The sequence below is a fragment of the Bos taurus genome, chromosome 21 (assembly GCF_002263795.3).
Source record: "Bos taurus isolate L1 Dominette 01449 registration number 42190680 breed Hereford chromosome 21, ARS-UCD2.0, whole genome shotgun sequence".
Lineage (NCBI taxonomy): Eukaryota > Metazoa > Chordata > Mammalia > Artiodactyla > Bovidae > Bos > Bos taurus.
In genome coordinates, this window is record NC_037348.1 from 5438827 (window position 1) to 5727184 (window position 288358).

General features: G+C 46.2%; 2 protein-coding genes, 1 long non-coding RNA gene, 1 other non-coding gene and 1 pseudogene across 9 annotated transcripts; 2 read left to right on the forward strand and 3 right to left on the reverse strand.

The window, feature by feature from the left end:
* Positions 1-53004: 53004 nt before the first annotated feature.
* LRRK1 (leucine rich repeat kinase 1) lies at positions 53005-187836 on the reverse strand. Of its 6 annotated transcripts, none has more exons than XM_005221726.5 (34): positions 187646-187836; positions 181289-181540; positions 145340-145503; positions 137429-137600; positions 131942-132121; positions 131378-131526; positions 101456-101682; positions 100221-100348; positions 99963-100126; positions 98848-98985; positions 97602-97714; positions 96518-96594; positions 91176-91305; positions 89980-90092; positions 89397-89611; positions 86646-86810; positions 85969-86141; positions 85208-85328; positions 84668-84827; positions 83995-84271; positions 80701-80872; positions 78018-78181; positions 76879-77018; positions 75393-75642; positions 72828-72994; positions 70334-70531; positions 69128-69405; positions 67405-67599; positions 66502-66653; positions 61689-61806; positions 60501-60617; positions 56976-57826; positions 56495-56596; positions 53005-54385 (listed from the first exon to the last, which is right to left on the reverse strand). In XM_005221726.5, the coding sequence occupies exons 2-34, from the start codon at positions 181386-181388 to the stop codon at positions 54208-54210; spliced, it is 6048 nt and encodes a 2015-aa protein (XP_005221783.1). In that variant the 5' UTR covers positions 181389-181540; positions 187646-187836; the 3' UTR covers positions 53005-54207. The 6 variants fall into 6 exon arrangements, with proteins under 6 accessions (XP_005221783.1, XP_024837511.1, XP_005221781.1 ...); XM_024981743.2 differs by lacking the exon at positions 187646-187836 and adding an exon at positions 186833-187346; XM_005221724.5 differs by lacking the exon at positions 187646-187836 and adding an exon at positions 186125-186268.
* MIR2362 (microRNA mir-2362) lies at positions 65705-65771 on the reverse strand. Its single transcript, NR_030950.1, has one exon. It is a non-coding gene; the product is annotated as a microRNA mir-2362 (primary transcript).
* Positions 77760-78515, forward strand: LOC112443221 (uncharacterized). The gene is made up of 2 exons (XR_003031540.2): positions 77760-77996; positions 78182-78515. It is a non-coding gene; the product is annotated as an uncharacterized lncRNA (long non-coding RNA).
* Positions 119949-126500, forward strand: LOC101903874 (phosphatidylinositide phosphatase SAC2-like; annotated as a pseudogene).
* A 1985-nt stretch (positions 187837-189821) lies between the features above and the next one.
* On the reverse strand, positions 189822-232089 carry ALDH1A3 (aldehyde dehydrogenase 1 family member A3). The gene is made up of 13 exons (XM_024982260.2): positions 231901-232089; positions 226549-226653; positions 224118-224258; positions 219404-219533; positions 219036-219097; positions 216602-216730; positions 214964-215077; positions 212993-213095; positions 210546-210730; positions 201284-201448; positions 199794-199951; positions 198905-198979; positions 189822-191698 (listed from the first exon to the last, which is right to left on the reverse strand). Exons 1-13 carry the CDS (start codon positions 231997-231999, stop codon positions 191626-191628), a joined length of 1539 nt encoding a protein of 512 aa, XP_024838028.1. The 5' UTR covers positions 232000-232089; the 3' UTR covers positions 189822-191625.
* Positions 232090-288358: the final 56269 nt, after the last annotated feature.

A 288358-nucleotide genomic window follows, 5' to 3' on the forward strand; every position in this document is an offset into this window, starting at 1 on the left:
TTCCCAGTTTTTTTCTAGGTTGACAGTGACCCTGGGCTGAGGACAGTTTCCTGGGAGCATGGCTGGGGTAAACCTGTCCGTAGAAAGGTGGTTTGGGGTCGACCCATGGAACTTTTGAGAACGACCCGTCTGGATGGGGTCCCGTGGGTGGGAAGCTGGGCCCAAAACCAAAGTGGCTGAGAACTGGGGTCTAGCAGACTTGGCTTTTAGGCTCTGTCTCCCCTAATTAGCCCTTGGACAAGTCACTCACCTCTCTGTGCCTCTCTTTCCTCATTTGTGAAATAAGGATTATAATCTCTAACCTCATAATTCTCCTGAGGACTGACTAAAACAAAAACTACAAAGCATAAAGGGAACAGGAAGTATAGGCAGTGAACCAAGGGCAGGCTGTTGGCAGCCGTCTTCCTGGGTTTGGGCAGTAAAGAGGAGACTTCTGTAGAGAAAGGAAGGATAGTGAAGTCCGCCCAGTCAGACTGCAGATTGTTTTTAAATCACTGGGTGTGATAAAATACTTTGGCCACCTGATGGGAACAGCCGACTCCTTGGAAAAGACCTTGATGCTGTGAAAGGTTGAAGGCAAAAGAAGAGAATGGCAGAAGATGAGATGATTGGATGGCATCACTGACTCAACGGACATGAACTTGGGCAAACTCCAGGAGATAGTGAGGGACAGCAAGGCCTGGCATGCTGCAGTCCATGGGGCTGCAAAGAGTCAGACATGACTTAGCAACTGGACAACAACAACATGATAAGATACTTTGTTGGTCTAAATTTTAAACAGTTGCTAGGGTTATTATGAGTATATATTATGTGCTACAGATTAGCATGATTTTATTTCATATCCTTTAATAAAGTTTGCAGTCTACATGAAAGTTAATTTGGAGGATTCCCAAGTATTCCCAGCATGATTTTATTTCATATCCTTTAATAAAGTTTGCAGTCTACATGAAAGTTAATTTGGAGGATTCCCAAGTATTCACCAAGTATTGGTGCTACTGGTAAAGAATCTGCCTGCCAATGCAAGAGATTCAAGAGAGGTGGGTTTGATCCCTGGGTTGGCAAGAACCTCCGGAGTAGAAATGGCACCCCACTCCAGTATTCTTGCCAGGAAAATTCATGGGCAGAGGAACCTGGTGGGCTACAGTCCATGGGGCCACAGAGTTGGGCATGACTGAGCAACTAAGAACAAATCACAGGTATACGGTCAGCCCAGAAACGTGCTGTCCAAAGTAAGTTGTCAGAGATTGGAAGCCATTTGGGACATAACTCTTGTCTCTAACCCTGGGGTACTGTAAATTCCTTCATTTAAACTGCAGATTTGACAAATGACAATGGTACAGTGACTGGAAAGATTAAGATCCAGAATTCGAGCTACTTCAATTTTGCCATTCTATGTGACTGCTGAAGATTTTGTTTTTAAAATTTAAAACAGTATAACAGCACCAGTATAACAGCACCAACTGCAAGGTGAGTACAAATTTCAGTTCATATACAAAATATTTTACTACATATAAATAATAGCTTTAAAATTAAATGATATGCTTCTTAAAATTACTAAATGGAAGCTATTAATTATAGGGACCCACATGTCAGAAATTTGGAAGTTGCCACTCTGTCCTAACAACTAAAAAGCTAAACAAAATGAAAAGTCAGCAACTCTTCTTGGATTTGTAAAAGAGGGAGATTTGTAAAAGACATAAGGCCAGTCACTGCCCCCAAGATTGGAGAGACAGAGGTGAAGACACGGAGCCACAGCTTCCCAGGGCAGAGACTCACGGCTGGAAACTATCGTGTCCAGTGCTAGGGTAGGAAATCTGAGCTATAACTAATGAACTGTTGAAAGCCCAGTGTAGACAAGTCTGAGAATTAAAAACTCCAGCAGACCAGTCTCCACTGTACTAAGACTAACCTCCAGGAGTTGACCAGGTCCTCATAGTATCAGAGGAAATTTAAAAAATCCCCTTGTACTTTTGGCAGTGGAGAGGAAAGGGAACCATTATGAAATATGCCCACTCTGTTCTTCTTAACAAAATCTGCCCTCAGGGTAGACTAGTGAGCCAGAGCTTAGGCTGCTGGGGGTATTCGCAGAGCCCAACTGACCCCGGGGAAGGGAAATACCCAGCTCCAGACCACTCTAGCCATCCTGTCCCACCAAAGGTGGGGAGGAAACAAAACTGAGAAACACTTGTGAAATTCACAGCCCCAGCCTGCAGACTCACTAAAAGGTTGAGACCAATCACAGAACTCAGAACACTTCCCCTCCTCCCACGCCTCACCACTACATTACTAAGGCCTGCTTCCAGCAGTTCCTTTTACCCAGTACATCATGTCCAACTATCAAGAAAAATTACAAGGCATACTAAAAGGCAAAATATACAATTTGAAGAGCCAGAGAAAACATCATAACCAGACATGACAGGTGTGTTGGAATAATCAGACAGGGAGTTTAAACAACTATGATTAATATGCTAAGAGCTCTGATGGATAAAGTAGACAGCTGTTTTGTTGTTGTTTAGTTGCTAAGTTGTGTCTGACTCTTTGCGGCTCCATGGACTGTAGCCCACCAGGCTCCTCTGACCATGGGGTTTCCCAGGCAGGAATATTAGAGTGGCTTCCCATTTCCTTCTCCAAAATAGACGGTACCCAACACAAACGGGCAATGTACGCAGAGGGATGCAAATACTAGAGAAAGACCAAAGGGAAATGCTAGAGATCCCAAACACTGTAACAGACTGCATGCTTGAGGAAGATATCTCTGATGTTGAAAATATCAATAGAAAACCTTGAAAACTGAAGAGCAAAGAGAACAAAGACTTTAAAAAATGAAAACAGAGGATCCAAGCACTGTGGGACGGCTGCAACAAGGGACAGCAACAACATGTAACATACATGTAACGAGAACAGCAGAAGTAATAAATGTTTGAAATGATAATGATATGATATGGTAATAGATGAAATGATGTGAAATGCTAATGACTGAGAATTTCCCCAAATGAGTGTCAGATATTAAACCACAGATCCAGGAAGTTCAGAGAACACCAAGCAGGATAAATGCAAAAAAACCTCAACCAACTAACCAACTAAACAAACAAAAAAAACTACACCTAGTGTATATAATTTTCAAACTAAAGAAAATCAAAGATAAAGATAAAATTTTAGAAGAAATCAGAGGGGGAAAAAGCCCCCACCATATTTCAAAGAAGAATAAAGATAAGAATTACATCCAACATCTCAGAAACCATGTAAGAAGTAAGGAAACCACAAAAGGCAGACAAAAATACAAACAAAGAATAACAAACAGAAAATGGCAACAAATATGGTAGACATTAATACAACTATATCAATAATCACCTTGATTCAAAAGGAGGGAGGGGGGTTCGGGATAGGGAACACGTGTATACCTGTGGCAGATTCATATTGATGTATGGCAAAACCAATACAATATTGTAAAGTAATTAAGCTCCAATTAAAATAAATAAATTTATATTTAAAAAAAAATAAAACAATCACCTTGAGTATCAGTGGTCTAAATTAGAAGGCATAGATTGTCAGAGTGTGTCAGAAAACAAGATCCAGCTTCATGTTGTCTAAAGAAGCCCACTTCAAATGGAAAAACTCATACAGATGAAAAGTACATGAATGGAAAAAATATACCATGCTAGAAGGCAATGGCACCCCACTCCAGTACTCTTGCCTGGAAAATCCCATGGATGGAGGAGCCTGGTAGGCTGCAGTCCATGGGGTCGCTGAGGGTCGGACACGACTGAACGACTTCACTTTCACTTTTCACCTTCATGCACTGGAGAAGGAAATGGCAACCCACTCCAGTGTTCTTGCCTGGAGAATCCCAGGGATGGGGGAGTCTGGTGGGCTGCCATCTATGGGGTCGCACAGAGTCAGACACGACTGAAGCAACTTAGCAGCAGCAGCAGCAGCAGCATTAATCAAAAGATAGCAAGAGTAACTATATTAATTAGAGGCAGAGAAAACTTCAAATCAAGGAAAATTATTAGGAATAAAGAAGTGCATTACATAATAATAAAGGGGTCAATTCTCCAGGAAAACTTAACAATCCTTAATGTGTATGCTCCTAACAACAGAGCATCAAACTATGTGAGACAAAAACTAATAGAACTGCAAGGGGAAACAGATGATTCCACTGGCATAGTTGCAGACTTCAACATCCCTCGTTCAGACATGGACAAGCCTAGCAGGCAGAAAATCAGGAAGAGCACGACTGAATTCAGCAACACCATCAAGCAACAGAGTATTATCACTGTAGGCTCTGTTTATCTGACAACAACAGAATACACCTTCTACTCAAGTTCACGTGGAACATTTACCAAGACGGACCACATTCTGGACAATAAAATGGACCACATTCTTAAAATATTTAAATGAATAGAAATCATACAATGTCTGCTCTTAGGTTATAGTAAAACTAAACTAGAAATCAATAACAGAAAAATTACTGGAAACTCCTAAAATACACAGAGATTAAATGAAATACTCTTAGATATCACATGGGTCAGAGAAGAAATTGCAAGAGAAATTTAAAAAATTATTTTAAGCTAATGAAAAAGAAAACAACTTATCAAAATTTGTGGGGTAGAGCAAAGCAGTGCTGAGAGGGAAATTTGTAGCACTGAATGTTTTTTTTTCTTTTTTTAAAAATTTATTATTATTATTTTTTACTTTACGGTATTGTATTGGTTTTGCCATACATCAACATGCATCTGCCACGGGTGTACACATGTTTATATAAGAAAAGAAGAAATATCTAAAATCAATAGTCTAAGTTTCCATCTTAAGAAACTCAGAAGAGTAAGGTAAATCTAAATAATCAGAAGAAGAGAAATAATAAAAACTAGAGCATAAATCAATGAAATTGAGCCCCCCCCCCCCCCCCCAGTTTCCCATGCCTCTTTGGCAGCTGGCCACATGGTGAGGGGGAGGTGAGGAGGACCGCTCTAGTCTGTGTCTGGTGTCGTGCCTGGGCCTGGAGTGTACAGCTGCCCCTCAGCTCGAGTGTATGGCTCTAGGAACTGGTTCTGGGGCCCCAGTGACAGGCCGTCTCCACAGCTCCCTACATGGGGTGAGAGTCACCTCTGGCCTGAGAATGGCTACCCCTACTCTGCTCCAGAAGTTTCTTTGAAGTCTACGTATGCAACACCTGTGGACATGTGGAAGGTTGGTTGTACTTTTACAGACATGTTTCATCAAAAACTTATCTTCTGTAAAAACTCTGAAGCTGACCAGTTAAGCAAAATATTTGACCTGATCAAATTGTACCCAGAGGATGACTGGCTCCAAGATGTGTCTCTATTCCAAGGAGGCTTTTTCCCCTAGAGGGCCCTGCTAGTGCAGTTGATGGTACCTGAGATGCAGAAGTTGGAGTACTGCCCTGCAGCTGGAGTTGTTGACTTTTAATCCATACAAGTGAATCTCTGCCTTCTGAGCCCTGCTTCCTGCTGCTTTAGTCGCTAAGTCATGTCTGACTCTTGCGACCCCATGGACTGTAGTCTACCAGACTCCTCTGTCCATGGGATTCTCCAGGCAAGAAATCTGGAGTGGGTTGCCATTTCCTTCTTGATTCTGAGCCCTACAGTACTCTTATTTACACAGGGCTGAAGGTAACCCAGAGTGGGCAACAGAATAGACGCTTTCCAAGTGAAAGTTGCTCATTTGTGTCCAACCCTTTGTGACACCATGGACTATACAGTCCATGGAATTCTCCAGGCCAGAATACTGGAATGGGTAGCCTTTCCCTTCTCCAGGGGATCTTCTCAACCCAGGGATTGAACCCAGGTATCCCACATTGCAGGCAGATTCTTTACCAACTGAGCTATGAGGGAAGCCCTAATTCTGTATGAGCTCCACCCAAAGAGTGGCGGCCTTACTGCTGCATCAGGGTTGTGTCTGTGGGGTCAGCCACGAGAAGAGAGAATATACCGTGTCTACTGCAACAGCTGCTGTGTCAGCCGGGAGAGGATAAACGTGTCTGCAGTTCCCACAGCTCCTTGAGTCTTCTTCCAGCCTCTTAGCTCACACCTTGGCTACCCTGGGTCAAGCAAACAGTGAGAACAGTGAGATACAGTGAGACAGTTGGCGTCAGAAACAGAATCAGCAACACAAGAACCAAGAGAAGAGGTGCAGACATTTCCCTTCCTTTGAACACTTGAGTGGAGAGCCCTCACTGAGAAGGTGACCTTCACCTCCATCTCTGAGGCTGTGGAGACTCCTCCAACCTTTTACAGAGAACATTTTGCTGCTGTAATGATGTTCCCTCCCACCCCTCCTTTTGAGGCTTATCCTTCTTCTGCCCCATGTGTCCTTACACCAAGGGGTATGTCCCTTGTCCTCCCCTTACTTATACCTTGATATTGGGATTGTCTTTTATACAGAAAAAACAAAACAAACAAACAAAAAGGAAATCAGTGAAATTGAAAACAGGAAATTAATAGAGGAAAAGATGGACTCAAAAGCTGCTTTTTTGAAAAGATCAACAAAAGTGATGTGTCTAGGCTTCCCTGGTGGCTCAGACGGTAAAGAATCTGCCTGCAATGCAGGAGACCCTGTGTTGGGAAGATCCCCTGGAGAAGGAAATGGCAGCCCACTCCAATATGCTTGGAAAACCCCATGGACAAAGGAGCCTGGTGGTCTACAGTCCATGGGGTTGCAAAGAGTCAGACGTGACTTTCACTTCACTTCACAGTCAGGTTAATTAAGGAAAAAAGAGAGAGGATTATTAATAAATGAAAGAATGGACATCACTACAGATCCTATGGACATAAGAAGGATAATAAGGGAATAATTTGAACAACCTTATGCCCACAAATTTGACAACTTAGATGAAAGGGACCAGTTTCTTGAAAGACATAGTTTGCCAAAACTCATACAAAAAGAAATAGATAATCTGAATAGGCCTTCATCTGTTAGAGAAAATGAATCAACAACCAATAATCTAAAACAGAAAGCAATAGTCCCGAGTTCAGTAGTGAATTCAACCAAATATTCAAGGGAGAAATTACATCAATTCTCTACAATCTCTTTCAGAGGATGGAAGCAGAGAGGATACTTTTTAGTTATTCTGTGAGGTCACCATTACTCTAAAACCAAGGCCATCACAGACAAGGAAAGAAATATGTCTCACGAACAGAGATGCCAACATTTTCAACAAAATATTAGCAAATTAAACCTGACAATGTAGAAAAAGAATTATATACAGCATAATCAAGTGGGACTTATCCCAAATATGCAAAGCTGATTCAGCTTTAAAAAATCAATTATGTAATCATGCCAACATGCTAAAGGCTAAAAAAGGAAAATTACTTGAACTTATTAGTAAATGCAGAAAAGCATTTGATGATTCATGATAAAAATTCTTAGTAAACTTATGAATAGAAGGGAACTTCCTCAACTTAATTTTTAAAAAATCTATAAAAACCCCACCGTAACATCATACTTAAGGGTGAGAAGCTAGGAGCTTTCCCACTAAGACCAGGAAAGAGGCAAAGAAGTCACGTCTTACCACACTTTTCCTTTGTCATTTTAAAAGTTTTATTGAAATATAGTTGATTTATAATGTGTTAATTTCTGCTGTACAGCAAAGTGATTCAGATACGTGTGTACATATATTTATCATTATTTTTATATTCTTTTCCATTATGGTTTATCACAGAATAGTGAACATGCTATACAGTTGCGGTTGTGTAGTCGCTAAGTCATGTCTAACTTTTTGTGACACCATGGACTGTAGCCCACCTGGCTCTTCTGTCCGTGGGGTTCTTCTGGCAAGAATCCTGGAGTGGGTTGCCATTTCCTTCTCCAGGGGATCTTCCAGGACCAAGGATAGAACTCGTGTCTCCTGCATTGGCAGGCGGATTCTGACCTTGTTGGTTATCCATTCTGTATACAATAGTTTCCATCTGCTAACCCCAGATTCCACTCCATCCCTCTCCCACTCCCTGTCTCACTTGGCAACCACAGTGCTCTATGTCTGTGAGTCTGCTTCTGTTTCATAAAAGCTCATTTGTGTCATATTTGAGATTCTACATATAAGGTATACCTTATGGTGTTCTTCTTTCTCTTAGTATGGCAATCTCTAGGTTCATCCAAGTTTTTGCAAATGGTGTTCTTTTGTTCTTTTTTTTATAACTGAATAGTATCCCATTGTACATATGTACCACATCTTCTGTATCCACTCATCTGCTGATGGACATTTAGGTTGCTTCCATGTCTTAGTTATTGTGAATAATGCTGCTATAAGCTATGGGGTGCATTTATCTTTTTATATCATATTTTTTCCCCAGATATATGTCCAGGAATGGGATTGCTAGATCATATGACAATTCTATTTTTAATTTTTTGAGGAATCTCTATACTTTTTTCCACAGTGGCTGTACCAACTTACATTCCTACCAATAGTGTAGGAGGGTTTCCTTTTCTTCACATCCTCTCCAGCATTTGTTATTTGTAGACTTCTTAATGATGGCCATTCTGACTGGTGTGAGGTGGTACCTCTTTGTAGTTTCGATTTGCGTTTCTCTAATAATTAGCAATGTTAAGCATCTTTTCATGTGCTTGATGACCAGATGTATGTCTTCTTTGGAGAAATGTCTATTTAGTTCTTCTGCTCATTTTTCAATTATGATGCTTGTCTTTTTGTTGTTGAGTTGCAAGAGCTGTTTGTATATTTTGGAAATTATGCCCTTGTCAGTCACATCACTTGCAAATATTTTCTCCCAGTCTGTCAGTTGTCTTTGAGTTTTATTTGTGATTTCCTTTGCTGTTGCAAAAGCTCATAACTTGATTATGTTTCATTTGTTTACTTTGCTTTCATTTCCTTTGGCTTGGGAAACTGACCTAAGAAAACATTAGTACAGTTTATGTCAGAGAATGTTTTGATTATGTTCTCTTCTAGTTTTATGGTGCCATGTCTCATATTTAAGTCTTTAAGTCATTTTAAGTTTATTTTTGTGTATACTGTAAGGGTGTGTTATAAATTCATTGATTTACATGTGGCTGTCCAACTTTCCCAACACCACTTGCTGAAGAAACCATCTTTTTCTCATTGTATATTCTTGCCTCCTTTTTTTCACAATAAGATAAGAAAAGGGAATAAAATGTATATAGATTGGGAAGGAACAATAAAACAAAAAATAAATCAAGTAAGTTAAATATTATAGAAGTTTTAGTAGTTGCCTAGTTTTTTAAATCTTTTTCAGATGTTTGGGGTTTTAAATGAAAATATAATTCACATACCATAAAATTCATCATTTTAAAGCATACAATTCACTGGTAGTTAGTATACTGCAAATGTATGACCATCATCATTTGTCTAATTCTAGAACTTTTTTATTACTGGAAAAATAAACTGTATATCATTATCAGTCACTCTTCATTTCCTCCATCTTTCAAGTCCCTGAAAACCATTAATGTATATGTCTATGGATTTGCCTATTTGGGGCATTTTGTATAAATAGAATCACATAATGTATGACTTTTCATGTCTGACTTCTTTCAACTTATCAAAATATTTCCAAGTTTGATCCATGTTGTAGCATTTAACAGTACTTTCCTCCTTTTTATGGCTGAATAATTTTCCACCTCTGGATATATCACAATTTGTTTATTCATCCATTAATTGATGGACATTCTGGTTGTTTCTACTTTTTGGCTATTATGAATAATGCCACTATAAAGATACATGTACAAGATTTTGTATGAACATATGTTTTCATTTCTTGGGTAGATACCTAAGACTGGGATTTCTGGATCATATGATATCTTTATGTTTAACTTACTAAGAAACAACCAAACTCTCTTCCAAAGTGGTTGCATGTTTTTACATTCCCACCAGCAGTGTATTACAGTTTTTTCACATCCTTGTGAATACCTATTGTCTGCCTTTAAAAAATTATTACAATAATTCTATTGTGAATGACATAGACTGTCACTGTGATTTTGATTTGCATTCCCCTAATGACTAATCATGTTTAGCATCTTTTTGTGCATCTTTTCAAGGATCTTTACATGCAAATGCTCATTGGTCATTCATATATCTTTTTTGGAGACATATCTGTTAAATTCTTTGCCCATTCAAAACTCAAGTTATTTGCCTTATTATTAAATTTTAAAGAACTTACTTTATATTCTAGAAGTGAATCTATCAGACATATGATTTGCAAATATTTCCCCCATTCTTTGTATTGTCTTTTTGCTCTTGATGGTGTCCTTTGAAACACAAAGTGTTTAATTTTGATGATAGCCAATTGATTTATTTTTTCTTTTGTTGTTTGTGGTATCACATCTAAGAAATCACTGTTTAGTACAAGATCAGGAATAATTATGCATATGTTTTCTCCTAAGAATATTTCAGTTATAGCTTTCACATTTGGGTCTTTGATCCATTTTGAGTTAATTTTTTATATGGTGGGAATCAGGAGTCCAATTTCATTCTTTTGCTGATGCCTATCCAGTTGTTCCAACATCATTTTCTTGAAAAGACTCTTCTTTCCCTTATCAATTTATCTTGGCACGCTTAGTGAAAATCAGTTGACCAGAGATATAACTCTCTGATCTTTTATTTGAGTTTGTCTTTTCTTTCTTATTGAAAGCTCATCTTTCTTTTCTTATAAAAACTTTTTAGAATAACTTATTTCAAAAAATTTAAGTTTCAAACTTTGACTCTTTACTCGTGTTTTGGTTAGACAGTCCTGACAAGCCCCCAGTGGTCTCATTCACCACCTCTGGTGGGGCTGTTGGTCTGGCACATTGGTTCTCCCCTATATACCTCTTCAGCAGACTAGCTCAGGTTTCCTCACAGGCACCTGGGTTCCAAAGGAATGACAGTGGAAGCTGCAAGATCTCTTGAATTCTAGCTTGGAGTCAGACAACAGGACTGCACCACACTGGTCAAAGCAAGTCACACACTGGCCCAGAGTAGAAGAGTGAGGAAATAACTATAACTTTCGATGGAAGGAGCTGCAAAGAATCTTTAAAAATCTGCTGCCATTTTTAATTCACAACAGTATCTAAACACATCAGTGTGTTTCTCTTAAGAACAAGAAAACTCTCCTGGATTACACACGGATTACATAATACTGTGAAGTAAGTCTTTTTAGAAGTCTTTTGATAGAGACTTGAGTGAAGTGAGGAAATGCAGCATGGGGAAGAGTATTTAAAGCAGGGAGAAAAGCATGTGCAAAGGTCCTGGGGCAGAAAAGTGGTGTGTTTGAAGAGCAGCACAAAGAGAAGTGTGAGCGGAAAGAAGGTAGGGCTGTTGTGAATGTCAGATGGGATAAAAATATGCCAAAATGTCATATTATGGAATGATAACAAGGTGAAGTATTACTTTCCATCACCATGATTCTTTCAAGATGTTTCTAGATAGTGGAAGAAGACAGAAAAAGAAGCACCTTCAGTAGTAATACCCAGCTAAGTCAGAGACGGGGACAAGATTCAAGGATACCACATCCCAGCTAAGTCTCAGTGCTAGCAACAACACCTGCCCAAAGTTGGTGCTGCCTTGGAAAACTGGGCCAGTCCTCCTACATGGGCTGAGCACCTGGCTTGGAGCCCCTTTCTTCCTTTATGCTCAGCCCCAGGTAGGTGGTTCTCCCAATAACCTCAGCCAGCTGGCACTCCCAGGGCACCCTGGTTTTCAGGGTCCTGGTTTCAGAGACTCCTAAGGGGGAAGGAGGTTTGAGGGTCTGAGCATCAAGGCATGAAGTAGGACTTGCCCCTGAGGCTGCTTCTGGTCCTGGGGCCTGTGCGAGGGTCCATAGGAACCCTGTCATGCCCTGAGCCTGAGCACTTACAGAGCCACACTAGCTTACCAGGTGACCTCAGGTAGGCAAGTCTTGGCCACTTTTATCTTTTATATTTAAATATGTGAGAAAAAAAGGAAAGAAATAAAAAGTAAAAGAAAGCAAGAGACAGATGAAAACACAATTGCAAGTATTGAGGTGTATTTTCAATGTATTCACAAAGTGATAGTGGTTAGTGGATAGATAGTCCACAAGAACACAGTGGAAACCATTTGTTCTATTTACAACACAGACCTACTGAAAACCTTATTTCATGGTGCAGCCCAAGGCTATAGGTACCTGGCAAACAACAGCTTATTTGCAACGACTTCTTTCTATCCTGCCATCTAGATGCAACTACATTTGGAGAGAAGGTCGCCTAGCAAGTCCTCCTGAGCATAACTGGCCAAAAGGAGTGGGCCTTTGGTAGCTCTGTTCCCATATGGAGCCTGTCCTGCAGGAGGGGAGCTCCGAGGCTGAGGAGGTCACCTTTCTCTGCTTCCTGGCTACCTTCATCCTGTCTGAGAGAGGTCAAAGAGTTCTCTTATCTCTTTCTCTCTTGTCTCTTTCTCTCTCTGTCTCTCATTCTCCTCTCTGTGTCTTTCTTCATCTTTTTTCTGTTTCTCTGTTCCTCTCCTGGTTATGTCTCTCATTCCAGATGCTGAAGTGGGGCCTTCCCACCCCACTGCCTGGCCTCCTAGCAGGAAAGCTGCATTTGAACATCTTAGGGTTGGGAGACAGCAGATGGTCTCTGACAGGGTGGGCATTTTCTTCTCTCCCAGCTGGAAGGTCCAGCAGTCCCTGCCCGGGAACCCCTGCTATGAGTGGTTTCTGGTCTTGGCTGTGGCCAGGCTGGTGGCATCTGGTGTCTTGGCAGGTTTTGCATGGCTGGAGCTAACCCAGAACATGGTGGAAGGTCAGGGCATTTCTTGGGGGTATCCACACCCCAGTGTGGGGAGAATGCTCTGGAGACGCGTTCCCTCTCTTGGTCTTCTAACCTTCTCTAACCAGTTACTGGTCTCCCAGACACTGGGGAAAATGGGTGTGGATGGACATCACAGAGTTTGTCCTCCTACTGGGCCAGGCTTACTGGGTTATACTGGAGGCACGAGGGTATCACTCGGCCTGGGTAGCTGAGGAGGATGGCATACCTCTGAGGCGTAATCTGGCACCACTGTACAAATGTAGTGTTTAAATATTTATTTCTAGTGGCCACTGGTTAGACAGAGGGCTTCATTTTGGTGGCGGCAACCCTGGAAAGTAAAACAATTTAGATCCCGGCTTGTGAGTCCAGCCTACCAGCTCCTGCTGGGTGGACCCTGGACACAGGGCCCAAAATGACCAGGGTGAACAGCGAGTCCAGTGAACTGGGGGGCCCTGAAGGGAGCCAAGCTGGTGGGCTACCGCACACCCTCACTGAGAAGACCCCAGCCCAAATACCCCAGCTTCTGGGGCCCAGCCCAGCTCATCTGCCTCACACTGGGCACTTGAGGGGCTGGTAGGCTGTTGGCTGAGTCTAGGGGCCTGGATCTCATGTGGGCACTGCTGACGTCCTTGCCCTCAGCCCAGGTCAGCAGGTCCTTTTACTTTAGGAGGCACACCTGCTGAGTCTTCCTGCTTGTTCCAAGCTGGCCCCAGCAGTGACAGGTGGCAGCTCCTCTTTCTGCCATTGTTGGAGAGAGTGAATAAGGCTGAGTTCACCCTTTGGTTTGGACTTGAGAAAGCTGGGTGGTAGGGTCCTGGCTCTGCAGTGGAAAGGGCAGCTGGCCCTGCACGGTCTGGGCAGCACTGCCCCTCAGGCCTCAGCCAAGCGCTTTCCTATCTTGCATGTCAGGGGCCTGGAGCTCCCACTGGAGAAAGGCTTTTCTTGGCTGAGAGTGCTTCTCCATGGGAGTCTGGATACAGCCGGCCCATCTTGGGAAAGATGATGCCTGGAGGAGAGAGATCGCCTAACCATTACTGGTTTTCTGCTTTTCAGAGGTGGAAACTGGCTCATAGACACTGAGACACTTTCCCCAGGTCTGAGATCAGAAAGGAGTATGGGTTCAAATCCAGATTGTCCCTGAGTTTTCGACCGTCTTCTGTAAGTCATTTATTGGCTATTAATACTTCAGAGAGGATTGATTATTTTATCATAGTGTTTCTTAAACCTCCATTTTAGAGGAAAAGATTGGTCTGATTCCCTACTATTGACTTAAATTGTTTTGCTTACAATGTTACTTAAATATGTAAAAACCTGAAAACAAACTTAACCCCCTTATGTTTATAACTGTTACAGAACCGTACTACTGAGACCATTCACAAACAAAACAGCAAGAGAGTCTAGTGAAAGACATTAACCCTGTAAGGAGGGTGACACAGTTTTGCTGACACGAGTCACCGATTGCCCAAGACAGCTGCTGCTTCAGATCCACTGGGCCTGCAGGTCTCCCCTCTGTCTTTACTTGATCTATGAAGCCTGTTTGCTTTACATCACATGGAGTTGTCACGTTGCTGCTGTTCAGTCACTCAGTCGTGTCCAGCTGTTTGCGACCCCATGGACTGCAGCACTCCAGGCCTCCCTGTCCATCACCATCTCCTGGAGCTTGCTCAGACTCATGTCCACTGAGTTAGTGATGCCATCCAACCATCTCATCCTCTGTCGTCCCCTTCTTCTCCCACCTTCAATCTTTCCCAGCATCAGGGTCTTTTCAAATGAATAAGCTCTTCGCATCAGGTGGCCAAAGTATTGGAGTTTCAGCTTCAACATCGGTCCTTCCAATGAACACCCAGGACTGATTTCCTTTAGGATGGACTGGCTGGATCTCCTTGCAGTCTAAGGGACTCTCAAGAGTCTTCTCCAACACCACAGTTCAAAGGCATCAATTCTTTGGCGCTTAGCTTTCTTCACAGTCCTACTCTCACACCCATCCATGACTACTGGAAAAACCATAGCTTTGACTAGACAGACCTTTGTTGGCAAAGTAATGTCTCTGCTTTTTAATATGCTGTCTTGGTTGGTCATAGTTTTTCTTCCAAGGAGCAAGCGTTTTTTAATTTCATACCTTTGGAATTAGATGATGTGTAAATTATTAATAAAAGAGATGCAAAATTCCCTATTAGACTTTGCATGCCCAGCATCATCCCAGGTAGCACACTGAACTGCAAGGTACATTCTCTCATGTTTCCTGAACCTAAAACTTTAAATCTCTGCTTTACAGTAGTTGCCAGAGATTTTATTTTCTGAGGAAAAATCCTGTGTTCAGATATCCTGGGCTTGATGTGAACATAGCATTTATTTTGCCAAGCCCTGAGGACAGAGGGTCTGTTCTAGGAGGTTGCTAAGTTGGTGGGATGTTTATTTCTAACTCCCCTCATAACAGGGAGGCCTGCTTGTGAGAAGACAGAGACAGAGCGATGATGATAAAGACGCTGGATCAAGCTGCACACGGAGCCATCCACCCAGACATCACATGAAACTCCCTTCCCACTAGAACCAGCTCCTCATTTTTCCAAAGAAGTCGTTTCCAACTGAAAGCATCTTAGCCACTCTAAGTACCATTATGGATTAAGAAGGATTAGGACTTTCTCCTCCAACCATTCACAGGCTACGACATGTGGACCTTGGGACTGGCACTGCTGGCCCCAGGATAAATTACATCCTCAATTAGGGCCTCAGTCAGATGAGGGGGCAGACTTGAGACAAACCCACAAAGCCCTGTGCTGAGTTTTCCGGCAAGTTTGATTAGGGAAGAACTGACTCAGAGAGGGCTTCCCAGAGGAGGTGACATGTGCCTTGAACTTGAGGGGAGGATAGCATTTCGTCCGAGAGAAGACAGCATGTGGGCACAGGCCAAGCAGCTGACAGAATATGGAGTGTGTGAAGAAACCGCAAGCGAGGAGCTGGCAGCCCAGCCTTCCCTGTGCTGGAAGCGGGCGGGAGTGGCGGGGAGACAGCTGCAGCCCCGCCCTGGTCCCTGCAGGCGCCCCAGAGCCGGCCCTTCTCACTCCACCCCTGCCTGGAGTGTTGGCAGGAAGAGACTGCAGGGAAACTCGGGAAGACACGCATGGTTGAGAGCAGTGGGGAAAGGAAAGGATAAAGTCATTTTCCTTCCAGCTTCAAATGGTAAAGAAATGAGTTTCTCTTGCACGAGTTGGACTTCCTGCAGCTGGAAAAAAATATATTGCTGCCATGTTGTATGATGCCTGCCTGGGCTGATCAGGGCCCAGTTGGCCTGGCTGCCCTGATTGGACAGCGACTGTCCCGCTGGCTGGCCCTGGGCCCCAGGTCTCCATGTCCAGACTGGAGAAAATCGGCTCCACTATAGCTTTCCAAATAAAGTGGTTTTTATTTCCTATTCACCAGAGAGGTTGAAAAATATAATTGGGATTGCTGCTTCTCATATTATTAATGTAATTCTTCCCCCCCCATCTCCCTTTCCAAAAGCAACTCACAAAGGGTCTTTGTTCTCTGCACATTCAAAGTCAGCTCCTCCAATAGGAAACAAATTGGCAATTACAAGAAGGAGGCTCAGTTTTACTGGCTGTCAGACCAGAAATATGGGATGCATCAAGGTTCCGGCAGGAGCCGGGGAGTGTGCGGTCTGCAGTCTGCAGAAGCAGGTGTGCGCTGTGGAGAGGAGGGGCAGGGGATGGGGCAGCCCACGTCTGCCTCTGTCTGAGCAGCCTCCCCAAGCGCTCTGCCCCACAGCCTCGGTTTCCTCACTAATGGAGCTGGGCACTGGTAGTCTGGGCTGAAATGCAATCAGAGGTTTCCTTCCCTTCCTTGGAGCTCCGGGACTCTGCCGAGGGTGAGAGTCTCAGAACAGAATGGCCAGGGCTCAGGGCATCATGCCCACTCTTGCTCTTCCTAATGTATGACTGATCGAATTGATGTCCAGGTCGGATTTTATTTAAGAAAAGGTTCTGTCGATGAAAGTTTGCAAAAGGCTGACCTGGATGGTCTTGAAGGCCTGCAACTCAGGAGACACTGGAGGCTCAGAGCCCGGGATCCTGTGCAGCTCTGAGCCGGGTGGCTTGGTTTTGTGGGCTTCTTGTGTCTCTCTGGAAAATGTAGAAAGCTGCCCTAGAGGCTCCAAGTATGTGCCCAGAGGCACAGAGTTTCTAACTGCCCTGCTGGGAAGCCTACTCTTGGGTTGGCTAGCTTTGGAAACACAATCTGTCTCTCTCCCATGGGCCCTCCAAAAAGATGAGGTTCTTCCTGTGAGATGCCCTGGAGTAGAGAGAGCATTTGGAGACTAGAGAGCCCCTGCGTGAGCTTTGTGCAAACCGGAAGGAGAGGCTGAGTCTCTTGGAGGTCCTCCCTACGTGGCTCCAGGCTTCCAGGCCTCTCTAGGACAGTGATCACACGGGGTTGCAGAAAAGCCAAAAGCCAGACTCCAAAGGAGGCTGACGTGGAGGCCCTCCCGGCTGAGGGCTTTTCAGAACTGGTACTTCCTTCCGCGGCCAGACCGCTTGCCTCGATCGCCTCACCATCACCACTGCTGCTGGCTGTTGAGTTCACTGGTAAACATTGACTCTGGGAGCTGAGACATCAGGACCCAGGAGAAACTCAGGCTAGAGGCACTTTGCTAAAACCAGGTCTTGGGGGTGGCCTCTGCGTTCACATTGTTGTGCAGGAAATTGCTGTTTCTGCAATAACAGCGTCCCTGTCAACCGAAAGACCACCAGTGGGGTTGTCGGTGTTCTCCGCAATTGTGGATCCCTGTCCACCCCTAGACTCAATGCACCATGAGAGGCAGGCCTGCTCTGGGGGCACTCAGATCCACCACAGAGGTTGGGTCACGAATCTCCCCATTTTACAGATAGGGGTGAGGAGCTGGGCTGCAGGGTCTACTGGCTGCCATCCTGGGCCATCTTCACTGGGTGATACACATTTCACACTGCATCTCAGGGAGCAGGCAGGCACTGTGCTGGGCACTGAGCCTAATGTTATCCCGTTCAGTCCTCAAGCCAAGTCTGGACCAAGTCTCTACCCATTCATTTTACAGATAAGAAACTGGGGGTCAGAGAGGTTGAGTTAGCTTGTGCTGAGTGGGCTAGGATTACGGCTCAGGCCTGTTTGACCCCAGAGGCCCACTGTCTTCCTGCAGGGCTCTGCTGCCTTCATCGCTGTCTCCCCTAGAGCTCTCCTTAGCTGTTTCTGTGTCTCCTGGGCCTTTCTGAGCAGCCCTGTCCCAGGAGAGCAGGCCAACTCCTGGACATCCTGAAAGAAGGGAGCCTGGCCAGGCTAAGTCAGCCTCCTTGGATTTGAGACATCTGCTCAAATGAAATTCCAAATTTCCAGTAAACACGCTGGGTTTATTCTACTTCCTCCACCCTCCTGACTACCCAGTTGACAGAGGCCTCCAGACATTCCTGTGTCCTGCAGGCCCGTGCTCCTCTACCGAGTGTCTGACCCACGTGGTCTTGCTCATTTATTTCTGTGCTTCTTCATGTCAGTGTCCTCTGGAAGAGGGAAGAACCTTGATCGTCTTGTCCATTACAGTGTCCCTGGGCCTGGCATAGAGCCTGGCACATGGTGGGTGCTTGACCTAAGTGTGAGCAGCAAATGATGAATGAGGGGAGAGGGCCCCACCTATCAGGCTGTGAGTGTCCCTTCTGGCTGGAGGCTGAAAAGTCAGGACCCCAGGGACGGAGCCAGTCCTAGGAAACTCTCAGCCCGTAGGCTGAACAGGAAAATACTGGAAAACAAGCTCTCCTGCAGGAGAAGGGTGCAAGCTGCCTCCACTCCAGAGCTCTCTCCCTGGTCTTTGGTGACTCTCAAACTAACCCAGGCCCTGTGAGAGACTGTGGCCCTGCCCCAGAGTAGGGGCAGTGCCCAGGTTGGTTTCCTTGAGGGACTGGGTAAGGGATCTGATGAGAACAACCCTTGGTGGAGCCCAACCTGAACATCAAATGTCTTGTGCTTTAAAATATGTCCCTGCATCTGCACAGGAGGGCACCCAAGACTTCCTAGTTCCCAGAACGGCCTTGGCTGGGCCACATACACCTCCTTCAGGGGTGGGCAGCCAAGCCCCCACACAGGGAACTTTGTGCCAGCATTTGGCAACCACAGCTCTCGTGACCATGGCCTTGGTCAGATGGGCTCACTGGGGCCTAAACTGCCCCTTGTTCCCTTCTCATTTCCTCCAGCAGGTGCAGGCCTGACTGGGAAGAGCCTCTGTCTCTGGCCCTCAGGCACTGACGCTCCCTGAACCCACGCATTAGAGCTGGTGTGAGCTTCTCAGGACCCAGGACCCTTGTCTCCACCAGCTCAGTTAGGTCTGGCAGGTGAGACTCAGCCTGGATGGCTGCACAGGGCATCTCTGAGAACCCGAGATGCTCTCATCTGCCTGTTGACACCATGGTGGAACTTTAGAAATCAGGGTTGTTTGCAGAGAGTGGGAATATCTAGTTACCCTATGATAAACCTAAACACCATGTGTGAGAAGGAGGTAGGCATGACCCCAAAGACATCTGAGATGGGCTTGGGGAGGTCATCATAGGGGGATGGGGTTGAGCCAAAATGGACGGTATATTTTGGAATTGAAGATGCTTACTCCTTGGAAGGAAAGTTATGACTAACCTAGATAGCATATTCAAAAGCAGAGACATTACTTTGCCAACAAAGGTCCGTGTAGTCAAGGCTATGGTTTTTCCAGTGGTCATGTATGGATGTGAGAGTTGGACTGTGAAGAAGGCTGAGCACCGAAGAATTGATGCTTTTGAACTGTGGTGTTGGATAAGACTCTTGAGAGTCCCTTGGACTGCAAGGAGATCCAACCAGTCCATTCTGAAGGAGATAAGCCCTGGGATTTCTTTGGAAGGAATGATGCTAAAGCTGAAACTCCAGTACTTTGGCCACCTCATGCGAAGAGTTGACTCATTGGAAAAGACTCTGATGCTGGGAGGGATTGGGGGCAAGAGGAGAAGGGGACGACAGAGGAAGAGATGGCTGGATGGCATCACCGACTCGATGGACGTGAGTCTGAGTGAACTCTGGGAGTTGGTGATGGACAGGGAGGCCTGGCGTGCTGTGGTTCATGGGGTCACAAAGAGTTGGACACGACTGAGTGACTGAACTGAACTGAACTGAACTGAGGCTGCATTCCAGGCAGACTCAAAAGGATCTTGAAAGTACAGGTGTCAGAGGCAAATGGCATGACCCAGAAGAATCCCCAGAAAGGCAGGATATGTTGAGAGAGGCCTCAGGTGCCACATTAGAGAGTTGGGCTTTTAGGCTACAGGTGAATGATGGCAGGAGAGATTGGATCTCTCTGTCGTTCAGACCCAGGAAATGACCAACGTGCAACCCAAAGGGTTATGGGAGGCCTACAGATGCCTGGTTTTCATCAATGGGTCATCTCCTTCAGCATCCTGTGGGGCGATCCAGGCCCAGGGCTGGATGCACTCCGCAGCACCCAGGGTTTCTACTGGGGCCTTGGAGCAGTCGTTGCTGAGCCTGGAGCCTGCCCTCACAGCTCTGGATGGTCCCAAGCTATTCCTGCCGGCACTGGGTTTGTTCAGAGATCTCAGCCAGGACTGAAGACAAGCAGTTACCAAATATGTGTTCCTGGGGCCATAGCACCTGATTAGCTTGGGCCGCATGACAATGGATCTTTGGCTTTTGTTCCAGGGACCTGACAACTGGTTGAGGAGGAGACAGCTCCTCAAAGTCTGTGCTGAAAGCTGCTTTAGGAATCACACACAGAGCAGTTTAGAGGGGAGAATTCTCTAGGTACCACTTGGTATAGATGAGGCCTTTGAACATTAGGCTTAACTTTTAAAGACATTTAGTGATGCAGCAATGACTATTTTTGTTACAGAGTCCTGGTTAGAAAGAAAGAAGAAATGAAAGGAGGAAGGGAGGGAAAGAGGGAAAGGAGAAAAAAAGAGAAGAAAGAAAGGGAGAGAGACACACAAAGAGAGAGACAGAGGAGGCGGGGAGGCCGGGAGGCAGGGAGGGGAGGGAAGGGAGGAAGGAAGGAAGAGCAAGTTCAAAACTCTCTCCAAGGCTCCTTGGGTGCTGGTATGTTATCACTGTGATCTCCAACTTGCTTCTTTTCTGCACATAGCTGAACTCTTCTTGCTGTTTATGAAGCAATGGGTCCTGTGCTGTTACCACCAATACCGTTTTCTGGAACTAAGGCAGCTAGTGCCTTGACTCCTGACTTCCTCAGGATGAAAGCACTGCAACAGTTTCTGCAAATTGCATAAGCAGTGTCACAATGTGTCATGAAAACAATGAGTGACTCAAATATTTTTGTCATTGTCATAATGACAGCTGTTCAGTAAACATCACAAGAAGGAGGAAAAAAAATCAGAATAGCAGCATTCCCACACCACTGCTTCCATTTTTCTGGGTTTCCATATTGTGCTTTTCTTCTTTGTGATCTCAAATTGATCAAGTTCAGTATGTCCTGTTGCTAGACATTTGCATGGTTTCTAGTTGTGCCTGGCATAGATAACACTCCAGTGAACATCTCCATGTATGTGACTTTTAAAAACATTTTGGACTATTTCCTTATGATGAGCTTCTTAAGTTGGAATCACTGGGTAAATCTGAAGAGGCATTTTCAGGGATTCTTAAGCACAATTCCAAGTGGCCTCTACCCAGCATACAGCCCTGATGACTGTCTTCTTCCTACAATGTTTTTAAATTGAAGAATCACATCCCAAACTTGATTCACACAACGCTGGTGCAGATGCTCTGGGGAGGTACTCTGGAGTCCAGCAGGCTCTGGGGTGACCCAACCATAAAGTAGTCTGTGCCACCACCTTGGCGTATGGGGATGATGGGCTAGCTTCACTCTGATGATCCCCAGGCATTTCAAACACAATTTGCCCCAGAGTGAACATCTCCCCACCAGAGTCTGCTCGGACTCCAATAGTTGTAGCATCCAACCTGGAAGTTAAAGCTTCTCCATCACCCCATCAACTCCCCAACACACATGCACCTAAATCCCTCACCAAGACTTTGTAAACATCTTCTACTTCCTTAGATGCATTGTATTGTATGTGTGTTTTACCTCAATAATTTTAAAAGGCAATTAAAAAGAATCCACTCTGAATCCACTCCTCTTTTCAGCTCCAGCCAGCAGTTTGGTTCAGACCTTGGTCTAGAAGGCTCCAGCACCTGGCCTCCTGCCTCGAGCCAGACCACCACTTCAGAGTCATCTGGGAGCTTTTCAACAGGCACACTCCCGCATCACTCTGGGTCTGGGAGCCGGGCCTGGGGACATTATTTCTGACATTTCACTCTCCAGTAACAACAGAGCTTGAAATCCCCACCCACCCTGACACACACACACACACACACACCCCACGTGCGTGTGCAGCATGCTGTCAATCAGCCGGACCTCTGGGCCTTCCTCTGCCCAGACTGCGCCCCTGCCAGGCCCTTCTCTCTGCCCCCTCATTCATTCCCCCGGGGAGGACACTATCTTTTCTCAGCTCATGTGGGTTCTTGATGGAGCGGCTCCATTCCCAGTACTCACTCACCAAGCTCTTTGGTGGAGCAGGTGGGAAAGAAGCATTGTGCGTAACAGGGAAACCCCAAGACAGGATGTAAAATGTAGGCAGGATAGCTTACCACACTCATTGTGTGTGTGTGTGTGTGTGTGTGTGTGTGTGTGTGTGCATGGGGAGAGAGAGAGAGAAAGGAGAAAAGGGATCAAGTTTTCAGAACAAATAAACAGCATCCTTATCTGAAAAAGTATTTTTTTCTGATTTATAAAGAAAGCTGAGTGACAAAGAATTGATGCTTTTGAACTGTGGTGTTGGAGAAGACTCTTGAGAATCCCTTGCACTGCAAGGAGATCCAACCAGTCCATTCTAAAGGAGATCAGTCCCAAATATTCATTGGAAGGACTGATGCTGAAGGTGAAACTCCAATACTTTGGCCACCTGATGCAAAGAGCTGACTCATTTGAAAAGACCACAAGACCACGATGCTGGGAAAGACTGAAGGTGGGAGGAGAAGGGGACGACAGAGGATGAGGTGGTTGGATGGCATCACCAACTCAATGGACAAACTCCGGGAGTTGGTGATGGACAGGGAGTCCTGGTGTGCTGCAGTCCATGGGGTCGCAGAGAGTCGGACACGACTGAACTGAACTGTTGAAAAGTCTCATAAGGGCACAAAATTAAGTGTGGTTGGTTATTCAGTCAACAAAACCACACACAGAATAACATGACATGAAAAATATTGGAAATATTGCAAGGACTACATGGGATATTTGAAAGTTTGAAGTGGGAAACTTACTCCTAGCCCTTATTGCTAGACAGGTTAAAATTCTCTTTTCTTCAGAATTAGAGCAGGGGTCATGGGGACACTGCTGGATTCCATGACAGCTCATGAGAAGATGGGCTTGGGAAGGGGCAGGCTCCTATAGTAGTGTGCCTACTCCCTCTCTCCCTCCAGCATTCTGAGACAGCACTGGGCTGTCCTGGCAGGATTTATTGCTTAACAGGAAAAATGCCTCAGGGAGTTCACCTAAGTTAGGCATTGCTCCAACTGTGGTACCCAAATCTGTTCCTATTCAGGGATCCTAAGTGCCAGAAGCACCTGCTTGTAAAATAAATTAGATTATGCAGTCCATAGGCTTTCCAGGGATCTTGTTTAGAATTCTGCAGCGGGGGGGAGGGGGGGCGGGGGGGTACTTGTTTGGGCCCTAAGCAGGCAATGGCCCAGACTGCCATCTGCCTCTGTTCAGAAGGCTCAGGGGGCTCCACTTCTGCTACATTTGCCTTGGCAGAGACTCTTGAAGACAACAAAGTCTGTCACAGAATGAGCTTTTCAGGGCTGGAGAGGTAGAGATGGAAGGAAGGATGGAAAGGTAGGTCTGGGGCCCTGCTCCCAGATCAGCACCTCCTGAATGGATAAAGGCAGGAAGGATGCCTCCTCAGTGGATAAAGGTGGGAAGGATGCCTCCTGGATGGATAAAGGCAGGAAGGTGAGGGTCTTGGACTACAGTCAGGGATGAGGAGGACATCTTGCTGGAGAGTAGAGGAGAGGAGTGGAGGGCAGCTTGCTGTAAAGCCTTATTGAACCCCTCATGATACTCCCTTGCTCCCCAGCAGAAGCCCCTGGAGCCGCTGAGATCCTCCTGTGCCAGGGCAGGCCCCAGGCCCTATCCTGCTCACATTTTCCCCTCCAGGCCCCCTGTCTGCCCAGACCCCTGTGGCCCAGCCTCCTTTTCCTTTGGTCCTCCTTACTACCCATTTGACTTTCAAGCAGATCACTGCCTTCTATTTTCCGACTACTTCTCCGGCCTCCACAAACCCACTCTCTGGATTCAGCTGACACCCTCGCCCTTTCTCGGTGGCCCCCTCCCTCTCCCTGGAACGATGATGGGCCTGTCTCTCAGGCCCTCAGCCCTCTCTCTCTCTCTCCCATCTCACTCCATGGCTTCGGTGGCCACTCTGAATAAATGACCCTCAAATTTGTTTTATCCCACTGAGTTCTCCCAACAGCCTTGAAGATCTCCAGATGGTAAACCTGAGCCACCGAGAGTGCTGGTGACAAGCCTCAGGTCACTACAGCAGAGGCGGCGCTGGCTCCGTGGTGAGAGGCTCCTCCACACTGGGTCCCCCCTCTGCTGGCCTGGCTCTCCTGGGGCCCCTGATATCCTCGGGCCCCCAGGGATAAATGATACCCACAAACTACGTGTGAAAATATTTACTAATTATAACATGTTATTCCTAAAATTTTCTTCCCTCTTATCTTAGAAGTATATTTTTACAATGACATGAAAGGCCTGAGTTCAGATTAGGAATGTTAGCACCTTACAAATTCTGCAGGAGAATGTGGTCGTCAGGCAGCCCTGCTGACCGGCCGTGGCCGGTCCTGCTCTCCCCGTAGCCCAGGTTCCACCCATCCCTGTGAGCGGTCCGTCTGTCCATGGACACTTGGATTGTTTCTGCTTTTCAGTTACTGTGAATGAAGTTTCTGTGAGCACGAGTGTGCTTCTTCAACAAATATGAATATTTTCCTTACTAGTGTCGGAGGAGGTGAGGCCTTTGAGGGGCTGGGGAGGGGGTTTGGTGCTCAGTCTTCAAGCTGTTTCCCCCAGTCATGCTGCGTCGGCAAGGACCCAGCATTTCCAAACTGGGCGGAGTCAGAAAAGACACCGTGATAGGCTCACGGCCCCAGAGTTTGGTCCTGGCACAAGTGTGATGTGTATCAAGGGGAAAGGAATTCTGATGTTTAGATGTCAGACTGAGTGTCTGTAAATGAACAACGACAATGTCAGTTGGCTACTATTGGTATTTAGCAAATTAGTCAGCTGGCAATGGACATTAAGTGATGAGACTGGTCTTGAAAAATAGCCACTTGCTAAAGTATAGTCAGTCAACCAGAAGACAATCAACTTTCTGAATCCATTTTGGTCCATGTTGAAGGTATGAAGGAGTGAGAGTGAAGCAACACGGGAAAAGGGCTGGGAAGGCTGGAGGTGGGGAGAAGGCAGAGAGAAAGGGTCATGAGTGTACAGTGGTATCAGCCACTTTTGACTGAGCACTTGTTGAGTGCCAGGAAATACGTGAATTGCTTCTCACACATGTGGTGATGAAGGGGAGACATGTTGTTCCTTGTAATGAGTTGAATGGTGGCTCTCCAAATATAGGTCCAAATCCCTCGAAATCTGAGAACGTTGCCTTATTTGGAAAAAAGGTCTTTGTAGATGTAATTAAGGATTTTGAGATGAAATCATCTGAATTCCCTGGATGGGCCCTAAATCAATGACAAGTGTCATATAAGGGATGGAAAAGGAGACCCAGAGACACAGAGGAAAGGTCCCATGATCACGGAGGCAGAGATTGGGGCCACAGAGCCACCAAAACTGGACGAGGCAAGGAGCCAGACTTCCCCTGGAGCCTCCAGAGGCAAGCTGTGCCCTGCAACCCCCAAGTTGGGATTTCGGGCTCCAGAACTGACAATAAATTCTTGCTGCGTTAAGCTACTCAGTATGTAGCAATTATTGTGGCAGCCTCAGGAAATTAATACATCCCTTGAAAATTACATTATTAAAATCTGTGAAGCAGGTGTGGGTGAACTGCAGCTTTGTCTATCAGCTTGAAATCAGCCATTTCAGTTGGCTGAGGCGGGATGGGAGAGGATGGAGCACCAGAAGGGGTTTGGGGGATGGAGCAGCAGCCTGTAAACTGGGGCTGCAGGTGCAAAACTCTGGGAGAGCTTCTCCATGCACGTCTGATTAGGATCTCATTTATCAGAAGTTTCTATTTGCCAGTTGTCCTGAAAAGCTCCCACCTCTCTCTCCTCATCACACACTCACACACTTATTCAATGTGACCCAACTGTCTACATATCAGTGCCTGCCAACACTCTGACTATGCTCTAGGCTGACTTGCTTTACTGTAAACCTTAGAGAACAGCTTTCCCCATCTCTATGACAAACTTATTAACTTTGATCACCATTTGCAACTAATTGTCTTCGTGAATCAGAAAAAAAAAGAACTAGAAAACCATCAAGCATAACCTTCAATTTTTAATTGCATCCAGGCCCAAAGCTCTGTCATACTTAGAGAAACACAGTGCATTCGGTAATTTCCAACTTTACTTATATCTTTCCAAAACATTTGGTCCATAGTGATTTTGACTCAGATTCCCACAAGCATCATCAGTTGCTAACATTCTGAGATTCCTGGAAAATTCCTGCTTTCCCAGCTCCTCATGCCAATGCCCCACCCAGTCCCTTCCCCATCTCTCCCCTCACCATGAGCTTTGGCCACATCAATGTCCCCAGACAAGTGGGATCCTCTGTGGAACACACCATTCCATTCTCATAGCTTTCTTTTTCTTCTATTTTGAAAATCCTCCTTCTTGATTTTGTCCCTTGTGTAAGAGTTGGGGAGCATGAAGTTCGTGTAACCCATTGGGGTTAAATAATTTTCATCCTGTCTCATCAGAGTTATACATCTAACTACATAAAATATATTTATACCTATAAAACCACTGCTTTTGTCTGTTGTATATAAAATCATGCTTTATTTAAGGGGGAGGGTCACTATAAAATATAGACTTGGAAGGAGGAAGTGGAAAAAGTGGGTGCTTATCTGCATTTATCCACCAGGTCCACAGAGAGGATGCTTGATTGGGTCCCAACCTTCTCAAGGCCTCACCTCGATCTGCAGGTGGGATCCCTCACAACTACCCCCCACCAACCCGCCCCATGCTCACAGTGCACTTTGCATTAGGTCCCTCGTGCCTTCTGGTCTCATCTCAAACTGGCCCTGGTAGGGAGCTGTGTGCCCCTCTACCAGGGGAGTGCTATTTGATTCCGGGTGTCAAAGGAGAGAGGACTGAACTGTCCACAAGGTTTCTTCAGGCCAGAATACTGGAGTGGGTTGCCATGACCTCCTCCAGGGGATCTTCTAACCCAGGGATCGAACCCAGGTCTCCTGCACTGCAGGTGGATTCTTTACCATCTGAGCCACCAGGCAAGCCCAAGAATACTGGAGTGGGTAGCCTATCCCTTCTCCAGAGGATCTTCCTGACCCAGGAATCGAACTGGGGTCTCCTGCATTGCAGGTGGATGCTTTATCAGCTAAACTACCAGGGAAACCCCTCTGCAGACACAGATTCTGGAAATAAGCTCAGAGTTCGGATGGATGGCCCAGGCTTTCTGGATTATAACAGGAAAAAACTGCGTGTTTTTAAAATGTTGAGATGTCTGCACACCCTCTTCTACTTTTATGCTAACTATAATACTCGTTGCCTAAAACCTTGAACAAGAGCCGTCCTCACGAGGACACGTGCAGCATGGAGGGTTGCCATGCTGCCACTTGCTCACGGTGTTCTGATATTTGCCGGCAACTCCAAAAGGGATTGAAAGTCAAGTTGCCTTTAATTTGGAATTGATTGAGCATGCCTCCTCAGTTCCCATTAGCATGTGGGGCTTTGAACAGAGATTAAGCAATTCCCTAGTGCTGGCCTAGAAATCAGTATCCTAATTAGTGTTCAAAGCAGACAGCCATTTCCAAGCAAAACCTCCTGTTCTGGCATAATCGGCTTGGATTTTCAATTTCAAGCCTCTTTTGGAAAGTAATGGCAGTGCATGATTTAAATTTATCAGAGGATCTTTCAAATGTTCAAGTGTAATTTGGGAGGATTGGGATTATCACTTTGGAGTCCTACGTGTCCTACTGGGGAGAATGCTCTGGGCTTTTTGGTTCAAAGATAATGGCTCAGGAGTTATTAAGTGCCAGGCATTGACATAGGTGCTGCAAATACAGTGGTGAAGCCAAAACAGAGAAAGTTCCAGCTCTGGTGGAGTTTATCGCCTAAGAGGGGGCAGATACGGTGAGAGGCCCTCAGGAATAAACGCAGTCACACCAGTGGTAGGACAGAGACATGGTCTATGAGAGCTCATCCCGGGGACTCGGAGGAGTGACAACTGAGTTCTGGAAGGGGGGTAGGTGAGCAGGGGGAGGCCTGTCCACAGCACAGGACTGCTGGTGTGGCTGCAGCGGAGAGGAGTTATCAGTGCAGGAGCACTGAGAAGTGATGCCCTTGGCCAAGAAAGAAGCGCGATGTCTGAAGCGCAGGAGCTGGTCCGGCCCCTGGGTTGGGGCGTCGGTGTTGGAGGGAGCTGGCCTGTTGCTCCCAGCCTGGTCCAGTTGTCCCGCAGATGCAAATAACCTCATGGGACACAACACCAGACAAGGTGTCCCCAAGGCCGTCATGAAGGGTAACAGACTGAGGTCACTTGACAGTCGTGTCCAAGCACAGACAAGTCGAGGCGCAAACCTCAGAAGAGCGCACATCCTTCTCTCTGGGTTCAAACCAGCGACTGCTGCTCCTTCACCTCCATCGAGGCTGCCCCCTTGCACACGGCGTTTATCTTTTATCAGACGCCCGATCGCAGAGCTGTCCCCACTTCCTGACAACCTCTGTCTAGAGCAGAGTCCCACTTCCGTGGGCACCCCAAGTCCTCAGCCCTGTCCGCATTCTCTGTCCGGATGCCCCAGGTCGCCCTGGGCGGCCGTTCCCTCTCTGCATTCGGTGATGCATCACCTCTTCCTGGTGGTGGTCACCGGGAATCTGGAGCAGGGGAAGGGGTGTCATTGGTGTTTTCTCTCCTCTCCTCCCCAAACTTGCTCAGGTTCTGATGTCTTCCCTGTCCAAGAACAGTGAGGGAAAAGGGCAGGGTAGCCACAAAGCTACTACTTGGACTTCTCACCCTTGTGATCTCACATGGACAGCATTTTTAAAGAACTCTCTTTTCTGGGCACTGAGTTCTCCAGGGGCCCCACTGCATCCTCTGCTGGGAAGGCTCTGCTGAATGCATTGACCCGGGTGAGCGTGGTACCAGAGGGCTGGCACCTCCAGCTTTTCTCTGGCATCTGGGCCCACAGCACTTAACCTTTGGGACTGGGTGCAGGCTGTCCTTGCCCTCACTCTGCTGTGAGGGCTGTGTGCCAGCCCATTCTGTGGGCACGGACCTACTATGTGCTCTACACCGCAGGGAGACCATCAGGAGATTCCAGTGTATCCTCTCAGGGCTCAGCTGGTGAGATGCGAGGTGAAGGAGGTGGCACCCTCTGCACCCTTGGGGAGTGGAGTGGGGACTCAAAGGACAGCACTGGCTCTTTCCCAAACTCTGCTTTGCATCCCAGCTACCCCTGATACTTTAGACCCTCTGTAGGTGAGTTCAGATGCCTTCAGAGCTTCAGCTGAAATGCAGAAACTATTGTCTTGGTATTTCAGAGGAAATGTGTGCAACACATAGACAGACAGGGCTCTTGACACTTCACCCACTATTCTGCCCACAGCAGGTGAGTTATGGGCAGTCTAGGGGCAGGAGGGGCCCCAGAACCCTTCCCATCCCCGCTTCCTTCCCTCGTGCCCCAGTGGTACCTGGCCCTGGCATGAATGAGCTCCCATCCCGTAAACACTCATCTCAGGGCAGCTGCCAATTCTGGCCCCACTACTGAGGACTTGCCGATTTGTTTTCTATGTCTGTGAGTATATTTCTGCATCTGCTCCGCTTCCCTGGGCACCGACGCCCGTGGCCATCAGGGTGGAACAGAGCCCCAGAGCCAGCCTTGGTGGTGGGCCCCAGGAGCCAGGAGGCTCGGTCCACGCCAGACAGCTTCCCCCGGGGGAAGAGGCTATGACAGCCTCAGTGCGAGTCCAGGGGACTCCAGCTGTCCTCTGGAGAAGTGTGACCACTGAGTCTGAGGAAACAGTGATGTCCAGACCCAAAGTGGCTAACTTTCCCAGCTGCCCTCCTTAACCAGTAAGGGGAACTGTGCCAAGTCCCAGCTGCAGGAGAGTCTGGAGTTTCTGATGTCATGCTCTTAGAAATGGTCTTTGCACAGCCAGGGATCCGCATGACTGGAAGAAAAAGCCCAGTTTTCTTCTTGGAAGTTCCAGCCAAATCAGGCTTGTTGAAGCACTTCACTAAATTCCAGGAGAAAGACCCTTTGCCTTCAGCCCTGAGTGTAGATTCCTGTTCTCAGGTGGATTCTCTTCCAGTGGGATTTGGAGAGAGGCCTGGATTTGGAGTCTTCCACTCCTTGTGTGATCACAGGCAAGCCACACAACTTCTCTGGGCTTTGGCTTTCTTTTTTTTTTTAACTTTATTTTTTAATTGAAGTATAATTAATTTACAATGTTATGTTAGTTTTAAGTATACAGCAAAGTGAATCAGTTATATATATATCAGTTATATATATATGTTTTATATATATATATATATATATATATAATCAATTTTATACACACACACACATACTCTTTTTCAGATTCTTTTATGTTACAGGTTATTACTAGATAGTATTATATCTCCTGGGATACAGTAGGCCCTTGTCTACCTGCTTCACACAGTAGTCTGTGTATAATCCAAACTCCTAATTTATCTCTTCCCCACTCCTACCCCACTGTCCTCTTTAGTAATCACAAATTTGTTTTCTAAGTCTGTGAGTACATTCCTATTTTGTATATAGGTTCATTTGTATACTTTTTTTTTAGATTGCACATATAAGAAATATCATGATATTTGTCTTTTTCTGTTTAACTTACTTCACTTAATACGTTAATCTGTATATCCATCCATGTTGTTGCAGTTGGCATTCATTCTTTTTTATGGCTGAGTAATACTCATATATATATATATATATGTATATATGTATGTGTGTATGTATATACCACGGCTTCTTTATCCATTCAACTGTATGTAGACATTTATGACTGTTTCCACACCTTGGCTATTGCAAATAGTGCTGCTATGAACACTGGGGTGCATATATCTTTTCAAATTAGAGTTTTCTCTGGATACACACCCAGGAGTGGGATTGCAGCATCACATGTAGCTCTATTTTTAGTTTTTAAGGACCCTCCATACTGTTCTCCACAGTGGCTGCACCAATTTACATTCTCAGCAACACTGTAGGTGGGTTTTCTTTCTTCCACACCCTTTCCAACACTTATTATTTGTAGAAATTTTAGTAATGGGCATTCTGACTGGTATGAGGTGATACATCACTGTAGTTTTGATTTGCATTTATCTAATAATTAGCTAAGGAGAAGGCAATGGCACCCCACTCCAGTACTCTTGCCTGGAGACTCCCATGGACGGAGGAGCCTTGTAGGCTGCAGTCCATGGGGTCGCTAAGAGTCGCACACGACTGAACGACTTCACTTTCACTTTTCATTTTCATGCATTGGAGAAGGAAATGGCAACCCACTCCAGTGTTCTTGCCTGGAGGATCCCAGGGACGGGGGAGCCTGATGGGCTGCCGTCTATGGGGTCGCACAGAGTCAGACACAACTAAAGCGACTTAGCAGCAGCAGCAATAATTAGCTATATTGAACATCTTTTCAATAATTAGCTATATTGAACATCTTTTCATGTGTCTGTTGGCCATCAGTATGCGTTCTTTGGAGAAATGTATACTTAGTTTTTCTGCCCATTTTTTACTGGGTGTTTTATTTTTTGATATTAAGCTGTATGAGCTGCTTGTATATTTTTGAAATTAATTCCTTGTTGGTAACATCATTTGCAAATATTTACTCCAAGTCCATAGACTGTATTTTCATTTTTGTTTATGGCCTTCTTTGCTGGGCAAAAGCTCTTAAGTTTAATTAGGTCTCATTTGTTTATTTTTGTTTTTATTTCCATTACTCTAGGAGATGGATCCAGAAAGATGTTGCTGCGATTTTTGTCATATAAAGTTCTGTGGGCTTCAGTTTTCTTGTTTGCACAACAGGGGGAGAAGTGGTTTCTGAGGAAGGCAGTGTAGCTCCACGAGGATGGGCACAGTCCTGGGGAGATAGCTGCTTGTGCCAGGTGCCACCATGGGCACTTGGGAGTTAGAAGACGGTGGTAATCCCTCGTTGGTTTGCCCTGTCTAGATGCTCAGGACTAAGGAGTGGAAGGAACTTCTGGCCAGGCCTCTGCTGACTTGATTCTTTTGAAACAACAGAGGTTGGAATTCTGCCATAATGATCTCCACTCCTCACAAAGCAGCCTGGAGTCATGTCCCACGTAGCTGGATTAGTGTTGCTTTTTGGTCTGATGTGACAATTAATTGAATGTGTGAGACAACATGAAAGCATGACAAATGACCCCTTCCATGTTAAGATTTCTAACTTTTCAGAGACCTATGTCATACGATGGGCAAAAAACCCCCATCTTTTAGCTTCATTCCTCTACAAGAGTTGCTGATTAAACAAAGCAGACAAATAGCCACAGGACACCTGGGTCTCAGGCAGGGTGTCTGGGCAGCTGCAAGGGTTTCTGCCAGAATGCATGCACTCTGCCTGGATCTGTCCCTTCTGGCCGTCTCCAAGTAGCGTTGAGTCCTGGAGCAGCATTTTAAAAAGCTGATTTGGTTCAAGCTTTTAAAAAGATCAAAACAAAACAAACCCCCACCCCCGCCGTGATGAACAACAACTTTTTCTCAGGCGTGGGAGCTCCGTGGCCAGGTTGCCCCTGGTGACAACACATTTTGGGTTGACTGCTCCTCTGGGCCATTGTTTCCCAGGTACCCAGTGGGGTCACAGAAGGTCAAGCTTGTTTCCGGCTGCACTTTCTGGGAAGCCAAACCCGATACCTCATAGCCTCTCTCCTGCCCTTAGCACCCTGGCAAGCATTGTGGCAGGAAGAATAGAGCCATCTGGTTGCAGGATTCCCAGGGCCTCTTGCCTGGGAACAGATCATCCGACAGCAAATGACGGCGGCTGCTGACCACGCCGGGCCCTGTCTACCGCCCACCACCCAGTCCCTGGACCCAGGGGCACTCGCCCAGGCTGCCCAGCCCCCGGCCCAGTCCCACCTCTGGAACCACAGGGACCTTCTGTCCTCCAGTTTCCTGGAAACCTCTGCCCACCAGTCCCCTCCCAAGCAGTCTGGAAAAGAGAACCAAGCCTGGGCCAGGAGAGACGGGCAAAAAGGAGGCTTGCTCCCCCAGCCCACTTCACCTTTCCACAAAGGCAGCGCTTTGCTCCCACCTCTCCTGAGGCCTCGGTTGCTGCAGTAACCCACGACTTGAGCTCCATTCATGCATCATGCTCAGAATTGCTGAGCACAGGCCAGCAAATCCAGCCCTGGAACTCAGCCAGCGCGCACGGCCAGCTCTCAGCTGCCAGTGCCTTCCTTGAGCCTGGGAAGATGCAGGCCATTTCTGCCTGGCAGGGTCTGCTGACTTTGGTTCCCTGGGCTGTGAGGGCTCTCAGTAAAGCTACCCTGTAGGAGGCAGCTCCCATGGCCCCGAGCCTGGGTCATTATCTGTTAAAGAGAGACTAACTCTCCAAAGGACTAATGGCATCTCACTTCCTGGCAGCATTCATGAAAGGGGAAGAGGGGTGGTTAACCCAGCTTTCAGGACACTTTCCTTGGCCACTCGTGTAGTTTCTGTTGTTGTATAACAAGTCACCCCAACTTAGTAGCATACATCCAACTTCCTATATTCATAGTTCTCTGGTCCAGAATGTGGATAGAGCACAGGAGACTGGCTTGCCTCAACCCTGTTAACATCTGAGGCCTCAGAGCCTCAGGTGACAACCGAAGGTAACCAGATGGCTGGAGTCCTCTGAAGGTGACCGCCATTTGGTTCCTTCACATGGTGCTGGTTGCTGACCACGACCTCACCTGGGGCTGCTGGTCAGAGAGCATACACACGGCATCTCTGTGGGGCTTGAACTTTCTCCCAAAATGGTGGCTTCACCATAGCCAGACTCTTACCTGGGGCTCAGGTTCCCAGAGGTGAATGCCCAGCTTCATTCCTTTTCTGACTGAATTTTGGACGGCTACCCACTTCAGTATTTTTGGGCTTCCCTCGTGGCTCAGCTGGTAAAGAATCCACCTACAATGAGAGAGACCTGGGTTCGATTCCTGGGTTGGGAAGATCCCCTGGAGAAGGGAGAGGCTACCCACTCCAGTATCGTGGCCTGGAGAATTCCATGGACTGTATAGTCCATGGTATCACAAAGAGTCAGACATGACTGAGCCACTTTCACTTGGAGGTCACACAACCTCATTCCATTGATTACAAGCAAGTCACCAGTCCTCTAGATTCAACAGAGGGGGCATAGGTCCCCACCAGCACCCTGATGAGAGAAAAGTCAAAGCCAGTTGCAGTAAAGCTCAGAGAGAGAGATACTGTTGAGCTTTGGGAAACCCAGCGGTGCACAGCACTCACTGTCTTTTTTCCCCACTCTGCCCCAGTCACAGTTCAGCTGCACAGACGGCCTTGGCCAGGCCTCTCCAGTGCCACCTTCTGTGCTTCATGTCTGTGGGGCAGGTCCTCACAGGCCCACCAGGGAGGCCCCTGCACCTCTGCCTGTCTCACCGTGGCTGGACTAAAGAGGTGCGTTCAGGGTTAAGTGGAGCTCAGGGGGCCGCGTGGTGGTTCAGTGGAGGATCGCTGGCTGCCCGCCCCCCTCCTACCTCCCTCATAATCCACAGCCGTTCATGCGGCTCTGGGTCTTGAGTTTCTTGGCTCTGAACCTACAGCTCCGGAGTGAGGGGAGCCAGGGCAGAGCCCAGGGGCCCTGAGACTCCTCCATGGCTGTCATGTAAGGGGTAGGCTGTTCTTTGTGGGGATGAACTGCAGTTGTGCTCCCTGCTGCCCTCGTTGGCTGAGAAAATTTGAGGCGTTCATCTGAGAACAGTCCAAGGATGAGAAGGTCCCAGTTGTGAGGACTGTGGAAACTCTGTAGTTCCAGAAGCTGCCTGCATTGAGAGACTCTCACAGGAAAAGCGTTTGGGTTCCCAGACTTTCCCTCCAACCTTTTGTCTGCTCCTGATACGTTGCTGACCCTCACCCTGTGAAAACCCCCAGAGTGGGCATGTGGCCCTACTTGGGCTTGAACCTGGTCCACATGCTAGAGAGAAAAGCAAAGCATGTGCACACACACACACACACACACATACACACCCAAGCAACAAATACCACACATCACACTGATACGTACCCACACCGCACACACACACGCACACCACTCTGCCCAATGCATACACGGGTGCACAGACATGTAGCCATACCATGCACCACACCCCCCACCCCCCACACTTACAGACACACACCCACATCACACACACATGCCTACACACGTACACACACCCACAGAAAATACTCTTCACCAGCCTGTGACATATGCAGAAACCAGGTTACATTTTAAACGATTTCTAGTCCACGAGGAATGCAAGGTATCCATGAGAAAGTTCCAGGAAGTGCAGTGAAGAGAGCCTGCCGGCTTCCTTCAGCCGCTCCCCAGGGCACAGCAGGGCTCCTGTGGGCGGCTCCAGGGTCTGTGTTTACATGTGTCCACACACAGCCACAGGGCTCCTTCTTCCCCACATGGGTCATACTCGGGAATACTTGGTAAAGTAAACTCATCAAGCCCACAAACTCTTCTCAGAGGGCCGCGAGCCCGGGCATCCATTGCTTTGCAGGCCCTGGCGGCGGCGCCAGGCAGAAAGGCGGGGCTGGGCCGCCGGAGCGGGGCGCCCTCTGGCCGCAGGTCGGGGAACCGCTCCTGCCCGCCTGGGGAAACCGCAGGACCCCGCAGAGGCCCTGGAAACTCGCCGCTTTTCCTGGGCTCAGGGACGGAGAGGAGTTCTTATGTCTCCGGGAAGTGCATGTCTTTGTGGGCAAGCCCCAAGCTGCTGGTTACCATGGTTGACCAGGTTCTTTCTCCGCTGTGGGAGAGGCAGGGGTCCCAGCCCTGGGCCTTACAAAAGGGAGCCATCCTCTCTGTCTGGGGCCTAAATGTGGCTGGGGAGGAGTGGCTTTCCAGGAGGAGCCTCTGACTCCCACCTCCACTTTCCCCTGGCTCAGCGTCCCCCTACCTGTCTCCCCATAACATATGTCCTCTGGGTCCAGCTGCTAACCTTGGTGTAACTTGTTCCCGAGGACTAGGAAGGGTTGAAGAGCGGACGTCTTGCCGTGATTTTGTTTACAGCCTGCTCTGCTTCAAGCAAATGGAATTCCTCTTCACAGCCTTGTTGCCTGGGGAACTGGGCCCTCAGCTCTGGCCCCTGTGTGCAGGAGCTGAAGAAGGGCGTGCCCACAGCCATGTCTCCTCCTTGGCAAGAGCCGAAGTGGGCAGGAGGACAGACGTGGTCTTTCACCAGGGATTGACACCACCCTCAGCCTAGATGGTGCCAATGTAGGAAAGCTGTGCAACCTCAATGTGCGAGCGTATAGGTGTGTGTGTGAGAGAGACACAGGGGTCTTCAGCTCTGTTCTGTGGATGTCACCCAAGAAGCATCAACAGGAAAGGTTCTGGCACCTGGCCTGAGCACTGGGATCAGGGTGGGGCCTGTGGCACCTCCCCAACCCCGTCCTCGAGGGGTATTGTCTCCTGAGGGTTTTCATGCCCATGCAGAAGGTCAGCCCATCCTTACAACCTGCTGCTGTTCCAGGCCTGTGTGGGCACTGCCTGTGTGCGCGCACACACACACACACACACACTCTGTGGGGACGCAGAGACCATCTCTTTGACTTAACCCTCTTGTGAGCCTGGAACAAAGTCAGCGACCTTGGTGAAGGAGGACACAGGACCTAAGAGCCTGAGAAGACAACCCTGGGCCTTCAGAGCAATTGATGGGATTTGAACCTGGGTCTCTGAATCTCCAGACCTGTCCTTGCCACTGCACTGGGGACCAGTCACTCCCTTAGTCCTCAGCAACTCCGAAAGGGAGGTTTGGGATGAAAGCCCTGGGCAGTGGCTTTTGGAGTTCAGAGAGGCTGACCCTAGGGCCATGTAGAGACCCTGGTCCTGGCCAGCCCCGCCTGTGCTCAGGGTGTGGTCTTTGTGTCTTGAGGCCCCCTCTGGCCTCCACGTGTGGGGCTCAGTGGTTTATTGAGCACAAGCCATGGGTTCTTCGTCAGTCCCTGAGACACGAGCAGTACAGAGGGGCTGGAGGTCCCAGGAGGGCCTGCGGGCCACCCTGCCATGGTGGTAAATAGAAGGAAGGCCCAGTTGGTTTTCTGACTCTCACCTCAGCTGTTGCTCACCACAGCGCACAGGGCTCTTTCAGTTCCAATCCCTAAGTGAAAGTGATTGGAAAGGACACCACTAGTTCAGAGCTTAAAAGACAGGAGGCTGGGGAATGGACGGACTGGCTGCTGGAAGGGGTCCAGCCCTTTGTCCTCGAGACCACAAAGGCCCTGGGTCCCCACTCCCCCACCAGTAGCCTCCTGGGGAAGGCCGTCACCCTCATGGAGCAGGAGGCTGAGTTTGAGCCCATTCTCTGCACCCTGGCTCCACTGAAGGTGGCAAACAACTAGTGTGTGCTGAGTCAAATCTAAGCCATTGTTATTAGTACAATCCAGACTGAAGTTTATTTTCACTTCTCCAGCTGCATGTGGTTTGAGGCTTCAGTGACCTGACCTAGCTATTTCAGCGCTGAAGGTATTTTCTACCTCCTTCTGCCACATCTACATCTGTGGCTGAAGCTCCCACTGCCCTGGGCTTGAAGAGAATCTGTGCTAAGCTGGTGGGAAAGGGGTCACCTTGTTCCCTCAGCGCAGAGGAAGTGAGAAGCTGGCTTCCCATCCCCATGTCCCTGTGCAGGATTCTCATAAGGGACCCATGTGTGCTTGAAGGCCAGAGCCAAGAAAAGGCACTCCAGGGCACTTGGAGAATTAATTTCTGGAGATTCAAAACATGCCCTGCCCCTCCATACCCACATTATTTTTCTTCCCAGCTTTATTGAAGTGTGATTGACAAATAAAAATTGTACACATTTAGGTATACAACTCGATGTTTGCATACATGTGTACATTATGAAATGATTAACATAATCAATTAACATAGCCATCGTCTCGTATAGTTGCCACTTCTCTCGGTGTGGTGAAATCTACTCTCTTAGCAAATTTCTACTACACAATACATTCTTACTAACTATAGCCACCGTGCTGTTCATTAGGTCTCCAGAACTTATTCACCTCATAACTGGAAATTTTGTCCTTTGACCAATAAATCCCCATTTTCCCCACCTTACCCTCAGCATCTGTTAACTACCATTCTATTTTCTGTTGCTATGAGTTTGACTTTTTAAGTTTCCATAAGTCAGTGAGATCATGCAGCATTTGTCTTTCTGCATCAGGCTTATTTTGTTTAACATAATGTTCTCCAGTGTAGCAGCCTCTAATGTTGCAAACGCAGGATTTTATTCTTTTTTTAGAACCTGAATAATATTCCACTGTATATACACACCATATTTTCTTTATCCATTCATCTGTTGATAGACACATAGATTATTTTCATATGTAGGCTACTAAGAATAATGCTGCAATGAACACAGGGGTGCAGATATCAATTTTATTTTCTTTGGATATATCTACCCAGAAGTGGGACTGCTGGATCATATAGTAGTACTCTTTAAAAATTTTTTGAGGAAACTCCATATTGTTTTCCACAACAGTTGTACCAATTTACATCCCCACAACAGTATATAAGTTTCATTTCTTCACATTCACACAAACAGTTGTTAACTTTTGACTGTTTTATAATAGCCATTCTAAGAGGCATGAAGCAGTACCTCATTGTGGTTTGGATTTGCATTTCCTAATGACTAGTAATGTTGAGCATCTTTTCAAATATCTGATGGCCATTTGTATGTCTGTAGTAGCTGTTGTTTATGTTGGTCATTTTTGTTTTTGCTGCCTGTACTTTTGGTGTCAAATTTAAAATTCATTGCTGAGACCAATGTCAAAGAGCTTTCCCCTATGTTTTGTTCTGGGAGTTTTATATTTTCAGGGCCAACATTTAAATCTTAAATCCATTGTGAGTTGATTTTTGTTTTCAGTGTAAAACAAGGGCCAATTTTATTCATTTGCATGTGGATATTCAATTTTCCAAACATCATTTATTGAAGAGACAGTTCTTTCCCCATTGTGTATTCTTGATGACTATTTCAAATCTTAGTTTTGATGAGTGGATTTACTTCTGGGCTCTCAATTCTGTCCCGTTGTTCTGTTTGTTTTTTTGCTGGAATCATACTGTTTTGATTTCTATATATTTTTAATATAGTTCAATATCAGAACCATTGGATCATCAAAAAAGCAAGAGAGTTCCAGAAAAGCATCTATTTCTGCTTTATTGACTATGCCAAAGCCTTTGACTATGTGGATCACAACAAACTGGAAAATTCTTCAAGAGATGGGAATACCAGACCACCTCACCTGCCTTCTGAGAAATCTGTATGCAGGTCAAGAAGCAACAGCTAGAACTGGATATGGAACAACAGACTGGTTCCAAACTGGGAAAGGAGTATATCAAGGCTGTATATTGTCACTCTGCTTATTTAACTTCTGTGCAGAGTACATCATGTGAAATGCTGGGCTGGATGAAGCACAAGCTGAAATCAAGATTGCAGGGAGAGATATCAATAACCTGAGATACACAGAGGACACCACCCTTATGGCAAAAAGGGAAGAAGAACTAAAAAGCCTCTTAATGAAAGTGAAAGAGGTAAGTGAAAATGCTGCTTAAAACTCAGCATTCCGAAAACTAAGATCATGGCATCCAGTCCCATCACTTCATGGCAAATAGATGGGGAAACAATGGGAACAATGACAGACTTTATTTTGGGGGGCTCCAAAATCACTGCAGCCATGAAATTAAAAGATACTTGCTCCTTGGAAGAAAAGCTATGACCAAGAGAGACAGCATATTAAAAAGCAGAGACATTATTTTGCCAACAAAGGTCCATCTAGTAAAAGCTATGGTTTTTCCAGTAGTCATGTATGGATGTGAGAGTTGGACCATAAAGAAAGCTGAGAGCCAAAGAACTGATGCTTCTGAACTGTGGTGCTGGAGAAGACTCTTGAGAGGCCCTTGGACTGCAAGAAGATCAAACCGGTCAATCCTAAAAGAAATAAATCTTTAATATTCATGCAAGGACTGATGCTAAAGCTGAAGCTTCAATACTTTTGCCACCCAACACTAAGAATTGACTCATTGGAAAAGACCCTGATGCTGGGAAAGATTGAAGGCAGGAGGAGAAGGGGATGACAGAGGATGAGATGGTTGGATGGCATGACTGACTCGATGGACATGAGTTTGAGCAAGCTCCAGGAGTTGGTGATGGACAGGCAAGCCTGGGTGCTGCAGTCCATGGGGTGGAAAGAGTCAGACACTACTGAGCAACTGAACTGATCCGAAGTGTGAGGCCTCTATCTTTGTTCTTACTTGAGATTGCTTTAGCTATTTGGGATCTTGTGCTTCTGTACAAAATTAGGACTCTTTTTTCTCTTTATGTGGAAAATGCCATTGGAATTTTGATAGGGGTTGCATTAAATCTACAGATTGCTTTAGGTTCTATGAACATTTTAATAATATTAATTATTCCAGAAGCAGGTTGTCTACGAATGGTTTAGCACCAGGTTCCCCAGGAACGTGCCATGTGTGACGGGCGAGGGGGCTGCCACCTTTCTGGCTGTGCCACATGTCCCAGGAGGAAGGGCTTTCCACACCAGACCCCGGTCCTGGCACGTGGTGGGCTGCACCCCGAGGGACAGTCTGCTGGCAGGGACTACAGGGGACCAGCTATCCGAGGCCAACCGAGGGTAAGCATTACCCTGTTACCAGAGGCAAACAAGGACACTACAAGAAAAGCAAGTTATAGGCCAATATCTCTGATGAACACAAATGTAATCCTCAACAAATTACCAGCAAACATAATTCAATCGCATGGTTGAGGTAGGTACCTTCAACCAAGGTAGGTTGTATGTCTCTAGGAATTTATCCTTTCTTTTGGTGGCTCAGCTGGTAAAGACTCTGCCTGCAATGCAGGAGACTCAGGTTTGAACCCTGGGTCAGGAGGATCCCCTGGAGAAGGGAATGGCTACCCACTCCAGCATTCTTGCCTGGAAAATTCCATGGACAGAAGAGCCTGGTGGTCTACAATCCATGGGGTCACAAAAATTTGGACATGACTGAACGACTAACATTTCACTTCAGGTTGTATGTCTCTAGGAACTTATCAATTTTTTCTAAGTTATCCAACTAATTGGGGATATAATTGTTCATTCTAGTCTCTCATGATATTTTGTATTTCTGTGGAATCAATTGTAGTGTCTCTTTTTTCGTTTTTGTTTTTATTTTTTGAGTCTTCCCTTTTTTCCCTTAGTCTAGTTAAACGTTTGTCAATATTATTTATTTTTTCAAAAGGCAAATTCACTTTTGTTTATTTCTCTATTGTTTTTTTACTACTCTTTTTCTACTGATCTTTGTTATTTCTTTTTTTATGCTAACTTTGGTCTTCATTTATTCTTTTTATTCTAGTTCCATGAGGTGTAAAGTTAGATTATTTGAGATATCTTTTTCTTAATGTAGGTGTTTATCACTATAAATGGGCTTTCCAGGTGGCTCAGTGGATAAAGAATCTGCCTGCAATGCCCGAGATGCCAGAGATGTGGGTTCGATTCCTGGGTTGGGAAGATCCCCTGGAGGAGGGTGTGGCAACCCACTCCAGTATTCTTGCCTGGAGAATCCCATGGACAGAGGAGCCTGTAGGCTATAGTCCAGAGGGTCGCAAAGAGTCGGACACGACTGAAGCTATGGAGCACGCAGGCACACAGCACTATAAACTTCCCTCTTACAATTGTTTTTATTGCATGCTGTAAAGTTTGAAATGCTGTGTTTCCATTTTTCACTTTTTCCAAGATATTTTGATGTCTCTTTTGATTTCTTCCTTGATCACTAGTTGCTCAGGCCTGGGTTAATTTACACATATCTGTGAATTTTCCAGGTTTCCTTCTATTGTTGATGTCCAGTTTCTTACTATTATTGTTAGAAAAAATACTTTCTATGATTTCTATCTTTTAAATTTGGTTTGACTTATTTTGTGACCTAACATATGATCTATCCTGGATGATGCTCAAAAAGTGCTTTAGAATGTGTACTCTGCTGCCCTTGGAAAGAACGTTCTGTATGTGTCTGTTAGGTAGATTTGAAGTGTGTGTGTGGCTGAACTAGTTTGCATTCCCACCAACAGTGTAAGAGGGTTCCCTTTTCTCCACACCCTCTCCAACATTTATTGCTTCTAGACTTTTGGATAGCAGCCATTCTGACAGTGTGGAGATTCCTTAAAAAACTGGAAATAGAACTGCCTTATGACCCAGCAATCCCACTGCTGGGCGTGCACACTGCAGAAACCAGAATTGAAAGAGACACGTGTACCCCAATGTTCATCGCAGCGCTGTTTACAATAGCCAGGACATGGAAGCAACCTAGATGTCCATCAGCAGATGAATGGATAAGAAAGCTGTGGTACATATACACAATGGAGTATTACTCAGCCATTAAAAAGAATACATCTGAATCAGTTCTAATGAGGTGGATGAAACTGGAGCCTATTATACAGAGTGAAGTTAGCCAGAAAGAAAAACACCAATACAGTATACTAACGCATATATATGGAATTTAGAAAGATGGTAATGATAACCCTGTATGCAAGACAGCAAAAGAGACACAGATGTATAGAACAGTCTTTTGGACTCTGTGGGAGAGGGAGAGGGTGGGATGATTTGGGAGAATGGCATTGAAACATGTATAATATCATATATGAAACGAATCGCCAGTCCAGGTTTGATGCAGGATACAGGATGCTTGGGGCTGGTGCACTGGGATGACCCAGAGGGATGGTATGGGGAGGGAGGTGGGAGGGGGGTTCAGGATGGGGAGCATGTGTACACCTTTGGTGGATTCATGTTGATGTATGGCAAAACCAATACAATATTGTAAAGTAATTAGCCTCCAATTAAAATAAATAAATTTATATTAAAAAAATAATAAATTGTGTGTGTGTTGGTTGCTCAGTCGTGTCTGACTCTTTGTGACCCCGTGGATTAGGATTCACAAGGCTCCTCTGTCCATGGGATTTTCCAGGCAAGGATACTGGAGTGGGTCACCATTTCCTTCTCCAGGGGATCTTCCCCACCCAGGAATCGAACCCCCGTCTCCTGCATTGCAGGCAGACTCTTTACCATCTGAGTCACTAGGGAAGACTGAAGTATAGTTCAGGTTCAATGTTTCTTTAATGAATTTCTATCTAAGTTTCTACCCACTGTTACAAATGAGTTATTGGTGTCCCCCACTATTATTGTATTGCTGTCTACTTCTCCCATCAGATCTGTTAAAATTTACTTCATATATTTCAGTGCTCCAATGCTAGGTTCATTTGGTTTTTATATATAAAAACCATTTTTATATTTTATATATAAAACTTCATATATATCCTCAATGAATGGTTTTATCCTCTTAAATTACAATGGTTATATGCTTTTAATGAGTTCACCCTTTTGTCATTATATAATAACCTTCTTTGTCTCGTTACAATTTTTGTGTTAAAGTCTGTTTTGTCTGCTATAAATGGGTATAGATACCCTTGCCCTTTTTTGGTTTCTATTGCCTAGAATACTTTTTTCTGTACCTTCACTTTCAGCATATGTGTGTCTTTGAAGCTGAAGTGAGTCTCTTGTAAGAGCATACAGTTGTATCTTATTTTTTATTTATTCAGTCACTTACTGTGTTTTGATTGGTGATATATATACATATATAAATTATAATTGTACAAAATTATATTTACAAGTGTAACATATAATATAGTGACTCACAATTTTAAAGTTTAGACTCCATTTATAGTTATTATAAATATCCTATTTATATTTAAAGTAATCATTGGTAGGTAAGGACCATTGCCATCTTTTTCATTATTTTATGGCTTTTTTGGTAGTTCTTTCATTCCTTTATTCTTCTCCTGCTGTCTTCCTCTGTGATTTGATCGTTTTCTTGTGGTGCTATGCTTGGATTTCTTTTTCTTCATCCTTTGTGTATCTATTAAAGGTTTATTCTTTTTAGTTATCACGAGGCTTACAAAAAACATCTATAAGATCTTAAGCTGATAAGACTTATCTTAAACTGCTAAGAACTTTGGTCACATCTAAAAACTCTATCTACAGGGGGCCATGGTTCAGACTAGATTACTGCTCATCTGGGTCTCTTTTTTGCAGTCTCCAGGGTGGGGAAGGGAAGTCCTAGAGCTGCATGACCATGGGATGGTGTTGGCCATCCCTGGCCTCCCAGATTGCTGCTATGTGCCGCCTTGTGAAGATTTGCCTCTGCAGAACCCCACAGGTGCGCCCAGCAGGGCACCTGTGCTGATCTTTCCTCCCACAGCTCACTCCTTCTGGGTCCTTTGTGGGTGCGGCAGAGGTGGGGGGATCTGCCCTGGAGTGCAGTGGCTTGGAAAAGATGGAAATCGGATGCTGTCACCCTCTGGATCTTTCTGGCCCCTAGGTCAGAGAAATGGGGGACCTGGCATTTTAAGATGGCAAACCCAAAGCATCTCCATATCTGTCTCCCTCTGCCTTCAGTTAACTCTGGGATCATGCACATTTCCTGGGCGCAAGGCTGGGAACCAGGCTGTGGGCATGCTGTTGGGCTTACATGTTACTGTCTTTATATTGCTGATGCCCAATTTATCTGGCTTGTGAATCTATTAAACATGAAACAATAACCCATCTCTAAATATTAATACACTTCTTATATATCTAACACATAACAGCTGAGTATTGACAATTTTATCTAATTATACATTTAAAATTTTATTCAATCCCACTTATAAACACTTAAAATCAAAGTCTAAAATACTAGATTACCTTCAGCGCTAAGAAACAGGCAAAACACATATGAAATGCTACAAAGGCTACACAATCAAGTGCTGTACTAACTATAAAACTGTGCCCCAAATGCTACCTACTGCCTTGGACTCACATTTTCCTTCCTTGTTCCACACTAACCTTCTTCTTAGTCATCTTCATATTCAACTTAGTCATAGTTCTTCCTGTGGTTTCTGAGCCTTCCTAACTTTGCAGTGTATGGGTCTCACACTCAACCCAAATATGGGAGAAGGGAATTTCCATACACCACCAAGTAATTCTCTGAAATCAGCTGGAGGTCTTACAATTCAACTCAAACCTGACACTATCTACCCAGAGATAGTGTCAGAGTCCTACAAGACTGCCCCGCCCTTGACACACATTTCACATGCCAATCCAAGTCCAGATCATCACCCATGCTTCTAACTGACTGGCTATAGACTGGAGATTCCAGTGAGCCCCACTAAAGTGGCTCACAAACCTCAGAGAAACGTATTGCTTACTAGATTACGAGTTTATTATAAAGGGATATAACTCAAGAACAGCCAGGTGGAAGAAATACTTAGGGCAAGGAATCGGGAAGGACTGTGAGTGCCCTCTCTGGGTGCATCACCATCCACAAATCTCCATATGTTCACCATAGGGAGAAGCTCTTCAACTCTGTCTTTTTGGGTGTTTATGGAGATTTTATTATATAGGCACGATGATTAAATCATTGGTCATTCCTGATCAATTCAAACTCTACCTCATCTCCTCTCCCTGAAGGTCAGGAAGTGGGACTGAAAATTCTAACCCTCTAACTACATGGATTATGTGATTGGTTCTCCTGGAAAACAGTCTTCATCCTTTGTTGTTATTCTTATTCAGTCACTAAGTCATGTCCGACTCTGAGACCTCATGGACCGTGGCACACCAGGCTCCCTGTCCTTCACTATCTCCTGGAGTTTGCTTAGATTTGTGTCCATTGAGTGGGTGATGCTATCTAACCATCTCATCCTCTTCTGCCCCCTTATCCTTTTGTCTTCAATCTTTCCCAGCATCAGGGTCTTTTCCAATGAGCTGGCTCTTCGAATCAGGTGGCCAAAGTATTGGAGCTTCGGCATCAGTCCTTCCAACAAATATCCAGAGTTGATTTCCTTTAGGATTGAGTGGTTTGATCTCCTTGCAGTCCAAGGGACTCTCAAGAGTCTTCTTTAGCACCACAGTTCAAAAGCATCAATTCTTTGATGCTCAGCCTTCTTTATTGTCCAACTCTCATATCTGTACATGTCTACTGAAAAAAAACATAGCTTTGACTATTTGGACCTTTGTCGGCAAAGTGATGTGGAAACAGAGGCTCTTTTTACACACAGAGGTTTTTTAAACACTGTCTAGGTTTAGCATAGTTTTCCTTCCAAGGGGCAAGTGTCTTTTAATTTCATGGCTGCAATCACCATCTGCAGTGATTTTGAAGCCCCGCAAAATAGTCTGTCACTGTTTCCATCATTTCTTCATCCATTTACCATGAAGTGATGGGACTGGATGCCATGATTTTAGTTTTGTAAATGTTGAGTTTTAAGCCAAATTTTTCACTCTTCTCTTTCACTTTCATCAAGAGGCTCTTCAGTTCCTCTTCTCATTTGGCCATAAGGATGGTGTCATTTGCATATCTGAGGTTATTGATATTTCCTCCTGAAATCTTGATTCCAGCTTGTGCTTCATCTGGTCTGGCATTTTGCATGATATACTCTGCAAATAGGTTAAATAAGCGAGTTGTCAATATACAGCCTTGATGTACTCCTTTCCCAATTTAGAACAGGTCCATTGTTCCATGTCCAGTTCTAACTGTGGCTTCCTGACCTGCATGCAGATTTCTCAGGAGGCAGGTAAAGTGGTCTGGTATTCTCATCTCTTGAAGAATTTTCTAGTTTGTTGTAATCCACACAAAGGCTTTAACCTAGTTAATGAAGCAGAAGTAGGTGTTTCTCTGGAATTCTCTTGCTTTTTCTATGATCCAGTGGGTGTTGGCAACTTGATCTCTGGTTCCTCTGCCTTTTCTAAATCCAGCTTGAACATCTGGAAGTTGGTTCACATACTGTTGAAGCCTCACTTGGAGAATTTTGAGCATTACTTTGCTAGTGTGTGAGATGGGTGCAGTTGTGCAGCAATTTGAACATTCTTTGTCACTGAGTTTCTTTGGGATTGGAATGAAAACTGACCTTTTCCAGTCTTGTGGCCACTGCTGAGTTTTCCATATTTGGTGGCATATTGAGTGTAACACTTTAACAGCATCATTGTTTAGGATTTGAAATATCTCAGTTAGAATTCCATCACCTCCATTATCTTTGTTTGTAATGATACTTCCTAAGGCCCACTTGACTTCACACTCCAGGATGTCTGGCTCTAGGTGAATGATCACACCATCATGGTTATCTGGGTCTTGAAGATCTTTTTTGTACAGTTCTTCTGTGTATTGTTGCCACCTCTTCTTAATATCTTCTGCTTCTGTTAGGCCCATACAGTATCTATTCTTTATTGAGCCCATCTTTGCATGAAATGTTCCCTTGGTATCTCTAATTTTCTTGAAGAGATCTCTAGTCTTTCCCATTCCATTGTTTTCCTCTATTTCTTTGCAGTTTTTTCACTTTAGGCAGGCTTTTTTTTATCTCTCCTTGCTATTCTTTGGAACTCTCTGTTCAGATGGGTATATCCTTCCTTCTTGTCTCAGCTATTTGTAAGTCCTCATCAGACAACCATTTTGGTTTTTTTGCATTTCTTTTTCTTGGGGATGGTTTTGATCACCGTCTCCTGTACAATGTTATGAACCTCTGTCCATAGTTCTTTGGGCATTCTGTCTGATCAGATCTAATCCTTGAATCTATTAGAAATTATACATATCTTTTAAATTACAACTACAATTGACATGCTCTAAATAACTTCTCTTTTTTGGTATCATTCCAACTTTTTACAACTTGTGTTGCAGGAAGGACGACCCCTTCCAGGGCCTGAAGGTGGACTCCTGTCTGACCCTGGGAGATGAACTGTCCAAGGAGACATACGTGCTGACAAAGCAAAAGGCTTTATTGGGAAGGAGCATCCGAGCAGAGAGCAGCAAGGTGAGGGAACCCAAAGAACTGCTCTGCCCCATGGTTTGTGGTCTCTCTCGGGTTTTACTCTTTGGTAAAAGGGTTAATTTCCAGGGTGTCTCTGGTCAATCACTTTTCTTGGCCCCTACTCTGACTCGAGGTCCTTCCTGGTGGTGCACACATCTCAACCAAGATAGATTCCAGGAAGAAGGATTCTGGCATGTTGGCAGAACATGCCAACCCCCCTCCTTTTTCAGTTCAGTTCAGTCACTCAGTCCTGTCCGACTCTTTGCGACCCCATGAATCACAGCATGCCAGGCCTCCCTGTCCATCACCAACTCCTGGAGTTCACTCAAACTCATGTCCATCAAGTCGGTGATGCCATCCAGCCATCTCATCCTCTGTCATCCCCTTCTCCTCCTGTCCCCAATCCCTCCCAGCATCAGGGTCTTTTCCAATGAGTCAACTCTTCGCATCAGGTGGCCAAAGTATTGGAGTTTCAGCTTCAGCATCAGTCTTTCCAATGAACACCCAGGACTGATCACCTTCAGAATGGACTGGTTGGATCTCCTTGCAGTCCAAGGGACTCTCAAGAGTCTTCTCCAACACCACAGTTCAAAAGCATCAATTCTTTGGCACTCAGCTTTCTTCACAGTCCAACTCTCACATCCATACATGACCACTGGAAAAACCATGGCCTTGACTAGACAGACCATTGTTGGTAAAGCAATATCTCTGCTTTTGAATATGCTATCTAGGTTGGTCATAACTTTCCTTCCAAGGAGTAAGCGTCTTTTAATTTCATGGCTGCAATCACCATCTGCAGTGATTTTGGAGCCCAGAAAAATAAAGTCTGACACTGTTTCTACTGTTTCCCCATCTATTTCCCATGAAGTGATGGGACCAGATGCCATGATCTTCGTTTTCTGAATGTTGAGCTTTAAGCCAACTTTTTCACTCTCGTCTTTCACTTTCATCAAGAGGCTTTTTAGTTCCTCTTCACTTTCTGCCATAAGGGTGGTGTCATCTGCATATCTGAGGTTATTGATATTTCTCCCAGCAATCTTGATTCCAGCTTGTGCTTCTTCCAGCCCAGTGTTTCTCATGATGTACTCTGCATATAAGTTAAAGAAGCAGGGTGACAATATACAGCCTTGACGTACTCCTTTTCCTATTTGGAACCAGTCTGTTGTTCTATGTCCAGTTCTAACTGTTGCTTCCTGACCTGCATACAGATTTCTCAAGAGGCAGGTCAGGTGGTCTGGTATTCCCATCTCTTTCAGAATTTTCCACAGTTCATTGTGATCCACACAGTCAAAGGCTTTGGCATAGTCAATAAAGCAGAAGTAGATGTTTTTCTGGAACTTTCTTCCTTTTTCCATGATCCAGCGGATGTTGGCAATTTGATCTCTGGTTCCTCTGCCTTTTCTAAAACCAGCTTGAACATCTAGAAGTTCACAGTTCACGTATTGCTGAAGCCTGGCTTGGAGAATTTTGAGCATTACTTTACTAGCGTGTGAGATGAGTGCAACTGTGTGGTAGTTTGAGCATTCTTTGGCACTGCCTTTCTTTGGGATTGGAATGAAAACTGACCTTTTCCAGTCCTGTAGCCTTTTGGCCCCTTCCAAAGTCTGTTTTCTTGTGGCAGCACCTTGTTCCTTACTGGGACCTCTGATTGCAAGACAAGGCTTACAAGTGATTATCATTGTGCCTGGCTACGTAGGCGGTTTCGGTCAGTGGTTACTAAGACTTGCACTATTTCAATTACCTAGTTAATGAACCATCAGAACTCAGCCAGAGCAAGCCCCTTTTTGGTGGGCTCCTTTATCCTTTAAACACTGTCCCTGAAATCCTTGGATACCCAACTTGCCTCAGGCCCATTCTAAGTAGTATGTGTATGCTTATGTGTGTTTGTATGTACATATTTTTGAATGTGCGTGTGTGGACGTGTGTGAGTGTGTGTGGAGATGGAATCAGCAGCCTTCCAAACAAAAGCCCTGCTACCCTTCAGTGGAGAAATGCAGTAGGTCCAGATCTAAGATCCAGGGGCATACATGAGAATGGTGAAGTATACATGAGAATGGTGACATATAGATGAGAATGGCAATGCATACATGTGGATGGCGATGCATACGTGAGAATGGCGAAGTATGAAATGGCCGCTTTTAATAACAGAGCTCCAAAATGCTTTTGATGATTTTATATACTAGTTTTGATTTTTTAAAATAAGTAACACTCATGATATAAAAAGGCCATCCTAGCCATCTGATTCACTTCTCAAGGCAACTACAGGTCTGAACTCTTGGTCTTCTACACTGAAGGTTATGAAACCACGTGGATGGTTCCTGTGTCACGAATTATAGTACTCCACCTCCATGTCTCCCTTTTCTTTCAGGATGAGGCTTTTTGCCCATTTGGATCTCAATTTCCTGTCCCCTTCCTCGAGAAGTTGTGAGTCTGGGAGAGCAGGGCAGAGAGGACAGCACTATAGAGGCTGGTCTGTGGGCAGGAGAACCCTGTGTGAGTATGCTGGGGGTGGGCATAGAGGGGGTGAGGCATCAGCAGCTAGTATCCAGCAGCATGGCCAGGTGAACTTGGGTGACAACCACAAAGCTCACTTCTTGCTCTTGCTGTGTGTCCGTGGTGGAGTTTGGGACACTCTGGGTCACCTCTCGGAGACTCAGGCTGATTGAACAAGCACCAGCTCTAGCTGCAGATCCTGGGGACAGAGTGGAGAGCTCCCTGGAGAGTCTCACAGGGACAACCCAGTGCTCTCGCCCCACGTGATGGGCAACCCTTCCACTCACCCCACACCCTGTTTTCCAGAACTAGTCCCATGGCCTCTTTATGCAGCCAGACCCCAGGCCCAGAAGAGCAGGGAGCACAGTGACAGCCCACAGGATGGCACAGCCCATGGAGGGCAAAGGGGAAATTTTACAATTTTGTGTGCCTATCATTACTTCTATTTCATTTTTAAAGCATGTGTTCCCAGTGGGAGTCCTATTGCCTTCTTACACCCATACATCAGCTTTCATCTACTGTGATGTGTGTTACACCTTAATTCTCAAGCAAAGGTGTTAGTAAAAGTCTTCTTGATACTTCAGAAAAAAAGAGATTTATTTTTAAAAATTTAAAACATTTACTTGGCTGTGCCGAGTCTTAGTTGCAACATAGGGGATCTTTAGTTGTAGCATGCAGGATCTTCAGCTGTGGGGTGGAATGCTCAGTTGTGGCATATGGGATCTGATTCCCTGATTAGGGATTGAACTCGGGCGCCCTGCATTGGAAGCACACAGTCTTAGCCACTGGACCACCAGGGAAGTCCCAGGAGATTTATGTTTAAAGTTGGGCTGTTTCACAGAGACAGAGCCGTGTTTCCCTGGAGCAGTTCTCAGAGAGGACTTGTGTGTGTGCTGGGTGAGGGTCCTGGGTACCCACCCAATCAGGTGGGATGGTGGTCCTGACCGGGGCCAGGAGACAGTCCAGGCCCTGGGTCAGGGCTGAGGCTGGATTGTCACGTATCTGTCTCTCTTGGTCCCCAACCAACCCTGGTGGGTTAAGACGTGTCATGGCCATCTCACAGAGGAGAAACCAGAGCCACAGGACTAGGGTAGCTTGTCTGGGGTGGAGGGTTTAAACTTATAGATGTCACACCCTTAGTTTGGGCCTTTGGGAAGGAGGTTAAAGCCCCAGACCTCCCTCTGTACCTGTGGTCGCTCTAGGGACAAGATCTACAGGCCAAGTCGTGCCCAGTGCTCACAATGCAGAAGTAAGCTTCGGCATGGCCAGCCACAGAATGTTCCAGTCCGCCGTTACTCAGGTCTCTGCCCAAACTTGAACAGATGCTTGTTAGGGTCAGCTCCAGAGCATCACCTGTTAGGTCTCGGGGCTTTGCTTTGGCCAGTAGCAAATACATCTGAATTGCACTTGGCTCCGGGTTAACAGAGAGCAGGAAAATGCTTATACAACAAAGCACTTTCCTTGTCTATGACATGACAAAGAGCCCAAAGGGAGGTAGCTGGGGCTGATGTGGCAGGCGGTTCCCCCTTCACTGCCCAGGGCCTCCCTGCACCCCTCCCCCAGTGGGGGGGGGGACCTGCCCTGGTGCTCCAGTGAGGACCAAGGAGGCGGGGGAGGGCCACAAAGGCTCCTGCCAATTGGGCCCTCACGGATTCTCCTCAAGCCCTACTCAGGCGTCTCCACAGTGTCCCTGGGCAAGCCCATAAACAGCATTTCATCGTTGTCTCCACAACTCTTGCCTTACTGTTGGGTCAGGCTGAGTCTTGTTTATGTCCTCTACCCATTTTCCTGTTGAGTTTTCTCTTTTTCAGCAGCAGCTAGAAACTTTTTGCTTAAAGGATAAACCAACTATTTGTGTCTCCTATTTATTACTAATATTTCCCCTCAATTGACTGCTTATTTTTTTAGTTTGTAGAAATTTTTCCATTTAAGTTTTTAAGTTTAAAGTATTCAGGTTAATGAACCACTTTCGTATGATTTCTAACTTTGGTGGAGACGACCCCCCCCCCAGCTGGCTCTCGAGAACACAGGCCGAGCTCACTGCAGCTTGTCACCATCCTGGGGCTGGGCGAGGGCGGCGGGGAAGGCTGGGACCCGAGCCGGGGCTCCTGAGGGCCACAGAGCAGTCCGGCCGCAAGTGAGGTGGAGCACGGGTTTGGGACAGAGGAGGCACAGGGCCTGGTTTGCATTTGAGAAGTTAACTAGGCAGCCAGGCGGTGTGGAGACAGCAGGACAGGGGAGCAGTAATCTCCGAGTCCCTGCCGGGGGTGAACGGCAGGGATGAGGGCTGGAGGCTCAGACTCCAGTCCCCCTGAGGCCACAGAAAGCAAGAGGGGAGACTGACGGAGCCCATCTCTGCCCACAGAAACTGCTGGGGGCACATGAGCCCGGAGGGCACGTCCCTCCTACCAGGACAGCAAGTGGGCCGGGTGGGTGGGACACGCTAGGACTGTTAATGTGTGCGCTCCACAGACAGAAGCCGTAACTTCATTCTTGAGAGTCTGTTTATTATAAGATAAAAGGAATCACATTTGCCTACATACCCCACAAAACCTAAAGTTTGAATTTTATAATTTAATTTCAGAAAAAAGTCAACAGTTTGCACTGGAGGATGATCTCAGGTTCCCACTCCTGTTCTGGGTTAAGCAGCCTCAAACAGTTACTCTTGGCGATGATGTGAACGTGAATGCATGCGTGTGTACACACAAGTGTGTGCATCCTTTATGAAAGTTCTTGCTGTCATACCCATACATCCCCCTTTGACAATTTCACTTTTTTAAATTCTGCTGTACTATTTAGCAAATAGATAATTTGATACAATGTGATACGATGTGATTTCACAATAAGAGGTCTAATCATGGAGATATGACTTAATATGTTAAAGTAATAGAAAAGCTTATTATGTGCAAACAAACAGGGCTTATGCTGCAGCTGCATCCGAGTTTATTTCACAAAGCTGTAAACACAGGCCCTTTCTCAAGTCCTGCTGATGGATGGAGTCTCTCCTGCCTTCTGTCGGCAGGAGAAGAATGCAGCGGCTGAGGCGTGCTCCGCCCTGTGCGGCTCTTGGCTTCCCAGCCCGTCACTTAAAGGAACCCATTCATCCCCACGCCGGGCAGTGCTCCTCTTGGGGTCCTTCTGAGGCTTTTCACACACAGGCTTTCCCGAGCGGGAGACATCTGATCTCCGCCTGCCCAAGCGGGGCCCCAGGCCCCAGGGACCCGGGAGCTTGAGAAACGTGCTGAGAGCCGGGGAGCTGCCAGGGGAAGGGGCAGGGGTCACAGCCCTCATCCCTCCCTGCCCTGAGCTGCTCCCCGACTGAGGGCCCTAGTGTAATTCCACCCCAGGCCTGGAGGTGAAAGTGGGGAGGCCCACGAGGCCAGCCAGGCCCAGCCCTGAGAGTGGACGGAGGGGGCAGGGGCCCAATCAGTTCTGCCCACTGCCTTCCCTTGGGCTGTAAAACCAGCACTGGGGGGCAGGGGGTGGGTACCCAGGGGACTGTGCCCTGGAACAGGAGAACCCTTAAACCCCCGGTGTGGTGGGGTCATCTCAGCACTTCTTAGCAGCAAGTGGTTCGGAGGACAACCCAGCCTGCCTGCCGGGTCCTCAGAGGGCTGCGGGCTGCAGGCAGAGGGCTCAGGCTGCAGGCCCACGCTGGACGCGTTCAGTGAACGCTCGCCCCGCAGGAATCACCTCCTCTTCCGCACGCAGGCCTCCAACCGGCCCAGCTCCTCGTAGGACTGGTAGAAAATGTCAAACTCCTGCGTGCCCCAGCCCCTCCAGACAGCCAGGCACCACTCCAGATTTTCATTCTCAAAGCCGCACACAACCGTGTCCTTTGCCACCACTGCAGCCTCCGTGAGAACCCTGTGGAGAGAAGGGGTCTGAGAAAACCCACGGGAGTTCCTGCTTGGTCAGGGCAGCAACCCTCACCCTGCACCTTCTCAGAGGACAGAGCCTGGCTAAGGGGGCATCTGTGCACCCCAGTCTGGCACCAGAGACGTGCCTCTCTGTCTGGTGGCCTAGCATGTGGGCAGTCTTTCTAAAGCCTAAAAAGGGGCATCATTTCAGCTTCACCTCAGAGCAGGTATCCTCCCTAACATACCTCAGACCCCAACATGTCCAGAAAAAATGGTCAGCCTTCCGTGTCTACGAGTTTGGCATCCTTGGATATGGAGGGTTGACTGTGCGTCCTTGTGTGTGCTTAATTGCTCATTCGTGTCCGACTCTTTGTGACCACATGGACTGTAGCCCACCAGGCTCCTCTGTCCATGGGATTCTCCAGGCAAGAATATTGGAGTGGGTTGCTATTTCCTCCTCCAGGGGATCTTCCTGACCTAGGGATTGAACCTGTGCCTTCTGCATTAGCAGGCAGATTCTTTTCCCACTGAGCCACCTGGGAATCCCAGGGCTGACTATCATTTTATATACAAGGACTTGAGCATCCTTGGACTTTTGTATCTGTAGGTGTCCTGCAATCAGAGCCCCCGCAGATGCTGAGAGAGGCTGGAATGATCAATTCTATCTAACAGTTCTTGCTTATCAATGGTCTGTGACAGGTTTTAAGCTTTAACTCAATTCCCTTGCCACTCAGTCCAGGCATGATTCTTCTCTATTATTATGTTTACACACGCTTAGGAAATATAGGGGAATATACTAGACAGAAAACCTGTACCAAGTCCAAACTATGTACATTTTTAAAAGCAAGTTCTGCATGACCCGGGCACACCCTACACATTTCCTTCCGGGCCTCTGCAAGCCATGTGCCCTGCTCTGAGCAGACACTGCCAGCCTCTCCTCCCTCTGCCCATGCGGCCTGACGGCACCAAGGCCACCATGTAAACTGGGATGTGTACGGAAATCTGCTCTCATGGGCCTTGCATGTCTCGGGCACTCAGTAGCTCTTTGCCAAGGGACTAAATGTCTCAGCACGACTGAGTGACTGAGCAGCAGTAAATGTCTCAGACGCATCTCAGAATGCTGGTGGGCTCAGGCTACGGCCTTCATTTTGCTGGCTGCCTGGGTTGCTTTCTTCCTGCAGTGAGGGTGCCTGCTCTTGGTAAACCTGTCTTTGAGGGAAAAACAACGGCAGGGGAAAAGTCAAGGGCACTGATGGTGGACACTCTGAGGTCAACAGGCCCGGGCTCTATGGACACACCTGCTCCCCTGGGAGCCTGACCTGGGACCTGGGGACCACTGCCCCCACACTCAGCCAGCGCTCAGGAGCAAACCTAGCTCCGGTCTCCAGAACCACGGGTAGGGCAAGGGCCACTGGCCCAGGGGCCATGTACATCTCCATCATCAGTCTGCTCCGGGGAAAGCGGGCCGAATGCAATTTCTCCATAAGGGAGAGAAGCGCATGGGACTCAGCCCAGTGAGGGGTGTGGATGCCGCGGGCTGCCTGACAGCCCCGGGAACACTGGCTGGACCAGCCTTGCGTCAGTGCAGCCAGGTGGGCTGGGTCCAACAGGCATCCTATGGTGGCGTCTGGCCTGCCTCCTGACAGTGGGCAAGTACAGCTGAGCCCAGGAACAGGCATGGCGGGCATGGACATGATGAAGGCTGGTGTGGCCTGGCAGCGTGGCTCCACCTGGTGCCCGGTGGGAGGAGAGGCTCCTCAGGAGGGCTCCCCTGCTTGGCAGGAAGAGTGGGGGACCACCTGGATCCCCATTGCCACTGCAGCTGAGCTGGGGCTCTGCAGGCTCCCTCGGGTGGGGCAGGTAGTCCATAGGTGCCCCCCAGAAAAGAAAGCCGTGACTGTGACTGATGCCCAGCTCAGCTGGCATTTGCTGATCCCCTGGGAGCTGCCTCCTGCAGACTCTGTGTTGCTCCCCCTCTGCCTCTGCTGACAGGGGTGGATGCTATGGGTTTTGGGTAGAGGACGGAAGGGCCATGGCCATCACGTGGGGAGGTGGCAGCGGGGCCTCGATTCCCTAAGCTACAGCCTGGCTCCCACATAGCTGCCCTCTGTCTTACCCATGCGGAGTCAGCTCTCGGGCTTTCAAGACAGCAATCACGCGGCCCCGCTGAGTTCCTGCCTCCTTCTCCAGGCTAATGACGATGATATCTCCACCGCGCCTAAGAAACCAAAACCCCGCAGGGGAACCGTTTGTCCAGGGCTGTCCTCTCCAAGGGGAAACGGAGCGGGTGTGCAGAAAGGCAGGGAAACAGACTCAGCTTCAGCAAATGGATCGGGTTACTGAGAGGGCCCCAGAGCTGGGTGAGAAGCCCTTTGCTGGTCGGAAACCCGACCACGGCTCTCCTCTTTGGTGCCCTGAGCTCTGGTGGGCCGACAGGCTTCTGTGCAACCCTTCTTAGGTTTGCTAAAGGGAGCCCTCCAGTTCCAGGAGAGAAAGGCAGCCCCTGATGCACCTGACTGTACTTGAAGGTTCCCTGCACTCTGGCCCCAAAGCAAGAGCAGAGAGGGCGCAGGGTGACGCCCCTCCAGGACACCTACCTGGGGACCCAGATGACGTCTTTCACGGCGAGGATCTTCACAGCCTGCAGGTGCTGGCTGAACGCCTCGCCGTCCACTGGGCTCAGGTCATGCACCGACCTGTCGGAGCCCACAGCGGGCTTGGGCAGCTGGCTGGTGTCCTCACAGTCAGAGGAGAAGGGCAAGCTGGCAGAGCTGGCCGGGGAGCAGGGCAGGCTGGACAGGGCCATCGGCGCCGGGTGCGGCGAGGCCGCGGAGCAGGAGGATAGGGAACAGTAGTCGGTCAGCGAGTCCTGGTGGGTGAGGATCTGTGTGCCCAGCTCCTCGCTGAACATGAAGCTCACGTCGGCGATGGATCCCCTCGCGGGCTCCCTCGTGCTGGCTGTGGGGCTGTCCAGGGGCGGTGGGCCCATCGGGCACACGGGAAACACGTCCCCTAGGGGGCTGGGGTCCCCGCAGAAGTAGCGGGCGCACAGCTGGTAGGTCGCCGAGTGGTACAGCACCAGGCAGTTGGCCCTATCGTCCAGGCACCACACCACCTCCTCGCCACGGCACTCCGAGCCGCACACCACCGACGTGACCACCGAGGGCGCCGCGTAGGGCTCCAGCCGCCGGCGGATCTCCAGGGCCGCACAGTCAATGACCAGCAGGCCTGGCCCGTTGCTGTACCAGACCTCGGACCCGCAGTTGACCACCTCCATGGCCGTCACGGGGTAAGGGTTCTGCCGGGCGTCCTCGTCGGGGATGCTGAACTTGGCCCTGTTGGCTGTGTGCGAGCACAGGTAGGAGCAGCCGTAGTCCGGGGCGCCCCACGCCGCCGGGAACACCGCCACCAGGCCGTCCGCCAGGCCTGCTAGCACCAGGTGGGAGTTCTGAGGAGGGAAGACAGGGTGTTTGATGCCCTTGCAGCTCAGGCATCCCAGGAGAGAGACAGCATGTGCCGAACCCATCCCTGCAGGCACCCTGTGAGCACGCGCTTTCTGCTAGCACCTCCCGGCTTCTAACGAAGGCCGGGCTGCCAGCAGGATCTTCCGGGTGTGCTCCCAAAGGAGGCGTGGCTCAGGCCCAGAAGAGCCGCCTCCGCCCTCCTTCCTGGGAGCAGGAGTCCCTGGGAGCGAGGGCCATGTGCTGCTAGGACCCTCGATGAGCCTGGACCTCTTGCCGGGCCAGGAGGAGGGAGTGGCCTTCCCCTCGGTCCCCAGGCCTCTTCTGAGGCGGCAGTGGTGCCTTCCTTCCCCTGAACTCTGCTGCATAAACTCACGCTGGCTGTGGGTGCCCCACGGGGCCGGGACTCCTGCTCGCAGCTCCACAAGAGCAGGCCTGGGTCTGTGCATCCAGCCCTGCCCCCAGGGCGGCCCGCACAGGGAAGGGCTGACTCCTAGCCACCTCGGGGACTCGCCCCAGTTTTCTGCTCAGGTACCAATGGGTGCCTGCTGAGCTAAGTCTTGAAGAAATCACTTCCAGCTCAGTCCTCTAACGGAGGCACCTCTTGGCCACCACGCCGCAGGCCCTGCTTCCCACATCTACTCTGAAACACCTGTGGTCCAGCTGACACCGAGAGGGGCCTTGGGGTGCGCCTGCCCTGCCATGAAGCACATGTTCTACGACCACTAGAGGTCACCAGGCAGAGGCGCTGCTGAACGCTGGGCCTGGCCCCGGGCGCCTTGGAGCGTCTGTGCAAAGCTGGGAGCAGAGAGCAGCTGAGCAGGCTCGATGCCCAGGTGGGCCGGGAGAGGGGTGGGAAGGGTTCAGGAGCACAAAGCCAGAGCCGGGAAAGGGCAGCGGCCCCGGCCTTGAGCCAGCGAGGGCGAGCAGCAGAAAGCCTCCTTGTCGGGAGCTGGGAAGGCAGGCTGTCCAAGGCGATGAGTGAACCAGCCCCGAGATCAACAGCCCTCAGAACGCTTATCAAAATCCATCTTCAGGATTCCAGGACAGAAAAGAGCCAAAGCAAATAGGAGCAAGGTCTCTCTCTGAGTCCCAGCTCCAGGCCCCCGCCAGGCGGCGAGTCCCACGTCCCGGCTGGGTGTGGACATGCACGTGCAAGAATTCAGGGTCTGCCCTCTGCGGCCAAGGGGCAGCACGTCCTCGGAGGGTGCAGACACGCCGATGGGGAGGCTCTGCACAGAGCCGGCTTTGTTCCTGCCAGCCGCGCGGGCAGCGGGGCCCCGGCTCGGGGCTCTGGCCAGCCATGGCCTTAAGCAACACTTTGTGTCGTGCTCCGTGGTTCAGTGCAACTGGGTCCTGAGCTGCCCAGCCGCGCCTGTGGGGCCACAGTCATAACTGACTCCAAGATTGATTTCAGGTTTTTTTTTTCTTAAGAAATGAAACCATAGAGGGGTGGAGAGGAGAGTGTATGTAGTTCACGACTGTCAGGAAGTAGCAACAATGCTCTCTTTACCCAGTGTGCTAGCCCAGGGCTTTAGGTACGCTGTGTCCAGAGATCCTCCTTACCATCTCTTTTATGTCCACTTTGCAGAAGGGAAAACTGGAATCAGACGATGATAGTCAACTCGTTTTAACAAAGCCGCACCAATAACGGCCCTTCGAGTGGGGAGCTCACAAACAAGTGCCTCAGGGCCCACAAAGGCGTTCCAGAGGCTGGAGAAGCCTTGGGCACGTCACCGAGGAGCTGGGGAAAGGGCGGCTCAGCCTCTCAGAGTGGGGGATCATGGCCCTGATCTTCATAAATGAAGAGGAAGAGGTGTGAGCAGCCAGATCGCTTCTGGAGGGAAGGGCCTGCTGGGCACGTGGTGCTGGGTGGGGAGGGGTGCGGCAGGGCCGCCTGTGGGCTGGGTCTCATCTCAGCTGCAGCAGCGCTCGGGGTCCTGGCTGGGGTGGGCACCACTCGCAATTCACTTGAGAAAGGCAGGAGCTAGAAGCTGAGGTGGTGAGTCTTTGGGGCCAGACTGGACACACAGGGACTGAGGTCTGGGCTGGATGACGTGTCTCCCAAAGCAGGAAGAGCTGGAGGGGGCAGGGATACGGCTGCCCAACAGGGGTGGGGGCCTGCCAGGGCCTGGGGACTGAGTGGCCATGGAGGTGCCAGGCCAGGTTCTCAGAGGGCACACGTGCAACTGCTCCTGGACGCCAGCTGTACCAGAAAAGCAGCTCACTCCAACTGGAGCTGTGGCACTTGCCTGCGCTTAGCCCTTAGTTTTACTGGTCACTAGCTTCCCTGGTGGCTCAGATGGTTAAGAGTCTGCTTGCAATGCAGGAGGCCCAGGTTCAGTCCCTGGGTCAGGACAATCCCCTGGAGGAGGAAATGGCAACCCACTCCAGTATTCTTGCCTGGAGAATCCCAAGGACAGAGGAGCCTGGTGGGCTACAGTCCACAGGGTCACAAAGAGCTGGACATGACTGAGCAGCCAACACTTAGCTTCTCGGAAACCCAGAGGCATTGAGGATGGCCCGGGCCTCCTGTCTCTACGGCCGACTGTGACCTAGGCCTGGTGGTCCAGAAGAGCATGGCTCTGCTCCCTTCCCTACCAGCCCAGCGGAACAGGTGACGGAGAAACAGAAACCTGTGCACCCACCTCCTTATCTCACCTTTTTTATAATAGGTACTGCCAAGAAGCAGGTGACGATGGCCGGGGTGTCCAAAGCCCGCTGGGGTGTGTTCAGTGGACACATGCCCTTGAGGCTGTAGATGTAGATCTTCTGGTCCTGCAGAGGAGACGGCTAGCATGAGAGCTGGCTGCAACGGGCCTGCCAGCTCCTGGGGTGCACGCGGCCTCAGGAGGCCCTTCACCCCTAAAGAAGTAACATTTATTGAGGCCTTCTGGTGGCTGGTTACATACTTCTGCTCTTTCTAGAAACTCTGAAAACTACAGAATAGTCTAAAGAAAAACATAAAGTCGTCCACACCACAATCCAATTTTCAGGGAAAGCCACCTTTGAAATTTGCGGCCCAGACTTCCAGTTTTCTCTGTGTACTGGTGTGTGTCTGCATCCCCAACAACTCTGGGACCACACTGCTGTGCTGCTTCTCTGCTTTTCTCCTCCCAGGACGACGAACGTGGGCAGAGGCCCTTTCCTCCCTGGTCTGTTAGGGAATGGGGCATGTCCATCACTTGAGTGCACCAGAATTTGGCTTATATGCGCTCAGATGTTTATTTTGTTCATTTTCACTACTGTGACTTACACTGGAATAAGTATTCCTACCCTCCTGTCTTGTCTGAGTGTTTCTGTGTTTGTATGTCTTGGTGTTTTCCTTAGAGCAAATTCTTAAAACTGAAATTACTAAGGCTTGCAAAGGCATGAATATTGTTGAGATTTGTGATGCATATTTGAACTACACTTGCCATCTGGCAAGGTGGCACCAATTCATATCCTCCCGCCCAGTAGCTTCAGGTCATTTGTTTTTGTGGCATTCCTCTCTGGAGGTCTCAAAAGACAGTTCCTTGTGCCTTCTGCTGACCTCTTTACACGAAAGCAAGAGGCCTCAGAGCTGAGTGGATTTGCTGTTAGGCAGGCGTTGTTATAAGAAACCCAGTCACTTCACCAGCCTACCGGGGTGAATCCCTCTTGCTGGGACTGTGCACTTGACACATCAAAGCCACATCCCAGCCACCAGCCAGGAACTAGGCGGGTGAGCCGGCCTTGTGAAAAGTGTGGGGTGGGGTTATATCTGAAGTTCGAAACGTGCCTGGGTGTCCTGCCTGTTTTGTTGCTAAACCTGACCCCCAGGGGCGGGAGTTACCCTCGTCGATTAGAGCCCTACAGGGGCGCGGTTACCTCGGTGGCCGTCCACAGCGAGTTCTGGATCTTGAGTTGGCAGCTCAGCTTCATTCCCGCACAGCTCATGTGCTGCACTTCCAGAAGGCCCTTCTCCGTGTTCACCACCGTGTAGTTCCTACAAGCGGCAAAACGGTGCAGTCAGCACGGGCCCCCCTCCGGAGGGCAGGCCTGGAGCAGCAGCCTTGGAGGAGGGCATCAGCTGTGGGCCTTGCTTACCCTTCCAGCCCAGGGCCCAATTCTGCAAGTTCTGAGGGGCTCAAGGCTGCGGCAGAGCCTGGTTTACCTGCCTGGTGATGCTTGAACATTTAGGCTGAGAAAGGCCATTCCCAGTGATCCTCTCTCTGTGATCTTTGATGGCTCATAAAGTTGCATGAAGGGACACCAGGAGGCTGTACGTGCACCACAGTCACTCCCTGCCCCCTCCCTGGGCATGTCCTCTCCCCGCCCCCAGCAGAGTATATCAGGTCCTCTAGAGACACGGTGAATGAGCTGCAGAGTAGGCGGAGGGGCGGGGGGCAACGAGGGGGATGGGCCTCGAAAAAGCATAAGTGCCCTGAGAACTCACAAGCTGCTGTTTCAAGGGTGGCCTTTCTCTCACCCACCCACCCCTATGTCCCCCCACACTGCCGTCTGTCTCCCCGCCACCCTTGACAAACACCCAATGTGCTCACTGCTGCAGGGGAGGCTGCAGATGGGGCAGGGGTGGGTTCTTCACCCAATCCCTGCAGATCTGTCCTGCAGTCCAAGGGAATAAGTCAAATGAGTGGCTAGCAGTTCTCAATGTAAAACTTTTCTGCCATCAAATTTTGGAAACCGTTGCCACAGTTGTCTGATAACGTGTATTTGTAGATGATAGAGTTGAATGAAAAATCAGCAAATGAACACTTTCTTCAAAGTTATATTCCACCTCCCCTTTTCTCCAGTCTTTTTTCTATGCACTGAGAATATAAAAAATAAATAACTACATTTAACTTGGAAGAAATTAAAACACAGAGAAACTTACAGGATAACACTCCCCTATTCCCTCCAACAAGATTTCACGCGTGTCCTGTGTTCTGCATGTACCACTTCCTTCTTTCCCCTTTGTTGTTGCCCAATTGCTAACTGAGTCTTTGCCACTCCGTGGACTGCAGCACACCCGGCCTCCCTGTCCTTCACCATCTCCCAGCGTTTGCTCAAGCTCACGTCCATTGAGTTGGTGCCCTTGTCCTCCCTAATTCAGGATGGTCTCATTTTCCCCTCCACTCTCACTTTCCAGGACCACTGCCCTTTGTGCTCTGGCTTCAGTGAGCGTGTCCCTTCTTCAGGCTGCTGGTGAGCTTTTAAAACCTCCCCACATCACAGGGGCCTTTCCCTTCCCACTGGAGATGAGCTTTTACCGCTTTGGGCAGTGTTGTCTCCAATATTGTGGGTGAGTCTGTAACACTGAGACGGTAAAGAAAGCACCATCGTGGGGCGGCGGGGAGCGGGGAGGTGGGGCAAAGCCGATGCCAGAAGCAGTGCCAAGCACAGCACCCCTGGTAAAGGCTCTGCTGCTGCTGCTGCTAAGTCGCTTCAGCTGTGTCCAACTGTGTGTGACCCCATAGACGGCAGCCCACCAGGCTCCGCCGCTCCCAGGTGAGCAAATGCTGGGTCAAAGGGCATGAGTATCTCAAGGCCATTTAAAACATATCGACAAATTGTTTTTCAGACAGATGTGCAAATTTACATACTCACTAGTAAGGTATGACCAACCTTCAGCAGTTTCCATTATTATGTTTGAAAACAAAGTTTGCCAGTAGGATAAGAAAAAGGAATCTTGCAGATTGAATTTACATTTCTTTGATTATTAGAAAGTTCTAATGTTAAAAATATTCCTTGCCTATTTTATGACTGAGATTTTAGTATTTTTTCCCACTGATGTGTAAAAGTCTCTGAAACAACAGATAATAATTTCTAATTTTCTCTATTTGTTTAAAAGATTTTTGAGAGTCTGCTGAGAAAATAAATATTGATGGGAAAATGGGATTTGTTTTTATATTTATATATCTGATGAGCACTTCAGTTTGTTTTATGTATACATTTATATCCTTTAACAGTAAGAGGGCTTTATTTTCACGACAGGCAGTATGCCTGTATTTCCTGGTCTTCTGAGAGTGTGACACTCCCCAAAAGCATTTGTGGCATCAGGACGCTGTCTGTGCCCATGAAAGGAGTTTGAAAACTGTGTGTGCTAAGTCACTTTAGTTGTGTCTGACTCTTTGTGACCCCATGGACTGTAGCCTGCCAGGCTCCTCTGTCCATGGGATTTCCCAGGCAAGAACACTGGAGCGAGTTGGCATTCCCTTCTCCATGGGATCTTCCACACCCAGGGATCGAACCTGTGTCTTTTATGTCTCTTGCCTTGTGCTGTCCTGCAAACCAGAGCGCCCAGCTCCCCCCTCTCAACTCCTCCCTCCTTTCTTCTTTTGCAGTGTGCGTATCACAGCCCACGCGCGCATCATCCAGCTTCAGGAACGATCACTCTCCGGCCGTGTCAGTTTATCTCTGCCCCCCATCCATTTTTTTCTCTCCCCAGATTCTTATGAAGCAAGTCCCCCAAATCATCTTTTTATCTAACATTTATCTGTATTTATCTCTAAAAAATTATTAGAAAAAAAATTAAAAACCTAACCACAGGGCATGACCACACCTAAGAAGAGATGCTAACTCCTTACTGTCATGAATGCCCAGAGCTCCAACTTCCCCAATTCTGTCATCATTGCTTTCACAGTTTACTTGAATCAGTAGTGAAAGAAAGCCTGCATTTCTGCTGATTTTTATGTCTCCAAGTCTTTTGATAGGCTTCCCTTCCCTTTCTTGTTCTCTCCGAGCAGGTCACCTGCTGAAGACACGGGCGGTGCCCTGTGGAATTCCTGCAGCCCAGGGCATCATTCACCTTATTCCCCTGCTCCCCATCTTGAGTCTCGATTAGATTTCATCTGATTTCTTGGGCTAGAAGGCGAGGCCCACAGTGTTGGGATCTGGCTCCCTCTGTGATCGTTAATGGTCACTGCCGAAGTCCGTTACTGCAACAGGGATTACAAAATACTGCCATTCTAATTCTAGTATCTTGCTCCATTTACTAGCTTCATTTACCCTAAAAAGAGAAACTTCCTCCTAACATCTCTTTTGCTGGCTACCCTGGGGAATAGCTCACATTCCAGACAGACTAGTTTTCGGAATATTAAGTTTGCTCTCTAGGAGCCTCAAATGATGATAAATGAGGAGATTTTTTAATTAAAAAATCTTTTTAATTACTACTTTTTATTAAGTAGCATTAGAAACTTGTGAACTTAAACAATTTGATGTGTCTCAGTTTATTGCAGATGCTTATTCTTGCTGAGGCTGGTTGCCCTATCTTGGGCCCATGGGAACCTCTTCAGGTTGGGTCCTGAGTCCGTTTGACCTAGCCTCACCATCTCTGATGGCATCCTTGTTGTCAGTGTCCAGTGTTTCAGGCCCACTTCCTCCCCTAGATCTGGAGTCAGGCACTTCTCCAGTAAGCTTTGGTTCCCTCGGACCCTCTGCATCCTGCGGGGTCTCACTGGAGTCAGGCACTTCTCCAGTAAGCTTTGGTTCCCTCGGACCCTCTGCATCCTGCGGGGTCTCACTGGCATTTGGCCAGTCATTGTTTCTAGGCCTTTTCAATGGGCAGAGCTAGGAAATATGAGTTCATTTTTCTTAAAGGTAAAATACTCACAAATCCACCCAATTTAAATTCAGAACTACAGAAGTTTTATTTAACCTATTTTTTATATTTTACATGATAAATATCACAATTTGCAAAGCATGGCGTCAATATAATTATTCACTAACTTTACCCTATAGTTATAAGCAATGCCTTAAAACAGCAACACTACCACCACCATTATAATTACTGTGTGTATACACACACACACACATGCATTTTACATAGATATAGGTATTTATGTATACACTGTTTACATATATACTTTTCTTTTTTCCTTAGGGCATGGTTTCTCAGAGCATGTCTTAGGTCAGAACGCTCCATCACAGTGGCATAAACCCTGATGAAAACCATACCAACACTGACCTAAGTAAAATGGCAAAGTCCTTCTCATTTATTTCATTGCATCTAAAGCTTTGCTTCATCTAAGCCTTACCAGATTTGCACACCTGCACATATTTGCACTAGGCTTCCTAGATCATGCCATGAAAGTCTTTCCTGCTTCTGCAGGTGTCACACTAGGTAGGTGGGAGAGGCCAGGACTGAAGCATCTCACACAGGATGTGCTTTTCTGCAAAGTCTCTGATGCTATCTTTCCAAATCCCTGGCCTCGGTGTCCTTCTCCTTGAATGAATATGAAATCCTCTCCCCCAGGCCCTTGTCCTTCGCACCCCATCACGAAGAAGAGACGTGCCGGGGAGTTGGGTGGGATTTGGGCACCCTTTCTGCTTGCCCGGGGGCTCCTTCCCTCCTCTCTACTCAGCACCTCCACTAGCACCGTTCTCTCTTCCTGGCCCCCAGCATCATTTACTGTCTCTGCCATCGAGCTGCAAGTAACTCCCACCTTAAAACATAACCCTCCCTTGACCCCTGCCCCTCATGTCCCAGGCAGACACCACATTTTCTCTGCTTCTCTTATTCACAAACCCACATGTGCTTGTCTGTATGCATGTGGACTGCTTTCTCTCTTGAGCAGACGCCATCAGGATTTCAACTCACCATTCATTAAACACCTCTCACCATGGTCATCCACGACTGCTCCCCATCCACCGCTGCCCCCCACTCTGACAGCAGCAGGTTATGGCAAGCCTCGGATGTTACCTGGACTCCTCCTTGCCTTCCCAGAACACCACCATGTACTCCTGGCCCTGGGATGAGAAGAAGGACGTCTGCTTCCCACAGGGCAGTTGGTACATGAAGGTCGCAAAGGTCGGGTCCTTCATCTGGCTCACCACCGCCAGGGCCAGTGGTCGCTGAGGGAGACAGGCCCACAGAGACATGAGTGAGGGTCACTTACAACCAAATGAGTGCCCACCCTGTCCTCAAAACTAAGGGTCTTAAACCAGGAAGAAGTAGAATCTGCTTATTCAGGACCCAACCGAAATAAGAAGCCAAAACAACTTCAGATACCAGAAATAAACCCTCCCAGGCGTCTAGGTCACCATCATCCATGGCAATTCAAAACCAGGTGGTCAGGTGAGCATAAGCTCTGATATTCCAACCCTTTTGTCCAGGGACACACAGTTGTAGAAAGAATTTTTCTCAAACCTCATTTACTCTCAATAACCAAATCTAACTTGATAAATGAGTTTTAATCCTGAAACCACTGATCTCTTCCAAAAACAAAATGATAGCTTCAAAATGATAATATGACTCCTGTTTCTCATGAGCAAACTTTCTTCCCATTCCTTTAAAAAGAGATATGAACATTTGCACTGCTCTTGCCTGGGGGCTATACTGCTATAAAGGGGTTGGTTTGTTTTATGTGCATAATGATGTAACATAAAAGTTGGGGAGGAAAAGAAACTTTGCTTTTCCTGAGAGTGATACCACACAAATAAAATGAACCGGGTGTGTCAGAGTAATACATATATCTTTGTAAAAGAGCAGAGAAGAGCCCATTTGTTTTAGACCCTCAGTGAAGAGTGGGCAGGCAAGCACACAGGTGCGCTCTGGTCACCCACAGCCTCCACCAGCTGCTGGAGCTGCGAGGACCCCAGGTACCTTCTCGGGCTTCGTATCCCAGCACTCCATCATAAGCGCCTGCAGTCGGTGGAACTGCACTTCCTCCGGCTGACCCAGAACTGGGCGGATGCCCTTGGACAGCTTCTTGGAGATCTGGAGCTGGTGCTGGCCCAGTGCGGGCCGCTGTCCTGACAGCAACTCGTACAGCACCATCCCATAGGAGAACATGTCTACCTGGGCAGAGAGGCAAGCCAAATCAGACACCCTGCCTGGGCCCAGCAGATCTTGCAAGCTGGTCCTGACAGAGAGGGAGCAGGGAGACACATTAGAGAAGGAAAGCGTGGGTTCTGCCCAAACGAAGGCAATCATCAATTCACCCATCCATCCACCTCTCTCCACCTGTCCAAACATTCCACCAACATCTGACCTTCCATGACTCTGTCCCCTAATCCATCTATCTTCCAGTCCTGTTTTCCCTTCCTTCCTCCCTCCCACCTTTCCATCCAACCATACATCTACCCACACACATGATCACCTTCCCTTCTGCACATTTATCTGTCCATCCTTCAATGTATCCATAAATGCAGCCCTTTGACTGTCCTGTCCATTTACCCATCTTCCAAAACTTCCTTCCTTCCATCCACCCACTGAACACATGATGAAAACCTGGTGTCAAGCACTGCATAAGGGTTTGAAGGATGCCATGGTACTTTCCCTTTATCAAAACAAGGCAGGAAAATGCAAACCCTTGGTTTAACACGCTTGATAGTAGGAGTACATGCAAATCACAAAAAAGGGGAAAGTCTCCCAGATCACAACATCTTGATTCATCTAAATGTCATGAAAAGTCCCCTAAAGGAGAGCGTGACACAGGTCTCCATAAGGGTCAAGAAATAACCTTTTAGCAGGAAAATGGCTAAGACAGACCTGAGCGTTTTCAATGTGAAGGTTCTGTTATAAATTTAGTTATGAGGTGCTTTGCCGCCTGCTACTCAGAAGCTTATTTTTGTCACCCTGATTTGCCTTTTCTATCTTGGTTAATAGCCACGGTGCTGGGTTAACATGTTTGGGTCATTTGTGGAGCCATCAGTCAATGACTCATCTGCAAGTCACCAAATAATGAGAAATTATAGATAAGAGGAGTTTCACTGCTGGATCACTAATTAGCCAGGGCCAGCCCTAGATGCAAGGTGAGCACTGCAAGAGAATTTGGAGTTGTCTGTGTACCTGCACCTACCCAACAGTCCTCAGGGAAGAAGGCCCTGTCCCAGTCAAGGTTGGCCACACGGCTGTCTAGGAGGCTCTGCTGGACCTGCCGGAATCACTCTCTCCTCCTGGCTTCAGTGACACTGCCTTTTGATCTGACCAGGGGCCTTTAGCAGCTTTATCTGTCTGTTGCTCATAAGCCACTGCGAGGCTGGTCCTCTGTCCCCCTTTTGCATATCTGCCTGGCAGAAGTGGGACCCAAGTCTGGACGCGTCTCTGTCTTGGACTTTTTGTCCACTGTGCACAGCCTCTACTGTGTTTCTGAACTGAGGTTTGAGAATTCTGAGGTTCGGTAACTGTTCTGCAGCTAAGGAGATGTCACCCTTGACGTTTCCAGGTGGACACAGGCCTCTGTGCCCTTCTGGTTCATTCCAGGGCCTCCCGGTCTAGCACGGGAGAGGAGAGATGTGTGCTTGAGGGTGTGTAGAGCCCAGAGCTGCAGGTGCCCCAGGACCAGGCCATCCTGGGCCAGGGGACTGCTGTGGGTGGGCCGTACCTTCTCGTCATACACGATGCGAGGCCGGATCTCCGGGGCCTGGTAGCCGGGAGTGCCCTCCACGCCAAGGGCACCCTCGTGGAACGACTGCCGGGAGATGCCGTAGTCGGACAGCTTGATGTTGATGTGCTCCTTAATGTCCAGAGACCAGACCAGGATGTTGTCGGACTTCAGGTCACAGAAGATGATGTTCTTCTTGTGCAGGTAGGCCAGGCCAGAGGCTATCTGGTAGGCTATTTTTTGGGTGAGCATGTGTCCCAAGGGCATAAAGGAGGAATCTTGGCAAAGAAAAAATATCAAACTATTATCATAACAATTCTTATTTTCTTACCTCTGTCTTCCCCAGTATTTTATAGTCTACACATGCATTCTCATTGTTCTCTAGGCTGGGTGCCAGAAGAGACAGAGGACAACCTTCTTAGGATTATTTATGTTAGAGATGCTTGTTGTGAGTGCTTCATTCACAGTATCTCATGCCTGCAGTGGTTGGTGGTTTTACTTAAAAAAAAAAAAGCCAGGATTCAAAATTCCTAGAGCTCATCTCAGGCCAAGATTGCTACTATAATGTCAAGGAGTGAGTTGCAGGTATAAGAACTCCATTAAAAAAAATCTCTTCTGTTGAAAGAGAAATAATTAATTTTAATTGATTAATTTTAATTGCATTTCTTCTTCCTGAGTTAAAAGACAGCTCTTTCCCTCTATCAGTTCTTTGGAATTTAGTTACTCACTTCTTAGGGAAAGTGTTCTGAAGTTTTGTTGAAAAATAATGTAGGCTAAAACTGACCGCAGGGCCTCGGATGTTTAACCATGGTGGATGGACACGGAGCCCTGTGGGCAGAGAGAGACTTGAGCGGCCGCAGGCTTCCCAGACTCTGCTGCTTGGGGCTGCCGGGGTTGCCTCCTTTGACGGTCTCACTGCCCTCCAAGGGGGGCTATTACCTCCTTTGATGGGTGAGTAAATGAAGCAACTTCCCAGATCATGGCAGAGAACCTGGACTCAGAACATGGTTCTGTCTGACTCCAAGCGGCAAGCTCCTCCAGCGGTGCCAACGCCACTGCCTGGCACTGAGGCCTGCAGATGCTCTCCTGTTTCCACCGGGCATGGCGCACGAGACTCCGGCAGCCATGCCCGGCCCTGGCTGGCTCCCTGGGCCCTGTGCTGCCTGCTGTGGGCCCCTGGGGGAAGATTCCAGGTGCAGCGCTTACCTCTGGCGTTCTCGGACAGCACGGTGTTGAGGCTGCCCAGTGGGGCAAGCTCCAGGGCGAAGCAGAGCGGGTGGATGCTGATGCCGATGAGGGACACGATGCAGGGGTGCTGCAGGGCGTGCAGCATGCTGGCCTCCTGCCGGAACTCCGAGAAATTCCTCATGGCGTCAGTGGCCCGCAGGTGCCTCAGCATGGTATCTGCGGGGAGAGCTCGGCTGTCAGCGCCACCCAGGGTGGGGGCCTCGCCAGGCTCAGAGCCACCTCTCGGGGACTCCCGGGGCTGGCTGGGGCCAGGACTTGTACCTCTGGGGGCTGCAGTATCGTCACCCAGAATCAGGCACCAAATGGGGGCACTCCTGAGGCATCTGGGCTGGTATCAAGCCCCTTCCTCGGGCACCATACTTGTCAGCTGCTACACTCGGTGTTCCACACTCTTTCGTGGAGGGCTGCACACCCCCACCCTCATCACCCACCCTGCTGCCTTCCCCCCAGCCTGCTGTTCACCACCTAAGGCTCTCAGGTGCATCTTATTCCAAAACTGCAGCCCTGAGGGCCACCCAGAGCCTAGCAAGTAACCAAGCCCCCACTGCTCAGCTGCAAGGATTCTGGGGGCTTGGTCACTGCTGCTCACCTTACCCCTAGAGGCCGGGGCCATGAAGGCAGACCGGACTACCGCCCTCGTGTCGGCCAGAAGAAAAACCACAGGGCGGTCACGGGCCTGTGACAGGCCATCTCAGGCCAAAGAAGGAGCATCTAGGGGCAACGGTGGGCTGTGCTGTAACATTCTCCCACTGCCTCACAATCACCCCACATGGAAGGCGTTTGCCTGAGTCCCCCTGAGGGGCCTTTTCCACCCATCGGTCACCCACCAGGCTGTGGCCAGCCCTGGGTCACTGAGCAGTATCCACCTGGTACTGCTTGTCCTCTTGGGTCCTGATCTGTCCCTCCCCTGTTCAGATTCTAAAATCAGGAATCACTGGACATGGAAGTTTAAACAGCAGAAAGAAAATCTTGGCAGTTAAAATGGATCGATTGTGCCAGATGGATGTGTGAGCCAGACAAATTTGTTTTTAAGTGTAAAAGTTGTTTTTCACATTGGGCCTTTAAACCATTAATCAAGTATTTTTGACTATGGCTGAAGTCTCTGCCCCAGTTTAATGAACAGCCAGCCTTTCTCTTGACTCCCGATGTGTGCCAGCCTCTCGCACATATGCAGGCTCTCTCTGTTCCCGACAGGCCCAGCCGTGCCCAGGAGTACCCCACCCTAATGCTTGGAGCCTGGTAAGTCAGGACGTTTGCTGGGCAAGCCTCTCCTCTTTGTCTTCCATTGTGGAGTTTTCCTGGCTGTTCTTGGGTGTTTGTCATTTCATATGCATTTTCTTTTTCTTTCAATTTTAATTTATTTATTTGGCCCTGCTGCACGGCACACAGGATCTTAGTTCCCTGGCTGGGGATCGAACCCCTGTCCCCTACAGTGGAAACACAAAGTCTTAACCACTGGACCACCAGCAAAGTTCCCATATGAATTTTAGAATTAGTCAGATTTCTCTCTCTTTCTCTCTCTGCCTCTATCTCTCACACACACTGCTGGAATTTAGATGAGAACTAAATTGAATGATATCTATTAATTATTTCTCAATATCTTGTGGCTTAATGGCTGCCACGGAAGGCATTGTCTAATGGGTCATTGTTGCCAAATTTGATGTTGAGCTCACATCTAGCAACTGTATCAAACTCTTGCTGGCTCTGACACTTGTTAATAGTCTCTTAGATTTCCATTCTCTTCCCACGTCTACAGTTTTGCCTCTTCCTTTCTAATCTGGTTCTTCACATTGTTCCACGATTCTAATTTTCTACCAAGAGTGTAAATTCCTTCTGTGATCATGACGATAACCATGCTAAGCCAGGGGCCAAGAGAAATGCAACCCCAGTGGCTGGAAGGTAGAAGGCCCCCACGTGCTCGCCTTTGATGGGCATTAGGTGGTGGCAGGTGGCTCTGGAGCACCTCTGAGCTGCACAAAGTCAGTGGACAAGGGCGGGAGGGGAGGGGGTGAGGGAAAAGCTACCCATGATGGCTCCCCAATCCATTCATCTGGACTGGGACTGAGACTTAGCCACTATCCTTCCCTTGGTAACTGCATGGGGGGCGGGGTGAGTCCCCAGGGTGAGGGGTCCACTTGAGGTCTGCCTGTGTGCCCATCATGTGGGCACTGTGCTCGACATGCAACGGATAGAAATTGTAAGGCTGGCCCATGCTCTTGGGGGCTCATGTCAGACAAGAAAGTCACCTCCGAAAGCAATTTCTAGGCCGTGCTCCTCCTGATCCTCAGTCTTGGCCCACGTCTCACCAGGCAGAAAGCAGGACCACCCCTGGGGCCCACACTGGCATCATCCCCATCTTCCGCTGCCTGTGTGGCCTCGGGCATCTGAGGTGGTACAGGTTTGGACCGAGGGAAGACAGGTCTGAAAAGAAACAACCCAGGGCCCTGTTTACCTGCAGGGGCATTTGCATAGTTCTTGAATTTCTTGATCTGGAATCGCTTCACAGCCACAGGCTGGCCTTGGTACCTGGCCCGGTAGATGACGGTGCCACTCCCACCTTGGCCCAGGACAGCGCTCTCATCCTCGCTGTGCTCCAGCTTGCTGTTGTCCAAGAAGAGTCTGCCAGAAACACCGTGTGTGTGTACTGGGGGTCAGAACAGACCTCCCTCCTGCCCCATGTTCCCCCAGAGATGCCCACCAAAGTTAGAGGCGGGTCCTGGGCTGGGTGGGTGGAAGAATGTGCTTGGCTATCAGTTCCCACTGAGCAAAGTCAGGGTTCAAAGCCACCTGGTGGGGGGTCAGACAGATCTGGGATAAATGCCAGCTCTGGGTAGGTCACTTAGCCTCAACAAGCCTTGGTCTCCTCTGGAAAGTGGATTCATAACAGGAATGGTCTCAGAGGTGTGAATGTTGACTGGTATAGGATGGAGCTTCCAAAGGTGGTGGACACAGAAAAAGAATTCCTGTGGACCATTTCCTCCAGAAGGAAAATGCTTTGAGAGCTAGTATCTATTGGAAATTGCATATATTTATTGCTAGGTTAGCTGTCTCATTTCTTACTAGTAAGCCAGTGATTGGCCATGTAGAGCTTCTGGTCAGTGTGTCTAGTGTCCTGACAACTGATGGCTGGGATTTCACCCAAAGGCAGGGATTTAGACCTTCCCACCTGTTTGTATGTTATAATCCTAGGTCAAAGGGAGACTTCTGTTGGAAGTACTGCAAGTCACTCCTGGGACGGACGGAAGGTAGATGGGGGAGGGAGGAGGGGAGGGTGGCAGGCGAGCACCCGAATGTCCTCCCATCTCAGGGTCCCCCCGGCCCTGCAGAGGTCCCCAGGTCTTTCTCCTCAGCTACCTCCACCAGGTGCCTCCACCGGAGCTCTCCTGACCGAACAGACTGACCCCTTCTGCCCCTCATCATCATGCAGTCTTGCACACGCCTTCCAGGAAGAGACTGTGCAGCAGCTGAATCTCTGCAGAGCCTGACCACATCGCACTCCAGGCAGATGCAACTGTACTCGCGGCGGACCCGCAGCTGAGGAGGAACCGGGCTATTCTCCAAATGCCCACCCCAAAACACCTGCTCAGGAAGTGTGGCCCTTGGGAGCCTCCTGAGACAGGGAACAGTGGGAATGCTGGAGATCCCTCAGGGCCTTCTGTCAGGACTCCTGAATAGGGACACAGGACGAGGCTCTGTGGAGCCAGACTCTCCCTGCCTGCACCTGCCCAAACTCCCAGCTGGGGAGCGTGATGCTTTGAGGTCCTGGTGGGACATCAGCCAAAGTTTCCAGAAAGTCTCTGCTGGATTGTGAACCCTGTTCAGATTCTTGGGTTTTTCAACTCCCAGCCAAGTACTTTGGTTTAAGAACCATGCTACAGCTTGTAATTAGATCCAAACCAACAGGAACAACCAACCTGGCTTTCCAGATTCCACACAGTAGATTCCAGAGTCCAGATTCAGTGGGGGCATAAAACATAAAAAGGTTCAGCAAATAAATAAAAACACTAAAATTTGGGGCTGTTTAATTGGGCACCCCATCATGAAATTTGATTCATACATATATAAAACTCTGTATGTGGTCTCTGAGAAGTGATGACCCCCATGTTAAAGATCTAGGAATAAAAGGAAGTTATTTCGCAGAAGAGTAGTATTTAATTTTCATTTCCACCAATGAGGTAACTGGGGAATATGAAAAAGAACCATGGGGGAATTTCTCCAATGTAGGAAGTGATTTCTTAGTTTAATAGACTCATCCAGAAGCATGTTTTGGAGCCACAGTTCTGCAGTATCAGAGTATTCTACATCCATTTTCTGGGGTCAGGGAAACAATTTGGAAAAAATGATGATACAAATATTCTTACACCCCCAAGTTTAATTTTCTTTAAAGAAATCAGATAAAGCAATTCTTTGAATAAGAAAACAATTCCAAAACACTCCAAAAACACTGCTAACCAACAAGGTCAAATTCTTTCCAGGGAGACCAAATCATGGCTTCTGGTTTCCATGACTACTTGGATTCTGTGATGGTTTCCTACAGGACGGGACCACAAAGTGTTCTCTCTTTTCTCCAGCATTATCTCCCCAGTTATTATCTTAGATTAGTATAGATAGACTCATCTTTAGGGATAGATTCAGGGGATCTAAATGCTCAGCACCAGAGCAGCAGTAAGGAGTCATCATTTGCCAAGAAAGGAAAAGGAGGTGGTAGGTCTGGGAGTGCTTCCTTCTTGGACACCAATGAATCTTTGTCTTCTATTCCTTGATCTGGCGGCAAAGTAGGAGTCAGAGAAGAGGGTCAGCTCAACAGGAAAGAGTGCCAGCTAACGTAAGGGTGAGATGGGGTGGGGCCCCCAAGGTGACTTTGCCCTCCAAGTGGTCTGCCTGCTGGCTGGGCCTGTGTGCCTCACAGACAGAGAGTGACAGCCTGGCTCCCTTTAGGCAGCCTAGGCCAGGAACCTAGATGCCACCCGGGGCTGGATGGGAAGCAGTAGGTCTATGTGTCAGCATGGAGGCCTACCTGGCTGGGAAGTCGGTCATGAACAGCTCGGGGACCAGTTCCTGGAGAGGCACCAGGAGGTCAGGGTGCCTGGGGCAGGAGATGAAGTCCCGCTCAATGGCTGTCAGCACGCAGTCCTCCATGTCGAAGTACTGCACGTCCTCTGACCTCTCGCTGGGGTTGCTGTGCTGAGCCCAGGAGGCCTCGCAGACAGGGCAGGGCACATACTGCTCCATCAGTGGGGTCCCGTCACTTTCCGTGGCCGTCAGGGCTAAACAGGGACAGAGTGGGCATCAGCTCACCCGAAGGCAGCTGCAAGCGGGCCCCTGACAAGCACCTGCACCCCCGGCTGGGTGGGCCTTTCACAAGAGAGGGGTCTGCCTTCCCTGGCCTGAACCCCCAGGAGAGGCTGAAATGTGACTGTCACACTCTGGTTCCTTTTTGGAGGGCACTATCCTCAATCCTAAAAGACACTTGCAGGGAGGGGCCAGGGATGCCCTGGACAGTCGCCAAGGGTGCAGACCCTGAGCCAGCTGGCCGAGGAGGTGCTGAGAGTCTGGGGATCCCTGTGCAGGACACTGCAGGCCGGGTCTGAGCTACGCCACACTCAAATGACTAAAATTACCTTCTCGTAGGCCCCTATCAATGCCTTTTCTCCTTGTAGGTCACCTTTCCCGTCAACACGCAAAGGACACCAGACCCTGGTGTCCAGAGCATGCCCAGCCGTGTCTCTTGTTTGCTCTGATGCTCTCCTGGGCAGCCAGCTCAGGAGGCCAGAGGACTGGACTGGCAGGCCAGAGGGGGTGCTCAGATCTTAGACCCACTCTCCGCTCTCTCAGTCTCTAGCCTTCCAGCGCTCACAGGGAAGAAGTGGCCTGGTTTTGCTCAAACGGCCTCCTCCGTGCGGGATACCCCGCAGTGGATTTGTCTCCAGTTCAGTAACAAAACAAACAGAGGACCTCAATGGCTCTACTTCAAAAAGTATTTTCTTTGGGTGGACTGTCAGTGAAGAAACTGATCAAAGGGGCTGGAAAGGGCTGCGTGGGTGGCTGATCACTGCTGGGACTTGGGGGTTTGGGGTAGGCATGGAAGGAGAATGGGGGCTCTTGGCAGGTGTTTGTGGAAGCTTCCCTCCCACCCCTGCGCAAGGGCGGTTTCGGGCTCCCCTCTGGATTTCAGCAGCTTTGTCCTTACCACGTAAACAAGACCATGTGAGGCGCCTATCGAAGGTCCTCCTAGACCACATGTGGTACCTGGGGCATTCTTCCTACACGCTGGGCGCCAGGGCCCAAGTACTGCCTCCAGGGCCCCATCTCAGCCATGGCGCCCCCGGCTATGCCTGCAGCTGGACCCCCAGGGCTCAGAGCTCCACCAGAGGGCTGCTAGGACCCCTCTGGTTTCCTAGGGCTGAATCCCAGCGGGATTTCTGTTCTCCAAATGGGCTCCACCCCAATTTATAAAGAAATACTACCATGAGCCAAGGCCTGGTTCAAGAACGCTTTCTTACCGGGAAACCACTGATCGATCAAGGAATTGACATGGTCTGTGATAAAAGCCATTGCCGAGAAGTCCCTTATTTCTGATTGGCACATGATTTTTATTCCTCCGCTTTTTTTCTTTTTCCAGTTCACATCCGAGGATTCTACACTGCAACCCAGAAACCAAAAGAGGTTCATTGCAATTGGCTGTGAAGGGCCCTGGGATAAGCTCTCTGCCTCCAGGGTGAGGGTACAACTCCCAGGAGACTGCTCCCCTGGGGGTGGGGAGGTCCTGAGTCCGTGTACTTGTGTGTATGGCCCTGCCTTGTCCCCGTGCTGCCCCCAAATGGTGAGGTGGACACGAGGATCTTGCCGTAAGGGGTGCTCAGGCTGAGCTCTGAGCCTTCGATGTGACCCTGGGAAAGGGTTTCCCATCTGAGCCACAGGGCTTTCGTCCATCGAGTGATGACTGTGCGCTTTAAGTGCGACTGTTACCTGAAAGCCCCAGGCACCAAGCATGGCCCAGACCAAGCCCTCACAATAGTCACTTTCCCCTCTCCCCCTCTCTTCTCACAGAGCTGACAAATATTTTGAAAAACTCAAAGTATGAAATAATCCTGTGTATATCAAATTAAACCTGATTAAAAATCAGTTATTAACCTGTTGAGCCAACTTTTTCTCTCCCTCTTTCTCTTCCCCACCACCAAAAAAAAGAAAAAAAAGAGCACAGGAAAAATGTACTGTTAGGTATCACGAGATGTGGTCTGGGGAACAGTGTCTTCCCCTGGGGCGCGCTCTCTTAGGACGAGGCGGAGGTGCACAGGACAGCTGCGAGGCCCTAAGGAGCCCCCTCAGTGACCGGGGTGCTGGGTGCTCTGACCCTGAGCTCGGGGGCCGCCCACTGCCCTCCCACCGGGCTCGGTCCCCACACCCTCCCTGGCCTTTCCTGTCCTGTCAGGAGAGCGGAGGAGGTATGAGGAAACGGGGACCCTCTCAGACATTTGCTAGCGGGGGGCCTTTCTACTTCCAGCAAGCTTCTTGAGAACGGGGCTGCCCTTGAGAACGGGGCTCTGCACGCCAAGCGGACAGGCGTCCAGTGGCGGCTCCTCTGGGGGCCATTCCCAGCACGCCATGGAGGCCTAGTCAGGTGAGCCCCTCATGCACCTACCTGAGGTAGCCCCCATCAAACGTGACCAGGAGCCCCTCCTGCCAATAGATGGTCTGGTTCCTTTTCACTCTGAATGTGCTGCAACGATTTCTCTGGTTTCCTGTAAAACTATAAATGGTGACTTTCCTGTGCCTGCTCTTAGTATTCTTCCTGTTTTCAAACAGCTGAAAGAGAAAAGACCCTGCTTGAGTATTCTGGGCTCTGTGCTGGCCCTGGGCAGAGCTGTGAGGAGGCCCGTCTGGCCCCGTCTGGACAAAGGACACCGCCCGTCTTCCCGTCCCCCGCCCTCCACATCCTCATCTTGCTGCCAAACGAAATGCTGCATCATCTAAAGGAGTCTCTAGGATACTCTGGGAACACATTTTCCCTAAAACACAGAAAACAGGCCTTCTTTTCCCTCCCTGATTTTATAAGCAAAAAATTACCTTAGAAAATGTGGAAAATACAGAGAAATATGAGAGAAAATAAAATACCAGTTTAACACACAGGTCATGAAAATTTTGGTATATCTTATTCTAGGTTTTTTCCTATCTATCTGTAATGTTTATAAAACAGCTGAGGCCATATTTTGTAACTTTGCATTTATAAATTTCTAATTGTGTGTACTTTTAAAAACTTTGCTTTTCCTGTCTGATTAGAAACTCATAAAATTCATTTTTCTAAATCTCAATATTTTATTAAGTAATTTGTTGAGTCATTCTCTTCTTTGGACTTTTAGATTGGTTCCAGTCTTTTGCTATTACGGATAAGCCAAATGAACATGAAAAAACCACAGAGCTTTCTCTGATTTCAAATGACTGCTATAGTTCAGATTTATAGCTGTAGGATTACTGGGTCAAAGGGCTTGAACGTCTTCAGGCTCTGGATTCCTAGTGACGAATCGCTTCCAGGGTGACTAAACTGTACATCCACTCACCATGACGTGCAAACTTCCCTGACTGCTGGGCTGGCTGTCAGCTCTCTGCTAGTTTGATAGGTGAAAAGTAGTATATTTTCCATGCTTGAATCTGCATACCTTTGATTACTTCTGAGACTGAATTCCAGCAAAGCTTCTTTTCCTAATTCTGAGTGAGGGATGCTGCTTTGAAGGGCCCTCACCCGGCCAGCCACTGAGCACCCTTAGGAGCTCAGGCCTCACACGACGCCGAGCTTGGCGGGGGGTGGCGGGGTGTGTGACCTCCCACTTAGAACACGGCAGGAAGCAGAGTTCAAAGGGAGGGAGGGTGACAGCGGGAACACTGGGAGAGCCGGCCCTGCGCCCACTCCTTCCCCTGTCAGCACACCCAACTGGGTTGCTAACAAGCCTCTTTCTTGCTAACACAATCTGTGAGAGGTTTTGGTACTTTCAGGCTCTTGCATTTACTTTTGAACATTTCAGTAAAATGGGAAGATCAAAGACTATCTCTATTTAATAGGCAGGAAGTTTAATTCCATAAGGGCCTTATAACTCGAACATGTCAAAGGCAAACTCACACTGAGTTTACTGACCATTTTTCAACAATTCTGGCTTATGTCAGGGGTTCTCACAAGGTGAAGTAGGTTGGAATTCTCTGGAAGGCTGAGAAACAGAGCCCTGAGTTCTATACTGGTGCTTCTAATGCAGGGGGTTTGGAGCAGGCTTGAGGGCTACCCTAAGAGCTCAGTTGCTAAAGAATCCACCTGGTTCAATTCCTGGGTCGGGAAGATCTGCTGGAGAAGGTAAAGGCTACCCAGTCCAGTATTCCTGGGCTTTCCTTGTGGCTCAGCTGGTAAAGAATCCACCTGCCATGTGGGAAACCTGGGTTCAATCCCTGGATTGAGAAGATCCCCTGGAGAAGGGAAAGGCTACCCACTCCAGTATTCTTGCCTGGAGAATTCCATGGACAGAGTAGCCTCATGACTGAGTGACTTTCAGTATAGATTCACTTTGAGAATCTGTACTTCTAACAAATTCCCAAGTGAGGCTGATTCTGCTGGCCCAGGAACCCCACTTTGAGAACTACTGCTCTAGCCAACTGCCACTTCTATATTATTGCCCTGCATGAAATGAATATTGACTGATAGCCAAGCCCTCCTCCAACAACCCTGGTGAACCCACAGAAAAGAACTCCTTCCATTAGGTCTTTACTCCTCCCAGACCAAGTTAAAGCTCTATGCCAGTGGTTCTCAAGCTTGACTGGACAGCGAAATCAACCACCTGGAGAGCTTTAAAAAATATGATCCCTGTGTGCCACACTCACAGATTCTGACTTGTTGGTCTGTGCCTATTAAGAGGTCCCCAGGGGAGTTCAGTCACAGCCTGAATGGCAAAACCATGATTCTCCCGGCCTCACCCCTGAGCAGCAGCATACTCAAGGTCAGTGTCTGGATAAGCAGATTGTGAGTCCCGGTCCACAGCCACGGAGCCAGGGAATGTGGACGTCGGTAAGACTGAAACCACTGCTCCTCATGGGATAGTCTGCCCAAGCCAACTGGGTGCTGATTTGGCATTCACAGAATGACTCAAGTGGGTCTGTGGCCCACAGGATAGGAGGCAGCCGTGCTGTACCAGGGTCCGGACCCTAAGCCAGCAGTTCTGCTGCAGGAAAGGTCTTCAGTCAGGCTCCTCCAGCAAAGGGTATCTCCCTCCCCCGACTCCCACCAGAGCATGGCCGCAGGTGCTTGGCCTGCAAGCAAATAGTGCTCTATGCAGAAAACACAATACCTGGAGGTCCATCTCAGCCAAGCTGATCAGCATCCGGGCTATAAACCGCTGCCAGAAGCCAACCGGGACGAAGCTCATCTTAAACACTCTCTGAATGGTGTTGGCTGTGGGGTGCCGCATGCCGTGGGTGTCCAGGCCCGGTTTGGATGGAAGGAGATGTGGCAGGAGATAGCTGAAACACCAAAGGGGGCTGGTGAACTGGGGCCTGAGCTCTGCTGTGGGGCTCTGACCCCTGCAGACAGCCTGGCCTGGGGCGGGATCTGCTGAAACAGCTCAGGTTGCTGGGTGCCTTCCTCCCAGGGCCTTTGGAACCATTTTTAGAAAGAGGGGGTAGTTTATATGGTAAGCATAAATACTCCAAGAGAAAACGAAGATAGGCATAGCGAATCAGTTTGTTGAAGTCTCTAAGATAGAGACTAGAACATGGCGAGGGAAGACGTGAAAACATCTGTGGTCATAAACACAGACACAACAAATCACAGTTGGTTCTCTGTAAACCGGGTTGCGATTGGGGAGTCACTTAAAATTAACTTCGATGGTGAAGGAAAAACAAATACAGCTGCACAGTTCCAAGCACAAGATATCGGGGTCAGAGAAACGTCTTTGGCTTTAGAAGCTACTTATTGTTCTTGGCCAGTTGAGACAACACAATTACCTTGACATTTCTAATGAGGCTCTTTGTGCAAAAGAATGATGTTTTATAAGAGCACTCTTACTCATCACAGTGTCAGTGAGCTGTTCACGACTGTGATCATTTGCAATGAGCTGAAACGAGGGAGGTCCCTCCAATAATTCCCTGAAAACCAGCATCTTCTGTGTGTGCTGGAGGAGCTAAGGTAGCCTTGGGCAGAGCCTTGGGTGTGTCCTTAAAGCCTTGCCTTCAGTTCTCCTAATCCTCTAAAATTCCATCAGTTTAGGTCCTATAAAATGTCTTTAGGACTTTCTGAAAGGAATCCCTGAAAATACTGTAGGAGGAAAATTCAAAGACAGCCTGGGGGTGGAGTACCCAGGGTGTCTTCAGCACACGGCCCTATCCCATTGCCATTTTGCTTCCTTGATGGCGGAAGAATGGGGATGCCAGCCTTGCAGGGTTAGAGGACAGACAGTGGCTGTGTAGGTGAGGTCCAAGGGGACAGATGGTGAGGTCCAAGGGGGACAGATGGTGAGGTTTCGGTCCTTTGCAGCCATTATAGGTCTTGGCCCAAAGGACCTTGTCAACGACCCCAGCTGGAATGCCTCTGTCCACAGCCAGGAATTCTCTGGCACATGCCTTTCAGTTCTGAGAAGTCCTTCTTTATCTCTCTGACCTCAAACAGGAGGCCGTTGTCAGCGCCCAGTGAGATCTAGCCTGCTTCTTCTGCCTACGTCATGTTCAGCTTGGGTGCATGGGACCCCCTCCTTGGCTGTGCCCTGGGACTTCCCGATTCTTTCTATGTGGCCGGCGTGCCCTGAGGGAGGGGGCACGCTCTGTACCCAGGTGCCCCAGCATGCGGCACACACAGCAGGTGTTCAATATTTTTGAAGGTACAGATGACTTAAAAGTCAGCATGGCAAGTTAAGAGGTTTAAACTGATGGGCAAAGGAAGCCCCTCTCAACGTGAGCAGAGCCCTGGGCGAAACCACTGGCACTGGCTTGAGAGCAACCGCTAACAGGGCAGGGCTGCCAAAGGTGTGGGCTTGGGGAACTAAGAGGGGAGTTCTTCATGTGCCTGCCGACTAGAAAGCCACAAAGACCTGGGCACTGCATGGGGTTTGCACTACGGCGGAGCCAGTCCATGATACATCCCTGAGGCTGTCTCAGCAGTTGGGCCGGAGCCTTCCCCAAGTGCTGAGAGCCAGTGCATCCCTGCCTGGAAGAAGCACAAAAACTCTGAAGTGTAGAGAGAGGTTTAGAAACCTTGGAAGGTTTTCCCAGGGACTGCAGGTTGAAAGCCATGCTCTAAAAGGAGCAGCAAATGCCTTTGTTTTTGTTGATCATATAAAAGCTTATGGTGCAAACAGCTGAAACTCCTTGTCTCTGGGGTACAAGGGACCCATTATATCTACACTTAGAGGTAGATATAATGCTCAGACACTCCTGACTTTAGATGGAACTAGACACCACTGACTATGAGTACTTAACGCAAAGATAGTAACAATAACAGCACTGATAATCCTTGATGTCCTGGAAGCTCAAAGGTGCAAGAGATAACGTTTCATAGTTTATATGTACTCTCTGATTTAATCCTCACATTGACTATAATACTAGTAGGTGATTGTATTATTTCTATTTTACATATGAGGAAAAAAAGAGGCAGTTGCTTTTACAGAGTGAGAGTATTTCCGCATTCCTCTAACCTGTTGATAAAATAATCACAAAACTGTCAAATTCCGCCAATGCTGTAAACTCACAGGCTGCTTTACCAAGGGCCAAAGTCAAGGACACACCCTGGCCAGGATGTGAGGGGTCATGTGGATTCTGAATTCCTCTTTAGGGTTTCTCTTTTTAGGACTCACTCTTGGTCCCCGTGGGGCTAAAGCAGGAAGGACTGAGGCCCCTCCCACAGTCATTAGACCAAGTGGAAATGTGGGTGGGAGCTCAGGCAGAGATGGCCTAGAGTTGGCTCCCAAGAGACCCAGTTGGTGCTGATGGAATTGTTCGGCTGGCCACACAGGGGCCAGGCCAGCCCCCTGAGAGTCCAGAGGGTGTTCCCCTGGAGCTCTGGGGTTAAGGGGCCGGTGGTGCTGTGTTCCAAGACAGACATCAAAAGGGTCTGGAGATTTGGCATCCTGGCTACTGCCTCATGGTCAACATCAGCATCAGACCCAGGAAACGGCTGAAACTGAAGTAGAGAAAGGAGGCCCTGAGAACGAAGCCAGAGCTTTGTTAGATTGAACCCACATGCCCCTCGAGTCCTTGCCCTCCCTGCATTTTGAAACTGGGCTAGATGGTTAGCATGCACACTTCGTGAAGCCCGTGCCAACCAGCAGCAGCTGAAGGTCCTCAGCCCTGATCAACCAATCAACCGCCCAAAGCATGAACTCCCCAAAGCTACTTTTAAGGCCACTGCCATGCTTACATGTTTTCCTACGCCTTTCCAATAAATGGGTTTCTTTGAACCCTCTGAACAGAGACACCCAAGGCACAGGGAGAAGCAGCCAGCCGGGACCGGCTGAGCCCGACCACCCTGCCCCAGCCCAGGCAGGCAGCTGCTGTGAGGTCCCATCCTTGGAAACCTTGTCAGGCCACCAGGGGCCCCGGCCTTAATTCCCTCCTGCGGGGAACAGCCGGCTCGGCCCAGTCCGTCGCCTCACCTGTCATTGGCGACGGGCAGGGCGATCTCAAATTTGGCCAGGAACTGGAAGTACTGCTCTTCTGTCTGCTTCGTGAAGCCCGTACCAACCAGCAGCAGCCGAAGGTCCTCGGCTCTGATCACCCCATTCTTGGCCACTGACCGAGAGCCCTTGATGTTGAAGATCCTCTGCAGACACTCGGACAGCCAGATGGGGTCGAGGAAGTAGAGGTTCCTCAGGCCGTGGCTGGTGTCCGGGAAGTGCAGCAGGGAGCCCGTTTCAATGAGGAAGCTGATGGCTGCCCGGGGAGGAGAGGAGAGGGCAGTGTCAAACAAAGGGCAGAAGGGGCTCTGGGTGACCTCCTCCTAGGGGGGCCAGGCCACAGATTCTTCTTAGGAAGCTCCCAACACATGGGGCCCTTTGCAGCAGTCAGCTACCTCCTCACAGGTTCTCAAGAGGCCAACGTACTGACCTCCATAATTCATGCATTCCATCTGTGCAAATCTGCATACACGTTAAAATGGATTTGCCACCCCAAATCGATAGCTGAAGTCTTTGCCGTCATTTGAAAACACACGCAGAGCAATGAAAAGTCTGGGTGCCCCTCCCCAGGACCCCGCCCATGGCTGTGCCTGCTGGCACCCATCTGAGCCCTTGCGGCCCGCCCGCCCAGCCCACCCTCGCTGCTGCCCACCAGACTGCAGGTCCTCGTAGTCCTGGATGTCGCTGCAGGGCATCTGGTCCACCAGCTGCTCTAGCTGCCGGTCTGTCAGGTACTGCACATCGTCACTCAGGCTGCGGTGCTGCTTCTCTGCTAGCACAGCCTCCTGGAGGCTCAAGTAGCTCCTGGGGATCTGGGGCGGGAGGGCAAGGCTGGGCCCTCGGGGCTTGGGGCCGCCCGCCCGCCTCCTGAAGACCGGGCAGGTGGGCTGTCTCTGCCACGGACCCCACCTCTAGAAACCGCTCACAGAGGGGCCTCAGGGCCTGATCCACAGCGTGCACAGCAATGTGCCTCAGGGCAGGGGGGAGAGGGAGGTGCAGACCCCCTGACAGGCAGAGAGCGGGCCCTTCTGGCTTCCAGGGGGTGAGGGGAACCCACCAGCCTCCTGCTTCCTGGGAATGAGGGGTACCCACTAGCTTCCTGGGAATGAGGCATACCCACCAGCTTCCCTGCTTCCTGGGGATGAGGGGAACCCACCAGCTTCCCCACTTCCAGGGGATGAGAGGTACTTACCAGCCTCCCTGCAAGTCGCTGACAGCCGATGGTGCTGCCCACGTCCTTCATGTTGCACGTGACCTGGAAAATGAGCTGCCGCAGCCCTTCCTGACCTTCCAAGCTCTTACAGGAGAGTTCGCTGTGGGTACAAAAACGAAGCGTGCACACTCACCAGACCCCCCTCTCTGATCAGCACGGCAGGGTCTCTGTTTTCCCAAAGGTTCCATCCCAAATACCGGCAAGTTGAGAAAGCTCATGACAGACAGACACAGAGACATACTGAGGCCTGACGCGGTGCAGGGCACGGAGCTGGGGGACCATGGTGTGGCGCCTCAGTCTTTCCAGTGTGCCCATGTCACCCCTCCGCGGCACCCTTGCCCATCCCAGCCCTCAAGACCACTCGGACCCAACAGGCGGCCCAGGGCCACGCCTGGGGGCTGTTGTTGCTCAGAGACCAACAGTGTGCTGGGTGGTGTGTGAGCTCCTGTTTGCTGGTGCCACTGGGGCCGCGCACACAGTGCTGAGCGTGGCGGTGGGGAGACCCAGACGGGAAGTTCAGACAGCGTCTCCAGGCCCTGCCCTGCAGGTCCTCGGGCAGCGCCTCATCTTGCTCAGGCTGAAGCTGCCACACTTCACCCTGGACGGGGCTCCAGAGGATCAAAGCCCCCCTTCGGGAGCCCCCTGTGGGCAGAGCAGCTGTCTCTGGAGAGACGGACAGCGAGGGGCGGGCAGCCACAGCCCCGAGAGGCTGGGTGCACAGGATGCCGTGGGACACTCACTGCAGGTGTTTACACGTGATGTCCGGGAAGCCGGTGGCCCTGGACCCAGAGGGCGAGCGGCAGAGGGCCAGCACGTAGGCGCGCAGAGTGGCGATCCTCTCCACGCGGAATTTGGTTTCAATTAAGTCCAGATGTGTTCCCACCACCAGCACCACAGCATTTGGGGCCTTGGCCTGCAAGAGAGAGTCTGGGCTGAGGATGGGAACAGTCCCCTGGGCGGTGGGTGTGTCAACCCCGGACGCCCACAACCCTCAGCCGGCGCCCCTGAACTCCTCTCTGTAAACTTCGAGGGCCTGCTGCACGCCAGGGGTGTGTGAGGGCCCTCGACTCTTCCCTGGGGTCTCTACCTCTGATTCCTTCAGACCGCACCCCACCTCCTGGCCCACATCAACTTTCCACTGCAGGAGGAGAGCCCTGTTCCCCTCCTGGGTCCAAGATGCGGGGCTCTTACACCGAAGGAAGCAGCAAAGGACAAGGGCACCATCAACCATGTAGCGGAGGAGGGACAGAAGGCTGCGTTTCACGGCGATCTGTGATCCTAGGGCCTCCGTGACAGTGCAGCTAAGCGCACCCTGGGTCTCCCTACCCGTCTTCTGTGCCCCACCCCACCCCTGAGAAGTGCTTGGGCACCTGCGACGTCCTGAGGACTGAAGGCTGGAGGGCGGGGGCCCCCTCACCTCGATGTTGAGCAGCCAGAACTGAAGGCTGGCCACGGCCTCCTCCCCCAGAGCCAGGTTCCAGACCACCACGTACAGGGCCTTGTCTGTGAAGAAGCACTGGTTGACCGTGGCCATGCTGGCGGGGCCGCCGATGTCCCAGACGGTGAACTCCACAGACTCAACCTACTTGAGCAACAGGGCAGCGACAGGGAGACACTTTAGCAACCAGGGCGTTAGCCAGTCCCTCTGAGAGAACTGATCCCTCAGCACGTCGCACACGGGGGTCTGGAAAAGGCGCAGCTGCAGAAAATCACCGCCCACTCTACTGTGTGTCTCAGTGACCAGCCGTCTGAGGGACAGAAGGGGGTCCAGCAGCAGGGACAGAGGTGGGCTCTGGGGGGTTCTATCTCCTGCTGCGGGAGCAGTGGGGGATGGACGGCTGGCTCCCTCGGGCGGGGGCATCTGTGGAGCACAGGAGGGTGCTGTCTGTATCCGTCTGAGGTGCGGGAGGTGAGGGGACGCCTGTCAGAGGAGCCTGAGGCTTCTGGCAGCAATCATAGCAAGACTGACGCTCCGTCTGAGCGCGGGCAAGGCCACGCAGACGCACCGGCCAGAGGGCGGTGGCACAGGGCCCTGACGGAGCACGCTAACAGGTCAGCTGCGGGGCTTCGGGGGAAGGCTGTGTGAACGGAGGTTTCTGTATAGCGCTATGAGGTCAGAGTCTGGCCCGAGCTGCGCTTCTTGGTGGCAAAGAATCATTCCCACCATGATGCAGGTTGGCCTCCAAAACAGCGTGCTGACCGGCTTTTTCGGTAAAAAAAGATGAAAATGGACAGCTGTTCTAAGCTGGCTTAAGGCCCGGCCACACAGAGAGTTACAGAACTGAGCATTCACAAGATCAGGTGGTTGTCCTTCACTGAAAAGGGTAGGCGGAAACGTGAATGATGGCAGAAAGGAAGTGGTGGGGGGCGGGGGGCGGTCACTCCTCAAACCTCAAGACAGCTATTTGCTGAAGAACAGCTGGAAAAAAGCGACACAGAATAACAGCTCAAAAAAGTAGGAGAGAATCCAGAGATTCTGGTTACTTTCAAAAACCTTTGGACATGCGTTACCTAGGTTCACTTCTGGGGTTTTCTTGGGAAGGGGGACGTGCTGGTGTTAATTATTCCACTGTTCCGGCCCTAGTGGGAAGATCTCCACTCTCCAGAGAACTAGTTTCCGAGTCCGTATCTACATTCACCCACCTCACTACAACTGACTCAGATTCATTCCTTTTTATGGGCTAAGTAATAGTCCATTGTGTATATGTGTCACAAGTTCTTTATCCATTCATCTGCTGACGGACATCTAGGTTGCATCCATGCCCTGGCTATTGTAAACAGTGCTGCAGTGAACTTTGGGGTATATGTATCTTTTTGAATGGTGGTTTCCTCAGGGTATAGGCCCAGTAGTGGGATTGCTGGGATGGGCTTCCCTCATGGCTCAGCTGGTAAAGAATCCACCTGCAATGTGGAAGACCTGGGCTCGATCCCTGGGTTGGGAAGATCCCCTAGAGAAGGGAAAGTATTTTGGCCTGGAGAATTCCATGGACTGTATGGTCCATAGGGTCTCAAAGAGTTGGATACGACTTAGCGACCTTCATTTTCACTTTTCATGGTAGTTTTATTGCTAGATTTTTGGGGACTTTCCATAACACAAGGAGCCCAACTTGGTATTCTGTGTGACCTAGAGGGGTGGTGGAGGGAGGCTCAAGTGGGAGAGGATATATATATATATATATATATATACACACACACACAAACACAGTTATGACTGATTGACATATGGCAGAAACCAAAACATTGTAAAGCAATTATCTTCCAATGAAAGAGATTTTTTAAGTTATAAAAAAATAGACATTCAGCTTAAATGCCTAATGACTCAAATTGGATTTCCTTGACTTGCGAAGTGATTTTGTATGAAAGACTCTGCAACAAAATTGGTTTCCAGGCCATGGGGAACATCACGCAGCCTCTGGCCTCAAGGCTGCTGAGTTTATTTTCCACAAATAAACTCCTTGTGTCTGTGTCCCTGTGTGGCCACGTGTATACCATAAACACAGCAACAGGTAAGGGAGGCATCACTGGCACGTGCCCATCCCTTGGGCTGGGATAAAACAGGCTCCCTTCTCTGATTCAAGTGTAAGACAATTCTTGCTTTCATCTGTCTCATACTGAATGGAAAACAGGATGATTAACAGGTTCATTGAAGGACTCATTTAAAATAGGGTTTAGAAACTGGACTTTTCAGAACTTGGGGTGAAAGCAGGTGTCAAGGAGGACAGGGCCTTTGTTCCGGGGCTGCCTTCTCGGCCTTCCTGCTAGGGGTAGGTACTGGTGTGTCTCACTTCTATAGTGGTAGTTCATTCTCCACCATGGGGAAGGGCCCTGTCCCAGGCTGTCTGAATCACAGTCCTTGGGGTTAGAGCTGATGAGGCCTGGGCACTGTGATCTTTAAAAGCTCATCAAAGAAGTCTAACTGTCAGCCAGGCCTGGAACCACTGGCCTGGAACCTCAGCTCAGCTATAAGAGAAAAAATACAAGGACATTTAAGAGACGATTCACTGTCCTTGGCAGGAGCTGGTTTGAAACAGTACATGACGACTCTTGCAAATATCCTGGGACTCAGACACTGGGCACAGAAAGTCCTGGGCTCTCTGGAGAGGAGGAAGCCGGGGCCCTGAGCGCACCCTCCCTCCCACAGGGACTCTGCACGCCAATCATCCTTGACCTTGGCTCTCGAGCCAGCCGGCCTCTGCAGCTCCCACTTGGTGGTCCTGATGGTGGCCTCGCTGTGTACCACCTGGGGGGCCCTCCCCGTCTGTAAGATCTCCAGGAGGGTGGACTTGCCCTGACGCGGCGGACCCACGATGATCATCTTCATCTGCTTGCACTTCTCTGCTTTCCGCAGCTGAGCACGCAGGTAAGACAGCATTGCTTTGGGGCCTGTGCAAAACCACAGCGGGGCAAAGGAGATGCTGCTGCTGACACAGAGCAGGGAACACACTCACAGTTCTTGAGAAACAAAGTCCTGAATGAAGGAGCACCTTCTGTGTATTCTAATGGGATGAACTGAGAAGACTTTTGGGTCTATGGAGAGAAGGTGTGATACAATTCACCCCAAAAGTGAAATCTAAAAGTCAGGGACCTAAAGACAGCATCCTAGTTCTGGAGAACTTGGCAGCATCTTCCCAAATGTGGGAGCTGGATGGAGGCTCCACGGGTCCCCAGGAGTGTCTACTCCAGGTCCTTAGCAGCTAGACTTGAGCATCTTTCCCTGGGAGGCGGGGCTTGTGATGCTGAGGAAGCCCTACCTTCTTTTCTGATCTCTGCAGGCACGTTGATGATATTCAGGTCTTCAATGTCCAACTGCCAGAGGTTCCCCAGCTGCCCCAGCTCAGGAGGGAGCTCTCGGAGGCTAGGATTGCTGAGGGCATAAACACACCATGGGAGCACACACACACCACAGGAGAACACACATACACACCATGGGAGAACACACACCACAGGAGAACACACACACACACCACGGGAGAACACGCACACACACCGCAGGAGAACACACGCACACACTGCGGGAGAACACACGCACACACTGCGGGAGAACACGCACACACACCGCAGGAGAACACACGCACACACCGTGGGAGAACATGCGCACGCACCACGGGAGAACACACGCACACACTGCAGGAGAACACGCACACAGCAGCCTGTCAGCCTCCAGGGCCTGTGGGGGCCACTGACAATCTGTATCCCAAACCAAATATCTTGGGCCCTGATTTCAAGTGTTTCATTTAAATACTAATTCCAAAGACTTTCCAAGTGGCACCAGTGGTAAAGAACCTGCCTGCCAATGCAGGAGATGCAAGAAACGCAGGTTCAATCCCTGGGTTGGGAAGATCCCCTGGAGCAGGAAAAGGCAAGCCACTCCAGTATTCTCGCCTAGAAAATTCCATGGACAGAGGAACCTGGCGGGCAACAGTCCATGGAGCTGCAAAGAATCAGACTGTGCAACTGAACACGCATGCTTTTCCAAAGCCTTTTCCCCTGGGAAGCCAGTGCTACAATGGCAGCTCTGTCTTCTGCAAATCCCCATGGGTTAGAACAGGGTCCCTCCCCCAACTTCCCCATCTCTTCAATTAATTACACTGTCATAAAGATGATCGCTACCTCTTTGAGACAAGGCAACGTAGCCTGAATTATTTTGCACACTGTCTGAATCCTTCGGCACTATTGAGCAGTAGATACTCAGTGAATGAAAGGATGGATGATTGAGCCGCTCTTCCCATTACAAATGAGTGAAATAGCAAGGAAGACGTCCTTGCACAGCTACCCCTACCTCCCCCTCCCCTACCTCTTTGACTAAGTCGGGCTCTGAAAATCCAACTGCTGCTTCTTGGTATGTAGATAATGTCTCCCTGGCTCCCGTGTCCTTGGATGGTTCACACAAGGACATTCTGCTTCCTGGGCTGAAGGGCCGGTGCAGCGGCACTGGCTGTGTACTTACTTCCCCAAGTAGAGTTCTGATAAGCTCTTCAGTAGGCAAACTGAGGGCGGGACTGCATCCAGGTGGTTGTCGTTCAGACAGAGGACTTCCAAAGACTCACTTAGGAAGGCGGGAAATTCAAGTACACACGCTGCAAAGAAATGGTGAAGCAGACTGTACATTGGAAGAGAATTCTGGGCCATGACAGCATGGAGGCCAGGTGGGTGCATGCACTGGTATAACCTCTAGAGGGTATCTTGACAAATCTATCAGAATGAGGTGCTCATCTCACCGACCCAGGGATTCCAACTCTAGGAAATGGTCCTACGGACATCCTAGCATGTGTGGCAAAGATGTGAGAACAAGGACGCTCAGTGGCACAGTTTGCAGTAACAAAGGTAGAAGACAGCTTGTATGTCCACCCACAAGGAGTTGGTTAAATGAATAATGGGATTCTATACAATTATTACAAAGCACGGGGTGGGTCTACATGTATAGGTATGAGGAGATACACAAGAGATACTGGTAAATCAAAAAAGCAAGGTGTGGAAGCAGATATCTAGAAGCCTAAATTTGTGTACCATAAAAAGTGTACAGACATGTGAAAAAGCAGCCCCCCATGCACTTAGATATGTTATATGCATGTGTGCATAATTATGCACGCTATATGGTGCTATGTGCATGTGTACACAACACACATGCCTACATGCTTACTTTTGTTACATGAAGTTATGTGCATGCACATGTTATATACATGCACACATATACCACACACATTAATGTGTATACATGTTACATGTTATCACCATGTGTATATACACTACAAATACATACATTACATATGTGTTACAGTGTATGTCAGACACAAATGCAATTGCTACCACAGACACGTTAAGTTCCGTAGTTCTCTCTGGAGAAGATCACTGGTGTAACTGAGCAGGACCCTATGGGGCTTTCCCAGAATAGCCCACCCCAACCCCACGTCCTCTGCTCGCCTCTTGTCTGTAGAAAAACTGGGGCCTTCTAGGCTTCCCCAGCTTAAAAGAGTACTTTTCATCAGAGAAGTTGAGAAAGTACAGAAACAAAGGAAAACAGCCAAGCAAGCCAAAATAATAATAATTCATCCATTAAACAAAGTCAAGGAGCTTTAGTTCCTCCTCAAGGGCTATAGAGAATATTCTGAGTCATGAATATTTCAAGCTGTTTTGCAGTCTGAGACCCCCGGCAGGTGGAAGCAGTTAACTGCGTGCTGTAGACAAGCACGTAGACCCCAGACTGGTCGGAACCACAAAGTGGATGCTGACTCCCGACGGCCTCACCACCAATCAGTCAGGTGAATGTCCGTGAGCTGCTCCCACCCCCCGCAATCCCCCTCCCTCGCCCTGTCTTTAGAAACCTTTCCCTGAGAACCTTTGGGGAGTTCAAGCCCATGAGCACTAGCTGCCTGGACAGCTTGCTTGCCTAGACAGGCACCTGCAATAAACGCTGCACTTGCCTTCGCCACGACCCAGCGTCGCTACGTGGTCTTTGCTGGACACGGGTGAGTGGACCCGAGTTCAGTTTGGTAACACTGGAAGACTGACCATTCACTCCACACCCTTGGGTGCAGTTCAGAAATTCTGTTTACCGTATATTAATGCATTTATTACTTCTTCAATTGAAAAAAGCCAGTTAACTGAAAAATAATAATGTGGACTTGGTTTTTATGCTTCCAAGGAACAAGTCAACTCTCTAGTACATTTAAGTGATTTCAGTAATTATGCTGGTTTTGAGGTTCCTATTAAAATTACATCAAATTTGCTGTTTCTACCGCACCAGAGTGTATGAGTTGAGAAAGAACGTGGGGAAAGCTTGGAAACTGATAGGAATCAGAGGGTCGGATTGCAACAGAATCTCTGAAGCGCCTTCTCCTCTCTCCTGAGGCAGGGAGAATGGGGGCAGGTGAGCACCCCCCTGAGGGTCCCTTTCAGCTCAAATTCAAGATAAAACAACTGCCTCAAAGCCCTCTCAGCCAGGTCTCAGCCAGGTCTCTGCCAGACACACAAGATAGAGAAGCTGGAATTCTTTTGTGGGGCTGAAACGATGCCTCTGCCCTGGATCACAGCTCCTCCCTTAACTCTGGCTTTTCTCCATACATGTAGATGCAGTCTCAATGGTAACAGGGTAACCTGGCATCAGAGAATGTTCTGGGAGAGACGATAACAGAATACTGATATTGGCGCCTGGATAGTTTGCCCAGCTAATACCACATGAATGGGATTCAACACAGTGGCCCCTACAGAAATAAATGTGCAACAGACTCTTAAGGACAGCTTTGTTCTTAATCCTTGTTCTATAAGAAAAATGTTCAAAAAGTGTTGATTTTTTTTAAATGAACAAGAATGATCAACTTCACCCTGCCCTAATTTGCATGAAAAAAAAAAAAAAACCATCAAGAAAGACCCACTTTCTTCCCAGAGAACACGTTCTAAACACATGGCCTCTGCAGTTTCCATATTTAGTTTCACCTTGGTGTTTAAGAAGCCTCTTTAAGAAACAGACAGATGGAATAGGGACTTGTCCTCTAAACAGAGACAACACCTGTCACAGACCTCTTGGCCCAGAATGGAAACTCTGAAAACCGGGCTGGGCAGAGAGCACAGCTCGAGGTATTTATGAACTGTAATTACTTATTCAAACGTTATTTATGACTCAGCTGGTCTGAATTTTACTGCAAAAATGGCCATCCAAATTATTTTTGGACAAGACCAGTGCGCCAATGTGACTACTTGAATGTACATAAATCTACTTGGAGTTTTCTATCCATCTTCAAACAAGTAAAGATGATGCCTTACCCCAGGTCAACAGCCCGAGAGAACAACCCTCCTAGGAAAAGCATCTCTCCCTTTCTCCCAGGCACGGGCCTCAACTCTCCAGATAAAATCACAAAATCACAGGGCTCTTGTTGCGTGCGGACAGCACAGTGCCCCCACCCCTGCCAGGGAGCCTCCCAAGGGCTGGGTCCTCCCCAGCTCCAGCCACGCCCCTACTGGCCACCGCAGGGCCACTTTTCAGGGCATGGTGAGTGTTTCTGCCCCACTGGGCCCCGTGCGCCTCTGGTCTTGCACTCTGGTGGTTTCATGAAAAAGCGGCTGGTCCCCGGGGAGTGCTGGTCCACCTCCTGAGGCGCCGGCACGGTCTGCCTTTCTGGACAAGAGACACCCTCCTAGTCCACTCCAACCCCCGAGGCTTGGCCTGCTTCAGTGGGAGCGCAGCTGAGGTCCACCAGCAGCCCTTCTCCTGCCTGTCAGCCTGTTTGGGTTCCATGAGACAAAAAATGCTTGCTTTTCCTTCCTTCCAAGTGAAATCCTCAGGTCTGGACTCAATTTCCAAAGTCCTAAGGCTCTTTGTTTTGAAAAGGATCAGTTATGAAATTCCAAATTGCATTTCCCTAGTAGCGAGGTTCGAGGCCTTTCTGTTTCTTCCTGGGCCATCTGGACTTCCTTTCCTGTGAACTGTTTATATCCATTGCCCAGTTTCTGCCTATTGGGTTGACTTTAAAAAAAAAGTCAATTTGTAAGCTGTCTTTGTATATTAGGGACTTAAGCCAGTTTATGTTGCAACAATTTTTGTTGCAAATATTTCCTCTTGGTCTGTTTGCATTATGACTTTGCTTACGATGCCTTTTATTGAACAAAGTTTTCACATTTTTTTACAATGCTAAAGATTTTGCTTTTTAAAAAATTACTCTTGGATTTCCATCTGCCTACACTCAAATTATATATTTATGCTCTTAAATGTTATTTTCTTTTTTCTTTTATGCTTCAAGCTGCATGGAGCTTATCTCCATCTGCATGGAGATATTTGTAACTGATGTAAGGTGGGCACCTCGTGCTGTATTTTCCCTTCTTTCAGCTGGACAAGCAGTTATATCAGCACTATTTATTAAAACAATAAAACATTCTTTTGCCCACTGAATTGAAATGCCACTTGTGTCATACTAAATTTCTATTTTTGGACTCTTCTCTGTTTCACTATGATACATTCTTTTTTCAATCATATATAATCAGCAAAAAAGGGCAACAGGTAGGTCGACTGTTTAGTTCACCTCCTGTAAATGTGTCTTGGCCTCTGTGGCATTCTTATTCCCACCTGACACCACCTACACTTAAAAAGCAGTTGTCAAGATAGATCAATCAAGCTGAAGAAAAAAGTTACATTACGCCTAAAATAACCTAAATATTGGTTCCATTGGATAGTATCCACAGGGATATATCTGTGAGTGTTGACGGCTTTAGAACTCCTGACTTTCAGATTAAAAAAGAGGGCTGGTGACTGAACGAGAGGGACAGTCCACACCTCTCGCTGTACCCTACAGAAATCAAGAACTAAAAGAACTATTTTCCTAGAAACGTTCTCTGCTGAACTGGCCTTGTCACGTGGCCAGTCCCAACCCTCTAGAAAAGGTTCTGTTTCTGATGAGTCTGAAGGAAGACCTTGAGCTCCTCTAGAGCCTCAGTGTAGCTAGGACAGCCTGTAGGACCCAGGACCGTGGTGTTTCCACAGGCGCCTCACAGGAAGCCGTGGTGTGGAGGCAGGAGAGCAATGCCCCCAGGCCCAGGGCCGACACTCACGGCGCTGGCCTGGCTCTCCCGCTCAGCAGCCCCTGCCCACATCAGTTACCCCTGTGCTCAGACTGAATCGGGTCCCTCACATCCCTGAGTGGGGGCCCTGACCCCCAGAGCAATGGCATTAGGAGACGAAGTCTTTGGAAGGTGACCAAGTTTAAATGAGCTCATGAGGGTGGCCCCACAATGGTGTTACTGTCCTTATAAGAAGAGACATCGGTGGGCTCTCTCTGCCATAGGAGGATAGAGCAAGAAGGCAGCTGTCTGTAGGCCAGAAAGAGAGCCTTCACCAGAAACTCACTGTGCACCCTGACCTTGGACTTCCAGCCTCCAAAACCGAGAGAAAATCTATTTCCGTTGGTTAAGCCACCCAGTCAGTGGTGCTGTGCTATGGAAGCCTGAATTAAAGACACTCCGGAGGCTCAGTTTCCTCATTGGCAAGATGGAAAGTCACAACCCACGTCATGCTGTGATGGTTACAGAGAGACTGACACATGCAAGGTATCTAAGGCAGTTCTCACACAGCAGGCCATCCATACGCGGGAGCTGCTAGACGTACTGGGCTGCAAACAGGAAAGGGGGGTGTGGGACACAGATTGGCCACCTGGGTGACACGAGCCACGGGCACAGTCAGGAGCCCGGATCAAGCACAGGCGTCTCTGGCATTCCACCGGGCACTGCAGGCGAGAGCCCACTGGAGCCGTCTCCCTGCAGGGCTCCCCCAGCCCTCTCACCTCCCGGCGGCAACACACACACCTGCCTCCGTCCCCGAACGCTGGCGGCCTCTGGTGGTGAAAAAGGAAATGCGCTTTGTTTTAAGGACGTCTTCATTTCTGTAGGGGGAGAAACGTCCAGGTTTGAGGAAAGCATGGCAAAGACATTTCTTCTTGGGCTGTGACTATGCAATGGCACGCAGAAAGAAGGGAGAAAATACCCCCAGAAGGGTGCTGGGGCCCCTGCAGCCGATGTGCAAGCATGGACAACCACTGTCTGCTAACTGCACCAGCTGTGCTCACAAGTCTTTTGGGAAAAAAAAAAAAAAACAAGCAGAGAAGATAACATAATGCCAGCAGGACTGGTGGTTTCCACTCCTGAGCTTTTCCGTCTCAGGCAGGGCAAGCCTGGCAGGAAGGCCCGCTCCAGGGGCTGCTGCTTTTCTCTGCACTGGGGGAGCTCTCTCAGAGGGGTGAGTCCCACTGAGATGCCACAGCGGTGGCCCTCAGCCAGTGAACTAAGGAAGCTGGGCTTCCTAAGGAGACCTTGGAGGGTACGTTTTATTCAGTCTACACATACTGGCTAGTGACTGGCAAAAACTTTTGAACAGAAGGACAACTGAGGCTGATACAGGGAGAGTCTCCAGGAGTCTTTAAATATTGGCAACTGTAGGGTACTGTGCTGGGCTGAATGGTGTCCCGCCCATTCTCATGTTGAAGTCCTAACCCCCAGCATCTGAGAATGTGAGGTATTTGGAGACACGGCCTTTAAGTAGGTTGTCCAGTTAAGATGAGGTCATGAACGTGGGCCTGGATCCAGTCTGCCTGGTGTCCTTACAAGAAGAGGCGATCAGGACACAGACGGCACGGGGGAGACTGCGTCGACACAGGGTCCGCTGTCTGCGTGCCGAGGAGAGGCCCCGGGAGACACCGGCCCTGCTGCTACATCCCTCTCAGGCTTCCAGCTTCCGGAACTGGGGGAGGATCCACGCCTATTGTTTCAGCTGCCTGGTCAACAGACTTTGTCATGGCCGTTCAGCGAGCCCGCAGGGATGCCATCCCACGGGTCTGTGACTGGGCTCACACACACATCTGAGAGCTCACCGGGGACAGAGACCCCTGCTTACTTGCCAAAGTGATTTCTGGAGAGATCCAGGGTTTTGAGCTGTCTGCAGGTCCACTTCTCTTGAGGTGGGAGTGCCACCAGCTGGTTTCCCTGTAACTTCAAGAACATGAGGGCCTACGGCAGAGGGAGAGAGGGCAAAGGTGATGTAGACACCACAGGGGTGGAGGAACAGAAGGGAAACCAAACGGCTATAACCAATTCACTCTCACAGGGATTCCAACAGTGAGAGGCCTCACAGAGTCTTCAGACTCCTAACATTATAGCAGAAAGGGCAAATGGGACAGTTAATAGATCCTTCCCTTCAGATCAAGGTGAGGCAATTATTCCAGAATGAAAGGAATGAATTGACACTTCTTAAGAGTGACAATTACTTGTGGACCCATCCTGGGTATAGCAAAAGTCTGAGGCCCTGGAGGCCACAGTGCCAGGGCAGGAAGGGTGGGCAGAGCATGATGGCTCCCTGGGCTGGCCCAGGTGACACCCTGGACAGGGGTCGGGTAGCGGCAGCAACACTGAGGGTGACCCGCCCGGGTCACGGAACCTCTGCCAGCTTGACACGGACTCCTCTGGGGTGATGGAGAGTTCCCCACCCAGGCCTGGCTCTGCGCACCAAGTGGTGACTAGGACTCACGCTCTGCTTTCAGAGGCTCCCACTGGGCACCAAGTGGTGACTAGGACCCATGCTGCGCTTTCAGAGGTTCCCACTGGGCACCAAGTGGTGAATAGGACCCATGCTGCACTTTCAGAGGTTCCCACCGGAGCAGGAAAAGCAGACAGGTCTGGGAACAGCCCTGCTGGGACACACATAGCCAGGGCTCTGGCACAGGGCATTTCCTGAGTTCACGCCCAGCAATTCCAGTTCTTCCGCTTCCGGGCAGGGAGCAGGGACGCGACGGCAGTGCCGCCCGAGCCTTGTGCGCCAGCGGGCCTGGAGGGCCCACTCGTGCGCTGGGAAGGAACAAAGCCACAGAAGGTCCAAGGGGCTGCTGGGCTGTGCTTACTGTCAACATTAAAGAAAATCCTGGAAATAAAAACCCACCATCCCACTTCCTCCCAGAGCTGGGTCATTTTGCGCATTTCCTCTCAATCTTTGCACACAACCATGCATGATCTTGACGGTTAAACTTTTCTGTCAACTTATTTTTTCTTTGTCTCAAAAGCTCTGAAGAAGTACAAAGAACTGCAATGTGGAGTGGTTTTCTTACAAAAGCTGAAAATGAGAAATAAGGTGCTATTACTTGACTCACATCAAGCTGGAAAAGTCCCAGGGGAACTTCTTTCAGTGCGTTTTCTGAGAAGTCCACATCCTTCAAGTGGTTCTTCCAAAACACAGCCATTTTGTCTGGTAGAGACTCCAGGGCATTTTTGGATGCTTTGCAACATTTCTAGGAGTATGACAATAAAGAGAATTAATCAGCTTTTTAAAGGCAGGGGTTTCTATGAGAAAGACTTTCCAAATTTAATGTTAAAAATAAGACCATTACAAAAACCTCTGTAATAAATACAATTCAGCTAATTAAGAGGCTACAGACTATTCCTGGGCTTCCCTAGTGGCTCAGCGGTAAAGAACCCACTCCAATATTCTTGCCAGGAAGTCTTCATGGACAGAGGAGCCTGGTGGGCTACAGTCGATGGGGTCAAAAAGAGTCAGACTCGACTGAAGCGACTGAGCACACACGCATGCAGACTCTCCTTGCCCTGTTTTCCTGTCCTTGCTCCAAGGAACGGGTGGGAAAGGTTTCCTGGGGAGACCAAGGTGGCTCGTGGTCTTCTCCCTTCCCCCAGGACACCTGGCCCATTGTCCTTGAAAATAATGGGACGATTCAGGACAGTGTTCTGCAGAGGAGCCTACACCCCACACGCATATATATTTAAACTAGAAATATTAATGTTAGGAATGGAGAATTTCCATATTTTCTGTTAAAAATAACAGCAAGAAAACACAAATATACTTTATGCTGTCCCATCTGTTTTAACAAGCAAACTTGCCAAGAAACAAAACCACCGTTTGAAGGGGAGTGCTATGCAGGCAGACTACGCCTTCTCTCCTTCATTCTTATTTTATGGTTGTCCTAAGGAATGGCCTCGCGTTTTTGGATAGAACTCGACCCGGGCCATCCCATTTGCAGGCTGTAGCTGTGGAAAGTCTCGTAGGTGCTATGGTGCCGATCTCAAACCCAAAGCCGGAGGGGCTGGCTCTCAGGTGAGTTACCTGCCTGAGACCCTCAGCTGCTAGATGCTGAGTGACAGACACGCTCATCTATAACATGGGACAACTCTGCACAGCGAGGGGAGGAGCACGGTGCACCCTCAGCGCTGTGGGACTGACCGCTTCCTTCACGGTTTCTGGCAAGTTACTAACCAAAGGGCAAGCCCAGGCATCTGGAAACGCCTTCAGGTTATTTCTGGAGACGTTTAGACAACTGAGCGATTTGAAAGAATGGAGGAAAAGTGCAGGGAGTTCTGTCAGTTTGTTGTCAGAAACATCGAGCTCCTGTAGCTTCCGTAAACCAATCCAGTTCGTGGCTAGGAGAAAATAAGAGGGATGAATTAGTAAAAAATATATCCCAATCAAGAAGAAAATGTCAAAGTACATCAGGTTACTGATGATGAAACATACCACTCTCTTCTTCAAACAATTTTTCCAAATAGTTTTTTGAAGCCGTCAGTTTTTGAAGTTTTGAGAGATGCAGGAATCCTGGTGGGAGGTGGGACAACTTGTTGCTGGAAATGTCAATTTCAAGTAGCCTATAGTTGGGAAAGAAGGAAGTCAAGGCATCGGAAGCAAGCCGTGGCTGCGTATTTCTCTGTAAACACGTGTCTTCTCCTGGCACGAGGATAAGGAAGCATGGAAACACCAACGTGACTTTTGTTAATTGTGTTGCTGTCACTGTGTTGAGTGTAGAAAGAAGACCAGAGCTCTTTGGTCGGCCCGGGTCTCATGCACCAGTAGGGATGTAACCTTTTTCACGTATGTGATAACAGAACAAGCTGGTGTCCTGAAGCTACTGCAAGTCCAGAGAGCCGTGCTTTGTGACCTTTGGACTCTCGGGGGTGCCCCACTTAAGGACCCCCCACTCCATGGCACTTGTAACCTTTGGACTCTTGGGGGTGCCCCACTTAAGGACCCCCCACTCCATGGCACTTGTTTAATTTTTCGTACGGGGCTTCTTTCCCAAGAGTTACTGCTGACCCTATGCTCTTATCAACATTCTTTTCCTCACTTCACTTAGAGCCTTAGCTTTTGAAATCAGCTCACATCCCATATGGAACCAGGGCTTACAGGCATGATCATCAGTACATCAGGGAAGAGAAGGTCCTTCCCCTCCCCGTGCAGCCTCAGCAGGGGGCTTGGGTGTCTTCCCAAGGCCTCCCAGAAAAAGAGACAGGAGCTGCCCACACTGTCAGACCATGGCCAGAGTCCTGTGCAGTTAACTGCTTCTTGGAGGCCCTGCTCACTTTCCTTGGGAGGTAGGCCAAAAGCCGGGGTGTCTGGGCCCCATTGCTTCCACCAGCCCCCTTCCTCTGATGCCTGCCTGCAAGGACCAAGACTGGGCATTGTGGGCTGGCAGGCCTGCATAGCTGCAAAGAGCAGTGGACACGTGGGTCAGACAAACCACCCTGTCAGAACTCTCTGTGTTCACGTGGACAGCAGGCCGGGACCTTGTGCCCAAGAGCTTGCTAAAGGCACGGACAACTTCCTTCTCTCATTTTAGCTGAAAATCTGTTTTCCAAAGCACCAGCTACAATCAGGGAGCACGCCTGCAGGAAGCAGACGCTGCAGGCAGAGGGTGTGGGGGCAGCCAGGCTCACAGGGTGAGGGCCCCCCACTGGGGCCGCGGGGCAGGAGCCCACCTGGAACAGATGATTTCATCTGATGACTGCACGCTGGGCAGCTCCCCCAGGTGGTTGTCTGAGAGGTTCAGCTTCCGGAGGTTGATGAGGCCCCAGGGGACGACTGAGGGGAGGGACGCCAGGCAGTTGGCAGAAAGATCCAGCTCTGTGATCTGGCAGGAGATGTCGATGAGCCAGTCCAGATCCACCCAGGGCAGCTTGAGGTGGGACCACTTCACACGCAGAGCCTGGGTGTTGGAGAAATGGGCAAAGCACACGCCAGTGATAAACCCAGGGCTCACGCAGACTTGGAATAAAGCAATGGTTTATCCAAGTGTGAGTCTGTCTGCTCGTCTCAGCAGAGTCCTGAGAGATCGGGAGCACTGGGAGCACACTGTCACTTGGGGGCACCTGTATCCTCGAGGAGATCTCTGCAGACACAGCAACGTGCTCTCCAGACACGAGAGGGAGCACGTGGGCTTCGCGTCACCTCTGAGAGGGCTGATCACAGCCGGGCGGGACACACAGCAGGAATGGCCCCTGCTTTGTGCAGAAGAGGCCACCCCAACTTGGAGGACCCTCCCCAGCCTGCAGAAGAAGGCGGAGACCCAAACCTGCGTCTTCTCCCTTCAGGGCACTCTTCCCCGTGATTAGGACAAGAAGTGCCTGCACGTGCTCACACCGAGTACGGTGCTTTGTGGATGCACCGCTTCCAGAGTGAGCCACAACACACAGGCAACGGCCAGACCACATGCGAAAAGAAGACTTTGACCCACAACCTGCAGCCTACCTGCAACCACAGCCTACCAGGACACTAATAACCCCTCATCTAAACTGGAAGGAGGGACAAAGCCAGAGAAGCGGTTACTTCTCAGTCGAGTCCCGGAGGTTTGGGGCCAACCGTTACAGAAGTTACCCTGTAACTTCCTGGACTAGGCGTTGTAGTGAGTCAGGGGTGGGGCCTGGCATTTGGCATTTCCTTCAAGCTCCCAGGTGATGCCAGAGCTGCTGGTCTAAGGAACATACTCTGGGAAGGAAGAGACTGAACTTGACCTAGAGCTTGACTCATTCTATTTAAAGAAATAAAATATAAATTATATGATCCTTTCTTTCAGGTGAGAAAGGTTCTCTAGCCCTAGGCTAAGACAACTGCTGTGACTAATTAGGGAAAGTCAAACATGCTCCCCCAACCAGTTATGAAGGATGCCCCCTTCTAGGTCACCACCTCCAGCTTGCCCACCCAACAGCCTCCAGACAGGGCACACCCGACGGCTTGCCCTTGTCCGTGATAAAGCCTCTCCACTCCTCTGACAAAAGGTGAGCGACAGTGGCTGACTCGCTGCCGAAAGCACTGAATAAATCTCCTTTGCTTTCCTCATTTGGTTGGGTCAGAAAGGCCAGCAGCTTGCTGGCACATGGTGGTAAGTGGGATCTGGTGAAGTGTTCATGAGCAGGGCTTTGCTCTTCTTGATCATCCAAGAATGTGGTTTCTGGGGAAAGGAAATCGGCTCTTTTGGCTAGTTTCTCTAAAGCAGCTGGAAATCCATATCAGAAAATTGGAGAAACAAGAATTAGTGCTTCACTAAAGGGAAAATGTTGCAACTGGGAAAGATACCAATAACGTGAGGTAAGTTCACTTTTAAAATTGGCAGCAGTAGACTCCCTTATCTGGTCACAAGGTGGCGTGTGCGCCTCGTCTTTGTCTCCTTGGCTAACTTGCCAGGACTGGAAAGGCTGGGTCGGCTGTGCCTTCTCAAAGCTCTGGGTTTTGAACCAAGGAGATGGGGGCTCTGTCTCTGCCTGCCTGTCTCTCTCCATTCACCTGGATGGAGAGAGGCGGTGGTACACTGGATTTCAGGTCAACAGAATGGAGTTTTAGTCTCAGTTTTATTTTAGACAAGTCAAGCTTGAGCTGTAGGCCTGTTTTTATTATCATTATTGTTTCCCCCATAATTATTTATCTTGAAAACTTTCAAAACTGCAGAAAGGTTTAACCAGTTCAATGCATATCCATTCATATGCACTTCATCTAGATTCACCAACTGTTAATACGTTGCCACATTTCTTTTTCTTCTTTCTTCCCTCCACACAAACACACACTTCTCATTTTTTGCTGAGTCATCTGAAAGTAACCATGGCACTTCATTCACACTAACGTTACCTTGGAAGAAATGAAATCAGTACAACATTATCAAATCCATACTCCATGTTCAAATATTCCAGAAATGTCTTTTATAACTATTCTGCATCTTGATCCAGGATCTCATCAAAAATCACACACTGCATTTAGTTGTCACGTCTCATTACTTTTCTTGAATCTAGAAGAATCCTCATGACTTTTGCTGTCCTTTTAAACTTTGACACTGTAAGTTTTCAAGTCATTCTAGTTGTTTTGTAGAATATCCCATAATCTGAATTTTGTTTCCTAATGTTTAGATTCAAGTGAAACATTTTTGGCAAGAATCTCAATGTTCATTCCTACTAACTGAACTCCACAAGAGGGCACCTGATGCCATGTTATTTCACTAATGGTGATGCCAAGTCTGATCCTTTGGTTAAGGGATCTGTCCTTTGTAATGCCACATTTTGTGTGTGTGCGTGTGTGAGCATGCTCAGTCATTTCTGACTCTTTGGGACCCCATGGACTGGAGCCCGCCAGGCTCCTCTGTCCATTGAATTTCCAGGGCAAGAATACTGGAGGGGGTTGCCATTTCCTCCTCCAGGGGATCTTCCCAACCCAGGGATCGACTCCAAGTCTCTTGCATCTCCTCCACTGGCAGGCAGACTCTTTACCTCTGTGCCACAAAGTCACACTGTACTCTTTGTGATTAGCGATCTGAGAGGGTGATATTCGGAGACTAGTGAATGCTTTCTGTTCCTACATCAGTTCATCTTGTCGTTTTAGCATCCATTGTTGATCCAAGGTGTCCAGATCACAGTCTGACTTTCTCTACTCTGCATGGCCCTGTATGTCCATTCAGGTCACCTGAACTGATACGGCAGTCAAACGCAAAGTAAAAAAGAGACTGGGTTTGCTTTTAAATAACAAACCTTAGGTGTCGATTGAAAGTTTTATAAATAAAACTTTGGAAGGGCCATCAAAAATAAATAAAACAACAGGCAAAATTGACATGAACCAATTACGACACAAATCAATCAGACATCCTCGGGGAACCAGCTGAGACTTTGTGTCCCGATGATGGCAACCTCCCTCCTGCATCTCCTCTGTGTCAGCCTCTCTGATCCTGGAGCTGCAGCCTAGAACTGCACAAGGAGCAGGGACTCTGCCTCAGGGACTCGAGCCCTGTGTTTGCCTAACTCACCCCATGTGGGGCCTTGTGCAAGCTGAGTGGGGGTGAGCACTTTTTCAGGCACTGTCGGGCTCAACTCCCTTTTAAGGAAATCGCCTGTGGATTCCGTGCTGCGCTAAGTCAGCCCAAGGGTCGTCTCCATCTCCTCTGCCCCAGGAGGCAGTGTGGCCTTCCAGAAGCTGGACTGCAGGCATCTCCAGTGCTAGGCCTCATGTAACCACCTCTGAAGCTCAGCACTGTGCCTAGCGTGCAGCAGGCACTCAAGAAATGTTTGTGTGCTGAAAAGAGTCAAGCCACTGCGACCAACAATCCATCTACTACCGCCTCTAGCCGTATCCACCACTCTAAACTATCAAGGTCTGCTCAAACCCCACAGCCTCCCCCACTGCAGTCTGTCTGCAGAGAACACCTCAACTCCTGCCCCGGACAGCCCTGCACCTCCACAGTCTTCCCCAAACACCCCCCAAATTTCTGGCCCACTGTTTCTCCCAAGACCTCTGCCCACCCTCTGGGTTCCTTTTGGCAGATGGCTTGTGGGGTTAATAATTTGTTCTCGGTAGAAGGTAGAAGAAATCGGGGAATGGGCCACCTCCTAGAACTGAGGATTCAAGACTAAAGGAAAACTTTCAACTAAAGCCCAGAAACTCAGTTCAGTTTAGTTCAGTTGGTCAGTTGTCCATTGAGCATGTGGTATTTTGACCCTGGGTTAAACAACCAAACAGTCGGTCCAACTCTTTGCAATCCCATGGACTGCAGCACACCAGGCTTCCCTGTCCATCACCAACTCCTGGAGCTTACTCAAACTCATGTCCATTGAGTTCGTGATGCCATCCAACAGTCTCATCCTCTGTCATCCCCTTTTCCTCCTGCCTTCCATCTTGCCCAGCATCAGGATGTTTTCCAATGAGTCAGTTCTTTGCATCAAGTGGCCAAAGTATTGGAGTTTCAGCTTTAGCATCAGTCCTTCCAAAAAATATTCAGGTCTGATTTCCTTTGGGATGGACTGGTTGAATCTCTTTGCTGTCCATGGGACTCTCAAGAGTCTTTTCCAACACCACATTTCAAAAGCATCAATTCTTTGGTGCTCAGCTTTCTTTATAGTCCAACTCTCACATCCATACACGACTACTGAAAAAACTATAGCTTTGAATAGACGGACCTTTGTCAACAAAGTAATGTGTCTGTTTCTTATTATGGTGTCTAGGTTGGTCATAGCTTTTCTTTCAAGGAGTAAGCGTCTTTTAATTTCACGGCTGCAATCACCATCTGCAGTGATTTTGGAGCCCCCCAAAATAAAGTCTCTCACTGTTTCCATTATTTCCCCATCTATTTGCCATGAAGTGATGGGACCAGATGCCATGATCTTCATTTTTTGAATGTTGAGTTTTAAGCCAGCTTTTCACTCTCCTCTTTCACATTCATTAAGAGGCTCTTTAGTCTTTGCTTTCTGCCATAAGGGTGGTGTCATCTGCACATCTGAGGCTATTGATATTTCTCCCGGCAATCTTGATTACAGCTTGTGCTTCTTCCAGTCCAGTGTTTCTCATGATGTACTCTGCATATAAGTTAAATAAGCAGGGTGACAATATATAGCCTTGACGTACTCCTTTCCCGATTTGGAACCAGGCTGTTGTTCCATGTCCGGTTCTAACTGTTGCTTATTGACCTTCATACAGATTTCTTAGGAGGCAGATAAGATGGTCTGGTATTCCCATCTCTTGAAGACTTTTTCACAGTTTGTTGTGATCCACACAGTCAAAGGCTGTGGCATAGTCAATAAAGCAGAAGTAGGTGTTTTTTCCGGAACTCTTGCTTTTTTGATGATCCAACAGATGTTGGCAATTTGATCTGTGGTTCCTCTGCCTTTTCTAAATCCAGCTTGAACATGTGGAAGTTCATGGTTCACATACTTTTGAAGCCTCGCTTGAGAATTTTAGGCATTACTTTGCTAGCATGTGAGTTGAGTGCAGTTGTGTGGTAATTTGAGCATTCTTTGGCATTGCCTTTTTTTGGGATTGGAATGAAAACTGACCTTTTCCAGTCCTGTGGCCACTGCTGAGTCTTCCAAATTTGCTGGCATATTGAGTGCAGCATTTTCACAGCGTCATCTTTTAGAATTTGAAATAGCTCAACTGGAATTCTCTCACCTCTACTATCTTTATTCATAGTGATGCTTCCTAAGGCCCACTTTGCTTTGCATTCCAGGCTGTCTGGCTCTAGGTGAGTGGTCACACCATCATGATTATCTGGGTCATGAAGATCTTTTTTGTGTAGTTCTTCTGTGTATTCTTGGCACCAGAAACTACCTGTTCATAAATGAACCACAGGATTCAGAAAGTGAACCCAACACTAGAATTCATAGAAAGGTTGTGGGGCCAAGGGATCATGGCCTTGCTGTCAGTAACCAACTGACCAACCTGCCAAAGGGCCACCAAGGTTCTCTGGAGCTGCTGGAAGCACCAGGATGGTGGGCCTGGAGCCAAGAGAGTCTTGCACAAGTTTACAGGAGAGAGAGGTCGCTTTTGATCCTGGGTTTCACAGGGTTACTCAGGGACCCCAGATTTTGCAGGCAGTCTGGCCTCTGCCTTTGCACTCTGTCCTGCCACCACGACAAAGGGGACAGGGTGCTCCCTGGTCTGTTTTCTTTCTCCTGGAGTTCAGAGCCCTCATCCTTTGAGTCATTTAAAGCCTCCTGAACCTGCAAGTCCTTCAGCGAGGGTCTGTGTTATGGCCCCCAGTTAGGCAACAAGGATGCCATCCTGCCTCACAGTCAGCACTTACTTGAGCACTGCCAAGCGCAGGCCAGCCTGCCAGGCACTGTGGCTCTGGATGCTGCAGATGGAACCAAGGCCCAGGGAGTTTATGGCTCAAAGGAAGAGCTGTGTGTACTGACCATGCATCTGGACATCCTAACTCACCAGTTTCTTGGTTTTCATGGACTAAGAGCATATGATGTTAACCACAAAGCCAGGAACGAACACCCGCGGGGAAGCCTCTCTGCTTCTTTGGAGGCATTATTTATCAGAAGTAAATCATCAATAAGAAGTGAGTGGCTGTGTGTGGCACTCAGTAACCTGGACATGAGGAAGGGGAGGAAGTAGATCCTCCCAGTTCCTAAAATTGAGCTTTTTCTAGGTCTAACGCCCACCACAGTTTCTGCAGGGTTGAAATCTGAAACTCAAGCTCAAGCCCTGAGAGAAGCAGTAAAAAGCAGAAGTCTGAAAACATGATGACACGGACACATTCAGAATTCAGACATGCTTGTGAAAAGACTTCTGGGCTGGATGGTGGTTGGAAAAACATGTAAGGTTTCTACCTGGTCTTGGATTAGTCTGAGAACTTTCACCTTCAAAAGTTACTTTCCTTTTGGTGCACAAACATTACAGGGTGTACAAGTATTTCCAAAGCGGCAGTGAGGAAGAAGGAAGGAAAAAGGATGCATAGAAACCTAGCTGGGCAGCCCTCATTACTTATTTGTGTTTAGTGCAGGCAGGACCACAATAAACCAGGTTCTGAGGGAGACAACCTAGAAAATGTATCATTAAACCCATGCACGCTGAACTGCAAAGTCAAAGATAGCTGGCTGTAGAGATCCCAAAATTCAACAGCACCATGGTTAAGGCCACATCACCCTGGAAGAAGCAGACAGACAAAGTGCTATGTTTGTTCTTAAGCATGAGTCCTTTCAATTCTGGACCTAAGTAAAGGAAATACTGATCTCCCAGAAGGCAATGTAGGTGACTTAAGAAACTTGTTTTCCAAGGCCGTGATGGTAACTATGACCAGTTTAAGGAAGACCAGGACACTAGGCTCAGTACAGACAGTGATGTTTGGGAGGACCTCTGCATAAGAAGGTCTTGTCCTGTGATGGGAGCTGTGGTCCAGGAAGGCAACTGCCTGCCTTTGCACACTGCTGCCTGAAGCTTCCATAGATAAATGTCACAGAGATTGAGTCCAAGACTGAGAGCATGCCTTCTTTCATGCTTTTATGTTGGCGCAACCCTTATGGTTGAAGAATATAATGGTTTATGAAGGGCTGAAATTGATAATGCTTTTAGGCTGGCTTTAACCTGAAGAGCTGAGGGGCTGGCAACTGGGCCCTGAGCGGACACAGAGAACTCTGCTCCAGCGCTGGGAGGACGTGCCTCTGCAATCTTGAGCACAGCCCCAGCAGAGCAAGCTCCAATGCTGCCCCCTTCTTAGGTCTCCGTGGAACCCACAAAGCAGAATCTGCATCCCTTCTCCTCATATTCTCATCTCACTGTCCCTTGAGGGGACAGATGGGAACTCAATGACAGCAAGGCATGACACAAAAAAGGCAGTCAGTGCAATTAGTTTTTTCAGTCAAGACTAATTGAGTTAAAATTCTCCCCCATGAGTCAAAATGGGGGAGAATGCATAGAATGTTCTAAAATGTATTCATGGACCCTTAGACTACATAGGGCTTCCCTAGTGGCTCAGATGGTAAAGAATCCACCTGCAATGCTGGAGACCTGGGTTCAATCCCTGGGTCGGGAAGATCCCCTGGAGCAGGAAATGGCAACCCACTCCAGTACCCTTGCCTGGAAAATCCAATGGACAGATGAGCCTGGTAGGCTACAGTCCATGGTGTCCCGAAGAGTTGGACATGACTGAGCGACTTCACTTTCTTTCTTTCTTTGGACTACATAGAACCTAAGACTTCCTTTTTGTGAGTAAGCACATTCCTGGGTGATGGTTCTTTGTTGAAATAGACAGTAAGACAAGAACTACCTTCTGACTGCGAAGGAGTAGTCAGGGCACCAGACAGCTAAAGGAGTGCAAACCCAATGGATGTAATCAGAAAGGAAGAGACTCACAAAAAGGTCTGAAGAACAAGCCAAAAGAAACCTAAGAACGAAGGTGTCCAGAGCATCAGTCAGCTGCAGAATCTGAAGACAAATCCTAGGCCTCCTGAATGACATCAGTGACTGCAAAAGGGGGTCTGTGCGTGGAGGCCAACAAGTTAGCAGTAAATTTCAAGCCTGCAAGTGTCTTCTGGAGCCCAGACTGTCAGAGGAGGCTCTGTGTGACGGGGAGTCAGCTGGATCAGCGTGCTGGAGACAGCAGCTCTGGCCCAGTCTCCCTGTGCAGGTGAGGGCCATGGCAAGTGAGGACTGACTGACTGCACCCCCAGCCACGGCCTGGAGAACCCTCTGTGCAAGGCTCCCAAGTGCCTGCTCAAGTCTGCGCACCTAGCAGGAACAGGCTCTCAGGAGAGAAGGGGCGTTGAGAGTGGAGGGAGGAGCAGGAGCCTGGACTTGACTGCCTGTCTGCCTGTGTGTGTGAGACCACCACGGAGGCGGACTAGGCCAAGGACAGCGGAGTAACAGCCACAGGATGGTGTCATGGGAGGAGCTGTGTCCCGGCAAAAGATACGCTTCTTTTCAGGTACCTGAAAATAAGCTTATTTGAGTTTGTTTGGAAACAGGGTCTTTATGGAGGTAATCAAGTTAAAATGAGGTCACTAGGGTGGGCCCTAGTGTGACTGGTGTCCTTATGGAAAGGGGAGGTGAGACACAGAGGTGGACACGTGCAGAGAAAAGAAGAGAAGTCAGGGTTGGGGGATGGCATGAGACTAGAGTGATGGGTCTACACGCCAAGGAACACCAAGGACTGCCAGTAGCCACTGGATGCTGGGAAGTGGCAGGGAAGGGTCTTCCGCTGGAGCTGTGACAAGGAGCACAGGTCCTGTCAACACCCTGAGTCAGATGTGCAGCCTACAGAACTTGCGACAATACATTCCTGTTATTCTAAGCCAACTCATGTTTGCTCCTTTGTTACAGTGGCACTGATACAGAAGGTAACAAGTTAAGTGATGACGGGAGAAGTCAAGACCTGAGAATCCAGAACATTTCATCAACAGAAGCCCACAGATTAAGAAAGGAAATGGAATAAGCAGAGATTCTTAAAAGACACTGCTTATCTTGAGATAAGCAGATTAGAAACACAATAAAAATGTAGGGAAAGGACAGTGAAACCAGTTATTAATTTAGGGAAAAGCCTAGGAGGACTCTATGATGAAAAAGGAGAAATTTGAAAATGACCTGAGGATAACAAAGCCGGTAAGGGAAAGGAGAGAAGAGAAAGGGGAGGATAGCCTAAACTCAGAAGAAAGATTAATTAAATGACTCAGTTATTAAATTAAATGACTTAGTGAGAGAAAAGAAAAATGAAATCAGTTCTGACAAAAGCCTTCCTGCTAAAAATATTGTAAATGTCAGAATTAGTGGTGGTTAGCTGCCAATAAAATTTCAGACAAAGGGAAAAAAAAGGGAAACATAACCAAGGAAGCCAGATCAATGCAAAACGTAAGCACAAAAATAACTTATAAACAATCCTGCAGTGGCATTTTAAACAGTCAACACGGAACAGTCTGATGCCTAGTAGGGCACACTCAAACCTGAACCCTGTAGGAGAACCTTCTGGAAGTTGAGCTGTGATGGCATGATAATACCTTCCTGGTAATTCTTTGCAAGGCATACACAGAACTTTTTCAAATGACCCTCATAGTAACCCTGTAAGCTCAGGTACAATTTGCATATTAACAGCCTCAGTGAGGAAATTGTTTGAAGGTAAGAGAACCAGGATCACAGTTCACATCAGGAGCCTAATGTTCTCTTCCCACTGACGGCGTTCAGTCACAAGGCCATGAAATAGCTGACATGATTTCAAAGGCATTAGGAGAGATAATCAAGGTGCCTCAATGATGGTAAAGCCCCAAAATACATCATGCTAAATCTCTGGGTTCCAACCCAGGACAAATTCATGAAAAACAAACTCATGAAAATTTTAGAAAAATATTAGCAGAATATGATAGGTCTCATATGCAAAAAAATGAATAGAGAATTATAAATTACACATAAGAATGGGAGTAGGGGCCAGGAGACCAAACTCTTTTCTCAAATCAGTATGAACTTGCACATAAATTGCTAACATTCTGAGTAAGAAACAAAAGTAAAAGGAAAAAAGGGAAAAGGCAAGCCTCCCGCATATCTTATTGCTGAACAAAGGCAAAGTAAAGGTAAAAATCAATGATGAAATCAGAATTGAAAGGTATCCAATTATTTGGACACTAACAATGTCCTTTCAAATAATGCTTGGGTAGGAGCAAAAATAGCTTCCCTGGTGGCTCAGATGGTAAAGAATCTGCCTGCAAAGCAGGAGACCCAGGTTCCATTCCTGGGTGGGGAAGACCCCTGGAGAAGGGAATGGCAACCCATTCCAGTATTCTTGCCTGGAGAATTCAGGGACAGAGGAGCCTGGTGGGCTACAGTCCATGGGATTGCAAAGAGCTGGACATGACTGAACAACTAACACCACCACAGGAGAGAAAAACCAATTCACACGAGTAGAATATATTTTTAGACCAACAAAAGCATCACAAGTAATGGGGACAAAAACTCTGATAACGGTTATCAAAAGGAAAAAGTAAAGCGTCACAAACTAGCCCTGCCCTGCTTAGAATGGAAAGCTAAAAGAAAGTGGGGAAATGAAATTAGAGTAAAAATAGAAAAACCAAAATGAAATAAAAACAAGGAAGTTGCAAATAAAACCAATTTTAAAATAATTTGAAAATAATAAAGTTGATAACCAATGACTAAATTAAAAATAAAAGTACCTTAATAATCTAAGAATAAAAATGACAATCTATCAACCACTGGAAAATAATGTTTAAGTTATGGGAGATGTCCTCAGCCAGAGCTAAAAAAACAAATAATGATATTGAAATGCAAGATTTACTTCTAAAATAAAAAGTTCTCAAAGTGATACAGTGAGAGAAAAAACAAAATAATGTATATGAGACAAACACGGAAAATAACTAAAGGCTCACTCTCCAAAGGCTCCTAATTCAATATAGCTCTTTTTCAATCCAGTCTTTCAAAGAACTAATTGTCTCTGTGTTACATACATGGTTCCTTAAAAGAAGACTCACTTCATTTTATGAGTAAAACCAATTATTCTTCAAGAGCCATTAAAATTCTAAGTCAACTACATGTAGACCTATGGATGCAAAAACTGGAACAAAATTTTCTCTAATGGAAATCAACAACTGAACTCAAAGGTTTCAGTTCTCCAACCAAGCAGGATCTATACCAAGAAAAAAGCACAGTGGTAACTTCTGGAAAACCATCAAGCACATTTTGTTAAAGAAAAGTGGTCCTCTTTGAATCATCTAAATGCCAAAACATATTAAAATTTATTATTTTTTCTTCACTAAAATTCTTCAAATAGGTAAACAAGGTCTGCTTTTAAATCAACATTGTGCTTTTCTCCCTGTAGTATTTCGGTCATTCCTTTTAAAAACAGGAAATTTACCAAAAAATCTTCCTTCCAACTTAAGAATTTTGCCAATAGCAATTTGAGAGAAAGAAAAAAAGAAGGAAATAAAAATACTATCTCTGCAATTACTACCCTATTCAAGTTACTGTTTGAGAGAACTCTGTTTCCTCAATTTTTAAATAAAGACAATTTCTACCTCATAGATTTGTATAGATGATTAAAGTAGAATGTTTTGCAAAGTACTTTGTTAGCCATGAAGTCCTTTGCAAACAGAAGGTTGCTACATGTGTAAAAATTTATCCATCCGTCTATTTACCTGTCCATCCATGCATCCGTCCAGGGAGCCCACCCATCCATCTACCCACCTACCTATGTTCCATCCATCCATCTAAGCAACCATCTACTCACCCTGTTCCAGGCCCTACACTGAGAGGCAAATACAGGGTGAGCAAATTCTTGCTTTGGAGAAACTTCCAGTTAAATGGGGGAATTGACATTAAACAAGAATATCACCCAAACAGACAACCCCAAATTTTAAGTGCTATGAATAAGAGGGAAGGGAGCTCTAGGAGAAGGAAGAGGGATGTGACCCAGCCTGTGGGCTAGGGGAGCCCTTCCCGGGCCTGGGGCTGAGGTGTGGCGAGCTGGCGGGGCGGCGTGGTGCAGAGCGCGGGCAGGGCACTGTCCCTGCTGGGCAGTGTCCACCTTTGGGTAAAGCACACCCGTTGCAGTTCCCCTGCTGCTGGGTAGTGGGGGTTTTCTCCTACTTTCTTATAAATAATCGTGCTTTGAGCAGTGCAGTTGTGGCAATTACTTTTTTTTTCCTTTTGAGTTATGTCCTAGAGGTATCTTTCATAAAGGAAATACCAAATTCAGAGCTGTTCTCTGCGAGAAAAGCACTTTATAGCTTTTGTCACATGATGCCAATTACTTTCCCCACATATGGAACCAACTTATATCGCCAGCAGCAAGGCTTTGGTGTCCCTTTCTCTTTGACGCTGCCAAGTGTCTTACTCAGCATTTATATTTATTTTTGTGAGTTTAACAGGTATGTGACAGCATTTTCTGTAGTTTCCAATAAAGTTGTATGTGCTTCCATGCCACGATTTACTGTCTGTGTTTTCTCTTATGTAAATTAACCATTCATTTCTCAGAACTTCTTACCCAAGGCCATTTGTATGCAATATGACCACGGCTCTGGCTTGGGCACTGCAGAGTACTAAGCATCTCATAGATGATCTATAAACACGGACTGAATTAAACTCAATTATCAATTGACATATACCTGTATCAATTCTTTTGGATTTCAGTTTCTGTCGGTTCTTTTTTCTCAAGTACCTTCTAATGTTTTTCTTTTTAATATTTCTTTAAAAGTTATATTTTACTATACTAGTGTACTATAGTAAAAATATATCTTACTATATTACTACATTTTACTATAATTGATTTTAATATATATCATTTATCTTATTTGTGACTATACATCTTGACATACCTTTAAAGTTTTGAAATGTAATCATTTTCTAACTGGAATAAATGTGCTTTTAAAATATATTCTAACGAGTTTCCAATGCTTAACTTTTACCTGTCTGGAATTAATCTGCATAATTATGAATGTACTTGTCTATGGCCACCTGATGAGAAGAGACAACTCATTGGAAAAGACCATGATGCTGAAAAAGATTGAGAGCAGAAGGAGAAGGGGGCAACAGAGGGTGAGATGGGTGGATGGCATCACTGACTCAATGGACATGAGTTTGAGCAAGCTCCGGGAGACAGTGAAGAACAGGGAAGCCTGGCAGGCTGCAGTCCATGGGGTCTCAGAGTTGGACATGACTCAGGGACTGAACAACAATGCTGATATCCAATAGTTTCAATGACATTTTTTTTCTTCTCTTATTCTTTCCTTATTGTGTTTTCTGCTGCTGCTGCTGCTGCTAAGTCACTTCAGTCGTGTCCAACTCTATGTGACCCCACAGACGGCAGCCCATCAGGCTCCGCCATCCCTGGGATTCTCCAGGTAAGAACACTGGAGTGGGCTGCCATTTCCTTCTCCAATTGTGTTTTCTAGTTTGTCACATATTCCAAATAATAGTATTTCTGTATCTCTATGAATCATTTTCTCCACTGTAAATTAAATGCAAGTGGTTTGTATAACTGCTGGTTTGTGTTATGTTTGATGATCCATTAGGGACGTTCCATTAGGGACGCCCAGCATGAACACCTGCCTGGAAGGTTACAGGGTTCCCTGGCTCACCTGTTCTCTGTGACCCTCACTGTCTGTTCTCCAGTTCTAGGAAGCACTCACCGTGCGGACGGCATCACAGTGGCAAGTTTATTCCATAGGGAAAGCATATGAACAGGGCATGAGGGTGGAGAAAGCTGTGGCATTCGGAAACTAGAGAAAACAGACATGTGCAGGATCATCGGCTGAATTCCAGGGCACGGAAAAGCGGAGCTTACTTCGGAGGCCATGACCGTTCTGAGTTTGATCTCATATTTAGTAACTCTCACAGGGCAGGTGAGGTGGTGAAGAGGCAGACTAGCCAGTGGTGAAGAGGCAGAACCGTGCATATTCAGGCTGCCCCCGCGCTGCTGCGCACCCGCTGGGCGGGCCACACCGCCCGCCCCGCCCAAGGAGGCTGCGAGGAGCCGAAAAGGCGCGCGGTACAAATGCAGAGATGCCCTGGAGAGTTCACAGTTCTCGGGTAAGACCCTGACACCAAACCCCAGGCCTAACTGGGGCAAGGATGCGCCCCAGAAGCCTCACCTCCCCCAGCACCAGCGGCCCTCGGTCAGCTGTTCACAGCGGCTGGAGCAGAGCTGAGCAGCTGGCCCTGCAGCGGGGGTGCCCCTTCGAGCGCCCGCGTGTGCGTCCTGGGACCCTCCAGACCGCCCTGATGCCTGAGAAGGGCGGCCTCAGCTCCCCAGTGCAGCCAGGCCCTTTGTGCTCGGGCACAGACACCAGCATCTGGATGGCCGGCCACCAGAAATGTGCAGGGTGCATCATAAGCCAGAGCTGCTCCAAAGTGCCAGCAGTAATAATGACAGTGTAGTAAGTGCAATGAATGATCCTCTCTAGGTTCACTATCAAATCTGACATTATTAGAGACTTCTAAAGAAAATTAGTAAGTTCCCAACTGGGTAGTTAAAAAAATTTCAGTTCTAATCCACTTACTCCAGCACTCAAACCAGCCCAGCAAGCCCTCCAGCTTCTCACTGCTGAATGGGACAAACACCGTGCCAAGTCCAGGCCCTGCCTTGGCCTCCTGGCATTTGTTTCTTTTTGGCCATGCCAACACCAAAGTGTTATTTCTCATGGCAACAAAGCAAACACTGACAGAATGGTCACCACAAACACAGGCCAGCTCATTAAACATCCAGGCAAGGGTTTGGGCGACTTTCCAGAGGGGCACCGGGGAGCCAGAGCTAGGAATGATTTTGGTCAGATTTGACTTGGCTTCACTTTTGCTCTTTGAAAAATGCATCTAGACCATGTGATGCAGGCTCCTAGACTTTCCTTTCCAAACACCATCAAAACCTTAACTGCCCGCTGACAGTGGAAAATCAATGTGGGCTTCTCGGCCCTTCCCGATTGCCGGCAGAAATAGATTCTGGCAGCCTGAGAACTAGGCTGGGCCTGACACAGAGGCGTGGGGAACCTCAACCAGCCATGGCTTCCACAGAGGCAGCAATTCCATTAAAAAATACCAACTAGCTGGTGGGGAAGGCAAAGCACAAAAACAGAAGAAAACAAGATGACTGCTTTAGCAAGGTCACTGCCATGAATGGCCAGGAAGACAGGGAGTTTTCAGGCTGTGTACACATAGCAGCCAAGTACCCTTTTGACGCCAAAGCCTTAGTCCAATATTCTAAACCCCAAATGCCAGTTCAATCCCCCTGCACACCTGGGAAGGTCAGGGCACTTACCTCTGGCTCCCGAGTCATCATTCTTGAGGCTGGACCCCCCCCCACACACACTAACCCCGTCTCTTCTGCTGGCAGCACAGAAGGAAAGTGCTGTCATAGGTCAGCGATCCAAGCAGCCAAATGCACCTAATGCAAGGCACTTGAGTGTGAAATTCACTTGAATAATAATAATTTAAAAAACACCACCCTCTTTGGGGAAGCACAAAGAGTCCTTATGACTCAGGCTGTACTGTAATTTCATTTTCTCTTCCTATGCTACCCAAGAGAGCCAAGGAGAAGAAAAGCAACTGTGTCTTGTCTTTGCGTTCTCATTTACAGAGTGCAATAATCACGTGCATGCTCTATCCCTGCCCTGGCAAATTAGCAGGAATTACTGGTTGAAAATATCACAGACACAGATCTCAACCATTTCTGCTTTTAACCTTAAACCAAAAAAATGAAAGTTACCAGGTGCATCTTAGAGTCACTTGGGAACTTTCTAAAAAGTACTGATTCAGGTCTCGTCCTACAGATTCGGATTTAGGTAGTGTACAATGTGGCCTGCACATTGTGATTTTTAAAAGCCACCAGGGACTCCAATTACAGAGAAGTGCAAGAACCACTGATCTACACGAAAGACCTGAGGGGTACACTGCAGGGATCATGAAATGAGAAAATCCCCAAGTTATAGAGATTCAGATTCTGGTCTCAGCATCTCTGTTTAATATTTTCTGTTCTCAGACAAGTAACACAATGTCTCTAAACCTCAATATTTCCATCTGGTAAACAAATTCTATTTCTTGCAGTTCTTACTGAAGTGTTATATGGTTCAAATATGATAAGAAAGTGCTAGGAAAAACACTAAACACTATACACATGTAAGGGTTAGATGATCATTATTTCCTTTTGCAACCTGAAGCTGATGTTTAATGTTTATTGAGACTTGGCCTAAGTGCACAGCTGGCTTCCAAGGTAGATACTATAACTACCTCTGTTTATAACTGAGACCAGCCAAGGTACAGAGAGGTAAGAAGGTGTGGAAAACAGAATATCAGTGTTCTCTAGAAACTTGCAAATCAGAAATGATTAGAAAAAGGTAAAAAGGGATCCCTGGTGCTCCAGTAGCTAAGACTCTGAGCTCCCAATGCAGAGGGCCTGGGTTTGGTTCCTGGTCAAGGAACTAGATCCCCCATGCCACAAATAAGGACCAAAGATCTCTTGTGTCACAACTAAGACCCTAAGCAGCCAAATAAATAAGTAAATAAATACTAAGAAAAGAAAAAGGTAAAAAGGAAATGTTGCTGTTCAGTCGCTGAGTCATGTCTGACTCTTTGTGACCCCGTGCTCTGTAGCACACCAGGCTCCTGCATCCTCCACTATCTCCCAGTTTGCTAAAATTCATGTCCAATGAGTCAGTGATGCTGTTTAACCATTTAATCCTCTGCCACACCCTTCTTCTCCTGCCCTCAATCTTTCCCAGCAGTGGGGGCTCTTTGCATCAGGTGGCCAAAGTATTGGAGTTTCAGCTTCAGCATCAGTCTTTCCAATGAATATTCAGGGTTGATTTTCTTTAGGACTGACTGGTTTGATTTCCTTGTAGTCAAAGGGATTCTCAAGAGTCTTCTCCAGCACCACAATTTGAAAGCATCAATTATTTGGCACTCAGCCTTCCTTATGGTCCAACTTTCACATCTGTACATGACTACAGGAAAAACCATAGCTTTGACTATATGGACTTTTGTAAGCAAAGTGATGTCTGTACTTTTTTTTCTTTCTTTATGTGTGTGTGTATATATATATATATATACACACACACACACATATAAACACATATATATATATATACATATATACACATATACACATATATACAAGCTGGAATCAAGATTGCCGGAGGAAATACCAATAACCTCAGATATGCAAATGAAAGTGAAGTGAAAATGAAAGTCACTCAGTCATGTCTATTTTACTCCATGGACTATACAGTCCATGGAATTCTCCAGGCCAGAATACTAGAGTGGGTAGCCCTTCCCTTCTCCAGAAGATCTTCCCAACCCAGGGATCAAACCCAGGTCTCTTGCATTACAGACAAATTCTTTACCAGCTGAACCACCAGGGAAGCCCAAGAATCCTGGAGTGGGTAGCTTATCCCTTCTCCAGCAGAGCTTCCTGACCCAGTAATCGAACTGGGGTCTCCTACATTGCAAGCGGATTCTTTACCAATTAAGCTATCAGGGAAGCCCTAATGGCAGAAAATGAAGAGGAACTAAAGAGCCTCTTAATGAAGGTGAAAGAGGAGAGTGAAAAAGCTGGCTTAAAACTCAACATTAAAAAAACTAAGATCATGGCATCTGGTTCCATCACTTCATGGTAAATAGATGGGGAAAAAATGGAAACAATGACAGATTTTATTTTCTTGGGCTCCAAAATCACTGTGGACATTGACTGCAGCCATGAAATTAAAAGATGCTTGCTCCTTAGAAGTAAAGTTACGACAAACTTAGAATATTAAAAAGCAGAGACATCACTTTGTTGACAAACGTCCATATGGTCAAAGCTAGTCATGTATGGATGTAAGAGTTGGACCATAAAGAAAGCTGAGTGCTGAAGAATTGATGCTTTTGAACTGTGGTGCTGGAGAAGACTCCTGAGAGTCCCGTGGACAGTGAGGAGATCAAACTCATCAATCCTAAAGGAAATCAATCCTGAATAGCCATTGGAAGGACTGATCCTGAAGCTGAAGCTCCAACACCTTGGCCACCTGATATGAAGAACTGACTCTGGAAAAGACCCTGATGCTGGGAAAGACTGAAGGCAGAGAAGTAGGGGACAGGAGAGGATGAGATGGTTGGATGGCGTCATTGACTCAATGGACATAGGTTTGAGCACACTCTGGGAGATAGTGGGGGACAGGGAGGCCTGGCATACTGCAGTCTATGGGGTTGCACAGTTGGATATGACTGAGTGAACAACAACAAAATAGTTGATTTACAATGTTTCAGGTATGCAGGAAGGTGGCTCATTTATACATATACACATATATTATTTTTGAGATTATTTTCCATTATAGGTTATTATAAGATACTAAGTATAGTTCCCTGTGCTATACAGTAAACCTTTGTTTCTTGTTCTATATCTATTTTAACTTAGAAATCTAGCATTTTAGTCATACTAAGGCAAACAAGTGGAATCAAAATGTCATAAATTTTTTAGTTAGGCAAAAATTCATGTTTCCTAAAATATATATATTATACATACAATTTATATATATGTATACAAAAGTTTTTCTGCAATGCTTTATAAAGACTTGAGAAAGAACATAAAAAAAAAGAGATGGAGAAATTGGAAAACATAAAATGAAATGGGAGTACTTAATATGAAATAGAAAAAGTGAAACAAACTGCATAAAAGATCATCATAGTCCAGTCATTTTTAAACATGGCTCCTCATTAGAGATATATCTGGCACTCTGGAGGAAAAAAGCAATACCTGGGCCTTTGTATTTTTTAAAAAAATTCCAAGAAAATTCTGATATGAATCTGGGTTTTAAAAAGAGATTACAGGTTTTGCTATTAAGTGGTAATTTTGGTGATACAAAATTCTATTACTTTTCTGTTGACCAATCATGATACAATGGTATTTAATGAATAATAGTTACATAATCACAATAGTAAAAGATGTTTATCAGTTTCACAATCAATAGCCAGACGAAAAGTAAAAGATAATTATAACTGCATGCCATAATGGGAACATGACTAACCTAACAATATAAAATAATCACACACAATTTGGCAGTGGAGGGGGGGGCGGTTAAGGAGAGTGCTGTGGTCAGCAGAAGTGCATACATGTATATTTCCATCCGCTCAGCCAGTCTATGTCTTTTGGTTGGTACATTTAATCCGTTTCCATTTAAGGTAATTATCGATATGAATGATCCTATTACCATTTTCTTAATTGTTCTGGGCTTATTTTCTGTAGGTCTTTTCCCTCTCCTGTGCTTTCTGCCTAGGGAAGTTCTTTTAGCATTTGTTGTAAAGTTGGTTTGGTGTTGCTGAATTCTCTTCAATTTTGCTTGTCTGTAAAACTTTAGATTTCTCCATCAAATCTGAAGGAGAGTCTTGCTGGGTAGTCTTTCTTGGTTGCAGGTTCTTCCCTTTCATCACTTTAAATGTATCGTGCCATTCCCTTCTGGCTTGTAGAGTTTCTGTTGAGAAATCAACTGATAACCTGATGGGAGTTCCCTTGTATGCTATTTGTCATTTTCTCTTTGTTGCTTTTAATGTTTTATGTTCATCTTTAATTTTTGTCAGCTTGATTACCATGTTTCTCAGTGTGTTCTTCCTTGGGTTTCTCTTTCCTGGGACTCTGTGCTTCCTGGACTTGGCTGACTATTTCCTTTCCCATGTTCAGGAAGTTTTCTTCAGCTATTGGTGGGCAATAGTCCTTGTGATCGCAAAGAGTCGGACACAACTTAGCGACTAACACATAACACTTTCAGAGGTCTGTTATGCTGTCTTCATTCTCTTTCATTCTTTCTCCTATATTTTGTTCTGCGGCAGTGATTTCCACCATTCTGTCCTCCAGGTCACTTAACTGTTCTTCTGCCTCAGTTATTCTGCCATTGACTCCTTCTAGCTCATCTTTGTATGTTCTTTAGCTCTTCTAGCTCTTTGGCAAACACTTCTTGCATCTTCTTCATTCTGTTTCTGAGATCTGGATAACCTTCACTATCATTATTCTGAATTCTTTGTCTGAATGGCTGCATATCTCCACTTCAGTTAGTTGCTTTTTTTGGGGGGGGGTGGGTTATATTGTCCCTTCATCTGGGACATACATCATTCTATGCTATTTCATCCCGATTAACTTTCTGTAAGGTGGTTTTTATTCTAGCTGCTGTGGGACGGTGGTTCTTCTTGTTTCTTCTGTCTGCCCTCTGGTAGATGAATCTAAGAGGCTTCTGTCGGCTTCTTGATGGGAGGGCCAGGGTGGGAAAAACTAGGTCTTGCTCTGGTGGGCAAGGCCTTGCACAGTAAAGCTTTAATCCAATTATCTGCTGATGGATGGAGCTGACCACCATCCCTGATAGTTGTTTGGCCTGGTGACCCAGCCCTGGGGTCTACAAACTCTATGGCAGAGTTAATGGGGACCTCCAAGAGTGTTTATTTCAAGGGGGACCTTCCAGGACTGCTGCTGCAGTGCCCTTGTCCCTGTGGTGAACCCCTCCTGACCCAGGAGACACCCCACCCCAGCAGGTAGTTTTGGTCCAGCCTCCTGTATGGGTCATTTCTCCTTTCTTCTGGGTCTGGGTGCATGCAAGATTTTATTTTGCCCTCCAAGACCGGAGTCTCTGTTTCCCCCAGTTCTATGGAAATCCTGCAGTCCAGTCCCACTGGCCTTCAAGGTCATATTTCATAGGGATTCCCAGTCCCTTTGTTGGATCCCCAGTCTGGGAAGCCTGACACAGGGCTTAGAACCTTGACAGCAGTGGGAGAACTTTGGTGTTATCGTCCTCCAGTTTGTGGATCACCCATTCAGCAGGTATGGGGTTTCATTTTAACATGTTTGTGTCCCTTCTACCATCTTGGTGTGGCTTCTTCTTTGTCTTTGGACATGGGGTATCCTTTTTTGGTGGGTTCCAGTGACCTCCTGTTGATGGTTGTTCAAAAGCTGGTTGCAATTTTGGTGCTTTTATCAGAGGAGATAAGCGCACATCCTTCTACTCTACCATCTTGAACCAGAACTGATATCTCTGCTTTTTAATACACTGTCTAGAGTTGTCATAGCTTTCCTTCCAAGGAGCAAGCATCTTTTAATTTCATGGCTGCAGTCAATGTCCACAATGATTTCTGAGCCCAGGAAAACAAAGTCTGTCACTGTTTCCACTTTTTCCTCTTCTATTTGCCATGAAGTGATGGGACTGGATGCCATGATCTTCGATTTTTGAATGCTGGGTTTCAAGCCAGCTTTTTAACTCTTATCTTTCACCTTCATTCAGCCCTGGGATTTCTTTGGAGGGAATGATGCTGTAGCTGAAACTCCAGTATTTTGGCCACCTCATGCAAAGAGTTGACTCATTGGAAAAGACTCTGATGCTGGGAGGGATTGGGGGCAGGAGGAGAAGGGGACGACAGAGGATGAGATGGCTGGATGGCATCACTGACTCAATGGACGTGAGTCTGAGTGAACTCTGGGAGTTGGTGATGGACAGGGAGGCCTGGCGTGCTGCGATTCATGGGGTCGCAAAGAGTCAGACACAACTGAGCGACTGAACTGAACTGAACTGAAGAGGTTCTTTAGTTCCTCTTCACTTTCTGCCATTAGAGCAGTATCATCTGCATATCTGAGGTTATTGATATTTCCTCCAGCAGCCTTGATTCTAGCTTGAGCTACATCCAGCCCAGCATTTTGAATGATGTACTCTGTATATGTTAAATAAGCAGAGCAACAATATACAGCCTTGTCATACTCCTTTCCCAATTTTGAACCAGTCCATTGTTCCATGTCCGTTTCTAACTACTGCTTTGTGACCTGCATACAGATTTCTCAGGAGGCAGGTAAGGTGGTCTAGTACTCCCTTCTCTTCAAGAATTTTCCACAGTTTGCTGTGACCCACATAGTCAAGGACTTCAGCAAAATAGAAAAGAAATAGAAATGTATGTAATCAAAAAGGGGCTTCCCAGGTGGTGCTAGTGGTAAAGAACCCACCTGTCTATGCAGGAGATGTAAGAAACAAGGGTTCAATCCCTGAGTCGGGAAGATACCCTGGAGAAGGGCATGGCAACTCCAGTATTCTTGCCTGGAGAATTCCATGGACAAAGGAGCCCGGCGGGCTGTAGTCCCTAAGTTTACAAAGAGTCAGCCACGATTGAAGGGACTTAGCACACATGCATAATCCAAAAGATGGAAGGCATAAACCAATATGACAGGTCCTGCAAAAATGTGAATTAGGTGTGTTCCTCTTTCAAAAGACATACTCTCAGTTGGGATTAAAAACTCATTGCTGTTTACAAGAAATACACCAAAGACAAAGACAAAACTGAAAATACAGGCAGTCACTACAGGCACTGGGTTTGGTGCAGACTGCTCTGACTGTGCAGTAACGACTGACAGAACAGGCGGCACTGACTAGCCACGCACGCCTCGGGGCTCCTCCCCGCCCAGCCTCAGGGCCAAGCCTGAAGTGGCAACCTGGCAGTGACTTTCCAGATCCTTCTCCTTTGTGCAGGTTAAAGTTTCTGTAAGGCTGTATTTGCTCTGTAAATCACTGCTTTTCTAAAGCCTCCTGTTCGTGTAGCCTGATGACCGTTGCGGGGGTGGGGCTGCGTGAGGGGCTGGAGGCATCGTGGAAGGAGGGGTATCTGACTGGCTGCCCTTCCTCCAGGCGTGGGGGAGGGGAAGCACCCAAAGAGCTTTCCTTTCTGTTCTTGTCTTTTTTTTGAAAAAGGTCTGGGTTTTTTTTCTGTTGTCATTTTTGTTTTTTTCTGTTTAAGTTGGGTGGAGGGTGGTGGAGAGGAAAATTACGTATTTACTGAAGCTTGCTGCTAAGTCGCTTCAGCCGTGTCTGACTCTGTGCGACCCCATAGAGGGCAGCCCACCAGGCTCCCCCTCCCTGGGATTCTCCTGGAGTGGGTTGCCATTTCCTTCTCCAGTGCATGAAAGTGAAAAGTGAAAGTGAAGTTGCTCAGTCGTGTCTGACTCTTAGCAACCCCATGGACTGCAGCCTACCAGGCTCCTCTGTCCATGGGATTTTCAAGGCAAGAGTACTGGAGTGGGGTGCCATTGCCTTCTCCATTTACTGAAGCTTATACTTTGGTAAAATGTGTGGGTGGGGGAAGGGCAGACATTTTTCTCAACTGCCTGTTATATGCCAAGTGCTTTTCCTTCTGGACTTGATGCTTTTGACTAAGATCATGTTTGGCAGATGTAAATATTAGTGTCAAAATAGAAGCTAGGATGAAGTAACACTAATTAGTAGGTGTAGAATTTATTTCAAATTACATGTCATGACATAATTTTTATGGCTTGGCTCAAGAGACAGTTTTAAGAGCACATCCTCACTGATGCTACATTACTGCTTTCTAACCATCTACTTCGTGGCCTGTTACGATGATGAAAGTTGACAAAGTAAACCAGTATCAACAACTAAGTCTGGTAGATCTGGGAAAAATAGAAATAGGTCCTGAACCCACTCTTTGGTTAGCCAAATTTGTCCTGCATGAGATGGCACTGAAGATATACAGAAGCAAGTGGCTGTTATCACACACTGAGAGCTGTAATGCACAATCCAGAAGAGGATGGAAAAGATACCCTTCAGTGCATTGCAGAGATGCTGCAGATCACCAAGCAAGCCATGAGATTAGATGTACCTATAATAGAGAGAAAGCTTGAGAGAAAAATCAGTAAACCTCACAAAGACATCATTGGCATCAGTTCTCAAAACTAAGGCTCTTTGGCCCAGGTGAAAAGTTTTTAATGAGTAAATTTTCATCTCTAAATAAAAAAGTGATACAGACCAAATTCATTGTAAATACTGGTAATCTATGAAAGTTCAGAAATCTTACAAACTCTGAAATGAAAGTTAACTTTCTAAAACCAAACTTAAAAGTAAATCTTTACAAATCAGATAGTTGTCTTGAAACCATGGAAAATACAAGTGTGATGGATAATAAAGCCCAGGCAGAGTCAGATGGAGAAATGTCTTCAGATAATGACTCATACCACTCTGATGAATTCCATACAAATTCTAAGTCTGATGAAGACAGGCAGCTAGCTAACTCTTCAGAGAGTGTAGGGACAGCAGACTATTTCTTCCTAATTGTGGTATTATAGCTTCAGCACCTCAATTAGGCAGAAGATCTTAGTTTACTAGAAGCACTGATATTAGCATTCATGTTCCTTCAGAGGTTACTATTGCTCATGAACGTGGGCTTGGAAAAGGCCATGAGTCTTCTTTGAAGAAAAGTCCTTCTGCTGACATCATATACACGTTGACTGGCTTTGCCAAGCCTGTGGATATTTGCTGCCACAGATTTGTTCAAGATGCACAAAACAAAATGACCAAGCTATCAGAAACCAGATCTGTTTCTCAGCAGGATAGGAAGAAAGGAAATCAAATGACTAATCAAGTTTCTCATGAAGAAATTCAATTGAATCAATGGAAACAGATACCTTCTCCACCATCTCAATTAGATGTGTCTTTTTCTGCAACAGGCCCACAGTTTGTGTCAGTTGAACTAGGGCATTCAGTTGTATCTCAAAAGACCACTGGCTCCAAATCCAGCATGCTTGAACTTGAGACAGGGCTTCATGTAACTCTTTCTCCTTCAGAGAGCTGTAGCAATAGGGCAGTCTCTCCCTTTGGAAAGGTTTGAAGTTTCACAGAACAGGTTGCTAATATTACCCAAGCTGGATTAACCCAGGGGATAAAGTTTGCAGTGGCAAATGTTCAGAAGAGCCCTGTAGAACCTGAAGTAGTTAAAGAAGTCCAACAAAATGAACTTTAAAATATATTTACATAACACCAGACATGAGTAATTCAGATTTAGTTTTTAGCCACACAGAATCCTGTGGTTTTCATTTAATCAAAAAAAACAAGGTGTCACATAATCTGTACTGTCTTTGAATTTAAGTATCACAAATTCTAATTATGTTTATTTGGAAAGGTTCTAAAAGGAGATTAAACCTGAGCAGATTCCCAAATTATAGAGCTAGGACAATCGAAGTGCATCATCCTAGGGTGTGTAGACTTAAGTAGCTTATACACTGTAGGGGAAATGGCAACTCACTCCGGTATCCTTGCCTGGAGAATCCCATGGACGGAGCAGCCTTGTGGGCTACAGTCCACGGGGTCGCAAAGAGTCGGACACGACTGAGCGACTTCACTCACTCACTCACTCACTCACACTGTAGGGAGGTTTGTCTCTTGAAAAATATTTCAGGAATAGATTACTTTGGAATGTAATAATCTTAAAGTTTTTTTGGAGTGGGCTGGGTGGGAAGAATGTATGAAATAGACACAAAGGGTGGACATGGATCCATTTAGGTAATTAGCATTTTTCATAATTTGTTTCTGTTCTGGCAGCTCATTTCTGTGTGTTTTCTCTACAGGGGAAATACTTAGTTTAGTAACTTTCAAGTGTTACTAGTATGGAGTAACTGCTATTTACATTTTAACATAAAAAACTATTGCTTTAGCTTTTGATGCTTAACCATTCCCTACAGAGTTAATTGAGGGCTAATGGCACTATATAGTCAAGAAATGTATGCCCATTTGATTCTAATTTTCCCCACATCCTACATAAACAAATTTAAAATATTGCTGCCTTGTAAACCCCAAAGTCCAGGAGCATTAAGACTTGCCAGTCATAAAACTTGAGGTGTCAGATGTGAATATCAGAAACTATTAAGTTTGCTCTTTTCAGAATTATTTAGAATGTACACATATTGGATACTGGTAATGCCTGAAAGAAGTCTTCAAATTGTAATTTTTTGCAGAAGGCAGTCCATCACCTGGAGAAGGAAATGGCACCCCACTCCAGTGTTCTTGCCTGGAGAATCCCAGGGACGGGGGAGCCTAGTAGGCTGCAGTCCATGGGGTCGCACAGAGTCAGACACTCTGCAGCGACTTAGCAGCAGCAGCAGCAGCAGCAGCAGCAGTCCATCACATATTGTGTAAGCTATCATAACTATTTAAAATTTAGTCTGAAGCACGATTGTGCTAAAACTTTAGGTTTTATGACTAACCTTGACCACATGGAACCAGGACCTCTTCTGTAAGCCCATCATTAAGAAAGTTGCACATCTTATTCCAAACAAGTATTGGTTTATCCGGCACCTTTAGAGCCTTATGCTATTGAAGTGATTCTCAGCTAAACATTATGTCTGTTGTAACTTTGACAAGTATATCCATTTTTGTAATTTATCAGTGGTATATCTGTTTTTGAAGTGTCAAATACTGTGACTATGCAAAATAAAATATCATTATAATTTAAAGTGAAAAAACCACAGTGCTGTTTATAAGAAATACACCTAAGACAAAGAAAAAACTGAATATAAAGGCTTGGAAAGCTTATACAAGGTGGATGCAAAGGAAAAAAGAGAAGTGTGGCCATGTGCAGAGCAGACAAACCCAATTTTAAGGAGAGAAGCTTTGACGGGGTTAAGGCAGATATTTGACATAATGAATAGGTCCAAATGGGTTATAAAGCCATAAACCAGGAGTACAAATGAAAAACTTTCAGAACTATATGAAGAACTAGATAAAAATCAGTAGATGAGGAAGCCAAGACTAAGAGATGTAAGGAACCAGATGGAGGTCCTAGAGCAGTGAGGCCTGGAGCCCAGATTAGAGCACAGCCAGGAAGCCTCCCACCAGAGCCCATCAACCAAATATTCAGAGATGATGTCAAGACGGTTTCAGTACAGAGAAAAGCCAAAGTGAATGAAGGAACAAACAAAATAAATCATGAAAAATAAATAAAATCTAGTGGTTCCTTGAGGACCTCTAGAATATATAAAACCCTGACTAGCCTGATTAAATTTAAAGGAGAAAAAGTAAAACTGTTCAACATCATAAATCAATATCATGAATGGAAATATAACTACAGACATAGAAGAAAATAATTACTGAAAAAGGTAAATGTAACATACCATGATGGCAAATTCAAAACTCTAAAGGAAATAGATGATTTTCTACCAAAATATAACCTCTTGAACTGCACATAAGCAAAAGCAGAGAACCTGAACTGACCAATGATTTCAAAAGATGTCTGAAAACAAAGACCTGCTTTATCTAATAAACCATTAGCAATAAATAATTCCTATGAAACTTCTCCAGACTGTAATAAAATGGGAAGTTCTCCAAGTCATTCTGTAAAGCTAACATTGTCTCATACCAAAATCTCAAAGACAATAGAAATAGAAAAGTATAGATCAATTACCTATAAATATAGAAGCAAACACTGTAAATAAAATATCAATAGGTCAAATCCATCCATAATAACACCAATTAACATTTATTACAAATTTCAATATTGGGTCAACACCTACAATCATTCATTAGAACGGCAAATTAAAGTAGAAAAACTATGTGAGTATATCCACAGCTGCTAATATAGATCCAATAAAATTCAGCAACTTTTCTTAATAAAAACCTAAGCAAAGAGGAATACATGGAAACTACCTAAATATATAGCAATAGTCTATTTACCAAAAATGCTGATGCCAAGACCTTTAAAATCAGGAACAAGAGAGATACATCTGCTCTTTTCAGATGATTCAACTTTTGACATTTCTGCTAATACATAATAAGCCATGAAATAAAGTTAAATAAATATTAGAAAAGACAAGACAAACCTGCTTTGAATTTGCAGATAACTTTATACATACCTAAACGTTTTGAGGAACTTCTCTGAAAACTAGTAAAATTAATAAGAGAAGTTGGTAAGCGGATTGGGTAAAACAAATAAATAGAAGAGCTTTCCTTCATATCAGCAGTGCTAAGTTGGACATGGGAAAGAATGATATACGTTCCATTCAAACAATGGCAAAACAATAAAAAATAAACAAAATAGGTTCAGGAAACCTTTATCAGGAAAACTATAAAATCCTGTTAAAGGACCTAAATGCAGCACAAGTCACCATGGAAGTTACCGGGGGAAATGCACAAAAGGGAAAAAACAAATGTCTGACAACAGTTAGGGTATTTTTGAAAAAAGCAAATAAGGAGTAGAAAACTTGCATTAACCAGTCGTAAGGTTTAAATAAAATGCCTGTAATCAAAACAGCGTGGCATTTGAACAGAAATAGATTTAAAGGCTAGTAGACCAGTGCAGAGAATCCCAAAATGTATATAAGTATATATTGGAAGAAATGGCAATGGTGACATTTTAATCCCGAAGGAAAATCAAAGTTTACTTTAAAAATTGTGCTGGAATATTTGAAGAAAGGAAAGTTAGATTCCCTCCCTCAAACCACATACACAAAGAAATACCGGGAAAACTAGACCTAAAATGTAAAAAATAAAAGAGTCAAAATGTATAAAAGACTCTAGGACAATATTTACATAAAAGTGAGGGGGAAATGACTTTCTTATATAACCTAAATGCCATAAAGGAAAAGACAGGCATATTTGATTATATATTCACATATCTTTGTTATCTCAAAAGATAACAGACAAAAGACAAATAATGGATTGGGAAAAATATTGGTAACATCTATGATAAACAAAAAAGGCTTAAAATCTCTAATATACAATAAGACGCTTCAAAATTAGAAGGAAAAGGTGAGTAATCCTTGAGAAAAATAATCAATAAACTGTAACAGGCAACTCACATAAGAGGAGACACAAATAATTTATGAGGATATGCAAAGATGCTCAACATTATTAAGATACGAAATATGGACATTAAAACAAGAAGATTCCATTTTTACCCATGAGAGCGATGAAAATTAAAATGCCCCTGGACATCCAGTGCTGGCCAGGGTGTGGGGAATAGAAATCCCCATGTCACACTGGTGAGAGTGTTGAGTCACCACAGCATTTGGGGAAGTGATTCCAAAGCAGTCCACTTTCAGGACTTTGATCTACATAAGAATTACCCTAGAAATCAGGCTATATCACAAGGGCAAAACCCAGAAATAATCCAAATGTCCACCACCAGGAAAAGGGCTGAATCAACTAAGCTACATTCACTCTAGATTTAAGGCACATATCGAAAAGAATGAGATACAGCTACATTGACTGAACGAGGGGGAGTCAGTGATAGAGTGCTCAATTTAAAAAGCCAAATTGAAGATAATGTAAATAATGCAATCCTATTTTTGTTATTAAAATGGTAAACTAACTAGAACTACTCCCCATATGTGTTTTTTCCCAGTTTTATTGAGCTATAATTGACATATGACATTGTGTAAGTTATGACATGTTGATCTAATACATTTATATATTGTACAACGATTACTACTGTAGCCTTAGCTAACACCTGTACCATGCCACTTAATTACTATTTCTTTTTGTGGTGAGAACATTTAAAATTTATTCTCTTAGAAACTTTCATGTATATAATACAGCGTTATTAGCTGCAATCACAGTGCTACACATTAGATCTCCGGGCTTATTTATCATACGGCTGAAGTGACCAACACTCCAGCTATATGACCAACATCTTCCCATGTGCCCCACCCCTCAGGCCTTGTCCTACTGTTTCCACAGTTTGGCTTTTTTAGTTTCCACCTATAAGTAAAAACATACAGTGCTTATCTTTCTCTGTCTGACTTCTTTCACTTGGCATAATGTCCTCAAAGTCCATCCACGTTGTTACAGATGGAACCATGTCCTTCTTTCTCGTGGTTGAAGAATCGTCTGCTGTATGTAAACACCACCTCTTCCTTATCCATCCATCCACAGACAAAGACTACTCACCATTTTTCCCGGACAACTGCTGGGCAAGGCGCTTGCTTCAACAAAATACTTCCTGAGGAGATGTTTGCTGGGGTCAGGACTGTCCAGTAAAATGTAGGAGCAGAAAAAGGCTCCATGCCGAATCAGGAAGATGGCAATATCTTCATTCCCTACAGGACAGAAAGCAGAGTGCTCAGGGCATTCGGGACCCAGAGCGTGTCACGGTTGTCCAAAAGGCCAGACACGCACGTGAAACGAAAATGAGAAGGGCGTGAAACTGCTGAACGTCTCTGTTGCCTCCCTTGCCTCCACAGGTGCCTGTCAGTGAGAGCACTTGTGTGGGGCCTTGCCCTCTGCAGCACCTCCGAGGAGAGTCGCATCTGCCGTGGTTGGTCCCTGGCACTGAAATCCCCTCGCAGGAGGGAGTCGGCGGAAGGAAGGAGGATGCAGATCTTTTGAAGAAGAAGCCAAGAACAGAGCTGCGAAACTCCACGCAGGCCACTGGAGAGCCAAAGGCGAGTGTGACAGGCGGGCCCGCGTCTCTACAGGACAAAGGCTCTCACAAGAGGCCTGACTGGGACCCACCTGACTTGATGGCCGCGTACAGCGGCAGGCGTACGATGACAGGGAACTCGTTCTTCCTGACTGCGTAGCTCTCCGGGTCAGCCCCGTAGGTCAGGACCAGGAGCTTCACCACTGCCAGGTGCCCCTGCTGGCAGGCCAAGGCCAGCATCCAGTTCAAGAGCCGCTGGGGGCTGCAGGGACCTGCACGGATGACGGGACAGAGAGTGGCTGAAGGGACAGTTGCTGCTCTGAAATCTCCTCCAGCCACGGCCCTGTTTCCCGCTGAAAGTCGCTTATGTCCAGTTGACAGTGTCTATGGAACAGCCCCCCTGAACTGCATATGACATTTCCCCACATCACTATAAACCCACCTGCCCGTCAAATAACACCCGCTGGGGAAAAGGAGCATTCAGGACAGCACATGCAGTGAGATCGTGATGAAAAATGTGTGTGTGGAAGTAAGACTAGTTAGAACTACCTACTCTCAGAGCTGCAGAATTCTCTCCAGGTGGTAGGACGGTGAGATGCCCTTACTCTCTGCCTCATCCCCAGCCCTGACTGCAGCCCTGGAGCAGCGTCACACACAGGGACACAGGTTTTGGAGACAGGTGACTTAGGATTAAAATATTTCTGCTGTGTCATCTGGGGCAAATTTCTTATCCTCTCTGTGGCTCAGTTTACCCATAAGTAAAACGGGAAGAGGAACACCCTGCCTTCCAAGTTTAATGTGAGGATTAAATGACATTGTGTATGTCAAGTACTTGATTCAATAAACTGTCACAACATCTGACAAGTGCCTGATATAACTCATTGTGGTATGTCATTATGTTCTTAGAGTAATAACACTTTCTGCTTTCCCGAATTATCTGTAATACAAATATACCACTTTCATAAGTTAAAAAACACTTTGGTGAAGAAACAGATCAGCCCAAAACTTAAGAGAACTGCTCCCTAAAAGAACTGCCTACTTAATTCCAGGATGAAATAACACACTGAAGGAACAGGGACAGCATAGGCTGAAATGCCACAGTATCTTCAAGTTCAAAGTAATGCAAGGTCTTTTGGATCTGGCTGCCATGGAAAAATGATCTCATCCCCCACGTGGACACTTCCCAATTGCATCATAACACTCATTTCCAGAGGTGGAGAGTTCTCAGGAACCAAAGTGCTCTGGGGCCTGGAGAGAGTGCCTCTCTCTGTGTCATAGGAAATTGACCAGGAAATGGGGTGAGGTAGAGAAGGCAAGAATTAAAACCCAGTACACAAGGTACCTGGCATCATGTCTGGGGCGCAGCGGGTGCTAAATAAATATCCCTTCTTTGCCCTCAATTGATGACTAAAATGAACAATTCAAAGGAGGAGGTACATGAGCAGAAAACAAATTACCCCTAACTCAGTTACAACCAGATATCCAGCTGTGAGAATTGTGGTTGTCATGCTGCTAACTTCTGCTGAGGATGGAGTGCGTCAGTCTCAGGAGGCAGGCCCTGTATTTCACAGTCATCATTTTAATATGAGGAGACCAAAGCTCAGGGACAGTGGGGAACTTGCTGAAGCTCCGACAGTTGGTAAATGGCAAAGTCAAGCCTTAAGTTCTGCTTTACCCGCAACCAAAGGGTACTATCTTAACCATAGAAACCCCTGTGTGTATTCTTTGAGGCCCAAATCCAGCTCAAAGAGCCCCATTTTGGTTTCCATCTTTCCACCTCCTCTCTCCCGTCAGCCCTGCTGAGCTACAAGACCAGAAATTACATAATGATGTCCTTCGAATGATGTTCATAATTACACAGTGATGTACCCGCCCACCATGGACCTCTCCTCCCTCCTCTTCTCGGACCCACCCTTGTTCTCCAGCTGCCTCTTATCTTACCTTACTCCTGACAAGGGCCACCCTCCCTTCAGGCTGGGAACCCCCAGAGGACCAGACACTGTTCTGCCCATCTCTGCATCCCAACAGGGCTCAGCACAGTGCCCTGAACTCTTTCAGTCCCACTAGCTCTGTCCCAAGTCGAATTAAAGACAGGACACCCCGGGAGCTGCTGAAAACCATGCCCAGCTCCAACATACTCAGGTCCAGCCAAGCTCCCTGCTCTGCAAAGCAGGCAAACCAGGCTCTTCCCTTGCTTGTCTGCCAAGTAAACCCTACTCAGTCTGCAAAGCCCAGTTGAGATGTCAACTCCTTCTGAAGACCTCAGCCTGCACGCAAACAAGACCATCCCCTGATGTGTGGTCACAAACGACTGTGTAGACATTTCAACCTCTGCATGGTTACACCACACAGTTACTCTTTTCTGCCTCAATTTCCTCTGCTGTACCAGGAGCTACTAAAGGGCTGGGACCACCTTTTTAAAAAGCCTCTGTGTCTTTCAGGTTCTGTAGTGTGTCCAGTACTTGGCAAATGCTCAATAAATGTAAGCTGTCCAATGAGTGAGTCAGCTGGCATAGACTCTTTGGGGCAAGAACAGAGCTACTCTTGGGGATCCCTGAGGAGAAAGAATCAGTCACTGGCACCTCAGGGGCTCCTCTCTGTCTTCCTATACCTTGCTTGACCCAATCTGTGTCTATGGGCCCTAACAGTGCCCTGATTTCTGTTCAAAAACTCATTCTTCCTCCAGGCGTATGAGGGCATGCCAGCTTGGAACCAAATCTGAGCACAAAGCTACCTCAAAGGACACAGTCAGACACTCCCTTAACAGTGAAAAAAAAAAAAAAAGAAAAGTGAAAGTCATTCAGTCGTGTCTGACTCTTTGCAACCCCATGGACTATACAGCCCATGGAATTCTCCAGGCCAGAATACTGGAGTGGGTAGCCTTTCCCTTCTCCAGGAGATCTTCCCAACCCAGGGATTGAACCCAGGTCTCCCGCATTGCAGGCAGATTCTTTACCAGCTGAGCTATAAGGGAAGCCCAAGAATACTGGCGTGGGTAGCCAATCCCTTCTCCAGGGGATCTTCCCGATTCAGGAATCAAACTGGGGTCTCCTGCATTGCAGGCAGATTCTTTACCAAGTGAACTATCAGGGAAGCCCTTAACAGTACTACTGCATAGTTTGTGGTATGTATGTGTGTGTGTGTGTGTGTGTGTGTGTGTTAGTTGCTCCGTTGTGTCCGACCCGTTGCAACCCATAGCCTGATGCCCGTTAGGCTCCTCTGTCTGTGGGACTTTCCAGGCAAGGATCCTGGAGTGGGCTGCCATTTCATAATTTGTGGGGTCCCATGTAAAACTTAAAATGGGGTCCCTTGATTAAAAACTATTACAAATTTCAAGAGGGTAATGCAGAGTGTAGTGGGCTTCCCAGGTGGCGCTAGTGGTAAAGAATATGTTTGCCAATGCAGGAGACCTTAAAGACGTGGGTTTGGTCCCTGGGTTGGGAAGATCCCCTGGAGGAGGGCATGGCAACCCACTCCAGTATTCTTGCCTGGAGAATCCCACGGAAAGAGGAGCCTGGCAGACTACAGTCATAGGACTGCAGAGAGTTGGACACAACTGAAGTGACTTAGCAGGCATGCTCACAAACCAAGTGTGGGGCCCTTCTAAGTACGGGGCCCTATGAGACTGCATTTTCACATACCCATGAAGCTGGCCCAACTCCCTTGCAACATTCTAACTCCCAAAGACCACTGCTAAGACAATGCCTCAGCCTATAGCTGTAGCAATAACTGTAACAGATCCAAGGCCATTACAGGAAACCAAAGGAGACCAGGATTTCTGAGTCTACCAGAGAAAAAATTACTTGTTATTAAGAAAGCAACATAGCAAGGAACATCCAGACAATGTAATATTATTCAGTGATAAAATACGTGTGTGTGTGCGTGTGTGTGTGTGTGTGTGTGTGTGTGTGTGTGTGTGTGTATGAGCTCTCAAGTCATGAAAAGACATGGAGGAAACTGGAATGCATACTGCTAAGTGAAGCAGTCTATCTGAAAAGGCTACATACCATATGAACCCAACTATATGTCATTCTGGAAAAGGCATAGTTTTGGGCTCTAAAATCACTGCAGATGGTGATTGCAGCCATGAAATTAAAAGATGCTTACTCCTTGGAAGGAAAGTTATGAGCAACCTAGACAGCATTTTCAAAAGCAGAGACATTACTTTGCGAACAAAGGTCCGTCTTGTCAAGACTATGGTTTTTCCAGTGGTCATGTATGGATGTGAGAGTTGGTCTCTGAAGAAAGCTGAGCGCTGAAGAATTGATGCTTTTGAACTGTGGTGTTGGAGAAGACTCTTGAGTCCCATGGACTGCAAGGAGATCCAACCAGTCCCTTCTGAAGGAGATCAGCCCTGGGATTTCTTTGGAAGGAATGATGCTAAAGCTGAAACTCCAGTACTTTGGCCACCTCATGCGAAGAGTTGACTCATTGGAAAAGACTCTGATGCTGGGAGGGATTGGGGCAGGAGGAGAAGGGGATGACAGAGGATGAGATGGCTGGATGGCATCACCAACTCAATGGACGTGAGTTTGAGTGAACTCCGGGAGATGGTGATGGACAGGGAGGCCTGGTGTGCTGTGATTCATGGGGTCACAAAGAGTCAGATACAACTGAGCGACTGAAATGAACTGAACCAAACCAAACTGATGAAGACAGTAAAGAGACCAGTGGTTGCCAGGAGCTGAGAAAGAGATGAACAGGTGGAACAGGAGGGCAGTGAAATTATTCTGCGTGATACAGTAATGGTCCATATATGTCATTACACATTTGTTAACAGTCAGAATATACAACCCAAGTGCAAACTGTGCGCTCACGTTAGTAATAACACATCAGTATCGGTTCGTTCATCAATCTTAACAACTGTACCATTCTCATACAAAACATCAATAATAGGGAAACTGTAGAGGGTGGTATATGAGAATTCTTGGTACTTGCTCAACAACTTTTCTTTAAACCTAAAACTGCTTTAAAGAATACCCCCAGATTTCTGGATCTGGATTGGTAAACAGTGTGAAGACATAAACATTTTGGAGTGAAGCACCCCACCCCCAATGTCTGTCTGGTTCCTAGGAAAAGAGGGTCCCCGAAGGACTTCCCTGGTGGTCCAGTGGTTAAGAATCTGCCTTCCAATGCAGAGGATGCTGGTTCAATCCCTGGTTGGAGAACTAACTCCACATGCTGTGGGGCAGCTGAGCAGGTGTGCCACAACTGGGTAGAAGCTTGCGTGCAGCGACAGGGATCCTTCATGCCACAACCAAGGCTCAATGAAGCCAAACAAATGAGGAAATAAGTATTTTTTCAAAAAGAGGGTCCCTGAGCAGGGGTGAAGAACCCACACCCTGGGACTTACCTGGCAAAATGAGTGAAGTGGCTCAGTCGTGTCCGACTCTTTGCAACCCCATGGACGGTAGCCCACCAGGCTCCTCTGTCCATGGGATTTTCCAGGCTAGAGTACTGGAGTGGTAGCCATTTCTTTCTCCAGGGGATCTTCCCACCCCAGGGATCAAATTCAAGTCTCCCGCACTGCAGGTGGGTGCTTTACCATCTGAGCCACCAGAGAAGCAAAGCCTCTTTACCTGGCAAAGACTCGAGTAGCTCCTGAACGACATCAGTGTGCCCAAACTGTGCTGCCACCACAGCGGGGTTGTCGTCAGTGGGCTCCGTCGGTAGCTCTACCAGCCTCTCAGTGAGAAGATACCGGACGGTCTCCAGGTCACCATGGGCTGCAGAGATACTCAGGAGCTGGCCCTGGTCAAAACAGAGCAGGGACAAGACATCAGCACAAAGAGTGCTGTTGGGAACTGCCAAGAGAATCGACTCTAAAGGCTCACCAAGCCCACGGGCAAGTCTGGGACTGTGCTGCCCAGGACGGCAGGACCAGTCACGTGTGGCTGTTAAGGCTTGAAACATGGCTCATGCAAAGTGAGATGTGCTGAAAATATAAAATCATATGTGATTTCAAAGTTCATTCAGTTGCTCAGTCATGTCTGACTCTTTGCGACCCTAAGCAGCATCCCGAGCTTCCCTGTCACACCAACTCCTGGAGCTTGCTCAAACTCATGTCCATCGAGTCAGTGATACCATCCAACTATCTCTTCCTCTGTTGTCCCCTTCTCCCCCTGCCTTCAGTCTTTCCCAGCATCAGGGTCTTTTTCAGGTGATTTCAAAGACTTACTACAAAAACGGTAAACTATCTTGTCAATATTTTCTGGGGCTCTAAAATCACAGTGGATACTGACTGCAGCAAAGAAAATTTAAACACACTTGTCCCTAGGAAGGAAAGCTATGACAAATCTAGACAGTGTATTAAAAAGCAGAGACATGTTTTGCTGACAAAGGTCCATATAGTCAAACCTATGGTTTTTCCAGTTGTCATGTATGGATGTGAGAGTTGGACCATAAAGAAGGCTGAGTGCTGAAGAATTGATGCTTTCAAATTGTGGTGCTGGAGAAGACTCTTGAGAGTCCCTTGGACTGCAAAGAGATCAAACCAGTCAATCCTGAAGGAAATCAGTCCTGAATAATCACTGGAAGGACTGATGATGTAGCTGAAGCTCCAATACTTTGGCCACCTGATGCAAAGAGCCAACTCATTCCAAAAGACCCTGATGCTGGAAAGATTTAAGGCAAAAGGAAGGAGGCAGCAGATGGTTAGATAACCTAGACAGTATCACCAACCCAAGAGATTTGAGTTTGAGCAAGCTCTGAGAGATAGTGAAGGACAGGGAAGCCTGGTGTGCTGCAGTCCATGGGGTTGCAAAGAGTCAGACATGACTTACTGACTGAAAAACAAAAACAATCTTGTCAATAATTTTTACATTGATTATATGTTGAAATGATAATCTTTAATATATTCTAGTTAAATAAAACAGAGTATTAAAGTTTACTGTTTTGTGAAATTTGACCAATATCTGTGCTTTAGTTAATAATATTGTATACAGGTTAATTTCCTGTTTTCTTATATGATATTTCTTTATATTTTCAGAATTGTATTAGAATACTATTAATAGTTATATAATCACAATAGTAAAAGATGTTCATCAGTTTTCACAATTAATAGTCAGAAAAAAAATAAAAGATAATTATAATTGCAAGCCATAATGGAAACATGATTAACCTAACAGTATAAAATACTTACAATCTGAGGCATTAAGCAGAGTGATGTGGTACATGGAAGTACATATACGCACATGTTTTCATCCACCCAGCCAGTCCATGTCTTTTTGGTGCATTTAGTCTATTTATATTTCAGTTAAGTTTGATATGTATGATCCTATTACCACTTTCTTAATTGCTTTGGGTTTATTCTTTGTAGGCATTTTCCTTCTTTTGTGTTTCCTGCCTAGAGAAGTTCCTGCAGCATTTATTGTAAAGCTGGTTTGGTGGTGCCCTCTCTTAACTTTTGCTTGTCTGTACAACCTGATTTTGACATCAAATCTGAATGCAGTGTTGCTGGGTAGAGTATTCTTGGTTGTAGGTTCTTCCCTTTCATCACTTTAAATATATGGTGCCATTCATTTCTGGCTTGCAGAGTTTCTGTTGAGAAATTAGCTGATAACCAGATGAGAATTCCCTTGTATGTTATTTGTCATTTTTCCCTTGTTGCTTTTAATATTTTATCTTTGTCTTTAATTTTTGTCAGTTTGATTACTATTTAATATATGTCTCAGTGTGTTCCTCCTTGGGTTTATCCTGCCCGGGACTCTGTGCTTCCTGGACTTGGTTGACTATTTCTTTTCCCATGTTAGGGAAGTTTTCAGCTCTTACCTCTTCAAATACTTTCTTGGATCCTTTCTCTCTCTCTTCTCCTTCTGGGACCCCTATCATGCGAATGTTGGTACATTTAGTTTTCCCAGAACATTCTTAGGCTGTCTTCATTTTTTTTTCATTCTTTTTTCTATATTTTATTTTACAGCAGTAATTTCCACCACTCTCTCTTCCAGGTCACTTATCCATTCTACCTGTGATTCTGCTGTTGATTCCTTCTAGTGTATTGTTCATCTCTGTTTGTTCCTTTAGGTCTTTGTTCTTCTAAGTCTTTGTTAAACATTTCTTGCATCTTCTCCATTCTTTTTCTAAGATCCTAAATCAACTGGATCAAATTGCCAACATCTGTTGGATCACTGAAAAAGCAAGAGAGTTCCAGAAAAACATCTACTTCTGCTTTATTGACTACACCAAAGCCTTTGACTTATAGATCACAACAAACTGTGGAAAATTCTTAAAAAGATAGAAATACCAGGCCACCTGACCTCCCTCCTGAGAAATCTGTATGTAGGTCAAGAAGCAACAGTTAGCACTGGACATGGAACAACAGACTGGTTCCAAACAGGAAAAGGAGTACGTCAAGCAAGGCTGTATATTGTCACTCTGCTTATTTAACTTATATGTAGAGTATATTACGTGAAATGCTGGGCTGCATGAAGCACAAGCTGGAATCAAGATTTCCAGGAGAAATATCAATAAACTCAAATACACAGATGACATCACCCTTACGTCAGAAAGCAAAGGAGAACTAAAGAGCCTCTTGATGAAAGTGAAAGAGGAGAGTGAAAAAGTTGGCTTAAAACTCAACATTCAGAAAACTAAGATCATGGCATCAGGTCCCTTTACTTCATGGCAAATAGATGGGGAAACAATGGGACAGACTTTATTTTAGGGGGCCTCCAAAATCACTGTAGATGGTGACTGCAGCCATGAAATTAAAAGACGCTTGCTCCTTGGAAGAAAAGTTATGACCAACCTAGATAGCATATTAAAAAGCAGACATAGTACTTGGCCAAAAAAGGTCCTTCTAGTGAAAGCTATGGTTTTTCCAGGAGTCATGTATGGATGTGAGAGTTGGACTATAAAGAAAGCTGAGCGCCAAAGAATTGATGCTTTTGAACTGTGGTGTTGGAGAAGACCTTGAGAGTCCCCTGGACTGCAAGGAGATCCAACCAGTCCATCCTAAAGGAGATCAGTCCTGGATATTCATTGGAAGGACTGATGCTGAAGCTGAAGCTGAAACTTCAATACTTTGGCCACCTGATGAGAAGAGCTGACTTATTGGAAAAGATCTTTATGCTGGGAAAGATTGAAGGCAGGAGGAGAGAGGATGAGATGGTTGGATGGCATCACTGACTTGATGGACATGAGTTTGAGCAAGCTCTGGGAGTTGGTGATGGACAGGGATGCCTGGTGTGCTGCAGTCCATGGGGTCGCAAAGAGTTGGACACAACTGAGCGACTGAACTAAAATCATCTGTGCTATTATTATTTTGAATTCTTTTTCTGGAATGTTGCCTATCTCCACTTCATGTAGTTGTTTTTCTGAGGTTTTATCTTGTTCTTTCATCTGGGAGATAATCGTCTGCCTTTTCATTTTGATTAAATTTCTGTGGCTGTGGTTTATGTTTTGGAGCCTCTAGGATTGTAGTTCTTTTTGCTTCTTCTGTCTGTCCTCTAGTGGATGAAGCTGTTGGGAAGGACTGGTATGGGAAAAAACTGGGTCTTGTCCTGGTGGGCAGGGTCTTGCTCAGTAACACTGTAATCTGCTGATGGGCGGGGCTCCCTCTCTATTAGCTGTTTGGCCTGAGGTGACTCAGCCCTGGAGTCTACAGTCTATGGCAGGGTTAATAACCACTTCCAAGAGGGCTGGCTTGCCAAGGAGCACCTCCCAGAACTGCTGCTGCCAATGCCTCTGTCCCCGTCGCAAGCCACTGCTGACCCACACCTCCACAGGAGACCCTCCACTGTTCATTATGTGTTTTCAAGATTCCACATTGTATTTAGTTGCATTGAGCGGCTTCAGCTACATGTAACAGGTTCTGATAAATTCTCCTTTAATTTTTAATCTGTTACAAATATTTTCTAATTTTCCTTGTTATGGTTTCTTGGTTACACCCATCATTTAAAAGTGGACGTTTATTTTCCAAATACATGGAGTTTTTAAAGTATCCTTGATGCTAATTTCTCATTTTGATATTAGCTTCTCATTTAAATTCTTTCTTCTCTGTAATCACCTTCTGTGTTTTCTCAGTCTTTTAACCTTTTTGAGGTTTTCAATGGCTAAGTCTCTTAGTAACTGTCACATTACACTTGAAAATATGTGGGTTATTTTCAAATATCTTTTGATATTGATTTCTAACATAACTGCACAGTGATAAGAGAACAGACTCTGTATGATTTCAATACCTTTGACCATGAAAGTTTTGCCCTTTGTTTTACATCCCTGGATACGTTCCAGTGTCTCCTGGTTTATAGTCTACGGCAACTTGAGTAGAACTTGTACCCTGCGTTGTGTGAGAATTGTATACATCTTAATAATGTTGAATTGATTCACAGTGCTTTTCAGGTCTACTATATCCTTCTACTTTCATGTCCAGTTATTCTATTAACTTTTGAGGGTTTGATTTATTTTGAAATTCCAACTAAAAACCTTAATTTATCTAGTTAAAAAAATTGTAATACATAGTAGAACTATATGTAACTTTGTTCTGCATTTTTCAAGTCTTCTGTAAATGTGTTATAATACTATCATACTTTAAAAAATTAAGAATTAAGAAAAGTTTACCTGTTTTTGTTTAGTTTTTTAATGCTACTTCTAGAAAACTCTACCTTCTAAGTGTCTCATATTCTGTTTCTTTGGAACAGCATCATTGTTTTGCCAAAAGTTTTCACTTTCATCTCAGGTTCAGATTTGTTAACAAATTATATTATATAGTTATACATATATCTCCTCATTGTATACAAATTAACAATACAAATATTTATTAGAGAATTATCTAGTCTACTTTCAATACACATTAAAAGAGAAAAAAAAGAAACAGCAGAGGACAGCAATAGTATATACATCATGAAACTGAATTTGCTGACATCTGGACTTAAACATGCCTTCCCAGGTGGTGCTAGTGGTAAGGAAACTGCCTGCCAACACAGGAGATGCAAGAGATGCAGGTTCAATGGGAAGTTCTATGTGACGGCAGTCTGGAGGTCCATTTGGGAAAAGGTCCCAGGCAGTGCGACTGCTCTGTGGGTAACACTTTGGACTGTTGCTTCTTCGGTCCCCACTTAACAATCCCCAGGCCACAAACGATGGGCCAACAACTTTGACCTGCTCCAGTTCTCCCATAAGAAGAGAGGTTTTGACCACATATACTGTGAATTCATAATGGGAGGAATCAAAAATGCTCAGTTCAGTTCAGTCACTCAGTTACATCCGACTCTTTGTGACCTCATGGACTGCAGCACGTCAGACTTCCCTGTCCATCACCAACTCCTGGACCTTGCTCAAACTCATGTCCATTGAGTCGGTCATGCCATCCAACCATCTCATCCTCTGTTCTCCCCTTCTCCTTTCCTGCCTTCAATCTTTCCCAGCATCAGGTCTTTTCCAATGAGTCAATTCTTCACATCAGGCGGCCACAGTATTGGAGCTTCAGGTTCAATATCAGTCTTTCCAATGAATGATTCAGGACTTACTGCCTTTTGAATTGAATGGTTTGATCTCCTTTCAGTCCAAGGGATTCTCAAGAGTCTTCTCCAACAACACAGTTCAAAAGCATCAGTACTTCAGCACTCAGCTTTTTTTATGGTCCAACTCTCACATCCATACATGATTACTGGAAAAACCATAGCTTTGACTAGATCGACCTTTGTTGGCAAAGTAATGTCTCTACCTTTTAATAGGCTGTCTAGGTTGGTCATAGCTTTTCTTCTAAGGAGCAAGTGTCTTTTAATTTCATGGCTACAGTCACCATCTGCAGTGATTTTGGAGCCCAAGAAAATAGTCTGTCACTGTTTCCATTGTTTCCCCATCTATTTGCCATGAAGTGATGGGACTGGATGCCATAACTTTAGTTTTTTGAATGTTGAGTTTAAAGCCAACTTTCACATTCATCAAGAGGCTCTTCAGTTCCTCTTTGTTTTCAGCCATAAGCGTGGTATCATCTGCCTATCTGAGGTTATTGACATTTCTCCTGGCAATCTTGATTCCAGCCCGTGCTTCTTCCAGCCCAGTGTTTCTCATGATGTACTCTGCATATAATTTAAATAAGCAGGGTGACAATATACAGCCTTGATGTACTCCTTTTCCTGATTTTGAACCAGTCTGTTGTTCCATGTCCAGTGCTAACTGTTGCTTCTTGACCTACATACTGGTTTCTCAGGAGGCAGATCAGGTGGTCTGGTATTCCCATCTTTTTAAGAATTTTCCAGTTTGTGGTGATCCACACAGTCAAAGGCTTTGGCATAGTCAATAAAGCAGAAGTAGATGTTTTTCTGGAATTATCTTGCTTTTTCTATGATCCAACGTATGTTGCCAGTTTGATCTCTGGTTCCTCTGCCTTGTCTAAATCCAGCTTGTACATCTGGAAGTTCTTGGTTCACATACTGCTGAAGCCTCGCTTGGAGAATTTTCCAAAAATGCTCTCTTCTCAATAATTATCAAGCACATTGAACTTGACTATTTTCCCCCCAAAATTCTCTTACAACTTTGAGAACAGGCTGGAGGTTTAGTAATTGAGCTATTTCCAACTATTAATTAAATGAAGACCTTAAACCTGTGCTAATCAAAGTATTGCACACAAAACATCAATAAAGTGCTCTCCTGGTTTACAGCCAATAAGAATTTCCCACAAGAACCAGAACATAGCAATGATCTTCCCAAGCTGTAGGCCAGCAAGAGGGTTGATCTCTATAAGCTTTTGGAAAAAGTTTGGCATATGTTTCAAAATTTTTAAAAGGCTCTTACCCACATTCTCAATTTTTGCAAATCTACCTAAGTGAAGAAAATAGCTGACAATAAGAAAACAATTAGGCAAAAAAACATTCAGTATAGTATTATTTATAGAAATAAAAAATTAGAAACAATCCAAATATCTAACCAAATGGAATAGCCAGATAAATGAGAGTGTCTCTACCAGATGAAATGTCATGTATCCACTGAAGGTGAGGCACATAAGGAACCTATAGTCATACAGAAAATGGTTCATATAATATTAGATAAGAGAAAACAGTATGCAAAACTATACATAAATAAGACTCTATCTATATTAGAAACAATAAAAACAAAAAATGAATGTTCAAATCAGCAACTCGGAAAAGAGTATACCAAAAATGCCAGTGGGATTGTTTGGATGATTAATTTTGGTTCTTTTTTCCTTTACTTTTATATGTTTTTAAATTTTTCAGTTTGCACATGTGCTATTTTATAGTGGAAAAAAGTATAAAAGACTATATTAGGTTAAATCCTCGACTGTCAATTTTGTCCTTTTCCTTTCTGTGACCCCTTCCTGCCCCTGGGAATGATGGCCCAGCGTACTTACCTGACAAGCTGAGAAGTCCACTTGAAAGGACGGACACCAGGAGGTTTACATGAGAAACAAGGTATTCAGAACCCAGGAAATATCCCCATTATTATAATGATAACAAGAAAAGAATTTTCGTGGTAACCTTCACTCAACCTGGGTCCCCAGTTCTGGCAAGAAGGGCTGGCATAGACCTTACCTTTTCCAGCTGGGATGTGCTCTCGTCACAAGCTTCTCGGAGCAGATGCTGGGCTCTGCTGATGTTTCCTCGCCTGTATGCAGCATGAATGCCTTCCGTCCTGGGGCTCTGCACCATGGGCTCACTGCCTGGCATGGAGAGTTTGCTGCCCATGTCCCCAGCACCTGGGTGAACAGAGGCACACACACATCACCTCCACCGCCAGTCCTGCTTATGGGAACCACCAGAGAGGAGAGCAGGATGTGCTTAAGCCAGAGAGGGCTGTTCTGAAATGCTGCCAGTGTCACCCAGCACAGCCAACTTCAGCACCTGCCCCCTGTGGAGGCACTTCCTGCATGGAGCCAGAGGTGAAGGCGTGGGGAGGCTGGAAGATTCTGGAGTGAGACAATGCCCAGGGAGCGGGTCCAGGTCCCCCAGGGCAGCTGCCTGGCAGGCTGGCCTCACCAACAGCAACACCAAACTGCCCCACTGCTATGTCCCTCAGAGGGATACGGTATCCCGTGGAGGAAGAAAGGCAAGTCAAAACCTGAGCATGTGGAAATCTAGACCCTCTCTGCCTGGAAAATGCCACAAAGGCATGGGATTTAGAATGGCAGCCCTCACTCCATACTTGCTGGGTCTGAAGACGCAGATGTGAAAGCTGTCAGCCCTTGGAGCTCCCGCTCTAGAATGGCTTCATAATTAGCAGTCTGTAGATCCCAGAAGGCTTCAGAGACTTCCTGCACATCCTAAAGTTGCACAGAAAATTGTGCGTGTATGTGTGTGTGTGCACATTTCTCTGGGAAGAAAATTCAAGGTTCCTACTAGATTTGCAAATGTATTACTGAACCAGAGTCTAAAGTTCTGTCTCTATCATAGAAAAGACTGCAATGAATGAATAGTTACATTTGATTGTGTTAAGTGGCAGCAGAAATGGGAACAGAATTCAAAAATCATTCTTGGCCAAGTTCACCCAGCTTGTAAGAGGCAAACCATGACTGGTGTTTGGTTTACCAGCTCTTAGGCTGGGTCTAACCCCACCCCATCTCTTTGAAGAGATGAAAAAAAATGGCTTTTTTTTCATGTTAAAATGTAAATGATGAAGAAGGTTGCCTTCCAAACATTCACATCACAAAAGCAAATCACATTACAGCAGCTAACATTTGGAAAAAAGTTTTTTTCAAAATTTATTTACAATAGGATAAAATTTACATGTTTAGAAATAAATCTTTAAAATGATGGATAAGATCTGTATCCTATAAACTATAGGGTATAGATATAAAATATATATATATAAAAACTATATATATATATATAAAAACTATATATATATATATATAAACTATAAACATTGCTGAAAGAAGTTAAATAAGACCTATACAAATGGAAAGACATCTCATGTTCGTGGATTAAAACAATCAATATTATTAAGTCTCAATTCTCTCCAATTTTATCTGTAGATTCAATGTAATCCCAACCATAATCCCAATAGGATTTGAGGGGGATAAAATTGACAACCTGATCCTCAAATTTGTTCAAAAATTCAAAGCATTTACCCCAAACAATCTTGAAAAACAAGAGTTGGAGGATCTACACTACTTGATTTCAAGCCTTACATAAAACTATAATAATAATCAAAGCAGTGTGCTACTAGTATATACAAATATATCTGTAGAACAGAATAGCTTCTCATCTTTCTGTTGGGAAATAGACTCATACTTGTACATCCAATTAATTTTTGATAAGGGTGCCAACACAATGAGAAAAACAAAAATTATTTCAATAAATCGTGCTGGGACAACTGGACATCATTGAATAAAAAGGGACTCTGACTCCTACTTCTCACCACACACAAAAATTACTTTGAAATAGATCATGGATTTAAACATAAAGGTTAAAACTGTAGTGTTTCTAGGAAAAAAATATCACAGGAAGACATTTTTATGACTTGAGAGTAGGCAAAGCTTTCTTAGATGGGACACAGAAAGTAATAAACATGAAAGGAAAAAATCACTAATTAGACTTCAACAAAATTTAAAACTTACACTCATCAGAAGGTTGATCTACCATTTAAAAACTATTTACCATTTGACAATGAGTAGGCAAGTTACATACTGGAAGAAAATATTTGCAAAACATACACCCAAAAAACGGATGGTATTCAGAAAACAGGAAGAACTCCTATAACTTGGTAATAAAGGACAAACAATCCAGTTAAAAACAAGCAAAGATTTGAATGGCAGAAGAGATTCAAAAAGCTCAATATCATTAGTCATCAGGGAAATGAAAATTAAACACCACTACAATCCCACAAAAGTCAGTGAAATTTAAAAAGACTGGTAATACTTGGTGAGGATATGGAGAAACCAGAACACTCATACCTTATTGGTTGCATCTAAAATTGTACAACCACTTTGGAAACAAGTCTACTGGTTTCTTACGAAACTAAATACACACCTATCCTATGACTTCCTTATTCTATTCTTAGGTATTTACCCAAGAAAATATGTCTAAAATATATCCAATAATGTTTATATTAAATGCCATTCATAGTATTTTCAAACTGTAAAGGTGTCCATCAAAAGGAGTTGAATAAATAACTCCCATAATATAGTGACTACTTAGCAATCAAAAGGAATAAACTGCTGATCCACGAAATGATTGATGGTAATCTAAAAACACACTGCTGAATGAAAGAATGACTTCATAAAATGATCCCATTTATATGCTGTTCTGATCTATGGTGGGAAAAAAATCAGAACAGTGGTTCCTGAGGGTGCGCATGAAGTTCACCAGAAAAGGGGCACGAGGAAATTGTTTAGGCATGGTTCTATATCTTGATGACGTTTTCAGTATACAGGTGGTGGCTTTTGTCAAAACTTATCAAATAGTCCAATGAAGATATGTACATTTTCTTTATATAAACTTTATCTAAAAATTATAAACAATATTAAACTATAGTGAATAAAATGAATACTAAAGTATTTGAGGGTGAAAAGTACAGATATTTCCAACTTAATTTGAGATGCATTAATAATAACAGATTGATAGATGGACAGAAGAACAGATAGATGGATAGAAATGAGAGTAATTTCAGAAAGTGTTAATGGTAGAATTTAGGTGGTGGGTATATGGACATACATAGTTCGATTCTTTCAGTTTTACTGTATGTTCAACTTTTCACAACACAATCTTGGGAGAAGTAAATCAGAATAACGTACCCTAAATGCAAGGCCTGCCATGTGGCATACTGAACGAGTTCCACCACCAGTGCAGAAAAGTCCTGCTTGGGGAGACAGGGAAAGACAAACTGCTTACAGTGAAGGTCCTTGATACCATTCAGAGTCTTTGTAGCTCACTCTAAGCCATGACTACTTCCAAGACAACCATTCTGAAAACCCACATTAAGTGGATTTCAGGAGCATCACTCACAATCTGCACCCTTCCTGAAACATGAATGCAAGACTGTTATGTTTAAATGGAGTTTACTGGGGTTTGGGCTCTGTATTTTCAGAAAGAGGAATCAGAAAAGGGTTATACATTAGGCAGCTTCCCAGGTGGCGCTAGTGGTATGGAATCTGCCTGCCAGAGCAGGAGACACAAGAGATGCAGGATATTGGGAAGATTTCCTGGAAAAGGAAATGGCACCCCACTCCAGTATTCTTGCTTGGAAAATCCCATGGACAGAGGAGCCTGGTGGGCTACTGTCCATGAGACCACAAAGAGTCAGACATGGCTGAACACACACTTCAAGGCAGCTTCACATCTCAACGCACACTAACAATCCTCATTAACCTTTATTTTTTTATATTTGTAGTTACCTTTTATTTAACATTTTTATTCCTCTCATTTATCTCTTTTAACTAGAATTACCATCTTATGTCATTTCTTTTTATTTATTTTTAATTGGAAGATAATTGCTTTACAATATCATGTTGTTTTCTGCCATATAACAACGTGAATCAGTAATAACTAAATATATATATATACCCACACACATATATATATCCCCTCCCTCTTATTTCTCCCTCCCACCCACCTCTCTAGGTCATCACAGAGTGCCAGGCTTGGCTCTCTGTGTTATATAGCATCTTCCCACTAGCCATCTATTTGAGAAAGTGGCACTGATATATACAGTATCATGTAAAATACTACCATGTAAAAGACATGTACAATTTACTACCATGTAAAATAGAGTCCTCATTAATTATTAATAGTCAGAGACCCTGAGACATTTGAGCGCCACGGGCAGGGAGGAGGGAAGCCACTGGAGGGAAAAGGCTTTGTCGGGGCAGAAGGCAGAATACACGGCAGCGTCATCCCTCAGAAGGGGCACTTAGTCACGTCACTGCTCATCTTTCAGAATTAAGCAAATATCCCCCTTAGCTCCATAAAAGACAGATGTGTGCAAAGGCATAAAGTAACTTCTTCTCTTCAGATTAGGAATAAAGTAACCTCTTCTGTTCACCTTAGGAACATAAATAGAAACTTCACCTTTACACCCAGGTTAAGCAACACTGCTAAGGTGGAGCCTAGGACATGGGATGCGCATGAAATTACAAGGGTGGTTTTACTTTAACTTGATTTTTAAATAATGCAAAGTACGTGGAATAAATGACATAATTAGAAACACTCTGCTCAGTTCTATTTACATATATATTTGTTTTAATGCTGTGGTTTTTTCACTTTGAATCTGATTTTCTTAAGTTACACGGACAACACATGTCCACTGTCACTGACACAAGAGCTGGGGCTTCTGGTCCAAACAAACAGTTAGAAGGACCTTATGGGAAAATACCAGTTAATGCATATGCATTTAATTTAATCTGCCAATTTCATTTAATTTCCCGAAGTTGTAAAGAGAAGGGTTAACATTTATTTAAATTGAAAAAGACCAAAATGCTAATGATAAGTATTACTGATGGGCTGAGGGGAATTAGATAGGATTAGAAAAGATTTTTCTTTATTCCCTAAAGTCTCTGCAATGGAATTATATGACTTAACTTAAAATTTTAAAGAAATCAAATAAGTAATAAAAGAACACATTCTCACTGAAAAAAAATTAAATAGTAGAGAGATATATCATGTAAGGCAGAAACCCTCTTCCCCACCATGAAACGTCTTTTGTTAAAGGTAAATATATGTACTTTAATAGTAATTTTATTTTTACAAAAATACTACTAGAGTTTTATATTGAGAATTGGTGACCTTTGATTTAAACTTAGAGCAAGATAATTTATTTATACTATTTGAGATTATTCGATTATTTTTGCCTATTAATCAAACATTTCCATAATTATATTCTTTAATACAGTAAATCATCATAGTTCTAAATATTTTATTCATACACATTTAAAATTCATACTCAAAATACAATCCCCAAACATATTCTATTTCAATACAATATTAATGTAGCAGAGAACTAAAACTAGTAGGGAATTAATAGTAGAACATTACAATGATTCAGTGTCAAAATTTTTTTAAATCCTTTTTGTTCTCTATTACAATGGGTGTAGTTATTTTCCTAGATAACAATGAAAATTCCATATATATATCAACAGGCATCCTATTTGCTTTTGAGATAAAGTTAATATGCTTAACAAAGAAGATAACTTAAAAAAAAAACAAGGAGAAGGGCAAACCATTAGCATAGCTTTTTATTTTTAAGGTTTGATTAGTGTTGCTTGTTTGTTTTTGGGAAAGAGACAACCGGCATTAAGTAGAAGTAGGAAGTAGTGAGGGAAAGCTATAAATGCAGTGGATGACTAGCATTACGGATTTAGCACACAGACTTACTCGAGAACGCAAGAAATATTTCCAATAAGCTGTGACAATGACAAGTGAACATACTTCTGGTGGGTGATACATGTTAATATTTATAAGGCCCGGTATTTAAATACGCTGGACATGGGCAGTACAAAAAAAAAAAAAAACTTTCAGTAACACTGTATGTTTTACATATTCTGACATTTACAGGATAAATGTTTTTAGTTGCCAATAACTCAACCTCTAAATGTTATTTCTGTAATTCAGGATTTAGAAAAATAAATTATTTTGACTATAGGAAAATGAGCAGGAATTATTCTTCTCTTTTATTTTGGGAAAGTAAAGAAACGGAATTTCACAAATGTTACAGAATGATATCTGGTGATACAAGCCAAGCTACTTACACTAACAGTTCATCATGGCCTTCCCCATCCTAGTCCTCCTTTGTCTGCTGATTCTGAATCTGTTCTGTCTTTATATCCTAACGAGGTATTCTTACCTTTTCTTCTAGAACAGTATTTGTTAAATCATTCCTCCTGACCCACAGTCAGACTAAAATTCTCTCTCTACTGCTGTTTTATTTTTCTGTGAATCTAGGCCAATGGAGAGGTAGTATGAAAGTGACTTTAATTCTATCAGTTCTAAATCAGTTTGTCTCTTACATATATATATTTATTATACTACTGTTTAATTCATCCCCATCAAGGAAAGCATGCATGACAGAAGACAAATGTTCTTTCTTGATTCAAAAATCTCTGGCATCCCCTGTGTATCCTAGAAAAAAAAGACACTACCATTTACATGAATACATGCTTTAAAAAAAATTACATTCACCTGCATCAATGGAGTAGCAAAAAGTAAAAATATATCTAACAACTCAGAGTTCACTGCAGAATAAAGAGTAAATTCTAGACTGCGACTGACCTGGTCATAATTGTTCAATGGCTTTCCTGTGCCATTGTCCATAGAATCCCTATGTGGTCAAATCCTGGGGTCAGGGGCTGTCCCTCCCTGGAGCGAACACCCTCCTGGCACTGCAGGGGCCCATCCACAGCAGTCCTGGGCTCACCAGCCTTCAGTGAGAAGGATGCTTCTTTCTTTGTCAGCTGTCCCTCTAGGGTTTTAGCCTCAGCAGCACTTTTCATCTCTGGGTCGCATTACAGTGAAATCCAACCCTTTACTTCTTCAGGGAAGAAGCAGAGGTTGGGGGTGTAGAGGGCGACATGACCCCCGGGGTGACCCTCAGCAGTAATTCCTCACCGACTCCAGATGGCTGGGGCTCAGCTCCATCAAGCTGGGCCATCGGACCAGCATCAGAAACGAAAGCAAAGACAGAGGTGGCCTTGGCCAGAGCCCTGGCTCACGGCTCACACGGAGCAGATCTCCAGCAGTGCAGGCTGCACATTTCTTACACCAGCAAAGCCTCCCAGCACTGATAGGAACTTCTCTGTGAATATTTTCACCAGATACTTGAAATGAATTTTTGCTAATAAAAGGGGCATGGGTGGTTATACCTATGAGCAAGCTGGACAGAGGGAAATCACACGTATAACAGTGTGATTATCTTTAGTAATAAAAGATGCAACTATTCATAAGACATCATGTTATGTCTACCCGATACAGTGAAAAATTTAACAAGCTCTAACATTTACTGCTGGCCAGAGTGTGGTGGAACTGGTACATTTGTCATGGGAAGCCTTACTGAGACAGGCTGGGACCCGGGACCCTTTACTGTAGTTCTGCAATGCTTACATCTAGACCAATGTCTCTCGAAGCTACAAAATGCAAAGAAAATAAAGAGGCTAAAAGTACCTGTATGCATGCCACACTTAGGGCAAATTATGGACAAAAAGATACAAAAAGACCGAAAAACAACAGCCACATCTGAAGAACAGGGAGTAAAAGCAGTGTACTGTGCACACCCCTTGCACACACCACCAGGGAAGCAGTGGGCAAAATAAAGTAAGCCACCCCTCCAGTCTGAGCCCTGGACACACCCCCACCTTCACCCCATGATAAGAACCAGCTCCCTCCTCACCCCTTCCCCCTCTAACCCCAGGGAGCAGAGCAAGCAAGGGAAACAGATGAGGGAAGCCAGGATGAAGACACTCCATGGTGACAGGCCAGCAAGCGGCAGGGGCGAGAGTGATGGAGCAGGGCTCTGTGGCCCTGGGGCCCACAGAACCCCACGACTTTCCTTTCCACTTTCATACTTGAGACAGGCTGCATGCTTTGTCCCTCTAAAGTTCATGCTTTGATCCTGATGCCCAGTCTAAGGAGGTGGGTCTCTGGGAAATGACACCAAGGCTCATCACTTGGTGTTATGGGCGTTATGAGCTAGTGTTATGGATCAGTGCCCTCCCAGAAGAGACAGAGAGCTCACTCCTTTCTCCCACATGAGGACATGGTGACAAGGTGGCGTCTACAACCAGGAGGTGGGTCCTTGCTGAGAACAGAACCTGCCAGCACCTCATCCTGGACTTCCTGGCCCGTGGAATGAGAAAGAAATGTCTGCTGTTTAAGGCACCCAGCCTTTGGCAACTTGATAGCAGCCTGAGCCACCTAAAGTAGTAGTAGCGTTAGCCACTCAGCAGTGTTCAACTCTTTGCGGCCCCACGGACTGTAGCCTGCCAAGCTCCTCTGTCCATGGAATTCTCCAGGCAAGAATACTGGAGTGGGTTGCCATTACCTTTTCTAGGGGATCTTCTGGACCCAGGTATCAAACCCAGGTCTCCTGCACTGCAGGTAGATTCTTTATCATCTGAGCCAGCTGGCCCAGTAGGACCTCAGGATACTTCAAAATGAGGATACTTCAAAATTAATGCAACCATTAATACTGATTACATGGAAAACTAAGTAAAAAAAAACATTACCTATATGATATTAAGCTAAAAGAGCAGAATATGGAGCAGACAGGGAAAAAATGGGAAAATATATAACACAGAAAATAGGTTGGAATCATTTGAAAATACACAGTGAAAGTGAAAGAGTTTATTCCAGGCTTGTAGATGATGTCTTATTAAAATGCTTGGGGGAAAAAAGGGAGATTTCTAATGAGCACAGGCTATTATTTTTGTTTATAAAAATTTAGTCTGTGTTTTCCAAAATCTTTTCCTCTTTCTCATCAAGTTTGTACTGATTTTGAAATTAAGAAAAGGAAAATGATAACAAAGATAAATGGATCCAACACAAAATTAACTCCTTTCAGATTTAATGAAGTAGTTCTTTGATGGGATTATTTAACTAAAGCAGCTCTTGGGTACAGCACGTCCTGACACAGTTGCCCTGGAAATAAAGAGAATAAGAACATTTTCTGGGACAGTAATTGGCAAAGGTGTCATGGACTTTAAAAGAGAAAATAAAATGATCTGCGATAACATTTAGTAGATCATTAATTGATACTGATTAATAAGAACTGCCAGATGCTATGAGAAATACTCTACGTACATCCGCCTTCCTCCTAACACCCACGCAAGACAGGGGTTCTTACCACCACTTTTCACCAGGTGACCAGTGCTCTGAGTGATTAGATAAAGTGTCTCCACCCCGCTTCTAAGAGCAGATAGGGACTTGAACCCTTGGCCCTGTCATCAAAGTCCGACTCCTCACTTCACAGGCTGAGTGCACACAACCAAACGTGGGGCCATTGTTCAGAACATAATGTGCCAGGGAAACACGTGGGAACTAAAAGGTAAGATGATTGTCATGTTGTTATTCTTGAGTCACTCAGTTGTGTCAGACTCTCTGTGACTTTATGGACTGCAGCACACCAGGGTTCCCTGTCCTCTAGTATCTCCCGGAGTTTGCTGAAACTCATGTCCACAGAGTCAGTGATACCATCCAACCATGTCATCCTCTGTTGCCCCCTTCTCCTGCCCTTAATCTTTCCCAGCATCAGGGTCTTTTCCAATGAGTCAGCTCTTCATATCAGGTGGCCAAAGTGTTGGTGCTTCAGCTTCAGCATCAGTCCTTCCAATGAATATTCAGGGTTGATTTCCTTAAGGATTGGTTTGATCTCTTTGTTGTTCAAGGGACTTTCAAGAGTCTTCTCCAGCAACGCAATTCGAAAGCATCAGTTTTTTGGCACTCAGCCTTCTTCACAGTCCAATTCTCACGTCCATACATGACCACTGGAAAAGCCATAGCTTTGACTAGATGGACCACTGTTGACAAAGTGATGTCTCTGCTTTTTAATACACTGTCTAGGCGTCTCATAACTTTCCTTCCAAGGAATAAGCATCTTTTAATTTCATGGCTGCAGTCACCATCCACGGTGATTTTGGAGCCAAAGAAAATAAAATCTACCACTGTTTTCATTTTTTCCCCATCTAATTGCCATGAAGTGATAGGACCGGATGCCATGATCTTCGTTCCTTGAATGTTGATATTTAATCCAGTTTTTTCATTCTCTTTCACCTTCATCAAGAAGCTCTTTAGATCCTCTTTGCTTTCTGTCATTAGGATGGTATCATCTGCATATCCGAGGTTGTTGATATTTTCCCTGACTATCTTGATTCCAGCTTGTGATTCATCCATCCTGGTATTTTGCATGATACACTCCACACAGAAGTTAAATAAACATGGTGACAACATATAGCTTTGATGAACTCCTTTTTCAATTTTGAACCAGTCCATTGTCCCATGTCCAGTTCTAAGTGTTGTTTCTTGGCTTGATACAGGTTTCTCAGGAGACAGGTAAGGTTGTCTGGCATTCCCATCTCTTTAAGAATTTTCCAGTTGGTCATGATCCACACAGTCAATGGCTTTGGTATAGTCAGTGAAGCAGAAGTAGATTTATTCTGGAATTCCCTTGTTTTTTTCATGAGCCAACGAATGCTGGCAATTTGATCTCTGGTTCCTCTGCCTTTTCTAAGCTCAGCTTCTACATCTGAGAGTTCTCTGCTCATGTACAGCTGAAGCCTAGCTTGAAGAATTTTGAGCATTACCTTGCTAGCATGTTAAATGAGCTCAATTGTAAGGTAGTTTGAACATTCTTTGGCATTGCCCTTCTTTAGGATTAGAATGAAAACACATTTTCCAGTCCTATGGCCACTGCTGAATTTTCCAAATTTGCTGTGAGCACAGGACTTTAACAACATCATCTTTTAAGATTTTAAATAGTGGAGCTAGAATTCCATCACCTCCATTAGCTTTGTTTGTAGTAATGCCTCCTAAGGCCCACCTGACTTTACACTCCAGGATGTCTGGCTCCATGTGAGTGACCACACCATCATGGATTGTTGTTGTTCAGTCACTCAGTCGTGTCTGACTCTTTTTGACCCCATTAACTGAAGCATGCCAGGCTTCCCTGTCCTTCACCATCTCCCAAATCTTGCTCACTCTCATGTCCATCGAGTCAGTGATGCCATCCAACCATCTCATCCTCTGTCCTCCCCTTCCTCTACTTCCTTCAATCTTTCCCAGCATCAGGGTCCTTTCTAATGACTCAGCTCTTCATATCAGATGGCCAGGTATTAGAACTTCAGCTTTAGTCCTTCCAATGAATGTTCAGGATTGATTTCCTTTAGGATTGACTGGTTTGATCTCCTTGCTGTCCAAGGGGCTCTCGAGAGTCTTCTCCAACACCACAGTTTGAAAGCATCAATTTTTTGGTGCTCAGCCTTTTGTGATCCAACTCTCATATCCATACACGACTACTGGAAAAACCGTAGGTCTGACTATATGGACCTTTGTCAGAAAAGTAATGTCTCTACTTTTTAATATGCTGTCTAGGGGGTCATAACTTTTCATCCAAGGAGCAAGGGTCTTTTAATGTCATGGCTGCAATCACCATCTGCAGTGATTTTGGAGCCAAACAAAATAAAGTCTCACTGTTTCCATTGTTTCCTCATCTATTTCCCATGAAGTGATGGAATCGGATGCCATGATCTTAGTTTTTGAATGTTGAATTTTAAGCCAGCTTTTTCACTCTCCTCTTTCACTTCTATCAAGAGGATCTTTAGTTCCTCTTCACCTTCTGCCATAAGGGTGGTGTCATCTGCATATCTGAGGTTATTGATATTTCTCCCAACAATCTTGATTCCAGTTTGTGCTTCATCCAGTCAGGCTTTCTTATCTCTCCTTGCTAGTCTTTGGAACTCTGTATTCAGATGGGTATATCTTTCATTTTCTCCTTTGCCTTTTGCTTTTCTTCTTTCCTCAGCTATTTGTAATTCTTCTTCAAACAACCACTTTGCCTTTTTGCATGTCTTTTTCTTGGAGATGGCTTTGATCACCGCCTCCTGTACAACGTTACACACCTCCATCTATCAGATCTAATCCCTTGAATCTATTTGTCACTTCCACTGTATAATCGTAAGGGATTTGTTTTAGATCATACCTGAATGGCCTAGTGGTTTTCCCTACTTTCTTCCATTTAAGTCTGAATTTGGCAATTTGGGTCATTACAAATCTTTTTTTGTATAGTTCTTCTGTATATTCTTGCCACCTCTTCTTAATCTCTTCTTTTTTTTTCTGTTAGATCCTTACCATTTCTGTCCTTTATTGTGATTCTGTCTTATTAGATGAAAAACCAGAGAGGAAATGGAAACCAATTCATCCACGAATTCAGCAGCAGTTGAAAAGAGACACAGAAATACAGAGCTACAAAGATGAATTTTTTCCAACATTGAGGTCCTCTTCTGAAAATTAATTTATTGCTCACTCATTTTATAAATATTTAATACCTACAATGTGCTGAGCTAGAGCCTGGGGACACACATTGATGAGACATGTTGGAAAAGCTAGAGTGTGGAGCTGTATTCTTTCCAGATTTTACTTTTTTTTAAAAAAAAATTGAAGTATGGTTGATTTGGGTTTCCCTGGTAGCTCAGACAGTAAAGAATCCACCTGCGATGTAGGAGACCTGGGTTTGATCAGTGGGTTGGGACGATCCTCTGGAGGGGGGCATGGCAACCCACTCTAGTACTCTTGCCTGGAAAATCCCATGGACGGAGGAGCCTGGTGGGCTGCAGTCCATGGGGTCGCTAAGGGTCGGACGTGACTGAGCGACTTCACTTTCACTTTTCACTTTCATGCATTGGAGAAGGAAATGGCAGCCCACTCCAGTGTTCTTGCCTGGAGAATCCCAGGGACAGGGGAGCCTGGTGGGCTGCCGTCTATGGGGTCGCACAGAGTCAGACACGACTGAAGCAACTTAGCAGCAGCAGCATGAGACAAAAATACAAAATCATGTCTAGTATTGTATTGTTATTACAGGGGAAAAAATCTAGATGTCCATCTATAGAGAACTAGCTACAGAAACTATGGAACATCCACACAACAGAGTCCTACGAACCAGGAACAAGGAAAGAGAAAGAGTTCTCTATACTGGGGGGTCATCTCCTATTGCTCTGTGATTCTCAGGGCAGCTCCCATTATCCCTCCCTGGGGTAGGGCACAGGACATGCCAGCCTCCAGTGACTCTGTGTGCTGGGTTTGCTCACCCCATCCTAGAGCTGGGAAGGCAGACTAGCTCAGCAGAGGGCAAGTGAGAAATCTGAATTGTGCCCCCAAGAGGGAGCTCGGCACAGTGAAGCAGAAGGAAGTACAGCACTTGTGCTTGGCTTGAGTCTGACCAGAAAGCGATACTGGTTCCCAGAAGAAGGAGAGGCCCCTCCCTTCATCCCAGCCCCTGTGCCCACCTAGGGGTTACTGCCAAGGACCCTCCTCATGCCCATCTGTGGTCTCAGCGCGTCCAGCAGTACTGATGGTGGGGAGGGAAGCTGCAAGCAGATGTCTTGCCTCCATCTCCTCACCCTCCTAGGTAGCATCTGGATGGCCTTACTGGTGCAGGGCAGGGTGCTGCGGTGTCTGCACTGGAAAGGGCAGAAGCAGGGTAGGCAGACGGAAACAGACTCTCACCAAGACAAGACAAGCTGACTCTGGGGGAAATGCCTGGGAGGTCTCCTGAGAGAACAAGATTAGAGACTGAGGACAGAGGCTGCATTTTGTGAACTTCTGGGAAAGATCTGGGCAAAGGAGTTTAGAGGTTTGGCCGTGTGCTTTAAATGGAATTTCTTGTGGATGTCCTTTCAAAAAACTTAAGATCTAAGATGCTTTATGATTTTAAGATTCCAGGCTGGAGTTTCCTTGGAATATAGAGGCCATGAGTGATTTCCCTGGATCTCACATAAATATTCATTTCTCCTCTTCTCCCTTTTTAATGAATGAATTATACTACGATTATGTTCTACAACTTGCTTCTCTCACTTGGAAGTTCTGGGTCGGCACTCAGAGACCCAGCACAGCTGTTGTCATGGCAGCCCTTTGTCTTCATTGCTGGATATTTAGGGCAGGTCTAGTTTTGTGTAACCCCTTCCACTGCTGCACTGAATATCCTTATGTGTGCATTTCTCACACATAACCTGAACTGTCTCCCCAAGTTCAATTCCTAGCAGTAGAAGAAACAGAGGATATAGTAGGCCTTGATTTTTAAAAAGATTACCAATTTGCTTTTCCAAAAGTTGCATCAATTATGTCCTTACTTATCAACCCAATATTAGTTTAAAATAAAATATGAAAAACAGAGCAAAACATATCTTTGCTGTCTTAAATGATATCAAAATTCCTGATTGTTTACAATCTGCAAAGCAAAATAACATATCTCAAAATTGGTTTTGGTTTCAATTTCTTCTCATATGAATGACATTCAATATTTTTTCACATTGATCCATCATTTCTATCTTTTTCAATGAATTAATAAACTCTCTAAATCTCTTCTTTGGTTCATTTGAAATTGGGCTATTCTTTCTATCACTGATTTACCAGTGCTCTTTGCAGTATATGTTGAAAACAGTTTTGACCTGTTTGTGGGTTGTCACTTCTATTTCTGCAGAATAGTTCTAATTGTTAGGTAATTATTTTATTAATGTTCTCCTTTATGGTATCTGGATTCTGTACCATGCTTAGGAAAAAGTCCCTCCTCACTTCCAAATTATATTATCATTTTCTTAGACTTTTAGTGGTATTCATTTCTATGTTTAAATATTTGATTCATCTGACACTGATTTTGGTGTGGAAGTGAGGAAGTAATATGTTATGTTTGTCCTGTTACCAAGCAAACTTTCTTTTCTGGACAAATTTGAAATCCTAAATAGTAAAGCAAAACTAATGTGCATTTGGCCTATTTGCTGAGTTGTGGCTCTAACCCATTGCTTTTCTTGTCCTTTCCCTCTCTAGTCTCCAACACGTTTCATTACAATGGCTTTGTAATAATTCTAACATTTGGTACTCTTTCTTTCAACTGACCCCCTTCTCATTTGAATTTTCTTGGCTATTCTCATGTTTATTTTTCTACATAGAATTTACTTCTCTCTTTATGTTCTAAAAGAATCTTGTTTGTATTTTAATTGAAATTGCACTGAATTATAAAATCAACATGTAGAGAACCAATATATTTACAATGTTGTCTCTCTATATAAGAGGATGATATATGAGGATGATATGTTTCTCTCTATATAAGAGGATGATAGTTGACTTCCCTCGTATAGTTGGACTTCGCTCGTAGCTCAGTTGGTAAAGAATCTGCCTGCAGTAGAGGAGACGTGGGTTCAATCCCTGGGTCGAAAAGATCCCCTGGAGAAAGGAATGGCAACCCACTCCAGTATTCTTGCCTGGAGAATCCCATGGACAGAGGAGCCTGGCAGGCTACAGTCCATGGGGTCGCAAGAGTAGGACACGACTTAGTGACTAAAGAGACAGAGAAATAGTTGACTTATAGTATTACATTAGCATCAGGTGTAAATATAGTGGTTTGATACTTTTATAAATTATACTCTAAAGTTATTAAAAATATGTTATATTCCCTGTGCTATATATTGTATCCTTGTACCTTATTTATTTTATACCTAGTAGTTTGCACTTCTTCCTTCCCTTCCTTGATCTTGTCTCTTTCCCTGTCTCTTTCCCCTCTGGTAATCACTAGCTTGTTCTCTATAGCTATGAGTCTCTTTCTGTCTTTTTATATTCACATGCTTATTTTTTAAGACTCTACATATAAGTGAAAACATAGTTTCTGTCTTTCTCTGTTAGACTTATTTCACTTAGCATAATACCCTTCAGGTCCATCCATGTGGTTATAAAGAGCAAAATTTCATTCTTTATTATAGTTGAGTAATATTCCATTGTGTGTGTATATATATGTTGTTGTTATTCAGTTGCTAAGTCATGTCCAACTCTCTGTGACCCCATGGACTGCAGCACGCCAGAATTCCCTGTCCTCCAGTATCTCCCTGAGTTTACTAAAACTCATGTCCATTGAGTCAGTGATACCATCCAACCATGTCATCCTCTGTTGCCTCCTTCTCCTCCTGCCCTCAATCTTTCCCAGCATCAGGGTCTTTTCTAATGAGCTGGCTTTTCACATAGGTGGCCAACGTATTGGAGCATCAGCTTCAGCATCAGTCCTTCCAATTAATATTCAGGATTGATTTCCTTTAGGATTGACTGGTTTGATCTTGCTGTCCAAGGGACTCTCAAGAGTCTTCTCCAGCATCACAGTTTGAAAGCATCAATTCTTCAGTGGCTAGCCTTCTTTATGGTCCAACTCTCACATTCATACATGAATACTGGAAAACCACAGCTTTGAGGTTTTGTCAGAAAAAGTAATGTCTTTGCTTTTAATATGGTTTGTCTAGGTTTTTCCCAGCTTTTCTTCCAAGGAGCGAGCATCATGGCTGAAGTCACTGTCCACAGTGATTTTGCAGCCCAAGAAAATAAAGTTTGTCACTGTTTCCATTTTTTCCCTATCTATTTGCCATGAAGTGATGGGACCAGATGCCATGATCTTTGTTTCTTGAATGCTGAGTTTTAAGGTAGCTTTTTCACTCTCCTCTTTTACCCTTATCAAGAGGGTCTTTAGTTCCTCTTCACTTTCTGCCATCAAAGTGGTGTCATCTGCATATGATAGGTTGTTGATATTTCTCCCTGCAATCTTGATTCCAGCTTGTGGTTCATCCATCCTGGCATTTTGCATGATGTACTCTGCATAGAAGTTAAATAAGCAGGGTGACAACATATAGCCCTGACTAACTCCTTTCCCAGTTTTGAACCAGTCTGTTTTTCCATGTGTAGTTCTAAGTGTTGCTTCTTGTCCTGCATACAGGTTTCTCAGGAGACAGGTAAATTGGTCTGGTATTCTCATGTCTTTGAGAATTTTCCACAATTTGTTGTGATCTACACAGTTAAAGGCTTTAGCATAGTCAGTGAAGCAGAAGTAGATGTTTTTCTGGAATTCCCTTCCTTTTCCTATGATCCAGCAGATGTAGGCAATTTGATCTCTGGTTCCTCTGCCTTTTCTAAATGCAGCTGGTACAACTGGAAATTCTTAACTCACATACTCCTGAAGCCTAGTTTGAAGGATTTTGAGCATAATCTTGCTAACATGTGAAATGAATGCAATTGTATGGCAATTTGAACATTTTTTGGCATTGGCCTTCTTTGGGATTAGGGCTCCCAACATGGATCAGTGGTAAAATAATCTGTCTGGCAACACAGGAAACACAGAGAAGCAGGTTTGACCCCTGGGTAGGGAAGATCCCCTGAAGTAGGAAGTGGCAATCCACTGCAGTATTCTTGCCTTGAAAATTCCATGGACAGGAGAGTCTGGCAGACTAGTCTATGGGGTCACAAAGAGTTAGACATCACTGAGCAATTGAGCATGCATGCATTCTTTAGTACTGGAATGAAAACTGACCTTTTCCAGTCCTGTGGTTCACTGCTGAGTTTTCCAAATGGACTGGCATGTTGCATGAAGCACTTTAACAGCATTATCATTTAGGATTTTAAATAGCTCAGCTGGAATTCCATCACCTCCACTAGCTTTGTTCATAGTAATGCTTCCTAAGGCCCACTTGACTTCACACTCTAGGATGTCTGCTTCTGGGTGAGTGAGCACACCATCATGGTTATCTGGGTCATTAAGACCTTTTTAGTACATTGTATTCTTGCCACCTCTTCTTAATATCTCCTGCTTCTGTTAGGTCCTTGCCATTTCTGAATTTTATTGTGCCCATCTTTGCATGAAGTGTCCCCCTGGTATTTCTAATTTTCCTGAAGAGATCTCTAGTCTTTTCCATTCTATTGTTTTCCTCTATTTCTTTGCATTGCTCACTTAGGAAGTATGTCTCCTTCCTATTCTCTAGAACTCTGCATTCAGTTGGGAATATCTTTCCCTTTATCATTTGCCTTTTGCTTTTGTCCTTTTCTCAGCTATTTGTAAGGCCTCCTCAGACAACCACTTTGCCTTCTTGCATTTATTCTCTTGATGATGGTATTGGTCACTACCTCATATACAATATTACGAACCTCTATCCATAGTTCTTCAGGCGTTCTCTCTCCCAGACCTAATCCTTTGAATTGATTCATCTCCTCCACTAGACAATCATAAAGGATTTGATTTAGGTCATACTTGAATGGTCTAGTGGTTCTCCCTGTGTTTGTGTGCTCAGTCACTCAGTCGTGTCCGACTATTTGCAACCCCGTGGACTGTAGCACGCCAGACTCCCCCATCCATGGGGGTTCTCCAGGCAAGAATACTGGAGTGTGCTATGGATAGATCAACTAAACAGAAAATTAGCAAGAAAACACAAACTTTAAATGATACAATGGACCAGTTAGACCTAATTGATATCTACAGGACATTTCACCCTAAAACAATGAATTTCACCTTTTTGTCAAGTGCACATGAAACCTTCTCCAGGACAGATCACATCCTGGGCCATAAATCTAGCTTTGGTAAATTCAAAAAATTGAAAATATCTCAAGCATCTTTTCTGATCACAATGCTGTATGATTACATGTCAACTACAGGAAAAAACTGTTAAAAATACAAACATATGGAGGCTAAACAACACACTTCTGAATAACCAACAAATCACAGAAGAAATCAAAATATGCATAGAAACGAATGAAAATGAAAACATAACAACCCAAAACCTATGGGATTCAGTAAAAGCAGTGCTAAGGGGAAGGTTCATAGCAATACAAGCCTGCCTCAAGAAACAGGAGAGAAATCAAATAAATAACTTAAATCTACACCTAAAGCAACTAGAAAAGGAAGAAATGAAGAACCCCAGGGTTAGTAGAAGGAAAGAAATCACAAAAATTAGGGCAGAAACCAATGCAATAGAAACAAAAGAGACCATAGCAAAAATCAACAAAGCTAAAAGCTGGTTCTTAGAGAAGATAAATAAAATAGACAAACCATTAGCTAGATTTATCAAGAAACAAAGGGAGAAGAATCAAATCAACAAAATTAGAAATGAAAATGGAGAAATCACAACACAGAAATACAAAGAATCATAAGAGACTACTATCAGCAACTATATGTCAATAAAATGGACAACTTGGAAGAAATAGATGAATTCTTAGAAGAGTATACTTTCCAAAATTGAACTAGGGGCTTCCCTGGTGGATCAGACGGTAAAGCGTCTGCCTGCAATGTGGGAGACCCAGGTTTGATTCCTGGGTCAGGAAGATCCCCTGGAGAAGGAAATGGCAATCCACTCCAGCACTCTTGCCTGGAAAATCCCATGGATAGAGAGCCTGATAGGCTACCATCCATGGGGTCACAAAGAGTTGGACATGACTGAGCGACTGACTTCACTTCACTTTCACTGAACCAAGACCTCCAATTTCAAGTGTCTATGGCACAAAATTGAACCAGGAAGAAATGGAAAATCTTAACAGACCCATCACAAGCACAGAAATCAAAACCGGAATCAGAAATCTTCCAACAAAGAAAAGCCCAGGACCAAATGGCTTCACAGCTGAATTCTACCAAAAATTTAGAGAGAGCTAACACCTATCCTACTCAAAGTCTTCCAGAAAATTGCAGAGGAAGGTAAACTTTCAAACTCATTCTATGAGGCCACCATCACCAGACAAAGATGCCACAATAAAGGAAAACTACAGGCCAATATCACTGATGAACATAGATGCAAAAATCCTCAACAAAATTCTAGCAAATAGAATCCAACAACATATTAAAAAGATCATACATCATGACCAAGTGGGTTTTATCTCAGGCATGCAAGAATTCTTCAACATTCACAAATCAATCAATGTGATACGCCACATTAACAAATTGAAAGATAAAAACCATTTGATTATCTCAATAGATGCAGAGATAGCTTTTGACAAAATTCAACATCCATTTATGATAAAAACCCTCCAGAAAGCAGGCACAGAAGGAACATACCTCAACAATAATAAAAGCCATATATAATAAACCCACAGCAAACATTATCCTCAATGGTGAAAAACTGAAAGCATTTTCCCTAAAACCAGGAACAAGACAAGGGTGCCCACTCTCACCACTACTATTCAACATAATTTTGGAAGTTTTGGTCACAGCAATCAGAGCAGAAACAGAAATAAAAGGAATCCAGATTGGAAAAGAAGAAGTAAAACTCTCACTGTTTGCAGATGACATGATCCTCTACTTGGAAAACCCTAAAGACACCACAGAAAATTATTAGAGATAATCAATGAATATAGTAAATTTGCAGGATATGAAATTAACACACAGAAATCCCTTGCATTCCTATACACTAACAATGAGAAAATAGAAAGAGGAATTAAGGAAACAATTCTATTAGCCACTGTAACAAAAAGAATAAAATACTTAGGAAGAAATCTACCTAAAGAAACAAAAGACCTATATATAGAAAACTATGAAACACTGATGAAAGAAAGAAGACACAAGTAGATGGAGAAATATACCATGTTCATGGATTGGAAGAATCAATATGGTGAAAATGAGTATACCACCCAAAGCAATCTATAGATTCAATGCAACCCCTATCAAGCTACCAACAGTATTTTTCAGAGAACTAGAACAAATAATTTCACAACTTGTATGGAAATACAAAAAAACCTAGAATAGCCAAAGCAATTTTGAGAAAGAAGAATGGAACTGGAGGAATCAACCTGTCTGACTTCAGACTATACTACAAAGCTACAGTCATCAAGACAGTATGGTACTGGCACAAAGCAGAAATATAGATCAATGGAACAAAATAGAAATCCCAGAGATAAACCCATGCACCCATGGACACCTTATCTTTGACAAAGGAGGCAAGAATATACAATGGAGAAAAGACAATCTCTTCAACAAGTAGTGCTGGGAAAACTGGTCAACCACTTGTAAGAGAATGAAACTAGAACACTTTCTAACACCATGCACAAAAATAAACTCAAAATGGATTAAAGATCTAAATATAAGACAAGAAACTATAAAACTCCTAGAGGAAAACATAGGCAAAACACTCTCTGACAGAAATCATAGCAGGATTCTCTATGACCTACCTCCCAGAGTAATGGAAATAAAAGCAAAAATAAACAAATGGGACCTAATTAAACTTAAAAGCTTTTACACAACAAAGGAAACTATAAGCAAAGTGAAAAGACAGCCTTCAGAATGGGGGAAAATAATAGCAAATGAAGCAACTGACAAAGAATTAATCTCAAAAATATACAAGCAACTCCCACAACTCAATTCCAGAAAAATAAGCAATCCAATCAAAAAATGGGCCAAAGAACTAAATAGACATTTCTCCAAAGAAGACATACAGATGGCTAACAAACAAATGAAAAGATGCTCAACATCACTCATTATCAGAGAAATGCAAATCAAAACCACCAAGAGGTACCATCTCATGCCAGTCAGAATGGCTGAGATCCAAAAGTCTACAAGCAATAAATGCTGGAGAGGGTGCAGAGAAAAAGGAACCCTCTTACACTGTTGGTGGGAATGCAAACTAGTACAGCCACTATGGAGAACAGTGTGGAGATTCCTTAAAATACTGAAATAGAACTGTCATATGACCCAGCAATCCCACTGCTGGGCATACACACCGAGGAAACCAGAATTGAAAGAGACACATGTACCCCAATGTTCACTGCAGCACTGTTTACAATAGCCAGGACACGGAAGCAACTTAGATGTCCACCAGCAGATGAGTGGATAAGAAAGCTGTGGTACATATACACAATGGAATATTACTCAGCTATTAAAAAGAATGCATTTGAATCAGTTCTAATGAGGTGGATGAAACTGGAGCCTATTATACAGAGCAAAGTAAGTCAGAAAGAAAAACACCAATACAGTATATTAATGCTTATATATGGAATTTAGAAAGATGGTAATGATGAGTCTATATGCGAGACAGCAAAAGAGACACAGATGTAAGAAGTCTTTTGGACTCTGTGGGAGAAGGCAAGGGTGGGATGATTTGAGAGAACAGCATTTAAACATGTATATTATTATATGTGAAACAGATCACCAGTCCAAGTTCGATGCATGAGGCAGGGTGCTCAGGGCTGGTGCACTGAGATGACCCTGAGGGATGGGATGGGGAGGGATGTGGGAGGGGGGTTCAGGATGGGAAACACATGTACACCCGTGGTGGATTCATGTCAATATATGGCAAAACCACTATAATATTGTAAAGTAATTAGCCTCCAATTAAAGTAAGAAAAGACATCTCCCAAACAGAAAAATAAATAAATAAAATATATGTAAATCTGTAGTATTAAAAAAAAAAAGAATATTGGAGTGTATTGCCATACCCTCCTCCAGGGGATTTTCCCAACCCCGGGATTGAACCCAGGTCTCCCAAATTGCAGGTGGATTCTTTACTATCTGAGCCACCAGGGAAACCCAATGGTCTTCCCTACTTTTTTCAATTTGAGCCTGAATTTTGCTAGAAGAAGTCATGGTCTCAGTTACAGTCAGCTCCTGGTCTTGTTTTTTACTGACTGTATAAAGCTTCTCCATCTTTAGCTGAAAGAATATAATCAATCTGATTTTAGTGTTGACCATCTGGTGATGTCATGTGTAGAATCTTCTCTTGTGTTGTTGGAAGAAGGTGTTTGCTATGACCAGTGCGTTCTCTTGGCAAAGCTCTGTTAGCCTTTGCCCTGCTTCATTTTGTACTCCAAAGCCAAACTTGCCTGTTAAATCCAGGTATCTCTTGACTTCTTACTTTTGCATTCCGGTCTCCTATGATGAAAAGGACATCTTTTTTTGTGTGTATTAGATCTAGAAGGTCTTGTCGGTCTTCACAGAATTGTTCAACTTTAGCTTCTTCGGCATTAGTGGTTGGGGCACAGACTTGGATTACTGTGATGTTGAATGGTTTGCCTTGGAAACAAACTGAGATCATTCTGTTGGTTTTGAAGTTGCACCCAAATACTGCATTTCAGACTCTTGTTGACTTTGAGGGCTACTCCATTTCTTCTAAGAGATTCTTGCCCACAGAAGTAGATATAATGGTCACCTGAGTTAAATTCACCCATTTCTGTCCATTTTAGTTCACTGATTCCTAAAATGTCAATGTTTACTCTTGCCATCTCCTGTTTGACCATGTCCAATTTACCTTGATTCATGGGCCTAACATTCCAGGTTCCTATGCAATACTGTTCTTTACAGTATCAGATTTTACTTTCTCCACCAGACACATCCACAACTGTGGTCTCTTTTTGCCTTTTCATTTTGTTCACAGGGTTCTCAAGGCAAGAATATAATATATGTACCTCATCTTCTTTATCCATTCATCTGTTGATGGACACTTAAATTGTTTTCATATATTGGTCATTGTAAATAATGTTGCAGTGAACATTGGGGTACATATATCTATTTGAATTTTCTTTTTGATATAAATCTATTTTGAATAAATCTATTCATTTTCTTTGGATATAAACCCAGGAGTGAAATGGCTGGATCATATGGCAGTTCTATTTCCAATTTTTTAGGAAACTCTATATTGTTTCCATAGTGTTTATACCAATTTACACTCTCACCAACAGTGCATCAGGGTTCCTTTTTCTCTACATCCTAGCCAATATTTATTATTTGTAGACATTTTGATGATAGCCATTCTGACAGGTGTGAGGTGATATCTCATTGTGGTTTTGATTTGCATTTCCCTGACGATCAGTGATGTTGAGCATATTTTCATGTGCCTGTTGGCCATCTGTATGTCTTTTTGGAAAAATGTCTGTTTAGGTCCTCTGTCCATTTTTAAATCAGGTTTTATTTTTGTATTGAATTCTATGAGTTCTTTATACACTTTGGATATTTAGCCCTTATTAGATTTACTTAAACCTAAATGCATGCATGCATGCTAAGTCTCTTCAGTCATGTCCAACTCTGTGCGACCCAATGGACAGCAGCCTACCAGGCTCCTCTGTCCATGGAATTCTCCAGGCAAGAGCACTGGAGTGGGTTGCCATTTCTTTCTCCATTAAATCTAATTATTTAACCTAAATCTTAAAGGTTCCTTTATATGGCCCTGTATATTTATCATTACTTTCCCAAGACAGTGTACATTTAATTTATATTAATTCAATAATTAAGAAAAAAGCAAAACATTTCTACTGATAGCCCCTTGGACATTCAAAGTTCTCATTTCAATTCTTCAGAGCTTGTAGGTGAGACTGGATAGGGTATTTAGTTACCCACTACATACAATGTCAATGCAAAGAGCTCCTAGGAAAGATAAAGAAAGACCAAAAAGGTCCTAGAGGTTGATAAGGAAAAGATATGAAGAGAGAGCTCAAAAAAAGTAAATATAACCAGCTCTCACACATACTAAAACATGCTAAGTCTCACTCATCTTAAGATAAATGCATATCAAAACTATACTGAGACATCTTTTTTCACATAGCAGATTAGGAAAAACCAAAAATTTGGTAACACTGTAGTCAGGCCTATGGGGAAACAGGCACGCGCATACACTGTGGAGGCAAACAGGAAAATCTCCCATGGAGGGTGATCTGGAAGCATATGTTCTCTGGCCTGTCAGGGTTTCTCAGGTGGTGCTGGTGGTAAGAACCCACCAGCCGATGCAGGTAGATGTAAGAGACACAGTTTCCATCCCTGGGTCAGGAAGATCCCCTGGTGGAAGGCACGGCAACCCACTCTAGTATTCCTGCCTGGGGAATCCCATGGATGGAGAATCCCATGGACGGGGGAGCCTGGCGGGCTACAGTCCATAGGGTAGAACACAGTCAGACACGACTGAAGCGACTTATCACGCACGCACACACATGTTCTTTAGCCCATTACTTTGAGAATTTACTGTGTAGATACACTTGTATATGTGTGAAAAGACATCAACAGCATTATTTGTTATATACCTAAATATTAGTAGCCCAAATGTCCATTAGAGGGGACTGCTTACTGAGGTATAATACAGTAAATAAATACAATAAATACATACATAAACAGGTACAATACAATAGATGCTATGTATTTGTCAAAAGAATGATGATGAATGTGTGAAAGAAAGAGGCAAAGTGCAGAACAGTGTGTGTGATCAGCTACCCACTGTGTAAAAGAGGGAAAATATGAGTCTACATTTGTTTTGCTTGTATACATACAAAGACATTCTGGAAGGATGTAAAAACCAAAGAATTGTAAATTGTCACTATGGTTGTTGAGTAGTATGACTGTATTCAAACAACTAAAGTTTTAGGATCTTGGCAAGGAAAAAGACATGAAGTCATTCACTCTGCCTTTTCCTCTGCATGTCTTCAGGCAGAGATACACACCCTCGAATTCAAACAACAAAAATTGACTCCAGCTGATTTGCCTCAAAACTGAGACTGCCATCTGCCTTCTAAATCTCAAAGCAGGCACACACAAAAAAGCAAAAAGCCAGGATAAGGGGTTCTCTGTAGCTCACAGAGTTATGAGTTGATGTATTTAACACGTGGATTTGAAGGGAACCCCACGGGTGATTACAAAGCGGCCTCTGAAAAGTTAAAAGCAAGCACCACAAATGTATCTGCCTAAAAGATAATGCTTAACAGAAGCAAACGCCTGCAGCCTCACCCTTTTGCCCTGAGACAAAAATGCAGAGAAGATTTTCAGTCTGAGTAAGAGTTTACATTCCTGGGCGCCCCACTCCTCTGTGGCTAGGTTTGTAGCCTGTGGCTGAGTTGGACACAGTTGCTCTGTGATTGTCATATTCACTATTTTCCTCTATGGATATGTCCACTCAATGGACATTCCTTTATGGAAATGTCCAATGTAGTACAAACTTCTTCGGTTAATACAACCCTCACCAGACAACAATATGGCCCTTTATTTTTATGAGTGCTGTTCTGATTATTAAAGCAAGAAATGCCACGACTCCTCAGAAATCACAAACATGCCAAGAAGCCTGGGTTCTGCTACTGTGGCCCTTTGCCCACCAAAACCTGACTCAGCCATCACTATTTCTCTGAGTTCAAGGCACTCCTTATGGATAGCTTTTGGCTGAACATTTAGGATACTCATGAATATGAGAACTTCGAGCTTTAGTAAGAGACATACAGATTTTGTAATCTGGCTAAAAAGAAAAAAAAAAGCATTCTGGCATTCTGAAGATAAGGTGAGGAAAGATTTCAACTTCAATGAAAATACTTTCAACTAAAACTTTAATTAAAACAATTTTGAAGATTAAATTGGGGTCATCACATTTCAGTGATAAACACATTTTGAAAATGAGGACTCGTCAAGTTTTAAATTCCATGCCTTTTATAGCTTCAAGCCCCCAAAATCAAAGATCCCCATTTTTAAGGACCTCCTCATTTTTATCAGTATAATAATATCATCATTTTCACTAACAGAAATAGGATCCAGCTGAGGCTATATGATTTACTGAGGATTTACCAAGTATGCGTACTTAGCAAACAGATTCTAACCATTTCTGTGTTACAGATGAGGACTGGAGTACAGAAAGATCAGGATTTAAACCTGGCTCCTTCCAACTGCAAAGTCCACAGTTTTAACACCATCACTCAGTTTCTCCTAAGTTTGTGCAAATTGCACACCTGGGAAATGCCAAGGAGAGTCTGGAAGACAAGATCCAGAGAGTAGGCTGAGCCCTGACTGTAGCCACAAACTCCTATACAGAACAAACTCAACAAGCCACGTGAGCATAGAAAACAAGGAGACCTAAGAGGACCAGAAACCATTGTGCAAGAGGTGAGCAAGGTTCAGGAGTGCTGCAAGGCTGCACGGAGTGCATCCAGGAAGTCAGGCCTCCCAAGCCACCCACCGGGGGACTGCGCAGAGGGAAAACCCACAGGAAGCCCTTCTCCAGCCTGCGCCAGGCAGTACAGGGCCAAGGCTCCTGGCCCTTGTGTGCTAGAGACGAAGTGTGAAACCTCACACTTGGTGGTCGTGGTGGCTGACACTCGGGAGGTTCGTGTAGCCCCCACCCAGAAGACATACACCCAGGTATCCCTAGGGCAACCTGCGACAGTCTCCCTGCCCAACTCTCTGCAGCCTGAATTAACAAAAATGGCCTTCAAAGACAGTTTTGGGGAATCCCAGATACAAAGATCAACATCCAACCACATACCCACAAACATTTGAGGAAGATTAACATCATAAAGGAGAAGCACCCAACTCTGATAACCGCGCCTCCAAGCAAGGCAGCTGCAGATGGGCAAGAAGAGACCCCTCCCCACTCCCATCTCCCCCACACACAAAGCTAGATTAAGTTCCCTGCTATTGAGCCAAGGACCTAATGCCCCTGGGAGCATGTTGACTGCCCCCCGCCACCACCACCACCACCCAGGACAGGACAGGATGAGGCATATTCCACTACAGCTCTCCCTTGGGCCTCAGAGTCTCCAAGGGGAAGTGAGCAGTTGACAGTGACAATGCTTGGGCAAGGCAGGGTCTTGCCAGATCTGAGAACCTGCACCTCTTGCTTTCCCCTTACATTACAGCTCAGTGAGAAAACCTACACAAATAACCCAGTCACCGAGATAAGGGGGTGTGGGCAAACTTTGGACTGGCTGATGATTAAACTTGCTATTGGCAACCACTACTCTCATCTGGGAGTCAGTGCCTGAGCTCCCCTAAGCAGGATCTTGGGCTCTAGCTTTCCAGAATCTGGGGGGGCCATTTCCACCTAGAAACAGTGTTATATAGCAAGAACAAGCCCTCAAAATAAATATGAATGACGTCTTAGGGAGATACAAGGGGACACAGCATCCATACCAAAGAACTGGCTGAAAAGCTGGGAAATTAAAGTGAAAGAGGTGATCTATAAAACACAAAAGGTTTGCTACAGAGCATAATGGACAGAGCCAGAGGACAAATCAGCAACGTGGAAGACCAAGCAGAGACTGCAGTACCAAGACACAGAGAAGTTAAAGCACAAACAAAAATTGGAGAGACAGGGAAGATGCTCTGGGTAAGCTTCAGGCTCTGCCCGCTGAGAATGGGGTGGGGGGACGGGATGCCCCAGAGAGCCAACCTGAAGAGCAAAAGTTAAAATTTTGCATAAGCTTCTCCTTCTCTTCCTGCCTCTGTAACTCAGCCTGCCCCTTGTAAAGTCTAGATCACGTAGGTCATGTAATCTCAGAAAGCAGGGCTTACAATCCTAGGAACTGAAGTTTATCTCACTCACCCTTGTCCTGCTCTTGGCAATTGCCGAGCCCCTGCAAACCTGCCGAATCATGCCTGTCCGTGTAAAGGACAGGTACCCCCTTGCTCATCTTGACTGCTGTTCCCGCACACGCGAAATCCCTTAGTTTAAACCAGCCTATTAACAGCTAGTGTTGTCCACTGCAGTCTGTCCATAAAAACTCTGTAACCCCTTTGTTCAGGGCTCAGAGCTTGGAGTGTTAACTCCTCTGGGCTGGCTGGCGTAATAAACCTGAGTTCCCCAACTCTCCGAGTGTGATGCTTGGTTTCTCGAGTAACCCACGGCAGCAGGGACATGGAGGGTGGGAGGCCGTTCTCTCCTTGGGCCCAGGTGGCCATGGCCTAATGGTTAGTCCACAGACTAAGGAGTTCTGCTTGGTGACACCCGAGGGAAATGTGTCATGGGCTACCTCTCTTGAAAGCAGTGGGATGGTTAGCGCAGATTAAAATGGAGTCCAAGGGCGAGATACTTAGTTATTTCAAGGAAGGGATTAAGGAATGCCAGTCAGCCTAGGCAGTGGAGCCAGAGGCAGCAGAGACAGGACTGGCCTCAGCAGCACTGATTTCTCACCAGAGCAGCCCACACGAATATCTGAGAGTCAGCTCCCCGATGCTAGAAGTAAGCAAGCATAGTCTGAACAAATAATCAGAGGATTTGAGCCTCAGATCCAGGTTAATAGTAAAAGCCCCATCACACCCAGAGCTTCCGCCGCAGGCAGGTCTTCGTCAGCAGGAAGCACAGCTGTGTCAACCGCTCCCACACAGATGGACGCCGCTGTCACTTCTCCCAAGGCCTGGGCTGCCACTCAGCCTCCTTCCCCTTCACCTCCCAGTGAAGGACTCTTGACTGGACACTGGCCGCTCCCTGGCGGCCCAGGGCTGCTCCTGCAGCCAGATCCCTTCCTGGCAAGGCCCTGTCCTCCCAGCAGGCGTGAACAGGACACCGAGTCCAGGAAGAGCTCCAAGGCGTGCGTGGGCAGTTACTCGGAAAGGCACCCAAACCAGGGATCTGCCCCTTGGAGGATTTCCTCCCAAGGCTCACTGAGGAAGCATGCGGCCACACAAGAGGCACTTCCTATTTAGGCTATTTCTATTTCTGGAAGGCAGACAAATCTGCTTGGCTCTTCCATTAAGAAGTTATTTTCAACACAGATTTGAAAAACTCAAAGCAAGAAGAAAAGGACATTGGAAGTAGCTATGTCAAAACCTGGGACTCGAGGGCCCTCTGGAATGTTCCTTCTCCTTCTTCCGTCCATGCTGGGCCCAGTGGAGGACAGTGCTCAGCAGCAGGCAGCAGAGCTCAGGGCAGCTCACGGAGAGGAGCAGGGTGAGACCCCCTCGGGTGACTGTCCAAGTGCCCCCCAGCCTCATGGTCCTGAAGAGTCTTACCAAGCATTCTTGGCCAGAATTATCTGGAAGTTTCCTCACTTCTCTGCTTCCGGGGAGCCCTAACCTCAGCTGACAGGACAGGTTTTTCCACTTTGACTAGTGTGAGGCAGATGTAGAAGAATGTCTAATGACCTGTTTGTCAAACTGGCTCACCCGGCAGTCCTGGCCCGGGATCTCACTGACCCTCGCTCTCTCAGCTCACGCACTCAGGACCCATCCAAGTGTGCCTTCTGTATCCAAGGCTGGGGGAATGCTGACGGTGTGAATACGGTTGTGACAAGCCTTTCTGGGGCACAACTGTGTTCCACAAACTCAGGACAGGCGCCTATAGCCTGCCTGGTACCACATGCATATTCATGGGCGCTGCAAGGGTTAACCATTCTGAACAAGCACACGGTGGGCTGCACAAGTCAAAACAAGTAGAAGCACTAACAAACACACCCAGTACACACACACAATAGACAACTACCAAAACCCCAAAAGTAAAAAAGTTAGTTTTTTTTTTTTTTTACTAATTTTTATTAAAGTTTGGATCTTTCCTAACTCTACTTGGAGGTATAATGGTAAGATTATTTCCAAAGCATGCTACCTTCCAAGGATTTTTAAAGGGTGGTTTTATCCCGACATTGAGAATAACTTGAGTATTACTGCTCCTATTTCTGACAGTTTTCCTCAGGCAGTGCTGAGAATTAAGTCTGCAAGGATCTTTTCTGGGGTGAAGTTGGTGGACTGGGGAGAAGGTGGGGCAGAAAACTCATCCAACAGGGACAGAACTAAGAGGGTAAGTGCTGTGAGAGGCACAGCTGCAGATTCCTGAAGCCAAATACTGTCCCATTTAATTCAGAAAGAAGTGAATGAGAGAGAGGCCAGTTAAAGCAAATTTAACCTTGGAAGTCAGCACCCAGTGACGGAGGAGGTATGCAGGTTGGATCCTAATCACAAAATTTCTGTACTTAAGCAACAATTTTTTTAAGTAAATTGCAATATTATTCTCCTGGCTGCAAAAGTAATGCAAAACAAGAACAAAAGAACACGTGCTCATTGTAGAAAACATAAGCTCTACAGATAAGTAAAAGCTATAATCCCCGAGGACTGTACTACTCTTTGAGTGTCACCTGCTCCCAGGCTGTGGTCTCGGTGCACGTATTTCTGCTTTGCGAAAATGAAATCCAACATGCAATGTTTTAGAATAGGGCTCCCAGAGCTCTGGGTTCAAGGCAAAGATCATTTCATCGGTGAGATTCACCACTCCCACCCCTCCACAACTGCCCATCAAAGCGACCCCGCTGCTAGCTGTTAGTGGGGCTGGGGCTTCCTGTCAAGGTTCACAGGAGAAAAGGGCTCTGCCGGCTGCTTGTGGAAGTTGCTCAGTCGTGTCCAACTCTTTGCGACCCCATGAACTATAGACCATGGAATTCTCCAGGCCAGAATACTGGAGTGGGTAGCCTTTCCCTTCTGCAGGGGAATCTTCCCAACCCAGGGATCAAACCCAGGTCTCCTGCATTGCAGGTGGATTCTGTATCAGCTGAACCACAAGGGAAGCCCTGCTGGCTGCTTAAATAAATATAAATACATGGATAAGATATATTTTTTAAAGAATTGAGCCCACCACCCCCTATTGTGGTAGATGGAATGACAGACACCAATTTTTGCCCTCTGCCTGCATCCATAGCCTGGGAGCGGCCTCCTCATGGAGGCAGCTCTTCACTTGGGCTTCTTTACGTGACTTGTTTCGGCCAAGGGTGGAGCATGGCGGCAACAGCATGTCAGTCTGAGCCAAAGCCTTAAGAGACACAGCTTGCTTCTACTTTCACTGCTTGCACCTCTGCAACCGGCAGGGAAGAAGGTACCACGCCAGCCTGCTGGGCTCTGAGGAGAAGACCCATGCGGAGCGGAGCTGCAGAGTACAGGATGCAGCAGGGCCCCAGGACTCCCATGGGTTAGTGGGCCAAGAATAAATGCTGACGGGTATATCCGACTGAGATTCTGCGTCTGTCTGGATCCGGGTTCAGAGACATTGAGCCAAGCAGCTGAGGAAACCCAGAACTAAAAACTGGCCTAATGAGCCCCACAGGCAGCCCTTGGGCCCCCTCTTGAGCCCTTCTCACACTGAGTGAGTCCCAGGAGTGCCTCCCCAAACCTGCTCACTCAATAAGAGGAAACACAGATTTAACCACCTGTGGGGCTCTAAGCAAGACAGACATGGGGGTGCCCATCACTCCAGCATGCACAGAATTAGTAGTGGCTCCTTATCCAGAGTCCAAGGTAATGGACTCTGCGATCCCAGCATCCACACAAGTCCCCGTGGTGACACTGTCCTCCCCCGGACCCAGCAAGGAAGCAGACAGTGTTCTCCACTGCCCTCAGTCACGGCCCTCAGTCACTGCCCTCGGTCAATGTCCTCAGTCACTGCCCTCGGTCACTGTCCTCAGGCACTGCCCTCAGGCACTGCCCTCACTCACTGCCCTCAGTCACTGCCCTCAGGCACTGCCCTCACTCACTGCCCTCAGTCACTGCCCTCAGTCACTGCCCTCAGGCACTGCCCTCAGGCACTGTCCTCACTCACTGCCCTCACTCACTGCCCTCACTCACTGCCCTCACTCACTGCCCTCACTCACTGCCCTCACTCACTGCCCTCGGTCACTGCCCTCACTCACTGTCTTCAGGCACTGCCCTCACTCACTGCCCTCAGTCACTGCCCTCAGGCACTGTCCTCACTCACTGCCCTCAGTCACTGTCCTCACTCACTGCCCTCACTCACTGCCCTCACTCACTGTCCTCAGGCATTGTCCTCACTCACTGTCCTCAGTCACTGCCCTCAGGCACTGCCCTCACTCACTGTCCTCACTCACTGCCCTCAGTCACTGCCCTCACTCACTGTCCTCACTCACTGCCCTCAGGCACTGTCCTCACTCACTGCCCTCAGTCACTGCCCTCAGGCACTGTCCTCACTCACTGACCTCAGTCACTGTCCTCACTCACTGCCCTCAGTCACTGCCCTCACTCACTGCCCTCAGGCACTGTCCTCACTCACTGCCCTCACTCACAGCCCTCACTCACTGCCCTCACGCACTGTCCTAACTCACTGCCCTCAGTCACTGCCCTCAGGCACTGTCCTCACTCACTGCCCTCAGTCACTGTCCTCATTCACTGCCCTCACTCACTGTCCTCACTCACAGCCCTCACTCACTGTCCTCACTCACTGCCCTCAGGCACTGCCCTCACTGACCGCCCTCAGGCACCGCCCTCACTCACTGCCCTCATGCATGCACTCAGGCCAGTTGAGTGGTAGAGGAGGAGGCCAGGAGGGGCCCTAAGCCTGATGGCCAAGCCACAGAAGCAGCCTGTTGCCAGTGGAACAGGGCACATTTCTTCCCCCTGGGTCCTGGGGCAGGGCCTCCACACAGCTTTTCAGCTGCCTGCCATTATGGGACCTTTTGACTCTTGGAGAATGGACATGCATTTGTCCTTCATAATTCCCACAATGCTGAGCCGTAGGAGAGAATTTTCCAGTGTATTTTAGGTCACTTTGCTCTCTTCTTCAACTCTATGGCTTACATGTTTTGTTCGCTGCATAAACACATCCCTCAGCACCAGGGTTCACAAGACCTGGGTCCCCGCTGTGGGACCCCCCAGTGTAGGCATGAGAACAGCACCAGGACAGGATGTACAATTCCCAACAGGCTAGTCAAACCTTGCACATGTCCTGAAGCCCATCCGAACTGGGGTGTTGTGGAGCCCTGAGATTCCACTGGCAAACCGCGCCCTGAGGAGAGAAGACTTTTCTGAGCCTGCTCTGTGCTGCTCGGGGAATCATAGCAGTCGTGGAGGGGGGGCCACGGCCATGAGGGAGGGGGACCACGGCAGTCAGAGGCAGGGGGCCACGGAGGTCAGAGAGGGAGACCATGGCGATCGGGGGGCGGGGGACCACAGTGGTCGGGGAGGGGGGACCATGGTGGTCTGGGAGGGGGGACCACGGCGGTCAGAGAGGGGGGCTACGGAGGTCAGAGAACAGGACCATGGCGATCGGCAGGGGGGACCACCGTGGTCGGGGAAGGGGGGCCATGGCAGTCTGGGAGGGGGGACCACGGTGGTCTGGGAGGGGGGACCATGGCAGTCAGAGGGGGGCCACGGAGGTCAGAGAGGGGGACCACGGCGGTCTGGGAGGGGGGACCACAGCAGTCAGAGAGGGGGGGCCACGGAGGTCAGAGAGGGGGACCATGGCCATAGGCGGGGGGACCACAGTGGTCGGGGAGGGGGGGCCATGGCGGTCGGGGAAGGAGGGCCACGGAGGTCAGAGAGGGGGACTATGGTGGTCTGGGAGGGGGGACCATGGCAGTCAGAGAGGGGGGCCATGGAGGTCAGAGAGGGGGCCCACGGCGGTCCAGGAGTGGGGCCCAGCCGTAGGAGCAGCACAGTTCAGACCCAGACCTCAAGGGAGAGAAACAGGGGCTGGGAGTATCAACCTTTGGCCTCTTGGTGTGCACGAACACTTTCTGGACATCACCCACCTCAGGCCCCGAGGCAAGGCTGGTTCCTCTCTATCCCAGGTCCCCAGGACCTCTGTGAGTCAATTAGATCCCTGGGCACCTTGGAAAAGCCAAGGTCTCAGCCTTGCCACTTCGTCGGTGGACCGTTGGCATGGCCTGGGAGCCTGTTAGAGACACTTGTTAGAGACGGGGGTGTCCCACACCCAGGGGATGAGAATCTACAGCTCACCAAGGTCCTCAGGGGACTGGAGTATACACCGCACTGTGAGAAAAGCCGCGCCAACGCGCTGGGCCGAATCATCCAGACCAGGTGCTTCTCACCCCCAGCTGCACATCAGGATCGCCGCGGTGGGGAGGCAAGAACTTTTCAAAACTCCCACGCCTGTACCTCCCCACAGGACTCCGCTCCAGGGGGGCTGGGCGGGCAGTTCCAGGCTCTGCCCAGCGTTTCTGGGGCCAGGGTAGAGATGTGCTTACTCAGACCACCGACTTGTGCCCAGGATGAGGGTGGGGCAGAGTCCCTGCTGTAGCTTTCTCAGATGACACAGTCACCCACCCAACGAGCCACAAAGGGACCCAAAGTCCCTGCCCCAGCCCCATTCCTCAGGATTGCTGAGGGGAGAAGATGGGATACTGAGGGACTGCTGAGGGAGCCTGGAGAGAAGCTCTACCCCAATCAGGACTAGCATGCCACAGACAGGGGACCTTGATCTCATGGTAGTAAGGCAGGGCCTTCCTAACAAGCAACTGAAAAAAGTCAAACATCTGAAAAACACACACACACGCACACACAAAACTTTTCAAAAGATGCTAGTCAAACACTCTGGGAACATTTAGTGCTGGACAATGTCAAGAAGCAAATTCTTTTCTCATTTCATAATCTAATTTATGTGTAAAAAAAACCTTGCAGAAACACCACCTTAGTCAGACTTTGGGCATTTTCGATGGAGAAAAATTACTCCAGTAACTGAACATAATGTCTGCGGAGTCAGGTATCACACTGAATCACTAACTTGACGGAGGTGCAAACATACAGGTCTTCTCAAAGCCCGTAGGACGGCCCGCAGGACGGCCTACACTTTGACGATTAAGGGTTAAGGAAGGTTCAATTGGCGGTTCTGCCCATTCCAAGTTGTTGACATCAACCAAGTTTCTACATCTCTCTTACTCTCATGTTTCTCAGGTATAAAATGGGGATACAAGTACCATTTATAAGTTGCTGTGAGGATTAAACGAGGTTATTTCCTAAGGCACTGAAACCAGTGCCTGGTATGTACTTAGGGTTTAACAAATATTTATTGTTAACAATATCAATACTATACTATTAAGGATAAAAGTGACGCATCTCTGGTGGACAACCCAGCAATACATAAAGAGGCTTAAAAATCTTCAAACCTAATTGTCCTGCTTCTGTAGATCAATCTTAAAGAAATAATCTCAAAACCATGTATAAAAAGGTGGACATGGAATGATTTAGGTCTGAGTCAGCAACTAGAAGAAACCCAAATGCCCCAAAACATCCAGCAGGAGAGTAAGAATTAGGTCAATCATTTCACACATTTTTCTACTTGTTTTTTCTTTTTTCAATTTTTGTGTAATAAACATGTAGTAGCTTTATACTGAGAACACAAAACCAAATCCCCATTTCAAAAAATCCTTTTAACCAGTACGAAATGATGCCTTGATTTTTAAGATCCACATACATTTTAAGTCCATGTAAATTTTGTCCCATGACATCTTCAATGTGTAGAATTTAAGTGAGACTCCCACAATATGTTTTATAATGAAAAACTGCACAACTCATCAAATAACTGGCACTTCACGTGTTTTGGTTGAGAACCCCTGGTTTGTGCACAGAGCATGCAAAGCAGACACGACCAGCCCTGCCCGTACCGTTCTCCTGGGTCTCCATGGCGCGTCCTGGACACACAGCTGACCCTGCTGGCCCCACACACCAGTACATGCTGGGCGGTAGCCGAGACATTCCAGCCATCAACCCTCAGGGTAGCTGCTCTCCCAAGTCAGTTCCGCCGTGGTCACAGCGCCGCTGCTGCTGCCCGAGGGGTAGACTAGGTCATGGCTTAGAGTCCAGGGTGGAACATATCACAGACCCACCGTCATGGCTGAGCAGAAAACTGTCTTCTCCTGATGGTGAAAAAACATCAAGTCAGAAGGCTTTTCTTAACTATCAAGTCCCTTCCCGAACCCTTGCACAAACACTTATATTTACAAGGCCATGGCAATGTGCACTGGTCATCTCCCTCCCCCATTTTTGCAACACTTCTCTTTACATTCCATCTCTCGAGCCACCGCGGGTCACATGTGGGCAGTGAAGAGACAGAGCTCTCCCACCACACCTGGCAGCTGGGCTTCTGTCTGCCTGAGAAGAGTTCAGAAACCCCAGACAATCGCAGAACACCTACTGTTAAGGGCTCAATCACTGTTACATCAACACGCACTCACTGTCACCAGCAAAGGGACACTGAGACAGTGAAATGAGGTTCCTGCCTTCGGGGTTTTCACCCTCCAGTTGGGGTGAGGCAGACGCACGCCAACAGAGCCAAGGCTTCCCTTTGCCCAGAACAGACCCTTCCAGAAGCCTGGAACTGGGGACATAATGACAAAGCGGTAAGCAGGCAACAGTCCCAAAGAGAAGGGTCTGGAAGGCGCTGGCTATGAAGCCAAGTGAGAGTGAGTCCTGGGGGGTGGCGGAAAGGACCCCCCATGTTCCACCAGTCCCCACCACCCTGGGGGTATCTGGCAACGTCCAGAGGCATGTTCGGTTGTTATAATGCGGGGTGGGAGTGCTTACAGGCATTTAGCAGGTAGCAGCCCGGAGGGACACTGCTGAACATCCTGCAACACACAGGGCAGCCATCCACAGCTGAGAAGTACCCAGAGAAATTCTGAGTTGGATTAAGACACATCTCCTAAGACTAAGGAGTCTGTGATGAGGCAAGACACTGCTCTCACATGCGGGGCTCCCACTGAGCTTGGGGTCCCTGACACGACAACCCAGCCTGCTGATTAAATGACCAGAAGCACCCGGAGGGCAAGATCAGGCCCGGCTCTGCAGGACCTGGGGTGAGCTGCACGGTGGGAAGGGATGACCACATGAAACGCATGTGTCCCACTCAGCATTCCCATGGAGTCTATAGTACAGATATAAAAAGTATGGTGTCATCAGCAGCTATTCTCTGAGACAGACAACTCTGAAATGGAGGGTGATGGTAAAGCCCCCCACACACAAAAAATAAACAAGGTAATATATATGATGCCTAAGACAATATCATCTATTAAAAACAGACATGCACCCTCCTCCCCAGGCAACCCTTCAGCATTGGTGTGAGATTTCTACCAAGGTCAAGTTTCTGAAGTCACTTTTCACAGAACTGGAGATGGTTCTTCCTTGCAACAATAATAATGGGAGAACTGGGAAGCCAGCAGGGTCTCCTACCTGCCCTCTGATTAACAAGCTCAGAAGGAGACTTCTCTGGCAGTCCAGCGGTTAAGACTCCATGCTTTCAATGCAGGGGGCATGGGTTCGACCCCTGGTTGGGGAACTTAGACCCCACATGCTATATGGCTGAAAATTAAAAAAAAACAAGCTCCGAAAATCGAGGGCCAACCCACTGTTGCCCCAGTAAACAGGTTCTAGAAGGTAGGCACTGAACAAGCTGTGGAACAAGGCTGTGAGAGCACCAGAGTTCTCGCATCTTAGGGCCTGAAAAAATCAGGCCCCTGGCCCAGGTGATCTGTATTCTTACAAGCAGGGAGAGGTGGGGCTGGGAAAGCCCCAACCAGAGGCCTTGCCCTGAGGCTTCTGTGCGCCTGCATCTTCTTGAGCTAGAGAGCAAAAGGTTCAGAGAAACCATGACTGGGGAAATCTATGTTTGAAGTCTGGGAGCCTGAAAAGTCCAAGAAGGAAAGAAGGAACACAATTTTGGAGACAATCAAAGCTTTATAAAATGCAAAACCTGATCAGGAAAATCAACTTGAGAGGTGACAGGGAGAAGCAGCAAAACAGAATACCTGTTCTAAAACAGAAGCTCCAAATCACACAGCAATGTCAGAAACCAAAGTGTCCAGCTATTACCTGCTTTCAAGCACCTCTCAAAATCAGCTACCAACTATACCCAACAACACCTCAAAAATCCAAAAGCTAGATGTTTCTTCTGAATCAGAAATATCTTACCATATAACGTTTTTAAGTTAAAAACGTCTTAAGAATATTTTAGGCCAATCCTCGCCCAGCCGTTTTGTTCCCCTTTTTATTTTCAGTTTCCTTTTGAAAATCATTTTACCAATGGAGGATTTTGCGACTGGAGCAATTTTTCAATTGTAACTTGGTTTTTGGTTTAGACTTTAGGGTAGCAATCTTAAAATGAAGTAACTCAAGTTTTGCCCTGTATTTGCCCTCTAACAGATCTTAGCTTCTTCCTGCTTCTTTTGGGTTCAGATCAATGAAACAAATAATGGTTTCAAGTTACATGTTTTCTTTTCATAATAGTATATATATCCTAAAGAGGGCTTCAAGAAGTGTCCTGCAATAATAATTATTTTAATAATTAAAAAAATCTCATCAAAGATGAAAAAGAAAAAAAGGAACCTGATATTCCTTCCACAAATATTTTTATTGGGTCCTTTTCATAGGGAGTGAGCTTCAACAGTTAATGAAACTTACCATTGGTGAGGAAGACACTGTTAAGTACTTACTAGACACTTTCTGCCACGGAAGGAACATCCTGACTCTGCTCACTTGTCGTTTTAAGAAGTTTGAAGAGGGCCGTCAGTGCCAAAGAGCAGGAAGACACTTGTAAGTGAAGCACGTTAGAAACATACTTATCATCCAGCTCTTTTTTGAATCAAAAGCCTAGTTGAGATGGTTGGCACATCTCTGAGACACCCTTTTGACACTGTTGGCATCCCTTGACGAATTTTGGCTTGCCTACGAAATGTGTTTAATGTATTTGTGGACATCAAAATATTACAGAGCTACAAATTGGAGAAATGTGTACTTCTCAATCCCAGATGAGAACAGAAGCCCTTCAAGAGCCTAAGCCAAGAACAAGCTAAGGTTGTCAATTCACCACTCAGTCTTTCTACTTGTATGTGTTTGGTGCCTCCCGGACAGCTCTGGGAGTAAAGGAGAAGCAGTGAGCAAGGTAGGTAGGGTCTCTGACACCAGGAGCAGCAGAAGAGACCTCCAGGAGGAATTAAAGGAGTAATTAAACAGATAAAGTAGGAACACAGACAGTGGTAACTAAAAAGAAGCACACAGACGGATGAGAGAATGAGGCTGGGTTTGGAGAGGGTGACAGCGTGAGCCAGGGGGTCTGAGATGGCAGAGGCCAGATCAACTGGGGGATGTGAGGGGAAGGAGGTCTTTGGGATTTCATGCCAAGTATAAGAGGAAACTATTGAGGATTCCGAGTAGAGGACTGACACTCTCTAATTTACCTTTTTAAACAATAAATTACTCCGGCTATACTCCGGTTCCCAAATAGAGAATGGGGGAGAGGAGAGCTGCAATTGTAGGAAAGAGATGCTGGCGAGGGAGAAGGGGCTGGACCTGAACACTACCTTTGAGAGGCCGACTCAACAGTCCTTGCCAATAACTGAACTCAAGGGATGAGGACACGGGAGGGAAGACAGCTCCCAGGTTTTTATGTCTCAGGGTTTCATCTGAGTCTACTAGGGCCGATCCCTGAGGTGTGGAAGCCTGCAGAGGGAGAGGTTTGGCAGGCCCACAAACCTTCTGTAGGGACAAACTGGGTGTGAGGTTTGTATGTTTTCAATTTAATTTTTTATTCTTTTAGTACATCCACAAGGATAACTAAATCAGACCACAAAATTAGTTGAATTTAGCATTTTTCAAAATCGTGCATATTCTAGTTGCCCCTTTAAGTGAAGTCGCTCAGTCGTGTCCTACTCTTTGCGACCCCGTGGACTGTAGCCTACCAGGCTCCTCCATCCTTGGGATTCTCCAGGCAAGAACTGGATTGGGTTGCCATCTGCCCCTTTAACGCCCAGGCAATCTGGATACAATGGGAGTGAATGGCAAACTCTAAAGACAGTGCATTTGGTGAAAAGCTCGCTAAACACGTAACTGCACGCTCTATTTCCTTACATCTACGATGCTTGTGGGAGAAAAACTCCCCGGCTTCTCAAGGTGGACGGGCAGGGTGAGCGGACCGCAGAGATCCCAGAGCCTCTGTCGCCACCGTCCCCCTGGGGTCCCCGGCCTTCCCCGGCCGCGATCGCACTCATCCCTCGCGGCCCCGCCGCAGAAGGTCGCCCTCAGAGGCCGCCGGGAGACGGCGGGTTCCATCCCGGACTCGGCGGGGGGCGACGGCGCCCGGGCGCCCCGCGCCGCCAGGCCGTCCCGGGCCGCGCCCCCGCGCCGCCCTGCACTCACACTCACCCCGCGCACACGCGCGCCCGCGCGGCCGCTCCCGCTCGAAGGCAGGGGCTTCTCTAAGGGCGGAGGAATCGTGTGGACGCCTCGGCGCCTCTTCCTTTTGTGGCTTTCGCCCGCTCCCCCGGCCCGGGCTCCGGCCTGCGGGGTCGGGGTGCCCCGCCCGGGCGTCCCCCCCAAACACTCCAGCCCGAGGGCGCGGCGGGAGACGCAGGGCCTGTGCGCCGGAGAGGGCGGGGGAGACGCTTCCCGCGCGGGGCCTGGGCGGCGGGGCCGGGACTCCGCGCCGGCCGCGGCGGGGCAGCGCTTACCTGCGGGCGGTGGCGGCGGGCAGGGCCGCGGGCGCCTGGGGCGCGGGCTGCGCGGGACCGGGAGGACGGCGGCGCTCGGGGCCACCCCTCTGCCCTCCTCCGCGGAGGCTCCGGCCGCGCGCCGGGGGCCGGGCCGGGCCAGACTCACTTCCTCAATCCTGAGCGGGGCGGGCGGCGCGCGGGGCGCGCGGGGCGAGGGGCGGCCGCCGAGAGGCCTCCGCAGAGCGCGCGCGGGAAGCCCCTGCGCTCGCCCGCCGGCTTCCCTCACCGAGACCCCGGAGGCCACGGGGTCCGCAGGCGCCCCCAGCGCCGGTCTCCTCCAGGTCTGGGTCCCCTGCCCTACGGCAGGGCAGTCTCAGCGGCGAGCTGAGCAGCCCAGCTTTCCCTGCCCCTCTGTTCCGCTCAGCAGCGAGATCCGCTGGTGAACTCCGGACTCGTCTATGGAGGCAGTAAATACTCAAAAGACAGGAATATTCGTTTGTGTACAACTCTTCATACAGCAGACTAGACGTATGAAATGTAAAACTTCAATAGTTTGCAAACCTCACCCCTTCCACCACATGGATTTACTAAGTTATGGTTACAGACAAAGATATCACTGGTGAATCATTTTAAATTGTCTGGATTTATTTTGGGGGTGGCAGTGGTAGATAAACCTGCTGGAGTGTAGGCAATTTATATTTCAACCTAATAAAAAGATGTACCTACAAGTAAGGCCATTATCCAAAGACAGATCATAATGACGTACGTCCAGGCGGGCGGGCAGGCTTTAGACTGGGCTCCACGTGCCCACCTGGGAAAGAGAAGACTTCTTCGGAAAAAGCGGATGGTTCTGCATCCTGGCGGGACCTGCGCGCCCCAGGTTCCTCCCGTGTACGGCTATGACTGGAACATTCCCAGGGTTTAATCCCAAGGCTCAGAGACAAATCGCCAGCACCCTCACTGCCGTTTCACAAAAGCCGGCCAGCAGCAGCCAGCTCCCGCCTCCACGACCTCGCAGACACTCTGAGCGGTCACCACGGACGAGTTCCTTGGGTCCCTGTTCGAAGAGGGGACCACGGGGCAGCTGAGTTTTGCGCCCAAGAGGCTGCCCCGCCGGCTCTCCCGCACCACACACCCCTCCAAAAGGAAGGGTGCAGTTCTGCAATCCTGCCTTCACCACCGCGGTTCTAATTCCAGTAAGCAAAAGGCGGCAATATGGTCGCTACCGAAAAGTCCCTAATAATTTGCAAGGCGTGGCGTCCACGGTGCCGAGTGAGCCTGGCGATAGCGGCGCGGCGCCCACCCCCACCCCGAGGTGCCTGGTCCTGCCATCTAGCGGGACCGCAAGGAAGCGCGCGCCGGGTGACCGGCCGACCAGGGGGCAGACGCGGCCCACGAAGGGAGGACAAGCCCGTTTTAAATGAGCTTGCCATCCGCTTAGAAATGTGTCCAAGGTAGAAAGAACTTGTCACATGGGTGGCCTGTTTCGAGCTAGTTGTATCCCAGCATTTAACCTTATCCTTGGCATGCGTTACTTACAGGTTTGCATGAGGCGATTGTTACAGGTCAGTTAAGATTTCTTTATGCTTCTTAACCCCCACTGACCAACTTCTCATGTTGGAATGCTGGTAAAGAATCCACCTGCAGCGCAGGATTCCCGAGTGCTATCCCTGGGTGGGGAAGATCCCCTGGAGAAGGGAACGGCTACCCACTCCAGTATTCTGGCCTGGAGAAAACGAGTCGGACAGGACTGAGTGACTTTCACTTTCACTTTCTAAGTTTTATCCTAAGTAATGGAGGCAGGGAGGGGTTTCCCTGGTGACTCAGACGGTAAAGAATCCGCCTGCAATGCAGGAGACCTGGGTTCCATTGCTGGGTTGGGAAGATCCCCTGGAGAAGGGAGCAGCTACCCACCCCAGTATTCTGGCCTGGAGAATTCCATGGACTATATAGTCCATGCGGTTGCAAAGAGTCGGTCAGGACCAAGCGACTTTCACTTTCACGGTAGGGTCAATTGGAAGCTACCTCCCTGAGCTACCCTTTCTGCCTTCTGAAGGTGTGGTAGTTTCTTTTTTTTTAATTGGAGGATAATTGCTTTACAACATTGGGTTGGTTTCTGCCACACACCAACATGAATCAGCTGTATACACACATCCCCTCCCTCCGATCTCCCAGCCATTCCCACCCCTCTAGGTTGTCACAGACCAAAGGGTCTGAGCTTCCTGCGTCATATAGCAAATTCCCACTGGCTATTCATTTTACGTATGTAAAGTATATGTTTCAATGCTACTCTCTCAATTCTCTCCTCTTTCAGCTGTGTCGGCAAGTCTGTTCTCTATGCGTCTCCACTGCTGCCCTACGAACAGGTTCATCAGCACCATACTTTTTGTTGTCGTTCAGTCTCTCAGTCGTGTCTGAATCTTTGTGAGCCCATGGACTGCAGCACAGCAAGCTTTCCCATCCTTCACCATCTTCCAGAGTCTGCTCAAACTCATGCCCATCGAGTTGGTGATGCCATCCAACCATCTCATCCTCTGTCATCCCCTTCTCCTCCTGCCTTCAACCTTGCCCAGCATCCTTCCCACCATCCTTCTAGACTTCATATATATGCATTAATATATATTTGTTTTTCTCTTTCTGACTTACTTCACTCTGTATAATAGGCCCTCAGTTTCTAGTCACCTCCCTTCAGCTGGGTATTCAGTTTCCACTGATATTTCTTCTGGGACACTTAAAAAATGTCCCTTATTATCAACCTTCAAGCTCAAGACAGGCTAGGAGCAAGAACTTCAAAAGGGCTCAGCCTGCCATTGGGAGAAGCTTGGGTGTTTCAAAGGGTCCACTTTTAGAGAATGTGCCAACTTACTGTCCCCACCCCAAAAGGCACTGTACACACACATGCACACACACACACACCACAGCCACAGTGTATGTCCTCAAAATGGTTCCTGTCATGGTAGTGACAAACAAAGGAAATGCTGTTTTCCTTGAATTTTCTGCTCACATTTTGGTTGGGAAATGGAAGGTTTCTAAATGCATTCAAACATACACAAGGGCATAAATTAAGATGGATCTTATCCAAGGCTCCCTCAAGTTTTCTCTGAAGGGGTGGAACTTCGCCTCTACATGACCGAAATGAAATGGACTCAAAACGAGAGGCATGGTTGAACACGGTGGACCTAACCAAGTACAGAAATATTCTTCCTCTAACCTCAGTGTCAGTGTACGACTCAGTGATTGAGGCTTACTGGTCTGAAGCCTTAGAAACTCTGGATAATTTAAACACAAACACAGAGATCCTCATAGAAAAAAGTGACAAAAATGAATGCTTGTGCACACAGTTGCAGGATACGGTGTTTCCCTAAGTCCCCAAGCAACCTTCTCCACATTTTCCACACTCACATCCTCATCGCTTTATGATAAAAAGGGACTCAGTAAGCTCAAATGACAGCTTTAACTTTACCAACTAAGATGCAGAGCCTTTGAGGCCAAGCTTGCTGCCTCATCCACCCCCAAAACCATAAAAGTGAGTTTCACACTCAAGTCCTTAAACACAGGACTTGATTGATTGAGCAAATGTAATTTTATCCTTAAGTGATTGAAACCACTTTATTGTAAGTCACTTTGTACCAAAGTTCTAAGGAAGAGAAAGGTCAGTCACAGAATTAAAAGGGGTCTTCTGGTCTTTAAATGAAAAAACATAGTTTTTTTTTCAAATATCTGATTTTATTTTATAGTTATTGCATCGTTGAACACAATCTGCAATTAGGGTCAGAATTCCCAGGCCAATAGATTTTTTAAAACCATACCACAGGAGTAAACCTTAAAAGAACTGGAGTCTAATACTAGATAGATTTCCATTTCTAAATACAGTATATTACAGAAGGTTAAATACATCACCTCTGTTTACTTACAACTATAAAAAGATACATTAACTCTACCAATTATAAATAATGTAGCATCATATTAAAGGCATTATTGTACAATGAAAGAATAAGAACCCTCTAATGTATTACTATCAAGGTTAATGCCTTTAGTTACTTGAGATAAAATCCTGAAAATTCAGCATATGAAGTCAAATCCTGATTTAACAAGTTACTGGTAGTCTAAGTGATGTGTTGTTCATTGATTGAGAGAAGGTGAATTGCATATTGCATATTTCCAACAGGAATGATGACCTCACTTCACATAAGACTTTCTCTATACATAACACTGGTTTTGACATAGACCTCCATTTTATTATTCTCCCCCCCAACTTAATTCTCAAACATAACTTAATTCTCAAACGTAAGCACCATTAGAAAAGTACAAGTTAGTAATAGTAAAAGTATCTGAATAACACAATTGCAGTTTGGCTTTGTTTTTTTAAAGCTCCGTGGGACACTTTCAGTTTTCCAAGCTGAAACTTGGAATTGCACATCCTTTGGGTACACAAAGAGGAAAAAAACACTTTTCAACCTGTCAGTGCAGTGCTTAAGCCACTCTAGTAGCAGACCCAGTTCCTCCATGAAGTTCAGATGTTCTTTGTTAATTATCACTAATTAATATCAAAACAGGACTTCAAAAAACCAGAGCTGTATTACAACAGCAGTCTTTTCAGTTGTGTATGTCTTATTCATCTAAAATGTTGATAACCCAACTGGAGAAAAGGAAAACTATATAGGGTTATCATAAATCAATGCAAGTGGTAGAAATGCCTAACTGGGAAAAGCACATTATGGCTTTAATTAGTAAAATCTGGGACTTAATGATCCTAGAATCTGTACTGTCAGAGCACTGGGTCTTTAGCAGTGATGGGGACATTTGCAACATTTCCTGCCTTGATTAAGGTAGACCATGACATGCGTTAGATAAGCTCTTACAGTTGTTGATTTGGTCATATTCCAAAGGCTGTATTGGTTTTAAGCTGAGTCCCATGGTCAATGTCAAGATGCAGTCCTTGAAGACCATTCATACCAGGGCCTTCATGACCCTTCCATGGTACTTGCTTCCCCAAAGTCCCCCACATCAGATCCTCCCAACCTTGTTTTTTAAAAAAAAAATTTTTTTAAACTTAGTGCTATTCCTTCCTACTGAGTAGTCGGTGGGGCTTGTTCTGTGGGCAGGTAATCATGAGGAACCCGCAGGTAGAGTCCTGTTTGCAGAACGTACAGGGAATTTTTTCTCCAAATCCTTACTAGAGTTAGAGTCCACAGAACATTTTAAAGTGATGGCTCGATACTTCAAATACCACTTCCTGTTGACAGTGCCCTGAACCTCCTCACCGTCCCAGGGATCTGGGGGAAAGCAGAAAACAGAGATGGCCCTTAGTCCCACCCCAGGCAGGACTGCAATTTCACACACAGCATTTCTGTCAATAAAGAGGAATGTAAGAGGAAAACAAAAATCGTTCAAATCCAGCAGATTTAAAGTCTCCAGAAGAAACTATCCCAGGAAGGTCAGAATGTAGATTTTTCTTCAGTAAGTTTGATCAGCCACATTCAGTTGTCAGATGTTTGAAGAAGGAACCTGCTTCTCCTTCAGGAATCCTTGTCATCAAGTTTGATGGTGACAGTTTTCACTTCTGTGTATTCAGCCAGCGCATATTCACCTCTGTGATCACAGAAAAGAGTGAGATATAAAATGGCACTTAGCCACTCTGCATGAACTTCGTTCTAATGCTTCAAAGGCGAGTACTCTGTTGGGCAGTCTGGAGTCTGAGCAAAAGGCCAAAAAATGAGGATTTAATAGAGTCTAAGGGCTGTAAGACCATCAGTAAGTTTAAGTATCTGGATGCGTAACTGAAGGTTAAATGCCAAGTTTTGTGTGTGTGCGTGTGTGTGTGTGTGTGTGTGATGCTTTTGAAATATTCAGGACTAAGGATTTGCCTTCAAAGGATGAAGGGGATTTAAAACAAAGTGATGAATTCCCTGGATGGGCAGTGGGGGAGGGGGGCAAGAAGAGAGCCTGTGTGGTGAGGGATGGGCAAGCTGAGGAGTAGATGGATAACTTCTGCAGATTTATAACTTCTGTGGGCAATTTGGAGCTGCTGGAAGAGACAAGAGAGACAGAGGCCCAAAGCTATTGACTGGGCTGTGGCCAGAGCATCGGTGAGAGGCAGGGCTAGGAAGGACCTGGAGCTGGTCTTGAAGAGCACAGCTGGGGACCAGCTGTGAGAAGAATGAGGCCCGGGCAGGGACACGGACGTTAGCAGAGTGGACACGAGGGAGTCCACGGCCTCTGAGTCCATGTTTCTGATATGTGTCCCTTCCTGAAGTCCTGCAGAGCCCAGTAACCCGACTCAGGCTCCATGAATCATGCTTAGGGCCCCTTCCAAGAATTGAGAGGTGGCTTTGGATCAATTTAAAAGTCTCTGCAACCCTTGCTCTGCCATTATGTAAATAAGAATGTGTACCTGTTTAGGAAAAGAGGTAGCTGTTGAGGGGGCTACTGAGTCTCTGCCGCTAGAAACATGCAAGACAGAATCCCATCTCTTCCCTTAAACCAATGCTTTTCAAAGTGTGGCTCCCTGACCAGCAGATCAGCCTCACCTCAGAACTTGCTAGAAATGCAGAGGTTCAGGCCCCCCAGGCCTTCTGTGGGAAGCAGAATAATGCCCGCCTCAAGGTGTCCTCATCACAAGTCACTGAAGCTTCGAACATATCATACGATGAAGGGGAATTAGGGTTGCAGACAGAATTAAAATTGCTAGTTAGCTGACTTTAAAATAGGGAGTGTATCCTGAATTATCTGGGTGGACCCAGAGTAATCACAAGGACCCTTGAAGAAGGAAGAGGGATACAGAAGAGATTCAGAGGACAGTGAAACTACAGAACAGCTTAGAGAAATGCAACGCCACTGGCTTTGAAATGAAGGAAGGGGCTGCCAGCCAAGGAATATGGGAGGGAGGCCCTGGAAGCTGGAGAAGGCAAGGAAATAGATTCTTTCCCTAGAGTCTCCAGGAAGGAATGTAGCCCTGCAGACATCTTGATTTTAGCTAAGGGAGAGCATGTCAGATTTTCAGCCTTCAGGGCCGTAAGATAATAAATTCATGTTGTTTAAGCTCCAGATTTTGTGATTATTTATTATAGCAGCAATAGAAAATTAATACATCTATTGAACCTAGGAGTGGGACCCAGAAATCTGTGTTTTAACAGCCAGAGGATTAACAAGTCATTGGGTTCTGATGCAGCTCAAGTTGGATAACTACAGCCTTGGATCTATGCCATCTAGGCAAGTTTTTTGTCTTCACTGAGCCTCAATATTATCATCTGTAAAATGGGAATACCATCACCTCCTTATAGTTAGAATTGATTCAAATAGAACAAATTTGCCTACTATGTGCTAGGTAAAAAGTAAATGGTAGAAAGGAATATTATTATTTTATTGCTAATGTGTCATTGAGATTCTTTGGTAGTGTCCTAAAACCAAATTCAAGGACCCATGATAATGGGTGAATTATTTTTTAATTCTTTTCTAAACACAATAAAACATAGAAGCCATATATAGAATGTTAAATCCAACTTTTACAGAGCAGAAAACTCCATTAAAAGCCCAAAGGCAAATTATAAACTGGAAAAAATTACATTTACAACACTGTGAGAAACAAGAGTGCTGTTTACCTTAAAGCACAAAGAAGTCTTACAAACCAATTTTTTTAAAAAATGGAAAAATCAACAAAAGATATGCAGTCAGTCTGCAGAAAAAAAAATAAAGATTACCAATAGGTGTAATTAAGGTGCTCAATCCCTTACCATTAAAGAAATGCAAACCAAAAGAGTGAGGGGCCTATTTTTCCTATGCCGGATACCTGATTTGGGGAATTTCTTCTGAAAACAATTTCCCACAAGTGCATAAGGACTGATGCACAGGAAGAATATCAGCAGGTTTGAGGCAGCAAAACTCCTTGGAAAAGCACCAAAGTTAGTCATGGGAGCCCACCAATGAAAAAGACAGCATAGCCAAAGCATATTCATAACAGCACAAGTATTTTCCTCTCAAATAATTTGAAAACAGAAAAAAGCCATGCACGTTTACATTCATTGTATGCATAGAAAATGTACAAAACCTTGAAATATGATAGATCTGATAGAGTGCCGGATGAACTATGGACGGACGTTCATGACATCGTACAGGAGACAGGGATTGAGACCATCCCCATGGAAAAGAAATGCAAAAAAGCAAAATGGCTGTCTGAGGAAGCCTTACAAATAGCTGTGAAAAGAAGAGAAGCAAAAAGCAAAAGAGAAAAGGAAAGATGCACCCATTTGAATGCAGAGTTCCAAAGAACAGCATGGAGAGATAAGAAAGCCTTCCTCAGTGATCAATGCAAAGAAATAGAGGAAAACAACAGAATGGGAAAGACTAGAGATCTCTTCAAGAAAATCAGAGATACCAAGGGAACATTTCATGCAAAGATGGGCTCGATAAAGGACAGAAATGGTATGGACCTAACAGAAGCAGAAGATATTAAGAAGAGGTGGCAAGAATACACAGAAGAACTATACAAGAAAGATCATAATGACCCAGATAACCATGATGGTCTGATCACTCACCTAGAGCTAGACATCCTGGAGTCCAAAGTCAAGTGGGCCTTAGGAAGCATCACTATGAACAAAGCTAGTGGAGGTGATAGAATTCCAATTGAGCTATTTCAAATCCTGAAAGATGATGCTGTGAAAGTGCTGCACTCAATATGCCAGCAAATTTGGAAAACTCAGCAGTGGCCACAGGACTGGAAAAGGTCAGTTTCATTCCAATTCCAAAGAAAGGCAATGCCAAAGAATGCTCAAACTACCACACTATTGCACTCATCTCACATGCTAGTAAAGTAATGCTTAAAATTCTCTGAGCCAGGCTTCAGCAATACATGAACCGTGAAATTCCAGATGTTCAAGCTGGTTTTAGAAAAGGCAGAGGAACCAGAGATAAGATTGCCAACATCTGCTGGATCATTGAAAAAGCAAGAGAGTTCCAAAAAAAACCCATCTATTTCTGCTTTATTGACTATGCCAAAGCCTTTGACTGTGTGGATCACAATAAACTGTGGAAAATTCTGAAAGAGATAGGAATACCAGACCATGTGACCTGCCTCCTGAGAAACCTATATGCAGGTCAGGAAGCAACAGTTAGAACTGGACATGGAACAACAAACTGATTCCAAATAGGAAAAGGAGTACATCAAGGCTGTATATTGTCACCCTGCTTATTTAACTTATATGCAGAGTACATTATGAGAAATGCTGGGCTGGAGGAAGCAAAAGCTGGAATCAAGATTGCCGGGAGAAATATCAATAACCTCAGATATGCAGATGACACCACCCTTATGACAGAAAGTGAAGAAGAACTAAAGAGCCTCTTGATGAAAGTGAAAGAGGAGAGTGAAAAAGTTGGCTTAAAGCTCAACATTCAAAAAACTAAGATCATGGCATCTGGTCCCATCACTTCATGGCAGATAGATGGGGAAACAGTGGCTGACTGTAGTTTCTGGGGCTCCAAAATCAGATGGTGACTGCAGCCATGAAATTAAAAGACTCTTATTCTTTGGAAGGAAAGTTATGACCAACCTAGACAGCATATTAAAAAGCAGAGACGTTATTTTGTCAACAAAGGTCCGTCTAGTCAAGGCTATGGTTTTTCCAGTGGTCATGTATGGATGTGAGAGTTGGACTATAAAGAAAGCTGAGCACAGAATTGATGCTTTTGAACTGTGGTATTGGAGAAGACTCTTGAGAGTCCCTTGGACTGCAAGGAGATCCAACCAGTGCATCCTAAAGGAGGTCAGTCCTGGGTGTTCATTGGAAGGACTGATGTTGAAGCTGAAACCAGTATTTTGGCCACCTGATGCAAAGAGCTGACTCATTTGAAAAGACCCTGATGTTGGGAAAGATTGAGGGCAGGAGGAGAAGGGGACGACAGAGGATGAGATGGTTGGATGGCATCACCGACTCAATGGACATGAGTTTGGGTGGACTCCAGGAGTTGGTGATGGACAGGGAGGCCTGGCATGCTGCGATTCATGGGGTTGCAAAGAGTCGGACACGACTGAGTGACTGAACTGAACGGAACCTAGTGTTACAGTGTAAAAATCAAAGTAGTGAATTTGTCAGCTTCATAAAGAAAAGCAAACCAAGTGATGGAATCATGCTGAACCAGCACATAACGAGTAAGTCCAATATGAAATCACTCCTGTACGAGGAAGTGCAGGAAACATTTCATTCTTTTTATTCCTGCACTCACTGTAAAAGGAAGTGCAGGAACCACTTCATTCTTTCTATTCCTGCACTCACTGCCCTGCTCAAGTTTTTGTCACTTTTATTTGACCCACTGTGGCATTTCCTAAACTGCTTCTCACCCAGTTTTGACCACCTTGGGGCTCTAGACCATCCATAAGCCCAGTCTTTCTGCCACTGAACCTCACCAGAACACTGGGGCGCTGGTACTGCTGATTATAGAGTTCACCACTGTGTGCTCAGCACCCAGCATGTGCCCGGGGCATCAGAGGTACTCAGTAAATATATGCCAGTGAACAAAGAATGAATGCACAAAAGGAACACAATGGATGATGGAACAGTGGTTACTTCTAACAAACGAGATTGAGGGTCAAGGGAGGGGAGCCCTGACTTTCCACATGTCTCTACAGTGTGGAGTTTTTTTCCCTTACTGTATCGTAAAGTTAAACAAAGAACTAAGAAAAACAGCCAGGAGGAGGAGAAACTGCAGGCTTCGTTCCCAGATCTGCACAGGGGGAGACGTGAGGGGCCCGTGGGTGGCCAGCGGACAGCCTGCCGAGCCAGGAGTCTGGGGACGGGGAAAACCGTGGAATCCACCACATGGGGCTCCACATGGAAAAGGGGAACTTACTGCAATGTGAAGACATTAATTAGAGACAACTGAAAGTGGGGATTGGTTTTTGAGCCAGTTTCCGGGCTCCCTGTGGATTATGTAAAAGTACATTGTCAAAAGCTTTGGGAAAAATATATGCCAAGGGTCAAAAAAAACAGACATCCACAAAAGTCCCCGTTGCAGCTAATCAGCAGGGTGATACATGGACTGGGTGCAGCAGACACCGGGCCTGTCCCGCAGCGGACAGGCAGAACCACGGAGGAGGGGGGACATGCAGGCCAGGAAAGCAGGGACAGGACACCGGGCCTGTCCCGCAGCGGACAGGCAGAACCACGGAGGAGGGGGGGATGCAGGCCAGGAAAGCAGGGACAGGACACCGGGCCTGTCCCGCAGCGGACAGGCAGAACCACGGAGGAGGGGGGGTGATGCAGGCCAGGAAAGCAGGGACAGGACACCGGGCCTGTCCCGCAGCGGACAGGCAGAACCACGGAGGAGGGGGGGATGCAGGCCAGGAAAGCAGGGACAGGACACCGGGCCTGTCCCGCAGCGGACAGGCAGAACCACGGAGGAGGGGGGGATGCAGGCCAGGAAAGCAGGGACAGGACACCGGGCCTGTCCCGCAGCGGACAGGCAGAACCACGGAGGAGGGGGGGTGATGCAGGCCAGGAAAGCAGGGAGAGGACAGAGGGTAGGAGTCAGCTGCCTAGGATCAGGTGGGTCCCACACACCCTTCCTGCAGCTCTGACACCCAAGGACACCTGCTCTGGGGACTGAAGTTTCTGCTGCGGGTGGAGGCTGTGCCTAGCCCCTAGAGGAGGCCTTGGGGGCTGCTGGCTGAGGCTTCAGCACAGAGGAGACAGATAAGGGGAGCCCAGGGAAACAAGGCTTTGCAGTGTGTGGGGTTTAAGAGTTCACCCTCAGGGGCTTCCCTGGTGGTTCAGGGATAGAAAGAAGCCACCTATCAAGGCAGGAGGCATAGGTTGCTTCCCCGGTCTGGGAAGATCCCAGATGCCACAGAGCAACCAAGCCCAATGACACACTATTGAGCCTGTGCTCTAGAACCTTAATTACCGAAGGGCGTGCCCCGGAGCCTCATGCCCAAAGGAAGCCACTGCAGTCAGAAGCCGCACAGCACAACGAAGAGCAGCTCCCCCCAGCCGCCGCTAGAGAAAAGGCCATGCAGCAGTGAAGACCCATCACAGCTAATGAATAAGTGAGTACACAAATTAATAAAAAAAGAGTCCAGTCCCAGCTTTGTCACTTACTGGCAGTGTGACCTGGGAAGGCACAGGACTTCCCTGAGTTTTCTCATCTAAAAATAGGGATGGCAGCAGTACCCACCTGCGATGGACTGCACGTGTGTGTCTGCCTGAAATTTGCCGGCCCTTCATGTGAAGAAATCAGGAGGCGGGGCCTTTTATCTTGGGCCTGACACATTAGACCACAGCCTAGGCCGATGGGGCACGGCCTCCCAAAGGGCAAGACAGAAGGAAACCATGGAGGAGCGCGCAGTGTGACAGGCTGCTCTCAGCGTGCTGCAGGACCCCTCCAGGGAAACGCCCGAGACCCCAGGGTCTGTCCTGAGACCTTGCTAGTGGGCAGGAGGGCCACATTCTGACCACGGAGAGTGCCCATCCTCCCTGCCTCGGGCTTTCCCAGCCCTGCCCTGTCCTCATGCGGAGGTTCAAGCACCTGCTGCTGCACAGCTCCAATGGGCTGGGTGCTGGGGGTTGCTGAGGCTGGGGGTCAGTCCTGGGGCAGGACGGTGCAGGTGGGGCAGGGAGAGAGGGGCAGAAGACAGGGGGTCAGCCCAGCCCAGAGGGAAAGGACCACCAGCCTGCGGGTACAGCTGACCCAGGCTGGCACACACGAGCACAGGGCAGGGCTCTGGACCAAGCACCCGCAACTACCCTGTGGACCTAGTGAGTCTTCCATCTGCCCTGCGGACAGGCGTGCAGTGACAAGAACACTTACAGTTCTCTGCCGTTCCCTGACATTTTGAAGCCACCAAACGGAGCCTGTGCATAGATGGCATTGTAGCAGTTGATCCTGGAAAGAGAAGAGAGAGACGCTCGTGGTCACCGGGAGAGGACTGGGCGGGCCCTTGAGTGCTGTGGGCACTAGGTGCCAGGTGCAGAGCATTGCCGAAGCGATGGTCTGTGTCCAGGTTTTATACCAGGAAAGTTGTGTTTTCAATCTCTGCCTTCTTGCTCTCACCACCAGAAACTAAAGTTTGAATATTGTTAAGTATAAATCTCTCACAGGGGTAGGAAGGAAATGACAAGGGGAGAAAAAGAAGCGAATTTTGCTGAGGGAATAAGAATCAGCTCTGAAAAGAGACAGGATTCATTTCAAAGTTCTCCTGCTTCTTGGCCTCCAATTCACATTTATCTTCTAAGATTATCTTTAAAATAAGGATAGTGTCATCAGCAGATGAAAGAGAGACTTTCATCCATACTTTGCACAAGAACATGTGCTGCTCTTAGAATATAAAGGGGAGGTCCAACGCAGTGGTCAAGAGCACCGGCTTCATCAGAGCTGAATGGCTGGCTCTGAGCTCTGCTCTGCCGTGTGCTGGCTGTGTGACCCCGGACAAGTCACTCAGTCTCTCTGCATCTCGAGTCCCTCAGCTGTGAGAAGAGATGATGACACCATCCTGCTCAGAAGGTGGTCACAAGGAGGGGGCAACATGCTCAGACGTGTGTGGTGCATAACGCAAGTCGGAAAGCTCTCTGCTCACAGAAGGGTAAGGAGACTGGCTGGCCAGCAGCTCGGGGGCTGGGCACTCACGCTTTACTTACCAGAAGGGTAAGGAGACTGGCTGGCCAGCAGCTCAGGGGCTGGGCACTCACGCTTTACTTACCAAACAGTTCCAGACTCTAACGCGGAGGCCAGCTTCAGTGCTTTATCGAGGTTTTTTGTGAACACAGCTGCCGTGAGTCCATATTCAAGGCTGTTTGCTCTTTTGATCACTTCTTCAATATTTTTGAACTTCAGTATTGGTTGCACTGGTCCAAAAATCTATGATTAATTGGAAGGATGGCAATGAGAGGCTGCGGAGTGAAGCGTGTGTGCCCTGAGCAGGTACCTCCTTCATGTATGCTCTTTTCACACACCCAGTGCTCACACCCATGGGAGAGAGTGAAGGACAGCACCCAAGCATTCTTTTTAGCTGTGCGATGGTTGAAATCTGAAGGAAAAGACTGAACTAAACAAAAGTAAAAAATAACCACCAAAATACTATGTTGGGTGGAAGCCCTCTCACTGTGGTCAGGGCATCTAGAGGTCCCAGCCTCAGAGGAGCCTCTGCGTGTTGGGACGCACAGACAACTCTGAAAGTCATCCCTGGGAAGTTACTGTGAAGGGTGTTTGCAGGCACAGACTATGGGCCCTGGCCTCTGTGCTGTGTGTTCTATCAAGGAAGATGCCCTGAAATGTTTCCCTAATAATTCCCAGGGGAAGGAATGAGGCTGTGTTCCTCACCATCTGCAACACAGCAAATAAAAGGAAAGAGTTACGAACATTCAGAGGTAATTTTGAAAGGAGCCTGTAATGGATTCAGTGTTCAGCACCACAGCTCAGGAGGACAGTGTCAGCCTGCCAAAATACCTCCCCGGTTCCCAATGAGCTTCTCTCACAGAGGTTAAACAGCTGAGTCTCATGCCATCACAGTACAGTTAGTAACTCCCCCAAATCTCAAGGAGAATGTGTATAAACAGCTCATCCCAGCAAGACTCTGGCAGTGATTCCCTCTTTCATGTGCCCCCCAAAATGCCATAGCCTGGAGGCCGAGCACCTGGGACCCAGGTGGGAACCACTTCCAGCTAGCTTAACAGTGGCCCCGAAAGACAGAATTACACTCTTACGGGAGTTACCCTAATTTCCACCACTCCAAGGATGCCCACAATGGACAACTTCTAAGAGACTTCTAGTCAGGACAGGTCTTTGGGATGAACAGTTGCCATTTAGGTTTGGTCTGGTGGAGTGAATGAGGCTTTGGGCCCTGAATCCCTGGCTCAGTTTCTGGTAAGAGCACAGGCTCTCCACCCGCAGCTAACCTGAGGACACGTCAGAGCACAGAAGAGGGACTGTTGTTCCCAGAGAGGATGAGCAAAGCATGGAAGTGGGGGTCAGGACAAGCTCTACACAGTTCATGGGTCCCAGGGCAGGACGACCGCCCAGAGGACTCCAAAGGAGAGGGAAAAGACCTCAGAGCAAGGAAAACACTCCCTTCCCAAAGGCTTCAGGGATCCCTTGGCCCTGGAGAAGGCTCTTTTTGAAAGGCCCAGCCCCTTTCCCCGCTCCCAGGGCCCCAGCTCGCATAGGACATGGTTTTCCTCACAGCCTGCTGACCTCCTCTTTGGCAATCCGCATGGTGTCCGTAACTTCTGAGAAGACGGTGGGTTTGATGAAGAGCCCCCTGTCTTCCATGGCGGAGCCCCCACATTCCAGCTTGGCTCCCTCCTTCTTTCCGCTCTCGATCAGATCGAGGATTTTGTCGAACTGCTTCTGGTCAATCTGTAAAACAGAGAGAAGTAAGCTTGGCTTCTTTCTGGATGCTGGCTGCCAGCGTATGTGTCCAACAGCCTCCTATGTGGTGGCTGACCTCATTATGTTCTAGCCAAGACAAAATTCATGGACCAGATGTGCCTTGTATGCAAATGTAGCTCCAATGCACAAATCTAGGTTCTCTGGGGCAGGGGAGAGATGGGCTGTTCTCATCCTCTCCAGGTATGAGTGTATTCATACATCTGACCCCCTCCATGGGTGCTGTGTGCTTAGTCGCTCAGTCAAGTCCAACTGGACTTGCGACCCCCTGGACTGCAGCCTGCTAGACGCCCTTGTCCATGGGACTTTCCAGACAAGAATACTGAAGTGGGTTGCCATTTCCTTCTCCAGGGGATTTCCCCAACCCAGGGATCGAACCCACATTTCCTGTGTCTCCTACATCGCAGGCGGATTCTCTACCCACTTAGCCATCAGGGAAGCCATGCTCTTAAGCAAATCCATGGGTGAAACAAAATCTGAAGTGGTCATATTCTTGGTTCTAACTCTTGAATCTTTCTAGGGTTGTCAGATTTAGCAAATAAAACCACAGGATACCCAATTAAATATGAATTCCTAAAAAAAACAAGAAACAATTTTTAAAGTATAAGCAAATCCCAAACAATATTTGGGAGATACTTATGCTAAAAATGTATCCACTGTTTATCTGAACTGGGTTGTCATTGCTTAGTTGCTAAGTTGTGTCTGACTGTTTGTGACCCCATGGATTGCAGCATGCCAGGCTTCCCTGTCCTTCACCATCTCCCAGAGTTTGCTCAAACTCATGTCCATTGAATCGGTGATGCCATCCAACCATCTCACCGTCTGTTGCCCCCTTGTCCTCCTGCCCTCAATCTATCCCAGCATCAGGGTCTTTTCCTATGAGTTGGCTTTTTGCATCAGGTGGCCAAATATTGGAGCCTAAGCTTCAGCATTTGAACTAGTTGCCTTGTATTTTATCTGGCAAAACTGCACACTGCTCCTAGGGCACCACAGATCAGAGTGTAACACTTACTGGAATTCTCCATCCACAGGGCAGAGAAGTGAGAAATAATGCTGACGACCTTACTCATCACCCGTGGATACAAAATAGAGGCTCAAGGGGGTAGACAGGCTGCTCCTGGTTGGCGGGGAGCCAGCTCATCAGAAGAGCTCTACTTTCTGCCACTTTGATTAAGGGGTCTCCTCGGCTGGAGTGTACCCTATAAATATCCAGCTTGTGGATGCTATACTCAACCAGCTGGCAAAGGGCAGCTCTCTGGGAGACTCAAGGTGGGGAAGTGCTCTCCCCACTCAAAATGGTCCTTCTTACCAAGTCCATGGGAAGCTTGTTCTTACCATGACTCTGTTGTAAATCCCTTTCACTCTGGCTGGGAGAGACAGAGTTTTGTTAGACAGGTTTGCTGTAGCTGTGAGTTTCAGGTAAAAAAGTGGCTCAAATTAAGCAAATTTGAATAAAAAAATAAGCAAACCTAAGGAGAAAAGGAAAGATATACCCATCTAAATGCAGAGTTCTAAAGAATAGCAAGGAGAGATAAGAAAGCCTTCCTCAGTGATCAGTGCAAAGAAATAGAGGAAAACAACAGAATGGGAAAGACGAGAGATCTCTTCAAGAAAATTAGAAATACCAAGGGAACACTTCATGCAAAGATGGGCTCAATAAAGGACAGAAATGGTATGGACCTAACAGAAGCAGAAGATATTAAGAAGAGGTGGCAAGAATACACAGAAGAACCATACAAAAAAGATCACAATTCCCAGATAACCATGATGGTCTGATCACTTACCTAGAGCTAGACATCCTGGAGTTCAAAGTCAAGGGGGCCTTAGGAAGTATCACTATGAACAAAGCTAATGGAGGAGATGGAATTCCAGCTGAGCTATTTCAAATCCTCAAAGATGATGCTGTGAAAGTGCTGCATTCAATATGCCATCTAATTTGGAAAACAGCAGTGGCCACAGGACTGCAAAAGGTCAGTTTTCATTCCAATCCCAAAGAATGTTCAAACTACCTCACAATTGTACTCATCTCACATGCTAGAAAAGCAATACTCAAGTTCTCCAAGTGAGACTTCCACAGTATGTGAACTGAGAACTTCCAGATGTTCAAGCTGGATTTAGAAAAGGCAGAGGAATGAGAGATCAAATTGCCAACATCTGTTGGATCATTGAAAAAGCAAGAGAATTCAAAAACACATCTACCTCTGCTTCATTGACTACTCTAAAGCCTTTAACTGTGTGGATCACAACAAACTGTTGAAAATTCTTCAAGAGATGGGACTACTGGACCACCTTACCTGCCTTCTGAGTAACCTGTATGCAATTCAAGACGTCACAGTTAGAACCTGACATGGAACAATGGACCGCTTCCAAATTGGGAAAGGAATACATCAAGGCTGTATATTGTCACCCTGCTTATTTATTCTATCCTGAGTACATCATGTGAAATGCCGGGCTGGATAAAGCACAAGCTGGAATCAAGATTGCCAGGAGAAATATCAATAACCTCAGATATGCAGGTGACACCACCCTTATGGCAGAAAGTGAAGAGGAACTAAAGAGCTTCTTGATGAAAGTGAAAGAAGAGAGTGAAAAAACTGGCTTAAACTTAACATTCAGAAAACTAAGATCATGGCATCTGGTCCCATCACTTCATGGCAAATAACAGGAAACAATGGAAACAGTGACAGACTATTTTCTTGGGTTCTGAAATCACTGCAGATGGTGACTGCATCCATGTAAATAAAAGACACTTTCTCCTTAGAAGAAAAGCTATGACAAACCCATAATACATATTAAAAAGCAGAGACACTATTTTACCAACAAAGATCTATCTAGTCAAAGCTATGGTTTTTCCAGTAGTCACATATGAATGTGAGAGTTGGACCATAAAGAGAGCTGAGCACCAAAAAATTGATGCTTTTGAACTGTGGTGCTGGAGAAGACTCTTGAGAGTCCCTTGGACTGCAAGATCAAACCAGTCAATCCTAAAGGAAACTGGTCCTGAATATTCATTGGAAGGACTGATGAAGTTGAAACTCCAATACTTTGGCCACCTGATGTGAAGAACTGACTCATTGGAAAAGACCCTGATGTTTGGAAAGACTGAAGGTAGGAGAAGAAGGGGATGACAGAGGATGAGATGGTTGGATGGCATCACCAACTTGATGGACATGAGTTTGACCAAGCTCCGGGAGTTGGTGATGGACAGGGAGGCTTGGTGTGCTCCAGTCCATGGGGTCGCAAAGACTTGGATATGACTGAGCGACAATGCAAAGAAATAGAGGAAAACAACAGAATGGGAAAGACTAGAGATCTCTTCAAGAAAATTAGAAATACCAAGGGAACATTTCATGCAAAGAAGGAGTTCAATAAAGGACAGAAATGGTATGGACCTAACAGAAGCAGAAGATATTAAGAAGAGGTGGCAAGAATACACAGAAGAACTGTACAAAAAAGATCTTCATGACCAAGATAATCACAATGGTGTGATCACTCACCTAGAGCTAGAAATCCTGGAACGTGAAGTCAAGAGGGCCTTAGAAAGCATCACTACGAACAAAGCTAGTAGAGGTGATGGAATTCAAGTTGAGCTATTTCAAATCCTGAAAGATGATGCTGTGAAAGTGCTGCACTCAATATGCCAGCAAATTTGGAAAACTCAGCAGTGGCCACAGGACTGGAAAAGGTCAGTTTTCATTCCAATCCCAAAGAAAGACAATGCCAAAGGATGATCCAACTACCACACAATTGCACTCATCTTACACGCTAGTAAAGTAATGCTCAATATTCTCCAAGCCAGGCTTTAGCAATACGTGAACCGTGAACTTCCTGATGTTCAAGCTGGTTTTAGAAAAGGCAGAGGAACCACAGATAAGATTGCCACCATCCGCTGGATCATGGAAAAAGGAAGAGAGTTCCAGAAAAACATCTATTTCTGCTTTATTGACTATGCCGAAGCCTTTGACTGTGTGGATCACAATAAACTGTGGAAAATTCTGAAACAGATGGGAATCCAAGACCACCTGACCTGCCTCTTGAGAAACCTATATGCAGGTCAGGAAGCAACAGTTAGAACTGGACATGGAACAACAAACTGGTTCCAAATAGGAAAAGGAGTACATCAAGGCTGTATATTGTCACTCTGCTTATTTAACTTATATGCAGAGTACATTATGAGAAATGCTGGGCTGGAAGAAGCACAAGCTGGAATCAAGATTGCCAAGAGAAATATCAATAACCTCAGATATGCAGATGACAGCACCCTTATGGCAGAAAGTGAAGAGGAACTAAAAAGTCTCTTGATGAAAGTGAAAGAGGAGAGTTGAAAAGTTGGCTTAAAGCTCAACATTCAGAAAACTAAGATCATGGCATCTGGTCCCATCACTTCATGGAAAATAGATGGGGAAACAGTGGAAACAGTGTCAGACTTTATTTTGGGGGGCTCCAAAATCACTGCAGATGGTGATTGCAGCCATGAAATTAAAAGATGCTTACTCCTTGGAAGGAAAGTTATGACCAACCTAGATGGCATAATCAAAAGCAGAGATATTACTTTGCCAACAAAGGTCTGTCTAGTCAAGGCTATGGTTTTTCCAGTAGTTATGTATGGATGTGAGAGTTGGAGTGTGAAGAAAGCTGAGCACAGAAGAATTGATGCTTTTGAACTGTGGTGTTGGAGAAGACTCTTGAGAGTCCGTTGGACTGCAAGGAGTTCCAACCAGTCCATTCTAAAGGAGATCGGTCCTGGGTGTTCTTTGGAAGGAATGATGCTAAAGCTGAAACTCCAGTACTTTGGCCACCTCATGTGAAGAGTTGACTCATTGGAAAAGACTCTGATGCTGGGAGGGATTGGGGGCAGAAGGAGAAGGCGACGACAGAGGATGAGATGGCTGGATGGCATCACTGCCTCAATGGACGTGAGTTTGAGTGATGGACAGGGAGGCCTGGTGTGCTGCAATTCATGGGGTTGCAAAGAGTCGGACATGACTGAGTGACTGAACTGAACTGAACTGAATTGAGCGACTGAACTGAACTGAATGGTGCATTTGGATGACTCTGTCCCTGAGGCACAGGCTGGCTTTCTTTGAAAGAGTGGGCACAAACCATGCAAGCCCCTTTACCAGTCATCTCATGAAATGTGGATTCAGTGTTAAAATACCAACATGATCCATACCTCACACTTTGTACTAGGATAGATTCCAAATAGATCAAAGACTTAATCATGAAAGGTGAAGTCATAAAAAGTCTTCAAATTCTCTCACGTGGGAGAATGCCTTGGTGAAACAGGAGTGCTGATGGCCTTTCTATGACTTGAAATGCAGAAGCCAAGAAGGAAAGATTAATAATCTTGAGTAAGTAAAAAAGGAAGGCAAAAGCATCATAAGCAAAGTCAGAGGGCAAAACAGCAAACTGGAAAAAACTGACAAGTCACATAATAGATAAAGCTAATCTCTCTAGGATGCAAAGAATTCTTATAAGTGACAAAAAATGATCAGCAGTACAAGTTAAAAATATGCAAAGCACTGGCATGGTTGATAGAAAAGGAAACATAAATGACCTTTAGATATAATACTAACATGTTCCTCTTTACTCTTATAAGAGATATGCCATGCTGTGCGCTGTTCTGTGCTGTGCTCAGTAGCTCAGTCGCGTCCGACTCTTTGAGACACCATAAACTGTAGCCCACCAGGCTCCTCTGTCCATGGACTTTCTCCAGGCAAGAATACTGGAGTGGGTTGCCATGCCCTCCTCCAGGGGATCTTCTCATCCCAGGGATTGAACCTAGGTCTCCTACATTGCAGGCAAGTTCTTTACCAGCTGAGCTACCCGGGAAGCCCATAAGAGATATATGTACATTAAAAACAAATGAGATATCATTTTGAACTATCAGATGGGCAAAACCCCACACGTATTCTGTTAGTAAGGCTGGAGAAACAGGCAGGCTCATGCAAGGTTGGTGGGAGCACGAGTTGGTTCATCCTTTTGGAAGGTAAATTGGTGACGCTTATAGAAATTACAAATGTTCCCTCACTCAGCAATCCCACTTGGGCAGTTTGTCCTGTGGATTTCCTTGCACACATGCAGAATGACATACTCCGCAGTGCTGTATGTGATTGCACACACCCACAGACTTATCAGTACATGTTTCTAAAATTTTGTTGGATTCATACAGTGGAATTCTATGTACTTATAGAAAAGAACAAGGCAGGTTCCTGTGATTTGCCATGGCACAGAAGGCTCTTCAAGTTTCTTGTTAGTGGATAAAAATCAAGGTGCAAAACAATATTGTGTACAGGTATCTGGGGTAAAAACAGGGGAGACCAGAATTCATATTACATTCTTGTATACATACTCAATTTTGGTTGTATATACAAAAATTCTGAGACTTTTCACCTAAGAACTAAGTACACAGGATACCCATGGAGGGAAGCGTAATAACCATGTCTATGAATGAATGGAAGGGAGCTTTCTCACTATTGACCTTTATATGTATTTTGGCTTTTGACCAAGTGTATGTGTATGCGTGCTCAGATGTGTCTGACTCTGTGATCCCATGGACTGTAACCTGCCAGGCTCCTCTGTCCATGGGACTTTCCAGGCAAGAATACTGGAGTGGGTTGCCATTTCTTCCTCCAGGGGATCTTCCTGATCCAGGGATCAAATCCATGTTTCCTATGTCTCTTGCATTGGCAGGGAGATTCTTTTCCACTCTGCCACCTGGTAAGCCCCCCATGTGTATGTACGGCCATCTCAAAAAGTAATTCAAATTACAACAGGCCTGGTAATCTGGTAATTTCTCTCTGGATGAACCAAGTCTTGGGTTAAAAGCCAGGATTGCTCTTTCCTCCTCTTCGGAGACCAAGAGATTTGTGGGGCTTCAGCAAACTACAGATCTTCAGTGGCCGCTGACCATGTTCTGCCTCCAAGACCATCTATCCTGCAGCCAGCACTAGGTCTCCCTGGAAACTCTACCCATCCAGATTGACTCTCCCTGGTCAGTCTGTGTGAATACGTTGTTTAAATCTAATAATCCTCCATGAATGTCAGCTTCCGTCTCACAGTGCAGGAGAAGAACCTGCTATGAAGTGAGGGCTGTGCCAGAGCCCACCAGAGATAGAGAAGCAGGGCCCAAGGGTAGCCAAGGCAGCGAGCAGCTCTGCCGGGAGGACTTGGGACCCTGCCCTGCACCAGGTGGCCTGTGTGAGTCCGTGCATCTCTTTGCTCGGTTGCCAAATAAACTTGAATAATTTTGGAGCATGCCGGCTGCCTGTAGTGGACCCTGAGCTGGTCAGCTAGTTGTTTTACTAGCATGAGATAGACAGGACTATTTAGACAGCTGTAAATCCTCTCAGAGTAAAATCTTATTAATGTAGATGAAAAAGCACTTTGGGAGGGAAAAAAAAAAAAAACTCAGCAGCATCCCTAAATAATACGCTGAAGTTAGATGGCTTAAGGGAGTTTTCAATAGGACTTTCAGCAGCATCAAAAGCACTGATGAAATCAATACCACTCCGCTCTCTTGGAAGAGATTTGTATATCTGGCTTCAGAAGTCAAGCCTGAAACCTTGGAAAGAGACTTACGAATAATGATGGGGTAAAAGGGATTCCTTAGGATGGATCAGCTCACATATTTCCCACGGATTCTGGATTAGCTTCACAATCACAGCAGATTCGATAATGACTTGTGGCCATGTCTGTATGCAGACCTGAAATCCAACCAAGGCCACTGGACTTTGTCTCACTGGCCACTACTAGGTTGGGGGTTGAGGCCTGACAGGAAGCAGAGCGTTGGCCACAAGTAGAGATATTTCTCTTCACCAGGATCACGTGGCACCAGAGCCACAGCATGTGGGCTGGGCCAAGGCAGAGGTGGGCGCTGCGGCCAGACACACACCTTTTCCACGTGGTCCTCCCCACTCCCCAGCCAAGGCTTCCCCCCCAAGGATGGTCAAGCAAGACCTAACTGATGTGGCTTGAAGTCACGTACATTCACTTCCACCTAGCTTAGGAAGCCTGCTGTTTACTGCCTCTCCCCTTAAAGAATAAAAACTTATTAGATGCCTTGAAATTTCCTTAATATGCATCAATAGCTCTGTCTTCCAGATGAGGAAACTGAGGTTTGGCAGGAGCCTGTGGTTTTCACAAAATTCCAGAGCCCAACTTGTCCTCAGTTCCACGGCTTCCCGTGGAAGCACACAGGGCCAACGCAGTGGGTGAGTCGCTAGTTCCTGGGACAGACGCAAATGGGTGAGTCCTGACATGTGATTTGAAACTTCCTGGCTGGAGCAGGACTTTGGCTACAAGTAAAGTGGGTTGCTGTTGAGCTCCATTTCAATAATTCATGTGATGGTTAGGCTGTCCTCTTTTAAATATTTATCCGTCTGCTGCCCTGCACAGTTAGAAAGTGATACAGGATGTGCCCTCTTCCTGAGGTTATTAAACCTCGGCGTTATGATCATTTTCATCCTGTTGTTAGCTTCGCAAACCAGGCTGCCAGAGAAATGTTCCTGCTGTTCAGAGATGTAGCCCGATCCTCTGAGCCTCTCTGCTGGGATTCTGATGGTCACCTCGTCCTGTAACTCCCATGGGCTGGGAGACCGCTAGGCCTCTGACTCCAGGTGCCACTTCCACCTGCACTCTGCTGCCTTTCAGCCAGGCTTCTAACTCGCTTCTGCAGAGAGGCCAGCTAAGCAAGCAGCCTCTGCCTGCGGCTCTCTCCTGGGGACACTGCGGCTCAGAGAAGAGGTGCCTCTGGCTGGGGGGTGCAGGCACACGGGCTTCTGAACCAGGAATGCCTCCCTTCTGCCAAGGCCCAGAGCTCAGTATTACCTGCCGTGAAGAGTCGAGTGTCTGCGTGTCCACTCTGATTTCATAACCCTACCAAGGCCTGACAGGACTGAACTGTCAGTCAGCATTGGAACAACAGCCCTCAGTGGGCAGGCAAGCGGGTAACGGAGCCCTTGCTTCAAGAAGGACCCTGAAGCCAGGGAACAGCTGAGCTGTGCAGGGCCAGAGCCCTGCTTGCTTAACCCCCCAACTTGCACTTGGGACGTGACGCCTCAGTTACCTGGGGCCCCTGTTCGGTCCTGACGTCAAAGGGGTCTCCAACCGGCCGCTTCTTGGCATACTCCACGCTCCGCCTGACAAACTCGTCATAGACCTGCTCCTCCACGAACACCCTGGAGGCGGCCGTGCAGCACTGGCCTTGGTTGAAGAACACTCCCTGATGGGCGCACTCCACCGCCAAGCTCACTGCAGGGAGGGGCGGCGGGGAGAGGAAGCGATTAAGTCGTTAGGGCTGGACGGGCGACAGCTGCAGCTCTAATTGCCCACACGGGAAAACAGGCCTCGGGATGGCTGCGGTGCAGAAATTAATTTTGCTCAGCATTTCCCCAAAGCAGAGGATGGGAAAGGGGGTTTTCGGGTCCACAGAGTTCTGGGTTAAATAGGTCCCTGACTGCTGGATGTCTCAGCATTTTTACTGTGCTAATGAGCACGGAGACTGTTCATATCCCCATCTCCCTTGCCCACGGATCCCTCCCCTTCCTTTTCTGGGGACTAGTGATGTATAAAATAACCTTTTGTAAGTATTGATGTTGACCAGTTGGTGAGAATTTTTCAAGGGGCCGAAATTTTCCACCTTGAGTGACAAGGGGGAGCTTATGAAAGGAACACAACACTACGCGTGACTTAAAAGGGTTTAAAAAATGTATTGATTCTGCCTGATGAAGGCTGGATCTGCACTGTAGAGCTACACTGAAATAAAACCAGGTACTCAAGCTGAACTAGCAGGGTGCTCAGGGAGAGAGGCCACTGACATCCACTGAGGGGCTTCTACAGCCCACCTGCCCGCCCCCCAAATCCAGGGCAGCTTCGCTTCGCATAAAGCAAGAGCCAGGCCCCCCTGGACGTGGGTGGAGTTTCCACGTCAGCCAGCACTGCTCTCCGGGCAGCTCTGAGGAAGGCTGCTCTGGGCTTTAAGAGCCGTCGTTACCCAGCAAGGGCTTCTGTGTCAGTCACTGTCACAGCAGGACAGCGTCACAAGGTTCTGTCTCTGCCTGCACCCCACCTCCTCCTAGGCAGCTTCAAACTACCCCTGCTCCAAAACAGCTCATTTACTTCCTGACAGCACCCAGAGGCGGGCAGCTGCCGTGTTGGGAGACGGTGGCATGTTACTGTTGATACTACGCCTGGGATGCCAGCTATGCCAGGATTGAATTTTGTGGATGGGCACTGCCCAGCCGAGGAACAGGAGATGGGTGTTTATGACCCTTGTCAAGCCAACACTCAGACAGGAGTCTGTGTTTCTGCTGCAGGCTTCCCGGTTGGGAGGGAAGAGAGTGCGCTGATGGGCAGAAGGGGCGCCCAGGTCTGGAGTCAAAGGAGGGCACAACAGGAGTCCTGCTCTCTGAGACCGGAGCTTCAAGCTCCACATGTGGGTCACAGTGGGGCAGCACCCAGGACTGCCCCACGTGGCTGCACAGACCATTAGCAACACTGGTCCTACTTCCCATAGGAAGCTGCAAACCAGGCGAAAACGAGCAGTCCATCTTCACACCCAGCTCCCCTTCCTTTGGGGGTGCTTGAGTCCTCGCCCAGTCCTCTCCCTCGCCGGGAGCCCACCGCGAGGAGGAGAACTGCTACCAGTGATCTACACCTGGGCCAGAAACGACGCTAGGGTCACTTCTTCTTGGGGAATTGTGCAATTCCAACCCTATCTGACCATGGAACGGGAGGCTTCGGACTGCTTGAAAGGCATCCCAGGCACCAGTGGACAGGCACGGAGGTGCTCATCAAGGCAAAGGCGTTTTAGTGTCCTTGAGAAATCACACCTTGGGCAGCTGACCCTGCCAGCAGGTCAGCCACGGCCCATCGTGGCCCTTTCTTCCCTCTTCTGGACACGGCAACCCAGAATAGTGCTTACTTTAATGTTGTATTGTGAGACACAAGCTTCTGGACAGGCAGGCTTTCCCAGGGAAGAGGCAGTCAAGGGAAAGACAGCACCCAGGCCAGCAGGATACTCCCGAGGGCCCCTGCCACGGGCCTCTGATTTGTCAGGTTTGAGACAAAGAAGAAAGGAACCCCTCAAGTCTTCCAGAGCCGGCAAGCAGTGCAGGAAGCACTGAGCTAGAGGGCAGAGTGATGAATGCCTGTGGGGGTGCCCGTCCCCTCCTCCTGACCTCCCCTCCCCCCACACACAGGGGCTCTGAAGAAGACCCAGACCCACTTGTCACGGCCCCAGCTCTGCAGGGACAGGGAAGGAAAACTCAGCCTCGAAGGGCAGAAACAGGCGGCCCTCGTGGCTATACATTTTTACACATTCCCACCGCCAGTGAAGCTGGCCTTTGGGTCTCTATCTGCCTGTTATTTACAGTGTGATGACCCGAGGTGGAGAAACGTCCCTGCGAAGCGTGTGCCTGTTTCCCTCAACTGGTTCTGACTCAGGCAAGGAAGTGAGGAGAAAGCTGTGGACCGAGTGAAGCCTCTGCGACTCCGGGAAGTGGGGAGACTCACAGTCAGCATCAGCACACACGATGCAGGGGTTTTTCCCACCAAGCTCCAGCGTCACCCTCTTCAGGTTGCTGTGGGAGGCCGCCTCCTTAACCAGCTTCCCAACCTTCGGGATAAAAACCAGACAGGAGAAGCCTCAGACAGAGCTGAAGTGGCGGGACGATCTGAGCAGGCCCTGGGCCGTGGTGCTGCCCCCTCCATGCCCTGGGCTCTCGCAGCGTGTCCTCCTGGACCCGACCGTGACCCGGCTGGAATCCAGGCTCTGAGCAGCTCCCTGCAGGAGTGGGCTGGAGCCTCGCAGGCCCATGGCTCGCCCACGGCCACCCACGGTGAGCAGCTGAGCTGACCTCGCCTGCCGCCTACCGCCAGCAACAGCTGGTCTTGCCTGAGGGACTGAGGGGTGGCCGCTCTGCGCGGCCCTTTGGTCTGATCTGAGGAACCTCCAAGGGCTAGAGAAACGGGGGACCTGATCTGCAGGACAGGAAGGTGCCCATCCTCTGGAAATGCACCCCACGACCGAGTGCCCCGGGAGGAGGGAGAGAACGGCTTCTCCGTTTCACCGTGGCAAATCTGTAAGCTGGGCCCGTCACCCCTACACCGCTGGAGGGGGGCCTGGCTCAGCAGCGCCTCGTCCTGGGGCCACCAGCTCAGGACCGGCAGACTCAGAGACCAGGGCGCACAGGGGCCTAGGGCCAGACAGCCAGCAGGGGGCGGAGCTGGGCTCCCCCGGGCTGAGGGGAGGGTGCCAGCATGAAGCAGGGCACTCAGAGCCGGTGCGCTGGGACAAGCCAGATGGCCCCACCGGCAGCCCCATGGTCCCAAGAGAGGGCAGCGGGGGCAGGGATGCGCCCCTTGTCGGGCAGAAGACAGGGGACCTGGGAGCCACTGCGGGGGCCCCCTCTCTGCCCCCACCCCTCTGTCTCCGTCTTGAGGGTCCTGTTCTCCAGCCACAGAAGAGGGGCTGGGGACCCCTGCTGGAGGAAACTAGGAGAAATAGGCACGCTTATTGCCTGGGAGATTTTATCCATCTATTTTTTAAGTACAGAAGTGCTTTCTCATTAGAAATAATTCCACATATAGATGCATATAAATTAAAGGGGAAAGATTTTATCTCCCCTCATCTGTTAATGCCCCAGGACTTACCGAGGAGGCCACAGTAAGAATTTCTTGGGAGTCTTTCCAGGCAATTTCTATTTCTCTACACATACCTTTTTATTAATAGTATATATATATATATATACACACACACACACACACACACACACACATATAGTAGTGTTAGTCACTCAGTCATGTCTGACTGTTTGTGACCCCATGGACTATAGCCTTACCAGGCTCCTCTGTCCATGGAATTCTGCAGGAAAGAATAGTGGAGTGGGTTGCTGTTTCTTTCTCCAAGGAAACATATATACATGTGTGTGTATATATATATGTGTGTGTGTGTGTGTGTGTGTGTATATGTATATGTGGTATATACTTTCCTGCAGTTTACTATTTGTGTGTGTGCTTTAGCAATAGATTATGGCCCAGCTTTCCTTATTGTAATGGCATCATATAGTATAGATACAATATAATGGAAAGTACGTCCTTGAATGCTCATGGAAACAGTAGTTGCTAAGCAGCTACTTCAAAATGGACTTTCTGAATCAAAAGTTGACACTTTCAAATGTGTGATCAGTACTACAATATTGCTAGTCACCCTACGCTTATTTTTTTTTTCACCTTGATTATGCAGTTTATCCTATGGCTATTTCACATTTTTATCTTATCTAACAGTATTTTCTTCTGAGGCTTCTGAATAAATAAATTAGATATTTATTTAGTTTGGAAACTGGACCAGTAACTTTTTTTTTTTTTACTATTGCTATGTACTAAAGTGGGGTCAGATTTAGCACAGGGACGCATCACAGTTTAGCCTCTAAAGGAAAAATTCCCAGCGACAGCCGGTGGCCCCCCCGGCTGATAAGGAGTTACCTCTGTGGACCCAGTGAAGGCTATCTTGTTGATATGAGGATGAGAAGAAATTGCTGCTCCCACTGTGGGCCCAAATCCCGGCACGATGTTCACCACACCCGGAGGGAATCCCACCTGGGAGGAAATTGAGATGGTGTTCAGAGGAGGAGGTTAGGAGAGCCACGGCTGGGCGAGGTCCCTGAGTGGAGTGGCAGCCTCACCTGGAAGCTTGGGCCCAGGTTCGACAAACTTTCCAGGGCCAGACCCAGTCAGCCAGCAAGTGGGTGGGACAGGGTGAGGCCTATACCCCTCTTCCGGGTGGGCTGCCTACCCCGAAGGGCTTCTGAACAAAACAGCAGTTGCCCTTTGCAGCAGAGCACCATTCTGTGTGTGTCTGCGTGTGTGTGTGTGTGTGTGTGTGTGTGTGTGTGTGTGAGTCGGTATGGGTCTCTCTCTGTGTGTCTGTATCTGTGTGTTGAGGGAGCAGGGACACCTTGGTGACAGCCCCCAGGCTCAGAGGCATCTGCAAAATACACTTCCTCGGCTTCAACTTATTTTTTTTTAATCTGTCCCATTAATGTTCCAAATGGCAATATGGTCTCACTCCCTCAAAGTCCCTGACTCTTGAACCTGGGTCACTCTGAGAGCTAGCACATCCTGAAGGTGGGGAGCAACGTTTCATTAATGTGGTACTCTGCACATGCTAGGTGCTTTTTATTAACCAAGAGCAGCGCAAATGAGCTGGAGGGTGGGGGAATGCTCTTCCACTGGGGGATGCCATTCTCTTTGTTATGATAAAACACATTAATTCAGAAATGGAAGATTTTAGGACATGGTGCTTGAGTCTTCAGTTTTCCTAAACACTTTTTTAAACAATTGTGACTTTAGAATCTGTAAGTCTAATCATATGATGTCATCAGGTCCCACATCACGGGTCAGAGGAGAGTGGAAAACTGATCAGTTGCTGGCTCTGCAGCCTTACATCTAAACAGTAAATGTTTCACGTCCTGGTTGTATTGGCCTGGCTAAGAGACGAAATGAATGGACCTTTCCTCCCATCCCTCTTTTCTTCCTGTTTCTTTTAAAAAAATCTTTGCAACATACAGTTTGGGGACAGAATGACTGAAATACATTGCCAGGTGTGTCCAGAAGGAGGTGGCCCTTTGGGCAGCTCATTTCCCCAAGTGGTGGCTGCCAGGGAGAGGACAGGCGCCCGAGAGCCAGCACTGGGGAGGAGGCTGGGGCTCGTAGTAGCCCCTCTGGGGGGCTGCTGGTGGGGGTCACAGCTCCAGGAGAAGGACGGACACCACACAGACAGGGTCTGGAGAAGTTACCTCTCAAGCGACCCCCTTGTAAATTCTCTAGACAAAACATTTGGCCCGAGACCACAGGTTTGAGCTCGTCATCAGAATAAGCATTCTCATTAGGATCAGGTGGAGGAATGGAGTCCCTTCTAGTTCAGCAGCCACAAGCAGGAGCAGGGAGGAGCAGCTGCCAAGTGAAACCAGGAGGCATTCCCGTCCCACTCAGCCGGGAGCTGGAGGGCGTGGGCACGCACGGCCCGGCTCTGCAGGGCAGGCTCATCTCTGGCGGCGGCGCGGCTCCCAGGAGTGGGAATGTTCCTGATAACATAGAGCATTTTCTCCTGGGACGTCTCACCTCTTTGATCAGAGAGCCCAGATAGAGGGCCGTGAGGGGGGTCTGCTCCGCCGGCTTCAAGACCACGGTGTTCCCGCAGCAGAGAGCAGGAGCCAGCTTCCACACCAGCATCAGCAGAGGGAAGTTCCACTGCAGCAGAACACAGAGGGGTTGGGGGCCCCGGGGCTGCGCACGACGCCGTCCCCAAGGCCTAGGGATGCCTGCGTGGAGCACTTGCTTTGCATGGTTTAGGTGCGGGGTATAGGAGGTTACGCAGGAGTATGCAATGATCAGGGGCTTCCCTGGTGGCTCAGGGGTAAAGAACCTGCCTGCAGTACGAGAGCCCTGGGTTTGATCCCTGGGTCCACAAGATCCCCTGGAGAAGGGAATGGCTACCCACTCCAATATTCTAGCCTAGAGATTGCCATGGGCAGAGGAGCCTGGAGGGGTCCTCATATAGTCCATGGGGTCACACAGATCAGACATGAATGGAGCAGCTAAGCAGGAGCAACAGCAGCGTGCAATGATCAGAACTGCATTCCTGCCCAGCATCTCCTGAACTGCATCCTAGGAGATGCTAATAGGTGGTCACCGCAAAGAGGATTTTGCTCTAGGTGTGCTACCGTCTCCTCCTGCAGGTTAACAATGCCAGCAGCACGTTAGTATCTAGGAAAAGCCCCAAAGGAATGAGGCCTGCCTCTCCTCAACTCAGATGCCACCCTATCTCTCTTCCTACAGAGCACAGACCAACCCCTGCCTGATGGGTGTTTGGTGACATTCATCTTGGAAAACTTTCTTGTCCTCCTTTCACCAGAGGCAGGGACACCAAAGTCTCCCTGGCATCAGGCCTGAGAAGCACCCTCACCCACTGGGCGTCCACTGTGAGCCTGGTGCAGTTCCAAACGCTGAACTCATCTGATCCCGAGACACCTGTGTGGGGGCAGTCACACTGCCACTCCCCTCGACAGAAGGGGGATGCGGCGCAGAGGGTGAGCTCACTGGACCAAGGTCACAACTGTCAGACAAAGGCCGGATTCACAGCCAGGCTCGTTTCCCTCACTGCACTGCTGCCTAAGTGCATCTCCAAGAGCACACCGAGCTTGATTCTGGCCAACCCTCATCCCTGTGCCCACTCCCCCCAGTTGGCTCCTTAGGCTCCGTGGATGCCTTTCCCCCAGCAGGGCTGATGAACGGCCAGCTAGATTTCACCCCCAGCTCCGTCTGAAATTCCTACCACTGTACACCAAACAGAACACCCCAGGTCCCAGGGGCCCGTGAGGCTGGCTGATGACAGCAGGCACAGCCCCGCTGGTCCCCGGGGTCTGCTCGTCTTCTAGACCCCCACTCCTGAGCACCCAGATGCCATCAGCTGTCCTCTCCAACAAGCAAACCTGCACCTTCTCCTGGCCTCTGCCTCTCCTCCCAGCTCCCTTCTCTCTCACTGCAGCTTCTGGAAGGCCCAAGCCCATGTGCCCAGCTCCCTTTCCATTGGCCCTAGCTACATTGAAGACACCCCCGGCACCTCTCTTGGGGAGCACATCTAACAGTAGGTGTCTCTGTTGTTTTGAATTTCCAGGTAGGAGATGACTGCATCAACCGCAATCTCTTTCTGAAGATGTATCCCGTCCCTGGGGGGCCCCTGACCCTGGCTGCTCAGGCTTCTTCCTGGGATTCCTTAGCAGTCCATGGAGCTCCCCTGGGCCCTCTTCTTTTCTCAATCTACATCCATCTTTAGGGGACCCCCTCCCAACTTGATGGGCAAGAGCACCTCTGTCCTGACCATTGACTGGCTCTCAAACCTGATTACTGAAGCATCACCCCTTCCTTGTCCCCAGAGAGTGCTTCTCCAAGCCTCTCCACACTGCTGCCTGCCTCCTCAGCTGCCGCAGTGGCCTGGGTCTTCCTCCCACAGACGGCAGAATCACAGCAACCCTGGCACCTGCCAGGCACTCCCTACCCAGAAAGTAAAGTCCTGGGCCCTGGGCACCATGGTGCTGGACGCTGGGCCGCACCACCTGCCGGGTCCACCTCCTCATCCTCGCTCTGTCCCTGCCTAAGTTCCCACCTCGCCAGCTATCCCGCTGCTGCCCCCAAGTAGCCAGACACTTATCCACCCTCCTGCAGGCCATTCCTATACTCAGAAACCCCTTTATCCTGGGTAACAACTCTTTCGTATCCTTCAAGGCCCAGTTGATAGCCTCCTGCCCAAGGGGAGCTGACCATTCCTGACCCCTCTGGTTGGAATCCATGTGTCTTCTGCTGCATTCCTGGAATTGGCCCCTTGAGAGCAGGAATGAGGTCGGATCCATCTCAGCCCCCAAGCATCAAGGTCCATGCCACACTGCGATGCTCCTCTAGTGCCAGTGCAGTCAAAACCCATTAGAGACCGGTTCCAAAGACCGAAGTGCAGTGGAGTGGGATCTACAGATCTCACGAGAAAAGCTGCCATACTTACAGGAGTGATGGCCCCACATACACCGATGGGCTCGTGCCTGGTGAAACACACAACGTTGTCATCTGGAAGAGACATTAAGAATCTCTTAATCTCACATGGATCGAGCTTAAGAATCCTACATAATTACAAAGACAAGAAACAAACCCAGAGGCCCATCAAAGTGTCAACTCTAAGTTTTATCTGCTTCGTAAAGAAGTGATGTCTAACTCAATTTCAAAAGCAAAATTCCTTAGAGGAAGAATCCGCACGGTGCCGTTTCTTTTGCCAGGGGGCGTGGGAAGGATGCTCTGGAGAGAAACCAGAGGCTACTCTGAAGAGGCTGCCTGGAGGAGAAAGAAGACCAGGCCGGGAGTTCTGAGCTGGCTCACCTGTGGGGATGGTCCTTCCCTGTATTTTGTCCGCCCACCCAGCAAAGTATCGAAGGGTTTTGATACAGCCTTCCAGGTCGATGAAAAAGGCATGAAGGAACGGCTTCCCTGTGTCCATCGTTTCCAGGGTCTGCAATCATAAGACGATATGTTTTTAAGACACGGTTTTCCGTTTGACCCTCAGATTGGTAAAGACAGCGCAGGGAGAGAGAGCAGGGTCCTGGAGTGCTGCCTTCAGGACCTCCCAGCCACGCGAGTCTCGGAAAGCAAGACAGCACGTTCAAGAGAAGACCTGTCCCAGGCTGTCAAGGACTGCTTTTCTTTCAGAACACCTCAGCCTGGGGGATCGGCCAGAGCATGGCCACGGGTCCCCTGAAGGACGGCACGCGGCTGGTCTGGCGCCTCTCTGGGAGGGAATAAACGCGCTCTAGCACGGCCTTCTGTCGTCCTTCGGGAGCGCCGTTGGCCACTCGAGTCCGCGCGCTCGAGGAAGCTCGCAGAAGGTGTGCCGGCTTCAGGTTGGTTGGGAAGGGGGCTAGGTCCCCTAACAAAGGAGAAGGGGCCCCGGGTTCTCTCTTCTCGGCCTCGAGGACCAGCACAGCTATGGAAAGCGTGCCGGACTCCGAAGAGTCAACAAGCAGCACAGAGGCTCGACTCCGCGCTCCTCGCCGGTCCTGCGCTGGGCCGCCAGCCGGATGCCGGCTGGGAAGATAGCGGGCTCTCCCTGGGTGGTGAGGGGTGACTGCTCCCCAGGCGAGCACGCAGCCACTCAATGGTACGGATTCTTTTCTGTTTCCAACCAGGGAGAACCCCTGTGTCCCTCAGACAAGCGGCCCCAGGTGAGTCCAGGGCTGCAGCCACCCATCGTCATCCGTGGCTGCAGGAAGCGGCCACCCTGACACAGAGCCCAGGGCAGGATTCTGGTCGCAGAGTCGCTGGGGCGAGATGGCGGTTTACAGAGGAAGAGAGGCCCCTCCGTGCGCAGGCGCAGACGCCTCGTCTCCGACGGATGGCTCTGCTCCTGCTTCAAGGTGCAGACGCCAAGGCTAACGGAGCCCAGGACTCATTTGTGTTATCAGGAGGGCAGGGGCATGGCTGGCACTGAATCTAGGCCTTCTGACTTCCGTCAGGTCAGTGATGCTCTTCAGGTCGCTGCCTTGGACTTTTGCACCAGGGCATGTAGGTTGGCTAGGTGAAGGTCTGGGACCACTTTATCTTTGCTTCAGGAATGAACCATGCATTCTCTGAAGAGGAGGCAACCCTTTCTTAGCTGAGCGGCCGTGGCAAGTCCCTGAATGTCATCCTGCCTCAGTTCCCTCATCTGTAAAACAGCACTAATAATGGTATCTACCTTACAGGAGTACTGTGTGGCTTAGAGGAGTCCCATTCATAAAGCACTAATAGCAGTGTCTACCCATGGTACCAGTCACATCCACTGTTCAAATGATGGTAATAAGAGCTGTGACGATTGTCATCATTTTCCCTTTTGGGACCAGGTGGTCAGCAATCCTCATCTGGGGACAGTGAGGAGACAGGAGTGTGTATTGCTAGAGATGACAGGGCTGCTCCAGGTCTGCGGTGTGTCTCAGCCCTGGTGGAAGCTGCTCAGGGACCCAGTCAGGGCAATGTGACAGCCAGTACACTGTACCTTTGCCTCCTATTGATTTACATTCCAAGTTGGAACTTTTCTTTTCCCAGGGGGAACTCAACAATTGTAAATAATGCCAAAATTCTCCAGGTCCCAGCTGCTCCACACAGCATCTGGTCGTCTATCAGCAGAACCTGGAGCTTGTTCTTGGCGCTTTTCTGGGATGGGAAAAAAGGCAAGGGCTGGGCAGAGCTTTGTGGGGACATGCAGGGCCACTGCCCAGCTCCAGTCCTGGCTCACCTTCCAGCTGGGTAAACTAGGACAGATGACCTAACCTCTCTGGGCCACAGCATTCTTATCTTTTAAACAGGATGATAAATACTACAGATCAAGTGCCTGCAACAAGCCTGGGACAGAGTGAGCATTCAACAAGCATTGACTATTTTTATTATTAATTTAGTCACGTTTGCTTACTCTCGTGATAACAGGAATTTGCCAGGTTGGTGTTATGGAATCTTTCCAAGCAAAACTGGGTCATGATAGCTTTAGAAAGGAAACTCTTAAAAAAAAAAAATCAAACCCAATTTTCAGGTGATTATGCAGACATGAAGCAGAGAGATGAAGAGAGTTAGCTACTCGCTGGGACTTTTAAACAATTATTGTGGCTGGATCATGAGAGAACCACAGCTGCTTTTAAGTTTCTTTTTAACATTTTAGGAGAAAAATATACCTTTTGAGAAATCAACACATGCTAACCCTTAAATACTAAAGAATGAAGGGAAAGTGCGGTAGGGACGTGCCCACGATGCCCTAGTGCTGAGGCTGAAACGAAGGGCTCAGAAGTGGGGCTCTGATTGAGACGAGAGCAAACAGCGACAGCTCCTCTTTGGAGGCTCCCGAGATGAGCATCCGAACACGAGAGCCTGGGTCCAGGTACCGCGGTGAGGGAGAAAGCGCCAGGCCTGCTGGATCTGCCCACGGTCTCCAAACACTGAACACGAAGTATTCAGGCCCAGCTCCATCAGAGCCACCAAGCTGGCAAGGGAACATGATGGAAGAGATATTTTGTGCAGGAGAAGGCAGGAAAACCCTCTCAAGGACATGCTTTCTCTTGATGCAGTCTGGGTTCTAAAAACTGTATTTGCCGGTCACTCGCTTGTCCCTTCCACAGTGTGGTGAAGAGCTGGACCTTACTTCTCGTGGGCAGTGAGTCTTGATGGCAGAGGCACCCTGCTCCACGTGCACTCACAGCAGCCTTCCAGGACAGCCAAGAGGGCTGAAGGTGAAGGGGGGGGCCTTGCAGCCACCGCGCCCCAAGATGATACTGACGCTTAAGGACAGGGAGGGGAGGGTACCGGGCACATCCTCTCCCGCCTGCTCTGAATCCTCACGGACATTGCAGACAGATGAGCTCATGCTGGGGGAAAACAGAAATGTTTTTGAAGAAGCCAGTTTGGCAGCTTGAGAGTTGAGACTGGCTTTTGCTGCAGGAAGAACCAGAGGCTCTGTGGAGAGAGACACTGACCCTGGGGGGATCTCTCTCCCCTACTGCAGGCTGGCCAGCTGGGGCGGAGGAAGGAAGCTGCAGGTCTCTCTGTGTTTGTGGACGCACACGCAGGGCAACACACCCCAGAGCAGCACCCGAAACGGAGTTTCTCCAGCCTCCACCCATGACACACACGCAGGGCCAAGAGAATCTCAGCATCCTTGCTGGCACTGACCTCCACGCGGGTGTCCACCTGACCACTCATTCCCAACATCAAATCAAGAAAGGAAAGAACTGTTTTTCCAAATCAGAGGCCAAAAAGGAGGTTTCCTTTCCTACCAACTGGGCCTCCAGTTCTGGGACAAGTGTTACACGGGAGTCTGAGCTATGAGAGCTGTGTGTGCGGGCGGCAAAGGAGAAGGCGCCAGGGCCCCAGGATCTCCTCTGATCAATCACCCGCCACAAAGGAAGGTCTGAGGATCCCAGTAAATTCTGCACTTGCTACTCCTAAATGTCTTCACAGCCCATCTCATGAGAGCAGCCCAACTCACGCAATGGGATGAATAAAGACACATATTTTGCAGCTGAGGAATTACGGTGCTAGAAATCACCAGAACACACAGCTGAGCTTAGAACCTGGTCCTCAGATGGCATTATTAATAACTTCATCTGTTTAGTGCTTACTGGATGACGGGGACTGCAAAGGATTTTAAGTGGATCATTCTCACAACACTCAGATATCAACAATGTTTCCGTGAAGAAACATACACTCAGGGAGGCTGGGCAACTTGTCCAAAGTCACACAGCTGATAAAGCAGCAGAGCTGGAGTTTGAACCTAGGTCTTTCACACTCTGAAGTTTCCTGTAGCTAAGTTATCCCCTCACCATCACCCCACACACACTCACCACTGCCCATTTCAAGGTGAAACGGGTGATTTTTAAGCTATATATGGACACTTTTTTTGTGCCAAGGGGTGGCATTTAATAAGTATTAGAAAAACCACACCAGCACATTACAACTGTAATTTCATAGACACTGTCCCTTAGGATGAGGTTAAATTTCAGTTTGGAAAGGAGTTGATATAAGAAAACAAGTTAAGCTCTAACTGTGCAGGTAGGACCAAGGTACGGCCCAGCCCGGCTGTCTGTGAGCATCTCGAGTCTGGGAGCCACTAGTGGATCAGAAGTTCCTCAGGCCGAGAAGACAGCGGCAGGGGCAAAAGTCTGACCTCAGAACGGATCGTCTGAGTCCAGGGGTGCGGACGCCGGCCTTGGGCTGGAGAGCCGTGCCTCAAAGGGCAGCGCAGCCCCACCACCTCCAGACCCGGCACCCGAGTCCTGTCTCCTGCGCCGGGAAGGGGCGGGCCCGAGGGCCAGCGGGCCATGGCCCCCTCCCCGGGGCGGGTCCCCGGTACTCACCGCCCAGACGGCGCGGTCCTTCCCCCTCCCGACCCCGCTCCCCAGTCCTCTCTCCTGCGCCGGGAAGGGGCGGGCCCGGGGGCCAGCGGGCCACGCCCCCCTCCCCGGGGCGGGTCCCAGGTACTCATCGCCAGGACGGCGCGGTCCCTGCCCACCGGGAAGGGGCGGCCCGGGGGCCAGCGGGCCACGCCCCACTCCCCGCGCGGGTCCCGGGTACTCACCGCCAGGACGGCGCGGTCCCGCTCCACCAGGTCCGCCAGCTGCTGCAGCAGCCGGCCGCGGCTCGGGGCGTCCAGCCGGCGCCACGGAGAGCCCCTCTGGAAGGCGGCTTGTGCGGCCTCCACCGCCTTGTCCACGTCAGGCTGCAAGGCCGAACAACGGAGAGAGCCTGTCACCTTTCGCGGAGGGCTCGGCTGTCCAGGAACTGCAGAATCCGGCCTCCATCCCGGCACAGAGGACGGAGGTGGGCGGGCAGCTCAGAGCAGTCGCCAGGTTTCTAATCACTTCAATGGTCAGGGACTTTTAAGGGATTTTGTTTTTGCTTTAAGTCTTTCAAGTTTTCTACAAGGGCCAAGGATTAACTTTCCTTCTGATTATACAAAGTATTTAAAAGAGTCATAAGACCACTGACTGTAATCATTTTTCTTGCTGACCTATGTCGGAAGAGAGCATCTACTTGCTACCTAAGTTTGGACACAAACACATTCCCACAGCTCACCAATGAGGTGGGGAATGTCTGTCTTGGCACTTTACTCCAGCTGAGAACCACATGCGGTCCAAGAACGGGGGCAAGAGTCCTCCTCTGGATCTCAGAACTGACGGTATTGAAAAAGTCCACATCAGGGACTTCTCCCCTCAGCCTCACTTCACCTACCCCTGGGGCTTCCCTGGTGGCTCTGCCTGAAATGCAGGAGATGCGATTTCAATCCCTGGGTCAGACAGATGCCCTGGAAAAGGAAATAGTAACCCACCCTAGTATTCTTGCCTGGAAATCCCATGGACTAAGGAGCATGGATCACAAAAGAGCTGGACGTGATTCAGCAGCTAAACAACACTATCAGCTATCCCCTGGGAGCTGCGATCATTTTATAGACAAAGAACTGGATCTTCTGGACACTGACAGAAAAATTACAAGCAAATCTTCTTTACTAGGAAAGAACGAGAGCTATTTAGAGTAATGTCACCCATTCTCTCAAAATTTTTATTTTTTTAATATTGCTTGGCCACATTATGTGGCCTGAAAATCTTAGTTCCCTGACTAGGGATTGAACCTGCCTTCCCTGCAGTGGAAGCTCAGAGTCCTAACTACTGGACTGCCAGGGAATTCCCTGACATCCATTCTTATGCTCAAGAAATTGAGGTTTGAGGCTTTGGTTGGTAATGATCAGGGGCTCACCCCCCAGATCCCTCTGAGCCTCTCTTCCTTAGGGAGATGCAGCCAGCAGTGGGCACCCAGCACCAGTCAAGAGGGACACTGCACCAAGATTCTGTGTATCCAAAATGGGCTTGGAGGGGAGTAGAAACTTTGGCAAGGGAGATATTAGGGCTTTGAATTCCTTGTCCCAGGCTCTGGGGTGGAGGCCAGGAATTCTCCAGCTGCAGGGACGGGGAAGCCTCTGTCTTCTGGTGCTTGGAACAGTCACTCAGACCATGGGATGAGCCAGAGCCCGTGGCGGGGATTTCACTGCTCCCTGGCCCCTGTGTACTACACCTGGGAGACCTGCTCAGCATCATGTCACACCCCTACACCCTGACGTCTTCACATAAGCTCCTCGGTGCTAGTATTATAGACACAGAGCTTTTCATGGGGTGCTGCACACGGGAGGGGCTGAACAGGTACAAACACGGTGCATGGCACACCGTCACAAAAATCCTGCTACTAGAATCAAACTCAAGCCTATTTTACACATGTCGTTCACACTACCTACATATTTATGAACATCAGATAAGTACTCCAGTGGTTGAGAAGACGGCTCCGTTTCTCTTCCCTCCTTACAAAAGCTGTACTTTCAACCTTTTCCCCAATGACACATATTCAAAAGATATTTTATGGTTTGAAATGTATCAAGGACATATTCAGGAGTCTCTTAGCTTTATATATAATAATGAAATTAATATATTACATATATAACACATAACTTACACAATATACCCCGCACTATCAAATAGGGTTATAGGCTATAGCTTTACACAATCATTTAAGTTTCTGGTAGAAAAAAAAAATCTGGCAGTTGCATAACATTATTACTTCTGCATGACTTAGCAAGTCTTTGGTCTCCTTCAAGTCTTTTTTTTTAAAAGTGTCTCCTGCCAGAATGTTGCATTTGGTGAAACACACCAGCCAGCCGGAAATGCTTTCAGGAAAGATTCTTTAATGCTTCCAGGTTCAAATCATTGATAAAAACCTTTCCTTGAGCCACGTGATAAGGATGGCTGAAGTCATCCTCACAGATGGAAAAACATCTATCAAAGGAGAAGGACTCTACAGCACAGGGTCCCTAATTGATCCCATTCTGGGCCATGTGTCTACGAAGCAGTTTGCTTAGGTTCGGCCTCAGTGTGGGCCAGCTCTGACTTACAGCTAAGCTGAAGCACTTCCTTATCCTCTAGCGATCAGTAATTGAATTACTGGGCCAGGGGGAGGGCACCCACCTTATCTCCTTCTTCTACTTCACATATTTTCTCTAGAGTTGAAGGGTTATACGTGGCAAATTTTTTTCCACTCTTGGATTCGTTCCATTCATTGTTGATGAATATCTAACCAGGAAAGGAAATTGTAATGCATTAGGCTTAAATCAAAATCATATAATTCCAACATGCTGAGGACCTTAGGTCACGTCTTTTCTTTCCCTCCTGCCAACCTGCCCGCCTGCCGTTTTACAGGTGGGACCTGGAAGTGGGGGGGACAGTCACATGCCCAACTGGGAGCACACTCAGAATTATCAACAGAATCCAAGTCTTCTGACTTTTTAATACATTTCCAGAGAACTACAAATTGTCAAAATAAAACTGAAGTAATTTAGAATTTTTTCTAAAATGTTTTTAGACAATAAGATGGAGTCACAGAAGAATAAAAGAGTTAGTTACAAAAAGGACATGAGTTAAATTTTACACACTCATCAAGTTCAGGGAACCAACACACACATGCACACACGCAGTGCCAAGCAATCTGCCTGCCCCGAAGAGCATGTCAGCAGTGAGCGTTCCCTTCTCCCTCCTTCCTGCTGCAACCCCCAGCTGGATCCACCAAAGAACTGGATTTATAAAAGGATCTCACTATAACCCTTTAGCCCTCATTAATGCACATCAGTGCCATCTCCCCATTCTCTTTAAAATGTCTATTTTCATGTTGGGCTTTAATAAAAGCCAGTGTTGGAATAGCAAGATAAATATCTGGGTTAGGAAATGTTCGGGTTATATTAACATATGTTGCAAATAACTACTTATATCCAGAACTAAAGAATCAACTCACAAAAATCACTTAGTTCTGAGAATCGGTTATCTAGAACACAGCCAAGAATAGAGATATTAAAAAAAAAAAAAAAAGACATTATGAACAAACTAAAAAGAATTTCATGGTCTATGCACTGAAATATGTGTACTATTTACTCTTAGCTTACCCTAAGTTCTTAAAAAATATTAAAAGAGAGGATTTGGGGGAAAGAACTAGGAACTGAGGCTACAGATACCACACAAATCATTTTCTCACAGTACGGAGGTCCTGGCCACCCAGTGAGAGGACAGAATCTCCCGTTGTACCCGCTAGGGACCACCTCGTGGTCAGAGCCCATCGTGGCATCACAGAGACCCCAGTAGTGAACATGGCTAAAATGCTTTTGAAGCATGTCCATAGAGTAAAATGTCATCAACGATTTCTAAATAGAGAACTAGCTCATCAGATTCCATCTCCATATCTATGTACATGCTAAGTTGCTCAGTCGTGTCCGACTCTTTGTGACCCCGTGGACTGTAGCCCTCCAGGCTCCTCTGTCCATGGGATTCTCCAGGCAAGAATATTGGAGTGGGTTGCCATGCCCTCCTCCAGGGGATCTTCCCTGACTCAGGGATTGAACCCGAGACTCATGTCTCCTGTATTGGCAGGTGGATTCTTTACCGCTGAGCCACCAGGGAAGCCTCCATATCTATATTCATATGTTTATACACATACATTTATATGCATGTCTTTATATCCATCTATTCTATTTATTATATGCTTATCTTTGATTCATTTAAAGGGAGAACTGCATCACTACAGGGCTAATTTCCATCACTGTGACTACAGGGCTAATATCCACGACTGTGAATTTCATTCATTTGGAATACCTGGTTCCCCGGTGAGGACGGGTGAGAGGGTGGCCGATTTATCCAGCATGTGACCTGACTATGTTCTCTGTCCTCAGCTGTCCTGTAAAAACTCTGAAGCTCACGGGAAAGGAAGCCTTCTCTGGGAAGCCACTGGGGTGCTGTTTTGATAACTCTCCCTGGAAAGCAGGGAAATTTGAGAGTGGTGGGGACAAAGCACAGAGGGCCAGCCCTGGCTGGGCAGGTGAGCAGTGTCCCTGCCTTCTCGTGTGGGTCCAGGCTGACAGTGGCCTTCAACTGTGGGACATGCCCATCCCACTTCTGGAAGCTCAGTGCCTTCAGCCTGAGGCCAGGCCCCCAGAGAAGCATGTGGGAAAGGCCAGGCTACAATTACAGGCTTATTCTTCCCGCTGAAACCAAACCCGAGAGTTCAATTTTGCCATCCAGCAAGCAATCACTCGGTAACAGTGAGAAATTAATGAGTAGAGCAGAGGGGTTAAGTTAGCGCAGGGAGGAAAGTGCAGCCAGGAAGACAGGCCCATTTGTCGGAAGATGAAATTTCGTGGGTTAGATAATAGAGACTGTCAGCGAAATCTGCTGATTCTAGGACCTTCCTGATATCAATTCCAAGGGGGAGGGAAAATGAGCAGGTAGTAGAAGAGAATATAAATAAGGGGATAAAAACACGTTGCAATGATCAGATGTCTGTTATACTTCAGCTTCAAGCATGTTCCTCCAAAAAAATAATTACTCAGTTGTTTTGTGACATTGATCCATAATCCTTTCTAACCAGCAACTTAAAAAAAAAAAAAAAAAGTTCAGACTACTCAACTTTACTCATATTTTCCCATCACAATGTTTCTAATTTAGCAAAATTTTTTGCTTTATACTACATTACTAAGCAATCTTGTAAGTGGTTTCTACTGTTGATTTTACTCTGCACTAAAAGAAAACAAAAACACAAATGAGGAAGGGGTCAGAGAGTGTGGCCTATCAATTATGCTGGCTTTCTTGTTTTGAACCCCAAATCAGGAAAGTGGGTCTTAAAAAAACCTGTTTTCCTTGACTTGTGAACTGGTAAGAAACAAAACTTTCAGAGGAATAAAACTACGTTACACAGAGCGGATGGGATTCACACTTTATTGGAGGAATGGAATGGCGTCCTATCCAGACTGAGTTGGAAAACCACAGCCGTGGTTGCAGTCAGGTGCCCCAGAGAGGTGAGGGTAGTTGTTACACAAGAGAGTTCTGCAGTCACCGCTTACAGAAACTTCCACTGGACCCCAGCTCTACTCAAAAGCAGTGTTTTCAGAAAAGGAGATTTGAGGGAATTTTACTTTTCATAGAAAACAATCATTAAAAACTAGCATTTTATTGAGCCAGAAAATCTTAAAAAATTTTTTTCTGCTACTGTAAGAATTGTTAAGGAAAGTCCTTCTGAAGTGAAAGGGGCTGCTACCCTCTAAGACCTATGTGGGGCTTCTAGGGGACTCTCCCCTCCCCAAAATCAGAGAACAGAGCCCAGTGTTAAAACATGCAAACAAACAAAGGCGCTTCTTCCTTACAGAGACTGGACTTACCCTGGGACGTGGCCCCCCAAGGCTGGGGCCCAGACCCACCATTTCCTGCATGTCCTCCATTAGCAAGAAGCACCAGGAGTCGGGTTTGAAAAACGACAGACCGTTACCACTCACACGCTCCACAGCCAGGAGGGCCTCGATTCTGTAGCTCTGATTCTCCGTTTCTTTCCTCGCACTGGGGGCTGCCTCTGCAGCCAGAGGCTCTGCAAGCATTGCTTGCCTGGGCTCCCACCCTCAGTCACAGCCACCCTGGCGCCCTGACCCCACAACTGCTAGGAAGAGGCCTCCGTGAGGTGGGCCTGGAGCAGGGACAGCGAGGCTCCAGCAGAAAAGAGGGCGCAGGGGCCTGCTGTTGGGCTTCCCCAGTCTTCATCGCCAGAAGCTGCTAAGGATCTGGCTTTCCAGCCCCCTCCATCTCATGCCGTCCCCTGAGCCTTAGTCACAACCCAGTTCTATTCCACTAAGAAGACGGACACCCAGCCAGACAACAAAGACTGACTGGTCACTCTGTGAACGTGCTAAGATCCACCTCTCTAAGTAAGGGCTGCATCTACGCTTGCAAAGGGCCAGAAAGAATTGCAGACAAAGAGGCAACTTTCCATATGTGGCAACATTGCTCTGATAGCACTATAAAAGGTAAAAAGGAATAGGAAAACAATATATATAATTTTTGGTTGCTATAAAAGAAAAACAAAATGCCACCACCACCTACAACAGGTGACAACCAACAGTTTTAGGGGCTAAAAACATTTAGCTACTATTTTCAGTGTTTCCAGAATTTGCACTCTGAGGCTGCTCCTACTTATGAAACTACATTAAAAATGGTCTCCATCAGTCTGTCTCCGTTGATTACAGAGCCCTCTGGAAACAGTTAATTTTAATGTCATGTGATCAGAGGTCCAGCCGACCATACGTGCCAAGAGATCAGAATCTGAAGGCCACACATAGTGGCCTGCAACTTTCTCTGCTTGATTAAAACTATTTGAGACACATAATTGCTACTTTTGAAAGCAAATTGATGGAGGAATTTTCTAAGTGCTGTGTCAGCTGAAGTCGGGGCGGGGGGTGATAGCAATGGATAAGACGCAAAAATAAAAGGAGATAAACTTGAGGAAAGTGAAGCCCACAGTGACTTCTGGCCTGCGTCCCTGAAATGCCCCCAGACCCAGTCCAGTAGCTTCCAAACAGCCTCGGGGTGTCCCTGTACTGGAGAGGACGCGCTCCGCGCTGGCCGCGGAGCTGCCAGCTGTGCCCAGCTCAGGCCTCGCCATCTTCCTCTCTGCCCCAAGCAGGTGATCCCGCCGCTTTGCCGTGCTCCAGCCTGCCGGCCCCGCGGCGCAGAAAGGACTGTGAGGTGCGGGACTCCGCGGCACGATGGAGCCCTGCAACCCGCGGTCTCCCAGCCCTGACCCGAGACCCTGATCTGCCAAGACCAGGGTCTCGGGGCTCCGGGACACCTTCCCGCTAGCCCTGGCTCCGCTGGTAAGCTGGGACGAGCTGAGCTAAGCACGGGAGGTGCCCTTCTCTCCGCTTGCTCCCGCTGACATTTCCGGAAGCTTCCCAGGGCAGCCTGACCTCCCAGAGCGGCTCTCAGCGTTTTCAGGCACCCTCTGACTACCCCGAAGCCCGACCCCTTCAGCCCTGGAGACCTCGCCTCAGAGTCTGCGGGGAGACGACCGCTCCGGTCCCCGCGGCCCACCGCTGGCCTTCAAAACAGGCCTGCAAGGGCACGTCGGGGCCGCAGCGGCCGCAGCCTGGCACGGCGCGGCCGCTGCAGAGCCTCCCTCGCGCGGGTTCGGCGCCGGAGAGTCCGTCTGGGGGTGCTGATCTCGGGGTCCCTCTCGGGGTGCGCGGCGGACGCGGGTGGGGCGCGGGCTTCCGCCGGGATGTCCAGCGCTGAACGCGGCTTCGGGAGGACCGGGCCCGGCGCAGAGGCTCGGGTCCCAGAAGCGCCGGGCGGACTCCGCCGCCCCAGGCCCACTCCGCCGCCCCACGCCCTTGCACGCCCCAAGCGCAGCGGCGGGGCTCCCGGCCTGCGGGCCCCTCGTCCACGCCCCCGGCCCGGCCGGGCAGCCCGGCGCAGAGCCAGGCTGCCGTCGGGTGGGACGCGGGCCCGTCTCACCTTGGTGAACTGGACCTCCAGGTTGCGGACGGGGCGCGGCAGGGCGGGCGCCTTCCTGTCCGGCTGCCCGTTCTCCACAGCCCCGTTGGTGGTGGCCATGGCTCCTCGGCGCTCCCCGGCCCGCGGCGCCCGAGTCCTCGGCGCCTGCTCTGGCCTGGGCGGTGCGCAGCCTGCTCGCAGGGTGACAGCTCCGCGCCGCTTTATGGAGCGCCCCACGCCTCCCGCCCGAGGGGGTTGTCTAATTGGCTGCAGGACGGGAGGAAGGGCGGGCGGGCGGGCGGGGAGGGGGCCGGCCCGCCTCACCCCACCCCGCCCGCCGCCCCTGAGGGAGCCCGGCCACCCCCGGCCCGGCCACCGCGCCGCGCGCTCCCCGCCTGGGAGGCCGCCCTTGGAGGAGCGCCCCTGAGCCCCGCCGGGCCCCGGAAGTCCCGGGACGGGGAGCAGGGACTCGGGCCGCGGTCCCGGCGCCCTCGCCGAGGTCCAGCGAGCCCGTCCGTGGCACCTGCCGCCCCTGGCCGGCCGCTGCTCGGCGCACTCCCTCCTCCTCGGGAGGGCGCGCCCTCCGGCCGGTCCGCTAGGAGCCTCGCTCCGCGCCCCGCGTCGGGGACCCAGCGCTGCGGCCCCGCGTAGCCGCCCACGTGCCTCGGCCTGGGGTCCGGCCGCCGCCGGGGCCTGGCTTGCGGGACCGACGCCCGCCGTGCGGCGCTGGAAGCTCCCGGGCCCTGGGCGTCGCACACCGAGGGGCAGAAGGTGAGGGGAAAGCCTTTGGCCCTTCCTGCCCCGCGCTGTGGCGTCCCAGGCCGCCGGCCTCTGACCTTCACAGCCGCACAGCGGGCCTCCAGCCTAAGTCCCTGGAATGCAACCGTTTCGATTCTTTAAAATGCATACATTATATTTCAATTTTAAAAAAAAGAAAGAAAAACAGAAAAAGAGAGAGACAGCACATGAGATCTTTGCAGCTTTGTTTTGAGCGGACGCGCTTGTCCCATAGGTTGTTCAACTTGCCAGCTCTCTTCAGAGGACCCAACGGTGCCAGAGGAGACTTGCTCCAGGTCCCATCTGAGACTTGGAAGCGGCTTCTCATGCATGTCTTCCCTCAAGTTTCTGGAAGGATGATGTGGGGCACGACCTGGGGGACAAAAGCAGTGGTTTCATCCCCAGAAGCCTCAGCCGCTCAGTCCATTTCCTTCTGTGAGTAATCTCCAGTGACACACAATGGAGACACTCCTTACTGTCCTGAGGCTCCTTCTGTTTGTTTTGGGGCTCCCAGTGGCATCTGTGTCCCCACTCTCTTTCCTCACTGCAGGGCTGCTTTGTGTTCGGGATTGTGGAGTAAGCTTTTAAACTTTCCCAAAATTGTCATCAGATCACCTGCCTTCTGGGCACGAAAGGTTCCTGTGCTCTTGTGGCTTACAATGTACACGTGAGGCAGGGCAAGGGGACAATAGGTTCCCTGAGCGGGCTCACTGATGTGCTGTGCTGTGCTTCCTGACACTGATGAGTCCCAGAGCAATTCTGTCTCTTTTCTTAGCTGCTCCTGCCAGACCCTTGGCTCCCTGTCCTCGTGGCCCCTACTCAATCCTCCTGGAAACCTGTGGGCAGCGTCTGAAGCCGGGGTCTCTACCTGGATGCTGAACCCAGCATTTGGGTGCTGCAGACCCTCCTGACAGGCAGCCTCTGGCCTTGGGGACCAACCACCTCCCCTGGGGCTCATCCTGTTGACATCCACCCACGTGATCCTGGGAGCTTAGGATGGGTGTGGGGTATTCAGCCAAGGCAGGCGGCTCCCAGGTCAGGAGGATGGGCCTGGCTTGAGACCTGTTGAGACCAGCAGGCTCCCTCTGCTCCCTGGTCTTGCCACTCAGTGGAAAGGATGAAAGCAAATGCTCTTCTCCCCATTTTACAGGTGAGTAAATAGAAGCATGCAGATACTTGCCTGAGACGGCATCTGCAGTGGAGGAACCAGGGCCAGATGTGTGTGGGTGGGTCGTGCAGGGTGGCGGGGAGGGATTTCTCTTACCTTCCTTCGGCACCCTTCTTTCGCCAAGGGCGGCACCTGTCTCTAGGGCCCCATGTCACGGGCAGCAGAGAGCACAGTGAGATGCAGGTGCAGATGCTAGCAGCATCCCTCCAGGTGTGCTTTGCATGGAAATCAAGCCCTTAGCTCCTGGCCTCAGAAGTGGAGACCATAGGTGCCAGGAAAGGAGAAAGGACCATTGTCTCCCACAGTCAGCTGCTGGATGTCGGGCAGCAGGGGGATTGCCTGACTGTCTAAGGCCTCAGAGGCCAGACCGCTCTGACCTCAACCCTGACCTTGATTCCAGCTGTGTGCCCCTGGCTTGTACACTTCACTCTGAGCTTTGGTTTCTTTTTCTGTAAAATAACCTTCTTACTTTACAGAGTTGAGGGAAGCTTGAGCAAGAAAATGGTGCTTTATAATATGTAAAGTGCTGTGTGCATGCTGGCTCCTCGTTGTCCTATTCTTCCTGGAGATTGATTCCTCTCAGTAGGCTTTGTTAGCAAGTCCCCCTGGATTCTCTCTGGCTTCCACCAAGTACCCTGGTCAACAGTCACTCTGCTGTGATTTTGTTGTAAAAATAAAATCACATTTGTACTTTGTATTCAGTTATGTGGTGGTGCTGCTTGCTGTCCGCTGCTTGGCTTTTTGGCATCTCAAATTATCTAAGTCCAGGACATCTCATACTGAGGGCCTGCTTGCTTGATGAATATTTCATAAAAATTAGCATAAATAAAGAGAAAAGACTGAGATAAAATTTGTTAGATGTCCCATCCCCTCCAAAAGCTCATCTTAATTCACTTTCAAATGCATAAAACTTGTGGGAGATATTTAAATCTGTAGCAAATTAATTCATAATGAGAATGAGGGTAAAGGAACCCCATTTTGTTTTACCTCATTTCTAGTCTGGTTCCTAAGCCTCATGGAGGGCCCTTCTGACAGCCCTCAGCACCCTGAGAGCTGGTAGCCAACGCAGAGCTGCCTCCCACAGGCACTTACCTCACGCAGCAGCCAGGAGTCAGTGCTGGGCTCTGGGACCTCAGTGTGTGGAAGCCTTTCCGTGAAAGACCCGCTCCTTGGGTGAAGGTGGTTCTCTACAGGAGGGGAGAAGTGTGGCCTGCAGTGCAGGTGACCTCACTTCAGTTTTCTTGGCTAAGAAAATGGGCTGACGAGGGCCCCTGAGATGAGGGAAGACTTCACTGCAAGTACCTCCCCACTAGGGTCAATGACGTGGATTATTCAATGTTTCTCAGACTTGAGTAGGGGACTACTTCCCTTTCAGGCTCCCTGTAACTCAAGACCCCCATGCTACCACATTATTTTCTCCTCAGGGGTCATGCAAACACATCTGCTTTCCTGCGAGATTTCGTCAGTGATGACACCAGAAGCCTGAGGAAGATGGGCCAGGGGTCACCCAGCCCCTTTAACCCCTCTAGTCCTTTCTGGCCTTGGGGAAAGATCTGCCAACCCAACATTGATCTTGGATAGATCAGTTCTAGACCAGGCAGAAGGACAGAACTAAGTACGTCAAAGCAAAGAAGACACATCAGAATCTTTGTGGGTCAGGCCAGGATTAGGTCTCACGCACCTAGCCTGACAGTTCATGGCTGCCAGAATTTTATTCTTGGTGCTGCTTCTACCAGTAACTTCTGTGGTTAAGAGTTGTGACAAGAGCAGGAGAGAGCATGACGGGTAAGGTAGAGACAACTGGTTGACTGCCCAATTCTTCTTTCTTGCTGGTGGAACTTTTATATTATCGAGGGCAGCAATATGCTTTGATAATACATATTTTCCAGCCTCTCTGGAAAACAGAAGTAGTTAATTAGATATAAACCAAAAGTTTTGGTTTGGGCATCTAAAGAAGCTCATTAAAGGGGACTGAGTCATCGGAGAGACTCTTCTTCCTTCCTGCTGCCTAGAACATAGACATGAGGGCTGGGGCTCCAGCAGTCATCTTGTGACCATAAAGCAACGCTGAGAACGGAAGCTGTATGATGAGGGGAGTGAAGCAGGCAAACAGGAAGAGCCAAGAGCCCAAGTCCTTGAGGAGCTTGGAATTAGGCTTTATAGCCTGGATTTCCTTTCTTGGATTTCTTGCATGTGATCAAAGGGTAAATCCCTGTTTGACTTAAGCTTGCTATTTGGGCTTTCTGTTACATGTGGCTAAACCTCATTACTAAGTGATACAGCTGACTATTTAAACCATGCCCCATTACCATGAGAAACTTCTAAAACTCAACTGGAATCATTATGTCATGTTTGTACAGAAAGAGCAGCATATTAAAAAAAAAAAAAAAAAAAAAAACTTCTTATCACCATCTGTACTTTTTTGGCTTTGATCAAATGCCCTGAACATTCTGTGCTCAGGTTTATAGTAAAAATTTTTAAAAAGACAAAACTAACCCTGGCATAGAATAAATGAAGCTAGCTTGTAATCATTGTGTCTCACTTATGATGCTCACACTTCTAAGTACCCCCACCAGATTTCCTTAGTGACATGAAGATTTGTTTGTAAACTTTCTAACCCTCTTAGAAATTCAGGGATTCTAAGTTTTGAACAAAATTTGAATTATTTGGGAGTTTGAGTTCAATTTACTCCCGAAAAAACGTGCTTCCTGGTTGGAAGGAAAGTTGTCTAAGGGGCTTATAAAAGGGTTCTGGAAGATTCTTGGACACAAAGTGGCTCTCACTAGCAATTGTGCTGAGTTAAGCTGAATTGAATCAGAAACATATATATTAAATTTTCCTTGAAATCCACAGGGGTATAAAAATGTCGGGAAAGGGGGCTTAACAAGATAGAGTTTGCCAAACCCAAAATGTTTGAAAACTAATTTGAGTGTGTTTGGCAAATCACACTCAAGTTATAGACGGATGGGCTCACAGTGACAAGACTTTCCTCCTGCCTTTCAACCGGCTCCCTGCAAAGGAGCATCAATTACCAAAGAATCTTACCTTGGGTTTTTACCATTACTTGAATCCTGGAGGAGACAGGGTGGGAGAGGTTGTTAAAATCTGTATTCTCATGAGATGGCCTGAGGATCCTCCTGTGTTAGTGTTTGTGGTCTGAGAGTTGCTCAAGTGGCAGTCTTGATGTTCCCCTGTGATCAGAAAGTCTCCAGAAAGCGCATCATGTTTTAGCATATGTTTAGTGATGACAGATGGGAAAAATATTTATATATATTTAATCTAGTTTTCTTTTTTTTTTTTTTTTTGGTATGACAGTATGGTGATCTGAAAGCACCCCTAGGGGATTAGCTCTGTAACATTTCCAAATTTATAATGTTTTTTCACTATTAAGCATGTCTGCAAGCTTTGGGTTTATATTATATTTTACATATATTATTTATATTCTATTAATTATATTATATATATTAAATCTACATCTTATCATATTATCATCAAATACAGTTTATCAGTTAAAAGATGATTGGTTGGATAAGGTATTTTTCCCACCAGCAACAGTTAATAAGCATAAATATTACAAACAAAACTGGAATTATAGGTTTTGCATGTTTTAAATGTGCATCTTATAAATTCCATGGACGCAAGTTATTATGATTTCAGCCCATCTTTTATCCCTGGAAATGCCACGCTTTGCACCTGCTAGCAATGTCCAGTGATTCCATTGCACTCTTTCAGTTGGCCACTAGATGGGACCAAGTTAAGTAGGAAGTTCCCATGAAGTTTTTTCTATTGTGAGAAACAGGACTTCCCCAACTTACGAAGAAATGGTGCTGAGACTAGAGTGCCCCAAACTTCAGCGGTATCATAGACACAATGCTAGAACTGGAGATTAGGGCACAGGATGGCCTACAAAAGCCCACTCACCTCTTAATGAGCCTAGAAGGGTTCCTGTCTTTGAGACCAGACATATTTAGGTGAGACTCTTTGCCCAAGGAGCACTCAGACCTGGCACCTGAGCTTTTCAGGACTCCAGTTCCTCTTCTGAAAATGGGAGTCATGATTTCTGCCCAGATTGGGGTGGGGGGGCGGGTGGTAAACGAGAGAGCAGGCATGACATGCCAAGCACTTGCAGTGAAACGGAAAGGAAGACACCACAACTACCCAGCTCATCACTGATCTGACAGAGCCCCGTCCTGCCTACTCTCAGCTCCCCACCGACCAGTTCTCATCCCTTCCTGTTCCTCACACAAGCAAGGCAGTCAAGGACTCTCTAATGAAAATTTGCCAACAGAGTATGGGAAATAGAGTTTTTTTAATGCTAAAATACATATACGTATGAGCCTAGCTGGGCCTTGCAAGCAGAGCGATTGGGTCAAATTCCTGCTAAGGCATTTTCTAGCCTCCTTATTCAGACCTTCTGGGACTGTTTCCTGATCTGTCAGAAGGGGACATAGGACCTCCCTCAAAGATTGAGGCACCTAAATGAGATCACCTAAATGAGATTTAGGTGACAGGACTCATCTCTGCCTGTTGTGTGGTAATTGCATCATTAATGCCCCCTGAGACTCTCCTGCTGGGGAGACAGACCCCAGCCCCTGCCTTCAACCCTGGACAAGCAACTCCCATTTGGGCTCAACCCTTCCAGGACCTCTTTCCTGGTTTACTCCCTGGTCAATGCAACAGGTGACTTTTGGCAGCTCCAGAATTCAGAGACCCTTCTCTGGATGACTCTAGGTCTACTCCCTCTGAAACACATCCCCTCCACATATGTCTGTGCTTCATCTCATTGGAGATGAGATGCTCCATCGTGCATTGGAGAAGGAAATGGCAACCCACTCCAGTGTTCTTGCCTGGAGAATCCCAGGGATGGGGGACTCTGGGGTCCCACAGAGTCGGACACGACTGAAATGACTTAGCAGCAGTAGCAGCATCTCATCCTTGCAGACCCTTCCTGGGCTCCTTTTAGAGATCTTTGTGGTGTGGGGGCCTCTGCAATCAGACTTTGCTCTGACCTGTTTCTCTCTCTTGTTTCATTAGCCATATGTGAGGGCTGATTCTTCTTCGTCTCTCTAGCCCAGAGCAGCCACAAGACTCTTTTCCCAGCTGACCTCAGGCATGCGCAGGGCACTGGCAGCACCATGTGAGAAAGGGTCTCAGCTCATCGTGAGAGTGGTGACGGGAGAGTTGATGCCTACTGCGGGCACAGTACGCAGGGACGGCCTGCAAACCAGCCTTGACATGCTGTATGGGGCACAGGAATCCCCTGGGACGTTGCTGAAGTGAAGACTCCACCCATAGATTTGAGGCGGGGCTGAGGAGGCTGTACTACTAACAAGCTACTGACAAGTATCTCAGAAAATGCCACTCTAGGTTTTCAACATCACCATCTCCTAGGAGTTTTTGAGAAACACAGATTCTCAGGCCCTACCCTAGACCTAAAGAATCAGAATTTGCATGTTAACTGGAGCCCCAGGAGTTTCCTGTTTGCATAGTGGAAGAGCACCACCAGGCTCTGATATCGCAGTTCAGTTCAGCTCAGTTCAGTTCATTGGCTAAGTAGTGTCCGACTCTTTGCGACTCCATGGACTGCAGCACACCAGGCCTCCCTGTCTGTCACCAACTCCCAGAGCTTGCTCAAGTTCACGTCCATTGAGTCAGTGATGCCATCCAACCATCTCATCCTCAGTCATCCCCTTCTCCTCCTAGCTTCAATTGTTCCCAGCATCAGGGTTTTTTCAAATGAATCAGTTCTTTGCATCAGGTGGCCAAAGACTGGAGTTTCAGCTTCAGCACCAGTCCTTCTAATGAACATTCAGCACTGCTTTCCTTTAGGATGGGCTGGTTGGATCTCCTTGCAGTCCAAGGGACTCTCAAGAGTCTTCTGCAACACCACAGTTCAAAAGCATCAATTCTTTGGTGTTCAGCTTTCTTTGTAGTCCAATTCTCACACCCATCCATGACTCCTTGAAAAACCATAGCTTTGACTAGACAGACCTTTGTTGGCAAATAACATCTCTGCTTTTTAATATGCTGAGTTGGTCATAGCTTTTCTTCCAAGGAGCAAGCATCTTTTAATTTCATGGCTGCAGTCACCATTTGCAGTGATTTTGGAGCCCCCCAAAATAAAGTCTCTCACTGTTTCCATTGTTTCCCCATCTATTTGCCATGAAGTGATGGGACCAGGTACCATGATCTTAGTTTTCTGAATGTTGAGTTTTAAGCCAACTTTTTCACTCTCCTCTTTCACTTTCATCAAGAGGCTCTTTAGTTCTTCTTCGCTTTATGCCATAAGGGTGGTGCCATCTGCCTACCTGAAGTTATTGATATTTTTCCTGGCAGTCTTGATTCCAACTTGTACTTCATCCAGCCTGGCGTTTCACATGATGTACTCTGCATATAAGTTAAATAAGCAGGGTGACAATATACAGCCTTGACGTACTCCTTTCTGGAATTGGAACTGGTCTTGTTCCATGTCCAGTTCTAACTGTTGCTTCTTGACCTGCATACAGATTTCTCAGGAGGCAGGTCAGGTGGTCTGGTATTCCCATCTCTTGAAGAATTTTCCAGACTTTGTTGTGATCCACACAGTCAAAGGCTTTGGCATAGTCATTAAGAGAAGTAGATGTTTTTCTGGAACTCATGTGCTTTGTTGATGATGCAATGGATGTTGGCAATTTGATCTCTGGTTCCTCTGCCTTTTCTAAATCCAGCTTAAACATCTGGAAGTTCATGGTTCACGTACTGTTGAAGCCTGGCTTGGAGAATTTTGAGCATTACTTCACTATCGTGTGAGATGAGTGCAATTGTGTGGTAGTTTCACATTCTTTGGTATTGCCTTTTTTGGGGATTGGAATGAAAACTGACCTTTTCCAGTCCTGTGGCCACTGCTGAGTTTTCCCAATTTGCTGGAATATTGAGTGCAGCACTTTCACAGCATCATCTTTTAGGATAGCTCAACTGGAATTCCATCACCTCCACTAGCTTTGTTCATAGTGATGTTTCCTAAGGCCCACTTGACTTTGCATTCCTGAGTGTCTGACTCTAGGTGAGTGATCACACCATCATGATTATCTGGCTTATTAAGATCTTTTTGTACAGTTCTTCTGTGTATTCCTGCCAACTCTTCTTAATATCTTCTGCTTCTGTTAGGTCCATACCATTTCTGTCCTTTATTGTGCCCATTTTTGCATGAAATGTTCCCTGGGTATTTCTAATTTTCTTGAAGAGATCTCTAGCTTTTCCCATTCTATTGTTTTCCTCTATTTCTTTGCATTGATCACTGAAGAAGGCTTTGTTATCTCGCCATGCTTCTCTTTGGAACTCTGCTTTCAGATGGGTGTATCTTTCCTTTTCTCTTTTGCCTTTCACTTCTCTTCTTTTCTCAGCTATATGTAAGGCCTCCTCAGATAGCCATTTCGCTTTTTTGCATTTCTTTTTCATGTGGATGGTCTTGATCACTGCCTCCTGCACAATGTCACGAACCTCCATCCATAGTTCTTCAGGCACTCTGTTTATTAGATCTAATCCCTTGAATCTATTTCTCACTTTCACTGTATAATTGTAAGGGATTTGATTTAGGTCATACCTGAATGGTCTAGTGGTTATCCCTACTTTCTTCAATTTAAGTCTGAATTTTGCAATAAGGAGTTATGATCTGAGGCCAAGTCAGCTCCTGGTCTTGTGTTTGCTGACTGTATAGAGCTTCCCCATCTTTGGCTTCTAAGAATATAACAAATTTTATTTCAGTATTGACCATCTGGTGATGTCCATGTGTAGAGTCTTCTCTTGTGTTGTTGGAAGAGAATGTTTGCTATGACCAGTGCATTCTCTTAGCAAAACTCTGTTAGCCTTTGCCCTGCTTCATTCTGTACTCCAAGGCCAAATTTGCCTGTTACTCCAGGTATCTCTTGACTTCCTACTTTTGCATTCAGGTCCCCTATGATGAAAGGAATATCTTTTTGGTGTTAGTTCTAGAAGGTCTTGTAGGTCTTCATAGAACTGTTCAGCTTCAGCTTCTTCAGCAGTACTGGTTTTCTGGTTGGTCACTATCTGGATTCTTGTGAAAAGTCTCTCCTGTGCCCCAACCTGAAGCCTATTTTGTTAGGATAGCTGAAATGAGTCCTTCTTCTCTTTCTAGTTCTATTACTTTCAGATTGAAGATGACTTTACATTCCACCATGAGCCCAAAGAAATTCTAATACTGTCCCAGCCAGGAGCTGTCTGCCCACACTCTTCAGAGAGGCGCTTACAGCTGCTGCCAAGGGAATGGCTTTGCCGAGTTGTTAATCAGTACATTTTTACAAGGTAGAAGCCCAGAAACACCAGGGTAATACTGTGAAGATGTTATATTGTTATCACATGGAATGTAAATTGCTCTTTTTATCCATCTTGAATTCCAGGGTTTGAGGATGGCAAGTGATTAGATCTTGTGCCCACTGAGGGGCTTAGATGGGCATTACTAGGCCCAGGACGTGAGACTCCCCTCCCCAGGGGGCAGGAGGTCACCACACGGTGTTTTCTCAGAATGGCTAAAGTGGAAACATGCAAGGGGCAAACACGCATGGGCAGTGGACGGTCGAAGCAGGCAGTGGGATGCCAGAGCACGAGGGCACAGGGCCTCCAGGTTCTTGGTAAGCACATCAACTCTAGGCATTGTGTATATTCCAACTCAGGGTGTAGCTGCTGCTGCTGCTGCTGCTAAGTCACTTCAGTCATGTCCGACTCTGTGCGACCCCATAGATGGCAGCCCACCAGGCTCCCCCATCCCTGGGATTCTCCAGGCAAGAACACTGGAGTGGGTTGCCATTTCCTTCTCCAATGCATGCAAGTGAAAAGTGAAAGTGAAATCACTCAGTCGTGTCCGACTCTTAGTGACCCCATGGACTGCAGCTCACCAGGCTCCTCCATCCATGGGATTTTCCAGGCAAGAGTACTGGAGTGGGGTGCCATTGCCTTCTACATTATAATAAACATGATTTTGTGTATATGCAATTATAATTAAGCATTCTTTGTGTAGTCATTGATTCAATATTACTCTTTTTTTTAAATTAAACTGAGCTCTGTGTAGGAAGGGATGTGGTCTCGTCTCTTCACTATTGCCAAGCCAAGTGGCCAACATCGTGGAGGTGCCAAAAAAAAAAAAAAAAAGTCACTGAATGTTGAGTCCATGTATTGCTTCCATAATTTGTTTTCATTTTGTTAGAGAGGTGACATGACTACTCTCAGGCATCCTGGCTCCAGCAGTTGCTGGCTGTGTGACCTGGGGCAAGTCTCCTTAACTTCAGCTTCCAACTCTGAAAAATGGGACAGTTTCGTAGCCCACTGCTGCATGGATGTCCTGGTGCTACTGGGCTGTTCTGGAAACAGGTCTTTCCAGGTGAGGGTGCCTGGTCAGGTCGGGTGTGTGGTCACCCTTCATCTCCTCAAGGAAGGATTCTCCGGTGCCATAAGGCATTCACTGGCAAAGGTCAGGGTCAGTTTGTTCCCAGTGGGATGGAATGGAAGATTGGTTAAGGGAAGAGAAGCTTTCTGGAGATACCTGAGCAAAGGCTAGACTAGAAAGAAACACTGTCTAAAGTTGACCTGACTGCACAAGACACAGAAGGAGCACAGCATAGAAGGAACATGCTCCTTCCCCTCTGACTCTAACCCCGTCCAGGGTGAAGCAACTCCACCCTCTCTGGAAGGCTGAGGGCAACTGCCTTCTTGCTCTTCACCATATCCATGCCACACCGCATATTTGCCAGGCACTGGCCGTGCAGGGTATCTTTCAGTTCCGAAAGCATCATCATATCTCCACCCCAGGGCCTTTGTGACTGCACTTGTTTCTGCCTGAAATATATACTTTTCAAGTTGTTGGTTTATTATCTGGAGTCCTATTTCCAGAACCTAAGTCCATAATTGTAGAGACCCCGCAGCAGCCACCAGGTGGTGTCAGGGACCCAGGACAGCTTGGTACCAGAGGTCCCAAAGGGGCCCCAAAGTATCAAAATGCAAATGGCCTTTTATATTCTTGGCAGATTGATCAGCTGTCAGTAGGATGGTTTATTAGCAGGTCTACAATGAATGCATCAGGACTAGTTATGTTTCTAGAACAAATTAAAATGAGGCTTTGGACTGGAGTAATACAATGTCTTCCCATCCCTTCCTGGTACATTTATTGATGAAATAACTTTATCAGTGGTTGGCCTATACTGTAGATCTGGTGGAGGCTGTACAGATCTCCAAAACCCTTTTCTTTATTTTACAGACAATCAACTCTGGACTTGGAGAGGCAGTGTTTGTCTACAGTCATAGAGTTAGCTGATTCCAGTTCAGGATGTTTTCTTCTGCACACATGGAAATCCATGATTCACAGGCATACGTGCCCAAGCACCTGCTTGATTTGTGTCTTCTCAAAAGTCAGTCCTGAGTGAAGAGGACTTCAGGTAAACCAAAAGGTTTGAAACTTTGATAAAGTGTTTTAATTGGGTTTCATGACTGCAGAGAAGGCAATGGCACCCCACTCCAGTACTCTTGTCTGGAAAATCCCATGGACAAAGGAGCCTGGTAGGCTACAGCCCATGGGGTCGCGGAGTCAGACATGACTGAGCGATTTCACTTTCACTTTTCACTTTCATGCATTGGAGAAGGAAGCTGCAACCCACTCCAGTGTTCTTGCCTGGATAATCCCGGGGACGGCGGAGCCTGGTGGGCTGCAGTCTATGGGGTCACACAGAGTTGGACACGACTGCCTCGACTTAGCAGCAGCAGCAGCAGCAGCATGACTACAGAAAAGTAGGATATTGCTTTTACTCTCAAGAATTTGTAATTTAGTTGGGAAAATATGTCCAGGCAGCATATTTATCAGTTCAAGATATTATGCCATTCTGGAAAGGCAAGAGATGATACTCCTGAGTACAGGGAAGGATTTTGTAAAGGGAAATCAAAGGTAGATACTTAGACCTTTATGTCGTCACCCCACTTGGATAAAATAAGAGCAGGCAGCATTTATTCAACTCTGCCAAGGGTACCAGAGAGTCCCAGCTTTCAAGTCTGTGTGAGGCTTGTGTGCACTACCCTGGAGCCGAGGTCTGGTGAGCTGTGGCCCAGTGTTATCACCCAGCACCATCACCCTCCAGACCTCCTACTTCTCAGCATCTCCCCCGTAAGGCATTCTCGTGTGTGTGCTTTAGAGATGGCGCAGCTCCTCAGAGATCCCTCGAACAGCTGCAGAATCTGGAAGTGCTGAAAACAGGCCTGATTTGGGTGTTATTGGGGGTGTCTTGCCTATGTGTTGGAACACAGAATAAAGGCCACCGGCTTAGAGCAGAACCCCCTTCCGAAGGAGAGAGAGAGAGCCGCTGTCCTTAATGTCTCCTGGCTCCTGAACTGGCGCTCGAAGCTGCGTTGTCAGGTTGCTTGGTAAACCCGTGCTGGGCATTCTGTCTGGGGTGCTGGTTCTCAAGGGGGAAGTTATACTTTGGTATTTGCTTTTCTTAAACTATAGCATGAAGTGATCACATACTGCTATTTTATCTCTACTCTTTGTATAAGGACTAATAGACAAACTTGCTTTTACTCCTCCAGTTGTACTGAGTTTATTGACTCTTATTGGCATTATACATAACAAAAGCTTGAGTGTAGGTGGTCTGACATATCTTCGTCTGTAATAGCATTTACTTACCTACATCCGCTCTCATCTTTCAAATGATCTAGCAACTTCCTTTGTGTTAACTTCTGTGACTGAAGGAACTTATTTTTGGTAACTTTCCCAACCCACAAAGCCAATCCCATTTTAAGGTGGAAAAGTACAGTGTAACAATGGCATCACTGTCTTTTTGTTGGGGACATGAGAATGTTGAAGCTTGACCCTAACACCAGTTACCATCGAAAGGTAATGCCTTGTACAAAATAACAAACCAAATCCCAAACTGTCTGTTTACGGTCATCACAGTTCACTTCATTAAGCCATAACTCTGATTGCATTCTTTCTCCTGCCCTACCCCAAAGGCTGAGCTCTGAGGCCAGAGGGCCTCGGAGCCCTGGGAACTGTGTGTCCAAAAACACATTTGTGCAGAATCAATGCAGGAAACATTCAAGCTCTGTGGGGACCTTACTTTAGGGATTCCTTCCGGCCTTGGAGTCCTGCTTTCATCTCCACCTTTCTAAGCACCTCGCCCCTCAGGGCCCTGCTTCCTGTTGGGCCTGCAGACACTGCACTGGGAATTCCTGGCTGAGGATGGAGAGAATGAGGTAGGTAAAGTGCGTGTGGGAATATATTTTAATTTGTGAGAAATGACGCACAGACAGAAATCTTAAAAGGATGGGATGGAGTGAACAGAGGAAGCCAATGGCTGTAGGTTTTGGGGGGTGAGTGACCCTGAGTCTGCGTGTCAGCCCCCATCAAGTCACCTTTCATCTTGACAACGTTTTCCCTAGAACCCCATCACTGCTGGAAATGACAGATCTAAAACATGGAGGAGAGATCTGTCCTCAACCTAGTGTGTGTGCAACTCTTGACAACGTGTGCTTTGGCTTTGCATGTGCCTTTAGGAGCAGCCCTGTGTCCAAGGGGCTGAGTGAATAAGAGGAGAGAGAGTGGGCTGTGGAGGTGGGTTGCCCTGGGTTCCATCATCCCCCCCCCCCGCCAGTGGTGTAGGGCCAGGGCAAGTCCCCTCACCCCTCTCAGCCTAGGCCCCCTTACCTGTAACATAAAGATTGTCACACAGACTCATGGGGTACTGCGGGGGAAGCTTATCCCCAAATATGGCTCCTATGAATGGTCCTCCTAGGGTGCACTTACTTGTGCAGTTACTCCCATGCTAACTCGGGGCTGGTCCTGCCTGTGCTTTAACAAAGTCATGTGTAAGATCTGGAAACTTCTGCTTCTGTACTTTTGGGGGCCCCCCAAAAGTTAGAATCATGTTTTAAGTCACTGAGTCTTGGGGAAGTTTGTTACATAACAATAGATCATGAGACCAAGGGGATATACTAGAGTAAGAAATGCTGGCTGTCTACACAATAGTCACAATGAGGATCAGTAAGATCAGTAAGATTTTTTGTTAAACACCAATACAGTGCATATAGCAGGTGCTCAAAAATAGCCATTTTACTGTTATAAATGAATATAAATAGGTGATTTTCCCTCTTCTAAGCCCTAATTATTCTAAACACTGACCTCTCATGAGCCTTGACTCCTGATATCCTGTAAGCTTGATTAACTCTATGGAAAGCAGCTCCAAGGATGCCTATCCACAGGCAGAGCCATTTTTCAGGGGCCTCTCATTTAACAAATATTTATAAGGCTGCTACTATGTGCCACGCTGAAAGTCAGACAATGAGGCTTCAGAGGTGAAAAGAACAGACACACTGCTGATCTCATAGCTCTTACAGGGAGAAGACAGTCTCAGAATAAGAAATTGCAAGTGTGAATAACAGTAGGGAGAAATGCAGAAAGAGGAGAACTTAGTTTAGTTTAGCTGCTGGGGACAGAGACTGGAAACCAAGGTGACTTAAAGTAAATAGAGGTTTATTTTCAAATTAAAAAAAATGCAAAGATGGGAAGTCAAGAGCTGGTAAGCCAGCTCCACACTCAATCACCAGAGAGACTGATGCCTTCTATCTTTCCTTCTCTGCTCAGCCATCTTAGCTTGTACATTACATCCTCAAGTTAGTCCCAAGAGGGCTGCTGGAACTCCAGCCATCATGACTATATTCCAAGTGGGAAAGTCAAAGAAGAAAACCTACCTCCAGGTTTAATTATCCCTCTTTTGAAGAATTTTCTCTGAAGCACCACCCCTCTCCAAAAGGCATTTATATCTCCTTGACTTAGATATCTTAAACCTGGTAAATGTAATTTTCTTCCCTGGGCTCATTGTTGTCCCCAATAATATAGGGGTCTGTTAGTCAAGAAGAAAAAGGGATATGTATTGGTTGACAACTAGCAACCTCTGCCACAGGGACCACTTCCTGATCACAGAAGTTGCATCCTGGGGAAGTGACATTTTTAAACAGAAAGAAAGGATGAATTTGGCAAAACTAATACAATTATGTAAAGTTTAAAAATAAAATAAAATTAAAAAAATAAAAAAAAAAAGAAAGGATGAGTGCATTAGGTGAAAAGCTTTGTGGAATCAGAGAACCAACTTTTGCTTAAAGCCCAGAGGTAAGAAATCTCAAGAAAATTTAGGAACTCACAGGAGTCCAATATGGACCTTTTGCCCCTAAATATGGTTCCGTTATCTGCGTAGTAGAAGCTTACTTTAGCTTAAGACCTGTGAAAATCTGATTCTTTCCCTCCATCCAGTAAAGTTGGAATCCCCTTTCATACATGGGTGTGAGCGAGGTTTCACTCTGTAGTACAGACTCACAGGTTGAGAGAGGTGAGAAGCTGAGGCCCTGGAATATGATGGGGAGAGAGAAACCCAGAAAGTTAGGGGAGATGCAACTTCACTTCCCTCTTCTGGGCTGAAGTGACCTCTGAGGGCAAGGGGCACAGGTGACCCTCTAAAGCAGTGGCCGGAGAGGCCACAGCTCTAAGACTTTCGGTAACTTCCAAGAGGATTTGGCACTCTGCTACCTGTTTGCTGAGCTCATATGAAACAGTATTTTACAATTACAACTTCCTGAGCTCTGGGCCCTATAGCAAGAACTACTCTAAATTCCTTTTGTTGTGATCACACACATCAATTCAGCGTGTGAGGGGGTCTGGAGGGAACTCAGATATGCAAGCCAGACAAATGTAAAACATGTTTTCTTTTTTTTTTTCCCTTTGTCTTTCAACAACTGAACCTGCCAAGCCCACTTCAAGGAAAGGAGCTGCATTTTAAGTTAGCCCCATTTTCTGGAACTGTGGGAATATCTTCATATTTTGGGGTTTCCTCCTGTGGTTACCTTGCTCGGCTTCCCAGTTCCTCTGTGTCCCCTCCCCAGCTACATCCTGGCTCCTCGGGCTTGATTTCCCATCACATCTGGTGTGGGCTGAGTGCCCAATCATTTTCCATGAATGTCTCTGTACAGAGAGGCCTCTACAGCTGCATGGCTCGAGGTGCACTGTACCCAACACAGATGCCCGGCAACTCTGGCCAGAGAGCTATTGGAAACTGGCATTGACCAGGGAGCAATGTGACTTTGTAGTCACACAGCCCAGTTCTGTAGCCTGTGCAATCCTGAGTACTCCCTTCTCCCAGGAGCTTCCTGTCCCTCACAAATTGCTGTTTGGAAATATGAGGCTCAGAAAGGGAAATAGAAGGTGGTAGCATCATAATATGTATATAAAAGGGTATTTACATACTTTCATGAGAGGTCCAGGCCACGGCACACATTGGGTGAAATGTTTATTGTTGCTCCTTTGAGAAATGAGCTATAACTCTTTAAACTCGCCAGAGTCATCACTACCAGGATCTGATTCTCATCTCTTAGAAGGCATTACATTGCTTTAATATGCAACAGTCTAACAAAACATTAAATCATTTTTTAAAGTTTCATCTAGTTGAGCCTGAGCCAAGAGGTTCTTGGGTTGGGTTTTTCACAGCCACCCCTTTTTTTTTTTTTTTTCATATAGTTAAAAAGAAACACACGACAAAATACCTATCGGGTGATTTCACTCTTGCCAGCATCCAAGAGTGATCTGCGTAAGTGGGCCCTTTGGGCTTCCAGGGGCCCCACGCTATGGCTTAGTTGCTGTCAGGATCAGCAAGTATTCTCCAGTGCCCACCACATGCACCACACTGAGCAGGGGGAGATGGGAGTACACAGTAGGCCAGGTGCAGCTTAGAGAAGGCTCGGGTTTCCATGCATGCCAAGGACTCAGTTGGAATGCTTTTGTCCCATTTTGTAAAAGTATCACTTCATCTTTGCTCCATTCCCCTGCAAGATTCCACTCATCCACCAAGGCTGAGTGAGGGCAGCCCTCTTGGGAAGGCTTCCTCCTTCCTCCACCAAAGCTTCCTGTTTCCTCCTCATTCTGGACCCCTTCTCAACCTTTGAAATAACCCTCAGTAAACTCCACCTTAGATTATATTTGGGTTGTTCACATGATGGTCTCCCAGCCTAGTAAGAGAAGGGCCGTGTCTTGACCACTCTAGAATCTTGGTGACCTTGCAGAGTCCTTTGGTGGCCCAGAGAATGCAGCAGCACCCCCTTCCAAATACACTGCTGGGAACATGCGAAGCTGCAGCTCAATCGTGCCATCCTGCCTTCTGCCCAGGTTCTCCCCATATCTCACTGGTCCCTCTTGGTGGGCTCCCCGGCCCACTCCCACCTAGGTGGGCACACGTGACTGGTGGCAGAGATGAATCTGAGGACAGTTGGTGAAAGGAGCTTCCTCCCAGCCTCAACTACTTCTGGGGAGTGGCCCATGCCCTTTGGACTGGGTGATGGTTAGGAAGAGGTTGGTTAGGTCAGCAGAGGCCAGATGGCTTCCTGGATTCCTGGCAGGAAGCTCACTGTCAGGGACCCAGCACAGTTGTGAGGACTTGCTAGATGATCCACACTCTGTCTTCATCTAGGAATTCAGCCTCTTGGGAGCCTCCTCCTCGGCCTTGCCCCACCTGGTGCTGCCCAGATATGGGGGGTGTATCCAGCTCCCCCGGAGCTGCCAGGGTCCTGTGTTGCAAGCCTGTCTCTTTCCAGGGCCAGGAAGACAGTCTCCCTGGCCCGGCTTCGCCTTCCCAGCCAGCTTGGTCGGTCTGGAAACAATGACTGTAGCAAGAAACTGCTTCTCACGGGGTTTTGGAAACCGCGGCGGGACACCCGCAAACAGCCTGTGCACAGGGCTGTGGCTCCAAGTGGAGGAGATGCTTCAGTGCTGGGAGGGTGGAGAGGAAGTGACAGAGACAATGGGCAGCTTTGTGTCTTCTCCCAGGAAGCTCTGCTCTGCGCTGCTTTTAGGGAAATTGACTCTGGGGGCAGCTCAGTCTGTTCCAAAGCAACAGCTTTATGTGATTATGTTAGTCGCAGGCTAGGACAAACCCGCCCTTTCTACCTCATTAACAACGCCAGCAAGGACCAGCCATGCCACGGGGGGCTCTGTGCCCTAATTCGTCGGGCAGGGGCTGAGTGTAGGAAGTCGGAATAACAATGCATCTTGGAGCAGAAGCTGTCCATGAAGGGGGTGCAGCTTTGATGTGGGGTCCTGTCCTGATTAAGAATGATGGCTGGGGCCCCGGCCATGCTAGGGAAGGTGGCGTAAGCCGGGATGGCGTTTGGGATGCGGGTTTTTGCACCTGGGTCTGATGCGGTTTGATGGGGTTTAACACATGCAAACAGCAGCTTTTGTTCTGGAGGACAAAGGCCTCCCTTTCTCGGGCCCAGGCTGAGACCCCGGTGGCACCCGTTTCCTCCCCGTCGCCTCTTGTCACTCTCCTCGTCGAAGTTTAATTAGGACAACGAGCTTTCACAGGCTCATTTCTCACTCCAGCAACTTTCTAACACTTCCTAACGAGGAGGCTGGAGCCTGAGGGCTGGGGGACGGAGCCGGGCTGTGGGGAAGGACAGGAGGACCGTTGGGGGGACTGGGAGGGACTGGGCAGGGGACGTGTGGAGAGGAGCTGACCGGGCAGGCACAAAGGAAGCGCCAAACCACGCTGGCTCCTTGGGGAACCAGGGATTGATCTGGGAAGCAAAGAAAACAAAACAAACCCGGGCTGGCCTTTGTTTTCTGGGTGGCCAGAGAGTAATTTCCCCCAAATTCTTTACGGTTCCGGAAAAGAAAGCAAAGAATCAATCAGGGCTGACTTTGTGACTTTCAGAACTGGATCACACGAGCCCTTAACACCTTCAACTCCTCTAACTCAAGCACAAGCTGTTCCCATCCGCTGGGTTCTGAACAACCAGAGCCACGGAGACAGTCCCCAGCCTCCCAACCCACGCCTGCGCTGACTCGGAAGTAAGGAAGCGCAGTTCCCTGTCTGGACGGTGGGAGTCCCATGCTCCTGGTGTGATTCTGCTGACTCTGATGGAGATGTTGGCTTCCTCCTGCAAAGAGCAAGAAGAGAAGGAGACAGGGGTGGAGGATCCCTGTGCAGGGATTGCCTGTTTTAGTCAGTATGGTTCTAGACCTGCTACAGTAACAAACACCCCAGAAGTATCTTCAAACCCACAAAGACCTATTTCTTCTTCTGCTACCTGTCTATAGTCAGTCGGCTAGGAGCTCTGTAACAATAACCCCCATCGTGGGTCCTCAGCATGGTCCCTGATAGGCAACGTTGATGGAGAAAGATGGAGAAAATGTGTTGGCTCTTGAAGTGCCCTCAGGGAGGTGACCCACATCAGTCTTGCTCACATTTCATAGTGAGAGTGAAGTTGCTCAGTCTTGTCTGACTCTTTGCGACCCTCTGGACTGTGACTTACCAGGCTCCTCTGTCCATGAGATTATCCAGGCAAGAATACTAGGGTGGATTGCCATTTCCTTCTCTGGGGGATCTTCCCAACCCAAGGATCGAACCCCAGTCACCCACATTGCAGGCAGACGCTTTACTGTCTGAGCCACGAGGGAAGCCAAAGACAATTATATAAGCATATCTAAAACTTCCCCAGAGGAATGATATGTCCTCCTGTCGTGTTTCTAGAAGGTATAATCAGAAATATCTGGTTATTAGTACTAAAACCCTTCTGTTTTTGTTATTTGTTCAGTGTAACAAATCGCTCCAAAACTTAGTGGCTTAGAACAGTAATTATTTATTTTCTTACTCAGGAATCTGAGGTGATGCTGGATCAGGGTTTCTCCTGATGATGCTGCCGAGGTGTTGGCTGGGTCTGCATCATCTGAAAGCTTGCCTGGGATGGACAGTTTGCTCCAAGATGGCACCTCACATGGCTGTTGGCAGGAGGCCTCAGTTCCTCACCATGTGGGTCTTTCCACTGGGCCACCCAAGAATATTCATGACATGACAGCTGGTTTTCCCCAAAGCTAGTTACCCAAGAGGGAAAGAATCGGAGACAGAGACACAGAAAGAGAGAGAGAGAAACAAGGAAGAAGCTACAGTGCCTTTTAGGACTTAGTCTTGGAGTTACACTCCATCACTTCTGCTTTCTTCTATTTGTGAAAATGGAGGTGTTAAGTCCAGCTCACAATTAAGTGGAGGGGCATTAAGCTCTGCTTCTCAAAGGAGGAGTATCCAAGAGTCTGGGGTCATGCTTTCATACCCCTTCACTTGCTGGGTGAATTGGTCAGGAGCTCTGTAGCAGTCACCCCAGATTCACTCTTCGGCAGCCCACACAGATTGGTGTTGGTGGCAGATTTTCAGTTTGGAGAGGAAGAAGCAAGAACATTAAATTTGTTAAACGACATCATGCCGTTTGTTCAGAAGAGTTGTCAGTAAGGACAATGGTCTTATATCAACTTCACCTACAGGAACCCCCCAGCTAACTATTAGATCCTGGGGCCAGTCCGCCAGGCTGAGAGTCCATTAGGTCCAGTGCAGCCCTCTTCACTTGTAGCTGGGCTTCTCCATCCATCCCTGTTGGCCCCCAACAGGAGGAGGGTGAAGGGCATACCTTTCAAAACAGTCTCCTGATGAAAAGGGAAAATGAGAGAGAAAGAAGAGAAATGCTTCAGCCCATGAACTCTCCCTAACGTCTCTTGCTCACCCCAGCTCACCGCTGCCACACGTAGACTGTTGGAGTCAGAGGTCTTGGCCTGGGCAGACTGAGATGCCCCTTTGAGAAGAGGTGAATAGAGAGCTGGTGTCCCTCACCAGCTAACATATATTGTACCAAGCCCATAAGGTTCAAGGGCCTGGGGTTCAACTTTATGCTACCACAAAACTACAAACCTTTGATTTACATCTTTGAGTTACACCCAAACTCTGAGTTACAAATGAAACTTTCAAGGCCAGGGGCCTGCTGAACATCCTGGCCCATGTGAAACCCCCAGCAGAGACTCTAATCAACCAACCTAGAGTTGAAAGGAAGGAACAAAAGCTTTGAGGGGAAACCCAGGAGAAAGTTAGCCAGTGGCGCCAAGGAAATGGGGCATGAGATGGGGAAGGCGCCTTGACCCAGAGGTTCTAAACTTTACCAGTCAGAAGGCCTCCAGATTCACCCTTTGGCAGCCCACACAGACCCTGCTGGTGGCAGATTCTCAATTTGCAGAGGAAGCAGCAAGAATATTAAATTTTAAAAACGATATCGTGGTGGTTGTTCAGGAAAGTTGTCAGTAAGGACGATGGCTTTCTATCTCCTTTATTTCTAAAATTGCCTGAGAGTGGCATCTTAGGTTCCTACTTCCTTTGGGATTCTGGCCTAGTTAGAGCCCAGAGCCCAAAGACCTCCTTCTGGGCCTCCTGTGGGTCTGAGCATAAGTAGGGAGGATACGGTGCTGTCCCTAGAGAAGGCAGGACCCAGAAAGGGTGGCAAGACCACTGTGAGTAGGGGGACTGCTGGCCACGGGGGTGGCAGACTTCCTTAAGTAGTCCCACTATTTACTTTTTGGTCAATAATTAGAAAGATTTTTGGAAAAAGAGAACATATGGTATTTGGTACAAATGAGAAAGGCTCGGGAGGCTTACTGGATCAAGCAAGCAAGTCCCATGAGTATCACTCTTCAGGGCAATGCATTGGGCTGGATGGTACTAGAGGCAGCCTAATCCCAGAAAGCCTTGTTTGTCCCAGGAGAATCCTGGCCACACACATGGCCAAAAGCCCTAAGGCTGTGAGCTGCCTTCCCTGACCACAGTGGGTAGGAAACAGGGCACCTGGATAGAGCCAGGGAAACTGAGGCCAGCTCCTTCCCTGGGAATGATTTCAGTTTTTGAATTAGTTTTTCCTCCCTTTCCTTTGCTGGAACATGGTGACTCCTTTTGGGAGCAATTGAGGAGATTACACCCCTTATTGATGTTCAAAATGTGTCCAATGGGCTCCTGGTGACAAAGCTGGCTGATACAATCTTGCTGGAAAGCGATCTGGCAGAATTTACCAAAGATACACATACCGAATGTCTCAGGAATTCCATTCTTGCCCAAAAGGAAAAAAGTACTTACGTTTACCCAAAGACATGAACCAGAGTGTTCACATCACCAGTAGATGTGGACAAGAGTGTTCACAGCAGCTTTCCTCCTAAGAACCGGGACATACACAAATGACCATAAAAGGTAGCATGGATTAAGGGTGATATATCCACACAAAGGAAAACTACTCTGAAATGAAGATGCCGGAACCCAGGGCAATGTGGATGGACAGACTGGACACACAGCCTTGAGAGAAAGAGGCCAGACAGAAAGGTGTGTTCTGTGAAATCCAAGGACAGGCCAAACCCTTCCAGGGGATGGAAATCAGGATGGAGGCTCTCTTGGGCTGGGTGATGACTGGAAGGAGTTAAGAGCTTTCAGGGATCAAAGATGCAGCTTTTTATTCTCAGTGCTGGTTACACAGATATATACCCAGGTGAAAAATTCATCAAGATATGCTTCTCCGATGTGTGCATATCACTGTATGTGTGCTCTGCCTAGAAAGAAAGATAGTTTATGGAGTAACCAGGTTTTCTGCATGTTCTGGCTCTTTCTGGAGCTTTCAGAGATGTTTCCTCCACAATGAAGCATCAATCATTCCATAAAAAACAGTACAGATGTCACTTCCCCTCCTAGGCTTTAAGAGTCTTTTCACAAAAAAAATCATCTGGGGGGTAAACTCTAATAGCAGAACTTTGTCCCTCTGAGGAGACATGCCCTGCCCCCTCCTCCTGTGTCAAGGTTTGTGCAGCAAATAGTTTCAACTTTCAGATGTCATCCTTCAAGCAAAGAGTTCTTATTATGGTCTAATTACCTTGGCTGTTGGAAACAGGAAGCGAATAGCCGAGCTATTGAACTTGGGGAAAAAAAGAAGAGAACCACTTCCTACCAATATTTTTAGTCTCAAAAAGATCACTGCTTAGTCCCCTCAGAGCTATTAGGTGCATTGAAAACCTGCCTAATTATATATTTTAGCAGGAAATCAGAGAAAGGATCCAGAAAGTGCAGCTTCAATCTTCTGGATAAATAAAACTGAATGTGTGGTTTAAGCTATAAATAAACAAATCTTGTATTTTAAAATGTTTAATCACATATTTGCTTAAGAAATTTCTGCACATCATGGTGAAAATGTATGTCTTACATTTTCCTCTGAAATATGTGAACATATAAATAAATAGAAAACATTCCATTCAAAAAATTGTATATGAATTCTGGTCAGTAGAGTTCCTTTTTCTTCATGAATTTTTATGATTTGTATGAGCAATCTAGGCAAAGGAACATTGTGAAAGAGATCGTAGTGATAGAAAGTTTCAGAAATAGGAGGACTTGTCTCTCTGCTGAGCGCTTTATATCACGCCACTGACCTCCTACCCCCACTTCTGCTGCAGAGTTCTGTCTGCGGGGAATGGTGAAAAGTGAATCCCACTGATTTCTCATTGTTCTTGTAAAATATATGTTACGCCTACGAGCCTAGAGAATGGGTTCCCCATCAGAAGCATTTCCCTGTCGTTTCGCTGCCAACCTCTGTGACACTGGATACTACATGAAAACTAAGAAAGCAAGCAAGATGGACATGAAAACGCTGGGAAACAAAATCTGCATATTTTATTTCAAAGGAAATGTCTTCATGAATGTCTCTCCTTGGCCCTTTGGAGACACACTGAACATAGCATACTTTTAATCAAGTAAATTAAACTTGCTTTAAAACCAAGTGAAGCAGCTGAATTGCATCCTGCTAGAGAGATTGGCTTCGATGAGTAGAAGCACACCAGGTCTCTGGAAACACAACACTGGGCAGGGAATAATTAATACTACTCCCACCATTTTAAGGAAATTGTCTGCAAACCAATAGAATCCTTTATGAACATTAAGTAAAAGAACTTGTTTTTAAAGTGTCAGTCAAGTGCAGATTCCCAATCAGTCTTGTGCAAAGGGTAGAGTCTTAAGAGTGGCTTTACCTGGTTTTCTATCCCTCTCAAAACATATCTGTGTCATTAGCAAAAGTTAATGGCTTTTGTTAAAATGTATTTAAAATGATTATTGCTATTTGCAATAGCTTAGTGGTCATGCAGTTCCCACTCTTTTGTAAAAAGCGTGCATTTCTTAATTTGTTTCCCCAGTTCCTCATCTAAAGGGCCTACAAGTTGCTTATTCTTCACATTCACATGTAAATAATTGAACTAATGACACAAGAATTAGCACACAGACATTATTGTGGTTTTTTTTTTTTTTCTGGGGTGAAAAAAAGATATGTTCATACAACTATCTTAGAGACAAAGAGAAATCAGTGGGTCTGGGAAATTGCCTGTTCTGTAGGCAAGTAACTGTCGTTAGGACGTCCCTTTTTATCTCAATAAGGCCTGAACTGGCAGCCCCAGCATCTCCTGGGAGCTTGTTAGGAAAGTGCTACATCAGGCCTGACTCCACTACTGACTCAAGATCTGCATCTCAGGGCACCACCGTACACACGAGGGTTTGAGAAGACATGGAGTGGCTACTACATATCCCATCTGGGCATTGTAAGTGAGGAGCCAGCAAAGACCTTATGTTTCATCAACATAAGGTTAAAAGATGTTAACAGAGGTGGGATATTACCTTCAAAAAGTCACATGGTGTTTGGACCAGCATCTGCCTTTGGATGGCCCCCGGCCTTCCACACTGAGCAGTCATCCTGTTCTCTTGACAAGGAGGCGTGAGGCTGTTAGTTCCTCATCCTGACCCTACACACCTGCCTCAACTTGCGCCTCCAAACTGTCCCAAGTTACATTTCTTTCCGTGGCTGCTGGATCTGCCATGGCGTAAAGATAAAAGAAGGAACACAAGGTTTCCTTACAGAAAGTCAATGTTTTGGAGCAAATGTGGAAACACTGGGTTTCATAGGTTTTCAAGGGAAGCCGTCTGCAGCTGCACACCCCGACTGATGCTGTGCCAAGCGTCTGCCTGCTCTCTTGGACACACAGCCAGCATTCTTATCTGGTAGATGCTTCAGGAAGGCGAGAGCAGGCTGGGGGCAGGAGGGTAGGTTCCCACCCTCCATCCCTGAACCCGAGTCCTTCTGCTCTGCCCCGTGGAACGCTGCCTCTCAGCTATGCGGTCCTCACCTGCGCGGCCCTTCCATACAGATGCAGGGTTCCCTCTGCCATGTGGCTGCAGCCCACAGCAAAGCCTGCAGAAACTAGGCCCCGTGGAGCTTTGGGCGGACTGGCCTTCCACAGACAGGGGTGTGACTAGGCCTCGAGAGCCCCCTCCGCACTGTGGGCCCAGAGAGGCCCCCCTGGATAACGTGTTCCAGGTGTTCAGTCTCAAAACAAAGAAGCTTTTCTCTGTTGCCTGAGAATGAAGAGTCCTCACTGCTTGCATACAGTTTTTCCAAGATGGTAATATTTGGTTACAGTGAGATCTGTTATTTCACAGGAAACCCAGCAGAGGTGCCCGTAATTTGATTCATGTAGTAACTGGGAAAACTCAAAGCAGGGAGCTGGGGGGAGTGGAAGACCCCAGCTCGCTAATGCAGCGCTCAGTGGGGTCAGCGTTTAACCCTCTGGGCAGAACTTCACAGGAGCCTGTGGGTTCCCAGCCACCTCTGAGGTCGGGGTTGCCATGGAAGTTTTGCTGGCGTTACTCTAAGTATAACACCCCAAACAGATTCCGTGACCTGCATTATATTATTCTTCTGATTGCTCGTGTGGAGCTCTAAAGCCCGAGCAAACAGCATTATGAAACAGAACTAAATCAATATTTAAGAATGTCAAAAGTCAATTGCTACAAATATGTCGAGGGTGCTATAGTATTTGGTACCTGTAGAACACAATTTTATAAAGTATCCAAGGGGAGTTGAAATAATGCCTTAGGTTTTCCTAAACATATTAATTCATACCTTTTGAGAAATTTTTATTTAATGTACTATATTACAATACTAATTAAATCTATGACTTATGTATATGAATGGCTTAAATATAATTTATTGGAACATGTTTTATCTAAAATAAAGAGCCCTAAGAAACCCATACATTTAATGTGAGAGTGCTTAAAGGTGTTTATCAGTGCCCAGATCTGCTGATATATTTACTTAAGCCTCTTAAATAGTTGGTTCCTGCTGTCCAGGGCCAGGCAGCAAAATGCTGGGAGAGGGAGACCCTTTCTGGAGCAGCTCCACAAGCCCTCACGTTCACTCTTGCTCCCAATTCCAGGAGGTACCCATAGCTGGTTTCTCAGATGCAGAACTGGGGCAAGATCTGGAGATTTTAAGCTGTTGGAGTGCCAGGTATTGTGGTAAACTCACAGTTCTAATGATTATGTCTTTGCTTCTCATTCTTTTGAGTCCATTTGCAGAAGAACCAGGACTGATGAGTGGTGGGGCTTCCTGGTGACCCGCAGTCACCAGTTTGGGGGATGGGAGAGGATGTCGGGGTTGGGGTGGCACCCGTGGGTGTTTGGGAAGAGGATGGAAGCCACAGATGTGGGGACCTGGACTTACTGATAGCTGTCAGTTCCACGGCCTCCCACCTCCACCCTGGTCCCCCAGGTAGACACTCTCCATGCTTGGTGCCGGCACATATGGCATTGGTCCCACCAAAGCACATTTATCAGGTCACAAAGTTGTAGTCTGGAAAATGCTTGGCTGATGACAGCTGAGGTGTGCTTTGGTCCATTTGTTTGGGATCTGGCTTCCCAGAGTTATATATTGTAGCAGGTGTAGCCTGATTGGTATAAATAAAGTAGAAGTACTCAATAAAATCATCACATGCTACCCTCTCTCCACCTCTTTTTTCTAGGTTTTAATATCTTTTCCCACTTTTCTCCACTAGAGTTGTTTCAAACTAAACTCCCAAGTTTCCCTGTTCCACTTATACTTTTGGTAAAGTCCTGGACCTTTCTGTTCTCTAATTTGTAACATGGGCTGAATATACTAATCATTTATATTTATAATGCATGATTATCTATCAGTATTAACTTATTAAAATTAATAAACATTAAAAAATGATTAGTAAAATATTTAGATACTTTACATTTTCATTTTTTCCAAATTTATAAAAATGTGAAAACCATTAAAAGTATAAATAAACTTAATGGAAATATTTATAATACTATATTTTAATAACTTTTAAATATATTCACTTTTCTCATCTTTAAAATGATAGGCTGCCCCTAAAATGTTATGTTCAAAGATTTGGGTTGTGAGTCTCTTATCAGTCAGCACGCTTCAAAAGAAGTATAGATAGATAGATCCATTTTTTTTCCTACTTGAATTATGACAAATTTTAAACATACGAAAAAGGTGAAAGAGTAATACAAGGAATAACTGTGACTCCTCACCCAGATCCCGTGCCTATAAGCATTTGCCACATTTGCTTTATCTCTGGGTCCTTGTAAACCATTTGAAATTAAGCTGCAGACATCATGCTTCTTTCCTCCTGAAGACCTCAGCATGCCTTTCCTAGAGGCTAAAGACAGTCTCCTGCATGACAGGATACAGCAGTCACCCTTGAGAGGATGAACAGCACGGAGATACCCTGACTCTAGCACTCTTCTATCATCTGAGAAGACACGCTGTGTCTCGCTGGTCTCTTTTCATCTGCATCTTTCCATCCTTTCTCTTTGTGCCTTGGTTTCCCCATCTGGGGAGAGTGGCAGAATCTCCCTGTAGCTTTGTTGAGAGGATTCACTCTACTCTGGTATCAGCAAAGTGCTTAGGATAGCGCCTGGCACACGGTGCGCATGAGTGAAGGCGGAGTTTGGAAAAGTGTGTATTTAGCCAGGTGTAGGTGCCTTTCCCAGGGACGGGGGAGCCTGGTGGACTGCCGTCTGTGGGGTCGCACAGAGTCAGACATGACTGAAGCGACTCAGCAACAGCAGCAGCAGATGCCTTTCCAACAGCCTCTGTGAAGAGACCTCCATATATATACGGCGGGGTTCACCGAAGGCTCTGTGTTAAATGGACACCACACGCTGGTTCTGTATATCCAGCAGAGGGACTGTACGGGTAGCTCTGGGGACACCGGGGTCATTCTGTGGGCCACCCTGCTCCCTTCGTCATGCACAGCGAGCACCCACGTGCATACTGAGTGGGCAGCACTATCGCCAGATGTCCCCTCTCATCATCCCCACGTTGTACCCCTGAGAAACATGCAGGTAAACAACACTGAGAGCTGGCTGGATATGACTCATCATGTTCCATTACCCCGTATGCCTGTTGCTAGGTTTTCTGTACTTTCTTCTTGAATGGAAAATAAGAAAGATTTCTATTTGAAATGACAGCTGGGGGAAGAATCAAGTTGCTAATTTCCCTGAGATGCATTAGAGTGTGATGACAGAGAGAGGCTGGAGACCAAGAGTCATTTCCCTTAAAAGATATATTTGAAAGTCATTCTTTAAATGACTTAGATCTGACCTTCTGAGTTTCAAGGTCCTATTAAAAGCAGAAAAGAAGGGTGGAGGAGGAAGGAGACATGGTGAGATCCAAATGGTTAGTGGTCCAGAATACATCGCTCCTTGGGACTCAGAGACTATTTGCAGTGGCTTTTGAAATGCCCGTTAACACTGATCCAAGTCATCAGAAGTCACCAGGAAATGGAACTTCCCCTTCAGAGGCAGTGGCAGACTCATTCTGGGGCTTTTGCCTGAGAAGGAGAAGGAGGTGGAGTCTCTTGTTTGCTCTGGACTTCTCATCAAAAGCCCAGCAGGCCTCAGTTGGTTTGCCCATCTGTTTTGTTACTGACCTGATTTGTAACTTCAGGCAAATGAGTCTCAGATTTTTCATGTACTAAATAAAGGATGAGGGTGAAGTGTCTCCTGCTTTCCCTCCTCCAAAGGTCTTTTTGAGCTCTAAAATTCTATAATCAGAATCACAGCTGAACTGTTTTCTATTTATTTTGATATTTTATTATTTCCCACTGTTGTCATTTCAGAAGATACATAACATTTTAAATAGCTAGTGATCATGGAAATCAGTGAGTATTATCTAGAAGGTTGGTCTGTTTGTGTTCCTAAGGTTGCAATAAAACTGGTATTGCTTGTGGAGGTTGCCACTGGTAGCCACTAGGAACTGGTCGTATAGTTTTGAGGAAGTAACTTAGTGATATATATCAGGGATTATAACACATTACATGCTGTCTGAATAATAGCCCCTTTGGGAATTTATCTTAAGATAACAAAAAAATATTAATGTATGTCTGAAGGTATTCATTATAGTAGTGGAAAAACTAACAATAATATATACATATATATATATCAACAGGTCAAATTTATACTATGATATCCAGGGATTAAAAATTGTGTAAATGCTAGAAATAGGGGAAGTATTCATGATACAATGTTTTTTGAAAAAGAAGACAACAAAGGTAAATATATGTGATTACAATTATGTAAGTATATGTAAGGGAGTAGGCAAAAATAGAAGTAGCTAGTATAAGGTACGGAGAAGGCAATGGCACCCCACTCCAGTACTCTTTCCTGGAAAATCCCATGAATGGAGGAGCCTGGTAGGCTGCAGTCCATGGGGTCGCTAAGAGTCGGGCACAACTAAGCGACTTCACTTTCACTTTTCACTTTCATACATTGGAGAAGGAGATGGCAACCCACTCCAGTGTTCTTGCCTGGAGAATCCCAGGGACAGAGGAGCCTAGTGGGCTGCCGTCTATGGGGTCGCACAGAGTCGGACACGACTGAAGCGACTCAGCAGCAGCAGCAGCAGCAGCAGCAGTATAAGGTAGTAAAATTATGAGTACAGAGTAGACAAAAATAGAACTAATTAGAGTAAGGTAGTGAAATTGTGAGTGCACTTGTTTTTATTCATGCATTTTTACCCTTTATTGTTTCAGAAACTTTAAAACAAATTGCTAGTTTTGTTCCAGGTTCAGTTCACAATTCAATTTAAAGTCATGCATTAGGAGAGTTATTTACTTTTTAACATACCCAGCAACAAGGAGGGTAAAAACAAAAACAAAGAAAGTCAGGGCCATGTCGCTGACAGTCTCTGAGCGAGCCTGTTTTTCCAATATTTGGTTCACTCAAAGTTGGCACAAGGGGTGGCAAGCATGCCAACTTTGAAGCAGACTGAGCCTCAGTCTGAGCCTCCGTCCCAGCTTGGACCTTCCTCAGCTGGGTGGCCTGTTTGACCCAAGCTTCAGTTTCTCCATCTGTGCTGTGGGAGAATAGCTCCTGCCTGTACAGGGCAGGAGTAGAGTTGATGATCATGTACCTAGTGAGTGTGAACTCAATAAATAACAGTTTCCCTTTTACTAGAAATTTTAAAAATTGTATTTTTGTAACATTTATCACACACAGTTACAAATCTTGTTTTTACATTTGTTATTTTTTAATTGGAGGACAATTGCTTTACAACGTTGTGTTGGTTTCTAACATATAATGACCCCCTCTAGGTCATCATAGAGCCCCAGGCTGGACTCCCTATGTTATACAGCAACTTCTCTCCAGCTAGATATTTAACACATGGTAGTAATATAAATGTCCATGCTACTTTCTCCCTTAGTCCCACTCTCTCCTTCCCCCACTGTGACCACAAGTCCATTCTCTACACCTGCGTCTCCATTCCTTCCTGACAAATAGATTCATTAATACCATTTTCTAGATTCCATATATATGTGTTAATATATGATATTTTTCTCTTTCTGACTTATCTCAATCTGTGTAACAGGCTCTAGGTTCATCTACTTCACTAGAACTGACTCAGCCTCATTCTTTTTTATGGCTGAGTAACATTTCCATTTTATATATGTACTGCATCTTCTTTATTCATTCATTTGTAGATGGATGTTTAGGTTGCTTCTATGTCCTGGCTATTGTAAATAGTGCTGCAGTGAACACTGGGCTATATGCGTCTCCTAGCATTGTAGCTTTCTCGGGATATATGCCCAGTAGTTGGATTGTGGGATTATATGGTAGGTTTATTTCTATCTCTTTAAAGAATCTCCATACTGTTCTCCATAGTGGCTGTATCAGTATACATTCCCATCAACAGTATAGGAGAGTTCCTTTTTCTCCATATCCTCTCCAGCATTTATTGTCTGTAGATTTTTTGACAGTGGCCACAGATTATTTTTCTTATGATGAGAACTTTTAAGATTGACTATTTTATGTACTTTCTTTTTTTTAAAATTTTATGCACTTTCAAATATGCAATACAGTATTTTTAACTATAGCCACCATACTGTGCATTACAGGACTTATTTATTTTATTATTGGAAGTTTGTAACTTTTGACCACCTTCATCTATTTTGCCCATACTACCTTCTGCCTCTGGATACCACCAATTGGTTCTCTGTATTTGTGAGTACAGGCTTTTTGGTTGTTGTTGTTTTTAGATTCCACACATCACTGAGATCATAAGTCTTTATCTTCTCTGTATGGCTTACTTCATTTAACACAATGCCCTCAAGATCTATCCATGTTGTCTCAAATAGCAAGATTTCTGTCTTTTTGGCTGAATAATTTTCCTATGTATATACTATATATTTACACACAGCTTTTCTTTTAGAGCAATTGAAGATGTTTATATTTCCCTATATTATCATTTGAAAAAATAAATATATTAATATGCACAGCAGATGGTATGAAACATTGCTTAGTTATAAAACATCATACTGCAATCCACTCAAAAGACAGGTTCCTGCCCTGCCCAGTGCTTTCCCCCTCCCCGCCACTGCTCACCTATTCAAGGAGACTCCTTCTCAATTTCAAAATAAGAAATTCACACATGCCTTAACCACAGTGGGAGTCATTGCAAATCATTCCAAAATATCAATTCCTGGAGGTGATAGAAAGAATCCTTTTCTGAGTAAGTCTACTTCAGGAAAGTGAGCAACTTCTCAGTTGAAAAATATGTAATTTTGTTGTTTACATATTGGATTAAGATGTTGTTGTTCAGTCACTAAGTTGACTGAATTCTTTGCAACCCCGTGGACTGCAGCACGCCAGGCTTCCCTGTCCTTCACTATCTCCTGGAGTTTGCTCAACCTCATGTCCATTGAGTTGATGATCCCATCCAACCATTTCATCCTCTGTTGCCCCCTTCTCCTCCTGCCCTCAATCTTTCCCAGCATCAGAGTCTTTTCCAATGAGTTGGCTCTTTGCATTAGGTGGCCAAAGTATTGGGGTTTCAGCTTCAGTTCTTCCAGTGAATATTCAGGACTGATTTCCTTTAGGATTGACTGGTTTGATCTCCTTGCAGTCCAAGGGACTCTCAAGAGTCTTCTCTAGCACCACAATTTGAAGGCATCAATTCTTCAGTGCTCAGCCTTCTTTATAGTCCAACTCTCACATCCATACATGACTACTGGAAAAACCATAGCTTTTATACAGACCTTTGTTGGCAAAGTAAAGTCTCTGCTTTCTAATATGCTATCTAGGTTTGTCATCACTTTTCTTCCAAGGAGCAAGCCTCTTTTAATTTTGTGCAGTCACCATCTGCAGTGATTTTGGAGCCCAGGAAAATAAAGTCTGTCACTGCTGGATTAAAGTATCCTAGGTAAACAAGAAGTTATTCTGGTTAAGGTCTTGAACTGAACCTAACCATGAACCAAAAAACCAGTGCAGTCTTATATTTCTTGACGTCTTTCTGAAATATACCATCATGGGTTTGTATCTGTCCAGGTTTCTGCTCCTTGAGAGCATTGTGAAGCACGAGGTCACAGTCAGCTGTCCTCTGGGCCCTCCCACCTCTCTCTCCTCCTGTTCTTCATGATGTCAGAGGGCCTCCCTGAGGTGCTGGAATCAGACAGCTGTGACCTGAGTTCCTTCAAGGAGAAGTCTTGATCAGTAGATGGAACCCTCTGAAACGACTCCATATGACCTTGGGAAAACAGTCCTAAATGATCTGGGGACAATGGTTAAGTGAAGCGTGGGTCTTGTCCAGGTCTGAAGGCTGTTTTGCCCTTCAGTAGGTCAGATTCCAGAGAAGCACATCATACAGGGAGTGAGCCACATACTGCACAGTTATCAGCTGAGGCCACAAAGCCGTGCTTTAAAAACACTGCCCCACCACTACTATGCAACATAGTTTTGGAAGTTTTAGCTACAGCAATCAGAGAAGAAAAAGAAATAAAAGGAATCCAGATTGGAAAAGAAGAAGTAAAACTCTCACTCTTTGCAGATGTCATGATCCTCTAGATAGAAAACCCTAAAGACTCCACCAGAAAATTACTAGAGCTAATCAGTGATATAGTAAAGTTGCAGGATATAAAATTAACACAGAGAAATCCCTTGCATTCCTATACACTAACAATACACTATAGGAATTAGTGTATAATTCCTGTACACTAACAATGAGAAAACACAAAGAGAAATTAAGGAAACAATTCCATTCACCATTGCAGTGAAAAGAATAAAACACTTAGGAGTAAATCTACCTAAGGAAACAAAAGACCTATATATAGAAAACTATAAAACACTGATGAAAGAAATCAAAGAAGACACAAATAGATGGAGAAATATACCATGTTCATGGAATGGAAGAATCAATATAGTGAAAATGAGTATACTATCCAAAGCAATCTATAGATTCAATGCAATCCCTATTAAGCTACCAACAGTATTTTTCAGAAAATTAGAACAAATAATTGCACAATTTGTATGGAAATACCATACAAACCTCGAATAGCCAAAGCAATCTTGAGAAAGAAGAATGGAACTGGAGGAATCAACCTGTCTGACTTCAGAATATACTACAAAGCTACAGTCATCAAGACAGTATGGTACTGGAACAAAGACAGAAATATAGATCAATGATACAAAATAGAACACCCAGAGATAAATCCATGCACCTATGGACACCTTATCTTTGACAAAGGAGGCAAGAATATACAATGGATAAAAGACAATCTTTTTAACAAGTGGTGCTGGGAAAACTGGTCAACCATTTGTAATAAAATGAAACTAGTGTCCGACTCTTTGTGACCCTGTGGACTGTAGCCCACAAGGCTCCTCCGTCCATGGGATTCTCCAGGCAAGAATACTGGAGTGGGTTGCCATTTCCTTCTCCAGGGGATCTTCCCGACCCAGGAATCAAACCCAGGTCTCCCGCATTGCAGGCAGACACTTTAACCTCTGAGCCACCAGGGAAGCCCTAAATAAATAAATAAATAAATAAACTCAAAATGGATTAAAGATCTAAATGTAAGGCCAGAAACTATAAAACTCCTAGAAGAAAACATAGGCAAAACACTCTCTGACACAAATCCCAGCAGGATCCTCTATGACCCACCTCCCAGAGTAATGGAAATAAAAGCAAAAATAAGCAAATGGGACCTAATTAAACTTAAAAGCTTTTGCACAATGAAGGAAACTATAAGCAAGGTGAAAAGACAGCCTTCAGAATGGGAGAAAATAATAGCAAATAAGCAACTGACAAATAATTAATCTCAAAAATATACAAGCAGCTCCTGCAGCTCAATTCCAGAAAAATAAATGACCCAATCAAAAAATGGGCCAAAGAACTAAACAGACATTTCTCCAAAGAAGACATAGAAATGGCTAACAAACACCTGAAAAGATGTTCAACATCACTCATTATCAGAGAAATGCAAATCAAAACCACAGTGAGGTACCATCTCACACCAGTCAGAATGGCTGCTATCAAAAAGTCTACAAACAATACATGCTGGAGAGGGTGTGGAGAAAAGGAAACCCTCTTACACTGTTGGTGGGAATGCAAACTAGTACAGCCACTATAGAGAACAGTGTGGAAGACTCCTTAACAAACTGGAAGTAGAACTGCCATATGATCCAGCAATCCTACTGCTGGGCATACACACCGAGAAAACCAGAATTGAAAGAGACACGTGTACCCCAATGTTCATTGCAGCACTGTTTATAATAGCCAGGACATGGAAGCAACCTAGATGTCCATCAGCAGATGAATGGATAAGAAAGCTGTGGTATGTATACACAATGGAATATTCCTCAGCTATTAAAAAGAATGCATTTGAATCAGTTCTAATCAGGTAGATGAAACTGGAGCCTATTATACAGAGTGAAGTAATTAAGAAAGATGGTAACAATGACCCTATGTGCAAGACAGCAGAAGAGACACAGATATAAAGAACAGACTTTTGGACTCTGTGGGAGAAAGTGAGGGTGGGATGATTTGAGAGAATAGCATTGAAACATGTATATTATCATATGTGAAACAGATTGCCAGTCCAAGTTTGATGCATGAGACGGTGCTCAGGGCTGGTGCACTGGGATGACACTGAGGGATGGGATGGGGAGGGAGGTGGCGGGGGCAGTTCAGGATGGGGAACACATGTACACCCATGGCTGGTTCATGTCAATGTATGGCAGAACCACTATAATATTGTAAAGTAATTAGCCTCCAATTAAAATAAATAATTTAAAAAATAAAAAAACACTGCCCTTCCACAAGTAGCCAACACTATCCTGGGAGGAGCAAGCTCTTCCAGGGACCCCTCTGCCCCAGAGATCCAGCCTTGTCTACAGTGAAACTGGGCAGCTCAGGGCTGGTGGTGCAGGAATTTGATTGTGCTCTGGGAGGACAAATCTTTGTTCTTTAAGAATGAAACAGTTCTAAAATCACTCAGATCTGGTGAAAAAAAAATCACTGTAGGGAATATAATTTTTTGTTTTAAAAGAATTTTGCTATCCTAAGAAATGTAGTGAGACCAACTTTGCAGGAGAGGCTTGTTTACTAGTCTTTCCAAGAATGTTCTAAAACTCCATCATGAAAGTGGAGTCCAGTCTCTCAAAGAGGCAGTGCCCAACTGAAAGTGTAAGTTTGGATTCAGTTCTTTGGGGATCAGTCTATCAATATTTTATTTGCTATGCTTTATGTTTTTCCAACACACCTGCTCCTTGCAAGAGACACCCTTCAGCTTGAGGTCCACTCTGTTTCACAGCATTTTCCCATAGATGAAGCCACAGGCATTTTGCTTCCAGGTTCAAGAAGCATTTATCTAAACAATAAAATCTATAAATTACTAAATTTCCTCAGCCAAAGATCATAGCACTGGGGGTATTTGAATTATTTTCTACTTTCCTTGAAAATATTGTCTCAGGAATATTGTGGGTCAATAATGTTTACAAGCTATGCTTATATCAAGGTTACTTTGAATTCAACTTAAAATTTTTTTTTTTACTTTTGACTTTATAACAGAACTTTATGTTACTATTTCCTTATTTTCCTTATAACTTTATGTTATTTATTTCTTTCTTGTTAGTTTTCCATAATCTATGTTAAACAAGATCATGTTCCAATTCAGTGAGTGGAGCTTATTTTTATGAACAGAACTCTTCATGCTAGAATAGTCAGAGTTAAGCCAATAGTCCAGCTGTTAAATATAAAAAGTTTCACATTTCTTTTTGTTATATGGTAAAATACTTCCTTTCCAGAAAGACAGCTAGAGCTCAGTGGTCAAATGAAGCAACTTCTCTGTGAGTTGTGAAACACCATCGCTCTCCTCAGAGAAGGTATTTAAACGTCTAACTCATGTTGCTGGTTTCAGATCAGATGTGTGCGTAGTTTGGAGAATGTGTGCAAGTTTCCATCTGGGCTGTATTTCTACATACGGCGTTTAAGTCGACCAAGTAAAGTGGTAAGTTTGCCAGAGCCCATCCTCCGTACCGCAGGCAACATTCCCCCTGAAAGCACAGTGAAGATGGTGGTGAGGGAAAGACACTCACATCATAAATTAAGTTAGAAACAAAGAATTTAGACAAAACATGGAAAATATGTGTGCATAATTTGAAACGCCCTTGTTCAGAATTGACCAAACTTGAGAGGAGAAAGGCTTTGCGGCTCACAGAGCGTTTAAAGGCTTCCTTCTCTGATTGTTATCTGCTGCTGATTACCTGGATTTCAAGGTAAAAGCAATGTGTGCTCACGCCTCTGAAAATAACATTAATCCCCTCCACAGAAAACCTAGCACCAAATCCAACGCAGGCTCCCTTCCTGGAGAATTTCACTTTTTGCTTTATCTCTGCTGTCCATCTGGCCTGTCAGCCCTGTCACATACCTGCAGCCTACAGCCTGGAAATCGGGGACTTTGATGTTCTAAAGGACGCTTTATCTGGGGTAATTTTCACCAATTCTTATGTTATTGTGTAGGATGCTCAGAGATTCAGAGAATGAGGGATGGCTTTGTCTACTAAGATCAGAGTAATTTGCAAGCTTTACTGAGGGACAAGGTCTAATAAAGGGACTTTTGAGCTGGAGCCTGTCAACACCACCAGGAACTGGCATGACATCAAGCTCTCTGATTATTGATAGCTTAAGCATCAGTGGGCAGAGAGAAAGGCTGTGGGCATGTGGAATTCCTCCTCACCAGAGCAGAAAAGCTTTCAGCTTATTACTGGCCTAATACTAGATTTATTTGTTTAATTAAAAAGGAAATTCATACACATGGAGAAAAAGAAGTCAAACTGTACAATGAAAGGCAAGTCTACCTACATCCTAAATTCCCAGTGGAGTTCTCCTCTCCAGGCATAAGTGTAATTTTCTAAGACAAAGCACAGTCCTCTTCTGCCTTCTGCACCAAAGGGAGTGGCCACTCACTCACTTCTGCCTCCCTGCTCTCTGCAACTTCCCTATGGATTTTGCAGGTTATTGCTTTGCTTACACACTAATGGCAAGATACCAGATCAGTGCTTGTATGTATACTTTTAATGCTCTCAATGGTCTTAGGAATTGGATGCAATTATTTAAGCCCATTCTGCATATGTGGAAATAGAGGCATGGGTTGCCCAAGGTCACCAGTCTGAAGGGGCTAACCCAGGATTCTGACCCCAGAACCTGTGTGTGACTACTGCCTGTGTTGTTGCCTAGGGCCACCTTTTTCATTAAAAACAGTTATTATTACATAATTGACAGATACAACAGAATATATAAAGAGTATGGGGTATTAAGTCCAGTAATAAAACTGAAACCCCGGAGCCCACAAATACAGCTTAAAACCAGATTCTATCTAAATCTTGTATACTATCTTACTTTATAAAAATCATTTTACTCCACATGTAATAATCTCTAAACAATATCTCATTTAGTTTTGCTTTTTCTTTCTTTCATAAAAATGGAGTTGTATTTCCTTATTCATTTATACAGCTGTGTAATATTCCATTGGTGGGGTATACTATAATTTACTTAACCAGTCTCCTAGCTGATGACCATTTTGGTTGTTTGGATCAAACATTGTAGCTGAGAATCTTCTTCTGTGTATGTCTTTACACACCACTGTGAATGTAATGAAGGATGAAATCCTATATCAACTGAGTCAAAAGGCAGATAGTGCAAAATTTACCTCCCAAGAAGTTGCACCTGTCAAAGCTGGCAAAAGCCAGTCTGCTTCACCACAGCAGTATGAAAAATTAAACTCTTTATAACTGCCAATTTGAAAGGTAAAAGTTTTATGCTTTTTAAAATAAAATTTTTAATTACAATTAAGGTTGGGCCGTCATTTTTTGGGCATTTCTTTTTACATGGAAATAGCTTTACTTTTTCTCTGTTTATTGTCTTTTCTTACTAAATCTCAACAGCTCATGGAAGATGAGATGGAAATCAGCCCTTTTTCTATCTAATCTATGACAAACATTTCCCTTTAGGCTGTCATTTATTTTTGACTCTGCTTATGCTCTTTTTTCCTTAACAGAATTATGTGATCAAATTCATAACTCTTATTATGTCAGGTTATTATGTCTTGTGTAGAAAGGCCTTTCAAAAACACTCAAGGATATTTATTTGTTTGTTTTCTTATTATATATAACATTTTCTTTTTTAAAATGTTATACTATATTTTTTAGTTTATTTAACACTGTGGTAAGAACACTTAACATTAGGTCTACCTACTTAACAGATTTTCAAGTGCACAATATCATATTGTTATCTACAGGCACAAGGCTGTAAAGCAGATCTCTGATCTCTCTTATTCATCTTATATAACTGAAATTTTAAACATGCTCATTAGCAACTCCCCATGTCCCCCTCCCCTCAGCCCCTGGCAACCACCATTCTACTCTGCATCTATGAGCTTGATTATTTTTGATTCTTCATATAAGTGAAATCATATCCTATTTGTCTTCTTGTGGCTGGTTTATTTCCCTGAACATAATGTCCTCCAGGTTTATCCATGTTGTTGCATATTGTGGGATTTCTTTCTTTCTTAAGGCCAGATAGTATTCCAATATATGGAATATATATACTGTATATATATAAAAATATATTTTTATATATATAATGTATACTGCATTTTCTTTATCCATTCATGTGTTTTTAAATGTTCCTGAGTTTTATTCTAATATTTTTGCAGTTTTACCTTGTGTATGTGTTTAAATTTTTCATCCATAAAGAAGACTTTGGTTAAATAAAATGAGATAGAAATCTCCATATCACGTTTTGTAGATTGCTGACCTGATGCCCAAACTCCATTTCTGAATCATTGACCTTTTTTACCTACTGATTTGAAATGTAGTTTTGATCATATACCAAATTCCCATATATGCATTTGGCCTGTTACTACATTAATTACACAGTTCCCTTGATCTTTTGGTCTATTTGTATACAAAGACCACCCACCACCCTCCCACCACCCTCCCAGCACCCACCCTCCACCCTCCCACCACCCACCCTCCACCCTCCCACCACCCGCCCTCCACCCTCCAACCACCCTCCCACCACCCTCCAATCCACCCTCCCTTTCATCTTCCCACCCCTGTGGAGTAGGATGGAGTAGGATGAACCTGTTTTCTTATACATAAAATGGGAGGATACAGCTCTGTGGTTTATAAACTTGACCTTTTGGAGCTCTAGGGTATCTAGGACTTATTGGCTTTCTGTATTGTGATTCTGGGTAAGATTTCATCCAAAGAAAGATAGTGGGACACCATATGGCTTCCCTATCTGCACCCCTCTAGAAAAAGGGTCACTGTGCCATGTTCATTATTGCATCACCAGGGTCTACTGCACCCCACAGTAGACCCTCAATAAATACTATATGGAAGGAAAGACAAGAACAGAGGGAAGCAAAGTAGATGAGAGGGATGATGAGAGTGTGGGTGGATAGGAGAAGAGATGGGAGGGTGGGTGAGAGGATGGTGGGAGGGTGGATGAGGGGTGGATGGGAGGGTGGATGTGAGGATGGTAGGAGGATGGTGGGAGGGTGGTGGGAGGATGGTGGAAGGATGGTGGGAAGGTAGATGGGAGGATGAATGAGAGGATGTGAGAGGATGTGAGTGGATGGATGGGAGGATGGATGGGAAAGTGGTTGGGAGGGTGGTGGGAGAAAGGTGGGAGGGTAGTGGGAAGATGAATGGGAGGGTGGAATGGAGGGTGGTGGGAGGATGGTGGAAAGATGGTGGGAAGGTAGATGGGAGGATGAATGAGAAGATGTGAGAGGATGTGAGTGGATGGATGGGAGGATGGATGGGAAAGACCAAACTACAGCTTTGTAATATTTTAACATGTAGCATTAAATCCTCTCTCATTGCTCTTGAGTTTTAACAGTTTTTATGGAATGATCAAATGTCTATTTTTTCCTATGTGAAATTGCACTAACTTGCATAATTTTTTAAAAAGGAGATCCTATTAGTGTTTTGAGGGCTTCCAAGGTGATTCAGTGGTGAAGAATCCACCTGCCAATGAAGGAGGCCCAGGAGATGCAGGTTTCATTTCATCCCTGGGTCCAAAAGATCCCCTGGAGAAGGAAATGCCAACCCATTCCAGTATTCTTGCTGGAAAATTCCACAGACAGAGGAGCCTGGCGGTCACAAAGAGTAGGAAACAAGTGAGCACACACAGGCCATCGTTAAACATTGAGTTTTTCTCTCAAACAATAAAGCAATTTCCCCTATTTTAAAGTCTCCCTTAAATCCATTGTATTATTTAAAGATTTTTAATATAAGACCTGAACATTTCTTATATAATCCCAGACAGTCTCCCTCTCTCTGTTTCTTATAACTCTTTACTTATGCTATATTTTCTAATGAGTTGTTGCTTGAACATATAAAAGCTACTAATTTTTGTATAATTTTGTTGCTAGCTATCTTAAAATTTTTTCATAATGTTTATAATCAACATTTAAGGAGTCAGTTAACTAAAATGGACCAGAATGGGTGAAATGAATTTAGATGACCATTATATCTACTACTGTGGGCAACAATCCCTTAGAAGAAATGGAGTAGCCCCCATAGTCAACAAAAGAGTCTGAAATGCAGTACTGGAGTGCAATCTCAAATATGACAGAATGATCTCTGTTCATTTCCAAGGCAAACCATTCAGTATCACAGTAATCCAAGTCTGTGCCCTGATTGGTAATGCCAAAGAAGATGAAGTTGAATGGCTCTATGAAGAACTACAAGATCTTCTAGAACTAACACCAAAATAAGAGGGATGGTATGGGGAGGGAGGAGGGAGGAGGGCTCAGGATGGGGAACACATGTATACCTGTGGCGGATTCATTTTGATATTTGGCAAAACTAATACAATTTGTAAAGTTTAAAAATTAAAAAAAAAAAAAAAGATGTCCTTTTCATCATAGGGGACTGGAATGCAAAAGTAGGAAGTCAAGAAATCCCTGGAGTTAATAAGCAAGTTTGGCCTTAGAGTACAAAATGAAGTAGGGCAAAGGCTAACAGAGTTTTGCCAAGAGAACGCACTGGTCATAGCAAACACCCTCTTCCAACAACACAAGAGAAGACTCTACACATGGATATCACCAGATGATCAATATTGAAATCAGATTGATTATATTCTTTGAAGCCGAATATAGAGAAGCTCTATACACTCAACAAAAATAAGACTGAGAGCTGACTGTGGCTCAGATCATGAACTCCTTATTGCAAAATTCATACTTTAATTGAAGAAAGTAAGGAAAACCACTAGGCCATTCAGGTATGAACTAAATCAAGTCCCTTACGGTGGAAGTGATGAATAGATTCAAAGGATTAGATTTGCTAGAGTGACTGAAGAACTCTGGATGGAGGTTTGTAACACTGTACAGGAGGTGCTGATCAAAACCATCACCAAGAAAAAGAAATGCAAAAAGGCAAAGTAGTTGTCTGAAGAGACCTTAAAATAGCTAAGAAAAGGAGAGAAGCGAAAGGCAAAGGAGAAAAGGAAAGATATATCCATCTGAATTCAGAGTTCCAAAGAAGAGCAAGGAGAGATGAGAAAGCCTTCTTAAGTAAACAATGAAAAGAAATGGAGGAAAACAATAGAATGGGAAAGACTAGATATCTCTTCAAGAAAATTAAAGATACCAAGGGAACATTTCATGCAAAGATGGGTACAAAAAAGGACAGAAACGGTATGGACCTAACAGAAGCAAAAGATATTAAGAACACAGAAGAACTACACAAAAAAGATCTTCATGACACAGATAACCACAATGGTGTGATCACTCACTTAGAGCCAGACAATTAAATTACAAAGTCAAGTGGGCCTTAGGAAGCATCTCTATAACAAAGCTAGTGGAGGTGATAGAATTCCAGCTGAGCTATTTCAAATCCTAAAAGACGATGTTGTGAAAGTGCTGCACTCAATATGTCAGCAAATTTGGAAAACTCAGCAGTGGCCACAGGACTGGAAAAAGTCAGTTTTAATTCCAATCTCAAAGAAAGGCAATGTCAAAGAATGTTCAAACTACCTCACAATTGGACTCAACTCACATGCTAGCAAATTAATGCTGAAAATTCTCCAAGCTAGGCTTCAACAGCATGTGAATTGAGAACTCCCAGATGTTCAAGCTGGATTTAGAAAAGGCAGGGAAACCAGAGATCAAATTGCCAACATCTGTTGGATCACAGGAAAAACAAGAGAATTCCTGAAAAACATATACTTTTGCTTCATTGACTAGGCTAAAGCCTTTGACTGTGTGGATCACAATAAACTGTGGAAAATTCTTCAAGAGATGGGAATACCAGACTACCTTACCTGCCTTCTGAGAAACCTGTATGCCGATCAAGAAGCAACAGTTAGAACTGGACATGGAACAACAGACTGGTTCCAAATTGGGAAAGGAGGACATCAAGGGTGTATAGTGTCACCCTGTTTATTTAACTTATATGCAAAGTACATCATACAAAATTCTGGGCTGAATGAAGCACAAGCTGCAATCAAGATTCCTAGGAGAAACATCAATAACATCATGTATTCAGATGAGTGAGTGAGTGAGTGAAGTCGCTCAGTCATGTCCGACTCTTTGCGACCCCGTGGACTGTAGCCCACCAGGCTCCTCCGTCCATGGGATTCTCCAGGCAAGAATACTGTAGTGGGTTGCCATTTCCTCCTCCAGGGTATCTTCCCAACCCAGGGATCGAACTCAGGTCTCCCACATTGCAGGCAGACACTTTAACCTCTGAGCCACCAGGGAAGCCCTGTATTCAGATGACACCACCCTTATTGCAGAACGTAAAAAGCAACTAAAGGGCCTCTGATGAAGGTGAAAGAGGAGAGTGAAAAATCTGGTTTAAAACTCAACATTCAAAAAATGAAGATCATAGCATCTGGTCCCATCACTTCATGGCAGATAGATGGGGAACAATGGAAACAGTGACGTACTTTATTTTCTTGGGTTCCAAATCACTGCAGTTGGTGATTGCAGCTATGAAGTTAAAAGACACTTGCTCCTTGGAAGAAAAGCTCTGACAAACCTAGACAGCATATTAAAAAGCAGAGACATCACTTTTCTGACAAAGATCTGTCTAGACAAAGCTATGATTTTTCTAAGAGTGATGTATGGTTGTGAAAGTTGAACCATAAAGAATGCTGAGTGTCAAAGAATTGACAATTTTGAACTGTGGTGTTGGAGAAGACTCTTGAGAGTCCCTTGGACTGCAGTCCATCCTAAAGGAAATCAACCCTGAATATTCACTGGAAGGACTGATGCCAAAGCCGAAGCGAATGCAAAGAGCTACCTCATTAGAAAAGACCCTGATGCTGGGAAAGATTGAAGGCAGAAGGAGAAGGGAATGACAGAGGACAAGATGGCTGGTTGGCATCACTGACTCAATGAACATGAGTTTGAGCAAGCTCCAGGAAATGATGATGGACAGGGAAGCCTGGAGTGCTGCAGTGCATGGGGTCTCAAAGTCAGCCGCAACTGAGTTACTGAACCACAATCCTCATGGTAGTTTTTCAGTTGATTCTCCGTGTGTCTATGTGTATATGTATGTGTGTGCTTGAGGCATACTCTTTTGTCATCTGCAAATAATGAAAAATTTACTTCTTTCCCAATTTTTATGCATTTTGTTTCTGTTATCTGATTACGTTGACTAGTAATTCTAGTTTAATTTATTCCTAGTTGTAGTAATTGTGAGCATCCTTATCTCTTCCATGACATCAATAGAAATACTTCTAATGCTTTATTATTAAGCAAAATATTGCTGTGTGTATGTGTGTAAGTATGTAAAATCATGGCAAGTAAGTTGTCTCCTTTTGTTTTGTAAAGACATTAAATTATGAGTTTTGTTGAAATTAATAAATGCCTTTTCTTAAGCTATGAACAAATAAATTTAGTTTTTCTCCTTTGACCTCTACTGTGCTGTATTAATAGATTATCTAAGCTGAAATAGTCTCATATTCTTGGAGTGAACTCCAGTTCGCTCTGGTGCATGTCTCTTCTAAAGCATGGCTGAATTACTGAAACCCTTTGCAGCTTTTGTTAGTGAAGTTGATCTAGATCTTTCCTTCAGGAGGCCTTGTCAAATTTTGTTATCACTATACAATTTTTTTGCCTCATAAAATTAATTTCCTAATTACAACACAGTATCTTGATCTGGATCCTGAAATAGAAAAAGGCCAAATCCAAATAAAGTTTGTAGTTTAGTTAATACTCTAATACCAGTGTTAATTTCTTAGTTTTGAGAAATATATTCTGGTTATATAAGACATTAACATTAGGGGAATCTAGGAGAAGAATGTGTGAGAACTCTGCACTATCTTTGCAACTGTTTTGTAAATCTAAAGATAAACCTAAAATCAAAATAAAAATTCTGAAATAGAGAGTAATTTGGAAACTTTCCCTCTTTATTTACAATCTTGTACATTTTAAAAGTCACTGAAGGTATTTGTACTTTGGATATGTGGTAGAATTTATCTACAGTACCAACTGGACTTGGGGTTTTCTGGAAAGTAACTTTTTAATAACTTAAAAAATTTCTACTATGCAAATTGTTTTGTTTCTATTTCTATCTCTTCTGATTTCTATTTTTACCAATTTATATTTTTTAAGAAAATCATATAGATTTTCACATTTATTTTTGTAGAACTGAGCAAGGTAAACATTTATTATTTAAAAATTTTTCTTTGTAGCTAAGAATTTTCTCATTTCCATATTTTTCTTTCTTTTTGTGGTTTTCCCTTGATTTGGTTAATTGCTTAATTTACTAAGGCAGAGGAGGAAAAAGTTCTTTTACTTTTTTGTTCTTTTATTTTTCCTATTTCTCTCCCTGCAATATCCTCAAATGTATTATTGCTCTCTCCCTAATTTCTATTAATTAAATACTTAAGGCTAAGAAATTTCCTCAGAGTGTTGCTTTAGCTCTATCATATAGTTTCTGCTACATATATGCATTATTTTTATTTTCTAATATTCTACAGTCCCGTTTTCTATTTCATTTTGGACCTGAGACTTGTTTTTAAAACTAGCCCTTGCAAGACTGATTACATTTATTTGTGAAAAATATTTGTCTTTATAGATGAGTAACCACTGTTAACTTTTTCTCTATGAATATTATTCGGCCTTGCATGTCCATGATCAAGTAAAAGCAGATGGAGCAAAATTCTTCATTTCTGCCATGCCTCCCCACACTTTGAGAATTCAAATTCTTTTTTTCTAAATAATTTAAATTTGTTTTCACAGTTATGGTTGAGCTTTCAGTTAAATGAAAGAAAATACACAACTTCAATCATGTCATTTTGAGAGGTTGTATAGGTTTAAAAGTTTAGGCTCAGTGAGGAGTTAGAAAAAAATTACAATGATAGAGATATATGTGACATAAAGGATATAAACATGTTCCAAAGTCTGTGAATTTCCTAATTTAGGAAGCCAAGTGACTCGAGTCCCCACTCCTAAGCTGGGAAACTCTTAAGAGTCCCTGACAGACACACTTTTGGTACAATGTAGCCTGGAGAATCCCAGGGACGGGGAAGCCTGGTGGGCTGCCATCTCTGGGGTCGTGTAGAGTTGGACACGACTGAAGTGACTTAGCAGCAGTAGCAGCAGCAGCCTGACATTACTTATATCATTAAGTGAATGGCCATCACTTTCAGCTCTATTTCTCAGCTAAGAAAACTGAGAATCTAGCCAACAACCCAGAACATAGTAACTTCACCTCCACCAGATGGGCAGTGCTCCCCACTCCACCCTTGGGCCTTCAGAGTGGTCACGCTCCATCCCTTATCTTTCCCACGTGCCACTGCAGCAGTCTAGAACTTCTTCAACAGTTTCACAGTCTGAGGCACCTCCCTTCTCTGCTGCACATCTCCAAGAGAAGGCATACTCCAAATCATTCAGAATCTTGGTATGTAAAACCCGACATGGGTTTTATTAATATTTGCACACAACCTATAAAACTGTGACTTTAGTCTTGAGTGCTTCCTTAAGTAATGGATTTTAACTTGCTCCCCCAAATCTTCCCACAATGACTCAATCTGATGAAAATGATATAATTCTCAAGGGATTCATTTGGTTCCATTGCCCACACCATTTGCCATTTTCCACCCTGTCCCATCGTGGTGGGTCTTTTCCAGTTGTTTCATTTGGCTGATTGCTGTCCACATCTTCTGTGCCAGCCCTTGGGTGTGCATTCTTGTTCAAGACACATCACCAAACCCGAATATGGAGTGAGCTTCCCCTCCCCCCCGGGTATTTATTTATTTAGGTATAAAGAAAAATGACAAATGTGTTTTGTATTACATGCTATCAGCAACAGTGGGCTGCAGTTCCAGTGGGGCTGAGGGCTGTTTTCCATTAAAGATCTAAGTTGCCCCTGTGAGCCGGGCCTCCCTTCTGCTGCGAGCTCGTGGGAGTGGCCCGAGTCCCCTGGGCTGATCAGCTCTAAGTAGGGGATAGAGTACATTACCTGCTTTTTCTCCCTTGTACTTTGCCTTTTGTGCCTTTTTGTTTCTCTTTCCACAGCTTCTTTTATTTAGAGAAAACACAGCTGTATATGGATTTCAGGGCAGCTTACTCATGTCCCTTATAAATCCCACCAGTACTTGACTCCAGTGCCACATAGTAACAATAATTATTATTTTATAGTAATTACCATTGTTTTATAATTAAGCACCAGAAAGAAACAAGGTATTCTAATGCTTAATAACTTATAATTAAAGCCAGTTGTATGTAGGGTATGTGTATGTGTGTGTGTGTATGAGAGAGAAAGAAAATGACAGCATATTTGTATTGTCACTGATTAGGTCAGCCATCAGCTCAGGAAACAGTATAGCATTTCCCATTTTGAACAACCTCAAAACACCATCCATCAAGTAAGTGATGCTGGAGAAGACGCTTGAGAGTCTTTCGGACAGCAAGAAGATCAAACCAGTCAATCCTAAAGGAAATCAACCCTGAATGTTCACTGGAAGGGCTGATGATAAAACTGAAACTCCAATACTTTGGCCACCTAATGTGAAGAGCTGACTCAGTTGAAAAGACCCTGTTGCTGGGAAAGATTGAGGGCAAAAGGAGAAGGGGATAATGGAGGATGAGATGGTTGGATGGCATCATCGACTCAACGGACATGAGTTTGAGCAGACTCCAGTAGACAATGCAAAACAGGGAAGCCTGGTGTGCTGCAGTCCACAGGGTCACAAAGAGTCAGACACGGCTTATTGACTGAAAAACAGCAAGCTATCATCCATCAGATAATGAACACAATAATAATGATACTAGCTAAATTTTGTTGAATCTTCATTCTATGTCAAGGCATTGTTTGCCGAAGGCTTTACACATGTTACATCAATTAGTCATCACAACAGCTCTATAATAATCGAATTTTATTCCCCTTTTACACATGAGGAAACCGTGGGCTCTCAGCAACCAATTCACTTAACTTGGAAATAACATAAAAGTGTGGATCGTATAGCCAGTGACAGTGGGAATGTCATAAGGAAGACATAGTCATGATTACTGTGGCATTTCTGTTACTTTTTAAGAGTCTCTTCCCCCAAAGTGGCAATGTATCCCTTCTCAGAGTCAGGCAGAGAGTTTGAGGGTTCAGAAAGGAATGAAACAATGTCTGGAACAGAAAATAAAGTCTTTTTACCCACCCTCTCTTCTCCCCTCTGAGGGACCCTCTTCCAACTTGATCTTTTAGCTAATCAAATTGATATAATTAGAGGATTTTAGGTTATTTTTTCCTGTTATAAATAAAAGCTAATTTTTAGAACCAGTTTTCTTTACTGAAACATACATTATTTTGTTTCCCATATTTCTGAAGCAGAATCTAAACTTTGGAGTGTGGTGTTATTTTTAAAAGTGAAATTTCATTTCCCAGACAATTTATGTGTTCAGCTGTTTAGTTTGCTTGAAGGTCAATCTTTATTTACTGAATAAATAGATCAAAGCTAAAAGATGCTTCTTAGAAAGTGTCAGCCCAGAAGTCGCCACCAGTTGTCTTAGATGTGGGCCCTTGGCACATGGTAAATATGGTAAACTCTACCTTACATTAATCTAACAGCTAATGCCAGGGAGGTAAAAAAATCCCTTAAACTCATCTGACCAAATTTTTGTTAGGTGCTAACCCTCCCTAATCAGCCTCACTCTAAGTCTGGTAGTATTTAGGAGCAAGTTTGGGGACTCAAGTGTGTGAAATCCTTGCCATAACTACTTTCATCTCAAAGGGTCATTATGGAAAATGATCTTTTATAACAGAAACATTTCAGAGCATGCCAAGGAGATGGGATTTTTCTCCCCCTTAATACACAATCAAGAAACATGGGCTCTGTTTCTTTAGTAATAACAACAAGAAAGACATTTGTAGACTTTCACATGAGCAGTTACATGTTCAGAATAATATTTCCTGTGGCTGAAAAATCTCAGGAGACAGTGATCTGGAGCAACAAGGAGGTGCAAACAATTACTTTAATGAGAGGCAAGGCTTGCTGCTCACACGAGGGGATGAAAGCTTCCTCCAGCCTCTCTCACATGAGCCCTGGCGGCAGCTGTGACAACCGTGCTGCTGCTCTAGGGCGAGGTGCATCTGAAATCCTGCAGTGTAATTGCCTGGGCTGCCCTATAATTTAGGGTGCTGAGTGTGGTATAAGAGGGCCATTAAATCAGGACATTAACCATGTCAGAAAATAAATGAGCTCCTTTGTTGGATGGGTTCTATGGTCTTAAAGTCACCAGGGTAAATTCTTCACATGCATATGGCTCCCACGAGGGGTCTGCACTGGCAGAGTCTGGGGGTCTACACAAGAAGAGTAGGTTTCATACACACCCACACATGCTACACTCCACAGCTTATGAAGACAGTTTTCAACCTCAGCTGAAGTCAATACATTTTAACAGAAAGTCCGTTGACCACTAACTGGAGTGGACAACGGACTGACCTCATTTCTATGAAAGGGCAGGGACATTCTACTCCAAGAGGGTCTCCAGAGGGGCCACCTTGGAGCCAGTGATCACTAGTCTTTGGTGATTTTTAGTTTAGTGCTGCAAATTTTACCTTGTGATTTCAGAATTTAGTTTCAGATGACAGATATTAATCTTTAGACTTGTGCAGTTTTCTTTTCAGTGCGTGATTTATTTATTTATTTTTTAATATAAATTTATTTATTTAAACCAAAATTTTTTTGTTTTTCTATGAACATTCTAGGCAGGGGGCCACGTCCTTTTGCATATATCTTGCTATTTTAAGTAAGTAAAATGATCTTTGATTCACAGAGGAAAACTGACATAAAGAAGGGGTACAAAATTCATGCTAATATTGGCCAACATAACAATTGGAAATACACAAGCAAAAACCAAAACAAATCAAAAAACTAAAAGCAATTTTTTTTTAACTAAAAGCAATTCTTGAACTAAGCTTATTACATTATAAAAACATTAATTCAAAATAGACCACTTAAAGCTATAAACTTATAGGGGGAAATAGGAAAACATCTTCATGACCTTGGGTCAGGCAAAAAGTTCTAATATATGATATCAACAGTATCAGTTCAGTTCAGTCGCTCAGTCATGTCCAACTCTTTGCGACCCCATGAATCGCAGCACGCCAGGCCTCCCTGTCCATCACCAACTCCTGGAGTTTACTCAGACTCATGTCCATCGAGTCAGTGATGCCATCCAGCCATCTCATCCTCTGTCGTCCCCTTTTCCTCCTGCCCCCAGTATATGGATCAATAAAAGAAAAAACTTCATAAACCAGATTTCATCAGAAATTAAAATCTTTTGCTTGTAAAAGTCTCTATGAAAAGACAAACCACAGAGTAGGAAAAAATATTTGCACTTAGATCTATAATATACACAAAAAATTTCTCCTAACCAAATGTAGAAAAATAAGTATCTGATTTTTAAAATAGGCAAAATATCTGAGTGGACACTTCACCAAAGAAGATGTAAGGATAACAAATAGGCACTTAAAAGATGTTCAACATCAATAGAAAAATGCAATTTCGAACCATCATAAGATACCACTCCACACCTATAAGAATGGCTAAAATTTTTAAAAAGTGACAATACCAATTGCTGGTGAGGATGAACAGCAATAATCACTCTCCTACATTGCTGATGAGAATGCAAGATGGTGTGGCTGTGGCTATGCTGGAAAACAACGTGTCAGTATTTTATAAATGCAATCACATACTTACCATATGATCCAATAATTTCTGTCCTAGGTATTTATTCTAGAGAAATGGAAATACATTCAAAAAAGTGTTCAGAAACCTGTTCAGTAACACATATAGACAAAATATTCATAATTGCCCCAAAGTTAAACGACTGCAGTGTCTTTGGATGGATGACTCAACAAGCAAACTATGGAAATATACACCATGGAATACCATTCAGCCATAATGTGTGAACTATCGACACACACATATGATATGGATGAGTTTCAGCAGCATTATGCTAAAAGAAATAGTCTCAAAAGGTTATTTACTGTCTGAGTCCTTTGTATGACATCCTAGAAAAGGCAAGCGTATTGAGATGGAAAACAAATCAATGGTTTCCAGAAGTTGGGCTGGGGGAGAATTTGACTCTAAAGGGGCAGCATGAAGGAGTTGATCGGGATGAGGGAGCTCTCTGGATCCTAATTGTTGTTGTTCAGTTGCCAAGTCATGTCCAGCTCTTTGCGACCCCATGGACTACACACACCTGCCCTTCACTGTCTCCTGGAGTTTGCTCAAACTCATGTCCATTGAGTTGATGATGCCCTCCAACCATCTCATACTCTGTTCCCCCTTCTCCTCCTGGCTTCAATCTTTTGCATCATCAGGGTCTTTTTCAGTGAGTCAATTCTTTGCATCAGGTAGCCAAAGTATTGGAGCATCAGCATCAGTCCTTCCAATGAATATTCAGGGTTGATTTTCTTTAGGATTGACTGGGTTAATCTCCTTGCAGTCCAAGGGACTCTCAAGAGTCTTGTTCAGCATCACAATTCAAAAACAATTATGGTCCAACTCTCATATCTGTATATGACTACCTGTGTACATTTGTATATGACTAACTGTTGTGTTAAAATTCATAGAGCTGTACCCCAAATAAAAGTCAACTTTTTACATAAAATTATGTAAATTTGAATATTAATAATAAACAAGTGGCTAGCAATCATTGAGCACTGTGTGCCAAGCTGTATTCTAAGTATGGTTGGTCCAAAGTCATTTAACCCCCTCACTCCAAACTTGGTCTCTCTGATTCCAGGTTTCCACCAAACCTGAGCTACCTGGCTTTTCAGATAAACTGGAAGAAATGATTAAGAATGTAGATTAAATGTTAAAATGTGTTCTGTTTGAAGCCATTGTTTCCCCATCCATTTGCGAGGAAGTGATGGGACTGGATGCCATGATCTTTGTTTTTTGAATGTTGAGTTTTGAGTCAGCTTTTTCACTCACCTCTTTCAAGGCTCTTAAGTTCCTCTTCACTTTCTGCCATAAGGGTGGTGTCATCTGCATATCTGAGGTTACTGATATTTTTCCCTGCAATCTTGATTCCAGCTTGTGCTTCATCCAGCCCAGCATTTTGCATTTCATTTTTCTAACTCAATGAAACTGTGAGCCATGTTGCGTAGGGCCACCCAAGACTAACGGTCATGGTGGAGATTTCTGACAAAACGTGAACCACTGGAGAAGGGAACGGCAAACCACTTCCGTATTCTTGTCTTGAGAACCCCATAAACTGCTCAGGTCTGTAAATAGCACTGAAGTGAACTCAGGTGTGTGCCAGGAGGCTGAGAAGACCACGGCTGTCTCCAGTAGTCAACCCTCTAGGTGCAAAAAGGGATTGAAATCTGATTCTTGATACCTGTGTAGTACAGAAAAGGACCATCCTGGCTCACTGGACGGTGCTCCTGATCAAGACTGCCCAGGGTGCCCTGCCACCAGTCTCCACACAACTTATGGCTTAGCAAGATGAGCATTGCCCTGACACAGATAAAAATTAAAAGCATTCTGCACAAAATCTATAATTCTTTCTGGACACAATACAGGATGGGGGCTTTATCTGGTCAGACTTGTAAGCTTCAGAACTTTAATGTGATTCAGGGAAGGCTGAGTTGATTTGTGACTCTACCCTGATTCTAGAGAGCACAACCAGATGAGGCTTGCTGGGGGCTGTCTGGACCATCCAATCCTGAGGATGGGTAGATATATGTACACTCGTTCATCTACACTTCCCCTCTGTGTGTTGCCCCTGTGTGTTCACTGACCTTGCTGGTTGTAATCCCACACTCTCCTGGGTGTTCTGCAAGTCTCCATGAAGGTTGTGGTGTCTATGTAGCAGACTGGTTGGAAGCTTCTTCTCTGGATGGACAGAAAACTGTATGTAGAATAAATGACTGAGATAGATGACACATATAAATGGAGTGGAATTTCAAAGGCCTGATTTCCAGAAATAATCACTGAAATATACATGCTTGAAGGGTCTTGAGACATGGGGACTGTTTCTTGAAGACGGTGAAGGTAGGACAATTAAGTAAAGGAGGAAGGCAATGGCACCCCACTCCAGTACTCTTGCCTGGAAAATCCCATGGATGGAGGAGCCTGGAAGGCTGCAGTCCATGGGGTCACTGAGGGTCGGACACGACTGAGCGACTTCACTTTCACTTTTCACTTTCATGCATTGGAGAAGGAAATGGCAACTCACTCCAGTGTTCTTGCCTGGAGAATCCCAGGGACAGGGAAGCCTGGTGGGCTGCCATCTATGGGGTTGCACAGAGTTGGACACGACTGAAGCGACTTAGCAGGACAATTAAGAGGGCCCTGCTTTCTTTTCTCATGGAAAGCATGGGTGGATGGGATTACCACAAACACACAATGCAGAAGGTGATGTCATTTGGTGAACAGAGAGCCTTCAGGGCAGACGTGGTGGGCTCACCCACAATCCCAGTCACCTCCGGAGCTTCAAGCCCCTTATCCCAGAGAGGTATGCAGCTCTGCAGGGCATAGAGCAGAGTTGCAAGCTGAGGCAAGCTGGCACTGTGTGACTTTGTACAACACATAGACCCCTGGAATCTTGATTCCCATGTCTGTAAATGGAAGAGGAAGGTAATAAGACTGATGCCTGCCTTGCTATGAAAATTCTATAAACATAAGCACAGGCTATGTGCATGCTAACAATCTATGAGCACACTAAAGATCTATGTACACGCAGCAGGCTATGTGCACTCGAACACATGTGACACTAGTGCAAAGAATGTGGGCCAGTGGACTGACCTGTTCCTGCCCCAGGTTCCTTCTCAGGGTGGCTCTGTAAGAGTTTTCTTGGCCTGGGCCAAGGTGCATCTGAGCCAGCATAAAAATCATAGCAGACAATTTACAATTAACAATAAAATATACAGTACTCTTCATTGTAGTTTCCACATAGCCATTCTATTTTCACGGAACTCTTTCCCTACTTTTTGCCAAACTCTTGTATCCATAACAAATGAGTACAGTTCTTAGGTGATTGTTAGTTATATTTCCATTTATGTTACTAAGTAAGACAAAAGTGAAAAAATAAAGAATTTTTTGGAAACCTCATTTGTATTGTTCCTATATGATTTGAGCAACCTCTTTGGTCAAATATTCATTTTCAAATGCTGGAAGAATAAATACTTCCTCATTTCATTCCTGCTATTTACAATAGCTTCAAACTTCAAACAGAGCACACTTTAAAGTTTAATCTACATTCTTAACTATTTCTTTGGGCTTCCTAGGTGGCACTAGTGGTAAAGAACCCATGCCAATGCAGGAGACGTGGGTTCAGTCCCTGGGTTGGGACGATCCCCTGCAGGAGGGCATGCCAACCACTCCAGTATTCTTGCCTGGAGAATAGCTGAAATGACTTAGCACACACGACAGACAATCATTTCTTCATTATTTTCTCAAGTATGGACCATCAGAATAACAAGTCAGAGCTCGATTTGTAGCTTTTGCTGATTTCCATAGTATAAATACTTCCACCCTGGCCAATTTCAAGCTACTAATGTGACATCGCTGAACAAAGAGCTGAGGAGAGATGTACAATGGCACATATGGTATACTTTTACCGTCCAGATACTTAAACCCTCTGTAACCCCAGGAACATAAAGATTCAGAAAAAGTAGTAATTTAGAAAGAGATGAAGTTCTAGCATTTATTATCTTTGTTTTAAAATATAATTTAGTGAAATATCAGTTTATATAACTTAAAATAATGGCTTGTAAATTTCCTGAGTATATAACAGTGGGCTTTCACATGCAGATGCCTGCCAGCTTCCTAGGACCACTGCATGATGGAGCCCCACACCAGGGTCCCCATCTCCCTTCAGTCTTCACAGACAGTTCTCAAGGCTGCTGCATAGCCCTTGGCATCAGAGTTCCCTTCATCATCATTCCACAAATACTCTTTACCTTCCTCTTCATTGGATCTCATTTCCTGGAGTACACGTTGTTCTATTTTTGCTTTACTCTCTCTTTTTTTATGAAACACATCCTCCCATAGCTTCCTGAAATAAAAAGGAAATGGAATTTTTCTGTTAGATCGTCTGGGACATGTTGAATGAAATGTCACTCGTCTCAGTTTTTTATCACTTATCTCATTTGGTTGAGATAAGGCTCATTCTGATAATTAGTTAGAAATCCTCACTGTTGTATTTCTGATCAATTTTTAACAAACATTGGCAATCTACTGCACTGTACTATTTCTACCCTCTTTTTTGTAGTCATGAACATTCTTCTGCTACTTAAAGTCTTTCATGTGGAATATTATGCTTTTCAAGTCTTGAGCTTTGATATTTTCGTCTTGCAAATTCCATCATCAAACAACAGTCATCCACAGTTTGTTCATGTCCTTTCCTGCCCCCATCTCAAATGCTACACCATGCTTCACTCACTATAATTTGTCATCGGTGTGATAACATCTTTAAAGACAATGCTAATGTCTGACGTTGCATATGACTTGTGTGCTGGTTTCTAAAATGTGGTTTAGTTGAGACAAGGCATTATTTATTTGCCCTGTATTCAT

Bases quoted from the DNA above. Each gene is read 5' to 3' on its own strand.
- LRRK1 (XM_005221726.5), bottom strand. From the start codon at position 181,388: ATGGCTGGAATGTCTCGGCTACCGCCCAGCATGTACTGGTGTGTGGGG. The intron at 86,811-89,396 runs GTCAAGGATGAT...TTGCTCAAGTAG, and splicing joins CGGCTGGCTCGAGAGCCAAG to GTTGAGTCTGTGGAGTTCAC. The intron at 78,182-80,700 runs GTATTGTGTTTT...TTTCTCTTTCAG, and splicing joins TGGCTGAGATGGACCTCCAG to CTGTTTGAAAACAGGAAGAA.
- ALDH1A3 (XM_024982260.2), bottom strand. From the start codon at position 231,999: ATGGCCACCACCAACGGGGCTGTGGAGAACGGGCAGCCGGACAGGAAG. The intron at 224,259-226,548 runs GTGGGTGCCCTC...TCGGCCTTGCAG, and splicing joins AAGTAGAAGAAGGAGATAAG to CCTGACGTGGACAAGGCGGT. The intron at 199,952-201,283 runs GTCAGCAGGCTG...AATTAATCATAG, and splicing joins TGCGGATTGCCAAAGAGGAG to ATTTTTGGACCAGTGCAACC.